Source organism: Halichoeres trimaculatus, unplaced genomic scaffold (assembly GCF_033239565.1).
Source record: "Halichoeres trimaculatus isolate MK-OKI-2021-1 unplaced genomic scaffold, fHalTri1.1 fHalTri1_scaffold_18, whole genome shotgun sequence".
Classification (NCBI taxonomy): domain Eukaryota; kingdom Metazoa; phylum Chordata; class Actinopteri; order Labriformes; family Labridae; genus Halichoeres; species Halichoeres trimaculatus.
Window position 1 is genome coordinate 24,460,843 of NW_027437196.1, and position 252,326 is coordinate 24,713,168.

Genomic DNA, 252,326 nt, shown 5'->3' on the forward strand with positions numbered 1-252,326 from the left:
TTATGTACGTCCTGATGCGAGGGGTGGAAATAGACATGGGAGAAAGGGGGTGACGCTGTAAAGCATGTCAGTGAATATCAGAGCTTGAGCCCTGCAGTAAATAATGACTCCACTGCCGCACTCTGTCTCCTGCTGAAACCTCGCTGGTCTCTCAGAGAGAGTTGCCAAGGAAACAGTGAATGAAATAAATCTACAGTTTCATGTCAGGAGGTTGAGGGAGACTTGAAGAAGCCTGACAGGAGATCAAGACTTTACAGAGCAAATATTCAAATCCATAATTACTTGTCTTTAACGCACATCTACAAATGCTGAACTGGGACAGATGGGAAAAGAGGAAGCGATCAGTCTTCAAGCAAAAACTTGGAAATCTTGGAAATCCTTGGTTTAGTGACTCCAGCTGTCCTGCGGAGCTATTTTATTTATTGTCCCTTGGCCGTGCTGACTTGTAGGAAGAATTGGTTACACCATTTAACGAAGTCATCAAGGATTGGGCCGTGACCTGGCTTCATGCTGTGCAACAGGCTCACAGTAACAGAGTCGTTTCCATGGTTGCTTTAATGTTCACTAGTATAGAAAGGTCATTTGTTTATCAACAACACCAGATGTGCACGCAACTTGGGCGCAAAAGCACTGTGGAGTATAATGGTTTGTCAACTGAGGGGCTAACCACCAAAAAACACATCTTTTTAACTAAATATCAGCACTTTTACAGATGGTTAATGGCTCACAGGTTTGTGAAATAGCAGTGAGTGGACAGAAGAGGTCAGGTGGACAGATGTTTTTAGCTGAGAAATCCGGCATGTCACCAGGATGTAAACATGTTGTCATGAAACCTGGGGAAACAACAAAAGAGGAGGACCCAAATGCAGATAAAATAAAATTCTGTTTAACTAAACTAAAAAAATCCAAAAAGCACGGGGAACACACTAGAAGCAGGCAACAGTGACAGCGGACAGCAAACAATGAACCAACAAAGAACAAAGGAAACACAGAGACTTTATACACTGAGGGGTAATCAACCACAGGTGCGGAACGAGACACAGGTGAAACACATGAGGGACAATCAACCACAAGGGAAACGCCAGGAGAACCAAACCAAAACCACAAGAAGCACGAACTAAAGACAAAAACAAGAGACACTGAACATTCAACAAGAATAACAAAGATAAATACAGGACATAGAACAAGAACAGATTTACGAAGAAACCCAAGAGGAAAAAAACACAAGAAAACCTAGAACTTTACTTTAAACCTAGAAAAACAAACCATGACACATGTCAATAAATCAGAAACCCTCCAAGACCAAAAAAATCACAGACAGCTGAGTCTGAGACCCGGCTCATGATAAAAGAACCAGAAAACTATGTCCAGAGTTAATTATTTACCCGCAGACGTTGCTGGTGTTTCAGTGTAAAGTGTGACCCTGTTAACTGGTGACTCTCGGCCGTTAAGTACTGATACTGTCAGCTGAGAGTCACCAGTTAGCATGGTTGCTATTAACTCCAAAACACCGGTTGTTCTGTGACGCTTAAAACTTAATAGACATTGCCTCTGTTGTGTAGTATCGTTTATAAAAACTGACCACAGAACAACGGCACATTTTTATGCTAAAAACAGTTTGAATTTAATGTTTAAAAAGAAGCTAATTTCTGCGGTCAAGATGTGTGCGCAGCTTTATGATGCCATAGACTGATAATCTCTCTATATGAAACACAGATAAGAAGAGAGAGCACACAGACCTGAGGGGATCTGTGAAAGTTGAAACTTAACTGGACAGAGTTTTGTTAACTCAAGCTCTTTGAGAGCATCTTGTGTGTTGCGTGTCATGAAACAGAAAACAAAACTGTGATGAAAAGAGACATTTGGGCGCATGAAAGACTTCATCGTAGATCCTTTAAGTCTGCTTTCTTTCCCTGAAAACTAAAACTAACATTGCAGAGATCTGAGAAACAAGACAACATGAAATGAAAAGCCAAGCAGAAGCAGCAGAAATAACAATTTCAGAGCCTTGTTAGCATCTTGTTTGTGTTCAGTCGGTGTATCTGTCAGTTATGGGGCTTGTGTTGTTTTACGTCCATGCATCTAATTGACAAGTTGAAAGCTGTTGCCCCCCTGTCCTTAATCCTCCCCACCAGCATTAATTAAACATCCCTCCCCTCTTCTAATTAACAGAGCATTACAAGAGCAACAAAATAAATCAGCTCTCTGCATACATCTGATAATGTATTCCAAAGTACTTATCAGGCAACACAATTCTGCTCCCTCTCTCTCATGTAATTAGACACTGATCGCAGAAGTGCTCAGTTTGATAAGATGTAAGAAACTGATTTTCTGTATACATTATACTCAAACCAATGCAAGTCTGGTCTGCAGTCAGTCAATAAGGAGAAAGTGAGAGTATCTAAAGTCAGATTTAGCTCGCACAGTGCTCTGAGTGAAGTCTAGCTTTTCAGGACTTCATGTTTTTGTGGCCTGTGGTGATGCGTCAAAGTATTTGGAATCTGTCACAAACAATTTTCTGCCACCGGACTTTTTGTTTTTGAAGAATAGCTATTTGTGGCAACCCACTCCCACAGTGATCAAAGGCAGACGCTGCGTCCACCCTTCACTGAAGTCATAGCTATGCCGGATCACATTTGTAATTTAAGCGTTTGCGTAGGTGGGGAGTTCTCGAGAACAAAAGCATTCAGGAGCACACTTCTTTTCAAAGCCCTTGATTCTCCTCTAAAAGCTGCAGATTTCCAGCTTTAAACAGGACATGATGAAAGAAGAGTCGCTCCCTGTCATCCACCCACCTCTTCATGTGGTGGGTCCGGAGTGGCTGATCTCTTTAGTAGTGCAGGCCTTGATAAGATACTGCACTCCTGTGTGTGTTCATGTCAGATTTGTTGGCTTAGTCTGTGTGTGTGTCACATCAGCACGTGCACCTATTGACAAATCCATGTTGCCACCTTGTTTGTCCACAGTTGCACACACGCTCACAAACTTGCCAGCAAATTCCCAAGTTCATCCATAATGGATCAAGAGATGTTCCGGCTTCTGGTACTGGATCACCTCGGTAAACGTGCCTCAAACAGCCTGGCATGTCCTGGCACTTGTCCCAGCCGGAAGAAGTGGGACCTCGGTGACATGGATGGGATGCTCAGACAGCACCGGGCTGCTCAAATATTGATCAGTGGAGCTGTCTTTGAGCTGGTTAGTCTCAGCCAGTCTGTCACCCGCGGGACTGGATGGTGGGTTGAAAAGGCCACATATCAAAGAGAGTTGCAGGCTTGTCTGACTTCATCCGCGTTCGACTGGTAGATGCCGCTGCTTCTGTCATCTCAGGAGTCCTCAGAGAGAAGAGAGCATCACCTTTGTATCGACGTTCAGCTGAGCTTCCCTGAGGATGGACCCGGGTGGATGGATAATCAGTACAAGTCAACAGGATGAACAAGACCGTTGCATCGAGTTTCACTTATCATTCAGAATGTAACATATCTATTATCATTGCCATAAACAGATAATGATGGCCTTGTTGACCAAGACTTTTTTAGGGTGAAAAAACTACTACTTTTCCTTTCATATTCCTTTCAAAAACAATTCTTATTATTAGCTTAAACACACCGCGTGTGCCTCACGTCTCTGTACTTCACAATCCTGGAATGATCCTCTCCTCAATCTTGTTTGAGTTGTAAAACCTCAAACCTTTTGACTCCTGGTCTGGCTTTGCTCATTATGTCCATTTATTGTTAAAGACAAGTCGAATACAATCTGTTTTTTGTTTTTTTTTTGCACGACTTCCTGTCCTGCTTGATCGTTCCCGATGGTGAATTGATGCATCATAGCGGCATCTGGCAAAAGAGGTTTATTACATATACACTGCGACCCGCCATAGTAGGAACGCAGCCAGATCGCAATAGGACAGATCCAGTGTGAGTTGACACATTTACCCATCTGATCTGGATCCTTGATGGGGCCGAACCAGACTGAAGATACATCTGGTGATTTCAGCAGTTATGCTGTACTTGTACAAAACTTTTTTGCAACTCAGCATCTCATTAGTCATGCTGTATTTTCCTAAAAACCTCTAACCTGTTCCCTACAGATCCAGTTCAAAGATATCAACTCTTGCATGTCAGCTTTGGAGGTTGCTTACGTGCTAGAATGGAGCTAGGTTGCAACATAGCAGAGCCAGTGGAAGTTAAAGCATTACTAGGATTGACACTAATGAGCTCTGGTTCATGACAGAGCGGAGACGGACCAGACACAGATCTGGTAGAATTTAGCTCTTATAGTAGACACACTAAATCCTTTGTGCAAATTTAGTTCAATACTTGTAATAAAGTGTATTATTATGAATGAAAAACATTAATAGCAACTTAAGGAATCAAACATGTCCAACTCTTTGTTCACCTCACTGCTTTTGTCAGTGTTTCACCAATCTCAGGGCCATGAGGCTTCTTTGTCTTCACTTTGCTGTAGATGTATGTTATTGAAAGTAAAACTTTAATTCAAGAGCTGACACTTAGTCTTGTCCATTGTGTTTCAAGGGTAGTCTTAATCACGTAACCGTTTAAAGTAAATGTCATTAAACAGTAAAAATGTAAAAGTTTGAAACTTCATAGCAGTTGCCAAATTTTAAAAAAAAGTTTGCATCACAAAAAATATTCTGAAAACCTGCAGATATATTTGGACGCTTCCAATTATTCTTTTTTTAGACAAATAACTGTTTTTCACTGATGCTCCACTTCACCACCTGCCAAAGGTGCTTTTTCTCAATTAGCTAATCACAGCTCGTTTGTGTCATATCATAGCAACAAGGCACTGAAAAATAAAACTTTCACAAGACAGAAAGTGTGTTGACGCTTTAGAGACTTCGATGGTGTAACATGGCAACAGCAACATTTTTCTTATACATTATTAATATAAAGCATTCATTCAAAGCTGCACAAAACCTCGACATGACTTCATTTGATCAGGGAGCCAGTGAGAGAAGTTTTCTGGGTGTACATCCTCAGTGTAAGTCTGAGGGGACACCCTTCTGTTGCAGACATCTCCATCTCTTTCACCTGTGTGACTGATAAAGAAGCACCACAGGGGAAATCAGGAGACTAATGCATTCATTAAAAAGCACAAATGATGTCTTGAGTGGGAGGTGGATTACATTTTCTCTTCAGTTCTCATCTATTTATTTCTTGAAATATGAGATGTGGGCAGATAAACTTTCAGGTGAAGGTCAGACCATAGATAACTCATTTTGGGACTCAGGGCGACCCAGACATGGAATTGATCCATGCTTGCTGTTGCTGCATATTCAAAATAGAACTTCTCTGGCGCTGTGACTCACCTGGCTGAGACTATAATTAAACTCAACTTTTTGATGAGCTCCAACTTTTACTTCACCTAGGTGAGCTGTCCAGATGCCAAAGGCAATCTCTCTCACACTCCTATCAGGACTCTCAGATCCTGTTTGGATGACTGCCACCGATCCCCTGCATGTCAACACAGCATCAGGTGCGTGGTTGTATTTCGACTCATCCCTTGCCCAACTTGAATTTCCATCCTCGTGGCCGTAGGCTGCAGAGTGGTGACGGCTGGCCGAACATTGCGGCTCTGCCAGAATCCTGACACAGTCTGCAGATGCACAGAGTGACACAGGGTCCCTTCACCCTGCTGGCATGGGTCTTGGTCTGACCATCTGGCGCTTCCAGAGCAGGTGCCAGTCACTCATCACACCCGCCCGCCCACCTGCCAGTAGGCTTGCAAGACACAGCCCTCCACAGAGACCTTCGGCCCGGCTTTACTGCTGCTGCCCCCACTTCCTCACCTCACATTCAAACAGTGACTTATCTCTTGCCCAGGACCAAACCCACGGGACGTGCAGGCGCCAACATGCTGTAGTTGTTCAGATTCAGTTCACATGCATGATGAGGAGCGAGTCACTTGGCTTGGCTTGTGCAGAACAAACAGGGATGTTGAGAATAACTGATGTGTGATTAGACAGATTGTCACTTTGCCTGTTCCAGACAAAGAGCAATGTCAGGGGAACTCGCAACCAGGCAACCAGTCACTTTGTCTTGTCTTTTCAGTGCAAACTGTTGAAGGGGATAGATGTGTCGCCAGGACAGACATGCAGAAACTGTCATCAATCGTTCCTCTGTCAATCAATGCTGTGCTGAAAGAAATCTCCTCGCCGAAGCAGCAGGGAGCAGAAGATGAAGGCCCAGATTTGACTGATGGCATTTCAGCGGACATTAGCACTTAACCCGCCTTTCAGAGAAGCCCATCAGTGTGACCTCCTCCTTCTTATAGACAGGCAGCACTTTCTCCAATCCTTTTTTCCCCCCGTCTTTCATTTTATTAACTCAGATGTCGACTGGAATGAGCAGCTGTTGTATGTTTGCTTGCTTGCTGGCATTTCCTCTGACATGAACAATGCATCAGAGCATCCATAATCTGCCCATCTCAACTGCCTCTGTTTGAAAAGAGGCACGGCTCAAGATTTGTGACAAGTTGCTGCTGAGTCCATTGACCCAGCAGCAGCTTGTCACAGAACATCACAGTTTATGGTTGAAAAACGAAATTAAACTCATCTAAACTCATCTAAACTCATCTAAATAAGGCCGGATGATATCTTCATTGGAAGGCTAAAATAATCTGGTTGGTGGATGTTTGGGGTTTCTCGCTGAAAGCATGTTTTTCATTTTCTTCTGCTTCTCTGTAGACACACGTGCTGCACCACTTCTGTTACTCATTGACGTGCTTCAGTAGAAGAAAAAAAAAAAGAAAGGAGAAAAGAAAGAGAGAGGGTTTGCTCAGAAGTCCCCAAACCACATCAAAACTTCTAAACAAACTAATTTGAGGCCTGGTTGTGAAAACCCAACCCGCCTGTTACACTTGGCAGTGAGTTCTGGGGTTGGGGGTAAGATTTTGACATGAAGACAGATGTTGTTTGGACTATGTAAATGCTGGAGTTGTTTAAGGCCTGAGCAGGAAGACAACATGATAAATGTATGTCAGTGAGGCACAGCTTCCCTCACACTTAAGCAGGAGGGAGGCTTCCCCTCTTTGAGCTTCCTTCAAAAGACAACGCCGTGCCAGCAAGCACGTTTCTGCAAACCACAACAGCTCTTATCTGGAAAGTCTGCGCTTCAAGAGGTCTGCTTTGCTGTCAGGGGTTTAATCATAAACTGGTGAATGTCCTTGAGGATAATGGTGATCTAAGCTTGAGATTAGTCACCATTCAACTCATTTTTTTTTCCCCCACTTCATTTTACTCTTCTTCTGCCATTACCTCCAACACTCTCCAAAAAAAAAAAAAAAAAAAAAACCTTTCAAATTTCTTTTGACAAGATAGCAAAAAATAAATGTGCTATGTTCAGAGTCCTTGGATGTGTTTTGAAAATATTCACATCTTTATGACCTGCAAGAGAAATTTACATGCAGATGAAGTAACATTATTTTCTTTTAAAGGTGAACTATCTTTTCTTTTGCCTTCACCTGTTTACTTCAGTCATCCACCAGTCAAGAGGACATGAAATTAAAAGGTTGCTCACCTACTTAAGGCTGGCCCACTTTTCTTCAAACCTTTACAAATTTAGAGAGCACACACTTGATGATTATAAAAAAACAGATCGCACAAGATCTCTCTCTTCTGATCCTAAAGTGTCTTCATGCTCAATATTCCAAATTTCAGGTAATAAAACTTGACTTTGGTGTAAACAAACATGATGGACGAACACAGAAAAGCAATCATGGTTGTTTTCGTCCTCTTAAAAAACACACTAAAAGGAAAACGTTTATGGAAAAAGTTGTGGAGCCTGCAGGGATATGGGCTGTATGAAAAACAATGTGAGTTGGAGGTGAGTAAAGTTGTCCAAAGTATTACAGATAAATTTCTCACTTCCTCTTTGGTCAGTCACCTGAGTCAGCTGGGGTCTTGATCGGCTTTGCTCTGGTACACGGGATGTTACACACTGTGTGCGCTCGGCTTCCCTGGGAGTGCCCCACACACTACAGGATTTTTAGTCACAAATATTAAGCATGTTCATTATCTGCCGTCTCTTAGCTCCGCTCCACAGCACCAGATCAGACAGGTGTTCATTCAAGTCGCTGTGTCAACTTACACTGGATCTGTTCAGCTGTGTGTCTGGAAAAGCAGTTTGTAGATACCTTATTTATGCATTTCAAACCAAAATGCTAAAACGTAGTGAAAAAAAATCTGCATCTGCACAGAAGCGCTGAGGGATTGAAAATACTGTAAGTATGCCAGGCCTGTAGGTGGCACTATAACTGTCTTGTCCAGAAGCTGCTTCTCGGAGATCTCCACTGAAGTAGGGTTGGGCCAATCATCTGGTGTATTGGGGAATACGAAGTGCAGAAGTGGAGCAACAGATGCACATTTTGTGGAAAGACAGTCAGTAGATGTAGCAGATTGAGCAACACAAGCACAACACGGTAGTCTGCGACGATCTAACAAAGGTACTGTTGTATATGTTGTATGTGTTGTTAGTGGAACGTGATGTCAGTGTTTCCACTTAAAACACTGGTTTACTGTTGACACGGCAACAGTGGCTGTTTCAGAAAAATTACACTCTGTAGGCCGTTATCAAAAGTTTGTGTTCTAGGTCGGCTAAAATGCTGTTGCAGTGTAAGCGCAAGGCCGAAACGTGACAATAATTTTGCGCTTCATCCTAAAACCCTCAGTCAATATGCAACAGGCCGCAGCTGGACTGCAGACACATCTGGTGTACACAGCCATTAGAGACATGCCTTTGAAACTCTGGCTGTAATACTCCTGCCTTCTTCTGCCCAGGGTCAGAATCTGGATGTTGTTTGAAATGTTGGAAACTCCAAAAGAACAATTCTGGAGTTCTTACCATGTTGGTTTTGGTGTTTTTCCACCTCTGCAGACAACAATTAGGGAAGCCAATCATCACAGTACATCTTAATCATTCTGTCTCCACCCACTTGTATATATGCATCGGTAATGGGTTGATAAACTGAGCAATTGCAGATTCACTAAGGAGGATAATTTTTTAAATATTTAAACTGCAGTCAAACCTTGCTCAAATGTTGACACATTGTCAACAGCTTAAAAAATAAGACCTTTAAGCTTGGGCACCAGCATGAATATGTTCATGCATTGATTTTAATATGTTAAAATAAATGATAAAAAAAGCCTGTGCTTTGCTACTTTAAATGACATAAACTTTTGGAAAGACCCCGAAAATGACATGCTTGTTTCTCCTTTTCACTATGCCATTCTAGGATGCATGTACAGCATTTCTGCCCTCAGTACAAGTCATTTAGTTCCTTCATTGCCCCACAATAGCGTTCTCAATATCCTCATTTTAGGCCATTCTGAAGATCTCGTTGAAACGCTCCGTTTCCAGAATGACCTCCAGTAACCTCGCAACGTCACAGCCCGTTGTGCTCTGATTTGTCGGTTCTATTAGAGGGGCAGAGGGTAGAGCCAGGGGGCAGTTTTTGCAGCATGGCAGTATTTACAAAATCGCCATATTGGATGGGGCAGACCGAGCGAGTTTGCTGTTTGCCAAAACTTCACCATAAGGCATTGATAGCACTAATAAAATGGCAGGAGTAGGAGTGTAGGATACGTCCTTTTGTATTGGACAGACCCGGACAGTTCTGCAGCTCAGGAGGAAGAAAATCCACCTCGACACAGATCATCTCAGGACGCTTCAATGTGGTGAGTCAAACCGGTACTGTAACATGTATGGTTTATACGTGGAAATATAGGCAGACTTCACCAATAAACTATTTCTATAACAGGGCTCCATCCTGCTCCTTCACTTTTCTCTGTCTGTTTTATCCATCATGCTGAAAGTGTAGTCTAAAGATCGCCTCTACCGTCAGTTCCTCACTATGTTATTACCGCAGCATTATAGTGGTCCAGGTTCACAGTGCATATCAGAACAAGCATGCAAATATCACAGTCTCACAAGTATTACGACTTCTGCTAAAACTACATTGTTTTAACTGCTAATTCACCATGTAAAGCCGAGCTGCTCAGCAGAGCAGAGTCCCTGCATCCAGCACTCAGTCAGTCAGCTCTTGGTGGGTGAATCCCTCGGTGGCGGTTGTGTGACTAACTGACATCACAGAGGAGGAACTGCTTTATCAGATTACTCAAATAAAAAGAGAGGATCCTCGTGTCGTCACGACGGTCGAAATCTCACAGCCATCTGGCAATGACCTATTTACAGAGGCATCAAATCTCATTTTAGGATATCAGAAAAAACACAATATCTCATTTTTTGAAAATTCAGGGGGCGTAAGGTCTTGTTTTCAAATTTATTATATTATATGTAAGTATTAAGTCAGGCATCAGCATATGTCCTCTTTAAGTTTTAAAAAAGGAAGGACCTGTGTCTCTTTCCTCAACCAGCTGCCACCCGAAGTGAACCATAGCACATCAGAACAGGCGGTGAAAGCACAGCACCCATATATTGTTATACCGTGTACCTACATTGTTATTATTTAAAGCTTTCAGAGAGGGGGCAAGCTGCTATAAGTAAAGAGTTGGGAATAAGCACAGGCTGTCACTGCATAATTTTTAGTTTCAACCTGGACTTCCAACATGAGCACCATAAAGCTTTTTGAATCACTTCTCCAAGCATTTGAATGCAGAAACCTCCCCCGCTGTGCTCAGCAGGAGATGCAGTCAGATACCTGCATTCCCGCACATAACTATCTTCATCTCTGTGCTGCTCTAACACCCTGTGTATCTAACCCGCTCTTTACAGATAAAGAGAAAGGGACAGTATGCACACACACACTCTCAAACCAACACAGCGATAAATGTCATAGCACTCCCCGTCCTCCCCTCTCAGATAAAGGCAAGCACAGATGAAAGCCCTGAAGAAAATATAACAAGGGGACGCATTTGTTATGTTTGATAGCATCAGCTTGGAGAGGACAATAGAGATGCACGAGGGGGGCTCAAGAGGAACATTCATGGCAAAAGCATTACTTCAGTAGAAGCACAAACACACCACTTGATTCATCACACCAGCAGCCCCTGTGCTTCTGAGCACTTTCTGAGAGGAAAAATGTAATCTTGGTCGAGTCTGGAGGGTGTTTGCATCAGAGAGAAAACACTCAACCAACTGGGTAATGTGAAACAGTCAGGGTGAATTACAGATTTCGCAGATCAAGGAGTCATTCAAAGTCAAATCAGGTTGAGGCGCCTGAGTGGGAGGTGTTGGAGAAGTTTTTATCAGTTAGCCATGACTTGGAAAAATATTCATTAGCGCGAGCGTGATGAAACGCTTGATTACGGCTCAATAACATCCACCTTAGAATGTTTTTGTGCTGTCCTTCATTAACGCCTGACAAAGAGAAAAATCTGGAGTGAAAGAAAAACTTTTGCATTTCCACACCATGTGATGCATGAGAGTCTTTAGGGAACGCAGAACATCTGACACCAAGCCCCCAGAAACCCACCACCCCACGAGTAGCTTATTTAATGTTTTTCGATACATCGATGGAGTGATGATGCTTTTTCCCACTCCTCTCCATACCTCTAATATAGTTTTGTGAATTAATTCTTATATCATTATTTTTGAGATGGTGCAGAGTTTCCATGGTGAGCAGTGCCACGTCTCAGTGTTAAGCCCCTTCACATGTGGGGTCTTTCTGCTTGCTCCAGCCTCCCTCAGTCCAAAGCCATGCTGGTTAAGGTAATTAATGCCTCTTAATTGCCTGGAGGTGTGACTGTTAGTGTGAATGGTGTCAGCCCTGTGAATGACTGCTGACCTGCCCAAGGTGAAAGCTACGTATGGCCCATTACCAGCTGGACCTGGCTCCAGAGGGCTATGACTTTTTTTTTTTTTTTTTCTTTTGTCGAAGCAGTCACGTTTTTGTGGGCTTTGGTTATAAGCAAAGAAACAGCTTGACTGACTGATATATAACCATAAAAGATAAATGTGCAGATCTGCAGTTTGTGTCATTTTCATTTTTATTGACCCTTGTAGACAAATTATCCCCTGTAGGTTAGTTGAACCTTGCTTGTGCATCTCAGAGCATTTTTTTCCTTTGCTTTGATTGTTTTTGTTTTTTATTTTGCTTTATTTAAAGGTCAAACAGATCACTGACCATGACTCTGCAAAAAAAAAGAAAGAAAGAAAGAAAACAGGAATAAAAATATAAATAAACAACAACAACAGTAATGATAATAATAATGATATAAAAATAATAATAATTATATAATAATGATAATAATAATAATAAGAATGATAAGAATTAAAATAAGAATTAATAAAATAATAATAATAATAATAATAATAATAATAATAATAATAATAATAATAGATTATCTTCTATTAAAACAGATGTGTTTAAGTTAAGGTTGCAAAATTTCAGGAATTTCTAAAGTTTGAAACTTTCCATCTGAATTTTGGGAAATTAACAACAAGGAATGACAATTAATGGGAATTAACTTGAACTTTCAGGGATTTTGTAGGAATTTATATTAACTGCAATTATGGGGTCATGAACATATATAAATAATAAATATTTTGGTTTGTTACAAGAAGACATGCATGCAAACATTTCAGATGCAATATTTTCAAATTACACCATAAGACAAATTTTCCTGAGTCTAACTGCCATGACTATAGGTTTAAAAAATTGTCATTTGTTGTAGCAAGCCCCCCAAAAATATACATGTTGATGAGCATGTGTTAGTTTAACTTTAATGTGTCCTTTACTTTAAGTTAAATCCAAGTCCAAGTATACTGATGACTCATGGCAGGATCCAATTAACCAGATTGATTCAGCACAATTCAGCCTTGGAGGAATGGACTGCAGCCTTCAATCGTCTTATTAATTGATTCAGACCAAAAGGACATTTGTTCCGATTATTATAACCATGTAAGAGGAACGGGGCTCAGGGTTTGGGTTTCCTTGTCTTTCTGTCTTGAAGAGTTTCTTTGTAAATATTCCTTTTTGGTTTTTGTCTTTGGTTTACCTGTGTTTCCTGTTCACTATGTTTTTGGTGATCTTAATCAGTGGGATTAGAGTGGGAGGCTGGAATGAATGGTTTCCCAAATACCTGGTTACATGTTGACCTGGCCTTGATCGCTGTTTTGAGTCAGTTCATGGTTGATGTGTGTCGCGTCATGTCAAATGTGGTTTATCGTCATCAGCTTTTCTTGTTGTAAGTTATTCAAGAGTTTTGGTTCTAGATTTTTGGATGTGAATGATTTGGACTTTGAGTTTTGTTGAATAAACGCCTGTTTGAATTCCATTTGCACCTTGCTCCTCCACCTCTTGTGTTTCTTGCCAGAGTTCATGACATTTTATTGCTTGAAATGAAGTCAAAGCTCAAACTCCCCTGGAATGTTCATCAATTTAAAATTAACTTTCTTGAAATTCATTGGAATTTTTCCTCCCATTTACAACCCTTTTTTAATTTTACCCATCTTGTTGCTGATGGTCTTTTCTCAGGAGCTTTAAGTTGGTACAGTGCTTAGCAGAAGCTAGTCTTAGCTCACATATCCAATCTGTAGAATAAATTGTCCAAAAATGACTGGCCTTATACCCAGAGTATGAATCATCATGAGGAGATGGAAGAAGTTGTTCTTTTTAAGACTAAGTCTATGATAACTTAAATTGTAAACTGGGGGTTCTGAAATAATATAGCAATCATTACTCCTTGTGGTTTGCAAGAGCTTTAAAAATGTACTTTCCCGCACTGCTTAAAAACAAGACAAGCAGCCCAGCAAAGATAACAAAGACAAAAAAACATGGTTGTTATTCAAGATCATTCAAACTACATCAAGTGTTCAAAATGTACAGAAATGTGAAAAAAGCTTCTTCTTTATCTCTCACCACAGGAAGTCTGTTTCCTTTTAGACAATGCTTTTGTTTTTTAAGAGGACACTTTCCTTCAGTCACAATCACGTACTGAATGAATTTCCTCATAGGAGAATTATCATAACTGAAATTATGTTTGTGCGTAGGTCCCCTCTCTGATGGGTGATTATGGGTGTAACAGCAATCAGCTAAGGGTGCTCTGAGTGTTGTGTTCTTCAAAATCAGCTTGCCTATCACTTAAAATCCCTTTCATCCCTTTGTATGATAAACAACATCTGCAGAAAACACACTCAGCAATCAGCTTTTTATAGCCTGATCTCTCACACAGCCAATTTACTCTTTGTTTTGCCTCGGCTGTGTATCAAGCACGACAGGAGTCAATTTAGTTTTCCATTTTGATCATCAGCATCAGTCAAGAACACTTGATTGAGCACGCTGAATGAGTCACTTTGAATCATGATATTGTACTTTAAATTGTGTTTCATGAATAAACATTAGTGGTAAACACAAAGAGGGTGGTCTCCCTTCTCGCTGGTTTATTTTAATTCTCACCTATTAAAATGCATAATCTCCTTACCTCCTCACAATTGCAGAGAACAATTGCAGCCTGAGAGCAGTCTATTGTATCAACAGTATGATAGCGAGTAACAAAGGCCTAATTACTACCTGCTGGATATGATGAGGAATAATTAGCTCGATTGTGGTGAGCCACTGACGGCGAACTCGCGAGGAGCTCACTGGTGCCCATTAATGGAGTGTAATAAATGTATTATCTCTGATGTTTTCACATGAGTAGTCTGTGGGATGTAATAAAAGCAAATGATATCAGTATAGTTTGTTTATTTCTCAGGTGCTGCACTTGGAAAACAGTTTGACTCTTTCCTAAATTGCTTTTGGAAATAGGTTTTATTGAGTTTTCAAAGAAGAAACAAAGGTTCAAACAACTTTACAAACAAACATATAAATAACGTAAGGGACTGCTAGTTCAGTAAACATCCCATACGTTAAAACATCAGTTCAAAAGCACAACCCAAGACCCAAATCCTCAGGTCACTGTCAGCAGGCAGTCTCCAGTGCCAGGTGATTAAAAAAATGCATTTCCTCAAGTGTCCTCTTAAAATGACCCCAGAAGCAGCATCACAAATAATAATGAAAGAATGGTCTTGAGAAAACACTATTTTCTCCTGGTTTTGGTTATTTCCCACAGTTCACACTGGACATGGAATAATCTTCATGAAGTGTGCATGGGGGGGTCATCCAGTCTTGTGGCTCCACTGTTGAAAAATGTGTGCCTAACTACCCTCTTGGGAGACAAAACATGCCCTAAACACACTTCTGCTCCGCCACATTTTTGTATGATACTGCTAGGTCAACATGTCAGTGGTATGTCTGGGCTGTTACTGATATTATTTGACAAAGTGTTGAAATTGAGAAGGGTGATAGTTTGGCTCTTGGGGGCAAAAAAAATGTGCTAAAGTGCCCTTCTAGTTGGCAAAACACAATAAACTTCAGTAAATGCTGAACTTTGTGCCCTCTTCAGTGGTGGGAACGTGCTGTATGTGTTTTTCTGTTGGTTTCTGCCCTCTGAAAAGTCTGTGCATGCCACTGTCACTAAACAGTTTTAGACAGTCCTAAAGACTGTGGTGACAGATGTGTGTGGTTGTTTTCCTTAAAAGCTCACTGTGTACCTGAATAACTTTTAGAGCTGATGACCATACATTGTGACATTTTATAATTTATGTTTGTTTAATTTATGAATGCTACCTTGGCCTGGTATTATAGAAAAATGGGTTTTAATCTCAGTTGGACTCTCGTAAATAAAGGTTAAAATTAAAATAAAATGATGACTTTTTTTTTTTTTTTTTTTTTTTTTTTACATTGTCAGGGATGTGTCTGCATTGACTGACAGACAGGGGAATTTTGGTTGTAAACCAGGAGGCGTAGGGCTAAACAAAGTCAGTGATACTTCATGAGTAAGAGCATTAAGAAGCTAAGGAAGTTTTCATGTCCTGTTAAGTTCACACATTTTGGTTCTTGGTCTTGTTTTATTTTGTAGTTATACCTCTCCTGTCCTCTCATATATTGTCTGCCTTTGTGATTATGGTCCCTGCTCTCATTGTTTCCACCTGTGGCTGAGTATCTTTTGTTTGGACTGCATCTCCCTTTTTCCTGTGTCTGCTCATTTTGTCATATCAAGTGTGTCCTGAGGTCAGCCGTGTGCCAAAGTAACTTAAAAAGATTTCTTTTGTTATTTCGGAAATACAGGGTTTTTTTTTTCGTTATTGTTGTTACTTACATTGCGTTAGTTTTTCCTGTGTTGCTGTAATTTCATATCTTTTTTTTTCTCCTGTAGCAAGTACTTTTAATGTGATTTTCTGTTAATTCTTTGTTCTCATTTTTTAACTTAAATAAAGACTCTTTCAGTGTTTCAACTTGCGAGTTGTGCGACTGGATCCCAGAACTGATTCCTGCCAGAGGGACAACACTTTGGTGAAATCGAACTGAGAAGACAAAAGAGGAGAAGGGAAAGTTGATATTCAACAAATAAAATGGGGAAAAATGGCATTAAAAGTGGAGAGATTAATAATAGAACAAAGAAGTGTCAGAAAATAAGGAACTAGGTCAAAATATTTAAGGATTAAAACATTCAAAATTTTCAGAAAAAGCAAAAAACAAGAAGTAAAAGATTTTTTTTTTATTATTAGTATTTTATTTTATTTTTATTTTTGTATGTGCGTATTTTCTATTTTTTTCTATCTTTTTTTTTTCTTTTCTTTTTTTTTTTTTTTTTTTACATTTTTCAAAGTAGTTTGGATTAAGTTTTTCCTGTGTGCATTCTCTACACTGCTGACCGTTCAAACACAGTCATACATTTTATCCACTCTGGCTCTCCGTGTCAGCCAGCTGTGTCTTCCTTTAGACTCAGTGTATATCCTCTGGTCTAACCAGTCCTGCAGAGGATGTTTAACATAGTGTGAGCCTAAATGCCTTCTGTTAAGTCCAGCTGATAGTTGACACTTACCCCTGCACAGTCTTACCTCTGACTCATTGAACAACAATGCACAGCCTCTTTATCTGCACCTGAGAGTCCAGAGCAGTTAAAGCTTCACGCTCAGGGTCAAAGTTTAATCCAGTGTGGTGCTGTTTAAAAAAAGCTCGGGCTCCTTCACCCCCTCCGGGGTTAACAGCCCTCCTGTTGATCTGTGAAACATTCCTGCCTCTCAGGATGACTGGAGATCGCTGCGGCCCATTAGCATCGTACAAAAGAAGCAGACCCAAACGGGGCGACAAGGAGAGGGGGCAGCATGGAGGCAGGTGCATTGTGGTGGTTGTGAATGTGTGTGTGTACTTGTGGATGTAAAGCATTGAAAGTATCGTCAACTGCGATGAGATTACATGTGGATATGCCTGTTCTTTCTCCTCTTCCTCCACTGTGTCTGGACTCTGAGACTCACAGAGGCCTGTTGGACACATTCTGTGTGCTTAGTGGTGTGTGGACAACCTCTGTTTTCACCTCGTACATGTGTGTCACGTGTCTCACTGCTTCTTTTTTTGTTGTTTCCCAAACATTACGGATATAACTCCATAATTTAGAGAAGGATTCAGTTTTTTTTTCCACTCCCACAGTGTAATTATACTCTTAAACGCTTGTCCCTGTTCTTAATGGAACACAGCAGTTATTTCGCTGCAAATAAGTTATTGTTTCTTATATCTTGCACATTACCGCAAGGAAAATAAGAAGCGCAATTGAATTGTGAAAGCAGAGCAGCACATGCAGATGAAATATGTTAATAGGCTGCCAAGGCGTGAGCGCAACTTCTGGTTAATGGCACAACACTGCAATCTGGCCCTCCGGGGGAGAGAGAAATGAGCATCTTCATCACCACGAGTCCCCCCCATCTGAGAGAGGAGTCAAGCAGACAGACGGCATTAAAAAGCAACCGAGAGAGGCTGCGTGTCACCGCCTTCCATGCATATTATTCCTTCAACCAGAGCAGAGGAAATTAGTGCAGAGAGGATCATTTCCATGAAATCTTAGAGTAAGGAGAATTAAAAAAGGGGAATGTGTGTCAGAAATGCACGCACTACCAGAGAGAAGCATGGAGCAGTAAAAGGAGTGGAAGCAGCAGGGGTTTGGTGTGGAAGTGGCGCATCAACCCATCTCAGGAAACCCAGACGACAGATCCCATCCCTCTCAGCATTTCCTCACACTCACAAATGTTATGCTGTTTGAAACCCATCAGCCAGCACCTCAAAGATTCATGGTTGCCTTGACTCGTCTTATGAATTCACACGAGTCCAACCAAAAGAGACATTTTTTTCTCCCTCTTTCCTTTTACTATCAAATGTGTTTCTGATTCTGCAGCTTTTTTAGCAGGCGTGACCGTGTCTGACATCGATATCCAGACGGATGGTATCACATAAGTGGGTGGGCTGATTGGGCCGCTGAAGGGTGAATCCCAACGACGGGGCACGGCAAGGTCACCATGACAGCTCCGAGCATCATGCAAAACAGAGGAGGCGAAGTTTCACGGCAGAGTCGCAATCAAACAGAGAGTGTTGATTAAAACGACGCGGTTGTTTTGAGTAAGGGTTCCAGTAAATGAAATGGCCTCATTAAAGTGTGGTGTGTGTCGAGCTATCAGGGGAAAGGGGAGTGATAGCTGGAGGAGACAAGGAGACAATTTGACTTCTGTGTTCTTTAATGAAATGTCTCACATCAACACGGAGGCAGTCTGAGTGGCAGGCTGTTTGTAAATTCAAATATTCAGATGATTCACAAAGGCAGGAAGAAAAACAGTCTCCCTGTGCTGTTATAGCTATTTCTGATTGATAACAATTATAAAGGAAAGACCAGAACCACCAAGAACTGTTCACACACCCAGAGTCTGGTGCGCCTCATTCCTCTGAGTAACAGAGCCTGTTTCAATCGCCTTCAGAAATCAGACTATGAGCTTAGTCAGTACGGGATTGGACTATCAAAATGCATGGAAACGGACCAGTCAGACCTAGAACAGCCTGAGTATGGTTCCATTTACATATGTAGATGATGCAATCGATATCCAATTCAAATGTGCATTCCCATGTATATGCTGTATCAGATGGCGGCTGGACTCAGAACTCTGTACACCTCTGTGTTGGGGGAGGGGAACTTTCACCCAGACCCCAACACAACAAAAAAAACACCATTGCAACAGGGAGCAACAAAGCAATTAACGAAAAAGGCTAATGGAAAACAGTTTAAGAAAGAGATCCCAATTGTTCAATTTACCTGATTTGATTTTGAGTGCTGTTGGGATGAAACATTTTGTTTTGCCCTTGTTTTTTTTTTTTTTGCTTTGTTTTGTTTTTTTACCTCTCAGTTTGGACAGCGAGACAGTTGTGGACAAGGTGAGCTGAGAAGACAATCGGATATGCCTGTGGCATTGTACTGTTCTACTGTATGAGAGCACTTAAGATTAGTGTATGTTATGATGACTTCTGCCACAGCATTGCCAACTTAGCGACTTTGACTCCAGGGACTTTTATGACCCCTCCAGCAACTTTTAATTCTAAAAAAGCAGGAAGGAACATATCTAGCAATTATTCTGGAGTTTGGAGACTGATTTGTTGCATGTTTTGATCTTACTGTCCTCAACAAACAGCAAGTTCTGCCTTGAGCCCCTACCCTATTCAAAACAGGCAGGTGACTCCTCCTCTCAGCAGTCCCTCTCAGCTGCAGCCAGAGCAGACAACTGCATAAAGAAGGGTGGTGGGATAAAGGAGGGTTGATATTTTGACATAAAAGAAAAAAAAATTGAATAAAGAAAGTTGATTTGTAGTTCTACCTTGCCCATATTTTTCACAGCTACAGCACTCACACTTTTCATTTCTCAGAAAAGTCAAAAGTCTCTGCCGAAGTAACAGGTGAGTTCATCATTGGGGAAGATAGGCCGAAGTACTCACATACAGATCAAATTTTTTCTGATGGAGACATACTTACAATTTGTCTGGCAGTCATGGTAGACAAATGACGCTGGTCCCAGCAAGAGCTGGCAGGAGTACGTAATACTAAAATTGTTTACACCTTTCTTCACCAAAGCACTGCCCCCGGGGCTGATGTCCGCTGTGTACCCTGCAGGATGTCTGCACATTCTCCTGGTGAACCTGTCACAAGACTCTATGGTACTGCCCAATGTGACTAAGGCCCTCAAGTGTTAACACAACTGTTGCTCCAGAAGCTTGTGTCAACGATTACTCCGTCGCTCCACGTGGTTACTCTGACCTGCTGTCAGTGCTTAAAGATGGCACAGGGGTCATAAGTGTTTTAAAAAGTAGACAAAGGTCTGTATATTTTTGGTATCAAATGGTAAAATGGCTTATTGTGCAAATCATGCGATGGCCTCATTTAGCAACTTTTGGTGACTTCTGGGACAGCCAACAGCGACTTTCTTTACTGACTAGTGGGCATATTAAAACTAGCACTTTCTCACGCAGCTTCAATGATGTTTGAAACTACCTCATTCGTTCAGGTTTTGAGTGACTATGCATGACATAAGAGATTTTTTTAAAAACCATGGGTTATTAGGATATAAAGTATTCTGTGGTACTGAAATAATAACAATGTAAACCAAACCAAACCAAACCCAAAACCATGATAAGACCCAAACCATGGATTATGTGAACCGTTCCGTTCCTCATGTAAATAAAATGACTTAAATGGACATTGGGGCTATAAAATATCTAAATCTTAGATACGTTCACATCTCAAAGACATATCAACTGAAAAACGTTTAATCTGGCATTTTAAGAAACAAAAATGTAGACTTCAGGAGAAAAATGCTAAAGTCGCTCTGATTTGCTCATGAAAATGCTCCAGCACTCTGTTTGAGCTTTGTGTCCTTCGTCCTCTGTCTCTTTGTAGAGAGCTGCTTATAAACCACAGGTCCTCAGGTCTAGGTCTTTGGCTTCACATTCAGCTTAACATCTCATGATCTCTTGAGCTTGCTCTTCTGTGAGGAAATGAGGCTGTGAACATATCTTTTAGAGTCTCCTTTTGTTTGCTAGATTTTCTTCTTCACACCTTCGCTTTTTGAGAGAAGTGGTTTCTCATGTCACTTCTTTTTGACAAAAAGTACAGTCCAGCTATGTCTCCAGGTCCTTTATCATTTGTCTTTAACCTTTCCTCTTTTCATGATTTCTCAGCATGGGAGAACTAACACACTCTGACATTCACTTTTTTGAAATCTTGTCTGTTTTCTATACACTTTTGTTCTCATGACATTGTGGATTTCTAAGCAGTGTTGCTACTTTACTGAACACACTGCTGTTTGTTTTGACCCAAGTGCCCACGTATTCTATAAGGATATATGTTTTCTTTTTCCTTCAACACTACATTTAAGGCCCTTTAAGGAGATTTTAACTGCTGCTGAAGAAGTCTCATTCTTATACTGATGCTTCATTATGACCTATGAGATCATCACAAACCGAACTGACTGTGTGTCACGAATTTCAGTTCATGTGTTCAGGTCAGATTTCCTTGAAGGAAGAAAACTGAAAGCTGAGACATGACTTGTCCCTCACCCTCACAAGTGACCGTGTTTGGAGCTCTGCTGGCAAAGTCTTCAAGTGTGTACCAAGTTATAAAGAGTTTATTTTTCTTTTGAAAACTTTTGTTTGTTTGGTACTTTCAGGGATGTCTCCATTGTCCTTCACTCATCAACGGCTGTGTTCTCAGAACCGAAGAACAGGAGTATGAACCACTGGGGTCACATAACTGAGGAGTTCTTGACCATCTTCCTATCTAAAAGATAAACTTCTCATTCATGTTGTCTTTATTGGCCTCTGAAGCCCTCCAAAGGCTGGAACACATCACAGGATTCTTCAAACCTTTACACATTTAGAGACCACACACTTGATGATAACAAAAAACAGCGACTTTTGATTTCTCTGGCACTTTGTTTTTCGATTGTTCTTACTTCCATCAGTCAGCTGAGTCAGTGTGCGTATTGATTGGCTTTTGTTTTGGTACACATGACATCACATATCATGCATGCTCAGCTCCTCTCAGACCACCCCACACACTACAGGCGTTCTAGTTGTAAATATTAAGTATGTTCATTGTTTACAATCTTTCCTTTTGAGCAGATCAGACCGGACAAAGTCACTTTTAACACACTCCACACCACAGGAAAATCCGGCATGATGTCATTTGCCGACATCAGACAATCGGGTCTTTGCTGGCTTTGATGGTAAGGGGGAGATTGGAACAAAAATTGGTTATCCTGTAGTGTGTACCCACCTTGAACTGTTGACACCTCTCATTATGATGATATATTAAGACATATATAACATATATTTAGACCAAACACAGAAATCACTAGAAACAGATATAAAACCATATACACAGCCTAACTGAGCAAAGGAAAATTATTCTTAACCAGCTAGCTTTAGTTAGTGAAAGTCCGCTAGCTCAATGCCAACGTCAATGGAAAATCCTGCTAGGGGATAACGCAATAAGCATTATTATCTTATTGTCTATGAACTTATTCTAACTTTCACAGACCTAAAAAATCGCTTATCATATCAATACCAGAAGGAATTTGTTTTCCTGCCGCTTAAAAATGATAAGAAATGGTTTAAACTGCAGACATGCAGGAGCTACTTACTGATACTTCTCTGCAGAGTTTCTCTCTGTCTAAGCCATGCAAGCCCTCTATGGACAAAACATTAAAACCAAAGTCATGTAAGAGCTAAACAAAAAATCAATGCATCTGCATTACATGCCTGTAGACAGCAGCAAAAACTCAATTCAGCCCAGTTTTACTGCAGTTACATTGAAAGTTTGGAAAACTTTGTGAACTATAGAAAAGTTTAGGGAGGTATTTCAAGTTTTTTTTTTTTTTTCAAGTTTGCATTTAACTTTATAAGGCATGCTGCTGAGCATGGCTGTTTAGTAAACATGTGTTGAAAAGCATTTGAAATAAGTTAAGTGTTGGAATTTGTATCATTGAAAAATTTGATGTCAATATTCTCACTTTGACTCCAAATGAGTATCGACTCCAAATATTGGTTATTGGCCTCTGATAACTGATATTGGCATTGGTCCTAATAAAAACATATGTCTAAAGGAAAAGACCAGAACCACCAAGTGTCTCTAGCCGCAACATGAATTGTGTTGTACTGAAAATCAGCCAGAAGTCTTAATGTTGATGTTTTGTCTGACTTCCTGCCTCACTCAATCTGCTCTTTGCTCATTGATACATTTTTCTGAAATTCACCTAAGCCGTGAGATAATCTTGCTGAGATAATCCATCCCACCAGTATGGCAGTATAAGGTACACCTGTGCACTAATCATGGTATCTGATGAGCATCTTGATGTGGCACACCTGTGAGGTGGGATGGATTATCTCAGCAAAGCAGAAGTGCTCACTATCAAACATTTAGACAGACTTGTGAACATTTGAAAGAAATAATATTGTTTATCTGGAATGAATTTTAGATCTTTAAGTCCATCTCATGAAAAATTGGAGCAAAAACAAAAGTGTTGCGTTTATATTTTTGTTGAGTGTATGAGGAAAGAAAAGACAACCAGCATTAACTGATTTGTTCTACGACAAATTTCTGCTTGACTGACCTCGAGGCATGTCTTTACCGCACCATGTGATGATGCTCACAGGAAATGTGGTCTTCAACCTCAAGTCTCCAGAATCATCATGAAAGTCCACGGAGTGTCTCTACAAGCAGCCTCTGTCCTGACAAACATGTTTGAACAGTTTCTGAGATAATGTCATGTTTTGTTGAGCCTCAAAGCACACATCACACAACTGTCAGGTAAACTTGTGTATTGTTTACATCAGCGACTTTGTTTCTATGTGGCGCTGTAAGCACTGAAAGATACAAATATCACTTTAACAACAGTATCACTCAAACGTGATGAAATACAGAATTTAACAACAGCAGCAAACACAGAAAAGAAGATGATCAGAGTGTGTAACTACTCAGTCGTGTTGTTAACCGCAGCAAGCTGAGGCTCATGTTATTGGTTGTTTATGACTCAATAAAGAGTCATAAAAATGCTGTTGACCAACCACCTCTTGAATTTGGCAACAAATGTTGTTTGCATCATTTTATGCACAAGTCCCTGCACTTGAATGTAAACCTGAAGGGTGAGCATTGAGCAGAGGTCTTCCTGTGAGGGGCTCTTAACAGTGACAAGGTGTAGAATGTAAACACAGACTTACTTGCAGCTAAACAAAGCACTCTGAAAACAGTGCAATTATTTCACTTTGAGTAACATTTGCTGAAATCTACAGCACCAGGCATTGTTTGTAGACTATTGATCCTTTCTTGAATTCACCAACTGCCACCAGGAGTAGGAGAAACAAAGAAAGGTTGATGCTTACGTGATTTCATCCTTTAATTTAGCCGCTTCCTTCCAGCTTCTATTTGCAGCTTGTTTGCGCTCTTGCTCATTTGCATGCTTTGTTTATTTCTCCTGAAAGCAGCCCTCAGGTTGTGTGAAAATGTGTTTGCTCATTTGGCTCATGTGCATTAGTGATGGGGTCGGTGGCATGACTAAACTAAACTGTCTGTCTTCTAATAGATGTAGGTTATCACTTCTCCACAAGATAGAAGAGACGCTCAGGACGGTGATGCACGGTGTAGATTACAATCGCCCCGTGGGTGTCTCTTCACTCCGGCCTGTGTGACTGATAAAGGATGTCACCTGCGTGTTTGTGTCGAGCGTGTGTCCTTTTTTTTTTTTTTTTTTCTTCCAAGAAACAAAGACAGAGTGAACGTAAACAAACATTGAATGAAGAACAGCTGCATCCTTGTTGATTGGTGCAGACTGCTGCAGATCCCTCCTGGCAATTTATTCAAAAATACATGAATAATAAAACTTACATTTGTTTTGGGGAAGTAAACTTTCAAATCTACTTTTATTTCTTAAAACCTGAGATATAGCTCTGCACTCTGTCCTTCATCCTCTGTTAGCTGTTTTAAAACACTTGTGTTTGAGCTTAGGCCAACGACACAGCTCATTAGCAGAAACTTCTGCTGCAGATGTGTTTTGCACAAGTAATCGTTGGTGTCAAAGACAATCACTATCTCCTCATTGTGTACTGATGTTGCACAACCATCTCCCTCAAACACACTCAAACACACACTTAGATCATGACGACAGCATTTGTTAGCAGACCTTCATTGAATGCTTCAGCGTTGACAAGAAAATGTTTCCCGAGCAGTGTCTGAAATGAGTCTTTATTAACTTAGTGTTATTACAGTTTCATGCACCGTCTGTGTCCTGCTCCCTGATAACATCCTCTACATGTTCCGCTTCGAGGCACATGGTTTGGAAAGGGAGTGCTTCCCACCAAACCCTCGCTGGCTAATCAAAAGATTTAGCAGAGTCCTGGAGTGTGGCTTCACTACCGTGTTGCACAAGTTGGATTGGGGAAGTCTAATGATGTCCTAAGGGCTGAGAGGGCCTCCCTCTACCTCTTTCTCACTCTCACACTGTTCTTCCTCACAAACACACACAGTCTGAGTCTGTAACTAACCCACTGACGCTGTACGAGTGGACGAAGTTTGTTTACCAGATCGTTTGACAGCTCGGCTCTGAACTCTTCACACAGGAGCCTGCTTGACCACTGAGACCAGGTGACAGATAAGCTGGTGGACACTCCACATCCAGCGCTCTAACAGTGCTGACCTTTGCAAACACAGATAATCGGTGACTCATTTGGCCCTGAGTCCCAGGACCTCTGTTGTTTAGGAAGGTTATCTCCTTTTTAGAATGGAGTCTGGACCCTGCAGGCATGTGGACTGGAGAGCAAGCTTGTGTGACCTTGTTAGCCTTTGTGTATGCAGAAACCTCAAAGCTGCCCCTGGTTAAAGGTTAACACTCAACATTATTAAAGAGCTTTTGTAGTTTTCAGCCTCTGCATGCATGGATCACATCACCCTGAGCAAGTGTGCCTAAATGTTAAAAGTCATACTGTTTTTTTTTTAGGAAGCTGGGTGTGGTGTCTGTCGTGTGCAAGTTTGGAGAAAACCAGGTTTGTCAAAGTTAACAAATTCACTCCATTACTCCGATCTGGCTGCCCATACATGGGAAATAATTGGCTTTTTTGAAGGCAGTGTGATATTTTCTCTTTCTCATCCCAATTATGGAGAATAACTCTGTATCTAAGTAACCCAGCCTGCCTCGCTGTACGTAAACACCAACTGAAGCTTCAACAAACACTGTCAGAGACGTCAAATCTGTGTCCTGAGGCAGGTAGTAATCAGCTTTTGTACACATGTCTGTGACCTGCTTACTTTTGAGCACGTTGCTGAACTCCCCTGACGTAGCTCTGCTGCTGTTTTCCAATATTTGCCCTTCCCTTCAATGCAGCATAACTCTGTTTTTGGAGCTCTGAGTCAAATCTAACACTTCAGATCCTATCTATTTGATTTCTCACAGTCCTAATAAAACCTCTTCCACATGAGGCTTTTTATTACCGCTCAGGGAGACAAGCTTTATTTGCAAGCTGTTTGCTGTAGCAAATCGTTATTGCTCCATGGTGTTTCAATTGAATAAGATATCAACTTATTGTGTCATTCACTGGGCCCCAGACGTGACTCCAATAGGAAAATAAGATATTGAAAAAGGGATTTTAATAAAGGGCGCAGGAGATATGATTCAACCTGAAGACGGAAGGAAATTTTGAATAATAGTGTGAGAAGAAAAGTAACTCCAAACTGATAGCTGCTAATCTTAAACACTCCAAACATCCACATGCAGAGGAGTTTTTCTCAACGCACTCACACAAGCACTTTCAAAACTTCAGATCATCACTGAACTGTTGATCTTCATGTGACCTTCTGATTTGATTATGCTGTGAAAAACTGTTTTTGTTTTTTTGTTTTACTCCCCCTTTACACCTCCGTTGTCAGCAAATCAACAGGGGTAAATTAACACAATATCCTTAAAGGGGCAGTGAGAAGTTTGAAAATGATCTTGAAAAAGTCTCCCTTCAAGATATATGCCTGATCATAATCCACACTTTAAAATGTGATTATCAGTGCCAATATTGCTGGTTACAGGTTATTTTAAATTGCTACTTTTTAGCTTTGAGTTGTGGTCGACCAGAGAGATAAAACACAGAGATCTGTGTTTTTCTGCTCTTCTGCTCTTTTTCTGTACGACAGTTAGGCTCCTGTTTCCACCATCACTACAAAATTAATCACAGAAATCTTTTTAGAAGATAAAAACACAGATCTTTGTGTTCTAAGAAAAAGGACAGAAGAAGAAAGATAAACAGAAGAGTGATACAGTCCAAGCTAAAGGCTAATTGGCCTGACGCTTGGACTGAATCACTCTATAACACAAGGGGTAAACTGTGCTAATGCTCACTCCAACCCACAGTCAGCAGTTATTCTGCAGTGGTCTGTTCAAACTTGAAAGTCTATCAATAAAATGAAGAGTGAGGTTACGTTAGCTCTGCTTGGTAGATGACTGGCAGGACATAGCTAACCAGGATTCACTAACGTTACTCATTACAGACATGCCTTAGAGCACCGGACTGCCAGCTGCGCTAAATATAAACACCTACTTAACTACTTACAAACTGATAGTGGTTACTTGTTGTCACGTTGGCCTACAGATACATCAGAGCTGACAATGTTGCTAACATATGGCGGGCTACCACAACGTTTGCTTGATGTAACATTTCAAACTGTAGCGCAATGTAACTGTTCTGATAAATACCTTACCTCGGCGCGTTGTATCCAGTAAAAAGTTGTCTTAAACAAAGAAAATTTATTTCAATTCGATCTCCATCTAATTAATTCTAATTAATGACAGTGTGCAGAGACTCCAGGCCACAAGGTGGTGAGGGAGTGCAATTGAAACAGATCCTCCTCATAGCATCAAGTAAAGTTAGTCCAGTGAAAATTCAGTTCAGCAGAAATTAAACTTTTATTCATAAAGTCCAAAATTTCAACAACAGTAGGGGGAATTTGGGCTTGAAAGAAAGATATGACCCCAAATTATGTCAGTGATGCCTGAAAATACAGATTAACCACATGACCACACATGACCTCTGTTCATGTGGCTTTCTTTGATATGATTTGGCCGTGGAGTTGTCACCAAACCTTTGCTCATTAAAGTCGCCTTGTAGGAGGCTTGCAGGCCCCGTGGGTCTTATCTTTCCAGCCTTCCTCCCCTGCTGCCTTGGAAATATTTCACCAAAGCTGAGCAGAATGTGTCACACTGGTCTGTTTGCTGCTAAAATGTTTGGACACACACACAGACTCTTTTCTTTATCTGCCCGCTGTCAAAATTGTTGTGGGACACCCAGGACGACGACACACACAAGCGCACATCAGGAAAACACAGACAAACAGAAAGACTTTCCGCCATCCATCTGACAAACAAGCACACACACACATACACACACACGCCTTATCACAGCAGTGGGAGGTGCTTTTGAAGCTGTGACAAACTGTCCAGCCAGCTGAGGCTATCCATGGAGAGCTTTTCTGTTCTGTTGTTTGATGCTACTTTAGTAATTAACTCAGACAAAAGCGTCAGCAGCCCCCTCTGATGTGTACTCAGAAAACTCAAACACACAAACACACACATCCCACAACTCTCCTCCCTGATTGGGAAAAGTCTGGAGAAACATGGGATGCGTTGATGACATGAACACAGAAATGTGGGGCTTTATTTATTTTTACTTGTGGTCAGTGGTGGACAATAATGAATGGATCTACCTTGAATTCTGTGCTTGAGCAATTAATTTGTTGAGGATTTTAACTCATTTGAAAGTGAAATGTTGCTACACACTGAGAAATGTTCATGACACTCCTTACTTTTGCGCTTTAGTCAGCTTTTCAGATTATTTCCCTGCTACATGCAATTCCTCCCTTAAATCTCATTTGACAAAAGGCCACCAGAGCTCCTACTGGACACCACTTAAATAACATTATGGTTCACTTTATATTTTCTCCATCGTCCAGAATCAGAATTGTCAAAGACTTTAACTCTAAACCGCAAAAACTGTTTCAAAAAAGTGCCAGAGCAACCAAAAGTAACATATCTCTTGTTTTTTAACTAATTCAACTTAATTAGAAACTATTTTCAGAGTTCCAACTAAATGTCTTGTGTTTAAAGAATCAAATAATGTCATAAATAATGCATAAAAAATACATTAATAAACAATATTTAACAATTTATTATGATTATTTATATATATATATCTTTTACAATGGTATTGTTTTAATTGATATTTTAGTAAATTGACTATATTTCCTTTACAAATAAGATCTTCCAATTTTATTGTTAATTTGATCAAACAAACAAACAAATAATGAAAGAAAATAATCAATTAAATTAACAATCACCGATATCTCTTGGCAGGTTCACAGCCAAATGCTTTTTGGGAGTGTGCCTTAGATCCCTGTTTGTCAGGATTTTTTTTTTCTTCTCAAAACCTTTTTTTTCTTTTTTTCTTTCTTTTTTTTTAAATCAGACTCAAGGAAATACAATCAAGGTTTTGGCTCCTATAATCTCTGCTTCAGCCAAACCCTTTTTTGTTTTTCTTCTATTTTTTGATTGTGATCTTGACTATTTCTGCTGCTGCTAATCAGAATGAAATTACTCTTTTATTAATTAATTAATTCATTCATTCATTCATTCATTCATTCATTCATTCATTTATTCGTTTCTATTCGTTCGTTTCTATTTCTATCAGAGCTTCCACAATTTTATGGAAAGATGGGGATTAAATTGAAGGAAAATGAAGGAACACAAGACCCAAACACAGTTGTGAAAATATCCTAGAAATGTGGGAACATAGGGTAGATCCCTTTAGTCTTACCAACTGTCTCTCTGGTTATTGATGGCAGGTAAATCATCTCCTCCACACTTTTTGCTCTTGCTGGCCAGAGAGTTTGAGCAGTGTAAGGCTTTTAACACCTTGGAAAGCACTCATAATGCTGGTGTTTTGCTCTTGCTTCGATATTTGGGGCCTACCTTTGTTTTAGTTTAGATGAGAGAAAGAGCCAGGTCTCCTCGCCTCTTTGGAGACAGCTACAGGGCGCACACCTGTCTGACAAGTTACCAATGCCCTTATATGGGCAAAACTCATACATTTATCCATCAGACAACCTTTTACCACATCCACTTCAAGGCACGCCTTGCCAAACCAGGATTCAAATCGGTGACCTTGCTCATAAAACTCATACTGTAAGTAAAAAAAAAATAACAAGCAATAGAAACATTTAACCTAAAAATCAACCTCCTTACAGTGTGTGCTGGTGGAGAAATTAGCTACTTAGACCGGAAACGTTTTTGAACCAGGCTGTAAATTTGTTTGCTTTGTAAAAATCTGCTTTTCTGCCTTGGTGTGTTTGTGGTTTCTGGCTTCAGGCATAACCTCAAAAAAGATAAATGAATAAATTTTAAAAATGCAGTTTTAGCACTTCCGTGTGGGTTTTGTATTTTTAGAACAGGGGTTGCTACTTGGATGATAATGACAGGGACAGCAGAGAAGGATGCTATTTCTCCACCTGAGCACCCATGGCCCCATCTTTGGCTTAATGTGAAGTTTCTGAAATGACAAAACATTAATACATATTTTTTTTACATTCACTCTGATTACTGTTCACAATCTTTATCACGGCCAACACCTGTTGAGGTGAGTTCAGTACATGTTTTATTCCTAATGAACTGTGCCCTGAGTCACTTTGTTGTTTTTATTCCATAGTTGCTTGTTTCTGTTTTGTTCCTATCAGTCTGGAGCTGAGCTCTGAGTCTCATGGTCTCACACTGAGAGGCTGTGAGGGAAGAACGAGACATGTTTCATGATATCACATGTAGCCTGGAAACAACATACATCATTAGAGAACAACAAACACATGCTGATGTATAGCTAAAGGATGTGCTTTGAAGCACTACGTTAACATAGTTAAACTAACTTTAACTTTACCTCATAACTTTTTTTCCGTTGCTAGGCGCTGCCCAAGTAGCTGCCTGTTGCAGCAGCTCTCTCGTCTTTGTCCGTTACTTGTAATTTTTTTCGTCTCTTTTTCGTCATCTTTGTATTTGGAGTGCATCATCACTTTGTATGGTTCATTGTCTGTCACGGACACCAAACTTTTTGTGTCTTCGGCGATATTTTTTACTACTTTTCTCCTGTGTTTGTCTGGAGATCCTACATGTAACCATGGCTGCATTGTTTACATGCGAAATTAGCTGTTAGCAGCCTGTAGCATGTCAATGCTAACTAGTGTAGGGCTTGATGATTTCCCTCGAGCTGAGGAGGAGGAGGTGAGGACGACGTGCTGGTTCTTGGATGTGAGCTGGGAGGTGACGACATGGACCTGTCCTTCCATCCATCGTTGTTGGGAACATGGGATCTAGCCCCGGGGGATGGACGAGCAAGCCGTGCTAACCCAGAGGCATCGTGCTGTTCACGGACGTGGCCGACGGTGCTGACATCGGACGCCGGCCCCACATTGGAGGAGCTTTGCCTGCTGTGAGCAGACAGGATCCAGGAGACAGAGACTGAACAGACTGCTGAGGAGGCTCAGTCCTGGACCCTGTGGAGGTGGAGACTGGCTGGGCTGGAGAGTGGTGGACGAGTGGTGGACGGGATGTCGTCATCTAATTTCTTATGGACCTTTTTGCACTTTCTATACTCTTTCTTACTTTTGTTTTCTTAAATGCTGCGGTGACTCCTGAATTTCCCCTCGGGGATAAATAAAGTATTTTCTATTCTATTCTATTCTATTCTATTCTAATAAAGGTCTGAAGTACATTTATTTTGATACTTTTTGAAGATTCAGCTGAAAAAAAACGAGTGTTATTTTTTAATGAAAATTTTACATCAAAAGGGTCACAAACATAAAGATGTGAAACCGGGACAGCATGGTGGGAACACATCTTTGAGTCCATGAGTGCAAAGTTTGGGGTTAGTTGGAAGTATATCTGAACTTGATAAAATATCAGAGAAAAAATTCTGACAAAGAAAGACACAAAAAGACAAGTAAATGCCAAAACAATGTGGGTTCAGATGAAATGATGTTTAAAAACAACAACAGTGTCCACTGAGGCTACCGGTCAATTAGCATGAGCTCACCAGCACACCCACTACGCCAGTTTGTCAAACTACACGCTTTCCTCTGTTTGTTTGTTTTGAAGCACTTTCAGGACTTCTGATTAAAAACTCTGAATTCAAAGTTGTAAATGTCTAGATTTCATGTCTCAGTCACATGGCAGCATGTGCGATTACAAACTGTTGTAACAAGTTTGGTTTGATGCTGGAGGTGCCAGTTTTTCTGGGGCTGCAAACACTCTTTGAGCAGCAACTTGAGAAAACAAAAGACACACAGCTGGTGACTTCATTTACAGTGCAGCCAAAACAATGTCAGGGGTTAGAAAAAAAGTATTTACTGAAAGAAAGGTCAACTACTTTTCCATGAAACAAAACAATCATTGAAGAGAAAAATGAGCCCGCTCAGCAGGAGCTGCTTAAGTGCTTCTTTTCTGTCTCCGTCTGAGTCAGCGTCGCTCTGCTCCACAAATCCTGGAGAACATTTAAACTGATTAGTTGTTGACAAACACCCAAAAATACCACAGCCCTGGCTTACAGAGGCAAACTGAGGATGATCAGAGTCAGCTCTGTCCCAAGTCTGCTGATGAATATCTTGATGGAATGAGGATAGAAAATTGAGTTTGTGAGGATGTTTTGCTAAGGCGTTGTCCTTCTTTTGAAGTCAGGATCTGTGGACATGTCTGCTAATTTATAGAGAAGAAAACAGTCCCTCCAGTGAGATGTCTATGGTCTCTGCAAACAAACAGCAGCAACAATGACAGACTTTGTTGATCTCACAGTGGACTAAAACAGTGTTTACAGGAGCTGGGCAACAACACACTGAGTTGTAGTTTTCAACCTCTGTATTTATTTCACACTCGTCTCAGAATGAAAGGTTGTGCTTTCGTTTGGTGTTCAGTGATTCAGAGGAGGAACCTCGATCTGTGTTGTTTGGTTTAATTTTGTAACATTCATTGTCCTCTTTTGGATATCTGACCCTTTACATTTAAAGCAGGTCTTAAATGTTTCCACAAGAAGGAATCAGAGAAAATAACCAATCCTTCTTACCATTAAGCATTACCTTTTATGGGGACTTGAAGCGTGAAATTGTTTAACCTGTCAGAATGTTGGTAGCAGGATAGACCCTTTTCAACCCAGGATTAAACAAGCAATAAAAGCGCAAGTTTTCCCACAAACATCTTATTGAATCATCCAATTTCCAAGCTCAACCCTCAAAACCCACCTGGCGCTCTCAGCCTGGCTTCAAACTGCCCTCTCCAAAGAAAAAACCCTCACCCACATCGAAAAGCAAAACAAGCTCCAAGCCTTGCATCGCGTCGCCAAGCCAAGCAAAACATTCCTCATGTATTGGTATCAGAGGAGCTTTGGGAGAGTTGTGGGTTCAGCGTTGCAGACTGTCAGAGCCATTTCCAAAGCAGCATCATATCTAAGTGAGGTCATTGTGTTGAATCACCCCCTGAAGCAAACTGCCTACGACGCCCTTAATAACTTTATTACCACATATATCAAGGCCAGGCGCTGCTCTTGGTGGAATATACGGGAGAGTTTGAAGTCATATGAGAGCCGCTGTGGCGCTCCTCCTCTCCCTCTCCTCGATCATTTGACCTGCAGCCGCTGCCGGCTTCTGCTTCCTTTTTTCTCTCCTCTTTGTTTCCCTGCCTGTCTTCATTAAACTTGTCAAGTCCCTGCTGCAGCGATGCCAGCCCCGTATTATGCTCTGCTGTTCTCATCTCCGTGCCCTTCAGTTGCCTGGAAACTGGAGTATGACGAAGACATGTGAAGAGGCAGAGAGCACCTTCTGACACAAAGTAAACATCAAACCTTGTTATATAAAGTGTTGGGAAACTTTTTGAATGAAAGTGACGTGCAATTAGAGTAAACTGCTGGGTACATTTCCTTCCCAGTATGCATTGGTGTGTCTGTGTTTGTACAGAGGGTTTGACACATGATGCTTATGTCTCAGCCAAACATGGGGACTTGATTTTTGACTTTCACATTACACAACCCGAGAAAATTACTTTCTCTACATACCCAAAACAAGTCATCCAAATCAAATACTAAACCGTGCTGCCTGTCCATGTCATCTCAAGAAATCTGCTCTGTTAGACGACCACACAGCGGTACAGGTTTGATACATCCAGCCTTCTAAAAGTCAAGACAACTTGACTTTGAATAGAGAATGTTGCTTGAGGACTAAGATAACATTGGAGAAGGGCATAACCTTTAAAATAAAGACATGGCTGGATGTCATGGCTGGCTTCTTCTTCATGGACACACTCATTGTCTCTATGGTATGAGGCAGCCTGACCTCTCCTCTATGTGGACTCTGAAAATGTCATATGTCTTCTTTTCCTGCTTGTGTCATGACAACCACGCTTGTTAGAGGACTTCAACATTGATGTATGATGCCGTCATTTTTCATGGGAGGATATTTGGCCAAAGGTTTAAACACAGAATATGACTGAAGAACCACAAGCAAGTATGATTGTTGAACGTCCTGTTCCAAAACCATAGACTCAATCTTCTGCTATAAGAGTTCAAGGTCCTGAGAAGTTGGTTAAAGTATCAGTGTATCTGACCACTGGTGTTTAAAACCTGACTTGTACAAACCAGGGACAGAGACAGAATTTCAGTTTTGGGTGGGCCAGACAAATTTTGTAACTTTTGTTAAGTTACAAAAGTTTGTCGACCATTAATTTGATAGATAAAAATGACTGACAATATACTACTCTCACTATGTGTGGTTTTGAAATGGATATGCTTGCTTTTTCACCTTTAATTGCATTCTTTTACCCCTTTTGTGCATCAAAAAATCTACCTTCAATAGCTCTGCATGGTACTGACCAAGGAGTGGCGCTCTAACGCACTAGTAGGCTGCACCACAATGGCGTTGTGTTTATTACAAGCTTTAAGAGCCGGGACATTAACCATGGTAAAATGAAATACATACAAAACTACAGTCTTTCCAAAAATAATATTCTGATCCTGCCCAAACAGAGCTAAATGTTTCTTAACTTCTTTTTTTTTCCCCCAACATGCTAAAAACATGGCTAATTTTATAAAGACAGAGCATCTAACTAACACTAGAAATCACTAATCACTAACATAACGAACATGAAGTGACACAATTTTACAATTTTAAACCTATTTTCCTAAAAATGAATAAATAAATAAGAATTAAAAGAAAAGTTAAGTGTGGGCCTGTTGCAAAGTGGGTGGGCCTGGGACTTTTGGGCCCACCCATAACGCTGCCCCTGGAACAAACCAAACACAGAGAACCTTCTCATCATAGAGCTGTATTTGATGCACTGTTGTGTTTTTATTCTTACGTGACATAAATTCCAAAATGCACAAATGGTTTTGTGGTTGATGTTATCAGTTAAGCTCAACTAAACAACTACAAAACTCTTGTATGACTCATCTTTTCCATTTTTGTGATTTATTTTGGTAGATCTGACCATAGCAACCACAAGGATATAGACAAAAAGACCTCCAAAGAGATCTGTCTCTGTAGTCTGAAACTTAGCCTGAGGTTACTAAATACTGAAAAAGCCAAGCCAGTTTAGAAGTATTTTTAATAGCATAATTGCTCAAGTCACATATAAGAACATTTTGTTGTTGTTGTTGTTTGTCAGTCTTATAACATGATTTCCCAACTTGGTGTTGTGCGTCCCTTTAGACAAAAGAGTCTGCTAAATGAAATTGTAAAAAAGCCACTTCATTACGTACACTTTGTTCATACCAGGTTGGAGCTTTTGCTCCATGTTGACCTGATATCGTCACACAGCTGCTGCAGATTTGTCGGCTGAACATCCATGATGAGAATCTCCCATTCCACCACATCCCAAAAAAGCTCTACAGGATTGAGATCTGGGGACTGTGGAGGCCATTTGAGTACAATGAACTCATTGTCATGTTGAAGAAACCAGTCTGAGATGATTCCAGCTTTATGACATGGAGCGTTACCCTGCTGGAAGTAGCCACCAGAAGATGGGTACACTGTGCTCATAAAGGGATGGACATGGTCAGCAACAAGACTCAGGTAGGCTGGGGACTTTAAACCAGGCTCAGTTGGTACTAAGGGGTCCAAAGTGTACCAAGAAAATGTCCCCCACAGCATCACACCAGCAGCAGCTGCAACAGGCTAAAGTGATGATACAAGGCAGGATGGATGCATGCTTTCATGTTTCCTCCAAATCCTGGGTCTGAATGTGAAGCAGGAATCCAGACTCATCAGACCAGGAGATATTTTTTAGCCTTCTATGGTCCAGTTTTGGTGAGCCTGTGTGAATTGTAGCCTCAGTTTGCTGCCCAGGCTAAATACCAGGACCAACCTGTCTGGCACCAACCATAACGCCACGTTCAAAGTCTTTTAAATCACCTTTCTTTCTCCATTCTGATGCTCAGTTTGAACTTCAGCAGCTTGTCTTCACCACGTCTTTATAAGTGCATTAAGTAACTGCCATGTGATTGGCTGATTAGATTTTTGCAGTAAGAAGCAGTTAAATATGTGTCCCTAAATAAGTTGCCGCTGTGTTTGTGTGAGTCCTGAAAAGTTTCTGCAGAAGGCCAAGAAGACGTTGGCAAGGCAGAGCTAACATTCTTTTTATTTGCTTTTGTTTTTCCCACTATATTTAGGCAGCTATTTCATGGTCTGAGTAAGGGCATTCTCACAAAATATCACGAAATGTTTTGCAGACAGATAATTGTGTCTTGTGGTGGCTAACTGTAGAAAAACAAATTAATGAAAGAATGAACGCACGCATGCCTGAGATGTGAGCTGTACCACTCTATGAATAGGTACTGGTGTTTCACTGAAAGGGCATAACCTGGTCTGTGTGTGTGCTTCTGTAAGGCTGAGGAATGATCAAATGTTAAGCAACACTCTGAAGTATCACAATCTGACACCTCACCCAACTCGCTGCACATTGTTGTGCAACTATGCATAAAGTCATGAACTCCCATTCATTTAGACAGAGTCCACAGATATGCTGCCAAACATAAAACACACAGCATTTGTCTTCAGATTGATAGCTCAACATGAGCAAACATGTTTTTACACCCTGCAGGTTTTAAAATGCACAAACAGGACTGAAGACTGAAAAGAAGCACCAGAATCAAACAGCAGAGACAAACTGTCTAATGAGCTTATTTATACCAAAGGTCAGAAAGTCAGTGATCTGGAAGAGAAACAATAATAAATGTGAAGATGAATAATAAAGGGTCTCAAAAACCACTTTGTTTTTTCTGCTGATAGCCAGCTGTCACACAAAATCAATTGTAAAAAATGTGTTTGCACGAGTCACAGAAGAAAGATACTCGTGTTCTTCTGGCTCACACGAAAGAAACAAAGCAGTCAGTCACCGTGTCAGAGCTCAGCCCAGCAGAACGGCAAGTCCATCCATTCTGACAGGCCCTGTTATAAATAAAGCCAGAGTTAACTTTTAATGGATCCAAATTCACATATATCTACAGGGTTCTTTCAAGTTAAATATGAAGTACTGAGTTTTTCAGGCTGCACAGCGTCATCCCATGTATTTTTCTTAGCTGTCATAAAGTAGTCCACCTTATTGATGGTACAGTCAAAGCTGACAATTATGACCTAAGGTTACAGGGATAAGTCTTTGTTAGCACCCAGGAAGGACAAATATGAAAGGTTTCTACATAGGAATGGACAACACTGCAAAGAATAAAACCTGACATCCAAGCAAGCATTAATGTCTCATTTTAAGCTATTGTTTTATTTTGATAGTATTTATTTGTTTTATTATTATTATTATTATTATTATTATTATTATTAATTAATTAATTAATTAATTAATTAATTAATTAATTAATTAATTAATTAATTAATTAATTAATTTTATTTCTTGATATTAAGACAAAAATGACCTCTGTTTGATTTAAAAAAAAAAAAAATCCACTGGTGGGTTATAAAAACTAACTCATCCAGTTTTACTAAAACAAAAACTAAAAACAAATAATAATAAGACATAAGCACTTACTTAGATTTCAGTTTTTGAACTCAGTGCACCTTCAACAGGTCATAGTGTAAATCATAATTCTGCAAGGTTGAGACCTGACCCCAAAGCCAGGAGAGCACAGGATTTTCAGCAACTGAATTAAGAAACAAACAAGCTGACACAAGACAATGTCTTTAAATTATTCATTTATACCAGTGTTACCCAACCCTGGTCCTGGAGGACCCCTGCCCTGCATGTTTTTTATGTTCCCGACTCCAGCACACCTGATTCAAATGAATGGCTCGTTATCAAGCTCTGCTCCAGCCTGATAACGAGCCATTCATTTGAATCAGGTGTGCTGGAGTGGGGTAACATCTAAAACATGCAGGGCAGGGGGTCCTCTAGGACCAGGATTGGGAAACACTGATTTATACTAATGAATGATCCTTAAGATCAAGAGTTTGAAACCATAACCATGACATACTTTTGGGACAAAACAACAATAAACAGAACATTTTGATTCGCTGTCAAGTCTTATAATTTACATTTAAGTAAACATTTACATTGATCAGAACATTATAAAGGATAAACAAGACGTCCTCTGGAAAATTTCTGATGAAGTTTTCTCTCATCTCACGCAAACCTTTTTACCACAGTGTCTACAGGCGGAGAGGAAAATGTGCCAGACCTTGATTTCATGAGTGAATACAGATTTTTTTTTTTTGTAATTGTTTTTTTTTTTCAGTTATTTTATTAATTAATTAATTAATTAATTAATTTATGTATTTATTTATTTATTTATTTATTTATCTATCTATTTATTTATTTATTTATTAATCCATCTATTTATTTATTTATTTAGTTGGTTAGTTAGTTAGTCAGTTAGTTAGTTATATTTCTTCGTCTTCTTATTATTATTATTATAATTATTATTATTATTATTATTAAATCAATACTTGCCTTGATTAGGTTTGTTACACATTCGGTTGGCATTTCCGTCATACAGAATTCAAACTCAAACCTCTTGGGTGAAAAGTCCTGTGTTTGTGTGACCTCACATCTCACCACTTATAGACCCAACTGCTCTATTATCACTTTAACTGAATCTTTGACTGATTCATGTTTGTTATTGTCTCTTTATTGGCATTCTGTCTGTGGTGCAGAGGAGATATTTTACCATCTAAAGAGCCAGCAGTGCATGGTGTAAACAAACAGGCCACTTTCTGACTCTTCCAAATGAGAAGAGGTTTTAGTTTTAACAGACAATACGTGTGTGTGATGAGAAAAGATAGGAGACAGCTATTCAGACCATTAGTTCATCACATTTGCTATATGTGACGACTTTTCAAGACAGTGAAGGAGCACTAAATCAAATCTTGTCAATGAAAGACACAAATTTCAATGAGATGTCCCATCAGTTTATTTTTTCTTTTTTAAACCAAAACAAGTGCAGCACATTGTGCATCACTACGCAGTGGCTGACACAAAATCAATACAGGGGGTAGCACGTATTTGTGAGTGGCTCTGTGGCCACAGAGCTAATGACAAAACAAGACAAATTAAGTGTCTGCTTAGGCCCACTTCCTCGGCTTGACAGGATGATGGGGGCGGCGTAATGGGAAAAGAGCAGACAAGAAAAACCATGAGGCTGAGATGAGCACTTCATTTTAAAGGCCTCATTTAGGGAGCTGTTGGATATGCTTCATACAATACAAGATGACACTGATTACAGCCAACGTGTCAAGGCAAGATAACCTCTACACATGTGTCAGCTGTGTTTGTGTGTGTGTCGAGGGCTAGCCAGATCTGTGAAAGTGTCAGAGTTTGAGAGGCATGGATGAAACACATGGAGGCTCAGTGTTTCATCCAAAGCTGGCACTAAAACCATATGAGGTCAAAGCAGGTCAGCAGCACACCACGTCACACACACCCTACTGATATGACCGTTAGCCTTACAGAGCAGGAGCTGATAAACTAGGGTGACCAAGCGTCCTCTTTTACCCGGACATGTCCACTTTTTACGTTCTGTCCGGGGTGTCCGGGCGGGTTTAATAAATTCACGAAAATGTCCGGTGTTCACTGATTTTCATAGGACCATTACGCGCGTCCGTAAATTGACTGGCGCTTGCAAACAATACTGTCATGCGCATCACTTACCGAGAGGCTGCCTTGTGGGCAGGTCTGCTCTGCGCGTGCACACACACGCATAGAGTGAGAGGATCAGAGAGAAGGCGAGAGAGAGAGAGACAGAGAGAGAGAGCGGAGAAGACAGGGGGCTGTTCAGACAGCGGAGCTGTATTGCACGGAAGATGCCTAAGCGTAAGTGCAGCTTCACAGATGAACTGCAAAAAAAATTTCCGACATACCGTCCCGGTCGGGACAAGTGGGAGGCGGAGTGTACCGTGTGCAAAGCTGGCACATGTGTCTCAGTGTCCAATAAAGGTGCTGGAGATCTGAAAGCTCACATGGACACCGGAAAGCATGACATGACAATGGCATTTCATACTGTAAAACACCACAACAGCAACAGGTCCATGGATTGCACCAGTGCCTTGCTAAGAAGACATTTGCTGACTCTGACGTTGCTAAAAAGTTTAGTGGTGCTGGCACCAATGCCCGGTACCTGGCAATCGGTAACAGTACTCAACGGTACAAATTTTCGGTACTTTTTTGTAGTTATGTGGTAAAAAATTTCAATTTCTTTAACAATATTATATATATTTTTTTCAATTTAACATATATATCCTTCAGTATAAACCCTTGCAATGCTGTGTTCATGTCCATCATGGAAAATCGACTATTCTTTCACTTCCTCACAGTCACAAGGATGTGTTCAGGTACCCAAACGTGGTACCTTTTGATTTTACATGAATCGGTAATCGGTACTTTTGACAGAATTCGGTCGGTACCTTTTGAAGTACCTGATTTGGTACCCATCACTAGGTGTAAAAGCCCCCCATTCTGTTGAAGTCATTCATGAAGCACTCAAAAAAATCCAGTACTGTGGTGTTTCCACAGACGGGAGTAACCACGGGGCAGTGAAAATATTAAGAATATAAGAAGCCTGTCTGAATTTGTGCCTCGAGGCCAGTGCCTTTGTCCTCTTTTTTGGAAATCAAAATATGGTCACCCTAGATAAACCAACGTGTGAACTGAAACACTTTCACAAAACAGGCACAGAATAGTAGCTCATAGTCTGGGAAGTGATTCATATCAGCAGCAGGGAGGGTGCATTTGAAAAACCAACAGAGCCTGAAATTATTGTGTCGGACTCCATATTAATGCAACAGTTAACAAGAATGCAATGTGTTAGGAACAAGTGTGTAGTTTGTGCTGTCGTCTTCCCGTGCCAGGCCCTCGTTTTTAGAGCATTTGCTGAAATCTTGCGGTGATTACACCCAGCCATATGTCTAGCCTGTGAACACCGCGGCTTTGCCATCAAATCCATTTGGCCTTTTAAAAAACAGCCACTCTCATCAAACGCTTTATAATTAACCATAAAATGTGACTAGAGGATCTGTGGTGAGCTGTCGCTTTGTCCGCTGTCCAAAAACAGGCCTGGCTTCCTCTGGAAGGATGATATCATGAGTCTTTATTGCAAATTAAAACCGAGTGGTGTAGCTTTGTGCTTCTTTTTGTGTATGTGAGGGTTGTAAGGAATTTAATCTGGTGAAAAAGTGGGAGAATTTGATACTCCATATTCTATAACCTGGCACTGTTTGTGTTTATACCGACACAGGCCAGCCATCTTGTTTCCCTGATAATGTCAAAATATGAAAAGCCAGAAGTGGATTGAGGGTATAACCAGAATAGCATGAAAACATATTTCTCAAGACTCAGTGCTTTGAAATCTGATGCTCACAGGGGACCAGGATGGCTTTCCTTCGGATAAAATTCACCTTTGAAAGCTGAAAAGTCTGTTGAAGTTCTGGAGCTGGAAGTTTTTAAATCCCCAAGTTTCTCACTGTCTCCTTCTCTCTGAGTCTCTTTATCGCTGTCAAAATGTATCCACCTCTTTCTCTGCATGTTTTTGATAAAGAGCATATACAGGCATATACAAAAGAAAATGCTGGAGAAACACCAAAGCATGAGAGACAGAGGGATATTCACTGCAATAATAAAACAAACATTACAATTTTAACTGAGGGAATAAATCAGGGTATTTTTTTTTGTTTTGTTTTTGTTTTGTCGTTTTTGCTGTATTGTTGTTGGGTTTTTTTAACTTTGCTTTTGCACACAGCACAGGAGTAAGTAACTTAAGTACCTTATCAACAAATAAACACATTACAAACATAGCCAGAGACCCTGGTTTGGGAAACCATGAAAAGTTGACTTATTCAGATAGTTATAATTATATTACTTGTGTTGAGTGACTGAAACACCTTTAAACTCTATACTTTTTTTCAACATGCAATTTTAGCTACACCATTTCAGTGTTGCTAACCCCTCAGCAAGAAAAGAAGTCTATCAGCCATCCCAAAAGAAGCTAAAGGTTGCTACATGACATCATCACCTAATTTGCATAATTGACTTTGTGAATTATAATTGTTATGTGCACTGTAGAAGAGACAAATAGACATGGGAGAGACAAAAAGGAAAAATAATAATTAAATAAATACAATTAAATAAATAAATAAATAAATACAATTAAATTAAATAAGTAAATAAATACAATTAAATAAATAAATAAATAAATAAATACAATTAAATAAATAGATAAATACAATTAAATAATAAATAAATAAATAAATAAATAAATAAATAAATAAATATGTTTAGAACTACAAATGAACAAAAACCAGGGTGGGATCCGTCTGCAGCAACTTTGGGCATGTGCAGTTTATTGCAGTCTGGATGCAAAGATGTGATCCCTGCTGCTCCGACTGCAGCTGTGAGGGTCTGCTACAGGAGGAGGGAGGGCCCACAACAGCATTCACTGGCAGACAGCTGTTCATGTCAGAGTCTCCAAATGTTTTTAATAACAATGGAAAATATCTCTAGATTTGTGTCTTTGAAAGAGTCCCTGAGGGAGTCTGAATGTCACTAAATATAGTAACGTAGTCTCAAAGTTTACTATGCTGGGACAACTACCCTTTTCCTAATGCTGTGTTTTGTGTCTTGAAGTTGGACTGTCCTCTCTCATCCCTCATGCAAACCAGGATGTAGGACAGAGTCAAACTAAAGGATAGCTGGAGTCAAGTGACTGAAGATCTCTTGTGCTAGCTCCTCTGTACCACATTGTCCTCATTGGCCTGAAATAACCCCAAACACGTCTCCTTTGGACATAACTCTATCAGTTTCTTGTTGTTGTGAATTCAAAAATGAATTTGTTTCATTTTGAAAGAAAAGGATATGTTACTGTTGTTTCAGAGTTTGACTTCCTGTCCAGATCAATCTACTCCATTGATACTGATACAATTGTGGCTCCAGCATCTGGCAAATATAGTTCAGTCAGGACCACTTTGTCAAAAATAAACTTTATTAACTTGCACAATTTTCATTTGGCGGTATGGTTCTGTTCTGGGACTCCCTGCATTTCCACACGCTTGCGTGGAAAGCCTGAGGCAGGAAGAGCACACCTTCCTGCCCATCATGAGCCATCATGAACGGCATAAACAGGGAGTGCAGCAGCAAAATAAAAACCCAGACAGAGCAGAGCAAAACATGAATAAATAACAGGAGGAGCTGGGGTGGAGGTGGGTTGTGAAGTGCCAGCAGAGGAAGCAGGAAGTAGGTTTGACAGGAGCAGCTTAAATAGCCCGCTCTAACAGCAGTTTTCCAATAGGAGGTGGACACGGGAGTCAGCCGAGCCATCAGCTGATCTGCACCGATGATGACAGCTATGTTGTTAGAGCTTGACGTCGTGACCTGCCTGAACTAACGCTACGCTTAATTTTCTGGATCTGATTCAGAGAGCTCCAACCTGGAGCTGATAAAGAACAGGAACACAACAGAGGGGAGCTGGCATGATTTAACATATTGACTTGAAACAAAGTCTATCCGATTCAGTGCTGTGACACTGCAGACAGATCTGGTTTAATTTGGAAGTTTTGGTTGATTTCTGAAATTTTAAGGAACTCCGCCCCCAGAAAGTCAAACTCATACACATCCCTTACTGTTCAAAACTTTAAGATAAGTGAACAGTTTTTGTCCTTGTTGGGATTTATTTGCATTCCTTCGACAAAATTTTGCCTGTAAAGTCTCTATTTAAATAACTCGTGCCATTTTTAACGGTATAAAAAATGTGATTATTGTACAGTCCTGTTATTCATTCTCTGTACTTGACTCCCTCCTCTGTTTCTCTGTCTGCATCCAATTACATTTTTCTTTATCCCTGTCAGCCTCCGTTTCTTCCTCCCTCTCTTTCCGTCTCTATTCCACTCCAAACCTCTCTGTTTCCTCCTTCCAATCTTTCCATTTCTCCATCTCTGCTGAGCACAATTTCCCCTTCCATCTTTCTCTCTGCGTCCAATTCCTTCTCCCCCTCCTGTTGTACATACATTTTTCATTCACTTTCATCTGACTCAGAATATTTCTCCCCTTTTCTCATTTTCACCCTGCATCTATTTGTCTCTGCCTGCCTCCTCCTGCTCTCTGTCTCTGTCCTGCTGTATCTCTTTCTCCCGCTGTCCGTCTCGATTTGTCTCAGTGGACAGGTTGGTTTCTCTCAGGGCTGCACTCTGACATGGTGAAATGGAGTTAGTTTGTTCCTGCAGTGATGGCCGCACTCTGCAGTCGGGATAACAACTCCAGATATTGACGGAGAGGACTTCAGGGGTCACCATGAGCTGGCAGGAAGAAGAGATGAAGCTTCAGAGCACCGCACACATCCGCTAAAGGCACAGCAGCATCAACTGTAAGAGAACTCTGAGGGTGAGACTGCAGTTTCCAAGCCAAAGTTGTGAGGAGAGTTCAGAGATATTACACCTTCTCTCTTATTTTCTGTTTTTAGGTTCTGTGAGGAATTTATGAGTTGTTTGCCTGTTCATAATCAATTATTTAAATTGAGATTATCAGCCCTAAATTTATTTTTTTATCATTTTATTTATTCATTTATTTTTCAATTTTATTTATTTATTTATTTATTTTGGTCATATCTTAGAATCTGTGTGGAAAGTCTCTGTGACGAGACAACGCAGGTGAATGCTTGCTGAAAAATTGCTCACATTGGCAAGAGGCACATCCCTACAACCAGTAACGTGCGGTGAGGTCCATGATGAGGGAGGCAGGCAGCCAGCTAAAGTTGAAATTTCTATATGTGTGTGTTATATATGCGGTGCACTGCTCACATTTACTGATACAAACTGTTACTGGCCAGCCCCGCCCCTTTAACGCGGTGTGTTGTGTGTGTGTTTGTGTGTGCACGCGAGTGACATAGCAGAAGGAGAGACGGTCTGAGTGCATGCATGGTGTGTGTAGGGCGGGAGTACATTATTTTGGTCTTTGTTTCCTCAATAAATATGTGGTTGTGCACAAGGTGCACCTTTTTTTCCTCCTCTTTAGTCTTTTCCCTCACTTTGGCCCGGACTCCTAGACACCGGTTACCAGCAACGAGCCAAGTAAATAAATGTTAATCAGCTTTCCCATCTATGGGACGGGGAAAGACTGAAGTCCCGGAGTTAACATGACGAAATGCCAATTAAAACCTGAAACATACATTCACCTGCATTTCTACAGGATTTACATAACAGGAGCAAGAGCAAAATATGAACAAAAATAACTCGTATCTCAACAACACAAGAACACAGGCCAGGCACCTCCGGTATACTCTATCAAACATCTGTACTAACAAACTACCGCGAGACCTCAAAGCGGGAGCGGTATTACAACCTGCAGAGGCAGAGAAGCGCTGTGCCTCATCGATGCCCACGTCATTCAGCGTGAGACCTTAGTACGCATGCACGAACCTGCAAAACGTAGTGATTTCAAGTAAACGGTCTCTCTCTCCCACGGTCTCTCATCCCTTAAAAATGCAACAGATTGCAGCCACAGGTGTCACTGCTGTCAACGCCAAATGTACAGTGGCCGATGGGTGTCAGACAATTTCAAAAGCCACAACACGAGTGCAAGATTAAAAACGTGAATTCAAAAGCTAAAACACCACAGAAGTTTAACAGCTTAGTTATCCCAATGGACACAGAAAAGTTGCAAGAGTAAATGGTTATCTTTTTTAACTCCATCTATGATAAATAAAGCTTCGTAGGGGTCTCACCCTGTATTATCTTTCATAGTACTTGTAAATATATATATATATATATATATATATATATATATATATATATATATATACATACATATATATATATATATATATATATATATATATATATATATATATATATATATGTATGTATATTATCTTATTATTTTTTAGCAGAAAAATATATCATGTTATATTTAGCTTTGTGAATCAATAACATTATCATTAAAGCTATATTTATCATAGTTGAAACTTAAAATAAAAACAAGAAAATAGTCATTTACTTACTTTCACAACTTTTCTGTGTCCGTTGGTGTAACTGTCCTCTTAACTTTGCTTTTGCATTCATGTTGTAGCTGTTGCATTCTTTTTTGTTGCTTATGCAAATCAGCTGACACCTACCAGCCACCATACAAACGGCACCTTAAAATGACATGGTAGTCCTCTGGGGCAATGCTTTATCTTTTATGACCTACCAATTCAGGTCTGCCAGAGCATATCTCTACATTTTTATATTCTGTCCAGTCATTTTTTTGCACCAAACTTTTGCATTAATACAACCCTTATATCCCAAACTTTAACATGTATAGACTTTTGTCCAAACTAACAAAATAAATTGGTAAAAAGTACAATAAACTTTGCCCATATTTTTCTAAGTACAGAGATGTCATGGCTCTTTAGTTGAAAGAGTGAAATCAGGTTGGAATGTCCAAAAGATAATTTTTCAACCAGCTCTAATTAATTTTAAAATATCAATATAACTGGAAACATACATTTATATTCCATTGTTTTGATAAATTCTTAGTTGTGAGGGTGAAAAGAGGACAGAAACATATATCAGAGGCTGTCACTTCACACTGTAATGGATTGCAATATGAAAATCACTGATAATGCGTGACAAAAGCTCAATTTCAAGAGAAATCTGGTGTAAAAAGACAGTAAATCAACATTAACAGATAGATGGTGATAAAAAATTTCACTTCAAACTTTTTCAACATTTGTCCAACAGTTTTTCAAGACGAACATCTCTCTGAAGGAATAATGACCTCTGAGAGTTTTACATATGTGACAGGATTATATTTACAACTACTGGACTTACACAACAAATCTGGTGGAAAATATCTAGAAATTACTCCACAGGAGCAGAGTGTTTGACCTCTGTCTGTTTGACTTGTGAGGGATAAGAATTGTTTGTCGAATCTGTTAGTGTCACAAGGTCTTGTGCAACACAAAAGCATTCGATATGAAACCTCGCGGCAGTTGTTCTGCTTTCCTGGAATCAGTCGCTCTATGCTGATTGGGACTGTTGGTCTTGTGATGTTTGTTTTATGGAAATGAGATATTATAGTTCAACTGCTGCTTCCTGTCCAAGATTCCTCTGACTGAGTTGTCAGCTGTTTTTTCTCTGTGATCTCAGTCATCCCCTCTGAAGTCACATCCTGTCTTCTGTCACATCCTTCTGTAAACAATCCAAGACTAAACCAGGAATCCTGGCACATGATACAGCAGCCTCATGACAACATGCAGGCCTTGTGACAGAAACAGAAGAAACCAACAAAGGTTTTAAAATAGTCACATGAAAAAATAAGGGAAAAATATGCTCATGACTCGTGTAGAGTTATATATGGAGCAAGCATGAGTGTTTCTGTGTGGTGACACGAGCTGGAGCAGTAAGAGTGAGAGGAACCTCCCACCCCTTCAGCGACACACACACACACACACACACACACACACACACACACACACACACACACACACAAACACTCATGTACAAAGGCCAGTGTCTCATGTTCCTCAGTAACCCATCTCACTGTTCCAGCTAATCTTTACCATCACAGGCCAGGCCGCCTTTGTCAGGGTTTCCTCCTCTTAATTACTACGACACTGAGCTTTGTGCCCATTGTGCGGCTGCTCCTGGCTCCATTTCCAAACCTGTTGTGAGTGTCTTAAACCAACCCGTGAGGGCCAGAGGGGCAGCTAGGTTTACCACCTGTTGCTGCAATTACTAACCGAACAAAGCACAGAGGGCAGGGAGGGACTTTATTCAATCAGTGGTTTTTATTTGAGCTAGAAAATAGGCTTTCAGATCAGAAGAATACGTTTCCATCCGTGGAAAGTGATGATCCAGCGCTTAAGAGAGGAACACAAGTGGGAAAAAACATGGCAGGAGTAGAGATCCTTTGTTTCCTTTATGCAAGCCAGTTAGTTTAAAAGGGCAGAAAGTACATAAACAGCAGGAGGGAGTGGTTCTGAAAAGGAGAACAGGACTAAATCAAAGAACAAAGGTTTTTAGGAGAAGAAAAAAAGAAGAAGAAATACTTTAATAACACTTCAATGAGAGTATTTATTCTCTCAGCCTCCTCGAGCAGTTGGGAGTTATATGTCTTGCTACCTTTGTAGTGAACTGACATCGCCCCCAATTCCCATAGTTTGGTGTCTTTGGCGACCCTCTGCCCTCACTCCATGTCCTAACAGACTGAGCTTCTCCTGCTCCAAACATGCGGTTTAATGGTGTCATGTTTTATGATCTCCACGTGTAATTTTAAAACCAGAACAACAAGCCGGTATATAGATTTTGTATTCAAGCTTTAAGAATGCTTGCTTTCAGTCTTAGTGATTGGTCATCTGTGCTTAAAGCAAAACAGAAGAAAAATGCACTTTATAAATTATTCATGAACACTTTTTCTCTTTAAAATAAAATAGGCGCATAAAGATCGGTTAGCTAGGTTCAATTAAGGCACATTCCAAACATCAACTTCCACCTTTTGATTAAGTAATCAGTCAACATTAAAGAGGGGGTATTCTGCTTTCCAATATTTCAAACATAGATACAAGTAAGAAAGTATTAAAGCTGGATGCTCATGCTAAACATTTTTTATTTTATACAACTCTACATATTCATATGTTGTAGAAGTCCCCGGATCCGTCTGTAAACTGATCAAAAAACTTAAATAAAAAAATAAATAAAGAAAAAAGAAAAAAGAAAAAGGTATTGGAGAGGTCTTCACCAGACTTTTGATTTCCTGACTGAGTCATGACATGTCGGCCAATCAGATGGAAGGGGGTTTGTGAAGCAGGAAACCTTAAGGAGATGTTTCAAACAGAGGCTGAAATAAGAGTTTTCTTAAACACCAGTCAGAGAAAAATTGAGATTTTTTGTCTTTTTTTCAATAAATCATGTAAGGCTACTACAGGGGCTCAATACCTCCTTTTAAAATCAACAAAACGGAAATGTGTTTGCTGTGGACCAAATCACATCACCATCATTAAAATGACTTCTGACTTAAATCATAAGTTTCTATCATTCCTAAATACTTGGAACCTGTTACAAGCCTGTCTGCAAGAGCTCTGCAGCTCCCACAGACCTCCTGTTGTTAACATATTGTGAGAAGCCAACTTAATGATTAGATAAGGATCTTATTGTTTTCTGAGCTCTCTGGTTTCATGATAAGTTGACTGTTTCTCACTGATTACATCTAACGTTTGATGTGGATTCCCCTGAATCAGTTACCTCTTAAACTTAACTTTGTCTTTTTAAAACAAGTATTGATTCCTCTTGTCCAGCTTAGAGTGGAAGATTTGGGTGTTTATTTTTCACTTCTCAATTGAATAGAGGAAGTGTGCAGTACTTCCTTTTTCTTTTTTTTTAAGTGTAAACTTAAGACTCTGAAACCTTTTTGGAAAACAAAACTTCAACACAGGGTTTTGCAATATTGATAGAAGCAATGTTGTTTCATCACCTTTTAAAGTTTTATTTTTGTGTGTACAGTAGATAAAATAAAATAATAATAAAAAAAAATAATAATAATTTAAAAAAAAACGGGACAGAGGCTGCAGGTTGGACTTCTGTACATGGGGTGCATGACTGAACCACAGAGCCGAACTGGTGCTTAACAACTCTTATTTATTTATTTATTTATTTATTTATTTATTTATTTGTTTGTTTGTTTGTTTGTTTGTTTGTTTGTTTGTTTTTTTTTTTTTATTGTTTTTGTTTGTTTGTTTGTTTATTATTGAGTAATTTGTATTTATTTATTATTGAGTATTTTTTATTTATTATTATTATTATTATTATCCCCTCCATGAGTGAGCTACCACCTTATCGTGGTGGAGGGGTTTGCGTGTCCCAATGATCCTAGGAGCTAAGTTGTCGGGGGCTTTATGCCCCTGGTAGGGTCTCCCATGGCAAACAGGTCCTAGGGGAGGGGCCAGACAAAGTGTAGCTCACACAGACCCCTAATGATGAGTAACAAAAATGGTTCAACGTTTCCCTTGCCCGGACGTGGGTCACCGGGGCCCCCTCCTGGAGCCAGGCCTGGGGGTGGGGCTCGATGGCGAGCGCCTGGTGGCCGGGCCTGTTCCCATGGGGCCCGGCCGGGCACAGCCCGAAGAGGCAACGTGGGACCCCCTTCCCGTGGACCCACCACCCACAGGAGGGGCCATAGGGGTTGGGTGCAGTGTGAGTTGGGCGGCAGCCGAAGGCAGGGACCTTGGCGGTCTGATCCTCGGCTGCAGAGGCTAGCTCTAGGGACGTGGAACGTCACCTCTCTGGCGGGGAAGGAGCCTGAGCTGGTGCGCGAGGTTGAGAAGTTCCGGCTAGACATAGTCGGCCTCACCTCAACGCACAGCAAGGGCTCTGGAACCAGCCTTCTCGAGAGGGGTTGGACTCTCTTCTACTCTGGAGTTGCCGATGGTGAGAGGCGGCGGGCAGGGGTGGCGATACTCGTTGCCCCCTGGCTCGGTGCCTGTACGTTGGAGTTCACCCCGGTGGACGAGAGGGTAGCCTCCCTCCGCCTTCGGGTGGGGGGACGGATCCTGACTGTTGTTTGTGGCTATGGTCCAAATAGCAGTTCAGAGTATCCACCCTTTTTGGAGTCCCTGGAGGGAGTGCTTGAGAGCGCTCCGTCTGGGGATTCCATCGTGCTGCTGGGGGACTTCAACGCTCATGTCGGCAATGACAGTGAGACCTGGAGGGGCGTGATTGGAAGGAACGGCCCCCCCGATCTGAACCCGAGTGGTGTTTTGTTGTTGGATTTCTGTGCTCGTCACAGGTTGCCCATAACAAACACCATGTTCAAGCATAAGGGTGTCCATATGTGCACCTGGCACCAGGACACCCTAGGTCGCAGTTCGATGATCGACTTTGTAGTTGTGTCATCGGACTTGCGGCCGCATGTCTTGGACACTCGGGTAAAGAGAGGGGCGGAGCTGTCAACCGATCACCACCTGGTGGTGAGTTGGCTCCGATGGTGGGGGAAGAAGCCGGTCAGACCTGGTAGACCTAAACGTATTGTGAGGGTCTGCTGGGAACGTCTGGCAGAATCTCCCGTCAGAGAGAGCTTTAACTCCCACCTCCGGGAGAGCTTCAACTGTGTTCCGGGGGAGGTAGGGGACATTGAGTCTGAATGGACTTTGTTCCGTGCCTCCATTGTTGAGGCGGCTGATCGGAGCTGTGGCCGTAAGGTGGTTGGTGCCTGTCGGGGCGGCAACACCCGGACCCGCTGGTGGACACCAGTGGTGAGGGATGCCGTCCGGCTGAAGAAGGAGTCCTATCGCGCCTTTTTGGCGTGTGGGACTCCCGAGGCAGCAGACAGGTATCGACAGGCCAAGCGGAATGCAGCTTCGGCGGTCGCCGAGGCAAAAACCCGGACATGGGAGGAGTTTGGTGAGGCCATGGAGAACGACTTCCGGACAGCTTCGAAGAGGTTCTGGACCACCATCCGGCATCTCAGGAGGGGGAAGCAGTGCACTGTAAACACTGTGCTCAGTGGGGACGGTGCGCTGCTGACCTCGACTCGGGATGTTGTGGATCAGTGGAAGGAATACTTCGAAGACCTCCTCAATCCCACCGGCACGTCTTCCTTGGAGGAAGCAGGGTCTGGGAATGATGGGGTGGGCTCTTCCATCTCTGGGGTTGAAGTCGCCGAGGTGGTTAAAAAGCTCCTCGGTGGCAGGGCCCCGGGGATGGATGAGATCCGCCCAGAGTTCCTTAAGGCCCTGGATGTTGTGGGTCTGTCGTGGCTGACACGACTTTGCAACATCGCGTGGACATCGGGGGCAGTACCTCTGGATTGGCAGACCGGGGTGGTGGTCCCCCTTTTTAAGAAGGGGGACCGGAGGGTGTGTTCCAACTACAGGGGGATCACACTCCTCAGCCTCCCTGGTAAGGTCTATTCGGGGGTACTGGAGAGGAGGGTCCGTAAGATCGTCGAACCTCGGATTCAGGAGGAGCAATGTGGTTTTCGTCCTGGCCGTGGAACTGTGGACCAGCTCTATACCCTCAGCAGGGTCCTTGAGGGTGCATGGGAGTTTGCCCAACCTGTCCACATGTGTTTTGTGGACTTGGAGAAGGCATTCGACCGTGTCCCTCGGGGAGTCCTGTGGGGGGTTCTCCGGGAGTATGGGGTGTCGGGCTGCTTGTTACGAGCCGTCCGTTCCCTGTACGACCGGTGCCAGAGCTTGGTCCGCATTGCTGGCAGTAAGTCGGACTCGTTTCCAGTGAGGGTTGGACTCCGCCAGGGCTGCCCTTTGTCACCGATTCTGTTCATAACTTTTATGGACAGAATTTCTAGGCGCAGCCAGGGTGTCGAGGGGGTCCGGTTTGGTGGCCTCAGGATTGGATCACTGCTTTTTGCAGATGATGTGGTCCTGTTGGCTTCATCAAGCCGTGACCTTCAACTCTCTCTGGAGCGGTTCGCAGCCCAGTGTGAAGCGGCTGGGATGAGAATCAGCACCTCCAAATCCGAGTCCATGGTTCTCAGCCGGAAAAGGGTGAAGTGCCCTCTCCGGGTCGGGGATGAGATCCTACCCCAAGTGGAGGAGTTTAAGTATCTCGGGGTCTTGTTCACGAGTGAGGGAAGGATGGAGCGAGAGATCGGCAGACGGATCGGTGCGGCGTCCGCAGTAATGCGGACTCTGCACAGGTCTGTCGTGGTGAAGAGGGAGCTGAGCCGGAAGGCGAAGCTCTCTGTTTACCAGTCGATCTTCGTTCCCACCCTCACCTATGGTCATGAGCTTTGGGTAGTGACCGAAAGAACAAGATCGCGGGTACAAGCGGCCGAAATGAGCTTCCTCCGTAGGGTGGCCGGGCTCTCCCTTAGAGATAGGGTGAGAAGCTCGGCTATCCGGGAGGAGCTTGGAGTAGAGCCGCTACTCCTCCGCGTTGAGAGGAGCCAGATGAGGTGGCTCGGGCATCTGATGAGGATGCCTCCCGGACGCCTCCCTGGAGAGGTGTTCAGGGCACGTCCCACCGGGAGGAGACCCCGGGGCAGACCCAGGACACGCTGGAGAGACTACATCTCTCGGCTGGCCTGTGAACGTCTTGGGATCCCCCCGGAAGAGCTGGACGAAGTGGCTAGGGAGAGGGAAGTCTGGGCTTCCCTGCTTAGGCTGCTGCCCCCGCGACCCGACCCCGGATAAGCGGAAGAAGATGGATGGATGGATGGATATTATTATTATTATTATTATTATTATTATTATTATTATTATTATTAATAATAATAATAATAATAATAATAATAATAATAATAATAATAATTTTTGTTTTTGTTTTCTTTTTTTTATAAAAACAACATGCTGGCTAACATCAAATAGCTCAAAACAACAGCATTGACATCATGTTTTACATATTTGACATTGGTTTCAGGCAGTGTCACATTATGAACTATGATTCTCTACTCTACCCCAGGACATGTAGGAAACACCTTCACGATTTAGAAACTGAAAAAGCTTCTTCAGAAGAACTTGGACAGACTTAAAGTATATATATTAACCAATAAACTCGTATGGATCCTCCTGAGAGCACAGGGTGCCAACTGCAGTCACCAAGGTGATTTTAGGGAGAGTAATCTCTCATAATTCAAGTCGGATGGATTCACCGGAAATCAAATCAGCTTCCCAGACTGTGAGCTGAGGAGGCAATATCCCAGTGCAAGTCTTCATTGACCTACATAGCATTTCTCCCTGACAGTTCCCTCCCGCTCTGCACCTCCCTCCTCCTCCCCCTCCTCCCCTCCATTGCCCTGATCTCCGGGGCTTCTCCCTGTGCGTTTGATGATGAGCAACACAATATTCATCGTTTCAGCCTCCCATCGGGAGAAAAAAAACAGGCAGGGAAAAGAACATTAACCCGCCCAAGAAGGAAAAAAATATCGACACCAAAAATTGGGAATTGCCAGACAGTTTGCGCTCCGGTTTTCCAGAAATGTAATTAAGCATCAAAGACAATCGCAAATCTGTGTGCCTCCCCAAAACGTTCGCTTGATTAGGTATCGAGGATGGGCTAATTTCCATCAGTGATGATGAGAAATTGGGGTGCTGCAAGAGTGAGCTGGAAATGTGTGTGCCCTAAGTTTTACACACACACACACACACACACACACACACACTCACACTCACTGACACACACACACATCCATTTGCAGCTAAACGCTGTCACATGTGCAGACACTCATACAGCCTCACATCCAGAGACAGACAGTAGGCTCCTTCATCATTAATTCAGGAGCCATCACTCTCACCCTCCTTCTGCCCCTGAGAAGCTCTCCATGCTTCCCGGCAACATTATGCATATTTATTCATTCGTCTCTGCTTCACTAAATGTCACTGTAAATGTTTCTACATCTAATGAAGCTATTGCTTTACGTTTTTGTGCTACTCTCTGTACCCCTCCTCCTCCTCCTCTTCCTCTGTGTTTCCCCACGCCTCTGTTCAAATAAGGAATACCCCTGAAAATGTTTCAGGTTTGCTGTTCTCTCCGTATTACCATAACGTCTCTAAACTTCAGAGGCTTTATTCAGCCCTCTGCTAATTCCGTTCACACTTAGTTTCACCTCGCTCCAAATGCCTCTGAGGAGAATCACTGCCTTTGTAGCAATTACTTCAGACCTTGATCTGACTGAGCCCCCCGTCCCCCACCACCACTACCACCACCACTACTCCTCAAGAGTCAGCTGTGAAGGGAGTTTTCTGAATCTCTCTTGTGTTTTTCACATCTTCAACGGTAGCCTCAGAAAGTAAGCACAAGAGAAACGGTTTATTTTGTCTCAGCTTTGCATTCAACTCTCTTTTTGCTTGTTTTTCTCGCTCCAGTCACACACACACACACAAATGCCGGTCGCATTCCTGCAAACAAAAAAGCCCCAGATTGCGACACGTTCACAGAGCTTGAAGGTGTGTCGTTTGTGCAACCAAGCCTGTTCAAGGGAGTACGAAACATCCCCCTGAAACATTCGAGTAATTATCAACAGCCGCAGAAATTGTGAAACAGGTACAGCAGTGTGTGTTCTGTGGGAGCCTTTTAGCCCTTATTCATGTGCACTGTAACCTTTCAGCCTGGAGCTGTCTCTTTCAGCGGCTGACATGGAGGACAAACTGGAAAACAGCATGATTAGTAGGTAAAGAGGTCTTTTAAAAGTTCATGGTCTATACCTCTAATCCGCTGTCTAATGCAGTGGAACAGAAACATGCATTTAAGGATTTCTGCTGGTGAATCTTTCTCCCCACATGGAACTTGTGAGTCCATGGTTTGTGCTGCACTGATGTCTCTGATGCACTCCGCTACAGAAGTTGATGTTTTTACAGAGGAAACACAGCCAACATGGATTCGCTCGGGCTCATATCAAAGGTTGGGTTTTTTTGCTCATAAATCCAGGAATTAAATGGTCCATATGACACCGAGAAGAAAGCCCTAGTGACGGGCTAAATCAGTGCAACATGCCTCGGATGATATGACATCAGGACTGGCATCCTGCACCCAGTCATTTTGGGCAGCAGGGCTGAAAATATCGAGCCTTGTTGTGCAGCTGTGATAGGAAAATGGACTGAATCTTGGAACGGGTGGCCAAGCTCACTGGATTGATCCTCTTCATCTCTAAACTGTGGTACAGCTAAAGGCTCTAACAGGGACAGCTATCACTGGAGTTGTGATAAGAGCTTGTATCATCAAACCTTAAAGTTGTTTGCAGTGTTGTATAATTCAAGGTTGTATTTGGTTAACTTAGTTTGGGTTCCTTTCATGGAGGAAAAAATCAAGCAAAACAAGATGAATCACTGAAAGAAAGATCACTCGGGTTATTGATTAAAGCACAAAGGAAGACCATGAAGAAGTGGGCCCTGAAGTTGCTCCTGAAGAGGATCCAACTTTCCAAACATAAAGACCACAATCACTGTTATTTCAGCCCACAGCCTGATTATCATTTGGCTCGCAAGAAAATGTTTCACTCTTGACTTGTAGAGCACACTAAAAAGTTGGATCTGAACAGGCATTATCAAGTCCCACCACAACTTCTGTTGTTTTCTGAACATTTCTGGAAGAAACAACTGGAGTTTTTTGAGGACTCCATACCTCTCAGGGGGTTTAAGACTCATCATAACCAGGATTTTTTCCAAAGCGCAAGAATATCATAGCTGCCATTCCAAACAGATTAAAGAAAAGCCAGTTCAAAGGTCAGAAAGAGATAAAAGTAAATCTCACTGATGTGATGTAGACTCAGGCAGGTTTCTCTTCAACCCAATTAACCATAAGGTCCCCATTTCCTCAAAAAAAGCTATAAAACAAAGCACTCACTTAAAGTCAAACCGCACATCAGGTTACACAGGAGAAACTCAGCTACAAACACCACCAAGTCATACTTCAACCTGTTTCTGTTTTTTTTTTGCTTTTGTTTTTGTTGTTGTTCTTTTTTTTTTCAGTAATACAAGTTCACAAGTCTTCCCCTTATTTTCACACCAGGATGAATCAAATAGGCCTTGTAGATTGAGCGATCTACTCTTTCAATTTGGGTGTGTTTTTCTGGCAGAGACCCAAAAAAGAGGCCCAGGTCTTAAGGGACACTGGTACACCGCAGCCCCCATGGAGTATTTCTGTTTTCATTAAAATGATTTTACTTTTATAATCAAATAAGAGAATGTCCATTTTAAGAGCTGCTGGTGTGCATTCTTTTGAAAGTGTTGAATTTAGCAAATGTCCAACACTAAAACTTAGATATAGATTGCCAGTGCTGGATGTTCAAATGAAATATGCACAGATTTTCAAACCAGTAGAAATCCTTGAATCTCTCTGAAAACGGATCAAAGCAGTCTGTTCTAAAAATAGCACAAGATTTTCACCAGACCTTCACCAGACTTGCAGAACTGATGATGTCAGCACTAAAGGATCTCCTAACTGGTTCATGATGAGTTGGAGGGATGGGCTCCAAACACCAAAGTCAGCCCCGACAGGCCTCCAGCGGGCTGGCCAACCAGAAGGAAGGGGGTCTGTAGAGCCTTACAATAGTGTTATATAAACAGAGGCTGAAGTTGGGATTTTCTAAAACACCCATTTGAGGAAAAATAGGTATGGCATAATTTAGCGAGCGAGCCTAGACGTGTGACTGTAGCAGCTCCTGGTATCGAATTGTGTGTTGAGTTCAACTGGTGCAAATCTTTATTATTTTCATGTTGCACCGCAGCATCGTGAAACTGGAAATCACATCAGATGAATCGTTAGAATCTTTTACAATTTTTCATTTTCACAGATATTGAAAACACACACACTTCCTGACACAATCAATATTTACAAACATGAATATCTCACCACCCCGTCATACAATGTTGCAACATCCCATTAGACAAATATTGCAGTGTCCCTTCACCTATATGTATTCAAAAAATGGAATTGTGACCAACCTCTCTTCGCCTACCAAGAGTGCATCTTGTATCAATGAGCTACATGCCAATCACAAAGAGGGTGAAATGCTGCATGTCTTCCATCGTTGCTTTTTGTTTGCTGTGTTGCGTTTTTCTTCTTTGTTGGATTTATTAGTGGAGTACACTGTGTAGCGCTGCTATGGTATCACACTACATGCGGCTGTCAGCATCCAGCTTAAACACTGCCTACCACGAGGGGGCACGGTTGGCTGTGGAAACGCAAACAAGACCAAGCTTAACCGAGTCAACCCATTCCAAACCGTACTGATCTGAACCAGACTGCTTGGTGGAAATGGGGCTTGAGAGACCTATTCCCATTTATAGCCCTAAACAACTGGGCTAGATAGAGGAGGTCTGGGTGGGGTGCCCGAAGTCTCCATGAGTAGTAAGGGGGGCAGAGTTTTTAGATAACAAGATTCCTTTGCTCTCTGGAAGCAGACACCCTTAAAGTTAGTCTTGGATCTCTTTGGACATTTTTTTCTTTTTTTTTTTTTTTAGCTACGCCCTTGTGGGAAATCTGATTGGTCCCTTAAAATTGTTTTGAAAAGTAGAAGTCAGATCTGCTCATGTTGTCATTTCAATTTTGTTACAGCTCGACAATGAAAATGACTGATTTATATCTTTTTTGTTCAACCTGAACCCAAAACAGGACGACAGTTCAATTATTTTCCAACTTTTAGTCAAATGAATCCTCAGACAGACATTTCAATCAGAAAGGGAGGAATACTTGAATTGACTTGGTGCCAAATGGTTTGAACTCGTACGTTTCACTCTGACTCACTCACTGCGGTGAATAAAGGCCAAGCTAATGAAATCAAGTCCACTGCTCACAGGAGCCATAAAACGTCTGCTTTTGTAGCAGAGCTAATTATTCATCAGGGCTGTACCAAAGATTAGCGTGGATATATATGAAGAAGCAAATCCTTTAAATGGCTCTTTCATTGTTCCCCCACAATCCTTCCCACCCTCATTTTAGATACGGCACAGGCAGTCACCCTTGTGAAATGACTCTGAGCCATTGTTCCTGTGTTATCCTGAAGACACGAAAGGCTAGTTAGCGCTGCCTTTGATAGAGATGCCCGGCACCATTTTAACATTTGTGCTATCTGCAAGATAGAGAATTACGGAGGCTGGGGTGGAAATAAAGCCACTCAATCTTCTGTCTTCACTCTCTAGTAATAAAAATAATAATGTGCAGGGATTGTGCGCTTATCTTGCTCTACTGTGTCAGGAAAACTTGTCAAAAAGGGACATCTCAGTGCACCATGTGCTTCAGCATGTCAACTTTATGCAATGACACACGGCTGCTTGCGTTCCATAGAGGGCAATACAATAATTTACCCAGGACAAAAGATCATAATTAGAACATGGAAATTATTATTTCACCCCAACCAGAAAAAATTACAATGCTGTCAGAGCCGTTTCTGCTGATGCATGGGAAGTCTGTCTGAAATTTGCCTGAATATAGTGATTAAGTCTGCAAAAACATTTAATCAGCACACTTGTTTGTAAACCCAGCCGTGCAATCTCACAGGCATTACAGTAAGGTGAGCCGGAGCAGTGATGGGAGGCTCCCTCTGAGCCTTGCCAGCTCTGATGCCCCCTACAGGGCAGAGGGGGTCCTAACATAGAGGTCTGCAGCTGGAAGCCTCCAGTTTTCACTGTCAATTGAGCAAGAACAGCAGAGAGCTCGAGCAGCGTGTGTGTGTCTGTGTTAGTGAGAGAGTGTGTGTGTGTCAGGCTTGGCTCTTGACGCCCTGTGAGTGTTTTTTAGGGAAGAAGAGTTGGTGCATTTTCAAGTTCATGTGAAGTGGGCTGTTTTAGTTCCAGTTCCCTTTATTGGACAGTTTCACAAAATGAGAAAATGTGAATGAATGTTTTGACCAAAGTTTGGCTCGTTCTGCTGTCGTATCCAAGGAGCTGTCAGGTTAACAGCTGTGGCTCAAATCTATCCAGGGTTTTCCTGGTGTAAGTGTTTTCAGATGTGAGTGTGTGGTTGCATTCGTTTGGAGGGCCTAAATTAAAATTTGGGGGCTCCCACCTCCAGGTTTAAAACCCTGAAGAGAAACCAAGTCCAACACATGATTGAGCTGTTTGAACAAAACCACACACAGAGACTTCTATTTTATCTGGTTTGTTAGTTTACTTACTGGTGGCATGACTTACACCCACAATGCATTGCAAACGACAAGCTCATGATCAAAATGGCATATGCTGTTGGTGGTTCAGATGTCTGTGTGTATTTTTAGTGCAGAGAGAAGTGTGTGACAGATTGTTCAAAAAAAAGAACAACGTCTTTGTTCAGGGAAGTAGCACTACTCATGTGGGCCCCTATAGGCTCCCAGAAAAGAGGGCATCAGCTCACACGCTGACTCTAACATGTTCCTCATATTCATATTTCTGCATGAACTTCACTCTTTCTGATGCATCATCTTCTACTTTGTTACCAAACGTCAAATCACTTCGTTTCTCTGAGCTGGAGTTTGCAGAAATATTCCTGCTGCGTGTTTTTATAACTCATAAGAAATTGTTCCACTATAGTTTCCATAAGACCAGAAAAAGGTTTTTTTTTTTTTTTTTAGTGATCCGTAATAAAATATATATCTCATTCAAGATGGCTTACATGTGCATCCATCAGGTCAGCGCATTTTCTATCTGCTGTGAATTCCTGATAAGGTTACAGGCTGCTGCTGCTGAGCGAGAGGCAGCTGTGTGAAATCTGCATCTCGATTGCAGACACTCTCCTCTGCTCACAAACACACGCACACACATAACAATCACGCGCGTCCGCGTACTCATCCCTCGTAAAGGGGGCGTGTGGGTCTGGCAGGGACTCAAACCTTCTGCATTCGCATCAGTGGAGCAGCGGAGAGCGGTGGCGCACGGAGAGACGGACGGGGAAAAGAAACTTGTATCATTTCATAAAGGACTTTTCTGTTTCGCTGCGATATTCTGTCCAAGTCTCTGAGATTTGTTGGACTTTTTTTTTATTTCCCTGCTCTCACTCTGGCTGGATTTCAGCGCTGAATGAAAGGCAGCGAGACGAGAGGAGAGACCCGGAGAGATCAGCGGGAAGGAGAGCAGTGTTTGCGGAGAGGAGAGCGTGTCTCCGGGCATCGGCTGTGCGTCTGAGCGCGGAGGCGCGGACGGGACGACGGTCTGGTTCTCACCCGGCTCAGTGAAAGGGGGTCTGGGGTGGGAGGAAATAACTTGACTTTCTTTCTGGGAGGCTCTTGGGAAGATCTAGTGTTAATTTTTAAAAGAATTAGGGGAAACCTATCGGATCTTACACTGTACTCCACACATGCTGGAAGACGCGAGAGGAGGGCTGGATGTCTGCGGGGGTTGCGAGTCCTCAAGACGCAGGTGAATGTAGCAGCTGTTATTGGCAGATATCCGGCAAAATATCACTCTTTTACAGGAATGGTAACAGTTTAATTCATGTTTAGGAATAACTTTACTCTCACATTTAAGTGTCACTGACAGGATCACGTCATTGTTGACAGTCTTTAATCCTTTAATGACAAACAGTAGCAGCACAAACATGAGAAACAATGACAAAGTCTTTGTTTTGCACGTCTTAGCCTGGTTTCACTGTACATGACTAAACGTGTCGGCTGAGGTTTGTTAAACACAAGCCTGCTCCGTTCCTTTTCTGAGCAGTGTGACCCACTAAGGGCAGCCTGGAGGCTACTTTAATTTACGCTTTAATTGATTTCCCCTAAATTCTCAGAGTGCAGATTTAATGGTGTCACTGTTGTGGGGCAGGCTTTGACGGTCCGCGCATCTGGAGAGCTACTGGTGCATAAAAGAATTCCACAAGGACTACAGACGAGAAAAAAAAACACTTCTGTTATTTAGCCCCTGAACACAAACTGGGCCTGTAAGAGTGGAGACTGGCAATTATTTGAGCAAGAGGATCTCTGGTGTGGGACACAAAAGGAGACACTTTTGTAGCTCAGTGTGTCAGATTTTGTAATGAATCCCAAGAAGAGGCTGACATCCTGAGGAACACCCTGAAAGTGTCTTTAATAACCCTTGTTTAATGTAGAAATATGTCAGATTTTGGCCATGTGGTGTCAGAATTTCACCTAACTGATTTCAGACTTTGTGTTTCTCCTGAAATGTGTCTTGAAGGGACTCCTGTTTGGTAACTACATGCTCCATTAATGTATTGCTCATTTTTGTTGGAGAGTGAGGGAGGGGAAGGGAGCGTAAGTGCGTAAAGAGAGAGTGTGTAAGAACGAGAGGAGGAGAGAGAGTCATGTCACTTAACGGACTGCCGGCGCTCTGTGACTCAGTGTGCAGCTCCGCTTCTTATAAAGACACCGGGCTTTCCCCCTCACATAGGTTGGCTATAAGTAATCAAGCCAATCAACAACGTCTCCAAGTCCCCACCTCGAGCCTATAGAAGCAAAGTGGCCACAGTCTCGGGGAAGGGGTGTACCCGTCTTTGTAGCCTTCTTGTATCAGAACCTCAGCGCGTTTAGACAGATAGGGGATCCGTCCAGAGCGCACGGCAGCAGCATTCACTCCTAACCCTCTCACATCTTCTGTCTCTGCTCACTCCCACAGCCACTAAGGATTACCCCACTGCCTGATCATTTGAAGGAGTACGAGCACACAAAAAAGGAGTCATTTCTTCGTATATCTTGCGCTTTTGGCTTCTTTGGTGAGGATATGGCTCGGGAGGCGATGGAGAGAAGAGCGCAGCCGGCACAGGCGAGAGGAAACAGGAGCTGAATGACAGGATGCCAGCGACCTGAGCCCGCTCTGAGATCAACTTCGTTAAAAAGAGACACTTCTGCTTTATTTCTCGACTTAAAGACAAGAGAGCGAATACTCGGCTCACAGAAACCCCTGCTGGAGTTTAATTTTGGAGTTTTTTTTACATGCGTAATTTTATTTTTGTGGAGAGGAAACAAGGATGCATTGTGGATTAGTCTTTATCCTGTTCATGGGAATCCTTTTGGTGGTCAAGGCTTTCAAAAACGGTAAGTGTGACATGTGATATCTGTATAAATAAGCTTTTATGTACTCAGTAAAGCTACTAATCCTGGTATTTTTTTAAGAGATTAGGCTGCTCTGATCTCCGCTGATCTTCTGGCAAACTCGCAGGCGCTCACCTGCCCATTCTGCCCACACAAGGAAAACCCCTCTTGTGATATTTTTACAGAGATTAAGACATTATTACTCCATGTTGACTTATGTTATACAACAGAGGTCCTCTTTTAATGTCTTTTTCTATTTTTTTTCTTCATCTAATAGTAATGAAACCCCCGAGTACTCGAGCAGTGCCGTTATTACCACTTGTTCATTAAATTCGTTCATTTCGATTTTCTTAATATTAATCTCTAAATTAAACTGACCCTTTTCTGTAGTCTTACAAACTAAATTAAACTCCTTTAAACATTATTACATCAGTTTAATGTCTCAGTGGAGGCACTTTATTAACGAGCTCTGAGTTTGTGAGCTGTGGTGAAGTTCAAAAAGTCTGCGTAAATTTCTCGACTCACAACTTCTCTTTGTTGTCCTCACAGTTTGAGTGTTGTTTCAACTTCGCGCTCTTGTTTTATCAAACGTCTGTGCGCGTAGGTTACTCAGCAAATTGGTGAAGGCTTGTCATAAAAAAAGAAATAATAATAAAGCGCAAAGAAGATAAATTTGAAGAGGAACCTTTGAAAAAAAAGTTCTTTTTCTTTTAAAAGTTGGAAAATTCGACTTAATGTGGCAGTTTAAAGAAACAGATTTTATGACTCCAACTTTTTTGCTCCAACAAAACTAATCTGTGTCTGAAGCTTCTCTGTTCGGACTTTTTTCTAAATTACAGTCGGATCTAAATCTCCCTGTCTTATTAAAATATGATTAACTCTCCCTTAATATCTGTTTAATCAAAGTTTTTCATTCTCATTAATACACTTAAAGCACAATTGTCAATATAACATGCTCCAAAGTCTGTGCTGAAACTTTTACATTTACTTCCTCAAACCAGTTAAGCCCCATTAAACCCTTTTTTCTTTTTACTAACTCGGCTCTACATTGGTTTCAACTTTTAATAAGTTCACATTTTAAGTTTGTACCATAATGTAATGAAGCAGTTTTCACTGAACAAACACACTCATGAGTTTGAGCAGTCCAGCTGTTCTGTCTGTAATCTGTGGGAGTTTTCGCTCCTTAAAGAATTCTTTCTCTCCGCTCTGCAGACAAATGTGGAGGCAACATCAGAATCTCAAATGCCAACTACCTCACCTCGCCGGGATATCCCATGTCTTATCCCTCCTCTCAGAGATGCACGTGGGTCATATCTGCGCCTGGTCCTCACCAGCGGATCCTCATCAACTTTAATCCGCATTTCGATCTCGAGGACCGGGAGTGCAAGTAAGTTGGCTGCGTGAAGAGTGATTTATGCTGTCTATGAAAAACAGATGTGCTATAGGCCCCAAATCCTCAATTTTTCATGCAGTCTGAATTTTTCTCTAAGGCCAAACTCCAATTTAGTTAAAAAGAAAAGAAATGTGAGAATAATCTTGGTGCCTTGAGGCCTGTTTTCTGCCAAAGTGGGTGAATTAACTGTCTGGAAATCCTCTGAAGGTACACAGTTAACCCCGCGCCTGCACTTCAGGAACCTTTGCACTTTAAAAGTCTGTGCAGCAGCTGTTCACACAAACAAACAAACAAACCTATAGATGTATTCATATTTCAAAGCATGCATGCATGTGTCTTGCTGTGAGGCGCTTATGTATGTGTGTGTGTGTGTGTGTGTGTGTGTGTGTGTGTGTGTGTGTGTGTGTATAGTGCCCCCGCTCCCTTGTGCATATTGCACATGAAACTGCTCCATCTAGTGTCCGCAGGCTCACTGAAACGGTGTCAGTGCACTCCTGCTCTTACACTACACTGGGCTGTCTCACCCTGTCTGCTGCTTTTTGAATGTCCTCACTTTGCTGTGCTCATGGGATGAAGTCATCAGGGTATTATATCAGTTTGAGTTGCCATATTTCTGCAGAAGGATTTGAGAGCACTATTTGCTCCAAAGACCAACAAGAGTCTTGGACTTTATGTATTTATGTCTGATTTCCTTTAGAAATCCTAAACAATGCTTTGACAGAGAACAGGAAAGGGTCACATTCAAAGATAAGACTCATTCATTTACCCAATCAGTGGGAAACAAAGGACATGATCTGACTCAGCTGTTTTAGATTTTATCCTTTAAAGATGTGAAGTGACTCTGCTGTTGAAGCGGATCCCTCTGACAGCTAGTTATGGATTCTTTTTGACTTGTAAGCCACGAGCTGCTGCCTCCAATAAAAGGCTAACCTGTTGTCAGAGGGATAGTTAAAGCCGATGAAACCAGAGACAGACAGTAATGTGATGAGTGTGTGTCAGTGTGTGTGCCCTGAGGTGAGCCTTGCCTGGGCAGACTGCCTCGCTCTGATTGCCTGCCTGTCTTTGTGTGTGTGACTGTGTGTGTGTGTGTGTGTGTGTGTGACTGTGGTTTTGTGCGTGTGTCGGTGCCTCAGCCCTGCTCTGTCTCAGCTGTTTGTTTACGCTGCAGGGCTCGGGAGAGAACAGAGCTTTGCAGGATCCTGTTACTGTATCCTTGCTCCACCCTAAACCTGGACCCTGTGCTTCTTTTGTGCTCCCTCAACGGCCTCTCCGTATACGTTTGCGGTGTTTGGCGTTTTTTAATCCCGGATTCAGTCCCTCTTTAACCTTTCTTCACTGCCGTCAGAGATTTATGGCCGGCTGAATACTGCTGTCTTTTGAAGGCTGGATGCTCCTTGACACTTCTTTTGGGTCAGATTTCAACACCAGAGGGACTATTAAACCGTTCAAGATCCACAGTCAGAGAAAGAGAAGGAGAAGGAGGGGGAAGGAGGAGGAGGAGGAGGGCAGTAACAATGCTGGTGCTAATCAAATTAGTCAGGAATGAATTTCCTGTTTCTAAACATGTGCAGTCAAAATAACTCCATCCCTCACAGGCTGGAGGAGGGAAGTTCTCTCTGGGTTGAGATTAGTGATGTATTGTTTACAGATTAGCAGGGTCTAAATTAGCAGATTGTGGGTCATAGCTGTTCAGTGGCTTGTTCACCATGAGTCAGGAGGACGTGCTTGTGATGACTTGGAAATTAGAGGAAGTCTCAGATTCATGTGGTGTAGAGCAGGGGAAACGGGGTCGACCTGACCCACAGCCTCTTTCCTATTTTTAACTCGGTGTACCGTTTCATTTTTAATGTTTCTAATGGAGTGCTTTTCATGGTGCTTTAGTTCCACTTCACAATATATTCCACCTTGTGTAGCTCCATCCAGACAAGGCAAACCATGAAATAAAATCTTGTTTCCTTTTTTTTTCTTATAATTTCAAATTATACCTCTGATGGCGGTTATTATGCTAACCGCTGACATGGTGTGTCACAGCTAACCTAGTTACAGTAAGGGGAGACAGTGACGTATGCATCTGAAGACAGAAGTTGGGTGTGATTTGTGTCGCAGCCATCAGACTCCCTGTCGCAGCTCCACTCACCAATTCTGCCCTTACATAATGGAAACTGATGAGAGCCAGAATGGCTTCCTTATCTGATGGACTGGCAGAGTGGGTGGAGGACGGAGATGTGGGCGGGGGGGTGGGGGCTACAATGCATGCTTCAGTGCACTGCCTTGCAATCTAATTAGTGGGTAAATGGAACACACATGCACCACATGTTCCTCTACACGGCTGTTATCAGCAAACCATACAAGAAGCACTCAAAGTGGAGCTCGTAAAAAGAAAAAAACAGGGTCGCCGACTGCAGCCCGGCCGCGGCCGTGTTGTTGCACGTGTGCGCTACCCTTGACAGGTTTGTTTGGGGAAGTGCAGAGGCCTGTATCCTGAGAGCTGGGGGAGGAAAACACTTCATCACAGAGATAAGGAGACTAAGTGAGCCCTTGCGATTCTGAATGCAGAACGTGTTTACCTTTCACGCACCGATGTAGACTTTCACAGAGTGGAGTTTCAGGGGGCCGCCCTCGCTGCTCTCTCAGCTAATGAAGTTTGAGGGAAGGCGCGGCCCGCATCAAGGCAAATATTTGAAGTCAATTCAACTCTGAAAACCAGTGGAATGAGCAAGCTAAGCTCTATTGAAATAACTGAAGTAAATAGATATGCTTCTGTGAACGCAGCCTCTGTTTCTCTGTGATCTGATAACAGCTGTCAGGGTCTCCCGACTGAGGATGCTTTGTACTCAAAAAGGAAAATGGACGTTTTAGTGAATCTGAATATTAGCAGGTGGCAGACAGGTTGAGGAGTGGGAGGAAAGCAGATTTTGTGTACAATCTTCCCTCCCTGGCTGCAGGATGCTCTCTCCATCTCTTCCTCTTCTGCTGACTCGAAAAGAAGAACCAACTTTCTACAGACATGATGCACACTCTTGACAACATTATGAATCATTGATGGCCTCGGATTTGCTGACCAAACCAAAAAACAGTTCCTCCTTCAGCTCGGCTCTCTGAAATCCCTCGCAGCCAGTCAGCCGGTCAGTGTTGCTCTGTTTGTTCTGCGGGAGCTGAAGAGATGAGTTCAAAACAGAGAGAAAGCCTGTCTCCTGTGTCCCAGCACTCCCTTGTCTCTTTGCTTTCCTCTCTGTCTGAGTTGTATTTTTCTGGACCCCACAGAAATTCCAGTGAGTGGAGCAGACAGAGGGGGGCTCGGATGAGATGTATAGCAGGGTGGTACTATGCAGCAGAGATATTTGAAGAATGCTTTCTCAAGCAGGCCTTTGTGTGTGTGAGATAGAGGAGAGAGTCAGGGAAAGCCTCCTGCCTCGCCACGCTTCAAAAAGTCTGCCAGCCCCCCTACCTCCCCGTGCCTGTAACTCAAAGCTTCGGGAAAGCGCTCTTTTCCTCTTTTTAATTGTACCCTCCTACTTTCTCTGTCCTGCTGCCCCTTTCCACTCCCTGCTGAGCTGCTCCCGTGGAGCTGCAGGCCCTGCTGGGAAGGCAAACATTCTCTACTGTGTACCCTCCACAATAGACATCCTGCTCCTCCTGGCATTCCTGACCAGGCATGGACTCCAGGGATGACTAACAGCAGCTTGGCAGAAGAGGAGAGGAGTTTCATCCTTCACTGGATCTATAGTTGGCTCTGTCTTTGTCAGGAGGAATCCCGCTCACTTCGCTCCAACAAAGAGGGCCACCTGTTTCTCTGAAGCGAGAGTGCAGGTCAGCGAGGGCTTCAGGGAAAACGTCCATGCTCGTGCTCTTCCCCTTAACTCCCACGTCGCCCTTCCACCTGAGCAGCATGTGAAGCATGCACGTCAGAGCGGTGGAGCTTCAAAGCTGGAGCGTGAGGGACAATAACTCCTCTCTGGGTCTGAAAACCTCTCTCACGCTCCTCTGCAAAGCAACCATGGGCAAATAAGGAGAAGTCTAGCAAGTGACCATTTATCAGCAGTTGTCATGGAGGAAAATAAATAAGGCAGGAATGCATCAGGAACTTTCAGGGGCTTTTAAAGAAGGGAAGTGCTGTGACCTTGGGGGCGGAGGGGACGAGGGATTTGGAGTGACGGGGATTGTTGGAGATACTTACGGCCTGTTAGAGGAGATTTATTTCAGTTGTGGATGTGTTGCAGCTTTTCAAAGCACATGTCACAGAAGCATCTGTGCAGGCAGAGTTCAAAGCAGCGCCTCAAAAGGAAGAAAAAACAAAACAAAACAGGCACGGCAAAATAAAAACTTCGCAGGGCGTCACTGCTTCTCTTAACCGCCAGGTTTGACAAAAGCAGCTGAAATTATGCACCTGCTATTTTTCACAGCAAAAAGACTCCCACAGCACAGAACAATGGAAATCAAATTACAGCCAAAATTACATTGCAACATCACGCCTTGAAAAACCAGCTTGTCAGCAGCGTATCAAAGAGCAATCTACTTTGAATGTATCTTGTTTGCACTTCACTGCAATTATGCCAAACCTTATTTTGTCAGCATGATAAAACTTCCAGGGGAAAGCATTCAGCGTCTGAATTTTCTATTTACAACACATCATCCTATTTGCCGCGTTCAGAGGGGAGCTTGGCAGGTGAGCTTTTTCAGGCAGCGCTGTTAAGTGCTCCGTGTTCACCTTGTTAATTATCTCAGGGTTAAAAAAAGACGGGACAGAAGAAAGAGGAGCTACATCAGGAAGCTGTTGACCTTCACTCTTGCTCCTCTTCTTCTTCTTCTTCATCTGTTTCAAGCACGCGGGGTTACTCCCTGGCTAATGAACAGGATTAAAGTAGGTCTGCGCATGTGTGCTGCATGCATGCAGTTGGTGTGTGGCGTACGGAGGTGACTGAGGGGTTGAGGGTCTTTTTTTTCATTCGCCGTTGAAGTGTTTCACCTTGGCCGCGGCTTGGAAGGGCAGCCTGATTGAAAAGCTTTCTGGCCGTGGCATCTGCCATCCTCCCCGCTGCTCTGTCACCACTTTGATTCATGCACAACCTGACCACAACCGGGAGGCGAGCCACTCTGCTTCGCAGCGGGAGGGCGGTCCACTTCACAGCGTAGGAGTAGGAAAAAGGAGGAATGAGGGAGGAAGAGACAAAGCTGGTGCTCATAAATAAACCACTGGATTTCGAGCCTTTGTCACATATCTGCTTCGGCACAAAAGCATCACAGAGTCTCACGTGTCTGCTTGTTTTGTTTTTCATCTTGATGTGGGTGTGAGCAACTGGCTCCTGCCAGGGATTCAATGTCACTAAGCTGATTCTGGCACACAGCTGCTGAACCTCCTTTTCTTATTTTCTTATTCATTTTCTTTCCAGCACCATCCGCTACAAGCTTCCCTACATGGAAGTTTCTCTGTGCCAGCACAGCTCAGAGATGTCAGTCGTACGCTCTTTTATTTTTTCTTCCAGAGCAGATTGTTAGGGAAGGAGCCATATGGAGGGACTCGTGATTAGAGGACAACACTCGGTGTTTCTCTGAGCATCTATCTCGTCTTGCATCTATTCACTGTAAGGAAATTCATTCTCATTTCCCTTCCAGCATCGGTGAAGAAGCATTAACGCTGAGGCTTTGATTCAATTATGTGTTTCTGTTTCCAAAGGACAGTTGGCAATAAACGCCGTCTCCCCCTCTCACTGCTTGGTGTAATAAAATTAGCAACAGGTTTTCATCTGTTGTTTTTTTTTCTTCCTTTTATGAGGCTGTATGGAAAACAACAAGAAGTGACTGTGAGGGTAGAGGCTCTAACTTCTCCAAATGTCCCAGAGAGGAAAGGAAGGAGAGGAGAGGTTTGGCTGGATTGATGAAGGCGTTCCGGACACTTCAGCACGCCGTGTCCAGGCTTGTCAGACACGTTTCGTTCAGTGGTCTAACCTTGAATGGAGCTTGTGATTTTGATTGATGTGTCCGTGGTCCTGTGCTGCCTGTTTGTTGCCCTAGATCCACAAGAGGTGTGGGACAGGAGGGGGGAGGGGCTCGACCATGGGGCTCCTCATTCAAACAATCAAGCGAGTCCCGAAGGAGGCTCAAAGTTTGTTTGCAGTGAGTAGGAGTGAAGGTAGGTGGGAAGTGAAGCACAAGACCCTCCTGTCTGAGCGCCGGATCCCCAGGGGTCATTTTCGGTCACTGTGTTCACGCGCAGCAGGCTGTCGACTCGCTGGTGTTTCTCCACCACTCAACTCGGCGTGATTCGGCCGGGGTGGCAAGCAGACAGTGATTGATGGGGCGGTTCCCCACTGCTCTCTGATTGAGTTAGAGCCACTCACAACTGCTGGCTTTGTCTGCTCTTTGCTTGATCTCTCCTCGCTAAATTGGCGACATTAGTTGTGGTCTTTCTTTTCCTCTGCAGCCACCATAGCATTATTTTTTTCTCACGGCGTTGCTTCCTTTGTTGCATGGCAGTAATTGTCAGAAAGGACTGTAAATTCAGCCTCACAGCAACCTTTTATTGCATTATCACAGTGGGGTAGAGCTGGAAGTGTTATTAGCAACCTGTACCTCTGGCGCCTGTCCAGCCTTTTTAGGTTGACCCCTGCCTACACGGATAAGTGACAAGAGGGCCCTTCTCTTCCACACGTACTTACACAACCTCTCAGGGGATTTCAGCAGAAAACAGGGCGAAATCTGGACAAACGGCCTCCAAGTTGGCAGGAAAGTTTGATTGTAGGGCCAGTAAATGGAAGAGTCACCTTGCCCTCCAAATGTTGGCAGGAGCTGGCTGCCCATCAGCACTTAGATCAGACCTGTAAAGCCAAGCATTCAACCTCTCTGCCCAGCACCATGGAAGAGATGCACCGCCTGGCATGTGGCCCTCGCAGCACGCCTTATTTGGCTCTCAAAGTGCTGCATCACTGGAAAATCTGACTTCTTTGCACGCAGTGAGAACAATGCAGCCGTCAGAATGAAATAAAGGATGTGGTTTCAAACTCTACTGACTGCTTCCAAGAGCTGATCCACATTTCAAAGACAATCTGGCGTGCACTGATCAACTGGCTTCCCTCACAAACATGTGCCTATTGTAAAAAGTCTCCTTTATTTATTTTAATCACCATTCTTCTTCCCCTTCCTGATAAAAACAGAAATAACTTGTCATGTCTCAAGGTTATTGTGTGGTTTAAGGTCAGGTGTGGTTGCTGCTGGCTGTTTGTGCACAGTGTAAACACTCAAGAGGACAATCTGAGTCCTTCATGACACTCTCTCAGGGCCTGTTCACAGCCCTCCCTGCCCCCTCTCAAAAAGACTGCCTGTGCAGCCAACTGACCGGGTCATGAGCGTCCGGCCCAGACTGCTCTCTGACCCCCCAGCCCTCCAGCCGCCTCCGCAGCCGGCCGGGAGGACAGAGAGAGGAGGAAGAGGAGGGGGAATGCTTAAGGGGTTGGACTGGCTGTTTAATTGAATAATTCCCAGAGCAGTTATTACCAGCGTTGCCCCCGAGCTTCCTCGCTGCTGCAGAACCATGTAAAACAATCTGAGAGTGAAAGAGACAGCATGCTTCACACCGCCGAACCTTTTGCGGGGTTTGTGTTGGCGTCTGTTTGCCAACCACCTCTATCAGCTGCCCGCACTGTTTCTCCTGATTGTCTCCGTTCCTTCACTCCCTCCATCAGCCGCTCACTCACATGCCTCCACACCGCTCCTCTATCTGCCTCACCAGTCTGTTTCCTTTGAGCGCACCAACACCTCCAACCCCACCCACGCCACACTCTGTCCGTCTTCCTGCCCATTGTGGAGATGAGAGTTTTGAACAGCACCCAAAAGCTTTACCTCTAGCTGACCTCAGACTAAACTCCCCCCCTCTTCCTCCCTCCTCTTCCTCATTCCCTGAGCTCCTCTTGCTTTCTTTGAAAGCTGCATGCTCCCTGCACACACAGCCCATTACCCAGCGGGGAGCAGTGCTACCTCCTCACAGCATCAGGAGCCAAGAGATGATAACGTTTAGATATTCCTCTCATTCTGTGGCCACTTCATGATGTTGGGGTTTCTGCTTTCTGCCCATGTAATGTGAAGATATGTAGCGCTCATTTGGCTAATGCTAGTCCCATGTGGAGTTCAGTGGGTCACTGGCTCAAGGTCGTTGATGATTTTCTCCATGTTTCTTCTTGTCATGTGGTTCAGATCCCGTTCATGCACATCCTACATGTATGAGCAGGATATCCTTTAATAGTCTGTCCCCTTAACAAGCATCCTCTTTTTGTGACATACACAGAATAAAGGGGACACTGGTTTAGTCTTTTAGTGTTTCAAGCTTTAAAGTCCCAAATTATCTAAATGTAAACCTTGTGAAGTCTGAGATGATGGATATTGTTTACACACACCGAATCCCAATTCTGTACATTTAAAGAGGATTTTTTTTTCCAATTTGTTTATCAATTTTCCATTTAAATAAACATGTATTGTTGAACACAACAGCTCAAATAAGAAACAACAAAGACCCTTCTATCCCTCCCTCCTGCCACTCTTAATAAGCTCTACGGTAAATGAAATAGATTGTTAATAAAATCCGTATGTGCAGGATATTGAGCAAATATACACATTTCAAAGAATGTTAAAATGTTTATAAAAACTAGGGATACACAACATATTGGTCGCAATATCAGTATTGATGTATAAAAGTTGGCCGCTATTTACTCATTAGCTGCCTGCATTTTCAGAGGCATTTTGAATGATCTTTGAAGACCCAAATGATATTGTTTTCTCTGACTATGTAAACACCAAAACTACCTGAGAAGAGTGGACTCTCTTTGTTAATATCTCTCTTCCTGTTTTTAAACAAAAAACAGACAAAATTTACTTTTTTGATCCTGTCATCCCGGGCGCTCCATCTTTTGATCTTCTCCATGGTCGCCTTTTCTCACGATTGCACCGCTCTTTCTCTCTGAACTACCTCAACACATCATCTCAGATTGTTATTTTTTTGTCTGTTTGTTTTTCAACCAATATTGATATCGATATATATCGGTTATAGGCCATTACAAAAATATCAATATCTGATATTGGTATTGGCCAAAGTTGTCACATCGATGCATCCCTAATAGAAACATCAACTCAGTGTATCATAAGTCCATAATTTGGTCACCCACCCAAAGGCGGTTGCAACAGTCCTTGTCCAGTTCTATGAGCTAACACATTTAAGTCACTCGTGAAGGTCAAGAACACTGCAAAAAAACTTAAATTTTTGTTTTTGTCTAATTTTATATAAAAATTGTCTAATTGTACTTTATATGTGCCACATTCAACTTATCATTGCTTGTAACAAGTAAAAAAAATCAGCCAATGGAACAAGAGAAGACAATATTCTAGTTTCGAGCAACTTTAGAGCAAATTTTCTTGCTCCATTGGCAGACTTTTTTTTAATAGTTACAAGCAATTCAGGCCTCATTTTTGTATTTAAATAACTTGAAACAAGACATTTTTCTGGACTGATAAGTTGGATGTAGCACACATCAATTATAATTAGATAACTTTTACTTGAAATAAGACAAAAACAATTGTTATGATTTCAGTATTTTTGCAGTGAAAGAAGACCACATCATGTAGAAGTCCTCAATCTTTCCTCTTGCCATGTAAGTTAGTTTTTCCAGTGCCAGATTAGATGACAGCTTTGTAATCCATTGGCCAGTAGTAGGTATCTGAATCCCCTTTTTCTTTAAGGCGATTACATGTTTAGCTTGTAACAAACATAAATTAATTTATTTACGTTCCTTTAAAGTTGCTGGAATATCCTCAGGGTGTATGCACAACAAACATATCTTAGCTCCCAGTTGAACAATCCTTTCCGTCAGCTTTAAGGTTAAGTAAAGAACCTTTCCCAGAATGTCTCCAGTTTTTGACTGCTCCACATGCAGGGCAGCAGGGTACCAACTTCTTCCATACATTTGATGCAGTAGTCAGGAATATTGGGATTAAAGCGGTGCATTTTAAGGAGATTAAGCCCCTACAAAAGTCGTAGGATATCTCGTAAAAAATACAAATTGCAGAGATGTTACTACCTCAGTTTTAATGACTATGAGTTTTCTAGGAGCAGAGAACACTGAAGGACTTTAAGCTGAGCTAATGTTGTTTGGCAGCTCCTGTTCCCAACCCTCTGAGTATCCTGTCCACCAAAAAGTACTTGGAAGCCCTGTTAAAACCTCACACAGCTTAGTTTGTGCAGTGGTCAGCCCTGCTGCCCTAAAGCAATAAGGGTCCTGGTTCAAATCCCAGCTGAGGCTTCCTCTCTGGAGTCTGCTTGTTCTCTCATGGATGAGTTCCTCCCTCCAACATCCTCCCTCAGTGCATGCACCGCGACCTGTTCACAATCTTCTTAAACATAGAAAATGTGTATCTCACTCACATTGTCAAGTGAAGTTAGAATCATTTTTAGATTATGTTTCCAAGAAAATGTCATAGAAGATGTCAGGAACAAGCATTCTAGTTTTTAAAAACATAAACCAGGCTCAGGTTATGTTTCATGAAAGCAGACTGAGATAAATCAGCCATATGCCCCCTCCCTCCCTAAAAGCTCTTTCTGTGCCCCTGCCGCTGAGCCCTGTAGGTGCCTCCTGGGGATATGTAGGTGAAAGGTGCATGGCAGGGACAGCGTGTTTAAAAAGACAGTCAGAGCGTCAGTCCTGCTGTGCCATATCGGCCCTTTCTCCCGCTGCCCTGTTATTTTTACCCTTGACTCCTCATTGTTGTAACTATGGTGTATCATCCTCAGCGAGCCACAGACCCCTGTGGAGGACTCTCTTTTTGCTCACCTCTGCCTGCCCCTCTCTCCTGTGTAATCAGAGATCCTCTCAAATGTCAAGGTGGGACAAATGGGAGCCATTCCCTCCTGTAATGGCCCCAGAAATGGGCTGGAGTGCTTCTTCACCCTCCCTCTCCCTCCCTCTCTGGTTCGTCTGTCTTTGAGAAAACTCCCAGACCTTTTCATCTTTTCCTTCATATTGGCTTCCTTTCTCCTCATTTTCAGACTTTATACCTTTTTCCCTGCCTTTCCTTTTGCCCTTTGTAAATGCTGGCTTTGAAAAACTTTCCGTAATAGGGTCTATAACTCACATGATACCTCGACTACAGAAGAGCTGTGGTTAAAATTCTTCTTGTTTCTTAGAAATGTGTCCAAAGGGCTGGTTAGTCTATTTGCTGAGCACATTTTCATGTGCATATTCATATCTGCACCCTGAGCTGCACATAGAGCTCCCCTGTTTGTTAAGCATTTTCATATCCAAAGCTCGCCGAGCGGGAAAAATGCTAAATGTGTGTTTCCATTCTGCCATGGGCAGTTCCCTCATTAATTATGATTACTCATTCTCACTGTATTCAAATTGCCATCCCATTCTGCTCACTGCTGCTCATGTTTTACACAGATATAATGTTGACTTAAACTTGAAAACTCTGCAATCTCCTCAGGTTGAGATATTTTCCTGGTTTAATGAAACAGTCGCTCTCCTTTTTGCACCATTTCAGAAAAATACTGAAAAACATTTTGTATCAGAATACATTCAAAAAGCTTTAAGTTCCTCTGTCTATGGAGTTTTTTAAACAGATGCAGTTTAAATGTCAAACCAAAAAGTGTTGTTTCAGCTCATGGGTTAAAATATAACCTCAAGTAATAAGGCCTTATTCTTTATCATATCTGTTACAAGTCTAATCTTAAGCTATGCCCCCTACCCACCACATGCCCTGTCTAATAAAAGCAAAAAAGCCCATCAGTTTACATTGACACATACACATTAATGAAAACACACCCATAAATACCCTGAATTAAACCCCTGTGCCTTTTTGTAAATTTTCTACACTTTATATCAAATGCTGTCATTTCCAAACTCACCAAGAAGACTTGACTGGTACAAACAGTCATACTATTAATAATTTAAGGTGCAATTAACCCTTAAGGATTATCATTCCACTACAGGCAGCTGAAGTTGTATTTTGCCCCTTTTCAAAATGGCTACTTTCATGAAATAATTCACACGCTGTTGTTTTTCAGGAAAAATGTTGTTCAATTTTGAAAAGTTGCGTCAAGAATAACAACTTAATTGTTACTTATGTTTTAGAACAAGTATCTCCTGCATTAAAATAATTCATATTTACTAAAAAGTTTGCTAAAAAAGTTGTCAAAATTGCCCAATGTATCAATTGTGATTTGACAATGTATCATTAACAAAATGACAAAGCAATATTTTTTTATGGGTTTTGTCAAAAGGGTTAATGAATATCATAGTTCCAGAAAATTTAAATTTTCTGGCTGATTTTTGATGGGACAGGCTTTAAGGGTTAAGACCGATGACTTAAGGCTGGCACCAGATTTGTAAAACCTACAGATTTACTGATAATGTGAGAGACCCATCCTGATGTATGGTGATGTATAGTGACACATTTGACTGTTTAGCTCTTATGGGGAGTTGAGTGGAGTAGAGAGCAATGACCAGCACAACACGCTAAACACACTTGTAACCAGTAGTGTAACATCATGATGGTAGGCCCCGGTTGATACTTTTCCTGTTCCATATAAACCCCTCAGCGTTGCCTTACCGACCCGGCCCAAGCTATTCCATTCACAAAAACAGGGGCCTGTGGCAATACTGGACAGCTGTTTTTTTTTTTTTTTTTTTCCCTTCATGGGCCCCTCACGGCGTCTGGGCCACCTGCACTGGTTGCACTATCCATATTTATGCCAATAGATGTAACACACCAACAACAAACAACCAGACAACCGAAGTCCACACTCTCAGAACTTCACATCTGTAAACAAACATGGCAGACGACAGGATGCTTGTTTAGCTAAACATGCTAGCTCTTTCTCTTCAGCTCCTCTTTGTCAGTGTGATTGTGTGCTTTACAGCCGTATATTGTCACCACAAATCAACACATAGGCTCTCCATTTCTGAAATCCACCTCTCTCTGTCTACTATTGTCACTTTTGTTGTGCTTCTTCCTTTAATTTACTGACAAACAACAGTGTTTGTGCTCGACTGTCCTTGGGCTTAGGACAGGTGGAAGATGAATCTGTTTTGTCAAACTTTCCAAACATCATAAAATCCAACCTTTGCTGACTTTTGTCGAAAATGTAGCTCAAAATCTGCTGGTGTACCCAGTTGTGTCCACCCCCCTGAAGAGAAGTAGCACTGCTTCTTTTGTTTCAACCACTGACACATATTTACATCTCTTTAATCAGGTTATTGTGACCTATTTGTCATGCTTAGCAATTTTAATGAGGGAAAAAGGTCAAAGTGTTCATAACAGGATGACTGAAAACATGCCCGGCTCTGCGTCGGCCCTGCAGGCGTGTCCCAGTCACCCAGGGGAACAAGAAACAAGTCAGCTGAACATACTCGAGCGTCGGTATGGGGTCAAAGGGCAGAAGGCCTCACATGTGAGGTGATGTCGGGGGTTAGCCTGCATGCTAACAGTAGGAGCTATTGTAGTGGTTTTATTTCCCCTGCTTGTTGTCCTCCACCTTCAGCCCTCCTCTATGCAGAGCAGGAAGGATCCCCCAGGGGCAGAAGTCCCCCTCTGTCAGTCTGTGCTCATGTTTCCAAATAAAGGATTATTGTGTGTGTTGCAGAGGGAGGGGGGGATGCAATAATTGAGCCTAAATAGCCAAATTCATTAATTTGATTGTTGGCGACAGCAGATCTCTCGACAGTGTAATTAGGAAAGCTAATGGATAGAGGCACGCTAAATCCATCAATGCTAATGATAATTGCTGTTCAGGAAAGCGAATATGCTTTACAAACGTGTTACCAAGGCTGCCGCAAAATCACAAACAGCCACCGCATCTAAAAATATGACCGAGCTGAGGGTAACCGCGTGGGGGTGACACCCAAAGAGGCCACTAGGATGGGTGCAGCTGTGCAGGCTGGGCGGGAGAATATCCATCTTTTCATCCATCATATTTTTTTTTTCATATTTTCTCTCCATCCATCCTTGTGGCAGCGTGCTGGTGAGCAAAGCAATCATGCCTTTCTCCCCTTCGCTGACAACAAACCACTTCTGAACCCATCAGCTCTGATTGGTTGGTGGTTTATCCCGCTGGGTGGGTTACCGCGCTCTGAGGACTTCAACTCCTGCAGTAATTTTCTGCAGATCCAAAAGTGGAGACACAGCAGCGGGGAGGCCGTGGGCTAAAATAAACCTCAGACTTCATGGTCAAGCTTCTGCTCTGATGATGAGACCGTCGATGAAAATCTTACTGTTGGAAAATCAATTAGGCTTAATGTCTTTAGCTGAGGACATTAAGATGTGAAGCAGGTTTACTGCCGTTGGTGAGTCCAGGCCAGCCAGCGAGGGTGTCATTTCAGCTGGCCTGAGCCCAAGCAGAGAGAGAGCCTGTTATTGTAGAGCTGCTTAATGAACGTCACATGCAAAGGGAGGCAGTGAAGGAGGGGATGGGAGATTCTCATTTCAGTGAGGTATGTCCCCTCCAGGCTAGGATCAGCTTGTCTCGTGCCCCCTTGTCCAAACGTTAATGATGTTTTTCCGGCGCCCCAAGTGACAGTTTGTTAACCGGGACTCCTTACCACATGAAATCTGTGGCCCCCGAGTTTTCTGACAGCTGACAACTCAGTCCGTTCCCCTCTTAAGTCCCTGGGGCCTAACAGAGCGGTCCCATGTCTGTTGTTTGGGGCTTTTCCTCTTGTGTTACTCAGAGATGTTTTGACATGTTGTAGGTGACATGTTTTGGGTCTATACTGGGACAGCCGCCGAGAGAGAAACGTCTGAGAACGGCGCGGGGCATTCGCTGTCTGCGAGCTGAACTAAAGGCAGTGGTAGCAAAGAAAGAGCTCTTGTTCTGGGGGGTTTCCACAGCTTATAAATGGTCTGATTAAGAAATCTAACCAATTGTACGAGGCTCATGCAGTCTGTCACAGGGTTATTCTGTTGCCTCAGATTGTATTGCTTTTGTGGAACCATATCAAGCAGACATTTATAGAAGGAGGACAGATTATATCCATGGGAAAGCTTCAGGCAATATAAGTGTTATATTGTTAGTCCGGTGGTTTGTCGCCTTCTCTTTGGCTTTGCAAGGAGGGCTAATGTTCTTGTTTGACACTAGCGGATTGCTTTCTCTCTGTGCCTGAAGAAAGAAGGCAGGCTAATACATTTGAGTCGGTGAAGCGAAGGTCGTTGAGAATTACATTCATCCCCCTCGCCCCCTCTCTTTTTTCCCTTTAATTTCCCCACTGGATTGGCAAACCGGTCTTACTATTAGCACCGTGGTAGGCAGCTCGCTGTGCGCCTCTGCGTGTGTGGATTTGTCTGTTTATGTGTGTGTTGTGGCGAACTGGCAGGCCCACCCAGACCTAAAGCCGACTGGATGGATAAATAGGCGTCTGGCTCAACTGGATTGTATTGTCACGAGGAATGAAAGACACAAAAACAGCAGCAGCAGGACGTTAAAGCACCACACGGGCCCCTTAAGAAGAGGGTCGAAGCTTTACTTGGCAGATTCAGAGCTCGGGAAAACCCCAAAACTGTTTAGACTAAAGAAGGCCAAGTTATTCTTTTTTGATAGTTTTCCCTGTTGAGTTTTGGAACGAGGTCCCTACAGGTGTTTGGAGAGGTATATCACAGCAACAGGAGAGCCTTTAAGAGCATCCAAGTGTCCCATCAAGTGTTTTCCATAATGTCTTCCATATGATAAAGGTGTGGATGGGTCTGTGTTAGCAGGAGCAGAGCAGTAGTGCAGAAGTGCTGCCACACCAGTCATTTAGACACAAATAGAGACGTTTTACAAGAGAGGCCTCTTCTTTTCCTCCTCTCCTCACTCATAGAGCACAGTGAGGACCCCCAGGGTGCTCACTCTATTCCATCTGCAGTTTCTCCCCTGCTGCGCTGCCTTTTGCGAGGGCCATCCAAGCTGATGGTGTGCCAGGGTAAAAATGCAATAAACAGCTTTTCTGGAGGTGTGATGAGCCGAAATGGAAACCAAAATAAGAGTTTTGCTTTTGTCTGGATGGTGAGTAAAGGTTTCATGAGGACAGAAAAACAAACACTTCGTCCAATTATCTCCGAGCTGCGCAAAAACATGCTTCAACAATTCACATACATGTATACTCATATCATACAACAGCTCACATATCCACTCTCGTACGGTGGCCCTTAGAGCTCATTGAGCTGCAACTTAAAAATGCACGTGCAAAAAGACAAAACACAGGCAAATAGAGAAAATATCTTCATCAATTTGACAACACCTGCGCAGCATTTAGAAAACGCACTGCAAAGACCACAGCTCAACTAGAGATAGCTACCTTTCAAATGTGAAATGATACGGTACCGATTCCTGGCACCTGGCAAACGGTATTGGTACTCGACGGTACCAGTTTTTCTGTACTTTTTTGTGTTTACATGGTTCATTTTTTTATTTTTTAATTTAACATGTTTATTCTTAAATTTATAATCTTACAATGCCGTGTTCATGTCCAGCTTGGAAAATCGCCTACAGTGCCACAAGGATGTGTATAGGTAACTAAAAAGGGTACCTTTTGATTTTACATGAATCAGTACCCGGTACTTATGACAGAACCCTGGTACCTGTAAAAGTACCAAATTCGGTACCCACCCCTAAACACAACACATTAAAAAAACATGCTGCAGATGCACAGCAACACAACTGAAGTGTTTCCAGGGGACACAAAAAAGTGATGCACATGTCCAGATACTTTTGTTGTAGATTTTCTGTCACAGCTCTATTTCACATACTCTAATACAATGTTATATAAATTATAAACAAGTACTTTTCACCTCATTTTCCGACAAAACTGATGGAAAGAGAACCATAATAGACCTGTGACTGAAAATACATGTCAACAACAAGCCTGTCTGGACATGTGCATCACTTTTAAGGGTCCTCTGGAAACACTTCCGTTGTGTTGTGATCTTCGCAGGGGGTTTTCTAACCACTACACATGTTGTCAAATTAATGAAGATGTTTTCTTTATTTGCTTGTGTTTTGCTTTTTTGCATTTTCATAAGTTGCAGCCCTATGAGCTCTCAGGGCCACCGTACACTTGATTCCTTCAGCTGTTCTGCAGTTTACTCCTCACTCCTTCTTCATCTCCATGATGTATCTCAGCATCAATTTTTTAAGCTCCTGGCAACGCTTTGCTTTTGGCAGTTACAGGGCAGGTTGGAGGGGGCTGCAGAGACAGGCTCTGAGGTGAATTATAAGTCGGCTGATAGAACAGAGCAGAGTCACGGGAAGATTGATGCTCTCTGTTGTGAAAGATGGAGAGGAGAGGAATTAAATGCACTAATACAAACACTCAGGGAAGAACTTGGTGGAACATTCATTCAGTTTATGTAGATAAAAACTGTCCACATCGCAAGGCAGGAAATAATAACTGAGGTTAACAGTGAGAAAGAGCTTTCAGCAGTAATTTTGCCTCATTGTCATTGACTTTGGGTTTGTAGCTTGGCTGCAGCACCATAAACACTCTTTCTCGTGACTGGAGCAGACGATGATATCATTTTAGCTGAAAACAGTAACGCTGATCTCTGCTCCAAGGGATGAACTGAATAATGAGTGACTCCTCGGCTGTGTAGCCTAGAGTAAATGTTGTAAACACCATGTGAAAAGTTGTTTTTTTTACTCTGCTGCAGCTGATAAAGCTGCTGAAACAAAGCGGTGCTTGTGTGAGCCGAGCTGAGCTGTTGCTACAGCTGGACCTGAGGAGAAGAGGATGATCTCGTATGGAGTCACACTGAAGACCTAAGTCCAGTTCATGATGAGACTTCTAGTAGTTTTAAGGGTTTGAGGATTTTACTTAGTGGCCTAGTTATGAAAACAGAGAGCAGCTTTCTCTTCATGACTGAAAATCCAAACGCAGGATGAAGAGACGGAGCTTGATGCACGTTGACAGCTCCATATCACCTCGGATCACTCTATCCGAGCAGAAAGAGAAAAAGTGAAGCCTCCTCCAGGGACCCAATTTCAAGCTGCACCAACTCAACATTAAGTTACACTCCGTCCTTCTCCTTAACATGCTCACCCCAAGTACTTCCAGAGATTTTCTGCAAATAAACGTCCACGCTAATCCCCAACCTCCCAAAAACCACTTGGTGTAACTTGATTTTTTGTTTTTACACATACATTCGAGGCGAGAGAAGGAACTGTTTCCACAGAAAAAGCTGCCAAAGACTGTGTGTGGATACAAGTCAGGTCCCACCTGAGGGATTTCACCCACCCTGAGCCATCATTCAAAGTGTAAATCGCCTTTCTGTGTGAAAGCCTGAGCATTAAGTGAATTCAGAACCGCTAAGGAGACGTGATGTTTTGACAGTAATTTGGGAATCAAGTAAAACTATGAAAACAGGCCCCTGTGCCCAGGAGGCACATAGTTTCTGAGAGACAGACAGCGTGTGTGTGTGTGAGTGAGAGTGTGTGAGTGGCTGTGCCCGACACCTGCTGAGAATTAAACACTCATACATCAAGATTCATTTCTGTGTTTTCTGCAGTTTTAGCCTTCTGTTCTCTGCTGAAGATGGAAGACCATCACAGCAGGTCAGCAGGGTGGGAATACGCTCGCCGAGAAGACTTGTAGAGCTCAAAACTTGGCATGGATTTGCTTTATGGGTAATTAAGAAAGTGTGGAAACCTGAAGTGAAATCAGCGTTTGGATCGACGCTGAGCTCAGAGTCAGAACACAGCACGGAAAAGTCATCTAAAGCATCATGCAAACCTTTATGTCCACACACACACACACACACACGCGCTAAGCAGAACCAGAAGCTGTTTAGACCACCCTCATTGGCTAGTCACTCTAATTCCTCTTTCACCAGCTTAAGTTTCACACGCCAGATTCCGTGTGTGTGTTTGTGTGTGTCATGACTCCTGTTCCAACATCCTATTTGGGAGCTGTTTTCCTCCTCTGCTCCTAAACTCTTCACCGACTCAATCAGGCGTCTCCTCTCCTCTGCAGCGGTTGGTCTGAAATTCCATTTCACTGTGATGTCAGTGTGTGCGGCGTGTGTGTGTGTTTGTATAAGTGTGTGTTTAACAGCTTTAACACCTGCCTCATTCATTGCACCAGCCTAAGCCTAAGGGTTAGATATTATCACTTTCAATTCACATTTTCCATCAAACAACAGGCCCACACACACACACACACACACACACACACTTACAGACAAACACACACATGGCGGGTGTTGTGCTGTGGTTAAATGGAAGATAGACGAGTGTTCAGCTGAAGTCAAGTTGTTCAAACCATTACGTAAACTGGTCTCACTGCTACAGCCTCTGCAGTGAGTGTGTGTATGTGTGTGCGTGTGTGTGTGTTCCAGGTCGATATAATGAAAGCAAAGCCTGCCCACCTGTTCCCTGAGTTTTAACCTGAGACCTCATTAGTGCACAGTGTTTCATTTCCACTACATTACCTGCACAATATGCTGCGTTGCTTGGAGTTCATGCGCTCCTCTGGGTATGAATGTATGTGTTTATCTGTGCGTGTGTGTTCAGGCACAACATGAGCCTAATTCCCAACAAATCTAATTTTCCTCAACAGAAAGAGAGCAGGATGAATGAAAACAAACCTGAAGGGGTGAAAACTTTGGCTAACACCGCTTCCCTTCCCTCTCCCTTCTCGTCTCAGGTATGACTACGTGGAGGTGCGGGACGGCGTAGACGAGAGCGGTCAGCTTGTGGGGAAGTACTGTGGGAAGATCGCGCCGTCTCCGGTCGTCTCTTCAGGAAACCAGCTCTTCATCAAGTTTGTGTCTGACTATGAGACGCACGGAGCAGGTTTCTCCATTCGATATGAGATCTTTAAAACAGGTGGGTGGTCCGGCACTGGCTGAGCTTCACTTTACTCTGACTGTTTTATAATTTTACACGACATGTTCTGTGAGCTGTTCCTGGCAGGTTACACCAGTTACACTGATATTTACATCCTACATCCATCAAACTGATGCGTCCTTCCAATTTACTGTCCGTCTTAGCTGCAGGTTTTCATCACACCTCCTCAGCATTGCAGGCTTTATCTGTGACTCCTCATCACGCCTCATTTTTGCATCCAAATTATCCTGCAAGGGATCAGGTCAGACGCCAAATATAAACTAAACACTGTGCTGCTAAAAAAATCAGCCAGTGCAATATGAGTTGTCTTACTGGAATATTAAATATAGAGCTGCACTTACATGAGTATTTCACATGATAGAATATTCATCATCGGTTTATTTTTATCAATTTAAGTGTGTCACCTAGTTATTATTTGAGAGTGAAAACCCTGTAGACTCAGAAGATGGTCCCGAGGCAGTTCTCTGGTTATGAAGTACTTCTCAGGTTGAGGACCATGTTTCTCATTAACCTGTTTGCTTCCAATTTTACACCTTAAGGTCACGGCTGACTCGCTGTAGCACACATTTTATTCAGTTACTGTTCTGGAGTTTTCTCAGCTGTCATGCAATCAACAAGTGAGCAAATCAAAATGTTTATAAAAATTCTTGAATAATGAAATGTTGGTGTGCTGTGGTGGCATCTCAGCGTCTGCTGGAGCCTGCAGACTGTGAAAGCAGCATGGATAGTTGGATAAAAGGTGTTAAACGGCTGCTGATGGAGGTACTCCAATTTAGATTTTAGATTTTGGACACTGAATAAAACAAACAGGTGACAAAGTGGAGTGACAGAGAGACGACTGACCACCTGCCACAAATCTGTGGTGAAGAGGTCTATAATTAGTCATTTTTCTGTGATACTGGTGATACTTATCAAATAACAGCAGCATGAAATCATTACAGATAAGCTTTTGCCTTTTTTTATAAAAACTCCTCAAAAACTAATCTCTTTCTTTCATATTTGATCTGTAACTACTACCAACAGGTAAGGTAGTCTATAAGTCACGAGGAAAAGGGCAGAATTAACAATACATGCTACATTTTTTATCCTTACCCGAAGAATATTTCTGCCTTTTTTGCATCCAGCTGATGAAAATTGTTTTATCTAACACGGGACTCTTCCTTAAGAAATGAACTTTAGAAATAGAAATCTGTCTTACTGGACTTAATACGTACCACATTCACCTGAAAAGTCCAGAAAAAAATGTGACAAGGATTCTGGTAGGGAAGACCCAGATGCACGACTTAAAAAAAAAAAAAAAAAAAAAAAAAAAACTCTTCATTTTAATGAAGAAACTATAGAACATGAAATCACAGCTCATCTAAAAGGGGGAAAAAAAGCAAAAAATGAAAAAAGTCTCCCAAACTAAGGCAGCAAAAGACTTGGTACCACAGTGACCAGACATGACATGATGATCTGGTACAGGACAAGGGGAAGACGCAGTCTTAACCCTCTCAAGGCAGACATTGCAGATTTGATGAAACAAAAAGTTGACCCCAATGTTTTAGACGAGACATGACAAGATCTCTCATTTTGATAAATCATAAAAAAACTAAGCCTGAATTGCCTGTTAAAACGTTGTAAAGAAAATGTGTCAATGGGTAAAAATGTGCTTGTCAGGCTTCCTGAAGAAAGAATAATGTCTGAAAACAAGACTAAACAAACATGACATCAGACATACAGGTGCTGATACCACCACAGTAATGTCATCTTTCAGTAATTTATCAGGTCATTATCTATTAATGGGAAATGTCTTAATTTTATTAACATAATGTGAAAACCATGCCCGGACAACACCTCAAACTCTAAAGATCAAGAAATAAGGTTAAAAGCTTCATAAAACTTTACTCCTCTGTCACCTGAGGTTGTTCTCTCTGTTCTGTTCTCCAGATCATGAAGTCATTATTGGATCTTTTTCTGCTTCTTCTGCCTGCTGTTGTATATGCTTTACAGTATAACCCCTGGATAATAGCTTTGGGCTGTCATATAAATTACAGAAAAAATATATATATATGCATCTGGCCTTACCTCTTAAAGAGTGTCATTAAAAGTTACGTTTCATAGTTACTTTCAGTCAGATTCTACTGGAGCCTTAAGGATCAGTCTGAAACTGTATGTCTGGATGAAAGCTGCAGGAGTAGTTTTAAAAACCTCTCTGTCTAATTTCATGGTTTGTTTGTGATTTAGTCAAGGCAGCAGAGCGTCAAATTATGCAATCGCAATATGGCAGACAATATGCTCCGTTCAAAGCGATGAATCATAGTCCCATATGTTCCATAATCATAGCAGTTTTTATGTGCTGTGAATCATTGTACAATGAGCGAGGGCATAATTTGCTGAGCGTTGATTTGACAAATGTGGTTCATTGTCGGATTTCAGTCCAAAGCAGGAGTAGAATGTTAAAATCAGAGGAGTTTAATCTTCTGAGCTTTGTTTGGGGTTAGAGAGTGCTTTCACCTCCTAGAAACCGTGTGAGCGACCTTGCTCAATGCTAAGGCTAAAAATAAGACATCTGAGTGACTTTACTCAGGAATCAGGCATGATAAACCACAAATATCCTCAGGAGATGTCTATCTTATCAGAACACTGCATAACACGGGAGAATTTCCTGTTGCTTGGCTGCCTCTCTTTGTTTAGACTGGAGCACGGCAGCGGCGGCGGTGAAGGAGGACAGCACATTTCTGGAGAGTGACTCGTAGGGAGACAGGTGCTTCAGACGCCACTTTCATTAATTAACCTTAGCAGCAGTCTATGGGAAGCTCCCCCCCTCCCCTCCTGTGACCCTTAGAGACATGATGGATGGCCTTGTAAGGTCCCTCCTTCCTTTTAATCTGGGATGTGTGCTTGTGTTTGTGTTTGTGTGTCGCCATCACAGCAGGGCAGCTGGTGGAGTGTGGGTCCGTTTATGAGATCAAAGCAACACTCCACCCTGACATACTCATCCGCAAGCACCTCCGCCTCATTCCCCTTAATGAGAGCTTGAATGTGCTGCATTCTTCCAATGATTAGCTCGGTGTTTCTCAGTCTCACCTCGTAGGTAGGGCTCGTGATAAATGAGGCGTGTTAGTGTGCAGGGAATCTGCTGATACAGATCTTGCTTGTGAGGATTGAAATTAGAAAATCTGCTCCAAAGGGACGAGAATCTGCACTTTTTTGCTCATGAAATCCAGAAGGGATTCAGGGATGTTGCTTTAGGACATCACTTTTCATCCCGTTTTGAGACAAGTGCCACCCTCCCCAAGGGTGTGCCGTCGCCTCCTCAGTAAACCCTGGCTTTCTCTGGGTTTTGAATTCGTCCTGTGTTTTGACTACTGCAGCACTGTTTGGAGCAAAGAGCGGAGTTCTGACATCAATTAACATCCCTGTTTGTCAGAGAGTGGGAGAGACAAACAGAGAGAGTTTCCAAGCTAGCTGATTAGCACAGCTTATCAACAAGCCGGGTATTAGCTGGGAGAACATTGTGTTGGCTAACACATGTAACGTTAATGATGATACACAGATGCTCTGATAACGGATGGAGGAATGGGAGGCTCACCCTCTTGCATGCCAATGAAGGGAAATGCAAAGAATGCAGGCGGTTTATCCGAGTGATGAAAGGCCTGGAGTTCACAGAAAGTCAACCCCAGGGACTGGTGCTGTCTTTCATCTGGGGGGGTACAAACACGCAAAGGTCACATTGAAGATAAATGCATCCACAAAGCAAACACGTGTACTCCCTTCAGGGATCAGATGCCAACCTAAACAAGTATGTTTACGTGTGCAGGCTTACCCACTTAAGCTGCAAACTATGCAAACACACTTTCACACACATACGTCAACAAGCTGGCATCCGAGGCCCCGGCTTTCATCAGCTGAAGCCTGCAAAGTGTCTAATTGGAGGAGAACAGGTTGTTTTGCGACTCTCTGTGGCCACTTCCACATCACTTCTTACCCCTCTCCCCTCCTCTTTCCCATCCAACCATCTTAATTAGCATGGGCTATTTATTTTATAGCCTGCAAATTGGCAGCCTCGCTCTGCTGGCTGAAGTCTGGCAAGAGACGGGATGCAGCGAGATGGTGGGGGGGAAGAGATAGCAGAGAGGGATAAGTTAAAGGAGGGAGGAATATTTGAGATTAGCAAGCTGGTTGTGTTTGTCTCCATGGAGGCCTTCAACTTCCAGACAGTGATGAAATGAGGAATAAGGAAGATGTGCGAGCTGTGGGCTTGATTTGATCAAAAACCAAAGTAGATACATCCTCTTGGTTTGGTGGTTTTGGTTGACAAGTTGTTGCCCAGGCAACTTGTCAATTAGGATTTAGATTCAGCCCTCCACATCCAAATTCGAGACTAAATACTATCAAATCTGGCTTCAAAAAAATAATGACGGGGAAACCAAACTTGACTACAGAAAAGTCCACAAACCAGAAACAGCTGACGTCACATTTTCTTTTTTTGTGGACAAAAGTCCCTGATGTCATCCTTGTCGAGTGGAGCAAAATAAAACAAGGTGGGGCTGGTGCTTTTGCAGAAGACCGAGAGCTGTATTTATCCTATCTTTCCAAAAGTTTCTGGAAAGATCAGTCCTCTTAAGCAGACCCACATGCATGACATGTGTTTTCTTTTAACAGCTCTGCAGTTTTCTTAGAGCCACATCAATGCTGGAAACAGACCTGCTGAAGTGGGTGTGGAGGCAGATAGTGTCACTAGCGCCTCTTTAGTGCTCACAAACAAGCCCGTCTCTGTCTCCTCTGAAGCAGAATGACTGGACTTATGTTCACACTTATCATTAACTGGCGTTTAAACTAGTGTCCAGCCAAGTGTTAAAGCAGACTGGACTTCTTACTGCCAGTAGAAAGAAAAACACATAAACAGGCGCTGCCTCTTCATGTGAAGCTGATTAATGCAACAGGCGCAGAGATCTCTGACTCAGCAAAAATGGCCTGAAAATTCTGTTTTTTTCTCTAAACTGGGGTTTTTATTAACCCTTTAAACAAAAATCCACAGAGTAATAGCTGTATTGTTTTGTTTACGTTTTTCTTGGTATCACATTTCACATTGGGCAGTTTTGGCAAAATTTTCAGTAATTTATTTTTTTTTTTTTTTTGTAAATAAGCATTGTTTTATTGCAAAAATGCTTGTTTAAAAAATAAGCTACAATTGAGATGTTATTCTATTATTATTCTATCTATATTATTACAGCAACTTTTTGAAAATTAGCAATAATTGTCCTGAAAATAATGATGATTTCATGACAGCTGCTATTTTTGAAAGGCTTAACAACTTTTGTCTTACCTCTAGAGGCCATATCAACTTATGTTAACATTTTTATTACTGTATATTTTCTTTTTTGTTGTTACTCTAGCACAGTGTTACCCAACCCTGCTCCTGGAGGACCCCTGCCCTGCATGTTTTAGATGTTACCCCACTCCAGCACACCTGATTCAATTGAATGGCTCGTTATCAGGCTGGAGCAGAGCTTGATGACGAGCTGATCATTTGAATCAGGTGTGTTGGAGTCGGGAACATAAAAAAACATGCAGGGCAGGGGTCCTCCAGGACAAGGGTTGGGAAACACTGCTCTAGCAGACAGTGCAAAAGATCAGAAATAATATATGAATGTGATTTCAAGCTGAAGAGACCAACAAAACTGCCACACTGTTGTACACTTAGAGTGTAATTTAGTTATTAATGTGTTTATTTATTTAATTTTTTTTTTTTCCTTTTTTTGTCCTTGCCTTTCATGAATTTATATGTAAGTGCTTAAATGGTCTATGTCCGACCAAAAATGAATTGTTTCCATTTTGTGGCAAATCAAAATAAAGATTTAACATTAAAATAAGAAAAGATAGAAAGTCATCCTTGAAACTCATGTTTCAAATATGACACGTATATCAACCCAGGGTTATCAGCTTTCCTCTGAAGGAATAGGTTTCATCATAAGATGCTCAGTTTACTTCACAACAGCCGTAACGTGTGGACTACAGATTCACAAGTGTCTTTATCTTGCTGGGCAGGAAACCTCAGGGCTGATAAAACCAGATGTGTCGAAAGTATTCATATGCATTACTCAAATCCAAATATAGATACCAGGGTTTAAAAAGACTTTTGTAAAAAGTATCAACTCAAGTTTTTTACTTAAGTAGAAGTGTAAAAGTACTGGTTTCAAAACTACTTCAAGTATAAAAGTAAAAGTAACTTAAAGAGGGTCGATGCCCTCTGTGGCTGTGCCACAGAAGCCTGAGTCTCTGCCACGGACATCTTCATACTAAGCTACGTACGTCTGTTATGTCCTTGCTGAAGTGTGACGTGATGGATCGCGTACAGACCAATAGGGTGTTGAAATGTTATTATGTTTCTACATCTCTTCGAAATCACATCACAATCAAATTCATTCTTTCGGGGTGGCTTGATTTCAGCAATTTTAGGATAGGTTTTTACTTTTTTTGGAGTGTGTCTTTTTGAGTGATGGCAATCTGGAATGAAACAGGAGTAGTGAGGCTATTTCAAAATGTGCAGCATATAAAGTACAGATATCTGACTAAAGATGTAAGGAGTAGAAGGAAAAAGTCGGCTAAAATTTAGTTACTCAAGTAAAGTATAGATACCCCAAATTTCTACTTTAGTAAGGTAACAAAGTATTTTACGTTGTTACTTGACACCTCTGGATAAAACCCTTTCAGAAAAGGATCACCAGAAAGATGAGCAAAAGGCTCATCTTTTCAGGGTGGACAAACATCTGAACATTTCTGCATTAGCATGTTGGAGACCTGTGGTGTCATCTCTTCCCATTAAAGCTCAGTTTATCATGTCACAGATTTACGAGCACTTTTATTTTAACACACACCTGTGAAAACACTTTTAAGATGCATGTGTGTCCGCTTGTGTGTGTTGGGTGGGGCCTAATGGAGGGCACACTCTGCTTTCATAGGCGGCACGCCCTGATGGCATAGGTCACATCTGGCACGGAGACATACTGTCATCACACACACACACATGGAGTCCTCATGGAAACCTGAGACAACAAATCTCCTAAAAGGCAGCAAGAGTGTAACCTCCCACCCCAACCCCCACTGACCCCACCCAGCCAATCAGCACAGTGTCATCCCCGGCTGGATGGAGGGGGCCACATCAGAGGCACAATCAATTCACTAAATACTCTGTCAGCAGTGCCTCAGGGTGTGTGTGTGTGTAAGTGTGTGTAAGTGTGTAAGTGTGCTTATGGGTAAACCTGCCTTTCCATCTGTTGCTATGACTGACACTCAGCAGGCTCCAGGTTAATGTTTGATTTACCACTGAAAGAGTTAATTCTCCACCCACGATTAACCCTTCTGTCATTGTGGCTTACAGTGGGCAGAGTGTGACAGGGTGGGGGCAGTAATTGGTGGTGGAGGGCTGCGAACTGGGCTAATGATCAGCCAGAGAGCGGCACGCAACATAAACAGTGGTGATTTACTTAGCAGCCCAAGAACAACACCTTCAGCCCCCACGGCTCCAGCCACTAATAACCCTGAGTGAGGAGACGGAGAGGGGTGGAAAAAGGAGCGAGACACCAAAAGGGAGACAGATTTAAAAATGAAAACAGCGACTGGCCAACACATTTAACGCCTGTTCCTTGGCGCGATGTTGTTGTAATGATTAACGCCCAGGCTCTGGTCCGCTCCGAGCACTTAGAGCAGCAGCTTAATAGAGACATAGACGACAAGTCATTACAGGGAGTAACAGATGAAACCATATTTATTTAATACTTATTATTATCGATTGCTAACACTCACAAAGTTGAAACCAGATCTCCATTAAAAATCATTTTGTCTGCAGTTAAACAAACTAATCACTCAGCGAGTGAGCTGGAGTGACATTTGTTTACTCCCTCCTCCAGAGGAGCAGGGCTCAGTATAAACAAGAGTTAAAGGAATCCATTACTGCCCGCAGTAAATGTCTGAGCCGCTTGGTTGGAGGTTGTTGGTAAATGTGCGTTCAAGGTTACTTCTCTTTCTCTCTGCAAACATCCCGCTGTAAATTCAGGTGTTTGTTTTAAAGCTTTGGTCCGACCGCTCGGTGCTCTGTGGCCAAAAAGTCGTTTTTACTTTGAGTGAAATGGAACAATCATTGTTTGTGTTTTCTATCAGTACGACCTGTGTGAACCTTTCATATTTGCTGAAACCTCCCGTCCTGTCGAGGCCATAATTCCAACAAAGCTGAGGCACAGAGTGAGTAAACGTTAGGTCCTCCTTGTCAACGCAGATTCATGCGAAAACACCACTGCCACAGAGGAGCGTGACAGCTATCACTGAATGCCTCTCATGCAGGCCTCAGCACAAAGCGACCTGGGTGTAGTGAGGGGAGCTGGGGACAGACGCCCTCCCACATGGAGGAACAAGATAAAAGAGATCTGTTGGATGATTATCTCACCGCTGGGAACGACCAGAGCGCTCTGTCTTCTCTCGCCACTCTATTTTGTTGTGGTGTCTCCAGTCTGCCCTTTTTTCTGGGAGGTTATAAACGCAGCAAGGCACTCAAGAGGTGACAATGGGGTGATTTTTTTATTTGTTGGCTCAGCTTTAGTTGTGGTCTTTCAGAAAGAATATATGTGTGAAAAATGGGCAGAGAAAATGGGAAATGCAAAATGTCTGTGAGCTAGTTCAGGCTGCACTGATTTAACATTTCACTTTGACATCAGAGCAGCTTGACCTATCATCCTCACAGACTCATGATGAACATGTCCTGCTCATTTAGCAGTCAATCTAAGCTGCAAGATTCCCCATCTCTGCTTCTGCACCTCAAACTTTAAGCTGATCCACCTCCTCAGCTTTCACCCCCAAGCTGTGACTGGGGTTTTAAGATTTCTGCAGGTAAAAAATAAAACTGACGAGTTCAAAGCTTAGGCATCAGTTACAAACATTGTGATGCTGCAGTCAACATTTTAAATTAATCAAACAGGAGCTGCCTGAGTTTCCAAGTTTCTAGATTTATGCATGATCCTAATCCACAACTTAGAATGAGATTATCAACGATAACGTAACTTATTCCTGAATGCTACTTCTTGGCTTCCTGATCAGGTCGACCAGGACTGGATTGGTTAACAGCACGTCTAGGTCTCTGTGACAACACCATGCCTGCTGATAAAGTTTAGAGGTGAAAGGAGAGATCTGATTTTTTTTTCTCTGCTGAAAACAATTCCTGTGACTAATTTTGTAGTGATGGTGGACACTGGAGCCTAACTGTCAGACAGAAAAAGGACAGAAGAGCAGAAAAAAAAGCAGGAAAATCTTGCACTGAGCAAATATGGGTCAGGTACTTAATACTTAAACTCTGACAGTTGTTCGTTTTATTTCACATTTTTAATATTATTTTTTTGATATTCATTAAAAAAAAACATAAAAAAAAAATAAACTCAGAGAGAGTTCTATGTTTTTTTTTTTATTTTGGACTTATTGTCAGAATGACCAAGCCATCTTTGATCAAACTGATTTGTCACTTTTAATTGAAATTTTATGTATCAAAAGTAGTAATAGTATCGGTACTGGATATCAGTGAGTACTCATAAAGGAGTACTCGTACTAGTATCGGTCTGAAAAAAAAGTGGTATCGAACATCCCTAATAAATACCTCACCTCATTGCGTTGAATCCAGTAAAAAGTTGTCTTGAACAAAGGATAGTAACATCCTTCATTTCCAAAAACAAACACTTGCCTTGTTGGTCACGTCTTCACAACAGTGTGCAGCAGCCGAATTAAAACCAATCTTCTTAAAGGTGTAGTACCTTATAGTGTTTGACAATAAAGGACATTAACTGAAGCAACCAAGTAATGTACAGAAACAATGATTTTTATGAAATATAAGAATATAAAAGGAGGAGTATAAGGGTATCTGAGTTCCTTATTCTGTTATATTTTGATTTTAGGGTATGAGCTGCAGCTGAACCAAGAGGCCGTAAAGGCTACACGGTTGTAAAGTTGGACAACCCAAACACCAAATAGCATTTCTTGACTTGAGTTCATCAGAGATATTTTAGATTAATTTAAAGATACTCAGAGCCAATGAAGTGAAGCTATATGTTGGTGATAGTCTAATTTTTATTAAAACCATACAAAATGTTTGTTTGATGTCATGTATGGTCCAATGTGGATCGTCTAGTTGAAGGAATAAGTTGGCATAGTTAAATTTTTTTTAGTCAAGTTATCACAAATGCATTTATAAAATGAATAGCCATCACATTTTAGGATTAGGCTTCATTCTGATGAAATATTAAGCAGAGTTATAGCAGTCCAGGCACTTGTTTCTGTGCCAATCCAGTGCCTGGATTAAGAGTGAACCATTTCCAATGACCAAATCTGTCCTGGTCAACTGCTGAGCTGAGATAAGGGTCACGGTGGAGGCTGATGAAATGGATGGAGAGCGGAGCGGTGAGCCAATATCCACAGGAAACACAGCACACTGACCTGGACTGCATTTTGGGTCCTGCAGCTGTCTCAAGCACTCAGAGAACACAGACACTTTTTTCCAAAGAAGAAGCTTGCATCTTTTTTTTTTTTTTTTCTCCAGCCAAACTGTCTGACATTTCTCCCAAACACAGCGAGGTAAAGTGCAAAACTGCAGCATCCAGCAACCCTGTCATCCCAGGGAACACTCGCTCCCTCTTGTCAAAATCTCTCCATTTTCTGGGGGTAAATAGGAGGGGAAGCTGTGAAATTAATGGTGCCCACTGTTCTCAGAAGCTACACTTTAGCCGCTGCACTAAATGTCAGCTCTCTTTAGAGTCAAAGCGCCACTCAGGGTGGCTTTCAACTTGGAAAACCAACATGGCTCTCCCTCCCTTCACTCACTCCAGCAGTGGACAGGCTGAAGTGGGTCTGATGGTCCTGAATTATGTGCCCAGCAAGATGCTTCAGAAACAGTTTGCCACATTCATTTAAGCTCCAATGACTGCAGAACCGAGGCACTTTCTGCTGCAACTCCCTGCAATTTTGATTTCTATCATCCCCATCTGTGCCCATCACACTGGCTGTCTGACAGCCGTAAAAATGACATTCTGGGCACATTTCTGCCATTAATGGCTCCAAATAATTGCTTTTGATGACAGTAGTCTCCTGTAAATGTGTGAAGCCTGGCGTGGTTTCAATCTGGCCTGGTGCATGCACAGCGAACAAGTCTTACAGCCTCGTTCTGCCACTTTCTTAATGAATTTCCTGCAGCTGTTTGCATCATTTTTTATCACCTGTCAGTCACTCTAGAATCATAATCTCATGCCGCTGATGTTTTCAGAAGTAGCTAACATGGGAAATGTGTTACTGCTCCTCATCAGCTGTCAGGCAGCTCTCCAGGGAGCTGTGAATAAATATTTTGACTTTCCCCTGTGTAACATTGTGTGTTAAAGAGTGTGTATGTGCAGTCTTTGCCCTTGCCTTTCATCAAAGACGCTGTAATTTTGCCGGAGCACCTCTCGTGTGTTTCACAGACGTGTCCTGATGAGAGCGACAGGTTTTAGAAATTGAGGCTGTTTATTCATCGCTCCTTGATTCTGGTGATTGAGTCCTTTCACTGAAGTGTTCACTCAGAGTGCAGATGTTCCAGCAGTTACAGATTCAGCACAGGTACAGTGATGAAGGAGGGTAGTCGTGACTATAAATGGATATAAAAAGCACAGTATCCTGTGGTGAATGGAGGGGCTGCTAAGGTGGTCTCTGCTCCACGTGCCATAAACTCTCAACTCAATAGACCAGCTGGGAGGTACAACTTTGTAATACCCAGCACACAAAGCCCCCAGAAACAGATCACTTAACCAGCAGTAATTAAAAAACACACCATCCCCACCCTTTCCTTTGTCCCTGTCTTGTCTCACCTCCTCGTTTCCTCCCTTCTTTTGTTTCCCGCAGGACCTGAATGCTCCAGGAACTTCACCTCCAACAGTGGTGTCATAAAGTCGCCAGGCTTCCCGGAAAAGTACCCCAACAACCTGGACTGCACTTTCATGATCTTCGCTCCCAAGATGTCTGAGATCATTTTGGAGTTTGAGAGCTTCGAGCTGGAGCCGGACCCGACGCCTCCTGCTGGTGTTTTCTGCCGCTATGATAGATTGGAGATCTGGGATGGATTTCCTGGAGGTGAGTGAGAATCACATGGAGCATTGACGAATTTTTGATGTTTAGATGATGAATGAAGACTTGTGCCTGTGCATGTGCCTGTGTGTGTGTGTGTGTGTGTGTGTGCATGCCATAGAAGTATATAGAGTAGACAGCGTGGCACCATTTATCATTGTACAGTTTTGAAGCCAAAAAAAACCTGTCACAGGCACAGCCATTGGCAGCAGTTCTGCAGCCAGAGTCTGCGCAGTAGAGACTTTAGGGGTTCTGGGAGAACCTGAGTGGAGCCGGGTGGCAAATTTAACATATATTTTTTTTCCTTTTGAGAGTCTAATCACTTCTTGACTCAACCTCTGACATATTTTACAATCCTCAAAAAAAAAAAAATACACAAGAACGGCAGCTGTCAGTTATCATTAAACGCGACGTAAAGCCACTTTTTAAAAATGTTATAACTAATGAAAACAAAACTTTTCAGAAAAAAGAGGACTTGAATACAAGGCAGCCAAATTATCTTTCAAATCACCACAACAATCGGATGTGAGAAACATTTCTACGAGGTGTATTCATTTTTTTAAGTTTGACCACATCCCATCTGGAATGACCGGAGAGCCAGTTTTTTTACCTATACCGCAGCCAGCCACCAGGGGGAGCAGTTTTTGTAGCAACCTCACTTTGAGCTGAGCTTTTTTTTTTTTTTTTTTTTTTAACAGTCTATGGTGCAGGATCAATAACTTGATCACTGCTTGATGGTTCAATTTTTCTAGTACTGCAAATTTTGCAATTCATACAAAATCAACACATCGGATTCAGTGTGCCAGATGCCTGTGCGTGACATTTTTTGGGGGGATTATGAATCCAAAAAGCGCATCAGAGAAAAATAGACTTAATGTGCAGAAACCTTTAGGCCATGTCCACATGTAGCCGGGCAGTTTCAAAAATGAACTCCCCCCCCCCCCCCCCCCCCCTTGTTCATTTTTGAAAATATTTTTGTTCACACACAGCGGGCAAATCTGCCGATAAGTGCAGCTTGGGGCAGGCCAAACCCATATTTGGCTCTGTATTCCAGATGTATAACCCATAGCAGCAAACCAGAATGAGCCCCCTTCATTCAGCTGTGACGTTTGAGAACCGAAAACTCTGTTTACCAGCGTCTACACAAAACCATGAAACTGGAGTTTTCCAAAATCTTCACTTTGGCCAGAGTTTTAAGAAAACATCATTTCTAGTGACGTCAAGCCACAAAAAATATATGCTGTTTTCGAAATACCCGCCTACATGTGGACATGGCCTTAGTCTGTCAGTAGTAGAGAAAGAATCCTTCCAGTGTTTTATGGATGAGTACGAGCAGACTGGCATTTCCCTGATGGACAAAAATCTGTTTTTCAGCTTCCCTCCTATTCCCTAAAGAATGAACACTTCTAGACAATACGATGGCATTATCCGGGTCAGTAGGCTAACTGCTCTGACTAGACTTGGCAGGAACCCAAGAGCCGACATGAGCACGAGTCTTTGTCATCTCTGAGTGCCACAGACTTCCTGGTTTTTTAAAAGTTGCCCTTCCTGTTTCAGTTCTAGCCTGCATTGTGCAGAGTTTGTCTGTGTCTGTTCTTATGGGAGTTAGAGGTCTAGACTAAGCAGCCCTGATGCATAGAAACCTCAGAGGAAGTTATTGTTTAAAGAATTCTCTTTGAACTTTTTCTTTCCCACATTAACAGAAAAAGGTGCTTATTAAACGTGACCTGAACAAGCTCAGTGCTGATAAGACCCTGCATCCAGCGGATCCAGGGCGAAGCAAAAGCTCTTGTTAAATTGAGCGCAAAATAAAATATTGCTTAGAAAAATAATCCACCAAATCAGCAGGTGAGAAACAGAGCAAGAGAGCGCAAGCAGCGTTCAAAGCCAGGCCTCTCCGGCCTGATATGACGCTTTGAACTCAGTGAACAAAATCACCTCTTGAAGTTTGAGTTTTCCTTCTGGCTACTCCAACAGGGGGTGCAGACTAGATGAAAGCTATTCTCACACATCGGTGGCTGAAAATTGAAAGAATTTTATCTAGTATCAGTCAACCTGGAACTCATCTGTATTCTCTCGCTATCACTTACCAAATGATAAGGTTGGAGTGTAAATCCCTGTGCCTTTTCAAGGGAGTTTACTTAAAGTTGATTTCCATATCCTGAGCTCACCTCTCTGTGGAGTTACCTTTGATTCCACAAAGTATTTCCATAACTCATTTGCGTGTTCTCCCCTTGAGGTGGGATATGTTTAATTTTCAAGATTAGTGTTGATTAAGAGAATTTGCAAAGGCTTGGAAAAAATATGTCACATTATTATCACCTTTTAATACATCGAGCACCTCGGGGGTCTGGAGAAAAGAAACTTTGTCTGTGCTGCTTCCGTCTGATCAAAATTCAGAGATTTCTCACCCTTTGAGCTAAATTCAGAGTCGGTTCTTTCGTATGACACAAAAGAATTGTAATAAGAGGCAGAAGAATCTCTTTCCCTCAACGGTGAGCTTCTTCAGGGCCCAAACTGGACTGACATGGCTTCACACTGTTGGAGCGTTGCTGAATGTGACAGACTCTTGTATAAAAATAAGTCATGGGAGGAAAGGAGTGTGTCGACTTTTGCCAGGCAGTTCCCGCGGTGCCTTCTGGATCGATAGTGCATTAGCACAAAGGGCTTAAGGCATGTAGCTGTTGGGAGGTGTGCAGAGGTGGGACATGTCTGGGCACATCCAGGCCTCTGTGAACCACTGGGGGAATTACACCTCTCAAAGCACACCTCACTGGACATACGCTCTACCAAGCCCCGCTCTTCTTCCCAGAGGAACGAGGAATGCAGGGCCAAGACTTCATAGTGATGTTCTTTAAAATTTCATTGAGCTGGGGAGTCATGCAGATAATCCAGGAGATGGCCTTTTTTTGTTCAGCCGAGGCCGTAGCGGGTCTAAAAGCACACATATATTCCCACGCACAAACACCCAGCACAAGGGTTATGAAGATTAATCTGAGCCATCGCACTCCTGCCCTGTAAGTCCCAGCGGTCTGGCCTTTGCCTTTCATGTCAGCCCCGGGCTGGAAGAGGCATGTTCTGGATGATGGGAGGCCAGGGGGAGGCAGGACTGTCACTCAGCGCTGATCACAGCATTACTAATCACGGATAAGCTGCAGGTCTCTACGCACCAACAGAAACACACAGTCCAAACTGTGCATGGATCATAGCACACACAGGGCAAGGTCACTGTGCTCTGTTGTCACTGCGTGATATTTTCTCCTCTTTTCCACCTCTCTGTCTCCCTCTAATGCACCTCTTTCCTCTCCTGTTTCCTTCTTTTCAGCTGCTGAGTGGATCATGTACTTCTCACACTTTTATTGCTCTCTGTCTTTCAAAGCTTCCTCATTGTCTCTCTGCTTGGTCTTTACTTGTCTGGTCTCCTTCACAAAACTTACTCAGCCATGGCTGTGTCCTCCTCAATTAAAAAAAAATACGGGAAGACGGGAGGTCTGTGGAATTTACAGCCAGCAAATAGACACAGCCCGTGACCCTCCCACACCAGAGGTCCCCTTTCCGCTTTGCTCTTTTTGTGTCCAACAGGCAAACAGTCCTGGAATGTCTGGAGACTTTTCTCAAGCTTTTTATGGAGGCGGGTTAAAGAAATGCAGCCGGCGACATACCTCACTGACACACTAGTTTTCACACCTCCACAGGGGGAGTTGGTAGTTAAACCGATGTGTGACATGGCACAGGCAAACAAACAAATATTGAGTTAACCCAAGTCTAACCCACGTAACTATGTTGTGCTTTCTCTCTGTGTTTGCCTCCAGTGGGTCCGTACATCGGGAGATACTGCGGGCAGAACACTCCAGGCAGGATCATCTCCTACACCGGCATCCTGGCTCTGACAATCAACACTGACAGCGCCATCGCTAAGGAAGGCTTTTCTGCCAACTTCACCGTCATTGAGAGGACGGTTCCAGAGGGTGAGCTGACAGAGAGGCGGTGTAAATCAGATATGTGGAGGAGACAGGGCAGAACGAGAGGGAGCAGAGAGAAGAGCAGGAAATATTCTGCATTTTAAAGCAGAAACCAAAATAAGATCTTATTACGAAAGCGCTAAATTGTATCAAGCTGTTTTATGACACTTGACATACATGATGGGACTAAGCTGTACTGTTTATATTGGTTTAAAGAGAGACCTGACCTAATCACCTCAACATTCAGTGACATCAACAATTATAAAACTTATAATACACCAGATGCATCTAAAGTGCGTCTCTGTTCCGTCAAGGCAAAGAGATCTATTGGTTTCCATTCAAGTCACTGTGTCAACTTACACTGGATCCATTCTGTTGCAACCATCCTATTTTTGACGTACACAGAGCTGAGAAAAGATCAAACAGGATAGGAAGTTGTAACCGGAAACTAGGGCTGCACGATTATCGCAATCGCAATCGCAATCGCAATCGCAATGTCAGCACATGCAATTCAGATTTTTCTCCACGATAACCAAGCAAGTCTGTAGACTCATCATGACACAACTTTTTTTATTAAATCGCAAGCACAATCGCAATATTGTCCACCTAATCGCAAATCGCACCTTTTCCCCAAATCGTGCAGCACTACCGGAAACTACCTAAAACACCTAGTGACTTTCAAAATAAAACAAACTGTGTCTAGATCAGTTTCTATTTAGCTTGGCAATGATGACAAACGGACATATTGAGCCAAGCTAGACCAGGAGTCTACAGGTTTGTGGTCTTACAGCCCAACATGAATGAAGAGAAGTGCGAGAAATACTCTGTCTCATGACTCCAGTTGTCTGTCAGTCATGCGGCTTGTCAGACTGGACACACAATTGGTTTGAATTGACAAACAAAGTCAATACGCAATGGGACAGAGCTGGACTGCAGATGTATCTGGTGTATTTCAGGCGTTGACTGACAGAAATAAACGTATCTTTGACTATGATGATTGTGCATCATGTGCCCCAAATATCTTTTCATACTGAAGGGTGGGCTCACAAAGCACATTGCGTCAGTGATAATCAAGCTTCAACACACCCATTAAGTTTTTTAGCTCTGCAAAATGTGCACTTATTTCAATCAGATGTAGAGATGAACTGTGCGAAGCTGTGCAAGCATCCTCACAGAGCTCAGATCTGTTCTCATACAGATGAGGAGCAGGATAAGAGGGCACTCTTTATTGGTTTATTGAGGAGTTGGTTCATGGAAACAGTCATTCAGATTTTACTGTTTATGATTCAGCTTCCTGCCTGGAACATGTAAGAGCAGCTTGTTTGGATAAAAAAGGAAGTTCAAAGCAGCTCAAGACCATCTCCATGTGTGGGAAAGTGCCTATGTGCCAGAGTTGGATACAGCTTTAACTCCTGATTATGAATAACAATCATCTCAAAATTGTATTTGCAATTTTAAATTCAGTTATGTTATTGTTAGGTCATCCAAAGGTGAAACTATGATTAGATACCTGAAAGCTCATTTATACAGACGTTTAGCTATTTGGTGAATCAGGTCTTTTGTCAACTAACTCGAGTTTTCTCCAAGACAATTTTGAAACAAACTTTACAACAAACTTTATCAAAATATGTGTGTTCAACCCAACATGAAAAAGCACAGAGGGTGTTGTGCTAATAACTCAGCACAAGTGTAGCAATCAAGATGAATGTGTAAAAAGTGGTAGTGGAAATAAACAGAAGGTAACAACATGACCCTGTGAGGATTATTACAAACAGTGAGGAGCAGATGTTGTCCCATTACCACATATTCCCACACCTATAACAGGGCTTAAGAGTTATTAAATAAACACCTCCTGCCTCTTCATTTGGTGAATTTGTTACAGGGTGAAACTCTGCCTCCCCTCCTGCGGTTTATGAGTCTTTAACACACTGCGGAGCCAAGCTGCAAAAGGCAGCTTCCCCACCAGTAACCACCCAGGACACACACTCACACACACACACCCCTCAGGGCCTTTGCATGCAGTATCGTTGTCACAGGGTTCGACCCTCTGACCCCATTTTGTGAAACGCACTGACTAAACATTTCATTAAGGAAGACGAGCGCTGGTAGGAGTCATAAATCTGTCCGGAGGCCAGACCACCCCAAACACGCACAGTCAGTCTTTGAGCAGCAATGCAGATGGATGACATTCAACAAATCCACTAATCATCTCCAAAATCAGGATCTGTCAGGCCCAAAGGGGAGGCAGACGCTAAGTGGATACACAGAAACAGACCGGAGTACGCAGTAATGAGCACAGCGAAGACTGATGATGTCATTTCGCTGCTTTAATCACACCATCCAGGATCAGATTACGCAAATCAACTTTTCACGTTCCCCATGAAGGCTAATGGCGAAACATCTGACCCGTGATAAGCAAATTCCTTCATTAACATGAGTTGCTGCGTCTTACATCACCAACCAAGACGTATCCAAGATGGAGAAAATCCCCAAACTTTGTCTGCACAGCTTTAGACTTGTACCACTTAAATCATTCATAATCCCTTTATGCATAATACACGCTGGATTTTCTCGCCTCGGTGAGAGGAAGGGTACGCTCTTGCTGAAAGCTACTGATGAGAGGTGATAAGGTGATGAAAGGAGGCTTTGTGTTTTATTCTTCCCCCGTTCCTCCTGCTCTAATTCTCTCCAATAACTCCCATCACCCGCCGAGCCGCCCTCGCTATCTTGCTGGGCTATCAGCCCGCCTTTGGTCGGTAACCCACAAAATCAGATAGCGTTTCAAGCGGCAGACATATGCCTTTTTTTCCTTTTTGTTGATCGCGATCGTGTAATCTAGATGTACTGAGAACAAAAGTTTGACAAGAACGGGCATACGTCTCAAAAAGAGTCGCCAACGAGAGTGGAGAGGTGTGAGACAGTTTTCTCAGCCTCACACTGAGACGATGACGCACTCAAACCTACGAGCGAGCTTCCAGTAACTCTGTGAGGCACAAACACACACTGACCCAGTGACTGAGGTGTGTGCAGTGTGGCAGATGGGGAGACCATCTGTGTTAGCTCGTAGGCAGTAGACGCAAAACAGTTCCACGCTGCCCTACGAGGGACTGTGTGTGTGTGTATGTGTGTGTTTCTCTGCACACACAGAAACATGAGTGCAATTTTGGGCATGGGACCATATGTTAAAGCAGAGTTAAGACCAGCAGGTAACTGTTCTGGACCAAAGACTGCTTTAAAAAGATTATGTAGCCACTCTCAAGTCATCCATAAATCCTGTTCACACTTACTGAAAACTCCTCTCATTAAATTTTGTCATTTCGAGTCTGCTGTTGCTTTAGTGTCCAGAACAAAAAGTAGGGACAAGAAGATATGCTATTTCAATTTTTGGGGTGCTGATTCAATTCAAATTGCAATTCTTCGATATTTATGATTCTTGCGATTTTTGGTCTGCTTAAACACAAGACCATGCGAAACAGTTAAATGACTATGATAATGTCTATTTATCAACCAAACTTTATTTGTATGGCACTTTTCATACAGGACTTTGTAATCCAATTGTTTTACAAAAAAATAATTAAATAAATAAATAAATGAATAAATAAAATGAAACAACAAGAACTTGAATAAAAAGCAGAAAAGCACATAATTGAAAAAAAAAAAAAAGAAAGAAAGAGAACATAAGACCCCCACTATCCCCCTCTCCCCAAACCACATTTAATACACACACACACACACACACACACACACACACACACACACACACACACACATACATACACACACACACACACACACACACACACACACACACACACACACACACACACACACACACACACACACACAAAGACATAAAAAGGAAATTCTGATAGACAACAGAGTTAGAATTAGAGGACTGGGGAAATGCCATCTTGAATTAAAATAAGGAGACACAGGAGCTAAAACTAAAATAGTAATTTATTTATTAAAAACAAATAAATAAATAAAAGTAAAAAAAATACTTGAGAATACTAGAGGGTAAAATAAGTACATGTGTAAATAGATACATAGAAAAATAATAATATAACAATATAAAATAAAAGTTGGATAAAAAATATATTAAAATGAGAAAGTGTAACATCAGGTGCATAGTAAAATCAGCTAAACTAGGATAATAAAAGGAATAAAATAATAATAAATACAATGAGCTAAAAGCCAGATTAAAAAGGAAAGTCTTGTGTTTTCTCTTAAAAATATGAACAGTACAGACTAAATCAGGAGCCATATTTTCCCATAAAATGCACATTGAGTCAGAGAGAAACATTTCACTCCCTGCTGGAGGAAAGTGGTAACTTTTTTCCAGTCTAGTTTATGAACAAAAACTGAAATAAAAAAATTGAATCTGGAAAAAAAAAATCTTTTTTTTTTTGCCGAACAAAAAATCCCAATATATTGTTAAACATTTCTTTACCCATCCCTAACAAAAAGTTAGAACACCTTAAAAAATGAGAGTAAAAAGACGACGTGTGCCTCTCCATACCTCTGTTTTGTTATGAAGACATCATGTGACCCCTGCCCTGACCAAAAGGTCACACCATTCATTTAGAGTGTTGTTTAGGCCTTGTCCACAGTGCTGTCAGCGTGTCTGACCTCTCAGGGTTACAGGGACTGACCGTGTCCTGACCCAGCTGAGCATTTTACCACAAAGCCAAGGATGCCTCAAAACGGTTGCCCCATGTCAGCACAAACAAGGATCCCCCTCCTCCTATGGGTGGTTTGGCCATTAAGTGTGATATACGGCCCCAAAACACAGATACTAACCACACCTAAACTCCCCCAAGAGACCCAGTCAGGGGAAAAGTCACAATGTGCAAAAAAGATAAACTGCCCACTGGGAGATAGGGAAATGAAACCCGTTGGTGGAAGGAATAACCACGGGGAAAGTCACTTTAACGCCTAATACTGATGTAAACTTAGCCCACACTGAATGTTTTATGAAGACATTTCTACGTCTTAATGGGAACACTTCCATCCTCCTTCCATTAAAAAACTGGAGAGAGAAACAGAAAGGATTTAGTGAAGCGTCGCTGATGTGCCGTTACTTTCCAGCCAGCAGCGCTGAGTGCCTGTCGTGTGGTGTCCCCTTCCCCAGAGACCAGTCCTGGTTCTTGGGAATGAAAGTACAATCTAGGGAAACTTAGGTGCTTCCAGTAGTCTGAACTTTACATTTTCCCTCTCCTTTTTCTTTCCTCCTTCAGACTTTGACTGCAGTGACCCTTTGGGAATGGAATCAGGGGAGATAACATCGGACCAGATCGCGGCTTCATCCCACTACAACCCCAGCTGGTCCCAGGAGCGCTCCAGACTCAACTACTACGAGAATGCATGGACGCCGGCTGAGGACTCAAACAAAGAGTGGATACAGGTAAGGCATTATTCCCTCTATCACAAAGAGATAGACCAGAGCAGAGATCGTTTGAGAGGAAACTATGGTTGCAGGAACAGGTGCCATGCTTCCTGCTGTGTGTTTTTGGAGGTGAGTCACAGTCTGAGGGTGTGTGCTGTAAGGGACTCCTGCCAGCTTGAGCACAGTAGGAGTGTTCTGTGTTTGTCCTTCAGTCTCTGGAGGTACAGAGTCCCCATAATGCTTTGACGAGACTCAACAATTTTGATGATGAATGTCCGTTGTCCTGATGGCCCTCCGGGGCAGCTGAGTCCACACCTCACAAAAATTGTCTATGTCCACGCTCTCTGTCACTGTCTACCTATCAGTGTGTTTTTCCTCTCTCCCCCGTCTCCCTGTCCTACCTGATAACTTTCCCTTTCCTCGATAACAGCGCCTGCCTCAAGGGATGCTGGGATTTAGTCCAGGCATCCTGCCTAGCCTCACACAAACACACACACACTGGAACACACAAACAGGCTTTGTCATATTTTTCTTTCTGTCAGCTTATCTGAACAAAGTGATCATGGCCCGCTGGGGGAACTTTATGTGAAAAGATTAAGGATTTAGTTCTCCCATTCCCAGATGGGGATAAGTCACATATCCTAAGTCCACTCACAAACCCCCCAGTGCCAGCACCACAGCAGCACTACCAGATGCATTTGGAGCATGTTTGATTTATTAACTGAAAGCTTCAAGGCCTTGTAAATGCCTGGACTGTTTTCTTTCTCTGCTGTGATTTTTTCACAAGCTTTGCTTCATTGCTGAAAAGTTTGGCCTCCACATATTCCTCAAGGGATGAATAATAGAGCTGACCCGTAGCCAAATATTTGCTTGGAGAGGGCCATAAGCAAGCTTTCCTTTTATACTGCAATGAAAATATTATCCTGAGGGATGCTGTTGCTCCTTTAGAATAATTGAATCAGAGTTTGATTATGAATGTGTGCAAGCATTTGCACAATCTCCCACGGTTGTGTGTGGATGTGTGAGTTCCTTGCCTGACTGGGGTCTGTGCTGTCCTGCAGAGAAACCAGTATGTGTCGAAGTGGATTAGCAGGGAACATGGCCTCTTTTACTACTCTCTTGGTAGAAAGTCGATTGCATTTCAGCTTTTAGTCTGGCTGTACGAGCAATGAATTGGAAGAAAAGCTTGATTTAAGGCGCGGTCATACTGGCCATCCATACCATGCTGTGCTCAAGCCTGATTGGCACCCGCAGCTCCATTCCTGCACTGACCACCTGCGGTCACACTACGCCAGTATGAACCAGACATAGAGGCCGTTGACACAACAATTGTTTTAGGGTGAAATGCAAAAGTTTAGTTGCATTTTAGCCTCCCGTTTACATAGAAATGGAAACTTTTGAAAACAGCCTCCAAAGTGGATTTGTTCTGGAAAGCTGCCTTGCAAACAGTAAGCCAACGTTTTCAGTGGAAATGATGATGTCACACTCCACTTCATGCTTACAACAGTACAGCAGGACTATTGTTACGATTGTTGTGGACTATCGTGTTGTGCTTTTGCTGTTCAATCTGCTGAATCTGCAGACTGTCCTTCAACAAGATGTGCAACTGTTGTTCCACTTCTGCAACTAGCATTCACCAACACACCTAATGATCGGCCCAACCCTAAGTCAGCTGCTTTTGGTGACTCTACGTCACCAAAGCAGCTTCTGGACAAGACAGGTGTAGCACCAACTACAGGCCTGGCATGCTCACTACAGCATTTTTCAGCCCCCCAGAGTTTCCGTGTAAATGCAAATATCTTTCACTGCATTTAAGCTTTTTCGGGTGAAACATTGTCCTGTAAACGGGGCCTTGAGGCGTCTGTTTACAAGAAGCACAATCTCATCAGGGTCAGCACAAAGGGAAACGTGCGAACATGGCTACAACTTTAGTTACTTTTTGGCTTGTGTCAAGTCTTTTTGGTTCGGAGCTGCCATTGTTTAAATGATTGTCAAGAGGAGCGGTGTCAGCGATTATGGGTCACAGATGATGATGCCCTTGTTGTGTACCCATGCTTGTGCTTTTGCATAAAGTGTACCGTGCCAAAGCACACCTTTTCAAAGTGTGCAAAAGCAGAGAAGTGTACCATGCCTAAGTACGGTACACTTAAACTCACTCTGGCCAAACATTCTGGTTTTTGGGGTTGAAGCGTGCTAAGACACGGTACAGATGGTCACTGTGACCATGCCCTTAATCTATATTGCACTGGGATTCGTACTTATAGGCCACTGTGCTTTGTGCTAACTTGAAGGTAGCTGCTAGCTAGAGTGTTTCAATAAGAAAGTGCAGCTCAAGTGGTGATTGTCAGTTTCTACATTCAAGGAGAAATTTCATGCATATTTTGCACCAAGGTTATTAAAGGCAAATATGTTTGAGAGAAATCAACTGAATCTCTAACAATAACTCGAAATAGACTCCAGAAGCCATGAAAAGAGGAACACTGCAGCTAAGAAGCTCTGCAGCCAACCAACATTGAGTTGTTACAGCAGCATGTGATAAAAACACACAAGCAAACAATCAAACAGCTGAGATCAGGGCACTTTGCTTACATGTGAGGCTCTGCATAGATTCAATGTACGCGTATAAATCAGCTGTTACTCAATCCTTTACATGTGTGCCTTTGTCAGCGGAAATTACAAGTGATCACAATGATTTGTTGCCACTCGAGACTGCGCCTGCCGCAGTATTGATCATATTGAAGATTTGATTTAGCAGTATAATCTGGATGTGCTCTAATGGGCGTGCTGTTTTCCCAATACTAATCAGATCAAAAGATTGAACGGGGCTCCTCTGATTTGTAATTTCAAACTCGGTGAAGGAGTGAAGTCTGTGGTTACCACATAATTTATGTTTTCTGAGAAGTGCGATGCACTTGTGCCGCGCTCTCGGAGCAGAAGCCCAATTATCACAAGTGGTATTAAAGAGAAGAATTCTTCATTTCTCTTTCATTAAGCCCGTCCATGCTGCTGCAACAAGCTCAGGCCCCCTCGCGGCACGTACAAATCATCTCAGTGTGCCGTCAGATGCATAGTAATCAATTCATTATTTATTTCATTATCGTACCCCGACTGCAGTTGGAGGCAGACAGTTTTATTATTCATGACAGGCGGCCTTTTGATTCCTGGGCATTTTTTTTCCTTTGCTCTGCTTTCCCTCTTTTCCTGCAAAACATAATCCAGATTTGTCATCCATTTTAATTCTGCCTCATTCTGATGCATGCAGAGGGAGGAGGGCAAGATGCGGGGCCGTGTGTTCTTCTCTGGGTAATTAGATTGGTGTGGTGTGGTTGGGCGTTCAGTGCTGGGTGAGCCAGGCCATTAATCAGCCCTTTGGTGTCCACAGAGATGGACAGATGTCCTTTGAGGGGGTTTTTGGCTTGAGGAGGGAATAAAGAAAGTGGCAATAATCCTTCAAAACAGGCCTTCATTTCATTTTCTACTTCTTCCTTTCAAACCACTTCTCTCTGTATCTTCTTCCCTCCGTCCCTTCATTCCTCTTGAAATTCAGCTCTACAGATCTACATCAAGGAAGATTGAGATTTCTGCATACGATCTGCCTGTGTGAGCCGTGGATTCTTTGAAGGATAAGAGGATGAACAGCGGGGTATCTGCAGAAGGTTGCAGCAAAAATAAATTAGGATACCCCTGCAGACTTCCGAGCTTATAGCCTGATCCTTTGCTTCATGTAGTCAGAGCGGTTTTTACCTGCAGTGATCAGGAGGACGCTGCATCTGCCTTAGGTGCATTAAAGTGTGGCTTTAAAAAACGATCCAAATGGACTTTCTGAGTCTGCGTTAAAGTCTCATTTTGCTTTAATTTGCATATCAGAAGATGCACTTCAAAGATGACACAGGGGGTGTATTATTAGTGATACTGCATGTTTCGTGGCACTAGGATCCCCCCCCTTAAAAAATCATCAATCAGCCCTGCAAACTATGGCTTTACTGTGTGTAAATTGAACTGATCAATGGATTTGGAGTTCTGATCACTTTAACGTTTCATTATTTTTAATTTCAAAACAGTTTTTAAGTCCATGTCCATTTCACACTCCAAAACACCACTCTGTCGACGTTTGTGATGCAGCTTCATGCTGACATCAGTCTGACCAGCTGCACCTGTATGCTTAGCTCGAGTGGTAGCTCAGACATGGGCATGCAGGTAGCAATAATTCCATGTCTAAATCGCTAATGATTGATGATGAGGATAATGAATGTGTTGAAACAGGCAGCCTTTGTCAAAACTTAAAACAGAATCTATCGATATCTTGAAATAACCATCGAACACTTTGTGAGGGAAAGCATGCACATCATGGGCTGCTGTGCTATGACCTGAAAGTGACAGTTCCTCGCATACTGCATCAGGGGAAAACGTTGGGAAGCTGACAAAGCATAAAAAGTCTTTGTCATATCTGCATGGAAAGGATGCGACAGCTTCTTAGAGTCACCACAATATGTGGAGAAGAAAAAGAAGCCAGGATCTCTGTCAGGCAGCTACCATTGATCTCACACACACACACATGAATAATTTACACAGTCTTGGATGAAACCCAACTGTCAATACCTGAAAGCCTCTTTATTGAGTATCTCATAATGGAAATATACTGTACATGTTATCCTATACACTCCTTTTTTATCCTTCTGGGCCTGAGTGGATTTTTCTCTTCATATCTATAATTTAGCTTCATTGGCTCCTGCCATTATCCTCAATCTACTTGCCAGGAAGCATTATCCCTGATTACTTTATCAGTATTTATGTATTTATCAGCCTGTATATGAGTCTGATTGCCTAAATTGTTTAATCACAGGGGGAGATAGCGAGTCCCTGAACCCTCGTCATGACAGAAGCGCTTAAATCGTGCTCGTCTGATGGATGTGAGAACCAAACATGGGAATCACATCAGTGTTTGTTTACACGGTATGTTCCTTTATCTGCAGATTGTGGTGCTAATCCCAGGGCAGAGTTGGGTATTTACAGAGGAACTTGTCACCAGTTTTCATAGAAGTCAAAACTTTGAGCAAACAGCGCTGTGAAACATGGACCACTTAGCAAAGATAACAGGTTGAGTTCCACCGACTAAAGACCACTAATTGCACACTTCCTTGATGTAAACACTGTTTCTGGCCACCAGTGTTTATCTTTACTGCAGCCGGGAGTGTAGAGACTAACACTAATGCTAAACAAGCACACTCTGCTGTATCCTGTTTTCCTTTTCAACCAAATGTGCTTTCAATTAGCCCAGGTCAGCAGGTTGTAGAAATGCCCCCTTCATCGCCATTGTCTCCCTCCACACTTCTGTCCCAGTTCCAGGGCTTACCACTGTGCAGAGCGATGAGTAATTAAAATATGGACCGGTAATTAACAGCAGCTTCTCAGTTTATGAAGTCTAGAGGAGAGCAGAAAGGAGCGTCGGCTGGCCTGTGGCCGCCAGTGAGATCATCATCGTGTCGTACAAATGGAAACAATGGACGCTGTCTGTGCCTCACTGCTCCAGGCCTGACGCTCAATTGTAAAATCAATGAAGAGACAGAGACCCACACTCAAGTGGAGCTGCCTAAAAGTGGGACTAGAAATCGAAACGTGAAGTACGGCATGATGTAATGACAGGAAACAGAGTTGCATAAGAAAAGAGAGACAAAGACTCAGCTCAGCTGTAATCAGAGTCATTTTCAGAGACGCACAGCAACTTGAGAGTCACTAAAGTGTCATCCACAGCTGTTTATCCTGGGACTGGATCATCAAGCTGCATCCAGACATGACATACCTTCAGGTCACCATCCTGCTCCTCCTGATCACTGTTTCTTCGTTTCATAATCGTTACTCACAGCCTAACAGACGGTTAGTCATCTGTGCTGCAAGTATGGGAATGACCCTGGAGTTAATGTCTGGCGATGATTCAGGAGGAAGAGGAAACGTGAAACATGACTGCTCGCTTCCTCTCCCAGCTGTGACCGAAGCCTTTGAATGTGAAACAAAACAAAGCAAACACTTCACACACAACACACCACACATTTTATTCAGCTGTCGTCCAACCAGAACATCCCTCTTTAGCCCCTAAAACAGATGATGGCCACATGGGAAGACCTGCATAATTTAACACCACCAAAAAAAGGTATCGTAGGGCTAAAAATAACCTGTAATTCTGTCAGGTGAATATAGTGATGAATGGAAGGTCGTGAGTGGAGCTCGTAGGTCCTGCAGCATTTCACTGATACAATTTTCATGAAAGGAGAATTAATTACACTTTCAGGTAATGGAGCTATTCCAACTAAGCTTCCGTTTCCAGAAGACTGCAGGTGAAATTTGGCGGACAGATAAGTGAAAGCTGGTGAAGAAATCAGTGTCTATTAACAGCTATCTGAGAGCGCATGTAGAAACTGTAGCTGGGGCATAAATCAGAAATTGGAAACAATCTGGTTATTGATTTATAACCAGAGAAGTATTGCTGTTTGTTTGCTACAGAAAAAGCCCTGAAGGAGTTAAAAATGATGAACACATTTTGGAGCTTAGCTGCTAACAGATTAACCAATAGCACCTTCATGTTAAATAAAAGGCTAACAGAGACTAAGCTCTGTGGTGCAACAGCAACAATGCAGGAATAATGGATGATTATTAATTTTGTGGGTTTATTGATAAAGGGTTAGTTTATAACTGTTCTATGATACTGGACAGACAGTTAATGCTAACGAAATAAGGAAAACGAGATGGAAAAAAAAATTCATTGACTTAAATAAAAAGAAGCTTAACAATATAAAGTTAACTAAATTAAACTTTATTGTGACTTAACAAAGCTAAATAAAGTTAAATTAAATTAAAGAGAAAATTTCGTTATATTTTTGTATTTGTCAGTCTGTCTCAAACATAAACTCATTATTTTGTTTTTCACAATCAGCCCAGTGGCCAGACATAATAACTCTGATTGACACATCTTATTATTTAATAGTTGGAGGATGGTTGTTCATCTGACCTTGGTGAATACATTTTGAAAACAAAGTGATGCTTTTTCTGGCATTTTTGAATCTTGGCCCTGATAACTACCCAATATCACAAAGACGTGAACTAACACTGAAAGAAATAAAACAAAACTAAAACTAAGGGTTTTTTTGTTTTTTTGTTTTTTTTAATTAAGGAATACTAAACCAAAAAATGAGAAGCAAACTGAAACTGAAAACAAACAGTCAAAATGAAAGAGAAAAAAAAAAAAAATTTTAAATGCAAAACTACAATAACATTGGCTAACAGTGTGCCTAATGGCTCTATATGACTTAACGCACAAGATAAATGGCAAAAAAGAACAAAACAACATCTATCTATTTTGTATGTTAAAACCAGCCCATTCCAGTCCAACAAATCAATTGCAGATCAATAGAGATAAACAGAAAGTAACCAGACCAGTAAAAGTGAAGCCTATGCAGAAGTGCTAAAAGTCGGTTTCATTGAGAACCCGCTTGAGGCTGGCTGCAAAAAGACCGGAAGTCATGTGTACACCCAGCCATAAAAACTGACTTATACAGCATTAAAAACATATTTACAGTCTGGTTCAAAAACGGCTTGGGTCTAAAACGCTGATTTCACTATCAGCACACACTGTACAGTGAGTGACTTTTTTTTTATCTCTGCGGTTTAGAAGTTATTAAGATCATTTGATTTTCCAATCAGAGGCACAGCTCAGGTCACGTGACCATGAGGTGCCCTGTAGCTTCTCCAAGAAAAACTCACAGCTGGGGTCATAGCGAATGTGGCTGTGTCCATGGATTGGCTTCATTTCACAGTGTCAGGAACAGATTGGTGATGTCTTGGAGGCTACATCCATGTTTCATACAGTTTATGAAAAAGACATCCAACTTAAGCTATCAAAAGCTTTGGGCAGAAGCCCCAACATAAAACACATCCTACAGAATACCACAAGTGAGACAGCAAACAGCACAGTTGTTCTTTTACACTTAGTTTCACGTTAAGTGTAAACATTTATTCTATTATCACATAACTACTTATGTTAGCACGCAGGAGTTAATGCTACTAAAGCTACAAAGTTTCCCCTCCTGCACACTGACTACATGTCATGTGAGTGAAAAATACAGTAGGTATATCTAAGACAAGTCTGAATGAGCCTTAGTGGTTTTGGTCTCATAGTCTCACTTTAATACAAGTCAAGCAAATAAGTTCATTTGGGAACAAGGATTTTGCCGGGGTTATTAAACTAAAAAAAGTAGCTTGATTAGTGTCAAGTTATCGCAAATAGTAATCAACCACTTCCACTGTGACTAAAGGACATGTCAGGACCTATTTATGGTCAGAACAGCAACAATGTCACTGATTGGCTGATACAGGGCTCCCCAGACATGACTGAACTACAATGCACTCTGCTCTCCTTCTCTGGTCACTTACACCAGGGAAGAGCTCATAAACATTGGCCTGACATCTGGTACAATTTTTCCACCGGTTTTCACTGAACCAGGGAACTTTACAGATGTTTTGGTCGGAGGAGCAGCAGCTCTGTATGGAGTTTACAGAAGACGCCGGCGCGGGAAGCGAGCAGGCGCGCTCGTGAAACTGAGGCAGCGGGGATTACGCACTGCGCTCCCGTCTATCCACCTGGCCAACGTCCGCTCTCTGTCAAACAAGATGGATGAACTGCTGCTCCTCAACAGGATAAACTCAGACTTTGGCAGATCCGCCGCCCTGTGTTTCACTGAAACTTGGCTCAGTGAACACATCCCCGACAGCGCTCTACATCTGCCCGGCTTCCAGCTCCTGCGCGCGGACCGCGTAACGGAGCTCTCAGGGAAGACGAGGGGAGGCGGAACATGCTTTTATATTAACGAAGGTTGGTGTACAGATGTCACAGTGTTGAAGAGGACATGTAGCCCCCAGTTGGAATCCTTTTTCATAAACTGTCGCCCGTTTTATTCACCGCGGGAGTTCTCCTCGTTTGTGCTGGTCAGTGTTTACATTCCACCTCAGGCGTGCGTAACAGAGGCGCAGCAGCAGCTCGCCGACCAGATCACAGACGTGGAGAGGAAGCATCCAGACTCCCTGCTCATCATTTTAGGGGATTTTAACAGAGCAAACCTCAGCCATGAACTCCGAAAATACAGACAGCACGTCACGTGTCCCACCAGGGACGCGAACATTCTCGACCATTGCTACACCACAATAAAGGACTCATATCGCTCTGTTTCCCGTGCAGCTTTAGGACTCTCTGATCACTGTCTGATCCACCTTATTCCTACCTACAGGCAGAAATTAAAATCTGCAAAGCCTGTAGTGAAGTCAGTGAAGAAGTGGACGGATGAGTCAAGGCAGGAGCTCCAGGCCTGTTTTGACTGCACAGATTGGAGCGTCTTTGAAGCTGCAGCCACAGACATTCATGGACTTTGTGACACTGTGACATCTTACATCAGTTTCTGTGAGGACCTGTGTGTGCAAACCAAGACCTTTCGCACATACAGCAACAATAAACCTTGGTTTACTGGGAAACTGAGGCAGCTTCGCCAGGCCAAGGAGGAGGCCTACAGAAGTGGGGACAGGCTCCTGTACAAGCAGGCCAGGAACACACTGACAAAGGAGATCAGAGCAGCTAAGAGGAGCTACTCTGAGAAGCTGAGAAGACAATTCTCAGCTAACGATCCTGCGTCGGTGTGGAGGGGCCTTCAGGAGGCCGTCAACTACAAAAGACCATCCCCCCACCCTGTGGAGAACCCTCATCTGGCTGAGGAGCTGAATCTGTTTTACACCAGGTTTGAAACAGACTCCTTCACACCCCCCACTCATCCCATCAACAAAAGACTACCTGCCCCCCTGGACAGCTCCCCCCCCTCTGCAACCCCACCCGTACTGACGATCCGTGAAGAGGATGTGTGCCAGCAGTTCCAGAGACAAAAGATCAAGAAGGCTCCAGGACCTGATGGTGTCTCCCCCTCATGTCTGAGGGCCTGCGCGGACCAGCTGGCCCCCATCTTCACCCGGATCTTCAACAGATCTCTGGAGCTGTGTGAGGTGCCCTCCTGCTTCAAACGCTCCACCATCATCCCAGTCCCAAAGAAACCCTCCATAACAGGACTGAATGACTACAGGCCCGTCGCCCTGACTTCTGTAGTCATGAAGTCTTTTGAACGCCTGGTGCTGAGTTACCTGAAGGACATCACAGGACCCCTGCTGGACCCCCTGCAGTTTGCCTACCGGGCAAACAGGTCAGCTGAGGATGCAGTCAACATGGGACTGCATTACATCCTACAGCACCTGGACTCTGCAGGGACGTACGTGAGGATCCTGTTTGTGGACTTCAGCTCGGCATTCAACACCATCATCCCTGACATCCTCCACCACAAGCTCTCCCACCTCTCTGTGCCACCCCCCACCTGTCAGTGGATCTCCAGCTTCCTGACTGGCAGGACCCAGCAGGTGAGGCTGGGGTCCATCACATCCAGCACACGGACAGTCAACACCGGCGCCCCCCAGGGGTGTGTGCTCTCCCCACTGCTCTTCTCCCTCTACACTAATGACTGCACCTCAAGGGACCCCTCTGTGAAACTCCTGAAGTTTGCGGACGACACCACCATCATTGGTCTCATCCAGGATGGTGACGAGGCCGCTTACAGACAGGAGGTGGAACAGCTGGTCCTCTGGTGTGGTCAGAACCACCTGGAGCTGAACCCGCTCAAGACTGTGGAGATGACAGTGGACTTTAGGAGAAACCCCCCTCCTCCGCCCCCCCTCACCATTCTGAACAACACCGTGTCTACTGTGGACTCCTTCCGGTTCCTGGGATCCACCATCTCCCGGGATCTGAAGTGGACCTCCCACATAGACTCCATCAGGAAGAAGGCACAGCAGAGGTTGTACTTCCTCAGACAGCTCAGGAAGTTCAACCTGCCCCAGGACCTGCTCATCATCTTCTACACCTCCATCATTCAGTCTGTCCTGTGCTCTTCCATCTCGGTTTGGTTTTCCTCAGCCTCCAAACACGACAGGCACAGACTGCAACGAACTGTCAGGGCTGCAGAAAAAATCATCGGAGTCAGCCTGCCCTCCATCCAGGACTTGTACAGGTCCAGGACCAGGAAGCGGGCTGGCAACATCTCTGCAGACCCTTCACACCCCGGACACAAACTGTTTAAACTGCTCCCCTCTGGTCGGCGTTACAGAGCTCTGTGCGTCAAGACGTCCAGACACAGGAACAGTTTCTTCCCCCAGGCCGTCACTCTGATGAACACTTAACCTGCTTTAAAAACAACTCATATACCTCATGTACAGCCACAGTCTCTCTGTTTCTGTTTCTATTGCACATTCCTCTTCCATTCCCTGTTGCAAGTTGCACATTTTTTTATGACATTTATTCAGTGCACTATTTTTCCTAACTTAAATTGTGTATATATTTTTGTATTTACTCTGTGCAGAGTTCTTTATTTAATATTGTAATAATTATTATTCTTTTTCTACTACTTAAACTCTATTTTTCTACTCTTGTTAATTCTATCCACATTTGTACTGAGAGAGTGCAGTTTAAACCGGAGTCAAGTTCCTTGTATTCTTGAAAATACTTGGCCAATAAAGGTGATTCTGATTCTGATTCTGATTCTGATTCTGATAAAACACTTAAGTCCTCCGTAACAGTAGACGTCTGGTTCATTTGCCAAGTCCACTCACATGTCTGATGTTGCTTTAAGACTGTAAACAAAGACGAGTGTGAAGGGGAAGTCCTGAGAAAGATATTTATCGCCCCTGGGAGGCTAAGTAGCTGTCAAACATTAGCAGATGAGACCCCAGATTGAGGGATAATGTATTTTGGCAGATCTTTTTAGCTGCACAGAAGAGTAGCCATGTGCGAGTGGTTTCTAAAAAGTGTTTTTTTTTTGTTTTTCTCACGATACAAACCTTGTGATTATATTTTGTGCACAATAAGGTGACTAGAGGCTCATTCTATACCCTCCTTTGAGATCCATAAAGCGTTTCCTGCGGTTGTTTCCAGGACGTGGATCAGTGTGTATGTTTACCAGCTGCTCTTTGACGTTTGAACACAGAGGAGTGCTCCCTCTATTCTCACCCTCGGCATTTCTCTTGTTGCTGTTTTTTTTTTTTTTTTTTTTTTGGAGGGAAAACGAATAAACCCATTCCCCAGAGGCCTCAGTTATTCACTCAGCTGCCCACACACCCACCAACACACACTCACATACACACATATAAGGAGCTATTTTTCCCTCCTCTGTTGGAGGAAGCAGAGAAATGGATTTAAAAGAAAGTATTCGGTAAAGTTCTCCCAGAGTACGGATTGCTGCATGCAACTTCTTGGCAACTCAATTATAAGCCAATCAAGCAGCGAGAGATAAAGCTTTTGAGCCTTTGCTGTTTCTTGAACACACCCTCCTCCTCCTCCTCCTTCGTCTCCTCTCTTAGTCTTCTAAACCACGTCTCCGCCTTTGCACCCACACAACAACGAATAGCCTCAAATACATATCATGTGGCCCTGCTGCACATCTGAGTCACACAGCGCTGAGACAATACCCCGAGTATCAGATAGACCCGACGATCACGCCCACAGCTGCCACTGCTGCTCAGCGATAATTGGAAAATTATCTCTTCAAACTTGTACAAACACGCATAAATACATAAATACACCGTCTGTCTGTCATTTATTCCCACAGAAACACACACGCCTCATTCAAATTCCTGATGTGGATTTCTGTTGTTGATCTAATTGCATGCACACCAGGCTTTAACGGGCTGATGTTACAAGCCCGAGCACGACTAATTCTTTTTTCTGCCTCTCTGGTTTCATTAGCCTGTGAAACGACTGGAGCTGTGTACACTCGCTGTTGTGAGGAAAAGGGGGCTTTGAGTCACTGGTTTGCTTCACAACAGGAAGGTAGAGCGCACCCAAAACAGTCAAATGTGTCTGAGAGTACGTGGGAGAGGGAAAACTCTCAGGAGGCAGGGACAAAGACACGTCTGCGCTGTTATTGTTATTAAAATGTGTGTTAGCTTGCTCAAGTGACACTTTTTCCCTAAAGATGGTTATTTAAGCTTAAGTAGTTTGAGGAAATGTCAGCATTTAATGAAATTAAGCCTCTTTCACACATGTCCCCCAGAATCTCCAAAGCGCTTTCCTTTTCTCACGTCTGAACTTGAGGTACTCCCTGTTGGAGGCTGAGAAGTTGGAAGCTTTTGCATTTATATGAATGGTTATCTCAGCCGGTCCAACCTCGGAGACGTGATTTCTGACCTTATTCATCATCAATGCACATCTGCCTTTTGGGTTGCACTGTAAGCCTAACAAAAATGTCAACCCTACCTAGCTGCTCATGATAACCTTTCTTGAATATTCCCCTCATGTATCTCAAATCTGGTCACCCTGACTTTATGTGAAAATGAAGCAACAGGTTTCTTTCAAGTTCCTCTCAGAGAGCACCTTACTTAGCCTAAACATTCATGGCAAGGAATCTTAGCCTAAGAATAATCCAGGAAGTTTCTGAGTGCAGCTCTGAGTAAAGAGGGGACAGAAACTTTTATCCTAGTGAGGCTGTGTGGTTGACCCTGTTGCTAGGTGTGACGCAGTCTCCTAAAAGCTGTGATTGGTTGTTACAAAAAGAGGAAAAGACTAGGGAAAAAAAGTGCTCTGTGCTCCTAGTAATGAATGGACAGTAAAATCAACAGGTTACAAAACTCAGGCTGGATTAAGAAATGTGTAATCATGAGATTCATTCTATATCATGATGATGAAACTCAGCTTAATTAAATGTGACTCAGCTTCAAAATGTTCTTTTTATATTGATCTGCTTATTGTTGTGTTGATTGTCCACGTTTGTCATGTTCCTACTTAATGTGTTTGATTTTAATGGGGGAAGCATACTCAGCTGTCAGCACTTCCTCCTTTTAAAAAGCAGTTTGAATTGGCAAATTGACCAGAACAACGAACGACATGGATTAAAAAAAGAACTAGACAGAGCCTGCTGTTGGCTCAGCTCGTGGAGGAGAATAAAAGAGTACTTAGAGAGACCTTTGGTCCCGGGATCACAACACCGGGAAAGAGGCAGACTGGGGAGCTCGTTGCTCAACAAATCAATATGTCGTTCCCTCTCCTTGTGCGCACATTGAGAAGTGCTGGTACATGCTAGAATCCCAAGCAAGAGCGGGGATTACAGCGCGAAGTGAAGTTGTTGTCATACAGCGTCTTAGGCTACCATTTAGGTTAAACCTGCTGACTTTGGTTTCTTTAATGTTAGTAATTGTATGTATGTTTTAGACTTTCATATTCTCATGAATTGGACTGTTAAGGGGGTAAATCAGCAGATAAACAGCTGTCTCAGGTGTCAGAAACTGTGTTCAGCGTGCTGGGAAAGTCCAACACTAGTTTCAGCGTCCACTCCTCCTAACAGTTTTTCACCTCAGGACCTCTCTTAAGGCTAAAGACGTTTTGTCAATATCTTGTAACTTACCAAGGAAAAATTCTAAGAAAAATCATAGAATTCAAGGAACTCTAAGATTTGTTTTTATTAATAACATCACTAAGAGCTACTCTTAGCCTGAGGATGCTTGATGAATACGGGCCCAGGTCTGTCTTTAAAAGAAAAAAAAAAAGAGTCAACACAAATATTTATAAGAAACAGGATCTTCTTCTTCTTCTTCTTCAGCCCCTGTGTTTATTGTGGCTGAAGAAGAAGAAGAAGAAGAAGAACTGTGAATGCACATTGCATGATGAGAATCGCTGAGCATTTCCATTTCCTGCAAAAGCACAAGAAGAAAAAAAAGAGAGATGTGAAAGCTGAGCATCCAACAGAGGTAGAGAAAGATAAATCAAGTGGTAAAAAGATGATTAGAAAAGAAGAGAGGTGATGCAGGGATAAGGTAGTCAACCAAGGCTCTGTTAATAAAGCGGTTTGTGCAAGGACAAGCTAAAGCTCTGCCCACACACATATCAGCCCGCCGTCACTCTATGGAAAGATCCAGAGAAGTGTGGGTGATTTCATATCCAGCCTGGCATGTTTATGTCCCTGACTCTGTGTGTGTGTGTGTGTTTGTGTGTGTGTGTGTGTGTTCTTCCAGATATGAGTTACAGTGCACCAGCATGCCAAGAATGTACAGTGTCATTCCTCCGTATGTGGGCCTCAGTCCAAGCTCACACTCTCATCGGAAACAGAAACAGACACAAGCTTTATTCCGTTAGATCAGCAGTGTCTCAAAACGCAGCACATCTCCGTGGATAGTAGATTATGAGTCATAATTCACACCTTTCAGCGCAGTGATTACATCACCCATTAGGCATGATTCAGCCTTTCACGGCTCGATGACAAATAGTTTATCATCTGTGAGTGATTTATTTAGCCAACATCCTCCGTGCAGTGTTTGTGAGCTCCACATGTTGGTTTATGTACACGGGGCAGTTAGTGCTGTCTGTGGCTCTGGGCTAAAAGGAGTCCCGATAGTGATCATTATCTGGGCTTGTTTGTTTTCTCTGTGGTGTCTGTGGTGTGGGCAGGACTTTGCTTTACATCCAAGCGTCCTGGCAGCTCCTCTTCTCTCCCTGACCCATGAAACCCTGGTTTGTTAGCGCAGCCTCTGCCTCATTCTTCTGCCTCCAACAAGCAGCCATTAATAAATCATGCTTTGCTCATTACCCAGGCCCTGTTATCTGCCCGTGTCTGTGAAATTGATCTGGCCTGCATACTTCTTCACTTGAGACCCCACGCTTCTGTCCTTCACATCATCTAAGGCATCACTGTCAGCAGCTTGTTTCCCCTCCTGACCTTCTCCTTCTTCACTTTTCTCTTCATCTTTTTCCCTCGCGTCCCTCCATCATTCTGTCTGAACCAGTCAGGCTTACCCTGATGCCACTTTTGGATGGAGGTTGCGTTTATTCCATGTCATTAAACTTGAGTTTTTGTGCCAAAACCTTTCAGAAATTCCAATAATTCCCTTTGCCTCAGAATCTTGATGGCTTTATGACTTTAAAACTCTTGAACCACAAACTAATGAAAGTATGTTTGACTCTCGGCTCTTTAAACTGGGCAGTGCACCACGCCCCATGGCAGAGAACTCCTAGAGAAATTGCTACCCTTTGAATAAAAACATTAATGTACAAAAAAAGCTCTCTAAGCAGCATCTTGTTTTGATTAGAGCCGTATATCAGTCCATTTCTCTTCAAACTACCCATTTTTTGCCACACTCAGGTTCTTAGATTGTGAGTCTGAGCACCCATGAGTGTTCCCAATTAGCACCAGCACTCATTTCACCCCCAGAGGCTCCTCTTCTTCTCCATTACACCTAATGAGATCATTTCAGAGAAAACATCCCACGGCCAAATCTCCCCTTATTAGACCTTTTTGAGCCTTTCAGTAAGCTGCAGTGCCATTGGTGCATGTTGGGAGGAGTCTGATTGGCCGTTTGGGCGCAGATCTTAAAGAGCAGGAAGGCACAGGCCTCCTGTAAAACACTTTACCCAGCAGAGAGGAATCCAGCTGCTGCGTTATCAAACAGGAACCATCTAAAGATGAAGGGATTTGGTTTGTCTCTATATGTAGACCCACAAGAAACCCGGGTCTTACTGTATAAGCCTCCTGAGCCTGCAGACAGCAACAAAAGTATTCCATCTCAGTATTTGACAATCTTTTTGTTAGCCTCCATTCATCCGGATCTTTTGAGCAGCAGAGAGGGAGAGAATAGCATAGTGAAACACCGTTTATTGCTCCCATCTGTTTATGTCTTTTTCCTTTGGAGGAGAATTTGAGGAGGAGGAATGACCGGCGTTTTGTGGCGTGCAGATGTTCCTTTGCTGCTCTTTGCTACGAGTCATTAAGCGTGGCGCAGTGCTGTATATAAGGCTGGCAGAGAAAGCTAGCTGGCACTGGCTGTATGCTTTTAGCATGCCGGAGGAGCTCTGTGGAGATTTCTGGAGGCAGATCACGCCGGCTTGGATTTTCTAAAATATGCGTATGCTTCTGCGTCTGTCTGCTCCGTCTCACATAAAGGATTTCACTGTTGTCGCTCTTTCTTACAAACGCTTGCACATGCACACACCCATGATCTCCTCTGCGCTGATTCAGTAATCTACTCAAGACTCTGGTTGCCATCCATCAGAGCCCGAGCCCGTCCCACGTCAACATCAAAGACCTCGTGTCTCATCACGGTATGGAAACGCGTTCCACCAACGCTCCGGCTTCCTGCATCGCTCCTGTGCCTTAGCAGCGTCTGCACGCAACACCATTACTCCTTATTAACGTCAGCTCAGCCTGTCAGAGACGGTGTTAACGCTTGTTAAAATTAAGCACGCTACTTCATACACTGAGGAGTTTGCATTCCTTTTAAAAGCCGCCAGTTTCACTCTGCACCCACTCTTTGCCTCAGTTATAGATGAAGGGATGGTGAGGTGAGGTTAAGTAGCCTGCACAGAGGTCGTGGGGAGACAATTTGTTAACACTGATGGCTAAAAAACAGTTTATCTTAGGACTAGCAACAGCTGATCTTACCTGCAGGCTCCAGGTCAGAGCTTTAGTGTGAGAGGGAGGTTAAGCTTGTGACAGCAGCAAAAACTAGAGGAAAGATTCAACCATTTGTCAAAGAGGATATACATTTAGAGCTTTGGAACAGGGTTTAAGCTGCAGGGCTGGTAGAATGTAGATATTGTCTACACATTATTCAGTAGTTATACACCACAATCTCAGCCTATAGCTTCCAGCCATAGCTACGTGAATACACTCACTAGCCCAGCAACCACCTGCAGCATCGCCTTTGTACGTGGGAGAGACTTGAGAGCCATGCACCTGACTTAGCATGTTAGCACAAGCTAATCACAAGTTTTTGACACATACCTGGCTAGCAGAAAGCTGATTCATATTGCTCATTGTCCCGTGCTGCTCTCCAATTACCCGAAAGCGAGTGAAAGTCAAAGTAAAAAGCTTCATCTGATGCCGTTTGTTTCTCTTTGGTTGTGTTTTTCTTCCTTTGCGCCCCGTCCACCATCGTAGCCACTCAGGATAGCTTCTACCACTTGCCTTTATTAACACACAAAGTTATTGCACATTGGGCGCGCTGTGATTGGCTGAGGTTACCACACTTACTCTTTGCCCAGAAAGGTCCGGATACAACCAGAACATCAACAGCAGAGGAGGGGGTTGAGGAAGACACAGACACTGACACACATGTATAGAGGCCCATAGGAGACAGTTGGGTGGGATTATTCCTATAAAAGTTGACTTTTTATTTTTTTATTTTTGGAGAAAAATCCTCCCGACCCTACCTTGGAGATACAACCAGAACATCAACATACAGGCAGAGGAGGGGGTTGAGACAGACACAGACACTGACACACATGTATAGAGGCCCAAAAGTTGACATTTTATTATTTTAGATTCCTGCACACCCTGCCTTTAAGATACAATAAAATAGGATAACCCTTCACTGATGTGACTTATACATCACATGCATACTGGAAACGCTTGCTCTGTTCATTAACATGTAATGTGAAGCCTGTTTGAAGTCTAGTCTTAAAACAAAGACAGAAGCCAGACTGACATATGAAGTCTGTGATGGTCATGGCTGTGAACATGTATGATGCTTGGCAGACAGACGCACCGCGCTCTAATCCACGCCAGAAACCTTCTCCGCACAGGCTCCGCCGTTTAAGCAGCACACACTCTTAGAAACTTACACACGACAACCAAACACACGTTCCTCTCTGACCCCTCCTCTGGCAGCCTCCTTGTGAAAATATAATAACCCTGCAGTAATGTGTGCTGCAGTTCATGATTACTTCATAAAGCCGTGCATATTTTAAAAGGTACAATGTTTGATATTCAATCTGTTTCCCTCATTCCTCCTGGCCAGTTTTTGATAATGTGATTGCAGACCCCGCTCCATTCAATATTCACTTTTAGCCAATAAGCTCTTGTCTCCCGTCTCAGGAAATTAAGTTGTCATCCTGCGTCTATTTCATTAATGTGAATATCGTTTCATTGCTGTTTATTAAATTCCAGGTAGCAGCATGATGAGACTGTAGCCAGAGGTGAATCTAATGGCAGGGTTGTATTTTTAACTCTCAGCCTTGTCAGTGCATTATTAATACAGGCCAAGCAATGAAAGCCCCTTTCATGAAAACTATTCATCAGATCAGCCACTTTATTTCAACAAGGTTAATAAGAATTCTCCCAAACACCAAAGAGAAGAGTCTTGTCCTTCGTGCAGCTCCTGTGAAACTCTCTCTGAAGCTTTTTTCTCACTTGTCTCACTTTCTTTTTCTCTCTGCGTCCTCCCCTCTACAGGTGGATCTCGGGTTCCTGCGGTTTGTCTCAGCCATCGGCACCCAGGGCGCCATTTCCCAGGAGACCAGGAGGATTTACTTTGTCAAGTCGTACAAAGTGGACGTCAGCTCTAATGGAGAGGACTGGATCACTTTGAAGGAAGGCTCCAAACAAAAGGTAGGGGATTGTTTTTATCCTTTACTTTTATAGAAGCTTCATGAAAAAGCTCTTAAGCCGGGTTTAATCGGACCTTTGTTTCACAGAGGTTACAATTTACATGTTGTAGTATCTTGCAACTGCAAGCAGAGCGATAAAAGTGCATTTTTATAGAGTGTTTTAATGTGACGTCATCAGTTTGAGCTCAACCATGTTGGAGGCACTCTCACAACATAATGGACTTGAGCTCACAGGTAAAACGGATTGTTGTGTTACAAAATGGTGAATTATTGCAGAGATTTTTTTTGCTGCATGAATTGGTTGGACCAAGAAGAGAAATACAAAAACTCACATACTTTTGACAAATAGTGGTGGGGACTGGAAAAAAATGTCCAAAGAATGGGAAGATTATAGCTAAGCTAAGCTACATCAAGATTTCAAAGGCAATAATCTGTCGTTTCTCTCAACATCTGAGTGTTCACAGCATTTCCTGTCAGGGAGGTCATGATCTCTGTCCATAGAAGGGATGGGTACCTTTCACATTTGAAACGATACGGCACCAATGCTTGGTGCCTGGCAATCAGTACCTGCACTTTTTTTTTTTTTTTTTTTTTTTTTTTACAATTTTCGGTACTTTTTTGTGTTTATGTGATAAAAAATATCAATATGTTTAATAACAAAGTATATATTTTTTCAGTTTAACATATTTATTCTTCAATATACAACTTTATAATGCTGTGTTCATGTCCAAGCATGTAAAATCACCCACTCTTCACAGGGTCCTCCTAAACATGGTACCTTTTGAATCAGTGAATCGGTACCTGGTACTTTTGACAGAATTCGTGCAGCACCTATTAAAGTACCTAATTCGGTACCCATCCCTAGTGCATAGCATCTTAAAATCACACTTTAGTAAAAATGAATATATCATGATACAGTATAACTTTGATTAAGAGGTTATTCATGTTAATAAATAGTTCACAAGTAAAACTCAGTGTGTCCTTCAGGGGCTTTTTTTAAAGTGCTGGAAAGTGAGCCTCGTCAAAGACAACATGACTTATTCCGTAAATCCCCTCTTCCATGAAAAATATAGACGTAACATCTGTGTTTTGATACCTTTGAGTAAAAGATGATAAAGATGCTAACTCCTCATATGGGTCTCTACTGCTTATTAAGTGCGTTTTTTTTTTCTTTTTTCTTGCTGGCTAAGTCCTTCACGATAAGTTTTGGTTTTGTTTTTTTTTTCCACATTTGTTGGCATACTGAATAAGACAATTCATATTGTGTACCTCCAATGTGGCCGGGCATCCGGGTAACTATCCAAATCATGATGTTCATGCAAACACTCTGTCATGGATTTGAACCATTTATTAACAAATGGATTCAGTTAGAATTGGCATTAAAGCTCTGCTTTTCCGAGTACTCCCTGGGTTAGCTGCTCAAACTTTTCAGGAAGTGCATTGGAAAACCCCCATAGGTACATACAGATCAGTAAGATACATACGTGGAGTCTTAGAAGGAGGAGACATGGGTGCAGATGGAATCATTAAGACAGCAGCAGCTGGGTAGCACAGAGGTAGCAGGGATAAGGGAGAGGGAAGTCTCAATTTAAATATGCTGCCTTATTGTTAGACACGCTCTGTGATTGGTTGAGAAGGGTTAGAGATTGAACATCAGCCTGTCAGCTGATCCCAGCTGGGCGTATGACTTCCGTGTCCTGCATGAACTTACACTAACTTCATTTTTAGAAGGACGCAAAAGATAAGCATTTAATGTTACACTTCCTATTTGATCAAAACTGTTGAATCTGCATTTTCATGTGCAGTCAGAAACCTTAGTGTGTAAAATAGTTTTGGAAATTTAACTTTAGTCTTAAGTTTTGGTTCAAAAGCTTTGACTTTGCAGTGTAGAAAACGCATGATCTTGCACTTTTTCACGTCTGATATTTTTACTTACTTTGTACTAAAAGCACTGCAATATCTCATAAAATGAAGTGCTTCCTTTCCACACTTTTACTGACCTTTTATGCATGTCGTACTATCAGAGTAGGCCAAACAATAAAAATAGTTTATTTGCGTCAGCCTAACCAGAAACAGAGTCATAAAGCGCCCCTGCCCGTGCACTGCACTCAGAATATCTCCTCTCAGTGAAGCAGCCATCTGACTTGAATTGTGGGCGCCTCCAAGTTGCCTTTGAGCCCAACAAAAGGGGGAATACCCGTCTGTACGCACTCCAAGTCTTTTTCCCCCTCAATATATAATTATACACTTTACTCGGTATGACAGTAAACCCACCGTCTATGTTGGTGCATGATATTTCCAGCAAGGCTTTAGTGCTACTTCATCACAGCAGTCGCCACAGGGAGGATTATGTAAGGAATGTAGCCTCTGTTTTATGTCAGGCAGCCGTCAAGTTGTCGTAAAAGAAGCAGGGATGACAAAAGACTTGACAAACAGGAGTTAAAGGGGATATTGATAGAAAGAAACAGGAGAGGCTGTCATGTTTGAGCAGCTGGCGAAGGGAGAGGAGGAGAAAGGAAAGAAGGGATTGCATGCTTGACCGGAGCGTGACAGGCGGTGACCATCGATTGCTGATCAGGCTGTCAAACAGAGCAGGTTTTGTCCATCTGGAGGCAAACACACCCTCTGCTGTGTGTTTGGAGGGTCACAGAGGCATGTGTGTGTATGTGTGCGACGTGTAAATAACACAAGGCCTCTTTTTGTGGTCTGAGGAGAAACAAAAAAGTTCAGCAGCAAACCATCCAAACAAGCATGTCAGTGCCGCAGAGTACACATGCCTTTAGCTCTGATTATTTTATGGTCTCTCTAAAGCACACAGTCCCTTCTGTAAAGTGGGAGTGTAAAGGTGCCGTGGTGAGCCTGGCCTGTGTTTTTCCACGCTCTAAAGTGCTTTGTGCAGAGGGGCACCATTTGCTTAATGCTGAGTCCACAGTTTTGCATGTGAGCGCGGCTCTGGAGAAAGCCACTTTACAGTTAGACAGAGGCGAGGAGGCTTGGCGTGACATTTCAGAGAGTGGATGACTTTGTTGTTGGTCCCTTAGTGCCACAGATGACAGGTATTGCTCAGGGAATGGGTTGTGTAGGGACTAATGCTTCGGCCTGGTTCTTTTTTTAAGAGCTTTTATCTCTCTATCTTCCTGTCCATCCTGCTCCTCACTGTGGGCTCCTCACTGTGGACTCCTCTCTGTGGACTCCTCTCTGCCCTATAGCTGCTCTGTCAAAGAGGTCAGGAGGTCACATGGTCACCAGTGTGATTCAATTACCCAGAATGAACTGCAGTGGACTGTGGGGAGTTGTTTTGCTGGGTGGCCGGCCTCCTCGTATGGTGCTAGTAAACTGTCAACAGACCCCGAGGGAGAACAGAGACATCGCTGACCTTTAAACAAGACAGTAAAACCTTTCCACCAAATCTGGAAGTGGAGGACAGAAAGACGACATCTTGAGTCAATCTGGTCTTGTCCGAGTTACACACACCGCCTCAGGTTTCACAGTCACGGTTCACAACATGTTTGTGCTGAGGAAGAGGAAGTGTCACTGTGGGAGGGAAATCTGTGAAGTTAATGTCGTATGTAAAAGTTAGACAGCAAAGGACCAAGTGTTGAAAGAAATATTTTATCATTTCATTTTTCTCGCTTGACATAATTTCTTTTCGCGCCAATTTCAAACAAAAGTTTTTGAAACATACAAAACATTACAATAAAACAACAGTATCAGATAACAGAAAAAATGGTCAGAAGCAGAACTCTTCTCCAAAGTGTGACGCTACAACTCAAAGTGCTTTATGATAAGAAATGTGCCTGTAACAAGTTTTTTACATTAAACAGAAAAATGTAGAAAATTTACAAAGATGAATAGTAAAAATACAACAATATGTTAAAATTAAAGATGTGCTTGTTAACAAAAATAAAAGAAACTCAAAAAAGTTAGTACAACATGTTTAACCAATTTGGGAAAAAAAAAGAGAGAAAAGAAGTTTTTTTTTCTTTTTAAAGCATTTATTGAGGAGACTTTCCGGATACCTAAGCCAAACAATAAATCAAGATTTGCCCGACTTTAATTCTTTTTATTATCTATTTATTGTGTTTTATTCCTTTATTAAGAGAGACTGGCTGATAAAGAGCCAGAGGTCTTTATATAAAGTGAACTGTGTCCAAATTGTCAATAAATGCCCCATGTAGTACCACTTTCTAACAAAAGTTATTTTATAACTGTTAAAGAGGAAGAGTGAATAAGGACTTAAATGTCTATTCACAAAGACCAAACAGCAACCTATCAACAACAGCAAGGAACTGAGATTAGAGATACTTTTTTTTATAACGGGCAGAAACTTTGAGCAGAACAAGACTTGTTCATTTTCTTCTTGAGAACATAAAGAAAAAACACCAGGAGTTTAATCCTTAAAATGAGTAAGGAATAAAGTTGAGTCCTCACCCATTAGTGGCTGCAAAGACAGAAAGAAGAGCTAAAAAAAAAAACCCTTCCCTTTGATTTAAGCGCCCCCTGTGGACGAATCTGTAACTTTAAATATCTACCTATCCTACATCTGTGAGTCTTTTCTTTTTTGTTTTTCAACAAAACTTTGCATCATAATTTCCTTAAAGTGAGATTTTTAACTTACTTTGTTTAAAAAAACAAAAACCCCCCCAAAAAAAACAACAAACCTGACAGCTGACGCCCTTGTGCAGTTTCAAGCATTCAGTTCATCTCAGCTCAAAACTTTTCTCTCTCATTGTTAATGAATTTATTTGCTTTTGTAAGTCCAAGGCCAACCTGTTTATTTCACTCTGTGTCAAAGCCAGCCTGAAACTCCTCATGGAGGCTTTAATTTCTGTTTTGGCTGCTACATAAAACCACTGTAGAACAGTTAAGACTGGATCTGCTCTTTCCTGTTGGTTCTGGGGCTCAGCCGGGCTGCAGAGGTCTGAAAGTTATGAAAGAGATCAACAGTAATTGATTTTTGTTCTGTCATGCATTAGTCAGGTTTTTTTTAGCATATTTGATCAATAAACTCGTATTCTTCAGTCGTGTTTCTTTGAAAAAATAAGCCCTCATGATTATTTCCAGCATCCTCGTCTTATAAAAAGTGCATTTCTTCTTCCTCATTTTTTCTCTTTCTGGATTCAGTGCAGTCAAGGTCTTGGAGCCATTTCCTCTCTGCTCAACACTTTCTATCAATAATTTACCTTTCTCCCTCGATCGCAGGTTTTCCAAGGCAACACCAATCCAACAGACGTTGCCAAGACAAAGCTGCCCAAACCCACACTTACACGTTTCGTCCGAATCCGGCCTGTTACCTGGGAAACAGGCATCGCACTGCGCTTCGAGGTGTATGGATGTAAGATATCAGGTTGGTACTGCAGAGATCCCTCCACACACACACACACACACACACACACACCTCTGCTTTTACCTGCTAAACACATGGTTATACTGTAAATAAATACAACACTGTTTCAAAAGCTGATGAGGACACCTGTGCACACGTCCCAGTGCTGGTGTAGCGCTCTCCTTGTTGCATCACTCTGGGTTTATTACATCCAGACCCCCGTTGCACAACACCGTCTTCCTGTCAGGTGTGAGATGAAGCTCTGATTCTGCAAGTCTTCCTCTAAGGATGAAGCAAGATGCTGCATTATAAAGGAGGGGCCCACAAAGACGGATTACCTATTTATGCTACCCCATGTTTAGATGTTCTTCATTCAATATAGATGCAGCCAACAGCTGGCAGCTGGTCTGAGTCTATACGGTCCCAGTCCTCCTGGTGATCAGGTCTTAGCCTCCTCTTTTGGCTCTGGCAGAGCTCTTCTAATCTTTGTTTGATTGTTAATCTTATTTTAATGAGAGGTTGTGTTTATGTTTGTGTATGCGTTGGGTGTGTGCGCCTCACTTCCTTATGGTTTTAGCACATCTGTTTGCATCTCTGCAGGGTTAGGAGCACGTGAAGTGAATGGTAATTAATACTTCCTGTGAGCTTGGATACAGAAGAGAAGAAAAGGTCAAATAAAGCTTTTTTAACTCAGTGTTACTTCACTTTAATCCTTGGATTAAATTCAGAGTTAGGATTAGCTGCATCCAGCCAAACACATTTTCAGGCGCATGTGTCTGTGTGTGTGTTTGGATTTGTTCTGCATCATGTGTGGCTGTGCATGTAATAGCAAGGCACAAGTCACTGTGGGTACAGCAGGGCTGCAGCTGGGGCGAGTGTTTCAGGCCCACGACCAGACCACAGCACAGAGCGTAAACACATCACAGGATCCCAGTCACCGCTGGGCCTCTGAAAGGACGTCATCACCCCTGGGTGCTCTGAAGGCACATCCAGATCCACGACATGCTTACAGTGCTGTTACAGCGAGAGAAACAGTGAGGCTCATGGGGGCTGTATAAACTCAGTGACTCACTCTGCTCAACTTTCGCTGATACCAAAACTTTCCTGAAAAACTTTTGTTGAAAGAAACATGGAAAGCTTTTTAGTGGAGCTCTACTTTCCCTAGAATGTGCTGCCATGGTGGCGTCTTTAATATTTCAACAAAATTTGACGAAAGCAGAGCTGAGAGTCGGCTGTCCATATTTTTTAAACCCCCTGACAAGAATATTAGTAATGTTATTCATGGACTTTTGTATGCACCAAAGAGGAAGGCAGTTATTACATCAAGAAGGCCGAGACACTCATTACACTGACTGCAACAACAGCTTCGATGATGGCACAACGGCTGAGTCATTATCACACATGGTGACAAATCAGTGTGAATTCTGACATGTGGTTCAAACGCATGTTTGTGCTGTAAAATAGGCGAGACATCATAAAATTTGTAGAATTAAAGCTAAAAAATCAAGTATGATACAACAAATTGAATTGGTGTTCTAGGGACAACATGATAAAATGCTCCACAATGTCTAACTCTGGGGTTTTAAAGTCCTTTTTTCAAGTTGTTGCTTGGAGCAGTGTTGAAATTTGGCAGCTCTATCAAAAGCCCCAAATGTTATGGTCAAGAAGGTTTTGTAAACTATATGTTAATTATGTTCCTCTAATAATCCATACGCAAAAAGTGGCAAAAGATCTTTTGTGTGTGTGTTTTTTTTTTTTTTAGAGGACTAAGAAAGAAGTAAGTGTGGGATGTAGGGCTGCACAATATGGCCTTAAACCAATATCTGGATGTTCTTAGGCTATTTCCCGAACCGCATACTACACCAGCAGTACCTACTATTTTGGCTGAAAATCAGTCTGTAGCAGTCAGTATGCAAAAATTTTCCAAATCTGCAGTATGCCAAAAATCAGCAGATGTCCTACTGATCCAGGAAAATCACTCACTGTTCAACAGTTCAGTCTATCTGGCATACTGTGTCCCACAGTGCATGGCGCTGTCGCTGTTTGTCAATGCGGGTGGCAGGTTTTGTTGAATTACTGCCATCTACTGGAATGAGTCGGCACTATAACTACAATACAACAACACTAACATTAGACGGTCCAGGAGATGGAAGTTAATTAGTGAGGAAGAAACACAAGTAACTCTTGTTACTTCCAGTTATAAAAGATCAGTTTACTTCTACAAATTCATTAAAGCCCATATAAATCACTTATTCACTTTTTAAACCATAAGTGGCCTAAATAGAAGTGTTTTCACCATCAGCTGTAAAAATAAAAATTCCTTTCAGATTCATTTTTATTCAATGATATAACTTTTGGTGTAAGATTAAAAATCAAATGTAATAATTTTGCTATGATATGATTAGCAAAATAAGTAAAATGCCGAGATTAATCCAGACTTTGTGTTTTACATTCATAAAAAAGGCAAAAAAAAATTCACTTGTTTCTCCATTTCCCTGAAACTGAAAACCAGAGTAGTATACTACAAAACAGACCCAACAGAACAGTCATACTACATACTACATGCAAAAGCAGAAGGCAGTATGTAGTGCCTACTTAATACTACATTCATATTTAGTATGTAGTAGTATGGACGGTGGGGCTGCACGGTGGTGCAACGGTTAGCGCTGCAGCCTCACAGCAAGAAGGTCACCGGTTCAAATCCCCACCTCGGCCGGTGGGTCTTTCTGTGTGGAGTTTGCATGTTCTCCCCGTGCATGCGTGGGTTCTCTCCGGGTACTCCGGCTTCCTCCCACAGTCCAAAAACATGCTTACCAGGTTAATTGGTCACACCAAATTGTCCCTAGGTGTGAGTGTGTGTGTGCATGGTTGTCTGTCTATGTGTCAGCCCTGCGATTGACTGGCGACCAGTCCAGGGTGTACCCTGCCTCTCGCCCAATGATTGCTGGGATAGGCTCCAGCCACCCGCGACCCTGTAACAGGATAAGCGGTATAGAAAATGGATGGATGGATAGTATGGACGGTTTGGAAAACAGTTTTGAGCTAGATCACAAACACAAAAAATCACTAAAAAATTCAACCCTTTGATGCATAAAATGACACCAGTATAACAATTCAAGGAAACCCAAGCGTTGGATTTTTAAACTTTGCATTTACTAATGCCAAACCTACGACTGATGAGATATGCAAGCAACATCTCCTGTTACAAAAACATGCAGGTGCAGGAGAGTTTTTCAAGGTGGGTGGAGGAGGGTGCTGCTTGCTCTAACAGGAGGAGAAAGTAAAGGAACCAAAACTCAAAAGAGAATTATATTCTGACATCTTAAAACATTTACATGACAATTTGCACTCGATGGTCGCAATATAGTCATTTCATACATCGCAGTGTATCAAGTATATCTGATAAATCCCTCACCTCTAGTGGGATGAAGTGATGTAACTTTGGAGAACTACTTCTGATTTGACAAATGATTTAGTAGTGAGGAAATAGTCACCGAGAAAACTGAGACACAATGAAAAACTGGTTAAAAAGTGGGAGAAAAACAAAGTTGCTGTCCAAATGACAAAGGAAAAAACAAAGGTCAGGGTCAACAAAGCACTAGACCATCTTCAGGCCTTCGAATGACTAAATCTACCAGATTTGTGAGGTGATGACACCTAGCTTGAAACAGAAACAACCCTTGACAAATCGGGACATCTGGTCACCATGATGCAGAGCTATTTAAAACCATTCAAAGGTGTTTTTTCTCCAAGCACCCACTGTCCACTCGAGATGCCAAGACCATAAATCATTCACAGGATTAGAGGAGTTAGACTGCAAGATGTTTGTGCTTACTTATCATGGTCGTGTGGCCTTGCTGATCCAAACAGCTACTCATTAATAAAAAGATCCACCGCCCTGTTGTTTGTAAATACACCACCGAGTATAAATATCCCTGATAAACCGCCAATGCTCCACCCAAAGCCCAAATGTGCCCCACATTACCACATATCACCATCTACACACTTAGAGTCCACAAACAGCCACACATGTTCGCCGCTCTGGGTGTGTCGTTGCGTGCATGCCATCTCCGGAGCTTCTGTGATCACAGCTGATGTCGATTTGGAGCTCCAGATGAAGCGGGGAGTTCACCCAAGTGTCTAAACTCAGATCAGAGACGCACACATACACTTTCAATCACACTCATATACCTTTTTCTCATATCTCCCCACTTCAAAGGCCTCCACTTTTCAGAGCCTTAGCTTAGCTCCACCAGAGGCTCGGTCTTGTGATCGCTCTCAAACAAAAGCTCTGCCAAAACTTCAGCAGAAAACCTGAAGTGAACCTGAATGAAGGCTCCATCTCTTTCATGCTGCCAGTGAATTCTCTTTTTGGTCTGTAGATTCAGCAGACTTTGATAACCAGAGGGAGATAAATCTGAATGAAGCCGTGTTTCACAAGTCTTAGTGCGCCTTTCCAAGATACCGCCGATGCAGATCCTCGTATGAGTCCTGCAGCACTCCAGCGCTCCTTTTGTCTTGTACAGAGTGGCAGGATTTATCCCTCTAAGGGAGCAGGTAAATATGTTGCTGCCTAGTACAGGTCAGTGACTCAGTGTTTCAGGATTAAGTGTTTGAGGAAGGTTGGAGACAGGCGGGACGGCTAAGTCAGCGTCACAGTTGCAAAGGTACTAACAATGCAGAGGAAGTTGTGAGCTCAAGAATAATCAGAGTGGCTGAAAGTCTACAGCAGAAATAAGAGAAGAGTGTCCCACGCACCAAAGGAGGATGGTTTAGAACATAGGGAGCAGTAGTGATGAAGAACTAGTGGTCACTTATTACTGATGCTCATCAAGTTATCGTGTTGGATCTGAAAGGTCTGACATCCAAACACTTCTTCCGCTGGAGCAACAGGTTGTTACCCTTCAGCTCTTGATATTAGAGGACGGTGTCAAGACCAAAAAAAGGGAAAAAGCCTCTTTGAAAATGAATCCAAAGATGCTAAAACCCACAGAGAGTTAACAAAGGATAAGATCAGAGAAGTAGAACAAAAAGAGGGAGAGAAGAAAGTTTGAAAACACGGACAGGAAACAACAAGGTGTTAAAAGAGCCAGTCCCACAGATGTTGACAGCTGTGGAGCAGAAGGTAGATGAGTGCAGCGGCAGATAAAACACAAAGAGAATCTGTTTTGGTGTGTCAGTATATTCCAGTCTACAGAGGGAGGAGGGGGTGGATCAGGGAGATGAAAAGAAAAAGCGCTCCCAGAATGCAGGACGTGGAGGCACCAACCGAGAGAAGGGTTTTAATTGGCTGCCTGGAGACAACCGCTTCAGGCAGAGGAATTAGTATGCATGAGATCTGCAGACAGAAAGAGAATAGAGGCAGAGATCACAGAAACATCACAAAGAGTTTGGGGAATTGTCCTCCTCACTTTGACTTTCAGCATTCCTGTTGCCCCTGTGTGAACCCCAAACTCAACAAACCAGGGTTGTGGCATGAAAAATGATGTTGGACATCAGGTCCTTGGATACAGATCAAATCTTTTGTTGCCCATGCATCCATCATCCCTGCAGGTTTCATCAGTTTGCATCAAAAAGCTAAGTACCGTTTGCTTCCCTTTTGTCTTTCAGAGTACCCCTGCTCAGGCATGCTGGGTATGGTATCAGGTTTAATCACTGACAACCAGATCACCGCCTCCTCCCACACGGACCGGAGCTGGGTACCAGAGAACGCCCGTCTCCTGACCAGCAGGACAGGGTGGACGCTGCTGCCCCAGCCCCAGCCTTTCACCAACGAGTGGCTGCAGGTGGATCTTGGTGATGAGAAACTGGTGAAAGGATTGATCATCCAGGGAGGGAAGCACCGTGAGAACAAGGTCTTCATGAAGAAGTTTCGCCTTGGTTACAGCAACAACGGCTCAGACTGGAGGATGGTCTTTGACACCAACGGGAACAAGCCAAAGGTGAGGGTTGTTTTAAAAGTTCCCTCAAAGTGAAAGCAAAGATTGAGGTCTGGTCGAGGTGGGAATTAAGTTTCGGTTTTGTTGATCAAACACTCCGATGCCCATGAAAAATGCTACAGGACGTTCAGAATCATTGAGAAGTTCTTTGCAGGAAATGCGTCTGGTTGATGGATTCATGTTACATAAGTGGAAGGATAGGTTTTACTTCCAGCAGCACGGAAAATGATTTGAACATGCATCCCTAAAAATACCTCTCTCAAACACATTTGAACATTGATTCAGATTATGACGCATTTGGTTAATTTTCACCAGAGCGTTTCACCTAGCACGGCGGAGTCATTAAGCCGTCGTTCCAAGTCAATTTCTGCACTGCTCTGAATCACATTAGGATAAGCATCTTGAGTCTCTTGGAGTGCTTTTCCCACATCTCTCTTCCTGCTTTGTATTCTGTGCGACACACACCGTTCAACCCTTTCAATGGACGGTGAAACCTCTCCGATGGAGAAGGAGGGGTGAAGGGAGTCGGGGGGTAAACAGGCGAGGAAAGATGAGGATGAGGGAGGAAAGACTGTAGAGAAGTGACCAGAGATTTATCTGACGTGTCACTGCACGCACAGCAGACCACGACTTTGGCTGAAGCATGCATACTCTTCCTCACACTCAGAATATATACATACACACACACCTCTCCAAGAAGAGCTGCACCAGCCTCGTCCCCAATTACATACATCCCTGACAGGGCATAACTCTGATCTAGATGGGCTGTTGGTTGATTTATTAAAGGAGCACAGAGGATCCATATCCCCCATGTCCTAGTTAGCCGCCTCTCTCCCTCGCCTGAGAGGTTTCTTGCATCCAAGTCGCACCAGTCTCCTTCACATGATAACATCCATTAATCCACTTCCATCAATCCTCTATCTCCTGCTTTGCTTGCTCCCCACATCCTCCTCTCCTCTCCTTCATTTACTCCCTTTCCTTGAGGAAGATCTGAAGCAGAGTTGAAGCAGCTGAAAGTTGTCTTTGACAGAGGTGTGCGTCACGCTGTTTATGCCACCAGCTCCGTTCCTGACTCGCCTTAGCTGTGCTTCAGATGTCAGCAAGATGAGAGAGCTCTGGTCATCCTCTGTTCTTCCCATCATCTCTCCCCCCACCCCGGCTCACGGCAGCCCTCCACCCTGCTTCTGGTCTTCACATGGCAGGGATAAGTCTGCCTCAGGGCATCTCCTTCAGAGAGCTGTAGCAGTCAAACATCCAACAGGGACATTATCAGTGAAAGTGTGCTTTTTTTCACGCACTTCTTCCTCTCTGTCTCTGTTTCCCTCCTTTTTTCTCTGACAGATCTTTGAAGGGAATAGCAACTATGACACTCCGGAGCTGCGGACGGTGGAGCCCCTGCTGACACGTTTCATCAGAGTATACCCAGAGAGAGCCACGCCTGCTGGCATGGGCCTCCGACTTGAGCTGCTTGGCTGTGAAATTGAAGGTACCTCAGTTCAAACTTCTACTGAACTCTCTTTCTTCTCTCTAAATGAACCCTTAAGTTTGGTGCAAAATGTACAACAAAGGCAAGAAGCAACGACACCTCTACTTATGACGGGGACTTTCCTACCTGTGCCGCTGATTCCTTCACCAGTAATGATGTTGGTACCAGTGGTGGCAGAGTTATTCCACAGATTCAAACCTTTCTCAGTGCTAATGACGTTTCAAGCTGTGGAGAGGCCGCAAGCGGTGGCTGTAAAATTTTCACTTTTAGTGTTGATGCTAGTCCTAAACATCATTACAGCTTTTCTTTTTGTCTAAATTTTATTTCAATGGGCCTTTTTTCACAAACAGTGCGTATGAATGTTTGATACACAGATCTGTGATTCATCAGTATTTTCTTACTTGAATTTGCTCTTACTCTGAGAACAAACACAGAACCCCCTCAGATCATGAATCTAAAACCTCATAAGTACTGACAAGCAACTCTCACAGAAAATGTGAACTCTTACACTTTTAACTCAATGCAAAAGAAAAAAGTCTTGAATAGAATTTGAAAAATGAAAACTGTGTACTGACAAAATGTGTTAAATAACCATGAAGTTGACGCATTTCCATTATTGTTAAAGCAGCTGCTCGTATTTTAATAGGAGCACAAAAGCATGAACACATCACCCCTATTCTGGCGTCCCTCCATTGGCTTCTCGTTCATTTTGGAATTTATTTTTATTTTTTTATTATTATTATTATTTGTTGTTAAATCTTTACATGGATCGGCACCTCAGTACCAAAAAACCTTTTATAAGACCCGAGTTGATTGAGCGTTTTCAGTGGTGGCTCCCAAATTGTGGAATGACCTGCCCCAAGGAATTAAAAAAAAACCACCCTGACGACTTTTATCTCCCATCTTGAAGCTCATTTTTATTCTTTGGCTTTTAATTCAGCATGAGAGTTGTGTGATCCATGTCCTTTTATGTTTTTTTTTAATAGTCTTAACCCCTTTGTTCTTATTACTCTTATTTGTTTCTATGTGTTATTTTAATTTATTTTATTTATTTTATTGATGCTCTTCTTTATTAATTTATTTTTTTACTGTGCAGCACTTTGGTAAACTTTGTTGTTTTTAAAATGTGCTATTCAAACAAGAATTGGATTGGATTATGCATAAAATATTGAATCTTAAATCAAATATTAAGTTTTACAATTTTTGTGTTAATTAAATCGCTGGGTATTGTAAATACAGCGTCTTAAATGGAGGTCAGTTTTAAAGCAAGCATTTATAAAGGCAAACTGAGTGGAGACAAGATGTAACTGCTTCTTCTCATGACATGAGAAGAAATGACGTGCACACAGCTTCACTGATCACTCATGCTTGTTTATTTGTTCACAAAACTATGCAGCAACTGTTTTTGTGTCATTATGTTTTGGACACCCGTTGCGATCTAAAGAGGCAACGGTGAAGTTGGCTGTGTTGTCAATTAAGACTGATTCTGATTCACTAACATATGCACAGTGGTGAGGAGAAAATTGGCTGGAGCACACTTGTCATGAATCCGATGGTGATTCTGTGTTAACACAGACCTTGTGAGCAGAGTTAGAACATTTCTTTGTGTTTATTAGTGAATGAGGCCCAATGTCGGCTTGGTACTATTCTTACATGTGCTCACATGCGAACAACTCTCACACTCAGGTCAGTCATCTATCATCCAGGCTAATGACACGTCTGAAAGTAGCAGGCACAGTCCGGGTTATTTTAAGATGTGCGTGAGGAGTCCTGGTGTTGGGCTCACAGCTGTCCAGCTCCTGCTCTTTATCCCTACAAGGGACAGTTGTCTTGTCTCCCAGTTACATCAAAGCCGCCCCCATAGATAGCCACTTGTAGAGGGGCTCAAATGAAAGCCCACCTGGTCCAGCAGGATTATTGCTGCCTGGCCTCCATTGGCACTCTCACCAACCTCTGCATGTTCACCGTCTTTCAAAGCTTCACACTCTCTCCTTTCTTTAAAGTAACACTCATTCTTTTCTTTTCCTCTCAAAGCTGAAGTCGCACAAAACCAGCTCAGCAGTATAAGAGTGTGTAGAGTTAGCCTAAGTGGATTTACATATTGGATTTCAGGGCGGCCCGTTCTGTTGTAAGCCTCGTGGTCTCCCTGCGGGAGCTTTAGTCAGATGATAAAGCTTGTTTTCAGTGTTAATGCCAAACGCACACATTCTCACACAGACGTAAACACACGGAGCAACCACAGTCACCCTGCCAAACATGTGGTTACAGGCATGTATACACAGGCACACACACACAGGTGCTCATTCTGTGAGTGTGTGTGTGGGTAGCAGGCCACAGAGGGAGGGCTAAATCCTCATTTCTGTGAGAGGCTCCCCTGACGCAGCGCTGACCCCATCCCTGACCTCCCCCACCCTGAATCTGACAGGAGCTGATCTGCCTCATATTTCATCGAGCAGAGGCAGAGAGAGCCAGCTCACACATGCGCTCACACAGATTCTGTACACATACATTTTTCAGGCAGTTTGCCCCTATCTGTCTATGTCTGTCTCTCTCCATCTCTCACCATTTCCTTTTTCCTCCCGTACACTGGGGAAGCCCGTTTGTTACTCAGTCACTGTAAACACACACACACACACACACACACACACACACACACACACACACACACACACACACACACACACACACACACCACAGCACGGCTGTGCAGCAGTGGAGCGTGGAGTGGATCTAAGGCCATGCCCACATCCAAGTGCAGCGGGGCCATAATGATAGGGCGCTGGCAGCCAGGAGCCCTGCCTATAGCCAATCTCCATCTCTGCTTCTTCATCTTTGAGCTTCAGCCACCAAAGACCCAGAACCACGCTGTAGCTCTATTTATAAACCCACTCTTCCATAGCGTGAAGGAAGGATGCTAATAGCTCAGTCCCACATTGAAAATGTATAGGTCTCTGTGTTATAGACAGTTTTGCCGGTAATGTGTTACTTTAATTTAACCACTTTTTTCATTAACAAGTCATCTAACGCATAACTATTTCCAAATCAGTAGTCAGATTAAAGTTACGAATCCAAACCACTGTGCATTACTTTTCTTTTCATTTTTCTTGAAAAAAAAAATTTTTTGCATTTGTCTTGCATCTCGGGGAGTGTTATTATTATGATTTGTTGTACACTGTAACTGCCACTATTCTAGAGCTGAACCCTCTGTTTAGCACGAATCCATCTATTGAGCAACATAACGTAGACGACATGCTACGAGGCACCCAGTAACTAGCAGGGCCGTGCCCAGACTTTTTAGACTTTGGTGCCCCGAGCAGGGTACTGAGGATTATTTGAGCCCACCCTTGGTAAACATTAATTTTTGCCTATTTTTGCTAATAGATTTATCTTTGTCGTCTCTCCTTCTTTGCATCTCCAGCTCCTACTCTCCCGCCTACCACGACTTCACCGAGCACCACTCCATCAGACGACTGTGACGACGACCAGGCGAGCTGCCACAGCGGCACAGGTGATGACTACGACGTGACAGGTGCTAACATCGCCCTCATGAGACTGCAAGCAAACTCCCCAACCTCCCCCCTTTTTTCTTACTGTTCCTTCTGCTTTGGCTCACGTCCAATCTGCTCCATGCTCTCTGTAACTGTTTGATATGATGCTGCAGCTTATCTGCCATCTTTTGAGCACACTTACAGGCACATAAGCATGCACTCACATGCGTGCTTGCATGTACATCGTTCTAATTAGCTGCACCTGTAGCACCCCTCTTACCTCCACCTCTGCAAAATCTCAGTAGACAACTGTTGCTCGCTAAATCTGCACGTTCACAAAAACTTGCTCCGGCACCTCGACACAATCAGTTCTGCCTCTTTCTCTCTCTGTCCTTTTATCTCAAACCTGCACCTTTTTCTCTTCACTTCTCCTGGCCTCATTTCCCACTAACCCAGTAACTCTCTGAAGCTGCTCTGCTGCCTGCACTCCCCATTAACCAGCAGTCTCCAATGATGAGCATGGCACCGTCCCAGTCACGTGATTAGGAAGCATTGCATAAGCAGTAGATGGAGGCAGATGCTAAAGAAAGAGAAAGACAGCAGCTAGTAGCTTATCTTAGCTAGCATGTAACTTTAGCTGCATATGAAAAGAAATGTGTTTATTATTACACTCCTGCTGCAGAGCTAACATGCTAATGTGGTATGCTGGATGTTATAGGTGGTACCGTCATGCCGGAGACCACTACTGCTGAAGTGGAAACCATTCCAGGTGAGCAAAACATGAATATTAATCCTCATCATCCACACCCATCCATCCATCCATCCATCCTGAGCCGTGTACTGTTGATGGAAAGGAGATTGAGGATGTACACTGTTACAAATACCGTGAATACTGATTGATGACACCTTGAATTTTAAATCATTTGCTGAGTCTAGTGAAAAAAGCTGAGGCTAAAACTGGGTTTTTATTTCAGAAACAGGTTGCATAAAAAAGCATCTTATTGCTGCAATCTTTTTACCAGTTTAGGATTATGACGATCTATTGTACATGCATGCTCCAGCACAGTGTAACATGCCTGTGTAAACCTCTGACCAACCATTGTGACTTGCACTCTTGGGTCAGATGGCCTGCTTTGGCGACCTGGAGGCTCACACACTGGTACACTTTTATCGACACGGCAGTTCTTGGTCTGCTGCCCCACTATTTATGTGTTTTAAACATGCAGAAAAGTACCAGACTGTACTGTCAGCGCTCTCAAGACCTCATTACACTCACTTTCCCAAACACTTAGACAGAAATTGTGAACTCTGCACTCTCATCTCTGAACCAGTTGCAGAATAACTTAAAGCTAAGGGAGCGGGTGTCTTTGAATGTTTTTAAATCTAAAATGAAAGACATGGAGGCTGGTTCTATAAGATGCCAGTGTTAGAGCTTGGTTTTTTGGACACTTGTTTCCCAGATCGGCTTCGTCTTCTTTGTGCTTCTTGTCTGTAACTTTATGTTTTGCTGCTGCCTGTCTTGGCCAGCTCCCCCTAGAAAAATAGGTTTTTAATCTCAATGGGACCAACCATGTTAAATAAAGGTTTAAAAAATAGCATCATATAAAGCACTGAATGTAGATTTTCAAAGGTCTAAGAAGTTCAAACCTACAGTTTTTCTTTCAGTGATTTTAATATCCAGTGTTGATATGAAAGTTGTTTTATTTGCTTGCTTTTCATGATATTTAAGAGCTCAGCTTCCTGAAAAACACAAACCCACATCCTTGAGGGGGTATCATAACTTAAAATCCAGTGAAAAGCTTCCTTGTGTGTTTATGTTCCTCTCCTCTCAGAACAGGACCTCACAGCTAGCTTGTGGTTTATGACTCATCATTGTGTTTGTTTTCACGCGTCCCCTTTACAAACAACTTTCGGTATCGGAGATGAGTCCCTTCCCACCTCCTGGCTCCTAAAGCACAGAGCGTTAGATATTATGTGGACAAATGTTGAAACAGAGTAAATATTCAGCTTCTCGGGGTTGTTATGAATTCATTTCCATGGTTATATCAAGGAGCGTACCACTGCTAATGATTGCCAGCTTAAGGCGCCTCTCCTCTCTGATGTGTGTCTGTTATTAAGGCTGATGATATGGCCCTGAGAGGCTCCCACTGACAGGGTGAGGGAGGTTGTGTGATGCAGGGCTGGCTGATGATTAGCACTGGTGCTCTGCTGCTGCCTCCTCAGCATAATCACTAATCACTGGGCCGACGCAGACACACACACGCTGCGCACGCACCGAGCACACAACACAAAAACAAAGAGGCAAAATGCAAATGACCACAGGAAATGAGGTGCGCTTCGGGGTCACATGGACACACACCCTGCTACAGACACACACATAGGGCCGTCTCCTATAGCAGGTTGATGAGGCAGCAGCCAGCTGAGAGGCTCTGCCCCAGACTGACCTTGGCTAATGGGCCATAGGCTCTACCCAGCCCCCTTCACTCCATCAGCTGGCTCTGTGGTCTGTCTGCAGTCTGCAGGGACACCGGCTATTATAATAAATGAGAGCTGAGATGCAGGTGTGTGTTTGCATATTTCTCTGTGTGTGGACATAACTTAACATTTGTGGGTAAACACTTATCTGTCTGACTTTTCATTTCGAGAGCCTCAAGCCTTGCATGCTTATCACTTCTGTGTACTTGTAGGACTTAATGCTGGTTCGAGTGTTTTCGCCCCGTGCACTCTTATCTCTGAGGACGTGGTTTCCGTTGGCATTCGAAAAAAGAAAAAAATATATTTTTTTCTTTTCATCAAATGGCCGAGTGAGTCATGTGGCTGCTCATCTCGTCCACAGTCTGTCGGTAGCTTCAGTCAAAGCCTCACAAGAATGGAAAATAAAAACCCAAAGCCTTTTAATTGGAATTGGGATGTCTGGACGAAAACGAAGTGGCTTGGCGTCCGAAATGTGGTTCCACATGGGAATTCCATCCTTTGTGTTTAATGGGAACACGGAGCCTTTGCCTGTAGAAGCTAGTTAAAACCCTCCCATTATTAAAGGGAATATTGGCACATGTATTCAGACGTTTGGAGAGCTGCCTCTTTGTATCTCTGAAGGCATCTCATGCTGGAGTTTAAGGCCGTGGCTAACATCCCAAGCATCCCTCTCCCTTGTGTTCCTTGGAAGTCTTCCTTTATCCAATTTAAAAAACACTAAAGCCTGAGCCCCCACACGTTTCCTTGCCTCCACTGAGGCACGGCGTGTGTCCATGGGGGTCTGCATTGTTGGATTGGGGCCTCGGCACTATTACCATAGCTGTCTTCAAAACCTCAAGTCCCTGCTCTCATTAAAATCCTGAGTTCTCTGCAGGTTGCTATGAACACTTCGCACTAAACAGGCGCCATGTCCAGATTCCTTCCCCGTCTCCCCCCCGTCTCCCTCTTTGTGCTGTGCCTGTCCTCAGTGTCTCCACTCTTTACTCCTGTATCTACTCTGTGATGTTCATTAAAAGAAATCATTAACTGCATCCAAGAAATAAGGTCCACATGGGCTCTCTTCTGTCATGTTAGAGCCATAACTTGCCTCCTGTCCCAGTCTGTTGCTTCCTCCTGAGATTGCTGAGGGCTCAAAATTGACATCCCATAGTTCTTTGCTGCCCTCTAGTGCTAGGATCAGAATGAGAGGGTGAAACCCTCCAACAGTAGCCTGCGGTCATATCATGCCCAGAGCTCTTAGCAGAATGATGATGAAATGGGTCGTGACCTTTCTTTATTACACCTGCAGCCTTCCTGTGGTTTGCCTGCGACTTCGGATGGCCCAATGATCCGTCCTTCTGCAGCTGGACGTCAGAGGACACAGGCTCCAGGTGGCAGATACAGTCCAGTGGCACCCCAACCCTCAACACAGGGCCGAACATGGACCACACAGGTAAGGACACCTCCTACCTGAGCAGACACACCATCTCTTTCCACCTTCAACCTGTTTGTGATAGAGGCTGTTTCATCCAACAGGAGGATCAGGGAACTTCATCTACACTCTGACGACGGGTCCTCAGGAGACGGAGGTGGCTCGGCTGGTCAGCCCAGTGGTCAGCTCTCCAGACTCAGACCTGTGTGTGTCATTCTGGTACCACATGTTCGGCTCACACATCGGCACTCTGCATATCAAACAGCGCAAACAGACAGTGGATGGTCCGGCCGACATCCTGCTGTGGACTGTGAGTGGTCATCAAGGCAACCGCTGGAGGGAAGGCCGTGTGCTTGTTCCTCGCACCAACAAACCCTATCAGGTAAGAGAGTCAGCCTTTTAGTCTGTGATGTGTTTGGGTGTTGGGTTTGATATTTTACTCCTTTCAGTGTGGCATCAGAGGAAAGGTTGCCTAAAAGTCACTCTCTGCTTCTTTCAAGGTTGTGGTGGAAGGTCTGGTTGATGGGAAGAGCTGGGGAGACATCGCTGTGGATGACATTAAGGTTCTGAATGGAGTCAGCATGACTGAGTGTAAAGGTGAGACTCTTAGCGTTAGCTTTCATGCTAGATATTAACATACAGTTTTAAGAGCTGCATGTTGTCTTGTGCTGTTTGATGTAATGCAAATTTTTGTTTGAACAGATCCCGATGTTCCCACTGAGCCAATGCTACCAGAAGATCGCCCCAATGAGATCCGTAAGTCATTTCTCTTTCTTCACTGAGCTTTTTGTCTTTGGTTCTTTGGGGTTTATTTTTACCAAGAAGGAATTGGTCTTTTGCCTGTAAGTGTTCTGCAACAATCAAAGTTTTGCAAATGCAACATCAGAGTTTAGCAAAACCAGAGCCTGAGCATTATAGTGGATCCGTTTCTGGAAGCAACTCCTAGATTGTCTCCTTATCTGTTTGTATTTTTGTAATTTTTGATGAAATAATTTTATTTTTCGTTGTAATTAGCTCTTAAATAACCCGACCATTACACTTCTAACTGTTAAGAGGCCTTTACTGCGAATCAAACAAATATTCAGCCTCTCAAAAGTGACTTTTCTTTTTAATTTAAACCCTTAAATAAATGATTAATTCAATGATAATGTTTTAATGCAGCAATGACCAGTGAGAGTGCTGTTATGTTTGGGAGAAAGCTAGCTCAAAGGAGGCTTTGTTTTCCTATTAAATCTACTGTGGGAATTTTGTGATTGTTATAAAACACATTGAAACTAATGCTGATTCATTATTTGACCTTAAAAAATAGAAATACATCCTTTACCATCAAAATTTATTGTTTAACTTAATATTTTCAACACTTGTAACTGCTGCCAAGGAAAAGGTGTCAGATAATTATACTCAATGAGTGATTGTTTTTCATTAAAAAGACATTAAGATGATTTTTTTTTCACCAGAAAGCACTCCTCAGATATTTAAAGGAAAGATAAGAAAGAGAAAAGACTTTATCATTTTGTCCACAAGGGGGCGTCTGAGTCACACACGCTCAAAGTTCCTCACAGGAGCTTTAGATTTAAGATTAAAGAAACAGTTGTTATTCTACTCATCTGCACTTTGAGCTGCTGACGTTTAGAAAGGTGTTGGGTCTGTAAAATTCTGCTCTGTTGAATACTTTAAGGAGGCAGGGTTCTTGCCTGTCCTTGCCTGCTCTTTGTAGTTTTTGTCACAGCACTCGTCTGACTCAGCTCTTCTTCTCTGTCTCCTCCAGCTGAGGACATCACTGAGTATCCAGACTTTGTGGAGACCAACCAGATCAGCGGAGCAGGCAACATGCTGAAGACCCTTGACCCGATTCTCATCACCATCATTGCCATGTCGGCCCTCGGGGTCTTCCTGGGGGCCATCTGCGGCGTGGTCTTGTACTGTGCCTGCTCACACGGAGGCATGTCGGACAGGAACTTATCAGCCCTGGAGAACTATAACTTTGAGCTTGTGGATGGCGTGAAGCTAAAGAAGGACAAACTAAATGTACAGAGTTCATACTCAGAGGCGTGAGCCGGGACTGAGCGCATCATGTGACTGTGTGTGACGTGCAGAGCTCGCAGAGCGTGCACAAGACTGGCTGTAGGCATATCCTCTCGTGTATGAGCGAGTCGGCAGGCTCATGGACTGCCACCACCCTCAACTCACTGGATGAGGGACAGGTTCAGGAACCAATGGGAGGTTTGGACTGACCCACGCTTTTTCTCAGGAGCTGCAGTAAAAGAACCTACCAGTAGGGGACACTGTGTACAAATAAACTACAGAAAAAATATGTACAGATGATTCAGATGATATTTTAATTTTCTATTTTGATTTTCATTCATTTCTACAATCGGATGCTGGTGTTGAGACCAATTTATTAATAATGTTAAAAGTATTTATCGTTTCTGGGAAAGAAATCTTGGTTTTTATTATCAGTCCATGAAGGTTGTTTATTTTGGACTTCTGAAAGAGACGTATCAAAATCTAAAATGAACCATATCCGGCAAAACTGTAGATTTGCCCCTTGTTGTGGCATACAGGGTGTGCCCATTACTCATGAACCCTTTCCCTTTGACCGCCATCATTCGAAAGTGAGGGTCCCATTCATGGCAATGTATGGTTCTGACAGTGCCTTTAGTATATTTCTGTTGGCCTCTTCTGTTAACCCGGGTGTTTTTTACTGTACATGGCTTAAGTTATGACAGAAAACAGGGGCACATTATCGTATGAATATCTGCAAATCAGGACAAAAATCTGTCACAGCGCTTTGTTTTGTTTGTTGTTGTTGTTTTCTGTCCAAAACCCACACACTGTAAATAAGTTTTAATATATTTTATTGCCCTTTTTAAAGAAAGTAAAAAGGAAAAAAGCTGCAGTATCCCTTTTTTCATGGGTTCGTGTGTGTGTAAATACAATCTTCTGACTGTTCTGTGGAAGGTGCAGTGTTATGGTTTTTTAATTTTAGCGCTTTTTTGCTCAGATGAGTCAGCTTTTTGTGATATTACAGCGACTTTCAATGTGCATTCAAGCCACCTGTCACTAAAACACCCACCCAGAAAAAATGAATGAATCAGAAGGTCACGAAACAAAAAGAAAACAAGATGATGAACTCGTATAGATCTTTTTAACTAATCTGACACCTCATTGCATTTCCGCTCTGGATTCACTAGAGCATTTTCATACAGCTTCAAACACTCATGTCAAAGGCAGAGGAGTTGTTAAAATATAGAAAAAGTCTGTCAGCATACCAAAAACCCAACAATCATCACAGCTCTGCTACGGCTACGCTAGCTCATCACCTCCTAACGTCACTGTGGATTGTTCACTGAAGAAGTGCTCTCTGGACAATGCAGCCTGAATGCACTTTGTTACTGATCCCCTCATGAAGAAAGAGGGTTTAACACACTAACTGAAGAATGGTGCTATCATTACTTTAGCCAGACACTCTGTCTCTTTAAAAAAAAGCCCAGTTTGTATCGTTCACATGCTGTATTGTAGCTTAAGGCCTCTTAGAGGGCCGCAAAGAGTTTTACGTGTTTCACGTGTAGCAGCCATAACGTTGTGATGTCAGAGCTGATGTCATTCAGACGGGACAATGGTACAGCGAGGGATCGAGAGGCGTCACCTGAATCAGGTCACCTGGCCTCCCCTCCGTGGCTTTACCAAAGGACGGTGGTCGCCCCCTTCTGGTTCATGGGGGCTCTCACCTACACTCAAAGTCAAGAAAACGACGCTTTTCCCATGATCCTTCTCTCAGAAATGAACTTGCTCTACCCTGTAAGATTTCCCAGAAGGGGAGGTGATGGAGAAACGTGTAACAGTCTGTTTTTCTATCTCTTTATAAGCTCAATGAAGTGCAAATGTCACTTCAAAGTGAACTCTTTAAATCTCTACGGAGACTCTTGTTTGCAGATGGATGTATCGGACAATCCCACAGCTCACCCGACACTACAAAGGGAAGGAACTCTGAGTGAACTCCATGAGAGACTGACAGTATCAGGACACAACAACCCACAGGACAGGAACTCAGCGCTTTTTTCCCACAATCAAACTTACAACTCGATCCTGTGAGGGGTGACGTCTTTTTTACATCTGTGTGCTTTGTATGTCGTGCCGTGGTGAACACATCCTCAGCTTTGTTCATGTCAGAAATCAACCTCCTCCTCCTCCTCTCGGCCTCTACACCGTACCGTCTGCCGCGCTTTCAGCTGTAGAGGACTGTAGCTCCAGCGATGTCTGCTAAAACTAGAGAAAAAGGATACTGTAGCGTGGACTCAAGAGAAACAATGTTGCACTGATAAATATATTTAAGAGGTTTATGTGTTTATAGCGTTCATTTGCAAAAAAAAAATGGGGAAAAAAACAACAGAAGAAGTCGAAAACACAAAAAACACTTTTTCATTTCTTTCATCTTTTTATATATATAGTTTCAGATTATGTGATATAATTCTGAAATGTAAAAATATTGAGATGTTTTCATTATTGAAAAAGGCAAATAGATTTTCCAGCAGTAATGTCCCTCCCTTCTCATTTACATTGCATATTAACGCTTCGTTTTGTACTGTCATTCAAATTTTGTGCAGATTTTGTTCTGTTTTTTACTAAGAACAAGAAAATAAGACTTTTATTTTCAATACTGCTTCTGTAATTTGCTGTTGTAGGAAAAAATGAATAAACAGCAAGGCCTTAAAAAAGTAAAGGGGATATTTGTGTTGTGATCCAGAATCCACATCCTGTGTTTTTTTCTATTCTGCTCAGATCCTCATCACAGCCGTGCTGTAAAGGTTCACCAGCAGACTCACAATCAGCTCTTTGAAGCAGCATCTGTTCTGTCCATCAAAGTCATGTGAAAGCACCACTACAGCAGGACGGTGATGTAAACAAAAACACTTTGTCTAGACTTTGTTTTACAGACATCGCTTTCCAAAGATACAAATAAAAAGGCTTCTTCATATGAAAGAAGTGGATCCTTTATTTCCAATTAAGTTGTTTTGGTCACTTTAATGAAAGAGAAAAAGGAACTAATGAAGTGATTCACCCTCACAGCGTGGAATAAATACTGAATAATCAAAGACAGATCTCACAAACAGTTGGAGCGTAAACAAAGAGAAAGGTGGGGACTGACCACTAACAAGAAGCTGCTGTGAGTTTTGTTCAATCACTGCACTCCTTTTCCAGCTCTCCATCATTAGGTGAAATCAGGCGTTCACTTCCTTTCTCTGGCACTTTCTCCAAAACTTTTACTTCTTTCTTATTTTTGTGCCTCATCTGTCCTTCATCCACAATCTACAACTCTGATATTGTAAGACTGAAAGATTCTTAAAGGATTTTTCTGTGGTCTGACACTCACAGTGATTTGTTTAAAGACAACAGCCATAGCCTAAGGGGCAATGGAGATCAACAGCGCGCTGACAACATGGTTTACTGAAACATCGACTGTAGCAGAAGTAAAACTAGAGACAGTCATGAATCATGTCACATAAACCCATTCATTCATTCATTTTCTGAACTGCTTATCCTGTTCAGGGTCGCGGGTGGCTGGAGCCTATCTCAGCATTCATTGGGCAAGAGGTGGGGTACACCCTGGACTAGTCGCCAGTCAATCACAGGGCTGACACAGACAGACAACCATTCACATGCACTCACACCTATGGACAATTTAGAGACACTACAGATTGTAAAACATGAAAACAAAAATTGAAACACAGTAACACAACAAACAGAATGTAACGTAACATGATGAAGCAGTGCAGTGTGGTGTATCATAAAATGACAAAAACAAAACAACAAAAAAGCTATTAAAAAAACAGAATGTATCATAACATGACATGACATAAAGTTACATTAGGTGGCATAATATCTCAATATATTGTAACATAGCATTTCTTACATAACTAATGCAACTTAACATAACTCAATATAATAATTAAGAAACTAACTGTTATATTACATAACAATGTAGGAAAACATAATGTCACATAACACGATATAACATTTCATAACACAACGTAACAAAATGGAATGCAGAAAAACTGTTTAACAATATACACAAAACAATGTTATAAAATGTAACATTATACAATGTAGAATATCAAAAAGTAACAAAACATAACATGTAGCATAACATGACACAACCTTATGTCCCATAACAAAACGAGAAAAGGACCCAAAGAGCACAGACCTTCAACAGGCCTATCGTGATTGTCATGTGACACTTCAGTCCTACTTTAATGTTATACTCCCTTTCAGCAGACTGTCTGCTACAATTTGTTGTTAGTTGCAGGTTTGTTTGATAATTTGTTTCCTGACAGTGTTGAAAATTATGATGACCCAGTACATATTTCCTATTCCATATTCCGGATCTTAGCATCCAGAATATTGCCAGGATCTGGATCTAGTTTTAAATCTGTCAGAAATTATGGTGACCTTGTCTTGTATTGTTTTGCAAAGCAACCCCATCATTTATGGTGGAGTTATATACACATATGGTGAAAATGGCCCCATCTCACAATAATAAAGAATCCTTTAAAAAAGTCCTGGATCCAAACAGTGATCGGGATCACCTCCAAACTTCTATCACTCCTTCCTTATCCCATTTTGAACATTCCCTGAAAATTTCATCAAGATCCGTTTCTTACTTTTTGAGTTATGTTGTTCACAGACGAAGAGACAGACTCTCCCAATAACATAACCTCCTTGGTGGATGTAATACAACATAATGCAACATAACCTGACATTATGTAGTATAATAAGACATATTGTCACGTTATGCCACATAATTTAAGTTAACATGAGCTTTTCTAGTTTAGCCTTACCTTGAAGATGCCTGTGCAATGTAACAAAACAAACTTCAATACCCATTAACATCTCATTACATTACCTTTAAGTTTGTTTTACCCACTCCACAAAAACTGACATTAAGTAACATCCCATCAGGAAAGGAAAGTTGCATCTACATTACAGTGCTTCTCCGTGGTCTATATATTTGACGTGTTGCAGTAGATTTTCCTTTGCATCATCCTCCTTCATTTTACTTCCCTTAAAATTGTGACTCACTGAGATCCATTTCAAGAACAGGGACAGGTGAGATAGGGGGACACTGACCGGAGAGATCAGAAACTGGTGTGTTACTCCGGCTGGATATTAAAACTGGCCCAAATCCAGAAGAACATAAACGGAAACTGCTTTATGGTTTAATTTATTTTCTGAAGACAGAGGCAGAATATTAGCAATCATTTCAGATGATAAAGGTTGTTAAACATTTGCACATCTTACTGGTAGATAAATAGCAGCAATAGTCAGCCCCCCATTATCATACACAAGCAAATTAGACTCAGAACATAATTTTCTCTGCGTATCCTTCACACACAATTAACTCCAAGAGATTTGTATCCCAGCAACTCCATTAGATCCTTTTTATCTCTTGGAAAACCTGACCCGATAATCTCACGCAGAAATACTTAGCACTAATTAATGAATCAGCCGAGGAAGACGAAGACAAAGCAGCATCAGTCATTTGTGTTGTACACACTTATTGAAGAAAGAGATCTACTGAACAGTTTGGATGTTTAAAACCATAACATTACCCAGCTGGGGAAAAGAAAGGGGCTTTATTTAACTGCTGGGATGATTTCAGAAGTTTGTACAATGTTAGGGAAACACACACAAGAGCGTTAGAAAATGTATATTTTCTGCATTAAACTTAAAGTTGAAATATTAAGAGTCAAATCACACTTTCAGAGCTGGAACCAAGAAGAAATATTTTGCATCCAAGCTTATTTGTGTCTTCATAATTATTTAACGAAAATAACAATTAGATAAATTCATGTCTAATAACACATCAATTGATGGCCACATTCAGGCTCCCTGTCTAAGTCAGAGGTCTTCAGCAGGGGGTCCACGGCCCCTGGGGTGCTGATTGGGCTATCTTTTTTTTTTTTCTTTTTTTTTTTTTTTTTTGTATTTTCAAATAAAAATGTCTAAATATGTCAAGTTTCACTCATGTTATTGTCTTTGAACACACATCAATGGATCAACGGAGGTCAAAGATGTTATCTTTCAGTCAGAAATTAACACATTCAGCAACACACAGTTGCCTCAAAGTGCACACAGGTTCACTCAGCATTCATGCCTAAACGTTCAGAAAGCTCTTGCAGCTTCAGACCACCTTCTACCACTAGATGGCTCTGTTTAGCAACATAAGAAAAAGTGTTCCTTGAATCCTTAAAACTGTTTTCTTCAGATGTCATGCTGTTGCTGCTTGATTTTTCTATTGTGATTTTTTTTTTTTTTTTTTTTTTTTTTTTTTTTTTTTTTTTTAAGCAGGCAAGTATTTTTCACAGTAAATCAACATGGCAAAGTAATTCACAAACATATTCCTCTGCTTCATTTGTTAAAAAAAAAAAAAAATTAAAAAATAATAAACTGATTAGATGAACTGTTTTTATTCAGGTAGAAGCTGTTAATTAAAAATAATTACTCCATAACACTTTACTTACAGGTTTTGGTGCTTTGTAAGATGGCTCACTGTAAAGTTTATTCCATCATGACAGATTTAGTTGTATGTTTATGATGATATAATTTTAATGTCATGATTGAACGACTGGGTAAAAAAAAAAATAACTTATTGAAAAGTAACTGAATAGCATGATAAATGTTTGATTAGAAAGATGACATATGCAGAAAAACCTAATCCAGCTGCTGAGCACTGCTCCGTTGCAGTGACCAAATAAAACCACAAGGGGGCTCTAGAAGATATAAAAGCTATATGTGTGACTTCAAGAGCCGTGTCCTGTAAAAGAAGCAGATTTGATATTGACTCAGTTTGATATTGACTTGGTTTGAAGTCATGACTTGTTACTAAAATCAAACTTAATTTAAAAAACAAATGGAAATGAAATATATTTATATTTATATGTGTAATAGAAATCAACTACATCAATCTATCAGGATTTTATATCCATTTACAAATCTGATTTCTGGTATGTACAAACAAGAAGTCAAAGCACTTCATAACTGCACAGTCAATATGGGTAAATAAAAATGTTCCATCAGTGAAAACAAGATTAAAAAGATCCCTTATCGTCCAGAGATAACACAGAAATCGCTTCTCTAGCATCATTACTTGTTGATCTCACTGACGGCCGCTGGGACTAAACTAACTAAACTTGTCCAGGTCTGAGTCTAACATGGTTCATATTCTCTTTCTTTCCAAAACTGCAATGATATGATTCAGGTTAATCTACCCAGACATGTTTGATAGAGGAGATCAGATTAGGAAGTCAGCACAGAGATATGAGATGGTGAAGATTATTAGTTTCCATGAGCTCTTCTGTCTCTGAAGCACATGCTGTGAGTTGGTCTTCTCACAAACAGTGCTAAATGTTTGTGCTGCCTGCTGGACGTTCTACACCCTTCATAGCTTTTATCTTCATCATCTTATCTTCTTGTTACTCAGTCACACATACTTCCTCTCATCGACAGTTTACTTCTTCAGAATGATTCATATCAGTTAGAGGGTGTTATAGAAAAATGCCACAAGAAAACAGAGATGAACTTACCAGTGAGAAACTGAGGTCTTAAGGTTGCCTTCTTCATCCAAAACCAACAGATCTAAAACAGCTAACGAGGGAAATACAAATCAAATATCATGGACTAGTTTGAGTCTAGTTTAATCAGAGTGAACTTTTAGGCCATCTCACTGGGGGCAGGGAAAAAGATAAGAGCAGCATTCCCTAGTTAACACTCCCTCGAGACGAAACAGGATTCAAGGATCTTCCGGACATGCTGGTTTGTTTTTTCTCCCACATTTTTCCACTACGTCCCAGAGAGCAGAGCCACAAATAACTCTGCACTCAGCTAAAGCAAATACATGACTGGCTGGGTCGATTATTTTCATTGACTATTCTCCAAAACATGCTCAGCAGGTTTTATATGGCATCAACTGCTGTGGAAAATAATAATAAAAAAGCCCCCTGTTATTAAATGTGTTAAATATTTTGATTGGATAATATCAGATTTAAATAAACTGATAACTTAACTGTTTCATGTCATATTTATATTTCTTTGATACAGGAAGACACTTGACTTCTTTTTCTGTCTTTTTTTGACTTGATTGTTTCAGTTCAAATGTGGTTTATATTTGATTTGCAGTTTTTAACAACAAAATAATTTAATGCGTATTTTAGAGGAAACTTTACAATTATGAGAAAATACATCACTGTAAAGGACAGAAAAAAGTCTGAGGCTTTTGTATGAAAAGAAACGTTGCTTCAGAAATCTCACATTATCAAAATAAATAAATAAATGAAACTAGCACTCTACTACTTATGATATCTAACTAACAGTTAAGTTGTTTAGTTTGTTCATTTATTAAACAGTAGCAACTCAATGTTCTTAACACCAACCACAGTGACAAAAACAACATGCTTAAACAAAAGAAAGCTATCAGGAAATCAGTAAACATGTAAAAATGTCAAAAAAGAAAGATAAAGAAAAGAAAACCGTTTATTGTATTGTATGACAGGGAAATAGTATCGACATTTTTACATATAATCAACTTCTTGTACTTTTTCAACACTCTTACTAGACTTGTATACTTTGTTCAAGGGCAGGGATCTCAAACCCGTGCCATGGAAGGCCAAGAGGCTGCAGGTTTTCTTTCCAACCAAAAGCTCCACCAGCTGATTTTACTGATTAGTCCCTGCTCTCTGCTTGAAGGTGAGGTAATCAGTGAAATCAGCTGGTGGAGTTTTTGGTTGGAAAGAAAACCTGCAGCCTCTTGGCCCTCCATGGTATGAGTTTGAGATCCCTGTTCTAGGGTGTCACCGTGAGGTCTCAGATTTTGGTCTAACTTTTTTTGGGGGGAAAAAAGACTTTTGTCCAAAGGACATTTTGGGGAAAAAGGCTACTAAAAACCCTTGGGCGGAAACTCAACATTATGTTGCCTGAGGACTCAAATACTCCTAGAGTGTCACTGTAAATCTCCACTGCATTTTCTCCAAACTTGATTTTGGGTCCGACTTTTGGGAAAAAGGCCTTCTTCCCGGGGCAGTTTAGCAGGGGAAAACTGGCCTTTTTTCGACCCTTTTCGATTGGACTAAAACTCTACAAGACATAGCCTAAGGGCTCAGATACTCCTAGGGGGACACCATGGGTTTCCTAGAAGTGTCACCATTGCATTTTCTCCAAACTGGATTTGGGGTCCAATTTTCAGAAAAAAAGCTCTAATATTATCTTGTCCTGGGCCCAGACAAGATGTCAACTGGCCTGGTTCAAGCTGTCACTTCTTTTTAATGTTTATGCAGCCTACATATTACAGTCATGACACAATAATACACAGAGAAACACAATCAAATGCTTTTTGAGGTGACATATACTTTTTTACAAGGAAAAAAATGTGTATGATATAAGAATTTCCCCTGCCTTGTAATAAGTGAAAATTAAAACTATGATATGGTTTGTTCTAGTTACAGGCAGCTTGGTAACTGAACTCTGCTTCTCCATATTTAGTCAGGACTCCACACTGAACTATCCAACCACATCGTCTAGATCAGAGGTTCATGTTTGGTTAATATATTTGAAAACATGTCAGAAATATTGAGGGTCTTACTCATAAACCAGTGAACTGACATCCAGTGCAAACATCCTGAAACCAAAGCACAGAGCTCTGTTGAAACTGTGAAAGATGAAAAGATGAAAAGAGGCATTTTTGGTATTTCTTAAATTAACATAGTGATTTAAAAACTTTGTCCAAACCATCAAGTATGACAGAAGAGAACACAAGGAACAAATGAGTGTTTTTTAATATCAGAGGAATTTGTTTTCTCTCTCATCCTTTCTGTTTAGATATATCTGAGCAGTTCAGTGGAAATAATGTTATTGAAGATGATGGCGGTAATGATGAAGGACAGTCATCTTACTGGACGTATTGACTTATGTTTCTTTGAATAAACATGTTGCCAGCATCTGTATAAATAGGCGGTTATGTGATTGGTGGGCTGGGCTTACGCAGTGACGTCAGCACAGGGGGTTCAGAACTGAGCTGCATTAAGTCAGAGAAATTTAGCAACAATCAAACAGGAAACGAAAAGAAGCCTTTTCAGAATAGAGGCAGTGAACGTTTTGTGCTGTGACAACCACTTGCTGCATGTGGCAGGAGTCAAGATAGTTTTGTTCTTTTTTCATGTGGAATAAGGTTAAAGGTAACTGCAGTGCCTGTTTGTATATCTAAGCATACACCTATGTGTTAATGTAGAGAGTGAGAATTTCTGATAGTCTTTGTGCAACTTTGTCTTACTAATTTTTTTTTTATTTCTGAGGTGATGTGTTAGTCTTTGATTTGACTTTATGCGATAGTCAAGGATCCATTCATGAAAACAACAACAATAAATAGATAAATAGATAACTAAAAACACATGACCATTATGACTAAGACCACAAAATATTGAATCATAGTTAATAGTTAATAAAAATCACATTAGAATCACAATCATAACATTGACACTTCCAAGTACACAAATAAGCACGCATGTAGGCAGCTAAACAAAAAAAAAAAAAAAATCAGTGTCCCAAGGATCAAATACAAAATTAAAAATTATAATAAAACAAATGAAATAAGACATATTAGGATACAAAACAATACAATAAAATACCAGGGGTGGACCTGAGGGGTAAAAAAGCATGAAAATTACATAACAAATGCATTTTTTTTCCAAATATTGAATTTATTCAATTTAACTTTTGATAAGAAAAACATTTCTTTCTTCTTTTTTAACTCATGACTCAAAATAACTGGTTACTTTGTGCATGAATAATAATAATAATAATTATAATAATTATTATGATAATAATTATAATAATAATTATAATTATACTAAACTGCCAAAATACAGGTAACCCCCTTAATATATTCAAGCATTTTAAGATTAAAGAAACAACAACAAAAAAAGACAATAGTGAAGGGAAAAAATACACAAGACAAAACTGATTTTTTTTTTTATTATTATTATTATTCATTTTTGGGTTTTTTTAAAAGAATTTATGGAATATGGCCTACATAAATGAATTTAACTTGGACCATACTGTCTTTCCCTTAAAATGGACTGTGTAAGGAATCCGCAGAGGACTTGTGTTTTATTTTGAAAGCTGTGACCGGAAAGCTTTGTTTTACACAGTTTACTTTACCATCAGAGGAGCGGACCTCTGCGGGCTCGACTCTCTACTCTCTCTGACTGAGACCAAGGGGGAAAGGGTCCACACTGTCACCGCGGGGATTCGGTTTCCTGTCCCAGAAATCAGACTTTTCCCTCATTTCATTTGAGCTTTACCTGTTGATATTCTGTATGGGGGGAAAAGTTGAGGGGAATGAGTAGCGAGGGGGAAACCTTCCGTGACTTTTAGTCGGAGGAGAAGAGAGACAGACAGAGAGAGGTTCGTGGTGCCAACAGGGCAGATAGCTGCTGCTGTCTGTCTGAGGAGCGGATCATCACCAGTGGGAGCACAGAGAGGAAATATAGCTCAACTTTGTCTGCATGTAGCCTCAGACAACTGCACTAAACCAAGGTAAGGAAACCAACAAATCTCATCTGCAAACTGTTTTTATCACGGTCTTTTGGTATAATAGTGTGTCACTGGTAAATTAATTTAAATAAAGGTTGTTTTTGTGGAGCGACGCTAAATTTGCATTGATGTGACTGCACTTTGTGGCATTTTCTGGCACTTGGTATGACAATTTATGCTTGGACAGAGTTTTTCCTTTACTACATATTTTCAGTTTATTATCAACATGTTTAGCAACCACAAAGAAGGGAAAATATTAAAGCTCCAGTTAGAAACTCTGAGTTGTTGTCGGGTTTGGCGCCCCCTGTGGAATATGATTAAGTTCTATGCAAGAAGTGTTTTTTTTTTTTTTTTGTCTCAAGCTCATTCTCAAACTGCAGTTTCTTGCATTTAAAATGTAGAAATAACCAGTCTTTGTGCCAGTAGTCTTTCTTGATTTTGTATGCTATAAATAGGCACTGAGCTTAATTTTAGTGTTTTTTATATCCAGCTGAACTCTGAACTCTGCTTTAAGTTTGATAGTTGTGCTGATAGTCAGTCTTTTTTTCAAACAAGTTTTCATGCTCTGTCTTTTGGATTTCACACTGTTTTTAAATAATAGTACTTTGTCTAATATCGATAAGAAGTCAACTTTTAACAAAAAAAAAAAAAAAAAAACACAGCTGCAATAAGCTGTCTCTCCACTTGTGATGTGTTTGGTCATATGAAAGGGCCCCAACAAGTGATCTCACATGATCTATTTAAATCACTCAGGGGTCACTTGGGATGAGACGCTGACAGGCCTGAGAGGGGGAGAGACTGTGTACATTCAAACTGTTGAGGCTTGAGTCAGAGAGGCTGTGAAGAGAGATGAGGATTAAAACCCTGATGTCATTTGTTGCTTACAGTAAACTGAGAAATGCAGGCACAGCTGAGACACACGGTAGCTTTCTGACAGCCTTCATGTCCGCGTGATGGACAGGCTGCACAGCACTCATCGATTGGATCATGCAGAGCTTTCATCTAGCAGAGAGCAGGAGGCAGCAGATTAAAAAAAAAAAAAATCTGCGCTGACTCCACAGAGCAGCTGAGGGCCATCCGTTTAATCAGGGAAATGGAGGCAGGAAGGGAGGCAAGGATGGAGGATAAAAGGGGGTGTGACAAGGAGATATGGAAGGCAAAGGGGGTGGAGGGAGGACTGTCATGAAGGAGGAAGGGGGAGGATTGTTAATAGAGGAGGAGGGTAAATGTAGGACAGTGGGGGAGTTGGGACACGGTAGCGGAGCCAGTAGCCACCAGCTAATAGAAGCGACCTCGGGCCCCTGGGGAACAGCTGCGGCTGGAGGGGCCGGGCTCCCGCTTGATTTACGAGACCACTTACTGCACGCACACAGGGCCACACCCAGGCTTTTCTTCCATATGTGTGATGTTTCTCATGTGTGTGTTTGTTTCCCTGTCAGGACATACACCCAGTGTGTGAACTTGTCCCCCTGACACAGTCCTGACGAATATCTAGAGTGTGTTTTTCTGCGTCCAAGTGGGACAGAAGTGATAAATGTGCACAAGTTCCTCCTGTAGATCTCAGTCCCAGACACAGTCATTTACACATGGACACACATGCACACACTCTTCTTCTGTGTGTTGATGGTGGTATAACTCCCTGAAGAGCAGTTATGTGAGATTTGTAATGAATCACAAATCAGACCCACAGGTTGTCTTTCCTGCATTCTGGAGATTTCCCTGCTTGTTGGGTAAATCCAAAGATAAGTTCTGTAAAAAAAGAGGTTTTTGATTCCTGCCCAGGTTTTTAAATAATAAAAAAAATCTTGTATCTTAATAAATCAAAGTTAGAAACACTGATAAACTTTATGGATGATTTAGTAGCCCGTCACCAAGCAAATATATTGACAACAGACAGAAAACCTGTGAAGTGCATGGCAGAGTACTTGACCACCTTCCAAGAAGAGCTGAGTCCTGTAGTGAGGAGAAATTAACAGGTTGTTGTCATACTAAAATGAAAGAGCTCAAAGTTTAGTCCAGCTTTCATCCACACATGGGGTCATTTAAGAAACAGAAACAGAAGCCCCGTTTCCACTAAGTGGTTCCTTTTTGTTTTTGGCCTGGCTCAGCACGCATGTAGTGGCGTTTCCATACAACGTTTCCTACAAACATACTTGTGCTTTTAGAAAGGATGAGTGCTCAGTGAAGAAATCCACCCGTTAACTTCCTGTACTGATAAGTCACCTGGTACCCAGCGCCTCAGGTCCAAATACCTAAAGCATGAAGACAGGTGGGCAGCAAGTAGGGATGGGTACCGAATTAGATACTTTTATAGCTACCGACCGAATTCTGTCAAAAGTACCAGGTACTGATTCATGTAAAACCAAAAGGTACCATGTTAAGGTACCTAAATGCATCCTCGTGACTGTGAGGGAGTGGAAGAGTAGGTGATTTTCCATGCTGGACATGAACACAGCATTGCGAGGCTATATATTGAAGAATAAATTTGTTAAATTGAAATTTTTTTATATTTCATTATTAAACAAATGGATGTTTTTTACCACATAAACACAAAAAAGTACCGGAACCGTTGGTACCGTTGAGTATCGGTACCGATTGCCAGGCACCGGGCATTGGTACCGTATCGTTTCAAATGTGAAAGGTACCCATCCCTTGCAGCAAGAGCCAGCGTATAACAGGGGTTAACAAATTAGCTCTTCCATCACTGGTGTTTCATTAAGGGCCCGGTCACACTGGCCACCCAAACCGTGCCGTGCTTAAGCACGATTGCCCCCCCCGCAGCGCTGTTCCTCAGCTGGAGAGTACAGCCAGCAGTCACACTACCCCTATACAAACCAGACTTTGGCGGGTATCGCACACGCGCACGGCCTGCCTACATCATCGTGAAGCATCTGTTTGCATGAAGCACGATGTCATCAGAGTCGGCACAATGAGACACAGAGAGCACTGCTACAACTTTAGAGACTTTTGGACTTATAGTAAGTCGTTTTCGCCCGACACAGCCCTCTAACACCCCTGCTTTGTTTAAATGATTGTTGAGAGATGCGCTTCATGCATGAAGTAAACCGTGTGGAAGCCCACCTCTTCGAAGCGCGCCAAAGTATGGAAGCGAATCGTGCTTGAGCATAGCATGGTTGGGGTCACACTAGCCTTTCCAAACGTGCTCTAGGGCTGTAGCGTGCTTAGGCCCAGCACGGTTGGCCAGTGTGACTGCGTCCTAAGTTGAGACTGTTTCCACCAAGTGGTTCAGTTCAGTTTGTCTTGGCACGGCATGCATTTTACGGTGTTTCCACAGACTTATCCCAGGACAGATGCCCAAATAACCAAGATGAGTCGTCCCATTTTTTGGGACCCTTCCGTAGGGGTGCCAGAATAAACTGATCTGATTCCCGGAAGGTGGAGATACAACACCGCAGACTGTTGATTGGTAGAAAGAATTGTCACTTACCATGCGACATCTGTATTTCTCCTGTCAGCACACAGTCTTCTCTAAATCAAAACTTGATTGTTCTTTGCAACAAAGAGCCACATGGAAATCACAAAGAAGAAGAATTGTTGGATGTCTCCCATTGTTGCTCTTTATTTACCGTGTCACGTTTTTTCTTCTTTGTTGGATTTATTAGCGCTGGTACACTGTGTCACGCTGCCATGGCATCAAGCTATTATGGAACTGACGCAGCTATTGGCACCCGGGTTACACACCGCCCACCACAAGGGGGCACGGTTGGCTGTGGTAATGCGAACAGGACCAGGCTTAACCATTCAAACCCGTACCAAACTGTACTGATCAAAACCGGACTGCTTGGTAGAAAGGGTACTGAACCAGGCTCTGCTTTGGTGTGTTATCCTGAGTTTAATTAAAGCCGTTTGCATTGTAAAGGGGCGACACATTGAAATATTTTCGTAGAAAATACACTCAAAGGAAACAGGTTAAAAAAAAAAAAACAGAGCTTGTAGAAACAACCTGGTTCAAGGAGGCTGCAGCTCAGCCACTGTGGCCCTACTTAGACATTAATCTGTCTGATAAAGCTGCTTATTTTACTGTTTTTTTTCATTTACATGTATTGAACTGAACAGAAAGAAGAAGAGTAGAAGCTTAACAAAGTTTTGCACATTTTTACAATTTAGAAGTCGACAGTTACTCAGGACTCATCATCAGATGTCTTCTCTTCTCCCATATAAAATCCAAAATCAAAGTAGTCTTTGTACAAAACAGTGTTGTGATATTTTTACTGAAAATCTTGAAACATTTTCGTCTAACATTAAAATTTCCCTTGCCTTTTTTCTTCTTTCCATTCTTCTGAAAACCTTCTTTAGCTCAGATTTTTCTTCTTGGATCTGGATTACGGGGTGGGCCCTACTCCTGGTTTTGGTCTGTAACCTCCTGCCAAACTTTAACTCGTCTCTGCCCGCTCCTCTGGGACGTTTTTGGGTGGCCCCCCTTGCTTCTAAAAACAGAACCTGAAGCTCTGGTGAGGAATGGCGTGGTTAAAGCTGACCTCTGCCTGCCAAGGTCTGCAGGGAAAAAGAGGCCAAACATGTTGTGTTGGTAGTAAATAGTAGGCGGGTTTTGTCCCGCTGAAAGTTCTGGCATGCTGTGTTTATTATTGTGACAGTGTGAAGCGGTTTAATTGGACGGCTTGTAGAAGAAAGCTGCAGTAGAAATGTTTATGCTCCTGTCACTCACACACTGTTCAAGGGAATAAAAGAGTTTGTGTTTTGAAATGTGGCTGAATTCAGTCACATCAACACAATATCCACTTTCATCAAGACTAACAGTTATAAAAGGCTAGTCAAATAAATGTTGCTGTACTCAAAGGGGAGATTTAAATAGGCTCTCAAACCTGTCAGACAGTATCAGACTCATTCTTCACCATCCAGAGGAGTTTGAATTCAGTAAACTGTCGACAGCAGAGGTGATTCTGTTCTGCTGGGTGCTGTTGAGCAAGGCTTTAACTCAGCCTTCAACTTCTGATACCACTGTTTGTTTTTTGCTGATACTTTAGAGTAGCTGCACTTTGACTTTTCTCTTAAGGCTATGGCTGAAACTGTACCTCAGCAAACAGGTGTAGCTGTGAGACGAGCTGCTGCTCACGCTTTTATTGGGACTGAGTTTTTTGGAGAATGATAAGTATTTATCCTTCAACAAGTTTTGAATTAGAGCTGCACGATTTGGGGAAAAGGTGCGATTTGCGATTAGGTGGACAATATTGCGATTGTGCTTGCGATTTAATAAAAAAAGTTGTGTCATGATGAGTCTACAGACTTGCTTGGTTATCATGGAGAAAAATCTGAATTGCATGTGCTGACATTGCGATTACGATTGCGATATCCTCTTTTGCGATTACGTAATTGCATGTGCTGACATTGCGATTGCGATAATCGTGCAGCCCTATTTTGAATGAAGACAAACATACATGCTTTCTGATACAAACATATTCTGTGTGTACTCAGGTGATTAACAATCAGAAATAATGTTTAATAAAAGTAGGATATTAGAAATTGTGAGCCTCTAAAGCAGTGGTTCCCAAAGTGCGGGGTCACAAAACACTGATTAGGGTGGTCAGGAAATGCTTTCCAAAGTCAAAAACTATGTACAAATGCACATTTCATTCATTATTTTAAAAAGGAAACAAGAATAGGGTTCAAATTTTATATAAAACCATGCAAATAAAAATGTTTGATCTGTTTTCCACATTTCTTTGTTAAAGACCCCTGAGGTGAGCTCACAGCACTTCGAGCAAAAAGATAGTCTTAGGCCCTGTTTACGCGACAACATTTCATTCTTTAACGCTGAAACGCAGTGAAAAAATCGGCATTTATGCTGCAACACTGAGGGACTGAAAACGCTGTAGTAGGCATGCCAGACCTGTAGATGGCGCTATAACTGTCTTGTCCAGAAGCAGCTTTTAGTTAATCTCCACTGAAATAGAGTTGAGCTGATCATCTGGTGTATTGGTGAATACTAAGCGCAGAAGTGGAGCAACAGATGCACATTTTGTTGGAAGACAGTCAGCAGATTGAGCAGACTTAGCAGCACGAGAACAACATGGTAGTTTGCGACAATTGTAACAACAGTACTGTTGTATGCGCTCACACTAAGCAGAGTGTGACGTCAGCATTTCCACCAAAAACGCCGGATTACTGTTTACACAGTAACGGTGTCGGCAGTGTTTCAGAAAAATTCCACTCTGGAAGCCGTCTTCAAAAGTTTGCACTTTAGGTCTGCGCAACAAAAGTTTTGCGTTTCACCCTAGAACTGTTGTCGTGTAAACGGCCCCTTATTCTCTACAGATCAGCAAATCAAGTGTCTCAGGCCAAGTATCTGTGTTTGGAGTGGCCCAAAAGTGTATTTTGCAGTAAGGTAAGGGGGCGTCACTGGTCTCCAGCAGTGCTGATTTAGGGGGTGCAGGCCCCTCAGCTATAATACTCAGCAAACCTTTAAGAACTGAAAGATACCTGTTATCCTCTAGCTGCCTCAAATGTATAATCCAGATAAATAATAAAGCAACAAACGAGACAAGAGAAAAGCTTGAATAGTACAGGCGTGTCTTAACTTCTGTCTCACAGCAAGTGTTTATTGAGGAGTTAAATGTTTATTTTAATGATAAAACACAATGCTTTAATAAGAGTTCTAAGACGACTCGGTGTAGAATTTGAATTTCTCTAAAGTTGTCTTGAAGTGTGAAGACAGCTTTTTCCTTGGTTTATTAAATTCTGCTACATTAGAAATTGCAGAAATTGTACATCTTCTAACCTGGCTGTGTTGGATACTTGATCCTGAACACACAAACCAATCACAACAGTAAGTCATCCTTAGCAGCAAAAGCACCCAAAGGGGAATCTGAGGATGCATCAAATCAGCCCAAAGAAAGGAGTCTGCCTGTTGACACTGTGGCAAAAATGTCAGTGTCTAGTGAATTAACTGCAGCTCTCAGGCACAGATTTGAGGGCTTTAGTACCAGGTACCAGGAATTACATTTGCATAGCCACCCACTCACTTCCAGTCGTCATCATGTGTCGATCATTTTCTGACCAATAGTCACTTTTCCATGTGTTTCCGCTCAGTGCCTCATACCAGGGATCTGACTACAGGACCACAACAATGCAAACACTATTCTGTCTTTGAGAATGAGCTCTGTTGGACGCTGACGACTCAGTGGTGTTAAGGAGACTCACCAGCAGTCCAACAGTTCAGAAACAAGAAGACATTATGGTACTGTGGCTTCACAGATGGACTTTTTCACGCAACGTATGGCTCTGAGGAATGTCTCATATTAGCACATGTGCATATCTGATGTAGCTTCTTAACAGAGGTGGATTGTTCAAGCAGAAGGAGCCCAATGTTGAGCTGAGTCAAGGTGATCTGAGTAAAGTAATTAAACAGATAATAGAGGGCTGTAAATGTCTAGACGTTTTCTACTAGAACAAAAATGATATTTAGGTTCTTCAGGCTGTCTTGTGTTTTCTGTTTTATGCTTCTACATTATACAGTCTGGCATGGAAAAAGAAGGAAAAGATAAGTTAGCTTAAATCCCTAAAAATTGAGCTTCACAGCATTCATGTGAGCAGTTTTCTGCAGAAAGGAGAGGAGATATCAGAGACAGACTAATGAGGCAGATCACCAGCAGCATGTCAGGATGATGGTACCACATTTAGAGCACATGCAAGAACAAGCTGATCTACTCATTCCTATTCAGCACCAGCTGTACGGTTCAGGGACAGCAAGCTGGAGAGTTGTAGAGCAGAAAGGGATTTTTGAAGTCTTTTTCTCAGTCTGTTGTTGTGATTAAGGTGTTCAGCAGAGCTCAAACAGATTCAGAACATGGTGTTCAGTCAGAGGCCCCTCACATCACTCGGAGAATTAAACATGGCAGATACTACCGTGCTGTTCCCGAGAGGAGACGCATGATACTTACTGTTTTAGCTCCGCAGCCCTCCCTCTCCTGTGGCAGCGGAAATGGAGGCCCTCTGGTTCAAGTGTCAGGTCTGCGGCCTAATGAAAGACATCTGAGTGTCATTAGTGTGCCAGTTTTGGAGGATTAGGGCCTCAGCAGAGAGACGGGAGAGGTGTCCACAGCTGGCCCACCGCTGGGCGAAAATTGGATTAAGACCCAACTTTGACATATCTGTCAGTGTAGCGAAAAACAGTCCAGTCCAGGACTAATGCAGCAGTTTCAACACAGTCTGTGTTTATAGCTTCTGTTGGACAGCCTGTGTGCTGCAGTTTAATGTCTGCTTTGCTCTTAAAAAATCACATAACTGGATCTTGTGTCCTTTTAAAGCTCCTATTTGGAATTCTGACTCAAGTTTCGACCAGCTATTATACCGTTTGGCATGAAGTTAACAAATCTTAGTTTCCCTCTCATAGCTGGATGGTGATAACTCTGCAATCCCCTTACTTTTTTATCTCTTGTGTAATGAAGATGTTTTTTCTTATCAAAAATCTTTAACAGTAAGATGACGAATCAAATTTTCATTAGCCTTAATCCTGCTCTATATGTCGCGCTACTTAGCAAATGTTTGGATGCTCACAGACTGAATTAAAACTCTGAATCGGTTTATCAACACTGTGTGTAAAATGTGAGCATATGTCTGCAGACATATTAGCATGCTAATATTAGCATTTAGTGCTAATTAGCATGTTAACCAGCTTCATGAAAACATCTAAACATTGAACCTTATAAGTCTGTTGAAACATTTAAGCATGCTAACATAAGTATTTACTGTAAACAGGCTTGAAGACTAATAACTGAATCATATTTGAATCATTAAGCATGGTCAATCTGATTAGCATTTAGTGCTAGTCATCAAATGAAAGAATGGCATCAAACTCAATTTAAATGAGAGCAAGGAAACATTACACCTGTTGACCATCATGTTAGCATATTGTTGTTTGCATGCTAACATGATGATCAACAAGATCACAAAGAGTTTTAAAGCAGGTATGCAAGAAACTCAGATTAAAGTTATGAATGACGAAAACATCACACTTTGAGCTGGCTATGTGTCAGCCATTAGAACTACCTACTGACCAGTTGGGTGATCAGAGAGCTGAAGAGTTGAAAGAAACTTCCGAACTCTTCTTATAAAAAACATTATTTTGTTTAATGAAAGAATTTGGGCTGCATGGTGGCACATTGGCTGGTGCTGCTTCTTGCTGCCTCAAAGCAAGAAGGTCAGTGGTTCTAATCCTGGTTCGAGCAAGGTGGGCCTTTCTGTGTGGAGTTTGTAATGTTCTGTTTGAGTACTCCAGCTTTTTTTTTTTACCAACGATAGTCCATTACTACAAATACTTTTGTACTAGGGGTGCATCACATTTTTCTGGCCGATTTCCAACCTCCGATCTCTAAAAAGCCTGACCTGCCGATACCGATTTGTGTCAATACTGATTTTTACTTTTTATTTTTTATAACTGACAGCATATACTTTCAATGTTCCAATCTTATTTCATTGAAAATCATTTAACAATATCTGTGAAACAGCCAACAAAGTGTCCTGAGTTTTAGGTCTCAGAGCAAAAAGCAATAAAGGCTGGCTGTCAGACCTTCCCAGAGGTATATAAGATCAGTTTCATATGTAAGAATGGGCCGATTACCAACACCTGATTACCAATCACTGATCCCCCAAAATTAAAGAAATCAGCACCGATCGTTTGGTGCATATCTTTTTTGTACACAGCAACTACTCCCTTCTTCTGAGTGTTATATTTTTTTTCTGTTTGTTTCTGCTAATCCACACTAAGACCTTCTTCAACTTTAAGGGAACATTCAGGACTCAGTACAGTTCATGATGGAAAAGTTGTATTGTAAGCATTTTTGCTACTCAGTCCTTTTTCTTTTTTGTCTTATTGGTTCCTCATTTTCCAACTGCAGCTGTGTTAAGTTGCTCTGAATTGTGTGTTTAACTTTGTTGTACTTCTCTGATACCATAGTTGGCTCGGAGTTGGCAAAATAAGCTGCTCTGCTGATGGTGTGAGTTTATTTGAGCACGCTCACAGGAGCTCTGGTTTGACTTATCAGGTCGATGACCATCTGTTTGTGACTGTGAGGTGGAATCTCATTTGTTAATGTCATTGGATCCAAATAGCTTAAACACACTCAGAGAATACTTCAAACAAGACACCTCTGCTGACATCTGGCATGTTTGGGTTTATTTTAACCATATATAGTCCCTCTCCCAGTAGCTGCAGATTTATTTGCAAACACATGCTATGAAGAAATGGTCTCTATCCCTGTCTGCATCCCCACACAGTGAGCTGAATAGACTCTTTAATGCTGTAAATATTTGTGTGACGCTGCAGATTGATGTCATGTTTCCAGATGATCCTTCCTGCAGGTGCTGCTCAGCTTTCTGCAGATCCTCTCACAGACTTCTTATCTGACAGTTGTTTATCAATTGTAATTGAGATCATTTGTCCTTGTTGCAGGCATTGTCTGTGCTGGTTTCAAGGCTTGTTTAGCTTTTCCCATAGTTTGGTTTGCAGTGATGGCCTGGTTTAGGTTCAACAATCAGACACGCTGGCTTCACAAAGACAATACGCTGCCATTTTGGCAGCTCCACACATTCTCAACCCTCGGTAACAAACCAGTCTCCCCATTCCTCTCCGTCTCTCTTTCTCTTCCTCTCACAACTGAAGGCCAAATATGTCATCTTAATGGCTCTGAGAGGGAGCTGTGGCTGGTTTCCAGGCTCTGTGATGCAGGCTTCCTGTGTGAGCCAGTTGAGCTTCCTGTGTTTCAGCACAGGAAAGGCAGACTCAGCAAGCACAGGGAGTTTGAGGAGGCTTACTGTACAGCAGATCCCAGCTTCACAGGCTGAGCCCTGAGCTCACAGCGTCACAGCCCAGCAACCCCACATGATCCTCTAAAACTAGGCTGCGTGTCAGGCTGCTGGATGCTCTCTTTTTCTCCTGGTATGTTTCTGTAAGATCATCCTAAACGGTTAACCAGACAGCTCACTTAAAACACTAACTTCTACTAATGCTTTCATGAAGCTTGTCAAGTTTATGTGTTTTACTTCAGAAATACAAAAACGTTGACTGCTTTGGAGCTGGGATGTACTTCTGGGACTTATTTTTCCTGGCACTACACTGAAATGACTCCTTTCAGATTAAAACTGAAGTTAGCTGTTAGGCTTTCCATCTCCTCTACAGGGTTGTGTCTTGTGTGATTTAGCTCAGCTTTTGTAGTGATGGCAGCGGCCAGGTGTGGAGCTCAGAAATAACTTGTTAGTGCTGCAGCTATTTCCAACACAGAGACAGATCTATGGATAGCGACATACTGACTTGGTGTTCCTCCCGACGTTGTGGTTTTGTCTAAATTGTTTCTGATATTTTAGGACATGTTGTGATGAGAAGTGACTCCTGTTGAGTATTAAAAATTGTAGGTGCTCAAATGAAACTAAAACAGCTTTGTGTTATTGATTTTCTAACTGGAAAAAGTAAGAAAATCTTTTCCCCTCAGAAGTGTATCTTCATATCTTTAGCCTCCCACATACTCCGGGGGAATGTTGGCAGGCTCTGAGCCAGCGTGTGTGGTTGACTGAGTGTTTTGTATAAAAGCCAGAGCAGACCTGCACTAAGCCATATGTCGGGCAGCTCATAAAGGTAGCACTTAAGCTATAGCTACTGCTCCTAAAATAAATACATGGTGAATAATTATGGATCCAACATGAAGCCAGAACATTGAGTGGAAAGTTTGAAAACACCTGATTTATACTGCTTGGAAAGACTTACTCAGATTTCTCTTCAGTTCATAATTCCAAAAGACTTGAGAGGTTATCTTAACATAATGTAGAGCCTGTTTTTATCAACACAAATATGTAATGCCTTGCTGTTTGTACAAAAAGCATAAAGGATGGGATGTAGTCACTCCCTGATAGTTACCATAGTCTGTATGAGAAGAGTTTCAGTGGGTGGGTACCATATTTAGGCACTTTTATACGCACCAACTGAACTCTGTCAAAAGTACCAGGTACCAATTCATGTAAAACCCAAGGGTACCATATTTAGGTACCTAAATGCATCCTTGTGACTGTGGGGGAGTTGAAGAGTAGGCAATTTTCCATGCTGAACATGAACACAACATTGCAAGGTTATATATTGAAGAATAAATATGTTAAATTGAAAAAAATATGTATCTTATTATTAAACAAATTAATAATGTTTTACCACATAAACACTAAAAAAGTACCCCAAATTGGTACCATGGAGTACTGGTACCGATTGCCAGGTACCAGTAACGGTATCGTATTGTTTCGGATGTAAAAGGTACCCATCCCTAATTTCAGTGATGTCACCACTTAGTTTCTGAAGCTGAGTTTTGATGCCTAATGAAAGCAGTGGCCATGCTGACTCAACCAAACTCTGTGTTGACCTAGCTTGTGGCAAAAAGGTAAAAGTTTTTGCCTCTTAGCATGCAGCTACAATGCTTGTTAGCTAATTCAGCCATGCACTATTTACACCTTATGAAAAACTTACAACCTTATTATCCTCAATAGAAATAAGGTTGTACGAGTTTGACCCATACAGCACCATTTGTATGAAAAGAGAAATTAAATTTAGACTAAAACTGTTTTTTTCCAGGATGTAATCATGTTTAGTCCTGATTCAAGGGTTGAATGAGGTTGGGGCTCGGTAGTAATGGAGGCTACATTTGGTCTGTGTTTAGGTAACAGTGCTCGTTGTGTGATAATGTGAAGCAAGCACAGCCTTTTCTACTGCCTCTGTTCGACTTACATATTTTACTTTGTGCACTTAAATGTGAAGTTGATCAGTGATTCAAAGTGTGTCTCCATTCCAGCTGTTGCTGAATCTTTAATTTGAATGCATTCAAGCCACAGCCATGGTGCTGCTGCATTCAAAGGAAGTTTGAGTTCATTTCAACCTGACATGTCAAAGGAAGTCATTTTACAGGCTGTTGTTGAACATTCATCAGCTTCATTCAGCTTCGAATGAGTGACGAGTTTCTGCTTGTTTGTTTCGAGTTGAACAAGAAACACAAAGAAACGGGAAACAATTTCAGGAAACTCCACCTCTGTCCAGGGTTTTTCTTTTGTTTTTAGAGACATAAAATATGTGTCATGGATAAATGGGCACAGATTATTATGTCCCTGAAAAGAAATCTCTCCAGCTGGCATGTGGAGCTGCCCTGGTGTTCACAGCAGCAGTATGAAGGTGTAAATAGGCCTTTTTTAAGTAAATAAAGTCTCCTTCCTTCAGTGACTTTTTGAAATGTATTGCTTAAGCATCCGCTGTACTCACATGTGCATCAAATTCCTCTGAAGCAGGGGTCACCAACCTTTTTGAGTCCAAGAGGTACCTCACAGGAAGAAAGTGGCACAAAGGGATACTTGTCTGATAAAAATGCTCTAAACAAATTTGCACAGATCACTTTTGAATAACCTTAATCATAGAAGAAGTGGTAAAACGATATGAAGAGACTGCTCACAGGTCAGTGGTAATTATTTTAATATTACTGATGATTTACAGAACAATGATGGTAGTAAGGAGCTCCAGTGCTGTTTTTTGGAACCAGCCTCGAGGGCACCTTAAAGCTGCGTTTCCACCAAGCAGTCCGGGTCGGTTCAGTACGGTTTGGTACAGTTAAGTCTGATCTCGTTTGCGTTTCCACAGCAAACTGTGCCCTCTCGTGGTAGGCGGCGTGTAAGCCGGATGCCGGAAGCCGCAGCTGGTAAACAATAGCGCGACGCCGTAGCAGCTTACCCCGCTATTAAATCCAACAAAGAAGAAAATGCGACACAGTTAACAAAGAGCACGGATGGAAGACATGCAGCATTTCGTCCTCTCTGTGATTTTCATGTAACTCTCTGTTACAATCAAGCTTCTTTCAGATAAGTCTGTGTGCCACCAGGAGAAATGCAGCCGCTGTCGGGGTAAGTGACGATTCTTTTGACCAATCAACCGTCTGCAGTGTGTTGCTCCACCTTCCGAGAGCGGATCGGTTCAGTCTGGCACCCATACGAAAGGGTCCCAAAAAAGTGGGACGGCTCGTCTCGGTTTTTAGGGATCCATCCTGGGATGAGTCAGTGGAAACGCCGCTAAAAGCGCACCGTACCGAGACGAACCAACCCGGACTGCTTGGTGGAAACACGGCTTAAGTGGTTCTTGCGGGCACCATAATGGTGACCCCTGCTTTAAAGCTTCCTAAAAGTTCCAGGATCAGCTGAGTGAACACAAACAAAAAAATATTTTTCCTCAACTATACCCCAACTTTTTCCTGCTAGTCTCAAAGACTGATGTTTATGTGGGCTCAGCCAAAACATTCAAGGTTGAAGACAGATAAGGTTTTTCAAGGCAAAATCAAGAAGATACCTGCACAAAGCATTGATATAATTATGAAATTTTTCCCACCTCACCTCATTCAACAAGTAGACTTAACACTGGTATTAAGCAACTTTGAAATATTTAAGAAAATTTCATCTCTGAACCTGTGAAAGTGGAAGTTGTGCCTTTACCTCTCCATATCTCTTCATTCATGAATTAAGGCTCCATGTTTGTGATATACACATGATCCAAAGACTTGAGGAAACAGATCAGCTTTTTCAGCTGTTTGTATTGATCTGAACTTTTATATTACACTTTTTCTCTGTCTGACAAATGTTCTTTCACAGCGGACTGGCTGAGCATTCAGATGCTAATGTAATGTGGAAACTATGATGCAGTTTGTGGCCTCCTCTGTATCTCTCAGAGGACGTTTCTTTCTCCTTTCTTTTGTGGAAAAAAGATCACTTTAGCCTGTCTGACCATATCAATGTCAGGGACGAACAGAAGCATCAAAAGATTAAAGACATTAACATCTGTCTCATTAGTATTATTTATCACACAGGCTCTTTGGCAAAGAGGGGACGGTGAGTGGGAACACTTTCAGTATCAGACCTTGTGTCATGGTCTTAAAGGGGAGCCTGATTCATTGCTTTTGTCTGCTGTGAGAGGGTCTTGTTGTGGTGGTGGGGCGCAGACAGAGACACAGACAGACACTGTTTTGTATTCTCCTCTAGTTCTGTCAGAGCTGGGACGTGTTCGCTGCTCTGAGCTGTGTGAAGGGGCTGTGGAGTCAAAGGGCGATCGGTTTGGCTCTGCGCTGAGATGAGGGAGTGAACTGAGTGATTGTGTGGGTGGTACGATGGTGAGGGGAGAGAAGGAGGATGGGAGTTTAGGACGCCAAAGATACGCCAAGGACAACAGTGGATTGACTCGGTGCATCATGGAATTTTTTAATGAAATATAAACCCAACAGCAGGCTTTTAAAGTCTTAAAAGACTCAGACACCTGAGCATTTCAGACCAGGTCTCTTTCCCTCCACCACACTGATTTATGAAGGTTTTAAAGGCCTGAACAACCAGACAAACACTGTACAAACAGAGGAGGGAGGATTAAGTCAAGCTGAAATGTAAGTTCCTTCTTCTGGAGTAGCAGTAACCCCTTTCCCCTCTGAGCTGTGCGCCGCCCTTTCCTGTTTTTCCTTCTTTTCCATTCCTTCTTTTCACGGCCAGAGAAGAACAGCCATTCTGAGGGAGGGAAGCCCAGGCCTCCTGCTACAAAGAGCGCTGTGACTCTGAGCTGCCACCCGTTCTTTACTGCTGCACTGGGTTTTTTCACTGCCTCCCTGACTCGCCTGGTCATTATTCATGCCGGTGCTTGCTGAAGTAAGTACTTCTAAGCACTTGCAAATGCAGCTCAATTTGATGGAAAGTAAATCCACTCCTTCAGGGCCCTGGTTTGTGTGGCTCAATGAAGCTGTTTTTACACCAGAGGATTTCACAAACCTCCTCACAAAACTGGAATTATTCTGTGTCATCGAAGTAATGGGATTAATCGTACAAAGTTCAAAGTGAAGTAAGAAAACAAAAACACTTCTTTTGCATGATTAAATAACTGCAGGTTTACACAGTTGGAGAAAAAATAATGACATTTTTGATCATAAGGTTCAGCATTACTACAATAATATGAGCTACACTGAACACAAACTGAGTGTTTACATCAGCTGACTTACAGTTTAACTGAACCTAAAAGTTATCTTTTCCCTGGGCCTCCATCCAGAAATTTAAATGCACCTGATCTGAATGAGAAAATATAAACTTAGCTAATGAAGAAAGGAAACTCATGTTAGATTATTTTTTTATTGTAACAATACTTCTTGGATATAAACCTTATACCAATGGTAAGCCCCATTTGGAGCCACAACATGCATTTCTGTGATGAGCAGCAGGGCTGAGTTTGTGGGTCATGCCCATGAAAATAAATTTCATGAAAAAACTCCCAGATTTTCTCAGCCTATGCCAAACCCTCAGACTCAGACTCTTGCTTGTTCTTTGAAGATGGATGATTGAAGTCTAAAGAAATACGACATATTGGCACTAGATGGTATACACGTGATGCCATATCAAGCGGAAGTCACCACGGTTACGCCATTGACTGTATAAAACATGGACACAGTCTCCCTGACGCCACCCGTGTGTTTCTGAAATGGGAAATGAAGCAAATCGGCCATCGCGGCCATATTGGAAGTGGCGATGGCTTCTCGTACGGCTATAGAGTGCCCCTCAGTCACATGACCAGAGCTGTGCCCTTAATTGGGCGAGCTTGCATGGAGCATGAGATCAGGGTCCTGGAGCTGCTCACAGGTTAAGCAGGAGAGCACAGGTGCAGGTGTGGAGCTGAAGCTGCAGGGGCTCTGAGTCAAAGCAGGGACAGGGATGGGGAGTAGGACGGAGTCAGAGCCAGGAACCTTTACAGCATCGACCCAAAGCGTGGAAGCTTAGGAATCTATAACTGGACAGTAACGCAGATCAGCATGATCTGTCACATGACTGGCTGTGCCTCTTATTGGGGGAGCTCGCAACCTTAATATCCTCTGAACTGCAGAGTTAGAAAAAGAATCGCTCCCTGTACAGAGTGTGCCGATAGCAAACTTAGCGATTCAGACAGGCGACTTTTTTGAACCAGGCTGAAAATAGGTTTGTCTCTGCTTTGAAAACAGTGTGTATGTGACTTCTGGTACTTACAAAGCCTGTGTCAAGCAGACACTCGAGAAACAGTAGATTTTAGCACTTCAGCATTGTCTCCTGTTCTTATACTGGAGTTTGCTGCTTTGGTTATTCCCACTGAGTGTCAGAAAGAGGGAGGTGAGTGGCAGCGTTGGCTTAAAAAGCATCTATACATAAAAGCAAATTCAAAAAATGGGAAAGAGCTGCTGTGCAATTGATTGAACAAACATGTTTGAAAAGCAGTCAGAGCTATCTTTTGACAGGCTACTGAAAGAGAAGAGAAACTGATGGATCGCTACAATTTTCAGAAACAATCCAGGCAAGAAAAGCTGGATTCGCAGTTACAATTTTGTGTCTAATGTTAATCTATGCTGTATTTTTTGGTTAAATCATACCTTTAATTCCAAAATCTCCAAAATTTTAAGTAAGGGGGAGAACTACAGCACAAGCATTTGTATCTGTGTTGTATAAAATATTTGGTCTTAACTTTACTTACAAATAAATGTCAGGATATGATTTGTGGCTACATTTTAATGTTCGTGAACCCCTTGTTCTTTGGTAGCTTTAACAAATCAATGTCGAATCCATCCATCATCTATCCTTAATTTCATGTCATTCCACATTTTTCTCTGTCTTGCTGTGTTTACTGCCACTCTTCCCAATGGTAAGCGAGTTTGTTTTACATCTCAGTCCGACTGGAAGTGGGCGTGTCCCGGAGGGGAAGTGACATCAATGCATACCCTCTATTTAACAGTTTATTCATTCAACAAACAGGAGCCACAGTAATGTGTGGAAGAACTACACACAGCCACATTAGTCTGACACTGGGCAATATGCAATTTTGTGGAGAACCAGCTTGAAGTTGCCCAGCTTTAAATTTTAAAGATATCCCAATTCTAGTTAAAACCAAACTGCAGAGTTTTGTGCATCTTAAGTCACTTCTAATGCAATCTTTTGCATGATTAAAACAAGAGAGATAATGACATTTTTGACACCGTGGTTCAGTATACTACAACATCAATATACAACAATATCAACTAAACAAAAACTCAGTGTTTGTATGAGCTGACTTTAAGTTTCTATGTTCCTCTGCTTTACTTCAGGTTTTTGTCCCTGCTGAGCTAAAAATATATCCCAATCCACAGAATGACCCTATATCCCATCCAGACACCTTCTGACCACTGTAGCAGGGCCATCACAGGTGCTAGCAATCAAGCCCATGACTGTCAAAATATCTCTTAAACCATTAAATTGACACCATATCCAATCAAGCCCCCGATTGTGAGACTGGGGTAACAGAAGATGAAAAGAATTAAAACAATAGTCGATAGCAACAGCAGAATTAGCTGTTTGGCAGCAGCAGAGAAGATTTGGCAGATCATGTATTAGATTAATATTATGAAACAGATTTTATTTTCTGAGATAACTTCAGACTTTGGTGATGATGTGTTCATTGTCCCGGGCGAAAGGACTTCTGGGAAACAGGCTGTTAAAAATACAGCATCCCATCATCATGGCTCTCAGTGCTCACGTTTCCTTTAAGTGCAGTCGATGAGCTCCAGGTTTCTATCCTGGTCAGGACGCGTTCAGTCCCTCAGGAATGCCTGAGAAGCTCGGCCCATTTTAGTCACACACCATGATGTCTGCCATGCATCATCTTCTCCTGCCAACTGATAGAGCCCTGTGAGGCCCTGTAGACACAGCTCAGGTGTGAGTGACAAGTGGACAGGCAATGAGGAGTGAAAGGTTTGGAGTATGAGGAGGCAGGAGGAGCGTGGGAGTTTTATAAACCACTTAACTGTTGGAGAAGAAGCAGTGCTACTCTGTATTTATGTATTTACTCTCTGTGATAAACAGTTCAACTGTTAGAGTGTAACTATTGATGCGTGCACTTTTCAAACCTCATAAATCAAGGTGACTGTATTTATGGTCACAGTGCCCAGTGATGAAACATAAAAGTCTTCCCAGCCTCTATCTCTCTGTTTTGAACTTGTGAGTAGTATGGTTTCTAAGTGTAAGTGTTTGTGGAACTCCCTCTCACAGAGGAGTTAAATTAAAGACTGTTGCTGGCAGAGTTATCCAGACATTGTTCTTGCAAACAGACCATGAAAAACTCAAAACATGATGAACACAAAAGATCTGGGAAAGTGGGAGCTGTTATAATTTTATTTACTGTGTTCTTTTGAACCATTTGTTTCCAATTTTGTTGCAGGTCTTTGATGGTTTTCATGCTCTGTTTAATATAATAACTTTCATATGTGTACGCTTAGAATCGCTATTTTCGGTAACCCTCATCTTTTCAAGCTCAACAACAAATGATAAACAGCTTATATCATACTATGTCAATGTTTTTAAGCCAGTATGATTATCAATAATCTGCTCCTGGTGGTTTTTAAGAGTACTAAGTTTTCTACTTGTTTTTTTTTTTTAAATATGCACACACCTCATGGTATGAAACGCTAAGCAAAGGTACACACACATATACATTTTCCATACATGCTAATTCAAACTGAAACAACCCTGTAAGCTCATACACAGAAAAAAAAAAACCAATAACAACAACAACAACATAAAAAAGATCGAATCTGGTTCTCAGCTGTTATTGATTTTTATACTGTGAACTGGAAGAACTCCTTTGCTGCAAAAATGAGCTTTCAAACTCAGGATCCTAACTCCATAAGTCTATATGTCTGCAGCCTTGAAGTTGTCATGAATCAGTCCGTGAATGTGAGATTACATCACACAGGGCAGGTAGAGATACATCTTTAGAATTTTAAATAATATTTAAGATTGGGTCATGTTGGGTCAAAATTTCCATTTCTTAGTGCTATTTCCCAAAAGCCATTTATGAAGAGAAGACCAAAAGTCCCTTTGACAACATCATGCTTGTTGACAAAATTTAGCATTGAGAAAAAAACATCTGTCCTTTTCTCTAAAGAGAAGGATTTTTTGGGTTTATTTGGTAGTTATGGGGGACACTGGACACTAGATGCTAACACTAGCTAAAGCAGCGGCTGCCTCATTTTTCTTCAGTATGTCTTTGTTCTTCAACAAGTTTTGGTGCCAGTTTTTTTCTCCTCTTCTGTAAATACTTATATAACACGTTTTACAGAGTAAAATCATGTTATTCTCTTCTAAGACAGTCAAAAATGTTCACACTGGTGGCACTGTCTTTATTCTCATCAGCTGTGCTTGCTCTTTTTCTCTGAATGTAACAGTGGATTGCATTTGAGGGGTGGGGCCAAAAAATCGATTCACACTTATCAGGATTTTTTGTTTTTACTTTTTTTAATCATGATTTTTATTCAAAAATCTTTTAATTTTCTTCAAACTTAAATCCTTTTTCTAGTCTTTGTTTTTTAAGCTAGGTTGGGAAAAGAAAGTTACTGCTTTCTCCAGCAGAGGGTGAAATTTTTTTCTTCAACTTTTTAGGTACTTTATGTCAGATCCCTTAAACAAATCCTCAATTCTGACTTACATGCATTGGTCTGGTGTAAAAAAAAAAAAAAAGAATTGCAATTTAACCGCCACATACTGTGTTGAAATGTGTAAAAAATAAAAAAATAAAGCAAGCTATATTGGTTGCTGCATCATACAAATCTTTTTTATGGGGATATTAAATAAAAATACATACATCAAAAATACACCAAGCCCCCTTCATCAGGTCTTTTGACATGTTCGCCTGATACATATTGTAACATATGAGCTATGGATTTATTCATCAAACATTGTCTTCATCAAGGAAATGTTTACTCTTGTGAGTAAGAAGCTGCAAACTTGTTAATTCAAAGAGTTTAGCACCACAGATCTTTAGAGATGACAATTACTCTGCCTGGATAATTTAAGTCTGTGATTTTTTTTTCATATTGTGCTCTTCAAATGTCCTCATTCTTTTCAGTCCAGAAATGTTGGAGACCAGAATAAATTGGTGACACTGCCCATGTTAACCAAAGCCATCTTGAAAAGCTGACAAGTTGTATTTATGTCTTCTGAACTCTGAGCTTTGGGGGTGGACCTGAGGGCAGCATAACATCCTGCTCCCAGCCCTTTCTCAGACCGCTCTCTGTCTTCTGTTGTACTTTACTGTTCTTTTTTTTTTACCCAGCATTCCTCTGTGCAGCTGCTAAGCTTCATGAGATTAGAGACAACACAGTTATTTTACTAACTTGACACCTTGCTGGCGTTTTACTGACGTGGTTTGAATGATTCCTCGGAGCTGAAGTTGAAACCCTGGTGTCGGTGGAAAGAAAATAACTGAGTGTGCTGCTCTGACTCAAGAGGAATGTGAGGCTAAATTCTTTGATTTGAAGTTTTGTCTACACTGAAACTGATGCAGCAATGAAGGACTTTATTATACATTTCTTCTCTTGGACGTCTGTTTGCTTTATTTGTTGAGGTGAGGTGTGATAGTGAAAGAGCGAGGTTAAATGTGGTATTTATCTAGCCAACTCACACCACCCAAGCGCAGCAGTGGAGGTTCAAGCCAGCTGATCTAATCTGGGGGGCTGCAGACAGGCCGTCTGCCCCTCTGTGTCTATATAAACGGACACACACATGCACGCACACACACACTGCACTGAGGAATGCATCACTCAACACCGAGCACGCTACACGTCAGAGCTTCCTTTACCACAGTGGACGGGAATGCAGTCTTTTAATGTAGCCTCTATGAATAGCCTGAAATTGGTCCAAAAGAGCTAAAAAGTTTGTTTCTTTATCACTATCTCTCCTGCTCTGATCTGAACCAGATGCTTGAATATCCAGTGGATTTGTCTTAAGCTTCTGTGAAGACTCTTACAGAAACGTCTCCCTTGTGTTAGTGATTTATTTCAGGACACCATACAGTACATTCCTCATGTAAATTAGATTCTGCACATGCTGATCTCCTGCTGGCTAATGCGTACAGCATCAGGCCATTGATTCGGTGTCTCTCTGTAGGAGCCTCCCCAGCTGTTGCTTATTAGAGCTGCCAATAAGAGGTGGGGAGAGCCTCTAATCTGACACCGCTAACTGAGACTGTGGAATTTATAATGATAGTCAGGGGTCACTGAAAAGTGTTTTACTTACTGCAACCTCAGCTCTCCTCTTGCGATTATTTATTGTTGGTTAAGGTGCAACCTAAAACTACAGGAAGTCTTCTCAAGCTTTTTTTATAGCCATGCTAGCAGCAGGGTTCAGGGGAGGCAATGTGGGGTGGTTTGTGGAAAGCATCTGGTACTACTGAATGAGCCACAATGAAATTATACAGGCTCTTGTGTATTTTGTGTTCCTTGACTTTTTTTGTATTCCAATGTTGAGGAGTCGATTTAGCCTTCTAGTTACGAAACAAACAAAAAAAATGGCAAATGTGAACTATCTCCATTTTCTCCAGAAGCCAAAAAGGAGGAGATTCTAGTCTGTATAATAAAAGAACTAAACAGGATATGCTTCAGAGCTTGGTAACCTTTTGGTTAACAAGTAACTACTCTCATATCAAAAACTAAAAATAACTTGAGTCATTTCATTGCTCCTATAGTATATCTTCTCACTGTACAGGGGGTGAAATTCAAACTTTGCAGTTTAGGAGTCATAAAGTTCATGAGTTTGCCCTATCAGACCAATAGATGGCCACCCTGTAGCTGTTAGTAAGGATGCTGAAAGCCTACCTCTTGAGCGTTGAGCATTTCCATTATGGCCCCCACCAATGATTGGCTTCAAAACTCGGTGTCAAAAACAGACAGATGACATCAGAGTTACTATATCCATTATTAATACCGTCTAGAACCAGGACTGTCAAGGTCAAGCTTGCTGCTTTAAAATGTTCACTCACGATCTATTGGTTATCTCAGTATCACCTGACACAGCAACATCTGGTTGTTTATACAGAAACTTACATTCAGGCAAACCAACAAGTTCAAACACAGGATCATAGAGCCTGTGGGGAAAGATGTCAAGTTGGTTCACCAGTTGTAGCTAACGTTAGCAGAGCTACCTCCAGTAGCTTTTGGTCTTCCTTGCAGGTTAATGTCTATATGCCTGTGCTGCCTCTTCATGGCTCAAGTTGAGTTGTTGTACATCAGTTTAACCACACTCTGAGATACTGTCACCTGTGCTTGTTTGCATCTGGGTTGTACATCGATTTGGCATTATGGCTGCAGCTTTGTGTTGTTATCATTTTCCCATGTCAAACCTGTGGTTGGAGACCAATATGTGTTACATTCCTGCCCAATTCACCAACAAATAAACATGCTACAGCTCTAGCATGTTAGCATTCCCACTTTTAAAATACATTGGCCACCTTCTGCTCAAAGAACCAATATGGTTAAGTACAGTTTCACTTAGTGGCGAAGCACAAATCAGCATTAAAGGCAGAGAAACCTCCTGTATGATGAATTAGTCATGAGCTTTGCATTAGGAGGGCGAGATACATCGATACGCCGGCCCAGAGGCCCTGCATTCAGACAAAGGATCAATATACAGGACAAGAAAGGGGGTTTCTCTGGGGATCTGATGCTATTTACAGAAATGGGATTTGAGGGGCAACAGCTGTGAGGCATTGTTGCTGTTTGTGTTTTTCTTTGCATGAATTTGTATACTGTGTGTGACTGAGAGTGGTCTGAATTGAATTAGCTGTCTGTTACCATTAGACAGGCTGAGAATAGCTTAACCCTGCCACTGGATGATTTATTATCTCCAATTATAACCAAGCCATTACAGTTCCAACCCATCATCTCACAAAGGCTCATCTGGACCCTTTTGTCCAGGAAATTATGAAACTCGGTGGTTAAAGAGGGTGTCACTGATGGTAAATGTTTTTTTCTTGTGTGTGTTTCCAGATGGACCTGAAACTGCTCCTGATCTCTACACTGTTAGGGGTTCTCTGTTACAGCCATGCTCAGAAAGGTAAGACCAGTTATATACCATAGCAACATCATTATTCTGTCACATCTTGTCGTTTTGTTGATGTAAGCTTGTGTAAAAACGTTCAGATCACCATGATGACTCGCTCCTGAGAAAGAGACTCATAAAGGGAGCCTATTTTATCTTAATGATGTCATTGACCAGAGATCCACCTCAGCATCACGGAGCGTAGGGGATAATGGAAAAGAATATCCCATCTCTGTATCCAATTACCATTGAGCCACACAGTGTTCCAGATGAAGTGATGTGTAAACATGGAGGGCTTAACAGGCTGCTTACTTTGCAGCGACTGAGCTTTACCCCTGCCCCCTCTAACTCTGCCTCTTCTTCTCCTCTTTTTCTCTCTTTGTTCATCCAGAGGGGAACGAGTGCATCAATGCCAACGCCAAATACTGTGGGGAGTGCATCCAGGCTGGGGCCAAATGTGGCTGGTGTACAGACCCGGTATGTGGATCCCAGTTTAAACCACTGTTGGGAAGTTCAATTTGACACCTTAAGTCTCAACGCTACTCATTTAGGCCTGAAGCTACTGATAGTTTTTCTTCATTTGGAAAGAAACAAGTTGATTGTTTGGCCTGTGCGACCAAATGGAGTGATGTGCTCATAATTTAGCAGATTTTGTCACTGGCTATTTATTTTCTGATTGTTCAAATCATCTGGGTTAAAAATGTGGTACAGGTGAGCTGACAATAAAATTCACCTGCAGCAGAGTGCTGTCTTATATTTCCACTTCTATTAAGTACTGAACAACCTCTCCATTTCAGATAATTCTGAATAGGGATGGTACGACTATTCAGGCACTCATGCTCACCATTGACCCCATTATTTGTGTAACGTTTAGTTACTCTCACACCCCTGCAAGCACTGCTTTTGGCTACAAAACTTGAACACATACAGCGTTACATGTGTGATCCAGCTTCTTGTTTTCAACAAACTGAATATACCAGGTGGGAAAATAATTAATGGGGTACACAGTTACGACTTCTCTGGCCATGGCTCAAGCACAGAGAGCCAAACTTCAGCAGGAGAAACTGTTTAACAGCAGCTACAGCAACACTAGGAGCATGTGATTAATTCCAAACTGTCAGCTGCACCTGTGACATGTCAGCCAAGAAAAGTGATGTTTCGAAAGATTTCGACAAAATGATTAAGTTGATGTGCAGGGCAAGATATGTAGCATTGAACTTAGCATGCCACATAGAATAACTTGTTTGATGCTTAACCACATGTGCTCCAAACACAGGGAGAAAATAGTACAGAGAGAAAACACGGTCTTGCATCACGTTATTTGCTATCCCTGTTAGGACATCTCGTTGTGACGAAACTAGAGCGGAGAAGATTAGCCTGCTGATAACCAAAATGGTAACTGGAGATATGCTCCCATTATTTTTTTTTGGGTGGTAAGGGCTCCAGAGAGCTGGTGGCATTTGTTGTGCAGGCGTACAAGCCACCGTCACAGAGACATCTACAAGAGTGAAAAAGATGTACGATAAGTCTATGATAAAGGTCTGGGAGGTCTGTGTGTGACAGACCCTATTTTTGCTTATGGTTAAAAAAATAATAATCTGAGCGCACTTAAGTACTCGTCATTAGGTAATCCAAGTGATCGAGTACAGGAATTACTCTTAATTCTAATTATTATTATTATCTTTATTATCTATGATTAATTCACTGATGGAATTCACCCTTTGCTTCTTCTTCCAGCACTTCCTGAAACAGGGCGAAACTGTGTCAACCCGCTGTGACGAGCTGCAGTCTCTTATAAGAAGAGGCTGTCGTGTCAATCTTATAGAAAACCCCCACGGTGATCAGACTGTCCACCAGAACAAAACAGTGACGAACCGAAAAAAAGGGGCGGAGAAACTGAAGCCAGAGGAAATCACCCAGATCCAGCCCCAGAAACTTAGCCTTACTCTGAGATCAGGTGAGGGTGGCTACTTCTAATGAGCACGCATTCCCTCTTTTGGGGTTAGAGATGTAGCTCTGTAAAACTTGAATATTAATCTGTTTTAGGTGAGCCCCAGACTTTTGACCTGAAGTTCAAACGAGCAGAAGACTACCCCATTGATCTGTACTACTTGATGGACCTGTCCTACTCCATGAAGGATGATCTGGAGAACGTGAAGAATCTGGGAACCAGTCTAATGGAGAAGATGTCAAAGATCACCTCTGACTTCAGGATAGGTGAAGATGTTAGAGACTAATTGGGTTTGACAGCTTGATTCTTTGGACAAAGTTTCTTTAGAAAGTTTTGTGTTGAGTTCAGTGAGCCAAATAATTTGACGCTCCACTTTTTAAAATTTTGTGCTGACATTTTTAAAAACCTCACATGTAACTCAAGTAGAGTCATTCTTCAATGGTCTGTTTCAGCCAGAAAATGTAGTATCTAAAATAATGGCTCAAAGTGGAGAAAGCACTGACTTCATGAAAGTGTTTCACTCCCCCCAAAAACCATTTAACTACAAAAAGTGGGTTTCTATATGTCAGAGAGTTGTGTGCCCCCTCATATAACCAAGACAAAGATAAAAACTGATTAAAAACACTCTTTAAAAAAAAAAAAATGCAAGGTTTGATAATCATAACTGAGATTGTCCCATCAACTTGACAAGTTACTACTCTCCCATGTTAATTTTCTAACCCAGAAAACAAGTGGTTCAATCATTCTGTCTGTAGTTGGGGGTCTGTAGTATCAGACTTTTTACTTTGTGCACACAGTTCCATGTGTGCTGTATGTATCAAGTGCCACCCAGATTTGAATGACCTTTATCTGACCAGAACCAACAAACCTGAGAGGTGAAACTTGAGAGTTCACTGGTCTCTACATTTATGAGGTACTTTTGAACTGGTGGTGCCATCTTATTAGGTCAAATCAATTTTAAAAAATGTCCAAAATTCTTTAAAGAAGCATTATTGTGCTTTTTCAGGATTTATTCTGTCCCTCTGGTACCCCCCTTAGTATTTTTACATGATTTACAGCTTTAAAAAGATCACAATTTTTACTCACTATGTGTTAGCTGCTGTCTCTTTAAGGCTCCCTGCTCTACAAACCCCCTTCCCTCTGATTGGCCAGCCCCCAGGGGGCCTGTTGGCCAATGAGCAGACCTTAGGGTTTTAGTCTCACAAAACGTCATGTTATCTCAATCACTTTGGAGACATCTGGTAAAGATCTGGTGCATTTTTTTTTTGATAGAACAGGAGAAGATGAATATGTTGTAAAACTCTTACTTTATATCCATGTTTAAAGTTTGGGACAGCATAATACTTCCTCTGTAAAATCGAGTTTTCCTCTAAAGGTTTTGGCTCCTTTGTGGAAAAGACGGTTATGCCATACATCAGCACCACTCCTGCAAAGCTGCTGAACCCTTGCACAGGAGACCAGAACTGCACCAGCCCATTCAGCTACAAAAATGTCCTGAAACTGACCAGTGATGGCAAGAAGTTCAACACCCTGGTGGGTAAGCAGCACATCTCTGGAAACCTGGACTCTCCTGAGGGAGGCTTTGACGCCATCATGCAAGTTGCTGTGTGTGGGGTGAGTGAAAACAGAACCAAAGGCTTTGCTCAGGTTCTTAGTTTGAGGGAATTTTCCCACATTTACAGTTCTTACTCACAGGGATGAAGCACCAATAAACGTGTTTATGTGGTGATGTGTGAAAAAGGTATTTTACAAGTCCTGGCTCTTTACAGGGAGAGTTTTAGACGCAGAGTTAGCAGCTCAGCTCTCTGTTAGCTTCTGTATTGTTGTAAGCAGATTATCTCTTCTGCTGGTTGAAGTTTCTTCATGCTTTTCTCAGGACCAAATCGGTTGGAGGAATGTGACCCGTCTGCTGGTGTTCTCCACTGACGCTGGTTTTCATTTTGCTGGGGATGGCAAACTGGGTGGCATCGTTCTACCCAATGATGGAAAATGTCACTTGGAGAACAATGTTTATACCATGAGCCACTACTATGTAAGTAGGTCAGGGGCTGTTGACCTGTTTTAAGGAGTCCCACGTGTTAGCCGGCTTCCCATGCTAAATTTGACTCCCTGTTTTAAAGGACTATCCCTCCATCGCTCACCTGGTTCAGAAGCTGAGTGACAACAACATTCAGACCATTTTTGCGGTAACAGAGGAGTTCCAGCCTGTTTACCAAGTAGGTCCACTTCTCTTTCTTATCCCTGTCCAACATAAAACTTCACTTATTCACAGTCAGTTTGGAGCAATCTCTCTCTTACTCCTTCTGCGTGCGTGGTCAAAATGCCCATCGGTAAATACATCCACCTGGGCTCTGACATCTGTTGTGTGTTATCGTAGCATCCCCTGAAAGTATCTTTATTTTCTTCTGCTGCTGCTTTGTTTTTTAGCCTGATTTAGACCATCTGGGTTCAGTAAAACAGTACACAGTCGTTTCAAAGTGATTCTACTTTTTTTTTTCTTTCGCAAAACACATTTTAAAAATCCATCCAAAGTGAACACTGATGTTAGAGACAAAAATCATTAAAATTAAAGGAGATAAAGAAAAATAACTTAATTTCTGTCATGAGTATAATCTTGGCTAGTTTGTTGTATGGGTAGCACAGGTTCGTGTATTTATACTTTAATTTTTATTTTTACCTTTTAAGATATAACCTAGAAGCCTTGGTTTTACAGATTAACTGGACCTTTCTATTGTTATTCTCTTGTGTTAAAGCACTATTTCTTTCATAAATGGTTTAAATCAGTGTGGTTAAACCAAACCTTGAACAAAACACTTAGAAAAACTGACCTCCTTTCAAGTGTTTTTGTCTTGTTTTCAGAAGAAAATGTCTTTTTAGACATAATATTAGCTACATTCACCACACCAGTCCAGAAAAAAAGTCTTATTTCAAGATATTCAAAGACAGAAATTAGGTCTGAATTGCTTGTACCAAGTAAAAAAAAAATTCTGCCAATGGAACAAGAGAAAAAGTTACTTGTATTAAGACATTATTCCAGTTCCAAGCAAATCTTCTAGCATTTTTCTTGTTCCATTTACAGATTTTTTTTAGCATGTTCCAAACTATTCAGACCTTATTTTTGTCTTTTGATATCTTGAAACAAGACATTTTTCTGGACTGGTAAGTTGAATGTGGCTCATATCAAGTATAAAGAGACATTTTTTAACTTAAAATAAGACAAAAACACTTGATAAGACTTACGTATTTTGCAGTGAATAGAAAAGAGTTTGTCTGTTAACTGTTTGTGAACATTGAGATCAAAGGTGATCTTTACACTTTTTCTAAAGTGTTTTTTTACCTTTTTTCTTTCAGGAGCTGAAAAATCTGATACCAAAGTCTGCTGTGGGCACTCTGTCCGCTAACTCCAGCAACGTTATCAACCTTATTATAGATGCTTACAATGTGAGTACACTCTCATGCACCATATTAAGGCATTTAATGTTTAGATTGATGTAGAACAGAGTGTTTCTTCATCCAAACAAATGCTCATTTAAAACTCTGCTGAGCTGTGTTTATGTATACTGTGTAAACAAAGAGACAGGAAGAAACCCCAGTGCAGGAAATTATATTGTTATCTCTTGTTTTTGGCAGTCCCTGTCGTCTGAGGTCATTCTGGAGAACAGTAAGCTTCCAGAGGGAGTGACTATCGCTTACACATCCCGCTGTAAGAATGGAGTGGTTAGCGAGGGTGAAAATGGACGGAAGTGCTCCAACATTTCAATCGGGGATGAGGTGAGGATTTTACACAAACACTGTTCCTGCAGTTAAATGTAGATGTCTAGCTGCACCCACCAGCCAATTTCTGACATAAATAATGATTGTATCAATTAAGTCCAGCTTTATTCGGGTGCGATTTGTGGTTTCTTGTTTTTATACAGACATCAGCAGACAGACATCATTTCAATCCATTTCAGTAATCAGCAAAAGACCCTTCTCTGTGTCACAGTTGTTTGCTAAGTTAACATTTTCTCTGTCTCGCTACACTGCAAAAGAACTGAAATCCTATCCAGTGTTTTTGTCTTATTTTCAGTAGAAGTAGTCTTTTAGACGTAATATGAGCCACATTCACCTGAGCAGTCCAGAAAAATGTTTTATTTCAAGTTATTTAAAGACAAAAATGAGGTCTAAATCGCTTGAAACAAGTAAAAAAAAAATGCCAATGGAACAAGAACAGTTTGCTCAAAATTTGCTTAAAGCTAGAAAAATGTCTGAATACAACTAACTTTTCTCTTGTTCCAGTTAGAGATTTTTTTTTTACTTGTTACAAGCAATTCAAATTAGGGATGGGGGCATTTCATATATGAAATAATATGGTACTGATGCCCGGTACCGTCGAGTGCCGGTAACAATTTTTGGTACTTTTTTGTGTTTATGTGATAAAAAATATCAATTTGTTTAATAATAAAATAAATGTTTTTTTAATTTAACAAATTTATTCTTCAATATATAACCTTGCAATGCTGTGTTCATGTCCAGTATGGAATCACCTCCTCTTCTACTCCTTTACAGTCACAAGGCTGTATTTAGGTACCCTAAACTGGTACCTATTGGTCTTATATGAATCAGTACTCGGTACTTAAGACAGAATTTGGTGGGTACCCATAAAAGTACCTAAGTCGGTACCCATCTCTAATTCAGACCTCATTTTTTTCTTTACGTATCTTGAAATAAGATGTTTTTTCTGGACTGTTCAGGTGAATAGATATATTAAGTCTTAAAAGCCATTTTATACTTAAAATAAGACAAAAACATTTGATAAAATAACAAGTCTAACGACTGATTATTTGGCCTATTCCAAACTTTAAACCTTAAAATAAAGGCAGCATTGAATGTTGACCCAGACACTTTGAAACTATTCCTTTAGTCAGAAACCAACAAGCAGTAACAGATGATTTTTAAAATACTTTCAGAGCTTGACTAGAAGCAACTTTAGAAAGAAAGACTCCAAACTCTGTCTGGATCCCTACAGTGTGTTGGTAATTATGCGCTTGGAACAGGAAGAAGGCTCCTCTCAGAAGTACTGAATAATTTCCAACCCTCACTTTCACAATTCGCTCTCTATGCTGCACAGAAACGACTCCTTGTGTCGGGGAACCTGTAAGCGCTCAGTCGTCATAATCTGTTTCCGCTGACATCATGTGGAAACATCTTTAAGGGTTGACCTTTAAGGGTGTTTCAGTTTGAGATTTCAACGCTCCTACTTTCTCTTTGATTCTCCTTCTTAGGTCATGTTTAGCATCAGTGTGACGTCTAAGGGCTGTCCCAAACAAGGCAAGCCTGAGGTCATCAAAATCAAGCCCCTGGGATTCACAGAGGAGGTGGAGATCACTCTCAACTTCATCTGTGAGTGTGAGTGCCACAAAACTGGCATCAAGGACAGTCCAGTCTGCCACTTTGGTAATGGGACCTACGAATGTGGAGCCTGCAAGTAAGACCCTGCGTGCAATCTGTATTTTATCACATCTACAGAGAAAATACAAGGAATCTGAGCAAACTGTTAGGAATAACACGCTTTCCCCTGTCTCAGGTGTAACGAAGGACGAGTGGGCAGATACTGTGAATGTAGCAGCAATGATGTAGCCACAGAGGACATGGACCGGACCTGCCGAAAGGACAATGGCACAGAGATCTGCAGCAACAATGGAGACTGTGTGTGCGGCACCTGTGAGTGCAAGAAGAGAGAGAACCCTGAGGACAGGTACAGCGGCCAGTACTGCGAGTGTGACAACTTCAACTGTGATCGCTCCGGAAACAAACTCTGTGGAGGTGAGTGTGACGGCTCTTAAGACCTCACCCTAACTGATGTGGAGGATTTACAAAGAATAAATCTGATCTCAGCTTTGCTGCCTTTTCTTTGTTCCCCAGGACACGGCAAATGTGAGTGTAGAGTGTGTATCTGTGATCCCATGTGGACAGGAAGTGCCTGTGATTGTTCTCTGGACAACAGCACATGTAGAGCCAGTAATAAGCAGATCTGTAACGGCAGAGGAACGTGTGACTGTGGTGTCTGCAAGTGCACTGACCCCAAATTCCAGGGTCCCACCTGTGAGACTTGTCCTACCTGCCCAGGAGTCTGTTTTGAACACAAGTAAGTCTACAATGAAGTGCTACCAAGTGACAGTAGTTTTCCCTGATTCATGTAACATGTTATGTCCTGATATTTTATCAGAGCAAATTAATCAGATAAACTTAGCAGTCTTAGTAATCTGGGGGGTAAAACTGCTGATTTTGATGAATCTGAAGCAGATGAGTTGATGTAGAATAGAATAGACTAGAATAGAAAACACTTCATTTATCCTCAAGAGGAAATTCAGGAGTCACAGCAGCAATCAATCAAATCAAAACAAAAGTAAGAAATTGTATAGAAAGTGTAAAAAGGTCCATAAAAAAATAGATGATGACAGCTTGTCCATCATCCTCCAGTTCAGCCTCCACCTCCACAGGGTCCAGGACTGAGCCTCCCCAGCAGTCTGTTCAGTCTCTGTCTCCTGGATCCTGTCTGCTCACAGCAGGTGAAGCTCTTCCAATGTAGCGTTGGTGCCTTGTGTTAGCTCTGTTAGCCATGTCTGTGAATAGCATGATGCTACTCTGGTATTCCCTCTATTGCTGGGTTGGCACGGCTAGCTTGTCCGGTTTATTGGAGAAAAATCCTACGTTCCCAACATAGACTGTATAAAACATGGACGTAGCCTCCGTGACGTCACCCGTCTGTTCCTGAAACTGTGAAATGAAGACAACCTGCTGACGCAGCCACATTTGCTGTGAGTTTTCCTTTTAACAGCTACAGGGCATTCTCCAGTCACGTTACCAGAGCTGTGCCTCTGATTGGCATTGACAGTCAAACGATCCTAATAATTTCTAATCCACCGAGTTAGAAAATAAAAATTCACTCACCAAACAGTGTGTGCCAATAGTGAAATCAGCATCTTAGACCCAAGCTGTTTTTAAACCAGACTGTAAATATGTTTTTAACGCTGTAAAAGTCTGTTTTTATGGCTGGGTGTGTACATGACTTCCGGTCTTCAGCCAGCTTTAAGTGCATTCTCATTGAACAGCAACTTTTAGCACTTCAGCAAAGGCTTCATTTTTACTTACCGGATGTTGCCCCTTGGTTCCCAATAAAGATAGATGGAAGGACAGGTTGATGTCGTCATTTCTTAGCTCTCTCCTCAGTACCGGAATGTTGTCCTCACCCCCTTCTCCTCACCTTGTGGGGAAACATCAGGCCTTGCACCAGTTAGCATTGACATGCTACAGGCTGCTAACAGCTGATTTCACATGTAGGATCTACAGACAAACACAGGAGTAAAAATAGTATAAATATCACTGAAGACACAACTAGTTTGGTGTCCATGACCAACAAATGAACAAATAAACCATGCAAAGTAATGATCCACTTTAAATGCAAAGATAAAGAAAAAGAGATGAAAAAATAACAAGAAACAGGCTAAGAAGCGAGAGCTGCCACAACAGGCAGCCACTTGGGCGGCAAAAAAAAATGTAGTGAGCTGCTAATCAGCTGATCAGGTTTTTAGTCATTTCTGTCATTTTGTAACCATCAGTATCACTGTGATCAGCTGTGGCTCATTGGTAATCAGATTTCTTTTCAAGTAGGAGATTGGAGTATGGCAGTGTGATCTAAGCTCCTGCTCTCACCTGTCAACGTTATGTAAACGTGTGGTGTATTGACCGTCTAACAGTACCACCCTGTTCCCTCAGAGAGTGCGTCCAGTGTCGAGCTTTTGGAACCGGAGAGAAGAAGGACACATGCGAGAAGGAATGCAGCGACTTCACCCTCATCAAAGTGAAGGACAGAGAAAAGCTGCCACAGCCCCACGACGCCTCTTACCCTGTGATGCACTGCAAGGAGCGGGACGCCAACGACTGCTGGTTCTACTACACCTTCGCCGTCAACAACAACACAGAGAAGGAAGTCCATGTGGTGGAGACTCTGGGTAAGCAGTGAGCTGAGCCCAACATGAGCCAGGGTGTGGACGGTTTCAGTTTCAGAAGGAGATAATTACAGGGGCTGCGGTGGCTGCGTCGCAGAAATAGATCATTTGTTTATTCACACAGAGGCGTGTGATGGTATGTTTTCCCATGCTCTCGTTGTTTAAAGCTGCCAAACTCTCTGCCCGACCATGTTTCAGACTGCCCTGCTGGTCCTGACATCATCCCAATCGTGTTGGGCGTGGTCGCTGGCATTGTCCTGATTGGCTTAGCCCTTCTGCTCATCTGGAAGCTGCTGATGATCATCCATGACAGGAGAGAGTTCGCCAAGTTCGAGAAGGAGAAGATGAATGCCAAATGGGACACAGTGAGTGTTTGGATCTCAGTTAAAGATCAGTGGGATGAATATTTTTTCATTTCTGGCCGAGGCTGGGTCAAGATATTTAAATGTGGAAACCAGGTGTTGTCGGGCTGTTCTGCAGAGCCAGCCGCTGTCAGGGAACTAACTTGTGAAGAGCGTTTGTTGTTCTTAGCAGCAGATGAGATTTGCAGACGTATTGATACCATTACAAAGTGTCTGGCTCACATTCTCTCCAGTCTCACATCTGCAGGAACAGATTGGATGTGTTGCTTTTGAGTGGCTCTCAAAATAAAGAAGAAATATGCCGAGGACTGTGTGGACTTTTTTGGGAATGTTATGCACTCTGAGCAGAGCTGGGCTTTTTTTTTTCCGGGGAGTGGCCACAGCTCCTCCCCTCCCTGTTTCCTGCCCTTTATAGCATCATCTGCCAACATCAATATGACAGACGGCTGAAGCTCAGCACTGCGTCCTGTGTAGTTAAATGCCGCCACCTAGAGGTGAAACGGAAACATACACTTAGTATGATTTTCCTCTGTGACACAGATGTTCACCAGCAGTGCAGTCGCCCCCTGCTGTTCTTTCTAAGGGTCCTCCCGGATACCATGAGTAGGGCATCTGATGACTCTAAAGTCCTTTAATTTTAAGACTCAAGAGGCTTGTTAGAGCCCAAAACATAGCGACCCGAAGTGTAATTAAAAAAAAAGGTATCAACCCTAAATGTAAGAACTTTTTACATGGGTCATTATTACATTTTAGGGTTTATAGCATTTTTATAAATTACATTTTGGGCTCAGCACTTTTGTAACATTATCAACCATTTATTAAATTTCAGGCTTTATTAACTATTTTTTTATTACATATTTTGTCATTGTTACATTTCAGGCTTTACCAAGGCTGAAACTAATCATCTCGAAAATATCTTAGTTTACACAATCTATGTAGTTAGTATTCTTCCCAAGTTTAGGACAGAGAACAAATTGTAAAAATTATTTTACACAGTAGGTTGCTGTGTCTTCTAATTCCCCCAAACCCGAATAATTACTCTCTTAAATTACTTACCTTAGTGTTTCCCAATCCTGGTCCAGGAAAAAAAAAAAAATTCTGGGAAAAAACAGCTACTTCTTTTTTCAAGTTAATACAAAACACTTCAAAATCTTTGTCCTAATTTCTTAGCTTCTGTTTCTCACCCTGTCTCCTTTTCATCCCCTTCTCTCAACTTCATTTGTACCTTTTCTTATTTCAGACTGCTTTTCTTGGTCTTCTTTATTTCTGTTTTGTGCTGAACTCCTGTCTTTCCTCACCCTCTACCTGTAGCAAGAAAACCCCATATACAAGAGTCCTATCAATCAGTTCCAGAATCCAAACTATGGCCGTAAAGCTGCTGTCCTTTGAGTTTGTATTTCTTTTTTCCTTTGGCTTCTTTTTCCTGCATGGGCTGTGACTTAATTTCACTTTTACCCCACCTCACTTAACCTGTAAAACTATAAAATCAAATTGAAAGAGAGAATTGAACCCTGAAGGTGTAACACTGACGCCATAGTGGGTTACAGTGCGTGCATGAGTGTGCAGTGAAGATTATACAGCTGGAAGTCACAGAACTGATCCGATCATTGAGGATTAAAGTATATCAAAACAAAACGACCTGCCTGGTGAGATGGAGGAGTTAACCAATTAGCACTTGCTCCTATTTGGTTATTGTTGGAGCAGCATGGTGTTGAAATGAGCAGTAGATAATGTATAAAGATCAGACTAGATTTCTGTGTTTGTTCGTTTTTTGCAGAAAATCTAACATTTTCATCACACACTGCTCAACTGAGATTTAACCACATGACTAATTTGATGTTTTTTTATTCACAGGGTGAAAATCCTATCTACAAAAGTGCTGTTACAACTGTCATCAACCCCAAATATGAAGGAAAGTAATGGATGCATCGTTTTCATATACTCTGCTCTCGAGCATCATCTGATGCCTGCAGGATTCACCGTGGATTTGTGGGGGTCTGAAGGAAAACCTGGTGGAAATGCTGTCATTTATTACATGTTGCTTTTTGCCACAATGTACCCTACAGCCACTGCATCTGCCTTTCTACTAACACTTATGATTTATATGCATTCGTTGTTTTTTTAGATGTACAGTATACGGTTTGTGTATATACTTTTATGTTGCATTTTTGCAGAAACAATGAAATGAAGGTGCTTTTTTCCTGCCGCAGGACTGGCAAAGGCAGAAGATTTGCTTTTTGAACATCACAATGTGGACACTATGGATACCTATTCTGTGTATAAGTATTACTCAGCTGTCTGTCCTCTTGTCTCTCTGTGCACTGACCTCCTGTGTGTTTGAGCTGCAGACAGGACCTGAGTTTGATACATAAATTGTCAGCCATAGCAGCACATTATGTCGATTTGTATATTAGGGATGGAACGGTTTATGAAAACATCTGAATTGAGTGGTTTTCCTCACTCGGTTCAGGGTGCATATGCTTCGTTCGGTTTGTGTTTGTTTTTTTTTTTCTTCATTTTACTTCTCAGATTGAAGCCAGTGTGTGGCTTCAATCATATAGATGCCCAACTCGAGGCGAAGGAGTACAGCAGGACACTTAGTGGGGAAGCATGTGTGTTGTTTACATAACGAGCAGGGAAGACAGAGTTAGAGGGTGTACCTGTGGTGTTGTGTCATTCTGGGAGCTGTTTAGATTCAGTGTGAGCTCTGATGACGGCGGTAAGAAAGTGGGGGATAAAACCACCACTGAGTGTTGTCAACTTGGAGACTTTGTCGCTACATTTAATGACCTTTCAGACTCCTCTGGCGAGTTTTTTGACAATTCTCGTGGCTTTTCTGGAGTTTGGAGAATCTGAGGTGAAAGCATGTTTTAATCTCCTCAATGCACTGCAAAAACTGAAATCTTATCAAGTGTTTTTGTCTTATTTTCAGTAGAAAATTCCTTTTTAGACTCAATATGAGCCAAATTCACATGACCAATCCAGAAAAAAGTCTTGTTTAAAGTTATTTAAGGAAAAAATTAGGTCTGAATTGCTCGTAACCAGTAAAAGAAATCTGCCAGTGGAACAAGAGAAAAGTTACTTGTATTAAGACATTGTTCTAGTCTCAAGGAAATTTTCAAGCAATTTTTTCTTGTTCCATTGGCAGATTTTTTTGCTGATTACAAGCGATTCAAACCTCATTTTTGTACTCTGATAACTTGAAACAAGACATTTTTCTAGATTGATAAGTTGAAAGTGGTTCATATCAAGTATAATAAGACAATTTTTACTGAAAAAAAGACAAATTACTTGATAAGATTTCAGTTTTTTTCAGTGTGGTCAGCATGTGTGAGTCCCTCCCTTATCCAAAACACAGACAGACAGTCCGCCTCACTCACAGCAGTCTCCTCCTGCTGCTCCAGAGCAGACAACTGCATTCATAAAGGAGAAGGGTTGATATTTAAACATTATGAAAAAAAAACAAGAATGGACAAAAGAAAGTTAATTTGTAGTTTAAACATATTTATGATGTTGTGTTTTACCTGCTTTCTGTCTCTCCCATGTTATTTCTCGCTCTTTCAGAGTCCATGACAATGCCATGCAAATGGATTATTGACAGCAGCGTCATTTAGTGGCTTTTAGTCACTACTGGAACAGCCAATAGTGACTTTCCTTACTGAGGAGTTGGCATGTTGAAACTAGCAATGTTTCACTCAGCTTTAATGATGGTCTGAAAATGGGAAACAGCCTCATTCTTTCAGCAGTTTCATGACTATACATGACAGAATTGATTAGAAATAATCTGTTAATAGTAAAAGAATAATCTGTTAGGGTATATGGTAATCTGAAGTGTTAAAATCAACAACAGTGTACACCAAGCCGAACCGAAAACCGTGACCACAAAACCGTGATAAGAACTGAACCGTGGTTTTGTCAACCGTTCCATCCCTAGTGTGTATATAAAGAAAATAACTGCAATACGGAGCATTGAGTGATGCTTACACAGATTGGACGGTTCTGTTGAATCTCTTATGCAGTAAATGTAAATGTAGTTTTTTAAACTGCAGCTGAAGAAGACCTGAAGGTAAAGATTTTATTTTACTCTTATTGAGTACTTGAAGGAGTAAATACATAAGATGAAGGTAAATATCAACTGTCTTTTATTGAAGTGTTGATGAACTATCACAAAGGGACTGTATACCACTTGTTAACTCATTCAAGCTGTAGCAGTGTTGAACAATCAAAGGATTTTTAAAGTTATGATGAAGATGCAACTAGCTTGTTCTCAGGATTTTTCCTGTGTTTGTCGAGTGCACCAAAAAGCTTCCTGTTGTTCAGTGGACTGGTGAATTTACTGCCTGGGTCAGTTATGTTATTTGCCTTTTCTGTATCCTTTAAACTGAAACACATATGTTCTGGACTTTGTATGAATCACCTCTTTCACAGCCAAATGCCTCTAAAGTTCCACAAACAAGCCTACACAGTATTGTTTTCAAAGTGCCTTTTGTTTCGAAACCATGTTCTCTCCTGATGCTGTTTATGAGTTATTTATTAAATAAATTACAAAAATGGTCTGTGTCCTTTCTGTGGCTATCACTTTACAAGTAAAAGAAAGCAAAGTAGGAATCGTGTTTGTTTATTTTCATTGTTAAAGCCGCTTTTAATAGTGAAAAAGCAGAAAGACTGGCACACAAAAACTCCAGTTAAGACAGATTCGAGTAACAACAAGAGCTTTCAAACTTCAGGGTCAGAAAGCAGCAGTCTAAGTCTATGTTCTTGTTTCCCCACGTGGTTCAAGTTAAATATGTGGAGCATGAAATCCTTCAAACATCCTGCCATAGTTTGACTCATGGTCACAAGTTTTTTTTTCATGCTTTAACACTTGAGATAAGTCTCAGTTAGAGGAGGTCGGATGTTTGAGCTGCAGTGAAGACGACATTTCTTCTCAAAATGAACAATGGCAGCATGGTACAAATTACTTAATCAATATGAACCAACAGTTTGAAAACCATATCTATATTTGCTTTGTCTTTGCTTTTCTCTTTTAGTGGGGTGATAAAAGTCTAAGACACCCTGTTATGAGGGTGAAAGAGACAATAAGAAAATCAAAAATGTACTGAAATAGAAATAATTAAAGCCACAAGACCCTCTGCATTCTGTGCACATCAGGGCATATGATGTTTACATAATGTGTAGCTGTCTATAACCTGTGCATAAAGTCCAGAGTCTGGAGGAGCCCAGGCCCCAACATCAAGCATTCTCAGGTGTTTTCACCATAGAGGACACTGAATTACTGCCTTTGACCTGTAGAAATGAGTCACGGTTTGCCTGTTTTACCACAAAATTCAAATATTTTCACTTACTGCTCATCTGGTCATGATATTAGTTTCTTAAGCAGCTGGAACATGCCCACTGACCAAACATTTGTATTTCTATTTTTAAAATCATGTGAGTATGTTTTGGTCATAGAATCTAAAATAAGTGAACGTAGTCTCCACAATATCACTCATTTATGTTTTCAGCTTTAGCTTTGAAGCCAACTAAGGGCCAGAATAGCAATGAGGCTTTGAGCCTCCTCAACTACTGTCAACCAGATGAGCTGTGCCACTGCATGGGAAAACTTGTGATCTCTACATCTTCTTAACCATCTTTTATTTATTCTTTTTTTTTTTAAGAGTTCATATCCATACAGTGAGCACTGATAGAGAAATTTTGTTTTCAGAGCCAAGCAAGACTTTGAATATATTTATCAATGCTGTAAAAGTCAGCTTGCCACAGGAGGGTGGCACACTGAATTTTTTTTTTTATTATTTTTATTTTTTTTAACTTCGACCCTATGTCCTTGCCCTAGTCCTTGAAAAGCTTGGTCTCCCTTCTTATCTGACTCTTGACCTACTGTACAGTGTCTTTGAGTATTTAGAAAAGAAGTTTTTTTTTTTTTTCCAAAGCACTATCTTTACGCAAATTATGTAGCTAGTTGTTGCTCTTATTATGTGCTTCATACACTGAGGTCTTATGTCTATCTTGTGCAGGTAAATACAGGTATTACAGCATTATCTATGTCCAGATGTGTCATATTTATGATTCTACAGACTTACATCAACCTAATTGGACTAAAGAGGTTTTCATTTGTCACTCTGGCATGAGCAGGTAATGCCTTTGAATACTGTAACTTCATCACCCTGTCTTCTGCCATTCTTGCCAGGTTCTCCTCAGGAACAGCCCTTTTCTTTAAAACAAACAAACAGGATATGTAACTGCAAAGCCCTTTTCCTTCAGAGGGACTGTTTTATTGTCAAGTTTCTTTTCAGCTGTGCAGTGATCCCAACTTGAAAAGGAAGAGTAAACCCCCTAAAGTAGACTGGATTTTACTCTTGAAGTATGACAAGATTGATTCTTCTTAGATTTGTCATTTTTTATTCTTTTTCAAGGAAAAAAAATAAAACAATAAAAATAAAATAAAATAAAGTAAGCAGACCAAATACAACAATGTTAAGAACCCATAAAAAAGGTAAAGTTTAAGCATTAAAAAAAAGTCATCATTCCTATCAAACTAATACATTTAAATAAATTAAGTTTAATTATAGCTTAAACTTGTGTTTTGCTTACAAATAACTGAAGCTATTTCCTTTAATCTTTAGAAATCCTTGAACACTAAATTAGGTTTTGCTTTGCCTTAACTAAAGGAATAATTTCAAAACGATCAAATATTTATTCATCCATGATTCCTCTACGTAGTGTTAGTATTTTATCATGTATCATTATTGCGTTAAGTAGACAAACAACGAGAACAAAGAGAACAAAGGGACGCAGGCAGGCGCATGTGCAGAGTTTTGAATGTCTCAGGGAGCTAAAAGAAAGTAGAAAAAGTGGAAACTGAAAAAATGTTTCTGGGTCTGAAAATGAGAGCTGGCTGAAGATATTTTTGATATTTGATCTGCAGATCATCAGAATCATTTCAGTTTCTGAGCGGGCTTCACCTCATGTTTTTTTATCAGCTGTTCCAGTTTCAGATTCATCCTATGAAAACTGTCTGCGACTTTCTGACACTGATCAGCTGACTGGATGATGGAGTCTGTTAACATTTTATCCTGCTTTGGAGATAGAGTTTTTCCAAAGATCGGCACAAGGAGCATCCACAGACTCCTCATCATCTGAATCAGAGCTGCAGCTCCAATCTCAGTTTCTTCACTCTTCTCTTTCAGTTTAGTCACTCGTCTGAGAATCTTCTGAAACTCCTCCACCTCACTCAGGATGAGTTTAGCCTGGAGTTTAGTCGATCTCTCCTCCAGCTTCTCACATGATGTCTTGATATTTTCCAGACTCTTCTTCAGCGGTTTACCAATCTTCATAAACTCTTTTCCTCTGCTCTCGACTTCTTTTGCTCTTCTGTAGTCCATGAATCTTTTTGCTGTAGTTACACAAATAAAAAAACTGCCTGCTAATGCTATCACTGCTATAGCTAACTGTGATTCAGCTCTTCCTCTTGTTGCTTGAAGTGCTCCTGCTACCACTCCTGCTGCAAATGCAACTACTGCTCCCATTGCTCTTGCAGGCCCTGCTGCCACTCCTCTTCCTCCTGCTACTCCTACTGCACCTGCAACTGCTCCTGCTGCTGCTCCTGCTGCTTGTCCTGCTAGTGCTCCTGCTATTGCTCCTAAAAAGTATGCTACTACTACCGCTACTACTGCTGCTCCTGCTGCTGCTTGTCCTGCTACTCCTGTCGCTGCTGCGGCGGCTAGTTCTTTTTCTACTGTTGCTGCTATTGCCACAAGTCCTCCTCCTAGTGCTCCTGCTAATGCTCCTATTTCTTTTCCCACTGCTGCTCCTGTCTTTGCTCCTGCACTTGCAGCTGATGCTCCTGCTACTTTTATCACTACTCCTGCTATTGTTCCTGCTACTGCTGCTACTACTCCTGCTAATGCTGCTGCTCCTGTTGCCCTTACTCCCAGTACTGCTCCTGCTACTCCTGTCGCTGTACCTGCTACTGCTCCTACAGCTGCTCCTACTACTCCTGCTCCCGTCGCTGCTACTTCCGCTCCTACTGTTCCTGCTAAACCTCCTGCAAGTACTCCTGCTGCTGCGCCTGCTGCCCACTCATTTCCAATCAACAAAGTTAGCAAAGCTACAAGAATCACACCCACAACACCTGCTATTCTGATCATATCTGATTTCCTCTGCTCGTCTTTGACTTTAGCAGCTACTCTCCTTAACTCTTGTGTGATATTCCCCACGCTGGTCTCATGTTCATGGAACTCTTGGATGAATGAAGCACTATGCACGACAAGTGTGTTTTTTACGTCAGACAGACTAGGAGGCAGCTCTATGCTCAACCTTCTTCTTCTTCTCCTTCTTCTTCTTTGTCCTCCTTGTGTTGGGTTGATTGGGTCCATGGTCTGAGCTGAGGTTTTCCTCTGCAGGGTCTGATCATGAGTCTATACCCTGATGTTCAGATGTATGGTATTGCAAGCACTATAAGGAGGCAGATCACAATATCACATTTCAGCAACAAGGCATAACCAGTGAAAAGGTAAACAAGAAAAACAATTAAAAATCAATGAAACATGCTATGTGGAGGATCTGTTTAACTTAGACTGCAGCGCCCCCTTTTGGCCTAAAGTTTCATTCACACTGTGGTGAAGTCGTGACTCTTAACAAGGTCTGTGTTAGTTTTAGAAACGAGTAGAGATCAGATCATTTTTTTTAACTCTACTTTTCTTTGTTCAAGACAACTTTTTAACAGATACAACGCCACAAGGTAAGGTATTTATCAACAGTTAGGTAAAGCTACACTTTGAAAGGTGACAACAGGCAAACTTTTTCAGTTTGTACCGTAGTTTAGCAGCCAGCTATATTTAGCTTCCATTGAACTCTCTTCTGCTCCTCTGTCCTTTTTCTGTCTGACAGTCAGGCTCCAGTGCCCAAATTAATCACGGAAATCGTTTTCATCAGAGGAAAACACAGATCTCCCTTCTCTCTTTTAAACTTCATCAGCCGGTGTGGTGTTGTCATAGAGACTTTGATGTGCCATAACTCAATCTGGTCCTGCTTGACCTGATCAGGAAGCTGAGAAGTAGCATTAGGAATAACCTATACTGGTGCTGATAATCTCATTTTAAAGTGTGGATTATGATCAGGCATATATCTAGAAGGGAGACCTTAGCAAGATCACTTGGAAACTCCTCACAGCATCTTTAAAAACATTTTGGTTCAAGCCAAAAAAAATAAATAAGTGAATAAATTAAATGTAAACAGGTTGAAATATGTTAAAAACAACTTTCAAAATGTATGAATGAAAGGCACAATGCAGAGTCGTGCACCAAAATAGATATGAAAATAATGAGTTCAAACATTATAATTAAAAGCTGTAAAAAGGTGAGTCTTCAACTTTTATTTAAAAGAGCTGAGGTTTTCAGCAGACATGCCTTTTTTTCAGAGTTTCTTCCAGGTATTTGGAGCATTTAAGCTGGATGCTGACCCTCCTTTTATGAATAACAGCAGACTTGTTCCAGATGACCTTGATGGCCTTAGGGTTATAATTTTCGGTCATGGTGCCATGGTGACTGCAATAGAGTACCTGATAAAAGGCGCAGGAGCTCCTGCTGTTCATAGAAAGTCCTCAGAGGTGAGTCTTAAGAAGATAGACCCTGCCGACTCCAGAAGAAGTGAGGTTTATTAAGGATGACCTGTGAGGGAAAACATATTTAAAGTGATGTTGTTTATGTTGGTGTTTAATGTGTTGTTATTGCTCTTAGTGTTCACAGTGTTGTTACTGATGTTGGTGTTAGGGTAATGGTGTTGTTTCTGTTGGCATTGTTGATGGTGTTGTTTGGTTGAAGACACTGTCTTTAAGGTTTATGGGACATGTATACACAGAAAGAGTGCAACTGAGAGAGGGAAGTTAAAGTGAATGAGTTTATGGTGGTTGTTATCAAATAGGGTGGGTCCTTTTGCCTTGTGTTGTAGCTCCTTTTTTATTGTTCAGACTTTGTCCATCAAACCTCCTCCATAATGTTCACAAATCAGACGTTTGCTCTGAGACAGCAGTGTAAACGTTGATCCATTAGAATCTCTGTAACCCACAGTTTGAAGCCCCCCTATTTACACACAGCAAACCCTGTTGCATCAACTGACTGTAAGAGAGAACTGAGCTCAGCAGCACAGCCACAAATTGCTTGTCAAACTCGGCAGTTTATACACAGGGTTTGTAAAGATCAGAAAAATGTTCTTACCTCGTCTCAGAAAGTTCAGCGCAGACTGGAGACTCAGTCCTCTCCACCAGAGGCCTGTTCTATGAAGCTGCATTTTCCCTTTGTGAGGTAATTTTAGGGTTAACCTTGGATTTTCTGTCCTTTAACGCTGGTTCACTTCTTACCAAGACATATCATCATGTTAACTTATGCTAAACAGCTCATCTGCTCCAGAGCAGGTTGAGTTCTTGATCAGAGATCAATGAGAATAACAGCACCACCTCCTGACCAATCAGCTCTCTTTAAAAATGACCTGCCCATTCTTTGAAGATCTCGTTCTAGTTGTTACACAGATTGTAAGAGAAGCACCAAGGAGAGAGTTTTTCGGGGTAGTTGTAATCCTTTAATGTCCCCAACAACATCCTGTACAAAAGATACAGATTTTCATCAGATAGACTGCACTCTTTGTAAACTGATGGGGCCATATGTTACAAATGTAACGCAACACAGTCTGAAATACTGAAGTTAATAATAATGGTGACATATGGTAAACTGCAGTAACATAACCTTATAGTGCCAAAATAAAATATATAAATCAATAATCAATTAAATCATTAAATGTCTTTCTCTCTCTCTCTCTCCGTATATATATATATATATATATATATATATATATATATATATATATATATATATATATATATATATATATATATATATATATATATATATATATACAGTGTGAGATAATGTTGTAATACTCAAAAAAAAGGACAGCAGCATGTGTTGCACCATAAAATTGGCACAATGTATTTTTTCTTTTAATATTGGAATCAGTTATTTAAATATAACATTGTACCTTTTTTATGTAAATTTGAAGATAAAGTTTAATAAGAATTTTTTTAAAAATCAGAAAAGTTTGTTTTTCTGTTAGGTGTTCCTTTCTACATGACGTAAGCGGAAGAGTTAAAATGTCACACGGGATATGGTTAGAGTGAGGCATCTCATCGTTTAACAATCTCTGTTGTATGCTGTAAACAGGAACGCAAGTGGCTTACAGACGTCTCCTTAACAAGCAGTAAAAGCTACTTACTGAAAGTAACACCACTCACTGTGAACAGAAAATGGAAGACGATGTACTAACGACGCTGAAAATATTGATAATTGGAGAGAGCGGAGTTGGAAAATCCAGGTAGGGTAAAAATATCTCTGAGAAATGATGTCGTGGCTGTTAGCGCTAGCTAGCCTGCGTTAGCTTCTCAGCTAAAGCAAAAGATGTGAAGTTGTGAGACAGAGTATTGCGAAATGGCCCAGTGGGTTATCCTGATATTCATATTAAAACGGCTCACAGTGTTGGGGTATTTAAAGCTGATATAATGCCTTTAGAGTGGTTTCTTCCTGGCTAGCCTGAGCTAGCTGTTTGTGACATCATCTTTGTTCACGTCTCACTCAGCTGTTTGAAGATGTTGCAATCGGGACCACTTTTCTGCCATGTCTTCGCCTCATGCACAGTTTCCCAGTCTGTACCAGTCTAAAAGCAGACAAATTAAGGGCTTCACTTTTCAGTTACAGCCATATTTTTACTGAAGGTAACTGAGCTGGTTATCCAGGGAGCCATCACTCTTTGTGATCTAATTTGTTGTGTTTGTAACAGACACATGGAATTTCTTTATCTAATAGGTTATGCTTGTGTAAGCTTGGGATCATCAAAATGAGGCAGTAAAGCCTTTACTACACTGCATATTCTTCTGTTGTGTGGGATCCACGTACAGCCTACTGGCAATATTCAGATAGACTGCCTCTGTTTTGGTTTGTTTTACTAGCATTCCTCTAGGATTTTTATGATGTGTGTCATAGTCACAAGTCATAGAATCACAGGTTGAACCTACAAGAAGCTGCCATATAGACAGTGTGCTTAAGGTGATTAAACAAATCCTATTAAAGGTACCTCTAAAAGTATTGTACATGATTATTGGCATTAGCCCCACCACATAGGATCACAAAGTGCTCATTGGGTGAGTTAAGTATGGATAAAGCATGAGATATGGGGAAAACACACTGATGTTGTGGTATTATTTTCTCACTCCTAGTGTGTGGTATGCAAACTGAGAGATCATCCACATAAGCATGTCTCCAGGAATGTGGTTCAGGCTGCATTCAAAAAATGTGTTGACAGACAAACTGAGTTGAAACCATCACATTGCAAACTACATTATTAAGTTTTGCCTGCCTTTCATTGTAAGAGTAGCTAACAAGCTACTCAGAGTTATGTTGCAAGTCTTTTGACAAGCGAAAAGCCTTGCTTAATTCATATTTTAGTGCAGACAGATGACTGAGCCCCAGGGATTGAAATTACAAAACGTAGTATGAACCCAAAATGACGCGGGCTTGTGCATAGTTCTCACAAGACCAGTGTCTCCAGCATGTTACAGAGTCGATATAAAGGGGAAATTGAGAATATACTTCTGGATACTGGATCACAAAATATCAATGGAATAAAGAAAATAAACAGTGTGTAAAAAAAAAACAAGAAAGTTGTCACCGTAAACCTGCTATATATTTAGATTTAATACATTCTCTTACATTTTTCTTCCAAAAAAATAAACAAGTGAAAACTTTATGAAATGTGTGTTATCCATTCATAAATTGTTGCAGACATCCAGATGACAAAGACAGTAGATCAGCAAGCTTCACTCAGAGACGATGATATGCACAGATAGTGTGATTCTGATGTCGTTGTTGTTGGTGGAGGGTAGCACCGATCTCATCCCGTTATCAGGTATCAGTCCGATGCCGACTCTAAAAGTAAGATTGGACATTGGTGACAAAGAGCCGACCGACCCATTGGACAGATATATTCAACTCAGTTCTATGATCTTCTATGTTCATCAACGCCAGTAGGTCTGTGCATTTTTGCTCTGCAGAGCTAAAATACTATGAAGGAAGATAACTGCAGTGGACTCTGTGAAATTTTATCTCCTCAATTATCCACTTCTGAGGTTTACAGTGATTCCTGTTGGTGTTGCAGAGTTACCTACCACGTTATGATCACATATAAAAACAATACAGTCATTTTAACATGTTTTTTTTTGTGTGTGTGTGTGTGTGTGTGTGTGTTACGAAGTAAGAAAAGCCTTAAGTTATAAAAAACTAGGGCTGAACGATTTTGGAAAATAATCTAATTGCGTTTTTTTTTTTTTGGACCAATATTGCGATTGCGGTTTAGCGTTTTTTTATTTATTTATTTATTTAATTAATTTTGTTTATTTTTTTTATTTTTATTTATTTATTTATTTATTTTTATTTTTTTTATTTATTTTTTTTTTGGGGGGGGGGGGGTATTTTCTGCATTGTTCACTTAACACAAGTTTTAAGTCATTTTATAGTATGACTAACCAACAAAAGATACTGTTAGCATTTAAAAAAGTCTTTTTTGCATTTCATAATTGAAAAAGAAAAAAGGAACAATGTGAAATTTTACTAACCTCCAGTTGTCAGTAAGAGTAACAAACCATACAGAATAAAGTGATCAAAGGATATGGCTCTACGATCTTCTGGATCGATCTTTGTAGCCCACAGGTTTTTTTTTTTTTGGCCAGAAAAAAAAACAGCATTTTGACTTTTTTGCATTCTATTACATTGCGATGTCGGATTAGAATTGATTAATTGTTCAGCCCTATGAAAAACCCACAATAGAGAAAAAAGTTTTAAGGAAGGAATGTTAAATTAATATCATCATTCATATTGGCTGATACCAAAGCCCCGGTATCGGTGTTGCTAGTGGGACTTAAAAAGTTGGGTAGTTGCTGAATTGATGTCTTAATTCATCTCAATGCATTACTTTAACACCAAAAAATGTTGGCTTCAGATTTGTGCACGAACTGCTTTAGTATCCCAGGCCTTTTTGACCCAAGTAACAACACAGGAACAGAAGAAGTGAAGCAGGATTGTCCCCACAGTGGTGCTGACATCTGTTATTCAGTGGTCTCTTTTTTTCTCCTTCTTCTTTTTGTACTTTTTACTTTCTGGTATTATCCTACTGACATTACTTTTTGGACAATAAAACAACAGTACTTCTAATCTGAGCTCTTTTCCTGTTTTGGTATTGCTGAGAAGATGTCTTTTATTTTCTTAATTTTGTCCAGAAGTGGAGGTAATTTTCTTATTATGAATGCATCCTTTGTTTCAACTACGCACAAAGAGACTGAGTTTGTTCATACCACAACATAAACAGCGGTTTATATTTCTACTAAACAGTACAGTAGTGTCCAGAGGTCGTGGGAACAGTTCCAGAAATCAGTGTCATTATATTTTTACACAGGTCCCAGCTTAATACAATAAACCAGTTTAAACCAGTATTAGTATTAAATGTCAGTTTTTGAGTTTCTCTGTGTCAGTAGTGCCATTGTTGAATAGTTTTACTGAGTGGACTCATTTTTAAGTGGTAAACATCTTTAATTTGCTTCACTGCATTTATAGAAGCCTTAAATAGTCAGGGAGAAGTCTGCCCGGCAAAGAAAGCTTGATTTTCATTTCACCCGAACAAGTGACCCTCACAGAACGCAATTCTTAACTTGACTGTCTCCAGGTGCTGTTTATTTGCTGCATGGACCCCAAACAATAAACACCCATTGCTCCAGCTTATGATGGGCCATGAGAAAAATGAGAGAAATGAGACTCATGCTCAGGTCAGAGGAGAGGAGTCAGCTTATCCCAATCATCAGCGCTGTGATTAAAGTCTGAGCACTCCATGAGTCATAGTTAAGAAATGAACCCTGACCTCATGACTGCAACCCAGCAGTGATATCATCTAAAGCTGCAACACATAATGCAAGTGAAGGACAAAGTGATCAATACAAAGAGACAGAGATACAAAATCTGATTAGACTGGTGCCACCGGAGAAGTTAGAAATCTGATCTGAGGAGACAAACAGCTGGTAAACATGGGGGAGCTGCACAGCAGTTTGTCTGTGTTTGTGAGAGTTTAATGAGGAGTTTTCATCAGTTTTTCTTCTTCTTCCTGTTCGCAGCCTCCTCTTGAGATTCACAGATGACACGTTTGACCCGGAACAATCAGCGACAATAGGTGAGTAACACATCTGATGAAACATGGTGATAAGTGTATGATTACTGAAATGAGCAAAGTGAGAATGAGTCAGAAACCACAGAGGTAAGCATGCTCCAGGTTACCCAAGTCAGTTAAGCAGGATTATTATTGTACTGAAAGAGTTTGAAAAATACTTTATAGTTGTTCATGAATGGCACACACACACACACACACACACACACATACACACATACAAAAAAAAAAAAGTCGTATTGTGGGAAAGATCTTTCAGAATAGTCACTGTAATGGATTTTCATGACTGGGGTTGTGCATTTTAAGTTGACTTAAAGAAATCACACATTGTCATCTTTGCTAGTAGGCACAAGAATAAGTAGGCTGTTGAACAAACTATCAGTTTTGTTGTAGGCCTGAAATTCAGATTAAATGCTGGTTAAACTGTAGACCGTCACCCCAGACTAGCCATAGCTATAGCTTTAGGTAACGGCTACTGCCATAATGTTATAGTGCTCTACTACCTGGATGAAAACAATCACAGAATACAGACTTTATCCTATTGCATGGCCCGGTTTGTCAGTCATTTATTCTAGAAAGTGAAGATAGTAAAAACAGAATAAGTATGAATTGTGCTTAAAGAGACTGTGAGGAGGATCTGTTTAAATTAGATTATGTGACTCTTAATAAGGCATGTGTTTGTTTTGGAAAATGAATGAATAAATGGAGATCGGATCTTCTTTTCAAGTCTTACTTTTCTTTGTTCAAGACAACTTTTTTTTTTTTTACCAGATACAGCGCAAGGAGGTAAGGTTGCGTTTCTCTGTTGTTTGAGACGTGACAACAAGGAAAAGTTATCAGTTTGTACCGTAGTTTAGTAGCCGGCTATATGTAGCGCTACTGGCAACACAGTGCGGTGAGGCATGTCTGTAATGTGTAACGTTGGTGAATCCTGGTTTTGTCCTGCCAGTCATCTGCCAAGCAGAGGTAACGTGACCTCACTCTTAATTTTATTGATAGACTCGCAAGTTTTCTGTCTGACAGTTAGGCTCATTATTTCTTACGCTTATTTCCACCATCACTACAAAATTAATCACAGAAATTATTTTTTCAGCAGAGAAAAACGCAGATCTCTCTTCTTACTAAATCTCATTAGCCAGCGTGGTGTTGTCATAGAAACTTAGACGTGCCGTAAATTAATCTGGTCCTGCTTGAACCGAACAGGAAGCTAAGAAGAATCATTTAGGAATAACCTATGCTGGTGCTGATAATCTCATTTTACAGTATGGATTATGATCAGGAATATATCTAGAAGGAAGACTTTTCCAAGATCACGTCAAAAGTCCCCATAGTCCCTTTAACGTTTTTTGTTTTTAAGTTATTTTTGGGGCTTTAATGCCTGTTTTTAGAGAGAAGAGGACAGTGAATAGAGTGGGAAACAGGGCAAGAGTGAGGAGTGACATAGGGGAAAGAGGCCACAGGCTGGATACGAATCCGGACTGCCGCACAAGGACGAACCTCATGAAGCACGACCTAGACTTCTAGGCCATCTGCATTCCCACAGTTCCTTTAAATTGAGTGTTTCTTCACATTTTTTTCCCCCTCTGGACAAGTCAGCTCGTTGTAATTCAAATTTTCATCAGTCACTTTGAACACCCTATTGAAAAAAAAAGCGTGTCAGACTGGAAGCCAAGCATCGGTGCAATGTATTGGCACAGAAAGCTCATGTCTGCTGTCAGAAAATTGGTCTGGTACATCGTCTGGACTCTGGATAGATTATAAACACTTTAAACACCGACTGAAGAAACAATGGCTGCTACTCTCAGTAAAATGGAAACACACTGTTATTTATTCTGCGTCCTGGTTTTTGGACTGTCATGAGGCCAAAACTGGCAGGAACTGTAAATTGCATTAAACATCTATCCACGAAACAATAGACCCCTGTAATCTGCTCAAGGACCAGAACTGGATCCATCATCTCGTTCTCTTCTTTTGTCAGTTGCACAGTTTTTTAATGAAATGCCAATACTCTCAAACATTAAAAAAATGTGATGCTTAAAGGAAAACAAGGTCAGCTCTCAGGAATCTTGGCAGGTTTGAAAACGGATCGTGTGAATTCTTGTGCTCTTGGGCCAAAACCTTTTGGTACATCAGGAGTGAAGGTCTTCCTCCTTATACTAGAGGAGCTGCAACAGATGTCAGCTTCTATTATTAGAACCAAATCATGAGATTCACCGAGGCCATGGGGCAAAAAGGCTGTCACTTCTTTCCTTAACGTCTTTTTGTTCATAGTTACACTTGGCTACCCTTAATTTATTAGCTTAAAGGAGTTCTTTCTGCTTTAACCAGCTTGATTTCAGGAGGGTTTGTAGTTCATAATGCTGTCTTTGTTCAACCCCAAGCACCATTTCAAGAAGGGTTAAAACAGTTTTTTTTTCTAAAGGTCAGAGTTTGGAAAACCACGCTGTAACTCAGCCATGAACTTCTTGCTCAACAGATGTCTTTATTAGAAATATTCTGTCCCAGTCCCACTGCCTCCACATCCAGCACACTTATATCACTTTCAACGTACCACTAGATCTCAGTTCATGTGCAGTCCTCTGTCACAGCTGAAGGTTGTCTTCCAGTCTCGGAGCAGTAGCTCTTTCACTGAAGTGTTATTGTTGCACAAAGTGTATCTGTCTGAAGCATCAAATGAGCAAAGCTCATCTGCTTTATGACCTCTACAACCAGAGGTAAATGAGGAGCAGCATGCCATGACACTGACGTAAAATTTCACCTGCTGTTACCAACTTACTGCTTCACCCACCTGTTACATGCTATCCTCATCGAGAGGATGTTTCAAACAACAGTACTATGTAACTACAAACAAATGCATTACCTTGTCACTTTGCATCCCATTTAAAGTTGACCTGAACGAAGTAAAGTAGTGTTACAAAGAAGATCTGCTCTCCTTTGGTTGCTCACAAAGCACATGCCATAACAAGAGTCAGTCCGTAGATAGTGGGTGAAGGTGCTCATGGGAAATGGTGTCTTCATGTTGGGAAAACTTTGATGGTGTGACTTCTGGTAACTTCAATCAAATACTCCTCACAGTGCCTTTAACTTTTGGTAAAACTACCCCAAACAGACCAGAGACACTCAAGTTAGCCTGGTAAGTTAGAATTGTAGACTTACCGACAGCTAGCAATTGTGATTTTTTTTTATCTGATAGGTAACTGTGGTACTAATTGGTTGGAAAGGGGGTCTGGTGTCTTGCTAATCAAAGAAAAAAAAGGTTAAAGCTCCTCATTAAACCAAAAAAACTGTGTTCTATGAAAAAAAAACTGTGTGGGGAAACTCAGTGCAGAGATAAGAGCTTTTTTGACGTCCTCTGAAACAAACGGATAAGGTCATCAAGTCTTGTCATGTTGTCATTTCACAAGTAGAGATGATCGATACCACTTTTATTCAGACTGATACAAGAACAAGTACTCCCTCTTGAGTACTCACCAATATCAAGTACTGATGCAACTGGTACTTTTGATACATAACATTTCAATAAAAGGTGACAGATCATTTTGATCAAAGACAGCCATTCCTGCATTATGTCCAAAATAAAACACAAACAGCTCTCTGAGTTTACATTTTTTATTTGTTTTAACTAAATTAAAAAAAGTAGGAAATAAAGCTGTCAGAATTTTAGTCATTTTTTAAAGCAAACTGAAGCGCAAAATAAAACAGCACAACTGTTAACCCTCCCTAATTCATTCATGTTGTCTGAACACATTTGCCATGGTGTTAAACTGAAGCAAAGTTGGCGAGGAGGACTACTCAACATAAGATTGTTTTGCCTCAAGTATTGGCTGCTGGTATCGGCAGCCTTGGCGTGTACTGATAACATGAAATAAGGCTGGAATTGACCAGATACTAATACCAATATTCGCCCATCCTTGGTCACAAGCAAATGTCCTCTTTTCAAAGGTCTGTCTGAGTTTGCACTGAATTAAATCCAGACAGACTGGTCCTAGATCCGGGAAGTGTTTAGTGTAAACGTCCCTCCTCATGCATCTGTTAACAGTATCTGAGCAACCCTGCTGCTCTGGAGGAAGAGCTACTTATTGTGATTGACTGTGTGAACAGACAGTGTGTTGTATCTGGTACTGTACCTCGTATATCCTCGGCCTCCTTTTCTCCTCTCCTGTTTTGACTCCAAACTTGAACTCGTCTCCCCTCTCCCAGATGTAAAAACAAGCCCATCCTGAGCATACATCTCCCTGCTAAATCTGTCAGTGGGTGCTAAAACTGTGTCTGACATGTCACCCAGACAGAGCACGCTCAAACTCTGCACAAAGGCAATACAGTAGATTTATTTGTTAGGAGGGACAACATGGTTATTTTCATGTAAATGTCTGTTCCTGTGGGACTCTGGGGGGTTTACAGGAGTGAATCATTGCTCTCTGAGCCATAACACAGGTGGTGCTTTTTCATTTTTTTGGATAAAATCTGCATCGGTCTCTGTCTGGGACATTAAACCACACTGTCCCTTTGTGGAAGACGTGAATACAGTCACTCCATAATTTAGACTCAGGACATGAGACGGGCACAGTGCCAGTCTGGAGATCAGGGGTTAGGAGAAGTTCAGAGACGTTCTGTGGTGTATATGTTTTTTCGATACATCACTGATTGTAATCGGCTGTCGGGACAGAAGACAAAAACTCATATAGTTTATTTAGTCCTCAATAAGAAGTGGTGTTATAATGGGCCTAACACTTCTTATGTTGTCTAAAAATGTAAAGAGTGAAATGATTTCTGCCACGAGAGAGGCTGAAAACCTGCAGTAGAGTTTATTTTCAGCAGACTGGACTACCATCTTTTTTTTGTATAAAAATAATCAATGAGTTTAGGCTGGTGCCTGAAATACACCAGATACGTCTGCAGTGCGACTCTGTTGCGCTGCGTCTTGACTGCATTAGTCAACTCACACCGGCTGTGTGTTCAGTCTGACAAGCTGTATGACTGACAGACAGCTGGAGTCAAAGACTGAGGAGTTCCTGCGCTTCCCACTCCATTGATAAGTCTCTCTTTATTATTGTTGGGCTGTAAAGCCTCAAACCTGTTGACTCCTGGTCTGGCTTCGCTCATCATGTCCTTTTGTCATCGTAGTCAAGCTAAATACGATTTTATTTTGAAAGTCACTGGGTGTTTTGAGGTAGTTTCCAGTCACAACTTTCCGTCCCTTCCTGTCTTTGCTGAATTTATGCGTCACAGCTGGCATCCGCCAAAAATACGGTGGATGTGTATTACCTGCAACATGGCGAACCAGCCACGCAGACATACTGCAACAGAACAGATCCTGTGTAAGTCGACACATTGACTTGAATGAAATCTATTTGATCTGTTTGCCGTGACAAAACGGAGACACACTACAGATGTATCAGATGTATTTCAGCCATAAGTTCCCCCTAAAATTGAGCATCTCTTTTTACTAATAAAGAAGCTCCAAAAGCTCCAACTTGGTCTTGAAAGTTCTTCTAATACACCTCTGTTTCTCCTATTAAGACCCTTTCGCCTTTTGTGAAGTGCTCTTTGTGCTTTATATTCCTTTTAGTCTGTGTTAAACAAAGGAAAATGTTAAAACTGGGGATGTCCCGTTCCCAAGTATAGGATCTGACCAATTTTTGCATTTTTTTTTTAGTACCAGTGATCAGGAATTCTAGCCAATCCTCTTAATCATTCGATCATTCACGTTAGCTTGCACAAAGCCAAAATTGGTGCCGAAAGCCAACGCATCAGTAAAAACAAGCGCTGTAGGTGCGCCCAACCTCATAAAGTTGATGAGAGAATGATAACATAATGTCCACTACCAGATAAGTTACAGCAATAACATCTGCATTACGGCAGTCTACGGTAACTCTACAGGGACAAATGGCTCAAAGAGCAAAAACAAACAAACACGGTGAAGTCCGTTAGCTTAGCACTAACAACTCCGAGGCTTCAGTGTCAGCAGTCCCTAATTAAAACAATTGATAAATAAAACATAAACTACATAAAAGAGTGATAGGCAGCTGTTTTCATGTCAATACACAGCTCTAGTCAGAGTTGAAAAATAAATCTGCACATTGAAGGCAATGACAGTTTTTACAGGCTTGCAGTCTATCAGTGAGATGCTCTAAAAGATAGATCGACGTGGTGAGGGATGTAGAATCTGACCAATCCAAAGGCTACGCAAAGTCAGACCTTAGCTGATGTAGCAATGATGAGCACGCCAGGGTTACAAAAGTTGAACTATTAACTAAAAGTAGTGTGAACCCAGTTACAATCACAGCTGATGCCAAGGATGTTTTTGGCAGGTCTGCAGAAAACCATTTATATGACTTTGACCAACCTTCCCTTTTTTTTCCCACTTCTCTTTCTAATGTTGACTGAATTCTATTTTCATATTTATTTCTACTTTCATGACTGACTGATTGACATTTCTCTGTCAAGGGGTCGACTTCAAAGTGAAGACCATTTCTGTGGATGGAAACAAGGCAAAGCTGGCGATATGGGTGAGTGAAAAACTGTTTGTATTCTTTAGAAAACACTCATGAAACAAAAACGTGTCTCTTTTGTGTCAGATTACAGTTTTTCTCAAATGTTTTGGCACGTGTCAAGAAACATTTTAAACTTGTCAGCAGTAAGATGCTCTCCAAAAATAAGCTCATACTTCCCACAGACCGCAATAGTTAAGCTGTAGAAGTCTGCAGCTCACCCAACACCTTCAATTCATGTGTCAACACAGAGGTATTGTGTTGGATTATAGCACCTTGTATACAAAATGACAGGTTTCTCTGACTGTGTGGTCAACATGTTTTGATGTAAGAACGACTCCGAAAACAAGTTCTTCATTTTCAAGTTTCAACAGGTCCTGTTGATGCTTTCACCTCTTACGAACCAGACGGTGTTTGTCTGCAGATCAGTTAATACTTTGGTGAAACACAATGAATAAACTTCCGAAGCTGATTTCAGAGGTCTTTATTAATTCATGTTTTGTCTGCAATGCTTAAGGTACATCCTACGCTACATGAGCTACACTTAAACACAGCAACCACGCAAAGTTATAGCTCTGGTTATCTGCTACTGAATAATGCTAAATGTAAATCCTCTGAAATATTTTTGTGTTAAGATTTTAACTTAAAGACTGGAAAGATCATTTTTGCTCAGACTGTGGACCGTCTTGCTGTTACCTAAATAGCATGTAAATGGTAACTGTTGTGTCTCAGTTACATAAACTTGTGAAGAATTAAGAAGTACTCTGACTTCTTTTTATGTATTTGAGAATTGAGCAATGTAAGAAAAAACACATCCACAACCTCCTCTGGGTGACAGAGCTGCATGTACTGTCGATTGGCCAGAAGATGGCGCCCAAGTAACATCGTCCTGACTCCCTGCTCTTTGAAGCACTCAGTGATCAACCTCTGCGTTTCTCTCTGTCAGTCTGTGCCAGTTTTCCTTCTGTTTGTTCCTCCCAGTGAGCCCAGTGTGCTGAACTGGTTTTGTTTTGCAGGACACCGCAGGACAGGAGCGCTTCCGAACTCTGACGCCGAGCTACTACCGAGGTGCTCAGGGAGTCATCCTGGGTAAGTTAGTGCCATGATTGCTGAAATACTTGTGTGTGTGACTGTGTGTATGTGTGCGCTCTGCATCCAAGGTTCAGGCCCCTGGTTGTTAAAAAAAATGTGATGGCTTTTCATCCTGTGACCCACACACACACACTCTCACACACACACACACACACACACACACACACACACACACACACGCTCTCCTGCTTCACTCTGTGGAAGTTAGTTTATAGCCCAAAGCCAGAGTCCTCATATGGACGTGCATGTACATTATGTATATGAACACACACACAGGAACTGAGTGAAACCTCTTAAACAGACTTCCTGAGCAGCGTTAGGTTTTTGACCGCTCTAATGATGAATAGAAATACAAGATGCTTTGTTAGAGCTGTGAGAGCTTCCTGATGAAAAAAACAACCGTGTTGTTGCAAATATGAATTTAATTTGATGTTTCAATCTGAGCTCTTTTCCTTAAACTTTAGAGAAAAAATTCAAAGGGAGTGAGAATTAACTAATCTGAATATAAGTAATGAGAGTTTCACAGTCTTTGTACTTTGTTTATAGTGATCACCTGAGCTCTAGGTGTGTCACCAAGATCAAAATCTTTCTGCAAAAGCACAGAGAAAATTGATAAATGTGCCTTTAAAAAGACAGAGCAACATGGTGTACTCCGGCCTCTTGCTGCTTTTTTGGCAAAACCTGGCCACTGCCACAGCTGGAGATCATAAAAAAATAACAGTAACAGAGCTACAGAGCTGGAAAAAAAAATCTTATTCCCTGAATTTACTGATGCAGCAACATTTTCCTTTCATGTGAGACTCGGTGTCTTGATGTTTTTGTACAATAACCCCATGCAAACATCCAAAACATTATTCTGAATAGTTCTGATGTTTCTATTTACATACATGCAGTCAGACAAACTGCACCTCACTACAGATTTGTGCACTGAACATAAGTTAACACAAGGCAGACAGAAGCCACATGTGACTGATATTCTTAGCAAACAGCATTCATGTCCAAATACTACTGCTGAGTTATGAATTACATAGGCATATCTCATGTGGATTAAATTAAACATGAAAATTTTCGGCCTTCTATGACCTGCAACAAATTTGCATCATTGTTATTTATTTATAGAATGTTAATGATTGCACACATATACGTTGAGTCATCTGTTAGTGCTGAAATAATTTTAAATTTTTCAAAAATCTTGAGCTTTAAACCTAAAGTTAAAGCTACATTGATCTAGTGGGTGATGTGTCACAACCATAGACTGTAAAATAAATGGACGTCCGCTCGCTCGGTTTAAAGTGAGGTCTCCACAAAAATTGCTCCCCCTGGTGGCTGGCTGCAGTATAGGTTGAAAAAATCCATCTCCCCAGTCAGTCCAGATGGGCTGTGGTCAAACTTTAAAAAATTAATACTCCTCGTAGAAATGTTTCTCACGTCCGATTGTTGTGGTGATTTGAAGATATTATTTGGCTGTCTTGTATTCAAGTCCTCTTTTTTCTGAAAAGTTTCGTTTTCATTAGTTATGCGAGGTTAAAAACGAGGCTTTATGTAACGTTTAACGATGATTGACAGCTGACGTTCTCGTGTATTTTTTTTGAGGATTGTAAAATATGTCGGGAGGTAGAGTCAGGAAGTGATTAGACTCTCAAAAGAAAAAAACATATATATATTATTTTTGTCACCCAGCTCCACTCAGATTCTCCCAGAATCCCTCACAGTCTCTACTGTGCAGACTCTGGCTTCAAAACCGTACAATGATAAATGGCGTAGCCACGCTGTCCACTCTATATACAGTCTATGGTCACAACAACCCAAATATCTAAAAAAAAATATGAATCATAATGACGATGGGGCTGATATAGTTGTGCTTTCAAAATTTCTTTTTCTTAACTGTGTCTTTGGTTTGTTTCACTCACAGTGTATGACGTGACACGACGAGAAACCTTCACCAAGCTCGACAACTGGCTCAACGAGTTAGAGACGTACTGCACGAGAAACGACCTGGTGAAAATGCTCGTGGGGAACAAAATCGATCGGGTGAGTGTGTTTTTAAAACACAAGTGTTTCCATGTAAGCTCCTCACAGGCTGTACTTCAAACTTCAGTTTGAGCTGTGATGATTGAAAACACTCAGAGTGAATGCATTTCTGTGTTTGTACAAACTTAAAATGGGTTTTCCAGCTCACATGTGCAAAAAAAGAAGAGTGAAGGTTTGTTTTACACATACACATTTCACTGGACAGGAAATTAAATTGGTAAAAACAATGATCTTAAAAAAGAAAGTCAGCTTTTGATGAATTACAGAAGTAACCGGCGCTGGCAGAGCCACGCTCATATTTCTGGCAGCTGGTGTTTTACCAGGATAAAAATGCCCACTAAGTAGAGCATTATGAATTTATTGTGTCCTGTTCTTTGTCTGTGAAAATCACTTTCTCTCTCCACCCTGTGTCGACCACAGTGGCTGACAGCTCCGCCCGGCAGACCTCAAATAAGCCATTACCTCTCTTTTGTTTTAGGAAAACCACGAGCTAGACAGAGCTGAGGGGCTGAAGTTTGCGAGAAAACATTCCATGCTTTTTATAGGTAAGTCAGGAGGATTCCCTGCTCCACGCAGACCTGCTGGGCACGAGCTACAGCAGCCTGCTACACACGGGGAAACAGCTTCAGAAATAACTGTCATACTTTCTGAGGAATGCTCTCATACATCTATTTATAAAACTGTTCCACACATCGGCTCACATGTGCTTTGATTTTCAAGATCTTCAGTGAAAAAAAAACTTCACATGACAAACACCTCATCTTCACAAGTTAATAAAAAGCTCCTTTTATGAAAGAAACTAATGTTCTTATCTTTGTGGGTTTACAAGAAAAGTCTTACAATGTTATCCCCCCTGTGGCTCTTGAGATAAAATTAAAACTTAAAACTCTCGTAGCTGTGCCTTGTTTTTGAGGAGGTGTTGACTCTGTGCCTCCTGTGGTTCTGTGTTAATGTTTGGGGTCGAAGTATTTTCCACCCCTCCCTCATCCAGCCTGGAAACTCAGTAGATTATAAAATCAAGATAAGAGTGCAACTGATACATGATTTTTCAGGCTGCCAACACTTAAAGGAACAACCAGTAAAAGGAAAAAATACTTCTTCTTTTTTTAAAGAGGACTGTGCAAAAAAAGTTTTACTTTAAAGTTGGGATGCTGTGTGAATTTTTTAAAAACATTTTTATAGATTAGCTTTGATTAGTTAAATCATTGAAACCCTGTATTAAATGAAAAAAACATTGATAATAATGATGGTGCAGATGCAGCATTGTTTGTCATATATTTTATAGAAAACACAAGTGCCTATTTAACATGTGATTCCAGCTAAAATGTTTTTAAAAACATTAGGACAGGGATCAAAAATTACAGAAGACTTGGGAAAAAAACAAGCCTGGAGAATAATCTTCTGAGTATGGGACATATAAGGGTCAGTATCAAAAATCTGCTTTAAACTTGTTAAAGAAAAAATGTTAGATGTTTGATACAATGTGTGGTTTGGATTGCTGTTGGTGTCATAATATTTTATGTTCCATTTCTTCCATTTTTAACCAATTACAGGATCAGTCCCATTAAATTACTAAATTGTGTAACCACAGAAGCATGACAAGTATAAAAAAATTCACCTTCATAGAAGTTATACAAGTGAACTGGTGGAACAAATTATTTGTTATGAAATAGTTTGTCAAGGTATGCGTAAAATATTTTATTTCTTAACTTAATAATCTGGGTTTTGTTGTACTAAGCGAGTCAGTTTGCTGTAGATATTGATGTTTTCTCTCCATTTTTGGGTCAGTTGGTTTCAAATAAGTGTAACTCTCAGTCTTACAGTGTAGTTGACTGATAAAATCAGATTCATAACTTTTTATGCAATATCAGACTTTTTGGTTTCACTCATTGATATTTATTAGTTACATGTCTTTTAACCGTAGATTGGTCAATTTGAAACAGGTCAGGAACATGCTTGGATGTTAAAGTTGCAGTTTTAAAACTTTCCTCTGCACTTTTTTTGATAAAGCTTTGTATTGAAATGTTTTGCAAACCGTCTGTTTTATTAACATTATACACAAGAGTCCCAGTGTTTTTTGGATGATATTTGTAAAAAAAATGACCTTTCAAAAACACTCAGAAGGCAGCCTTTGGTTTATCTTTTGAAAAACTTCAAACTCACATTAGTGTCCAGGGTTTTTAAAAAATATTTTCTTATCATAAACTTTATATTTTCCATGTTAATTTGCTTTTCAGTATTGCCATTTTAATATATTATCTTTTATATTTATTTGAGAATTGTTTTATTCCTTCACATTTCATACATTTTAGTCCGAGCTTGTCTTTTTTTGTTGGTTTGTTTGTTTGGATTTAAGGGCTGTGCTTTTAGCGTTTACTCATAGATTGATGTGAACGTGATGCTCTGCTACATGTGCTGCAGCTGAATGGAGATCAGGCGCTTGATAAACTATGATCTACATTATCCATGTTAAAAGGTTTTCATATATCTATCATAGTTCTTTATCTGTCAGACGTATCAGCTTGCTCTTATCAAAAAACACATTTAAAAAACTGAATCTGTAAGTCCTTATCTCACTTTTAGATCCTAATCCGTTTTTATTCGTTCTGCCTCTTTCACCCCTCATAAATCCTTGTTTCTCCCCTCCTCGTCTTCCCGTTTCTTTCCTCCTCTCTGCTCTCTTCCTCCAGAGGCCAGTGCCAAAACCAGGGACGGTGTTCAGTGTGCGTTTGAGGAGCTGGTGGAGAAGATTATCCAGACCCCCGGTTTATGGCAGAGCGAGACCCACGGCCGAGGAGTCCAGCTCACTGATGAGGACGCAGGCGGTGGAACCTGCGGTGGCTACTGCTCCCTGGTCTAGACAACAAACACATTCTCCTTCACATAAACACACACAGAAACACACAGACACACTCTCAACTTCAGACACACATGTGAATACCACACACTCTAATATAAACACAGACAAACACACACCCCTCCTGCTGTGTTGTCCTGAGCTGAGCTCCTTCCTCAGACATGAAGGCGGTGGAGGCCTGAGGTGGACCGTCCACACACTCTACCTGTGTTCACACAGACTTTTTGCACACTTTCTAATAATAACGCTGCGCTTTGAGGCAACTGCAGCTCAGCCTTCTTCTTCATGGAGTTTGAGTGAAATTCTTTCTCTCCTCTTTTTGTTTTGAATTACAGTTTTGTGCAGCTTTGGGACCTTGGTCAAAATATGAACCATTCTCTTTTCATGATTAAAATGTGAAAGACAAACAGGAGTCTTAATGTTTGAGCCAAAGTGTGGTAGATATTTGGTTAAATTTTTTGAAAATGATGAGAATGGGGACGATTTTAACCAGGGTTTCTTTTTGACTCCAGCATGTTAATCCTCCTCGGAGCACCTTGCCTTAGCGAGCACATCTGTATCAATGCAGGGTCGACGTCCCCCTCCAGTGTTAGCCTTCCCTCCGTTCTGTCCTGTGCTTGGTCCTGCCCCTCAGACTGAACATTTCGCTGCTTATTGAGAAGCTTATCAAGCCAGGCTGTCTTCTTTTCAATCTCACCACTCTCCGTCTAAAGGCCTGGATCATGCGTTTCTTTTGTTTTCCACACAACTGCCTCATTTTTTTTCATATTATAATAGAGTTACCAAGTGTCTGGAATGACGTTTTACTGCTTTTATTGACTTGGACTTCAAACCTGTGGTGTGTTTTGAAGAGTGCATGAATCAAAGAGATTGGCACCAGCAAGCTTTCCACTGGGTGCCCGGAGAAGAGGGAACCTCTTAAAATTGCACGCCTTTGTTGTAACGAGTTGCTTTAATGGAGTGCGACTTACTGGCACTCTCTGACTCAGACAGATAATATCAGTAATATCACTAGCACAGCTACAGTTTTTCATATACATCCGTTTGACCGGACAGAGACAAAGGAAAAGTGTTCAATATAAGACGGGGCAGTGAGTCATGAGGGTGTTTCCACTGGGTTTGGAAAATCAAAGAAAACGCTGTGTGCACCACATCGCTAATGGATTTCACAGTACTCCTATCTCTGTGTTTTTGTATGCAAGAAGCAGCTCTACATGTACTGTACCCCTGACCTCTGACCATGTTTGTAGTCTTTGAATGCTGGTGTGTGTTCTTGAAAACTTCTGGGAAACCTTGCTCTGAGAGTGGGATCTTGTAATTGGGATGTTGTGAAAGTGACATGGGTTCGAGCATGTCTGGTCACAAACTGAATTTTTTTTATCTCTTTTTAATTGCATGTGAATCTCTGCGTGCCATCTTTGTGTTTGTTTGTCCAGTGAACAGCCTTTGACGGCTTTTTACGATAGACATAATAACTTATATTTAGCTAAAAGAAGATATAGCAAAACAAGTTTACCATTTAAGTTTAATGGTACATTAAAACAAAAAGGAAGTAGGCTTTTACTCATTTAACTGGTATAGCTGTCTCTTTTTGTGTTCAGAAATATGTTAAAACATGTATACCTTGTAAATTGTGTGCATTTTAAGGAACTCTGTGGGATGATTCCTGTTTGATTTGTAAAGCTGAATGTATACATATTTCACTACGAACTTCCCAATGTATTAAACTGAATAAAATTTGTTTTTTAAGCTAATACAGGTGAACGTTTTTTACTGTAACTCTAACACTTTGTCGCTTTCCATTGATATGCTCTGTGTTTGAACTAAAAATGTTTAAGGGTAGTGAAAAGTGCCTGTCGCATATTACTACTTGAGCAGTCCGAAAGACTTCATGTACTGCAACAGGTAACAAAGAAATGCAGCAAGCACACTTTTCAAAGAAGATGTTATCAAAACAGGTTCATTATTTTTCTTGAAAATAAGTCAAGAATAATTGTGTGCACTGTGCAGGTGGTTATGTTTCACCATTGAGGAATTTCACCCATGATACATTATTTCTCAATAACCGTCCCTCCAATTCCAGAGTCTGACAACAGTGAATCTCCTCCTTAATGAACATTTGAACATTAAAGTTTAAGATCCCATATTATGCAAAAATCACTTTATTAAGTGTTTTAGTGAAATTTGTGGGTCTTTGGCTTTCCTCCCAGCCCACAAAATGTGATATTTAATGACGAAACCTGTATTTAGTAGTGCTAATGAATGTAAAATCCTGACCTAAAACGAGCTGTTTGGAATTTCTGGTGTTTCCCTACGTCAGCGAGTCCCTTTTTTGACCAATCAGGAGCAATTCTGACCTGATTGGTCACCGGAGCAGATACCCCCCCCCTGTGCATGTGTGTGCTAGTCACTTCACGGCCGACTGCTGGACAGTACAACAGAGAGCTAGCGAATAGACTGGTCCTGAATCGAGGTGCATTACCAACCATCTGTCAACAAACCTCGGACCCTGGAAATGTGAGTATTTTAAATGCTGTGTGCTGTGGAGCAGATGGAAGAGCTTTTCCTCAGTGTCCCCCCTGTCTCTGTGTTAGCTTCAGGGTGCTAACTTTTCAGGATGCTAGCCTGTTGTTTGAGCCTGTAATGTTAAGGTAAACGAGCTTTGCTGTTTTCTAAACATTGTGCACTCGGAGCTCATGGCGCCGCTCTCAGTGACGCTGAGGAGCGGGGAGGTATCAGCGGTGGCTCATTTACATATGAAGGCCACGCCCACTAAATCAGAGCGTTCTGAACAGAGGGGCTATGAGAGCCCGGAAACAATGCTGCTGCTTGATTTATTGGCTTTTTGGACCAAAACATGTTATTACCATTTAATGAAGACATCAATAATATTAAACTGAAGCAAAGGAGAATAATATGGGAACTTTGAAATTAAAAATGACAGTCAAATCAAAACATGCTGTCTAGTGGTGTAACAAAATTAATGGGAGGGTGTTGTTTTTGTTCTTTTTTAGTCTTTATTCTGCCCCTCTGTTGATCCCATAGTAGCTTTCCATGATTTACAGCTCAGAAAAATATCTACTTTTTTCAATCGGTGTTTCAACCCAGTTTTTCACCAAGTGGTCCGGTATGGATCAGTACAGTTTGGTACGGGTTGGATTGGTAAAGCCTGATACTTCTTACATTTCGACAGCCTACCACTCCCATTCTTGGTAGGGGGCATGTAAACTGGATGCCAATTGCCGTGTCTGTTGCGTAATAATCTGACAACACATAGCAGTGCAACCAAGGGGCAACATCCGGTTTGTAGAAATTAAGCCAATATGGAAGTGCTTAAAGTTACTGCTCATTGAGAATCTGTTTCAGGCTGGCTGCAGAAAGACCAGAAGTCACGTACACACCCAGCAATAAAAACTGACTTTTACAGCATTAAAAAACATATTTTCAGCCTGGTTCAAAAACTCAGGATGGGTCTAAAACGCTGATTTTGCTATCGACACACACTGTCAGTGAATGATTTTTTTTTTCGAACTTGGAGGTTTAGAAATAATTAGGATTGTTTGATTGTTCAATCAGAGACACAGCTCAGGTCACATGACTGACATCCCGTAGCTGTTGAAAAAGAAACTCAAAGCCGGCATCATATCAAATGTGGCTGCGTCCGTGGAGTGGCTTTGTCATATATCAGGAACAGATGGGTGATGTGGCAGAGAATACGTCCATGTTTTATACAGTCTATGAGTGTGACACAGTGTACCCCACTAATAAATCCAATGAAGAAGAAAAACGTGACACCGTAAACAAAGTGCAACAATGCAAGACATCCAGCAATTCGGCTTCTTTGTGTTTTCCATGTTGCTCTTTGTTACAAAGAACAATCAAACTTTGTTTCAGAAAAGTCTGTGTCCCGCATGGAGAAATCAAGCCAGTGTCACACAGGCAGTGACGATTCTTTCAACAAATCAATGTACTGCAGTGTTTCCAGCTCCACCTTCTGGGGTCGGATTGGTTTGTCTGGCACCCCAACAGAAGGGTACCAAAAGTGGGACTGTATGGGTCGGTAATTTGGGGATCTGTCAATGGGTAGTGAAAATAGAACTTTAGAAAACTTTCATTTCAGCCTCTGTCTGACACACTTTGTTTCAGCTGTTGTCTCTCTAAGGCTCCCCGCCCAACAAACCTCCTTTCCTCTGATTGGCCAGCTCTCTGGAGGCCTGTCAGGGGCAGCGGTATGGGCGGACCGTGGTGTTTGAGGCCCAACAAAAGAACTCATAAAGGTTTAAAAACCTGCATGTCTTTCAATGCGAACATAAATTTATATTTGAAATCTGGGAAAGCATATTACCCCCTCTTTAAACCAATATTCTATGTCCAGGTATCATGGGACCAGGTGAATGGAACTTCTGCAGGAGTATTTTGTCTCCTTCAGCTCTCCTTCTTAGAGTTTTCAAATTGACACACTTTAAAATAGAAATGAGTCCAATTTCACAGCTTTGACCACAGATGGTGTTATCCCTTCCTCTCATGGGGGAATTTTTGGAAATCATCATTTGGTTTAAAGGACAGGATGTTGCTCCTCTTTTCTCTACCAAAGATGGTTGGAGTTTCAGCAGTTTCTCATTCAATGAGCATGAAGTTTAAACACAGATGGGAATTTAAATAATCAATAATCCAGGGTTCACAGACAATGAGTGGATCAATAATCATGACAGCTCCATGCTGTTTTGTGGAGCTGTTGACTTGGTTACTGAAAGAGCAATAATGTATCAAAAAGATGAATGCTCCCTGACGTTAAAATCCGGAGCAGAGATGACCAATAGCCCCGCTGTCATCGTTGCCATGTTGGAAATGTCGCTGGTAGGTGATGGGTTTTTCACTCAGCGCCCTTCACATTCCTCTGTCCCCCGAATAAAGAGCTGTGTTTAAACAGTGTCCGAGGAACCCTCAGACCCCAGACGTGTGATCTATCTAAATCATCTTGTTGGCAGCCTTCTCAGGAAACACCACCACAGCTATAACTCACGGTACCAGTGCTTCAACTGGGATGTGCATAATTCCTGGGCCATTATGAAAGGGTCTGGGTCTGGCAGCGAAGACCCGTCCCTTGTAGCAAATCCCTCATCTCCTGCCTGCAGTCCAAGCAGCCGTCTGGAAATATGTCTCAGTCAAACAACAACAGAGGCACACGGTGTAATAGTGCCTTCATGCGCTCCAGCCATGAGCTGAGCTGTGGGCAGCGCTGCTGTTTCCTCGAGCATACGCTGGAAAAACATCAGCTGCTCCAGGATCGGAGCCCACAGGTTGGTTGTTATCTGAGAATCATTTACAAAGATGGTCAATTTATGTGCTTTTTATTGGCACATCATGGAGAGCAGGGCAGTGTGTGGCTCCTAATCCTTTTTCAATGTGCTATAAAAACTGAGCTGTGCTTTTTATTTGGAACACCAGAAAGACAGAAAAAGGCTCTCCCAAAGACAAAATGACTATTTCACATTACACAGAGGAGGAGAGGGGAAACTCTCTCTTTTAAAAAGCTGCAGTTTGTTTACATTGTGTTTTAAATTGTGTTACAGAACAGATTTATACCACCTCACCATGTTGGCTGCTGCTGTCTGCATTTAAACACATTATGATACTCATTTATGCGAGGAACTGTAGCATGTACATGTCAACATTGTTTCAGACAAGCAATAAATGAATTCACTGATTCTGGCTGCTATTTTATTATTGATGCACAAGAAATTTGTACAGCTTTAAAACTTTCTGCACAAAAGAAAGACTCAGTTTCAGTCAAAACTAAGAACAAACAAAGCAAAAACACATTTTCCTCCCCACATATATTTGATGGATCCTACCAAAAGTAAAGGGTTAATTTTTTAAGTGATCAATTAACTAACCTAACTCTTAACTTACTCTTCGTTGTTCAACAATGATGTAAACATATCCATTCAGGTTATTAAATCAATATCAAAATACATTTAAATACAACGCTTGCCCAGATTGTGCATTTCTGGGTGTATTTGTGTCCAGTCCCTCCTTCCTCTCCTTCACACTTGGTACCTTCCAATTAGCACACTTCCTCATAAACCAATGACAGGCTGCAGCTCTGTTTGATAGTTCCTGGTTTTGAGGTGGAAGCCCAGCATGGTGGGACAGAACAGGTAACAGAAACAAACTACATTTTACAGTTTTACCCAGTGGGGTGGAAGTGAAGTGTTGAAGCTCTCCAGCCAATTGGTTCAGAAAAATATTATCTCTCGAGGCTCCACGTGTGCACCGGGGACATAACCAGAATTTCAGTTTTGGGTGGGCCAGACAAATTTTGGCAGGGCCTTAAGTTACAAAAGTTTGTAGATCATTAATTTGATAAATAGAAATTACTGAAAACATACTACTGCTACTATGTGTGATTTTAAAGCGGATTTGGTTGATTTTTTTTTTTTTTAACCTTTAATTGCATTCTTTTAACCCTTTTGTGCATCCGACAAATCTACCTGCAACTGCTCACCATGGTACTGCCCAAGAAGTGGTGCTCTAACGCATCAGGAGGCTGCACCACTATGGCGTTCTGTTTATTATGAGATTTAAGAGCGGGGACATTAACCACCATGAAATAAAATAAATAAGAATCCACAGTCTTTCCAAAAAAAATATTCTGATCCTGCCCACATAAAGCTAAATGTTTTGTAACTCAGTTATTTTTTTGCCCAACAGGCTAAAAATACAGCATTTTACAAAGACAGAGCATCTCACAGTGACAATCACTAATCACTAACAAAATGAACATGAAGAGACAAAATTTTACAATTTAAAGCCAACTTAAAAAAATAAATAAATAAATATGAATTTAAAGAAAAGTTTAGGTTGAGCCTATTGAAAATTGGGTGGGCCTGGGACCTTTGGGCCCACCCATAATGCTGCCCCTGGTGCACACGACCCCCCTGCTGGTTGATGATAGTTCTACTAGTTTGTAATACATTCAAGACTGTCCTGCAACAGTACAGCCATGGCAATGACTGACAAGTTAAAGAATTGGACAAGTCTTAAAAATGCATTTCATATTTTGTTTTTTCATGTTATGATTATTGTGATAATAATAATGAATTGTATTTAGAGCGCACTTTTCAGGACTCAAAGAAACCATGAAAAAAAACATAACTCAAAAACATAATTCGACTTAATTGACAGTACAATCAAATTAAATGCTAACTTGAAAAGTTGAGTTCTTTACAGAGATTTGAAGGTTGATGGGTCAGAGCAGTTTTGGATTATGAGGGGAGTGAGTTCTGTGGATGGAGAATGCTGTGTCTCCTTCAGGTTTGGTGTTTGGTTCTATGAGGTGGAGACATGAGTTGTATTGTTAGTAACGCAGGTTACAGGAAGGAGTGTGATGGTGGAGAAGGTCAGTGAAGTAGGAAGGGGCCTGGTTGTGTAGGGCTTTGTGGGTGAGGATGATTCATTAATTAAAAAAAAAAAAAAAAAACTTTTAACTACTAGTGTTTTTAAAAATGTTGCAGTGTTTCAACAAATAAGGGGTAATGAATGTGCTTTTGTGAACACAAAGACAGCAGTAGTTGTTTGGGCATCTCAAGGACTTTATTCATCTCTATTCAGAATCAAAATATGCTCCACTATGCTGAGGCTCACGTGATTCCTCTCATCTGGGAACAACTTTTTCTGCTATGAAGGAAGCTCTATTGCAGGGTATAAATGAAGTTTTGTCTTTCTCAAAGACTCCATGAAAATAAATAGTAGGTTAACAAATAAATGTTTCTTAATCGACAAGCCTTAAAACGTCGCCAGTAAGTTGTCCTAAATGAAATAAGTGTCACTGCGCGCTTCTCTAAATTCTTCCTGGATTTCTCGACATACACTGCAAAGCGTCAGCAAAGTATGACCCGTCACAAGGTTTACCTATAAAATTAATGATTCATGTCAAAAATGTTCAGTGTGTTTCTTTAAATCCACATGTAGCTTCTAGTCTTTAGTGTTATCACTGGCTTTCACACACACATAGACTGGTGGTGGCATGCTAGGCTAAATTACCTCATAACAGTGTCAGAGTTTTATGTAACCTCAAGCTGAGTACAATAGCAATAAACCAATCACACAATGTGCTTCAAAATCCTCATACCCTCTGCCAGTATCTGTAAATTACTTGAGTCAGTTTTCTTCATTTGCTTCGACAACCTCACCATGATGCTAATTAAGTTGATTTTCTTACCAAAGCCCAGCATGTTAGCATGCTAGCACATTCACCAAGTAGCCCTGAACGCTAACTATGTACATTTGTGACTGAAGGAGAGGTGGTTAGTTTTGCAGGCACATGATTTTTATAAAGCAGACAACCAGTGTGATACCTAGCCATCACCATAACAGTAATTTTGGAGCCAGGAGGGAGCACGCCATGACAATAACAACAAAAAACACACTTCAAACTTTTATGACTTTGAAAAACTTCTCAAAGTGACTTTTGTATCATCCCAAAGCTGAAAAATAATACCTCATGTCTTTTTCCTTTCAGCTTGTTCATTTTTGGACACTTACACCCCAAAGTTTACCATCTTTAATTGTTATCATCACTGTGAACTGAACCATAATTGCTTAAATATGCATCATTTGTGTTGAAGAAATAGAACTTGCATATTAGGAAAAGAGCTTAGACAATGTTTCATTTGAGAAGACAAAGACAGATCTGGTCAGTTTCTGGTTGCACTGTAACAACACAGACCTCCAAGATCGTTTGACTTGAGCAAATCCAGACTTAGTAAGCCGTCAGATACCCTCCACCTCTGCTCCATTTTGCTGCCTGTGAAGCCTGCGAGCAGCTCTGCAGAGGCTCTTGATGGACTGCTTTCTGTCCTCCTGTCTGTGTCTGAGCGTGCAGCCAGGCGTTAAGCTAACAGAGCAGATCTGGCTCTCATTAACACCGTCTTGTCTCCCTGCTCCTCCTTGGCCTGCCACAGTGTCGGCCCGTATGGATTAGCGCTCAGTGGAGCCCCTCAGGAGAGCAGTCATGCTGTCATGTGTAAAAACGTTACGAGACGTCGGGCATCGTTTCATAAGGTGTCAGGTTGCCAGACGTCGCTCACTTTGTCACACTCACTGCCGGTCTGCTATCAGGTAATCGTTCTGCCAGGCTGACTTCTACGAAGAAAGTTTGTGGATGATCGGAAAGATTGTCTCCTGACACAGGGGGTGTCTGTGGTAGTGATAAACTAATATGTTTGCCATAAGGTCAGCTCTGTGATAATGAGACTGTGATACGGCTGACAATGTGAGGCACATCTGCTCCTCTTCAAGTTCTCTTTAAAGGAGTTCAGGACAAGACTTCAGGCCCTCCTATCATGGGATTTAATCTTTATAAACCCCCTTTTTTCAAAACCTCTAGACGACCTCCCTCACTCTTGCTGCTTCCCCGAAGTGGACAGTTTGAATCACAGCTTGAGAAATATCTTAGTCATCATTATTCATGGAGTCAGTGTTTTACTGTCCAAAAGAAGAGACTCCCTCAGCTTTTCAAGGTTCTGTTTTGAATCTGATTGATTTATGAGCCCATGCAGTGACCTCCACTACAGAGTCTGTTTTTAATGGGGTGAAGATCATGTCCTGATTCAATCCAGTCCTGATTTCTGGACTCGTCCCTATTTTTTTCAGAGGTTTCTTCAGATTGTCTGGGTCTTCTATTGACATGTAAATGAAATCCTCAAATTCTTTGCACTTTCACCCTTAGGTACAATTCTATTCTATTCTACAATTGCTGAATTATTTCACATACACTCTGCTGGGTATTGAAAAGGGTTTCTGGCTTCATAAGGACATTTTTTCTGCTAACTGTCACTGCATTTGTCATGTCTTCTCTCTAATTAAGGTTATTTTGGTTGAAATAAAGACATTCAGTCGATCAGACCATGAGTTTCATGAAGGCTGATTTAAGAGTTTGGAGGAGCACTGAGTCCACGGAAAGGACTGGGAAGTCCAGACCTCATATTGAACAGCCAAATTCAATTCAACTGACAAATTTGTGATTGTGGTGCAGCCGTAGCAAAATGACCCCAAGGATCCTGCAGGTCTGCAGTCTGTTTCACTGTTTACGTTCTGAGGCGAGGTAGAGGAAAATGCCCCCTTTCCTCTGGCTCTGGACTTCCTGTAAAGTCCTCCAAAGCTGCGCTCTGGCCTCTCTAAGGTTACCAGAAGTCTGTGAGGTAATGACCGGCGTGCCCAGAACTGATGGCTCTGTCACTGCAGGTGGAAACACTTTGATTATGTGGACCCTGGTGTTTACATTGTTGCACCCGTTTACATTTAGACCCTTTGACATTTCGTCAGGCGATGGCAGCTTCCAGTTTCAGGACTCTGATCTGTTTTGAGCGGCGTGACCTGCTGCAGGCCTCTGTGTCCTTTGGGTTACAGAGAAGTCAGTCAAATCTCCTTTTCTCTCCAGTCCATGTGACAATCCTTGAACCTTCATGTGTGGGCTTGGCTGATGCATTTTTTATAGTCAGTAATATTCCTGCTGAGGAGAGTACCTGAAAGATCAACGTGTTGAATGTGTTGTAAAAACACCTTTAGGAACAGAGAGGAGCTAACCTACATCCTTACAGCACTGGGTCCTTATGTGTAACCATCAATCATAGCAGGCCTCTTAACTTAATAAGAACAGGCCCCAGGTAAGCAGGAAACCTCCATCCCTGTTTGGTGTGAACCTCTGGCCTCGGCATGTAAGTCAATTCAGCTAGTAATAAGGCTATAATTGAGTTTCCTTGTATTTGATACTCTGTCAATCTAATTTAAACCTAAATGATTGCGTTGTAACTCACCCTTGTTATTCTCAAAAACAGGGCGACCTGTGTACAGGAGACAGGGACTCCTCACCCTCCTAGAGAAAACTCCACTCGCGGTGGGGGTTGCTTTCATCCAGGCTTCAGGTTACTGTGGCAATAAGCACCAAGGGCCGAGGACAGGCAGGCAGCAGGGACGCCGCAAGATGTAGAAACAAAAAATGGAAGGATGAGTTACTTAATTCATCGGCCTACCACCCAAACTCGCGCTTGTTCAGGGTGCTCCTGGGCCTCATGTCGTCATTCAGCGTGTCAGTCCAACCAGCCGGATCTCACTCATCCTGCCGCGACAACATGGCAGAAATACCCATGTACTCTGGCCATCAGCTTCTATAATAAACTAATCACTCTGTATCAACACGGGCCGGGTGTAAGCTTTCCACATGCTTCAAACATTTTCATGAACTCGACGCATGCTTCTGCCGCCATGAAGGGAAAAAAACAAGGTTCCACGTTAACAAACTGCCTTCTGGGTAAGATGATTGGCATGTATGGAAACAAATTCATTATTTTGTATAAATAATCGAGCCCCCGTGTTGTAATTGCGCTGCTTGTTTTTCTTTGCCAGGCTGATCTCGATTGTGGGGTTGGACCAGAGAATTTGTTGTAAACCACCAAGACTAAAGACCCTAATTTCACTGACTTTGAAGAGACAAGGAGGTCTGGAAGGCACTGGAAGGACTGTCTTTTCAACATAGAAGATGTTTTTCCACTCAGCCCTACAGAGAGGATCTTTTTGGCACTTTCTCTGGGGCTTGCAGGGTCATGTAGCTCCAACCTTAACCTTATTACAAGTCCACATCACTGTTTTTTTTTCCTCCTGACCACTTGCAGCCCTTTGTGCCTCGTAAGTAACCCGAGTTTAGGTTTATTACTGCAAACCACAGGAAGCCCAGGCTCTTTGACTGCTTGGTGGACAATTGAATTTGAAAACACAAAGCCAGCCTCCACCTCTCCCACCTTCCCACCAGCGGGCTAAAGTCAAATAAAGCTCTCTTCGAGGAAATCGTGCCCAGGTCACACAAACAAAAGATACCTCACATGTCCGTGGGTTTCATTTCAGTCAGACTGCATGTATCCACTCTTCACTTTGTCCCAGGATTACCTTTCAATCAGATTATGTGGAATAACAGGCGTGACAAGTGTTTTGTAATCACATAGCTCGCTAGAGTCATTTAGTGGGGTTCAAGCACCGGCTCTTCTGTCTGCCTAATGGGCTGAAAGAGGGCATTGTTTGATCTCTGGTTACACAAAGCTACTTACAGATCAAGAAACAAGAAAGCAGGTCTGTAAGTGGGGATTTGTCAGAGTAATCTTTGTCAGCAAGGCCCAAAATACAATGAAGTTCAGCTTTGTTGTTGTGTTTTGAAAAGTTGTAAACTGGCACAAAGAGGTGCCCCGAACAATGGAGTGAGAAAAAGAAGGTTTATCCGTCATCCGTAACATTATTAGGTGATTCAAGCTCTTAATAACTCCCTGCAGTGAAATCCTAAACCCTGGACATGTTTGACATTCTTATCCAATGGAACGAACCACTGATGGTAAACGATTGATGGCACATCTCCAACTCCTCTAGTTGCACAGCAATGATGCTTACTTTCCTCAGCCCACATTCAAGTCACTGATAAGGCTCTGAAGATCACTGAGGTTAGATTTGTAAACATTAGGACTCACTCCTTTGTGGTTTTTGTTATTATCATCCTGTCACAGTTTAAAGTTCAATAGCTGTCTTTTCGACAGACACCATTTCTTCTTTACCCTTGGAATAAAATTCTTGTTTATGTATATGTAGAGGTATAGGAGAATGCAGGTACACATGCTCTAAAAAAATAAATAATACAGATGAAATAGTTACAAATAGAAATGTTTAGTATACAAAAATATAAAGGTGACACTTTAACCCAGTGGTCCCCAACCCCCTGGCTGTGGACCAGTACCGGTCTGTGGGTCAATTTATACTGGGGCCACACATGAAAAATACTCAACTTACATTATTTCAGTTTGATTTATTTTCTGATTTTGAACAAGGTTTAATTTTGAAAAATGACCAGATTTTCTCAGTCATACCTGTCGTGAATTTCCTCTAGTTGATTTGAGCAGAGGTACAATTAAATAAAACACATGGATTCTAGCTGCCAAATTCAGGAAACTCTCCAAATATAAAGTATATTGTACCAAGAGGACAAATATACACCAGTAGATTGATTGCTTCTACTGCAGATACATCAGAATAGACAACAGGTGACATGATGGTGATAGTGATCGGCTGATGCTACTTTATCACGCTTGCATGACATTAGGCATTAATGTTTGAAAATGAATAATATTGCATTTAGATGCAACCTCACAAATATGAATTCCAGAGCATTTCTTTCAAATGCTCTGAACAAATTTGTGCCTCATTCATTTATATCGTAAGGTTTGACTACAAGATCCAATGTGTTTTTGTCATGTGTAAGAACACAAATACTATAGACTTCTATGTGCAGAGAAAGTGTGCAACCTTGAATTATGCCCAAAACAGAATAAAAACAGCATGCTGGGATTATATCCTGCCCACCCCAATGGATGCAGCAAGTTTTTACAGGAAGCAAGCTGGTGAATCTCGATCTAGGGGTCAACAAGACAGTGGTAAAGATGTTCAAGGTACAATGTTCACCTAATTAAAATAACTGAACTGATGGGAATTTGTCACTTTTACTTTAAATATAAATATGCACATTACTGATTTTTACTGTTATTACTATTAATCACTATTTTGACTAAAGTCACTAATTTGCATCATTCCTAAATGTATATCTTTTGTATTTGCTATATTCAAATATACAATCCACACTCAATTCATACGTATGAGTGTGTTAAAAACAAATAAACAAATAAAAAACAAATAAATGCATAAATAAATAAATATAAAATTGTAAATTAATTTAAGCAGAACAGAAAATAATACCAGGTGTTGTTGTACAGTGATATAATAGAATGATTATCATTATTATACTGAGAGGAAGACGGCTGTCCATCAAGCAGCTCAGGGTTTGGGTCTGGTATTTTCATTAAAAATCTATTGATGAAGCAGACTGTGGAAGCTGGTGCTGTGGACTGTGGTGTTGTCTGTAGTGTTTCATCTAAATAGTGTGAGCCAGCTCACAGAGCGCTGTATTGGTAAAACAAGCAGTTTATAGTTTTGGTTTAAAATTTTAATCTATGTGTCACCCGCTAATACACAGGTTGCTGTGACCCACGTTGCAACCAGCCAATAGGGGGGGCTTTAAATCTTTTGGCTTCCCTTTAAGGGGGCTGTCATTTTGTGTCATCTTTTTATTTAGTCTGTAACACGTGGACATGAGATTGTGGATTTTTTGACATACCCTTCACAGTCTGCCCCTCCTCCACAGATCTCTGAGAAGGAGGACCGTAGGGATGATTCATAGATCTGTGGAGTAAATCATACAAAGAAAAATTCCTGGTACAAACTTCCAAAGCTCTGACAAACAAGCAAACAACTGCTGGTGTCAGATTTTTATGGTGCTCACTGTGTTTTCTCTGTGGGGCGAGAAATGAAGACAGTGATGTCATCTGGGACACGTTCAGTCTCATAAAGGTGTGGATGGTTGTGCTCCGAGTGAACAACATGTTTACATGGAGAGTTGTGAGAAAGTGTCCGTGAGACTTTAAGGGATGTTTGGTCTAGATTGGTGGGTGTGTACAAGATTTTAGCCAATCTCTGTGATACTTAATTTCACAGTTTATACACAAATCCAGGTTGGTTACTCTGACCTGTTAGTCTCCTTTTCCTCACAGTGTCTCTGTAGCTCTTTAGGTGACACTGTGAGGAGAATGAAACAAACACTAGCTGTAGTCCCTCAGGCCTCTGTGTTTCTAATGTTTTAGCTTTACAAGACTGATTCTGTGTGCAAACAAGGCATTTCTCAGACTTTTGTTTGGACTGTTTTGGATTGTTTGTTTCAGATGTCAGAGGAAACTGACACCCTCAGATGCCTCACACTTGTTAACCAGATGTGCATGTATGTATGTGGGCATTCCTCTGCGCCTGCCTGCATGCAGCGTCTTTGTGATGTTGTCTGTGTGAGAGTACCGGCATTTACTTTCAGCCACAGAACTGAGGCTGCTGTTTTGTCTACGCATCACCACCTCCAGTTCTAATATGGTTTGTGTTATTACCCTGCTGAGCTCCAGCCCAGCAGTTTGGGCTGTTCTTGCCTTCCTTGCTTTACCTCAGCTTCACAAACACTGTACTCAGAGCGGGTTGTGTAACACAAGACCCAGCCCACCCAACCGTTGTTTCGTGCCCCCCCTGGGGGTGCGGACAGATAGTGTAACAGTGTTGTGTGGATGTAGCGTGATTTTGCTTCCTCGTGGTCTGAACCTCTGCTTTTTGCTCGCACGGCTTAGAGCAGCTCCCAAACTCTCCTGTGGTCCTGAATGTTGACTCGCTTACAGGCAGCATATTTACATTTGAACTGCAGATAGTTATGCATACGTATTTCAATGAGGTCATTAATGACATGTACTATCTAGATAGATGTGAATTTAAAAATGAGAGCCACTGAGCACGCTTTGGTTTTCTTTCTCCGTTGCTGAGAGCTAAATAAAGACATTGCACCTCTTTTTTGGTACAATAACCGTAATGTTACAGCCCACAGCTGGTCAGAACAGCTGTCCTGGCTTAGTTCAAAGTTTATACATTCCTAAAACCAACCCTTCACCAAACCACCTTTCGAGCATCATCAAGTTAGAACACTAGTTTTCAACACCACAATAAAGTAAGAGTTTTGCTGGTCTTAAATGCCCTGAACTGAGGACTGTATCAGTGATGTTAAAATGGTCTTGCTTTTATACATGTGCCTATAAATTATACAAAATTAGAGTAAGATTATCATCCCTGAAACTTTTTATTCAAAATGGTATTGCTCAACATTTGTTAGTTGATCTGATGTTCTCGTAGGAACATGAAAATATGGAACCCACAGCAACCGAAAGTCCTTTCCCAGTCCAATATGCTTTCGTTGTTGTTGTTTTTTTTTGTTTTTTGTTTTTTTTGTAATACTCTTTTTTTATTGATTTTTTTATTACACACAAAAAAATGTTGGAACAGAATAAAAAAACAAATAGCAAAAATAAACAAAAACAAAAAGAAATCCAACCCCAAACCAAAAGATCACGCTATGCTGTACATATACACAAAAAAACAAGTTACTTAAGTTTCTTCTTCTGCAAGAAAAGTAAATATACTTTTTAAATGCCAGAAAAGTCTGTTTTTTTGTTTTGTTTTCTTGGCTGGGTGTGTACGTGACTGTTTTAAGCAGCCAGCCTTCTGGATGAACACCAACTTTTAGCACTTCTGCATAGGCTTCATTTTTTTTTATTTTTGCCTCTTGAGTCCACAGCACTTCTGTCGCCAAGATGCATGTGCAGCCTTAACGGTTTACAAACAGTACATTAGTCTATACTTTGTGCTTTCACACGCCTGACTGAAGTGTTTTGATAAACTTCTCGAGCATGGAGATTGACTGATGGAATAAAAGATTTTTTGTTCTTGAATTAATAAAAAAACCCACCGACAAACTTAAGTAATTAAATAGTAAGTGGGAAAGAAAGCCAGCTGTCTACTGCTTCTTCACAGATCTTCTAACCAGTGTAACTTCTTTCAAACGTGACTTGTCTGCAAACTTCCATCAGTCTCCCTGGTCCCACAATACTGTTTTGGCTAATCCAACATGTGGTGTCAGAACAAATTGAACTGTTTAGATCTCTTAAAACATCACTTATGCCTCTTTTTATTGGATCGTCAGTTTTAAAAAAGCAAGAATCTGTTGCAGGAAGCAGCACTAGTGTGATAGAGATGATACACACAGATGCATACACAGGGTGATAACGGCAGAATAAAATACATGTAATTTAGTCTTTGAGTGTGTTTGTGTGTGTGTGTGTGTGTGTGTGTGTGTGTGTGTGTGTGTGTGTGTGTGTGTGTGTGTGTGATGTATTCCTCTTCTTTTAGTCACATTTTTGTCTCAGAACAGAAGTCCCGACTGAACTGATTCATCTCCGTAAATAAAAACCAAATGGGCCATTAGGCTGTCAAACAGTTGCTATATCTCACTGCTGCTCATGCTAACTGTGGCTCGGCCAAGCTGCTGTGGGTGCAGAAATTACGACAGCTGTCTCAGGTAAATGGTGTAATATTTACTTTCTGTCATGGCAACACTGACAAGTTCTCAGCTCCGTATCGTGTTGGTCTGAAGCTTCAGGATGTGATCTGATACAGTTGGAACAAGATATGTCTTCATGCAGCTTCTTGGACTTAATAAATACTTATTTCTGTGTCACATGTGAGAAAGAGGACGTTGGACACTGTCTCCTGTCATGAATCTGAGCAAACATCCCATCTCTGTACGGCTCTCATTGACTCACGTAACGACCTCTTCGCAGCCAGCTCTGACATGAAGCTTTGATAGTCACAGACAGGCGTCTCTGAATAAAAAGGATTCTGTATGTGACCATATATGTCCTGATGAGGTGGTGCCACAGCCATCTACACCCAAAAATGGAATAAAGTGTGATGATTGAGCGTAGAGGAAGAATTCAGAGTGTTGCACAGTGTGTGCTCCGTAGGCAGTGAAAGGACCATATTTTCCAAAACCCTCCGGAGGTCTCAGACAGTCGCTGCCAAAAGGTGCTAAAGTCACGCTGTGGGCTATAAAGTGTTACAGCACACATCGCTGAGGTCTCCACTGAGGCAGATGAAGCAGGACTGAAGATGAGGCTGCTGTACAGAGACCATGCTGAGGCTAACACCAGAAGTTATCTTTGGCTTTGCACAGTCTGCTGGAAGTGTGTGTGCTGGAGATAAGTGTCAAATACTACGACTTGGACGTTGTAGGGATGGGAAAATTTTTTTAGAAGATTTTCTCTCAAAATGCTGAGTGACGTACAAAGTTTCAAGATCAGAAAGTGACTTGACCTGCGTCAGTCAATAAACACCCAATGACACACATATTCAAAGAAGGGCCAACAACCTGGAAATAATCATTTAATCATCATGTGAAGGGGTAAAGACACTGTATGAAGTAAGACAATAAAATAAGACTGCAATGGTTTAACGTGTAAAGGAGAGGTAGAGGACAGCACACCTCAGTCAATGTGCTTTACATCCTCATGTCATATTTTGTCATCTGCCTATCTACTAATCCATCTTTTTGTGGAGGAAATTGAAAAAATCTGTAATGTAACTCTTACTGTTAAGCGGGATCATGGTCCAACTGTAGTCTGATGTGTCAACACTATGCAGTTGTCTAATCTGTAGGTACTCACAGCCCTGTGTCTCACATGCAACCTCCTCAAAAATGCAGCAATGTTATGGCTAAAATATTTAAGTCAATGTGTCAACTCACACTGGAGCCATTCCATTGCAGTCTGTCTGCATGGCTTGTCTGTTGTGTCGCAGGTAATACCTACCTACCTGCCTAACTACTACCTTAAACCACTCAGTGACTTTCAAAATATAACAAACTTTGTCAAAATCAGTTTGTGTTTAGCTTGACTATGACCACAAATGGACATAATGAGAATAGTCAGACCAGGAGTCAACAGGTTTGAGTTTTTACAGCCCAACATGAATGAAGAGAGACTTATCAATGAAGTGAGAAGAGCAGGAACTCCTCGGTCTGAGACTCCAACTGTCTGTTATGTAGCTTGCTGGACTGAACACGCAGTCAGTATGAGTACGCAGTCAACACGCAACGGAACTGACTTGGACTGCAGACGTGTCTGGTGCATTTACTTCAAGAACTGCTATACCCGACATCTCCTCTAATGACTATCCCCTTTTTCTTCTTTGCAATAACTGCAGCATGATCAACTGCTGTACAGTGGCAACCTCCGGTTTTAAGATATGAGATGATAGAAAAGTGCTGCAAGCTCTTCTGCTTCTGAAGCATCTGCTTGAGGTTGGCTCCAGAAGCGCCAGAAGTCACATAAACAGCTAAACAAAACAAACAAAAAAAAGGTCTGCTTTTACAGCAGAAATAAACATTTTAACAGCACAACAACACACTGTAGGGGGAGTGATTTTTTTTTTTTTTTTCTAGCTCTGCAGTTTAGAAGATATTAAAATTGCAGGTTTGCCCGGTCAGAGGCACAGCTCAGCTCATTGCTCTGTTAGTTTGGAGACTTAAACCACACTCCACTTCCAATTTGGCCGTGCCAGACAATTTGCTTTAAACATACATTTTAGAACCAAACAGGTGATGTCACAGAGACCACGTCCATTAATGATACAGTTTATGACTGCTGCTTAATATTCATCAGTTTCACCTAGAACAAAGGCACAGTTTTACAGTGTATAACAATGGGATGAGAAAATAATGAAAAAGGTATGAATAATTTAATGATATAGAAATGAACAAGTGGGTTTAATAAATAAAATGAGAATAATAAAATGAGAACATACAATTTATTTTACTCATACAATGTCCCAAGTCCTCAAAAAGTTTTTTTTTTAATTAACTTTTACTTGTTTTTAGCTTGATACAATTATAGAGTGTATAAAATATGGGCATAGCCTCTGCGCCGTCACCTGTCTGTTCCTGAAACCGTGAAATAAAGCGAATCTGCAGACGCAGCCACATTTGATATAACGCTGGCAAAAGATTTTCTTCGAGCAGCTACAGGGTCCCCACTAGTCACATGACCTGAGCTGTGTCTCTGATTGGATAATCTAATGATCCTAATAACTTCTAAACCGCAGAGATAGAAAAAAACTCACTCACCGTACAGTGTGTGTCGAAAGTGAAATCAGCATTTTAGACTCAAGCCATTTTTTGAACCAGGCTGTAAATATGCTTTTTAATGCTGTATAAGTCTGTTTCAATGGCTGGGTGTGTATGTGACTTCCGGTCTTTCTGCAGCCAGCCTCAAGCGGATTCTTGATGAACAGCAACATTTAACAATTCCACATAGGCTTCCTTTTTACTAACCCGATGTTGTCCCTTGGTTTCTCAGACTCAAATTCCATGGCAGCCAATCAGGATAAGCACCCACCATTCAGCTGTGACGTTTGAGAACCAAAATGTTTTTTGCATCTACATAAAACCACGAATCCCTACTTTTCTAAAATCTTAACTTTGGACGGAATTTTCAGAAAACATTGTTTTACGTGACTGAAACTGTGTGGATGTCAGGCATAAATGTGTAAAAATACACTTGGTTTCACAGATACCCAGCTACGTAAGACATGGCACGTATGGAGTGTCCTGGCTGATACTGGCAGCAGCAACATGAGGGAAACATGTCAACAGATTTATCTGCTTCAAGTCACATCTGGCTAAATAGATGAAGAGATGAAACCATATTAAAAGAGACGATCAAAACCTTAAAGTAGTTGGTATAAAGACAACATTGATGTGGGCAAACTTAATTTTGAATGTAAGGTAAACCAGTCAAAGCTTAATTTGCCATTGTTTTTTTTTTTAAATCTCCATTGACAATAAAATACTGAGGTTTATTATCTGCAAAGGTGAAACAGTGATACAATCTGCACCACAAACTGCTCAGTTTTTACATGTACACTGCTTCTGCTGCTTGTTATTGAAACTAAAAGTGGTTTACAGCACAAAAATGACATCATTATTAATCAGTAACATCTGACCACGCTGATGATCTAAAACAGTTGCCTTTCATTATGGTTTACAAATGAAGAACAGTTCTTTCTAAGATAATTCAAAGTGCATGAAATCTGGTAATTCCACAAAGTACAGCCTGAGACTGAAGCTAACCGGGTTTCATGGAGGCGGCGTAAATAAAACGATGCTCTATCAGATAATAGATCTAAAGTGTGACAGATTTAAGTGGTTGATGCAGCAGGTCGTAGAACAAAAACTCTTAAATTGTCTGTGCCCAGCAGCCTCTTCATCATAGGACAGGATTATATGTCTGATAAATGCCAGTCTGCTAAAGCAGAGCAGTTTCAGTGAGATCCCATCAAACACCTAATCACCCATGACGAGATCGTCAATCCAGAAGGCTCCACAGTTTTACTCCTAACATGTGTGTGTATTTATCTGAGTGTGGGAGGAGAAAAATAAAAATAAGAGCTCCATACGAACATCTGGAGGCTCCTGCGCTGGCTCCGCGTGCCCTTTTGATTCCAGATTTATGGTAACATTACAGTTTTGGCCCAGGCGTGTGTGCTCGGGCCTGTTTATTTACTGGCCTTCAGAGCTGGCTGCCACACTGATGCCATGCTGCCTGCCAGGTCTGCAGCCTCTGTCTGCAGCTCTGCCTACATGCCCCTGTGTGTGTAAATATCTGCTCTAATGAAACGTGTGTGTGCTTAATGCTATTATTTGAAAAATGTCCTGGGAGTTTCACTAAATCTGGGCTCGATTTAGTGGGTTTTTTCCATGTGGCGATAAAAGAAACCGGACCCACTGCCCCCTCCCTCACACATAAACTCCAACACAGACGTATAAGAGATTGAATCTCCCTCCATCCGTCAACAATGTATCTTTGTGTTCCCAAACACAAAGTGTTAACGTGAGAGGACCTTCCAGTCTCTCTCCAGGCCTTGCTCGCTGCCAAACCACATTCCTCCAGCAGCTGCCATTTCTTACATCTGCTGCATTGACGTGGTTTCACTTGACTGTAGTGAGGAATTTATTTAGCTTTTCTGTGATGAAATATTACACAGAGACACCCGGCTCTGCTCTCCTCTGTGTCTTATTTGTGATCCCGCGGCTGTCATTATGTTATGAGAGGTTGAGGCTTCTGTTTTACTCTGCTGTCCGCCTGCTGCTGCTGCTGCTGCAACTAACACGGCTGGTGGAAATACTCTTCCCTCGTAACACTTTAAACAGAGTCCTGCTGTGACTGTGGGCTCCAAATACTGCGTGTAAGCAGGCTGTTCAGAGAGAAATATCACTTTTAACTCCCAAAATGAGCATTTATGGGTGGTTCAGTTTTCAAGTCAGTTGGAAAGTAACATAAGTTAAACATTTTAATAACAAACTGAAGTGCAAAATGATTTAAAAATGCATACAACTTCATTTATCTGAAGTTGGAAGACAAAAAGAAATCAGACAAAGCAGCTCTCCCTTGACTTCTTTGGGCATTTATGCTGCCTTAAGGTCATTTTTGAATGTTGTAGTCTGATCAACAACTTCACAGTTAGGTTGAAGTGTCACTTATGGGTTGTATTAAAAAAAAAAAAAGTGTCTGCAGTGTCTTAGCCTCTACAATATTTATGTGTATCTTATGTGCTGTCAAAGCTGTAGTTCCCCAAATCTGCATTCTTTTAATGGCCAGCAGGGGAAGATACTTGCAAAAACAAAATCTAAATAGTCACAGTTTCAATCATTGGTTAATTTTTGAGACACCACTTTAAGCCTCTAGGATGTACACCAATCTGGTTAAGTTGCAAAATGACTGATATTTTAGCCAAATTACCTGGTACAAGGGGCAACCTGCACTCTAAAGTATGAGACAATGCAGAAGTGCTTAAACCTGCAGTTCACTGAGTGTCCACTTGAGGCTAGCTCCAGAAGTACTAGAAACCACAGACACACCAAGACAAAAAAGTCATTTTACAGCAGAAGTAACGATGGTACAAAAATTACTTGTGTCTGTGCTAATTTCTTTGGCGACACACACACTGTTGCAGCAGCATTTTTGAAGACATTAAGATCTTGAGTTTGTCACAGCTCAGCCGATTGGCTGGCAGGCACCCCACAACTGTTAGTGAGGAGCCTGTTCAATATGGCCTCTATTGACAGTTTGCATTAGAACTCAGGTTCAAAAACAGACAGGTGATGTCATGGAGACTGTGTCCATTTATTATACAGTCTATCTATATCTATGTATAATAATTGTCACTTGTTATGATGAGTTTACAGTTTGTTGTGCTGTTTTTGTTTGGACACAAAACAGTACATGCAGTTAAATTGATTAAACAAAGCAAGATTTTTTTTTTTAATTTGAAGATAATATTAAGCAAGGAACATATACTGGCCATAGACTGTACAAAACATGGACAAAGCATCCGCAGCGTCACCCTTCTGTTCCTGAAACCGTGAAATGAAGCCAATCCGATGTAAACACATTTGCTATAACGCCGGCTGTAAGTTTTTCTTCAAGCAGCTACAGGGTGCCTGGCAGTCATGTGACCTGAGCTGTGCCTCTGATTGGACAATCAAATGATCCTAATAACTTCTAAACTGCAGAGATAGAAAAAATACACCTATCGTACAGTGTGTGCCGATAGTGAAATCAGCATTGTAGACCCAAGCTGTTTTGTGAACCAGGCTGTAAGTTTTTTTAAAAGTCAGTTTTTATGGCTGGGTGTGTACGTGACTTCTGGTCTTTCTGTAGCCAGCCTTAGGCAGATTCACGACAAACAGCGACTTTTAGCACTTTCACATAGGCTTCATTTTTACTAACCGGATGTTGACCCTTGGTACTAAGACAGTACCCAGGGGAAGTAAATCTCATTGGTCATCCCAAAAACACTAAGCAGTGATTCACTGTTTGTCTTATCAGAGACATTTCTTATGTTAAAGACAACAATATGACTGTCTTGTAAACAATGTATAATACAATAACCTTGTCTCTGTGATGTCACCCATTTGTTTCTTATGCAGAGTTTTTAAATCTGTAGGGGGCCATATTGAAAAGCTCCTTTTGAGTTAGAATGAGGTTAAGAGGTGGGCCTTTATCCTCTTTGCAGACAGGTACAGGATGTCTGCCTCTCAGTCAAAGCAGGCATACCCTTATATGGGCAAAACTTGTAAGTAAAGTAACTGAAAAATAAACAAGTTACAAATTTTCACCCATAGCGTATGATGATGATGGAGAAATAAGCTGTTCAGAACCAAGCTATAAACTTGTTTATTTTAGCTTTTTTAATGAGTGTGTATGTGTTTTAGTGCTCCTACAGCCTGCCTCAAGTGGACGCTCAGTGAACTGCAGTTTTTTCCACACTTCCCTTTAGGCTGGAGGTTTCTGCTTGATTATAACAGGCTGGACGTATATTTTGTACCAGTAACAAATGTAAAACCAATGTATCACTTTTTCTTTTTCTCATTCCCTTTCATTGTGGCTTTAGACAACCAACAAAGTCCTCAAATAACAGAGTTTAAAAGACATATTGACTCTTAAAGTCCAAAAATCCCCTGCACAGATATAACAACTGAATGGTACTTTTATGATTGATGTTGAAGCAGATAGTATAAACAAAGTGGGAAATCACATCAAACATTATCTCAAAATAATTTAAACAAGATTAAAAAGAATGAAGTTTAAAATCTTCACACAAAATTCTTGTATTTAGCTTGTGTTTGGATTGTTTTGTCACATATACTGATCCAAATGTTAGTATGAACCTGTTCAGTGAAGTAATGCTGTAAAACTATCATTATTCCTGTTTTTACCACTTTTCTCAGCCTCATGATGGCGTTAAGCTGCTTCTTCTTTCTGAGGTGAAAATCTGAGGATCTCTTGTAAACGTGGAGGGATGATACACCAACCTCAATGAGATACTGTCTGTGCAACTTGCAACCCCTGCAAGATTCCACTTTTCCGTAACAGTGTAATCCATCAGGCTGAACCCAACATTTCAGTGCCTGGTTAAGGGCAAACCTCACACACAACGGGCAGTCCTATCAGCTCTGGAGGATGAACTCTGGAGGGCAAAGTGGCTCTGCTGGTGACACCACAGAATGCGAAAACAGCAATCATGCAATCATGGCGTATGGTGCTGCCATGAGTGGTATTTTTGAATTATGCTGCCTCTGCGACTGGCAACACCCAAACTTCATTCACAGAAGCTGAAATAAGACTGCAATGAGAGGGTTCCTTCAATGCAAAAATAATACCTTTTTCAAAGTCAAATACATGTGAAGCATCGTGATCGTGAGCTTTGTCTGTACAACAACACAGCAAGAACAGTAGATCCTTTATTTCCCTGCATGGAGTCTACTATAATAAGGCCTCAACCTATACTTCCAATGTTTTTCTGCATCAAAACAACATTTTTCAGCTCACCTCATCACATGTTATTACTGTTTGAAGGTATGTTTTGTATTTCGTACTTAAAGAGTCCTGAAGACTGTGTTTCATTTCATTTCTTAACTCTTTCAGCATTTGAAAACTGCTCTCAGTAGGTGGTCAGGAATTGTGTAGGGTGTGGAAAACAGAACAAGAATATCTATTGCTTTTAAATTTTACTCCAAGGCTGTTAGTTCAAACACTTAAAGAAGCAGTAGCTTTGTGCTCCAGCAGGGGGCAGCTTTAAAATCAGCCTGATTTCTGTGCATGCCCTCAGCATGAGCTCAGGACCACAGAGAATGAACAACACAAATGTCAATTTAGTGAAAAGCAGCTGTGTTTATGCTGCAAAGACAAATGATCTGAATAATACCCAGTCACTGTATGAAACATGGACATAGACTGTGTGGCATCAGCTATTGGTCTCTGAATTGAGGTCATGAAGGAAACGCTGAGTCAACTTAGCATTCCCACCCCTGCCTGTTGACTTTGTAGTAAGGCTGCTCTCAGAATAGGGGAATAATGACAGTTAGCAGTTGGCACAGATGCGAGAGGAGCCTGTGGAGCAACATCCCGTCCTGCAATCCAGGCACCAGGTGCGTCTCCAGTCTGGCTCTGCTATGTAATGGCTCTAGATGAGATAGGTTGCCATCCCAGCTCCGTTGCGTTTCGGCTATGCCCTTGCTCCTGCGATCACTGTCCTGTTTTTCTTGGATGCTGGGGCTGTGATGCACCAATTTAACAAAAAGCAAATTGAGCTGGACAGGAAGTTGTGCATAGAAAGCACTTAAAACCACATAGTGACTTTCAAAATAAAACAAACCATGTCCAAACCAGATCCTACTCAACCTGACTACAACATCAAACTGGCACAATGAGTGCAGCCAGAACAAGAGTCAAAAGTTTTGAGGTTTTACAACCCAAACAAGAATGAGGAGAGGCTCATTAATGGATTGGGGAGCACAGGAACTCCTCATTCTTGTGAGTCCAGCTGGTTGAAAGTCCTACAAGGTTGTTGGGCTGAACATGCAGCCGGTGTGAGTTGACGTACGCAGCCGATATGCAACAGAGCCGGACCAGAGACGCATCCGGTGTTCCTGCCATAAGCTTGTGTTCTCTATAGTCACTCCAACCAGCAGAGCTATTACATCAGGAACTCTTCTCTTATCTGGATATGAAAAGTTGTAGAAACAAAAAAAAAATGCTGATGAACTGGGGAAAGAGCTTGAGAAGACTTTGGGATAGTGGAATAAAAATATATATCTGTTATGTGTTGCAGTGATTTACTTGGTTTAGAATATATCTGAAAATTTTGTCGTACAAATCTTTTAAATTTACTTTGCATGTCTTATGATCTCTCAGATCTGACCTTATGACCCCTACATTGAAAACTACTGAACCTGACTCGACTCTTGGCTCAGAGCGGCAGCATTAAGTCAGAGCTTAGCTCGTTTAAAATATTGGCAGTCGAGAAAAACATTGTTTACTAGAGATTGTTGAATGTGAATAAAAGATCGTGGAGGAGAAAGAGCCAAGAGGACTCAGGTCTGAGGTAGCATTTCAAATCTGAGTCATCGACATTCCTCGGCCTGCCTTTGGACCCAGACTGGGATGCTCTTTGGTGGGCTTGTGTCTCCTGAAGCCAGCGATGTGTTTGTGAGTTCCAAACAATGACTATGAATGAGCTAAGGAGTTTGAATCTAACTGGGGGTAATTTTCAAGACCTGCAACACTGAGATGCTAGCTATCATCAGGGGATTTCATGTGTATATGAAAACAGATCTGGGATTTTAAATTTTGTTTGCACCAAGAAGTAAAGTACCAGTTCTCACCCCTCAGCTCACATATCACTCTGCTGTCCACTGGATCGTCTGCTAAGTCCTGATCCTGTGTTGGCAGCCGAATGCTAGCTTGGACACTAAGCTCATCTGGGTGGGGGTCTTTGTTTGTAGCAGCTGTTTAGTCAATCTGTCCCAGGAGCTCAGAAAACAGGCAATTACAGGGATTTAGTCCGTTTAGAAACAGCTGAGGTGTTTGCTCGGCTGTCGCTGTTGCCGTGACTCTTGGAAGGACTCAGACACGAGATCCAGAGAGGAAATTCACAGGCATTATCCTCTGATAAACAAACAGAGATCTGTGCATGGTGGGCTTGTTTGGATGTTGGAAGGCTAATGAAAAAAGGATCAGACTGACCTCTGAACACCACAGCCAAACATGAGGCCTGTTATGTCGGACAGCTTTGTGGCAAAGCTGTGACTGGGATTGTGTCAGTTTAAAGCGAAGAGGAAGAAATGTTTTGCGTGATTGGAGTTTGTGTAAGCGTTGTCTTGCCTACGACACGGCTCGCGCTATGAAATCATGTGAATGAAAACATGACACCAGGTATGGACAGAGAGATTTCCTGCATTCCCTCAGCCCTGAAGACATGTTCCTGCTCCATCTCATGAAAAGTGGGTCTCACTTTCTGTGAGTGCAGTTTACTCTGGCAGCCGAGCAGAGGGTTTCTAAACCATCAACGTTTATCCATTTCCCAACGCTCTCAGGTCAGAAAAACGTGCATGCCTTCACAGTCTGCTCTTACAAACGCGATTGACCCTTATTGTTAAAAACTGGCATGTGTCACATTTTTCCATGCTTTCAGACGGTCTTACAAAACAAAACAGAGATGATGTCCACCTGGAAAAACAACCAGCACGTCCTCGTCTGGCCAAACTCAGCATTTACTTGCGGTTATGTGTAAGCAAAGCTCTCTCCCTCTTGTTTCTGGTGGTTTCTGAAGAAGTTTATTATGAGAAATGAAGACAGGAAAGATTTTTCATTTGCCTTAGGTTAGCACAACACAGACTTAAAACCACCTCACAGCAGATCTGGATCCAGAAGAAGCTCTGAAGAATGAAGCTTTAATGTCATCAAATGGATTTGACACTGATTGTTTAAAACACAGCAACATTATGTCATAGAAAACAAGACAACAAAATGTCTGGGTTGTTTCCTGCAACAATGACTCAGAGATGGACAGCACAGAGTTGGAGGATCGCGAACAGCTAGAAAATTATCTCACAGAATGACTTCAGGGTAAAAATTAACAGATAATTTGGAAAAGATCATCCTGAGCTTAATCCAAAAAAAGACAATGGGAATGTTGAGAATTTCTTAAAGCAAAACAAAACATTTTCATTTTCAAACAGACTGGTGGATGGAGCTAGAAAACAAAGAAGGAGGATCTGTTTTAATTGGACCGCTTTGCCACTTTCTGGCCTGGAGTCTCAGGCACACTGTTGTAAAGATGTCACTTTTAACCAGGTGTGTTTGTTTTGGGACTTGTTTTCTTTGACCAAGTCAACTTTTTACATTGAGAAGTTTGTAGTGAACACCAGCAGCCGGCTTAATGTAGAGCTGCTAGCAGCCCAGTGCTACAAAGTATCTGTAGGCTTACGTGACAACCATAGACTGTATAAAACATGGACGTAGTCTCGCCGACGTCACCCGTCTGTTTCTGAAATAGAAAATGAAGCACATTGGCTACAGCGGCCATATTGGTAGTGGCAAGGGCTTCGCGTACAGCCATAGGGCGCCGGCCGTCACGTGACCCTCAGCTGTGCCTCTTATTGGGGGAGCTCGCAATCTTAATATCATCTGAACGGCCGCGTTAGAAAAAATTCACCCCTGCAGTGTGGGAGCCGGTAGTAAAATTAGCGACTCGGACAGGAGAGGTTTTTTGAACCAGGCTGTAAATAGGTTAATTTCTGCTTTGAAAACAGCTTTTTTTGGCTTGGTGTGTATGTGATTTCCGTTACTTCCGGAGTCAGCCTCAAGCAAACACTTGAGAAACAGCAGATTTTAGCACTTCTGCATTGTCTCATATTCTCGGACCGGAGGTTGCCGCTTGGTGACAACAGGCAAACTGTCAGTTCATACAGTAGTTTAGTAGCCGTCCATATGTAGTGCTGACAGCCTGTTGCTGTAGATGTGTCTGTAATGTGTAATGTTAGTGAATCCTGGTTATGACCTACCTTGAAATCAAGCTGCAAACTTCGGTCTAAGACTATGAGACAACGCTGAAGTGTTAAAATCTGCTGTTTCTCGGGTGTCCGCTTGAGACTGGCTCCGGAAGTACCGGAAGTCACATTCACACCAAATCAAAAAAAGCTGTTTTTACAGCTGAAATTAACCTATTTACAGCCTGGTTCAAAAAACGTCTCCTGTCTGAATCACCAATTTAACTATGGGCACATACTGTACAGGGGGTGAATTTTTTTCTAACTCAGCTGTTCAGAGGATATTAAAACGTGACCGGCAGGCGCTCTATGTCTGTACACGAAGCCCTTGCCATAACCAATATGGCCTTAATGGCCGATATGCTTCATTTTCCGGGTGACGACAGGGGGACTACGTCTATGTTTTATACAGTCTATGGATGAAATGAGCCTTATCACTAACAGCTTAGACCCTCTGTCATAGATTGACACCATCACACCACAATTTTATCAGCAGGACGGCAAAAGTTGAAATGTAGACTTCTTAAACATTGTCGACCATGAATAGTCCTCCTGCACCACCTGTTGAATGGTAAAACTCTTCTGTTTGACTATCTGGAGTCTGTCTGAAACCATGAGAATGCAGCAAAGTCCAACTTGGGTTGGAGCATTGCGGAAAGTTTTTTTTTTTGTTTATTTTGATCATAAATCTGAGAAAGACGTCTAAAAACTATTGAAAGTTGCCGTGAGTCCAGAAATCAGAGCTGATTTGAAATAACAAATTGTTCCCAGGACAGCGCTCCTTCATTAATGTAATTCATTTAGTCAGTAATCTGTATAATCACTGCTCGGAGTTATTCCTCTTCAGAGCTGGCTAACGTTTGCTCCTATCATCCAGAGGAGGCTCTCAGTGTCATGCAGACTCAAACCGCTCTCATCTGTAGACATGCCCTAAGGGAGAATATGCTAATTTAATGGGTGTAATTTGTCTGCGAGGTAATAAGGCTCCTCTGACCCTTTGTCTCCTGTGTGATTAGCTCCGGTTCACACAATGTCCGTGATCTGAGCAGCGGCCCGCATGCCTCACCTCCTCAAACATCCATGAAGTTACAGCTGATCCAAAACAGCTCAAATCCCAAAGTGATTGCAAGGTCGGACCAAGTTTTTAATCAGTCGATTCTTTCAGGAATTTAACAATTAGCCCCGGCAATTTTTCTCATATTTGCATCCAAGGGCAGGAGTTAGCAGAAACACAAAGTCCTGGCTCTGATGAACCGTGGGCTCCGTGGAGCATCCTTCACAGCAAGGTAACTAATTAGTTCAACATGCCACAGGGGTCCGATTTCCTCATCAAATGGGAAATGATTTTTCGGAACGTCTGTGTTCTTGGATTTCATTCCGTGCCGTTTGCCCACTGTCGGTGACGTCGAGTTTCTGGCAGACTGAGCAGCCAAGGTGAAGTCTGGAGTCTGTCAAGTCTCGAGTCTCGCCAAGCAGGAATCGCCGCTTGTCCCTCTCATGCACCGAGATAACCGTGCAGTTGCATGACTGCTTTCAAATCTATCAACTGCAGTGAAGCCATAGGAAGCATGGTATGTCACTCAATTTCTCTGTGGAAACTGTGGCTCATACAAGGTGGAGTTTCACCAGGAGAAGGTAGACAAGTCCATCTCAAAGACCACAGAATGAGCGTCTTGTTTGATGATTCGTCCTAAACGGTCCTGAGTGACGACAGAACAACAGGATGCAGGATATTCCCACACTGTTCCATCATCTGCTCTGCACATTTTTACTCTTCTGGTTGTATTAAAAAATCATTGTCAACTCTGGATTAGCATGTCTAACTGTGCATTTCCTCCCGGCTTCCATTATGAATCTGTCATCAATTAAGGTCTGAATTTTTCAGGAGAATCTCTGCTCATAATGTTTTTCATATTAAAATGAGTCTTTGAGATGGAAATCTTTTCCTTTTTTATGTACAGAGCACATCCTGGGCTGTTTAAGGGCTGAATTACAAAGAGAAATTAAAGCCAAAAATTAAAAATATCACGAGTACGCCATTAGTGGAGCATCTGAAAAAGTTATCCTTAAAGAATTTCACCTCTAAGATTCTCTTTTCCTTTCTTCTTGCATTCTTTCGGCTCCCGTGTCTTTTTTGTACCGTCTCTCTTGACGTAAGAGGGGTCTTGGCCTCGGCTTTGTGGCAGAGCTCCGGAGCGGCGGTGGCATGGTGGAGCCATTAAACACAGGAAAGAAAGTACAGACCAAGCCCTGAGGGAAAAGGACACACCTAGGGTGTAGGAGACATAAATTCAGCCTTCCCCCGGCCTCCCTAAGATACCCACAGACTCATAAATTACACAAAAGCCTGGCTGTCCATTGACGCTATCATACAGGATACCACAAGTGTTCAAATTATATGTACAGACTTCCTTAGGTATCCTCAACATAGCAGCGGATATAGAAAAACCCAAACTTTAGAAAAGTCTTCTTTATCTCCTGCTGACCAGCTGAACTCCTCAGAGACAGATTTTAATCTGATTCTGGGTCAAACAAATAAAGAAAAACGCCTAACATCCTTCTAAAGGTATCAAAAATACACAGGAGATAGAAGACGCTGGGGCCCAAACCACTAATGTGTGGGATGTGGTTGAGGCAGATCGCAGCTGTATACATTCAGCTCTCCCAATGGTTTGTCATGATTAGTTTGTTTAGCTCTTTAAAACCACTCCGCCCCGTGTGCTGTAAACAAACATCCTCCATATAGCGATCAGTGTCAAGACGTGGCCTTTGGTTAGAAATAAGATTACAGCGGGCGACATCAGCAGAGAAAAAGTGGAATCACTCAAACATGTGACGTCTGATGATCAAACTGACACCTCTGTCTGTAATCTAAACTTTTCAGAGAGCTTAATGAAAGACAAATGTGTTTA

The 252,326-nt window shown here is 41.7% G+C and overlaps 3 protein-coding genes and 1 long non-coding RNA gene across 5 annotated transcripts; all 4 read left to right on the forward strand.

Moving 5' to 3' along the window:
* The first annotated feature begins 60,591 nt into the window (after positions 1–60,591).
* On the forward strand, positions 60,592–149,987 carry nrp1a (neuropilin 1a). 2 transcript variants are annotated; one of them, XM_074693317.1, is made up of 18 exons: positions 60,592–61,128; positions 62,338–62,756; positions 63,966–64,140; positions 83,796–83,977; positions 95,891–96,118; positions 99,925–100,080; positions 105,312–105,478; positions 124,750–124,905; positions 130,107–130,251; positions 135,841–136,172; positions 137,511–137,655; positions 141,074–141,184; positions 141,862–141,912; positions 144,907–145,050; positions 145,134–145,411; positions 145,530–145,626; positions 145,732–145,785; positions 146,798–149,987. In XM_074693317.1, exons 2-18 carry the CDS (start codon positions 62,690–62,692, stop codon positions 147,082–147,084), a joined length of 2,775 nt encoding a protein of 924 aa, XP_074549418.1. In that variant the 5' UTR covers positions 60,592–61,128; positions 62,338–62,689; the 3' UTR covers positions 147,085–149,987. The 2 variants fall into 2 exon arrangements, with proteins under 2 accessions (XP_074549418.1, XP_074549419.1); XM_074693318.1 differs by having other exon boundaries at positions 141,074–141,163.
* An 8,279-nt stretch (positions 149,988–158,266) lies between these two features.
* Positions 158,267–197,347, forward strand: itgb1a (integrin, beta 1a). Its single transcript, XM_074693297.1, has 16 exons — positions 158,267–158,616; positions 182,439–182,505; positions 182,882–182,967; positions 184,228–184,447; positions 184,537–184,707; positions 185,817–186,055; positions 186,318–186,473; positions 186,562–186,657; positions 187,793–187,882; positions 188,072–188,212; positions 189,706–189,908; positions 190,008–190,246; positions 190,346–190,568; positions 192,200–192,435; positions 192,631–192,797; positions 194,649–197,347. Exons 2-16 carry the CDS (start codon positions 182,439–182,441, stop codon positions 194,712–194,714), a joined length of 2,400 nt encoding a protein of 799 aa, XP_074549398.1. The 5' UTR covers positions 158,267–158,616; the 3' UTR covers positions 194,715–197,347.
* Positions 197,348–203,951: 6,604 nt separating this feature from the next.
* Positions 203,952–222,239, forward strand: rab18a (RAB18A, member RAS oncogene family). Its single transcript, XM_074694006.1, has 7 exons — positions 203,952–204,158; positions 207,997–208,052; positions 214,494–214,555; positions 215,554–215,626; positions 217,542–217,660; positions 218,139–218,205; positions 220,351–222,239. Exons 1-7 carry the CDS (start codon positions 204,091–204,093, stop codon positions 220,518–220,520), a joined length of 615 nt encoding a protein of 204 aa, XP_074550107.1. The 5' UTR covers positions 203,952–204,090; the 3' UTR covers positions 220,521–222,239.
* Positions 222,240–226,637: 4,398 nt separating this feature from the next.
* LOC141807647 (uncharacterized) lies at positions 226,638–233,034 on the forward strand. The gene is made up of 3 exons (XR_012599851.1): positions 226,638–226,678; positions 231,359–231,831; positions 231,927–233,034. It is a non-coding gene; the product is annotated as an uncharacterized LOC141807647 (long non-coding RNA).
* The last annotated feature ends 19,292 nt before the right edge of the window (positions 233,035–252,326 follow it).

Bases quoted from the DNA above. Each gene is read 5' to 3' on its own strand.
- itgb1a (XM_074693297.1), top strand. From the start codon at position 182,439: ATGGACCTGAAACTGCTCCTGATCTCTACACTGTTAGGGGTTCTCTGT. The intron at 186,056-186,317 runs GTGAGTGAAAAC...TGCTTTTCTCAG, and splicing joins TGCAAGTTGCTGTGTGTGGG to GACCAAATCGGTTGGAGGAA. The intron at 190,247-190,345 runs GTGAGTGTGACG...TTTGTTCCCCAG, and splicing joins CGGAAACAAACTCTGTGGAG to GACACGGCAAATGTGAGTGT.
- nrp1a (XM_074693317.1), top strand. From the start codon at position 62,690: ATGCATTGTGGATTAGTCTTTATCCTGTTCATGGGAATCCTTTTGGTG. The intron at 64,141-83,795 runs GTAAGTTGGCTG...TTCTCGTCTCAG, and splicing joins CTCGAGGACCGGGAGTGCAA to GTATGACTACGTGGAGGTGC. The intron at 137,656-141,073 runs GTACCTCAGTTC...TTGCATCTCCAG, and splicing joins GCTTGGCTGTGAAATTGAAG to CTCCTACTCTCCCGCCTACC.
- rab18a (XM_074694006.1), top strand. From the start codon at position 204,091: ATGGAAGACGATGTACTAACGACGCTGAAAATATTGATAATTGGAGAG. The intron at 204,159-207,996 runs GTAGGGTAAAAA...TCCTGTTCGCAG, and splicing joins AGCGGAGTTGGAAAATCCAG to CCTCCTCTTGAGATTCACAG. The intron at 217,661-218,138 runs GTGAGTGTGTTT...CTTTTGTTTTAG, and splicing joins TGGGGAACAAAATCGATCGG to GAAAACCACGAGCTAGACAG.